We start from the raw sequence: 220,429 nt of genomic DNA on the forward strand, positions 1-220,429 counted from the left end.
TTGCATGCGATCGGTTATAGTAGAGTCAAATTTGCCTCTAACCATGATGACTAAATCATCAACAAAGCCCTAAACTTCGTATCCGAGATCGTCGAGAGTCTGCAGGTCCACGTCAATGATCAATAGCCGAAGGAGCGGTGATAAAACGCCTCCTTGGGGGCCGCCTTTGGTTGACTTGGCACATAGACTTTTTGGCCCAGTTTTAAAGATTGTCATTCTATTCCTCAGCATATTGAGAACCAACGTTATATATATATATACAATACACCCTTTTTTTTTTTGGTGTTTGGCCGAGCTCCTCCTCCTATATGTGGTATGCGTCTTGATGTTGTTCCACAATTGGAGGGACCTACAGTTTTAAGCCGACTCCGAACGGCAGATATTCTTATGAGGAGATTTTTCATGGCAGATATACACTCGGAGGTTTGTCATTGCCTGCCGAGGGGCGACCGCTATTAGAAAAATGTTTTTCTTAATTTTGGTGTTCCACCGAGATTCGAACCTACGTTTTCTCTGTGAATTTCGAATGGTAGTCACGCATTCGGCTACGGCGGTCGCCTAGAGAACCCACGTTATGAATAGGAAAAATATAAAATTGTTGTAAGACGTTTCAATTTAAATATTTTGTTAATGAAAAAGCATTCAAAAATATTAAACATGAAAATGTTTGAACAATAAAATAAAGTAATATCTATCCGATAAATCCGGCGAGAAGCTATCATAAAAATGGCTTAGAAAATCGTCGGTTAATTTGTAAAATATTTCTATAAAAATATATTACAAACAACCAAAATTTCGCTTCGAGTTAAAAATATAATACCCAATTGGAGAAAATAAAAGACGGGTCGATCTTCATCTCATCTTTGGAAAAATAATCACCGGTAAATGCGCGTACCCAAACAAAGAAAAATATGTATGGAAAAGACTAAGTATGGATGAAACCGAATTTTATGTACCGGGAGCATATTTTAACTTGAAATGATGTTTTTGATGATTTCGCGGTTTGAAGCAAATCTGTATTTTTTTACAACACGAAAAATCGAATGCCTGTTCTATAATTTTCGGCACTCGCGCAGTCGCGGATTGTGATTCACTGATCCCGTTTCAACGCGTTTTTGTACGCTTTGTTGCACTTACTTACTTGAAATCTTTTTTCGACATAAATTTGAGAAAATGATTTTTGAGAAATACTGCAGTCTGGTCGCTATCTATCGCTTTAACAACAAAATTTTTTAAAAATTTCACTTCCTTAAGAGCACCTAATTATAGGCTGAACCCCAAGCCATATATGCCCTATTTTTAATAGAATTTCTACTGCTTGTGATCACAGATAAAACTGCTTTAAAAAACTTTCCAAATACAATTGGCCCCACATAAATTTGACAAAAATTTCAAAGGTTACTTATGCTTTTCACAGGAGCGCCGGGCAAACCGGCAAAAATAAATTATGACAAATCAACGCGATTTACGAGGCACTTCAAACTTGCATAATGCAATGGGCTATAAATCTGCATATTCTAATTTTTTCTAACAATTCTAAATTAATTAAAAAGTGTGAAACTTTGATCAAAGTTTGTTAGACGTTTTAGAATTTCGTATAAAGTTGGAAAGTTTGAGTTAAAAAAAAATTAAATAAAAAATAAATAAATAGTCTAAACTTTTCAATATATCGCGCTGCTATTGTTGCAAACACAGGTGTAGGTACATATCTCTTCAGCAGAAAAGCAATCGACAGGGCTTGAACAACGATTGCGTACAACAAATAAGTACTTGGTATTAGGCCAGGCTGATCACAAAAACAAACAAAAACAATAATAATGGTACACAAACACACAAGCTTACACACAAACTATCTGACATCAAGCTTTTATTATTTGAAGACAATAAAGAAAAGCCAAAGGACTCGCCTTCTTTCCAAAATCTGAAGTAGCTCAAATAAACATCAAAACAATCCCCTCGTTTTCGCATTGTGGACTCGCTTCTTTGTTCCCTTTTCACACTTCCATGCTTTATTGCCTAGCTATTTAATTAAATTCCCAATGAATCGTAGTTTCCTCCTCTTAGACCTGCATACGTGAAACGAGGATGAAATAAGTGTTTAAAAAATAAAAGAATAGCAAGTGTCTGTGTTGTACTTTTATTGAGACGCCGTAATCATGATTACTATATAACAACAACAAGAAAGTTCTTAATTAGCAATTAAAGCGGGGTCAAATGTACCTCAAGCACGTTGTTTAACGCAAACGGAAATAAAATCGGAGGCACGCACTGGGGCAGACAGGCTAATGAGTCGTTAGCATATCAATAAAGACATATATATTGGTGTACGCATTTTACTGGGAGTGGACGTAAGCAGACTGTGTCTTGTCGTCCTGCCGAGCTGGTGGATAAAAGATCATTCTTGTATATTGGACACTTTTTACAGAATTAACCCCAGATTTGACTAGTTATCTAGCAGATGGGTTGCGGAAACCATCTGTTATTTGCCTCTTTTATGAAAATATGTTTAAGTAGGTCAGGAACATAGTAGGGTCTACCTTTTGAACAGCGCTTACCATGAATAATTATGTCTCTTTCTTGACTAGTTCATAAGTTATGCTGTCACTAGGGTGGTACCTATGACCAGGCAGCCATACCAGGCCTATGGAACGCTGCTTATCGGTTCATTCAAAACTGTACAACATGCCATTTCCACCTTCGGGGTTTAGCAAGCTTTGCCAGAGCGAACGGTATTAGGTCGCTTAGTAGCAGCAGAAGTTATGAACTAAAGAGTAGCCAATGCAGTCTTAAACACTCTAGTTTGGTCAGAGATCGATATAGTGAATCACTAAACGGCCTAGATACATCTGTAAAAATAGCCGTGGATCTTGAACTCAGGCTCGTGATGTCTGCCTATTCGTTTTTCTCTACCAGGTGTACTTTTGTGACCAAGTTTCCGGTGTGGCATCTAGAATTTTTCGGTGTCCAAATTTCTCTCTCTCTCTATTTCCTATAAATATTTATAAAAAATACTTGGTACTGATTTGTAAAGTCATTTAAGTAATTATATTCTTGATAGTTGATTTAATAACTGTTTTGCGGATTTTCCAAGACGTGATGTAAATATGAATTTTTAGATTTAAAAACAACAAAATCTTATAATGGAACCGATGATTGTAAAAATTTAGCGATTTCTAATAATAGTACAATAGTATTTCCTACCAGAAAGTAAAATGAATGGTCGTATTTTTGGTATGGTATTTATATGGTCATTACTATTTCAGACGAGAAATATGGGGGTTCGTATGAAGATCTTAGGGAAATTCATTACGTTACCCCGTTACGTTAACTGATTGGCCAACTACGAGAATACTTTTTATTTTTGCGAACCATTTCGACTCTGTGTTCCTTCAGAACGGAAATCCTTACGACGTTTAAGCATCGAGAATACTGCACAGCAATATGTCTTCTGCTACCAGGCATTCGATCGAGTCTTACTGGATGGTTTAATGTACAGAGTGCGCCATCTTTTATGTCGGTATGAAAACATTGAATAACTTACAAAAAACAACTGATTTGTATAAGTGAAGTATTTTTATTTAGTTTGGTTATTTACAATTTACAATATTAAAATAATTTTTTGAATACAATATCAATCAAGTGGCCACCTTTATTAGCAATTACAAACTGGGATCTTTTTTCTGCGTTTGTCATCACCTTGTCAAGCATTCCGGTTTTATAGCTCGATTTCAGTTGTTTCGGTGTAAAGCGATTCATGGTTGAAATTGTACTGAATTGACGTATCGAAAACATGTATGTTGAAGTCGATCGGTTGGTAAATGACAAAGTTATTCAGCGTTTACATACCGACATAAAATAGTCACAAACTCTTAAAATCATATCTTTATGAGAGATTATTCGCTTTAAAAGTCAACACTACCAATGATCGCTCTATTATAGAAGGAGTACCATAAGGCAGTGTACTTTTTTTTGGCGCTGTATGTTTTTTATACTTCGGATGTTCCAAATGGCCAAACAATATTTAGCGCCGACACTCTGTACTTTGTCGCTCCAGACGTCCACTACAAGCAAAAGCGACTTTAGCAAATCACGTGCCAGCCGTAGAATAATAGCTTGCAAAGTGGCGTATACAAATGAACGAGCAAAAATTCAAACAATTCCCACAAAGTGGATCTATAACTTACCTTTGTGTCCATCTAAGTAGGCGACTGACTTGGCGAAAGCAGTCAGGGCGGATTAAATAAATAAAAGCTTCTAAATACTACGTAAATGCTGAGTAAGGATAACTGGCTTAAGATTTGAAAGGTCATTGTTAGTCCCTAAGTAATAATAGGAAGGATTCTATAATATAAAAAAGAAATTAGGAAACGATTAAATGCCTCGTCGTTCGGCGTAACCATCGGGAATATCTACAAATGCCAATATTCTCAAGTATATTGAACTCGCTGAAGTATGGATTTTATAGAGCATCACCTACTATTTGTGTGGTCGGAGGTATAAAACACCATTCCGTTAGTTTGTAGTTTGGCTCGAACTCAGCAGGCGAGAGTTTTTCCACCTCTTTTAAGATAATTTGTTTCGAACTTCGAAAGTTTATAACTTTATCCGATACAATTTGCTAAAAAATTGTGAAAAGCGCACATCCCACACAATGGAGCAGGTACATAATAGTGCGCTAATCAGAGGTGAAATCCAATTGATATTTAGTGACTTTAACGCGCCTCATGATCTTTGGCGTTCAAACCTTCAAATGATCGTAGGGGACTACTTCTGGCAAAACAGATATACGGTTCGACATTCAGCACAGTAAACGACGACGCCACACCAGGATAGTGGCTAACTGTAGAAGCTCGCCTGATCTAAAAATTGCTATTGTTGATCTTATTGATATTATAACTTGGCGATCTATACTGGCCCTTGCATCAGACCATTTCCCCATATCGTCTCGATAGAAAGACCTCCCGATTGTATTCTCACGAATCACCGTTCCTATATACATATATATATATAATTGGCGCTTACACCCTTTTTTATGAGGAGCTTTTTCAAACACTTATCCAAATGCCCCCCCTAACCGAAGCACCTAACACCCCACCCCTTTGCATTCACTCGGTCGAAAAAACATTTTTCTTAGACCTACGTTAGTTGAGATTGACGATGACAACCGGAGACACCATATCGGCAAGGCTTGATAAACTGCTTCAACAACTACCCCAAAGTGAATATTTTCAACAAGAACATTTGCCATTTTTAATTTGTTCTCTTTTGAGCGCAGATTGGAATTCAACAAATCAATTCATAATATGCGGATATAATGGGACACCCTTTATTTTCATTAGATTATTGTATCCGTAAATGTGTTCTGTGGTCGCCTAAGAATTTTGGCTGCTCTAACGTATCGCCCACACATTCGACTGAACTAAAATGTTTGTTTCGTGATAATAAATGAGTAACTAAGGGTGTATATGTGTGTACGTATGTCCGTTTACTTACTTATGTGCATTCAAGCATATAAATGGCATGTGATTAAATTGCCGATTGATTTTTATTATAGTATTTTGATTTTCGTTTCGCTTCACCTGCTCCACCGCCACGCCCTTATTTCTTAACCACCAATTAATGATAAATAATGAGTGACGAACTTGGGAGCTTCAAGGCCATTTCTCTTGATGAATCTAAAAGGCTATCAACAGTTTATAGCTGTTTAGCTTACATCTACGTATGTACACACCCACTATTTTAGCGACCACTACATCTTCTCGACACACTTCTTTCTAGTTTTCTAAGCTGCAGCGGCTCTATTGCGTATTTCTGCTTGCTATGTTAGGTCAGATTATTTAATTGTTTTTCTTTTGTTTTAACACACTTGGCCAGAAGACATCTGAAATGTTGTCAAGAGATTGCACTGAAGCATAGACTTTAGATTCTACTCGTTATGCGCTGAGGTTTTAATAAATATCAAATAATTCTCAATGAAGGAAGAATGTAGAACCAAGACAGTTAAGCCGCCTGAAACAAAATTCTACAGACACTCTAGAGTTCTTCCTGTATGGGAGAAGCCTGGATATGTGACACTTTGACCGACGAGGTTTGCACTGATTTCGGCCAGCGAATCGGACTACTCAATCTCATCTAAAAGGTTGTTCTTATAATAGTTAATTTTTAAAAATTCAAACAAAAATCATTTTTTACGGTTTATTATTATTATTATTTATGGAATACGATTTAATTCATGTGGCTTCCCCGGCTACTGTGCAGCACATCCTGTTAACCCACCAAGGCTTTGGTGACTGTTCCTAACTCTATCTCATGAATAGTTTCCTCGATATTGGCCTTAAGGGCCTGAATTGTTAATGGATGGTTCGCATAACATCGATACTTTATGGCACATCTCACAAAAGGTCTAACGTCGACAAAACGCAGTTCCGAGGAGGCCACCTTACAACGACGAGAAGACTGATAACACGATTACCAAACTTGGCTGCAAAAATATCGATTAAGGCCTGAGCTGTGTAGCATAGCAAGTCATCCTGCTGAAACTAAATATCGTTCACACCAAGCTGCCACTTTCTGAGGGTGTAAGGAACTCTCCACGAATTCGGTTTTGCTTGTTAGCATAGCCGCCGAGATAAATAAGCGCTTCGTCAGAAAATATGATTTTGACTTCTTTTCAATAAACGCAATGTTAAGGCTACGCAAAATTGAATTTGGAAATAATTTTGCAATATTTCTCAGCGATGTTCAAGCGTAAAGCGATTCAATTTATTCTGCAGAAATATGATACTGACCTTCTGTTCAGATTTCCAGCTGGAAAGAGTCTTCATTAGCAAGAAAGCACTATATGGACCGAACTGTATTCATTTGTGTCCAGACACCCACGTGAGTTGGACTATTAACGGCTCTGTATTGACCTACATAAAACAAATTGGGCACCGCGGTTATTCCTTACCTATTATGGCATAATAGCTTCCGGCTGTCAGTGAAGATATTCACATGGATCTAATTGACTAAAAAGTTTGCCAGCAGGCGCATACTCACCACATCTCGAGCGAAGATTTTTATTCCCGCCAATACCTTTTTAGGACACCAATACGCCTGGAAAAATTTTATGTCGGATAAGAAGGCTGCGAAACTTTATGTACAGCAAGGCGTTAGAATAAGGGCAAACTCGGCTGGGTGGGCCTCGGGGGCAGCGAAGAGTATGATAGCGAATAAATGAAATGAAGTAAAAGTTTTGACTTATATGCCGGGTAATCTACGATTTAAAAAAGTTCGTAAATTAACAGCAGTTCTTAAAGCTTAATTTTAAATTTTAATAGAGGAATACCTTCAGCATATTTTAAAAAATCAAACAGGGCATTTAACCCTTTTCTGCTATGCGCTGCAAAAGCATATCTGCAACTACCTCTACGAACTCAATCCCCACGTGCTATTCGACACTTCCATTTCATAACCACATTCCAACACCTCTCTCATAAATATTTATAAACACTCGTACATGCATATGTACATTGGTATTTTATTACATTTCTCCGAGGTCGAAACCTGAGGTATACTTGAGAGCGACTCAATGAATTATGGCAATGGACATTGTTGCCGTAATGCGCTTGAGAGACTCTCCAGAGCATAAGTATGTTGGTATGTGTGTATATGTAGCTATACTATGCAATGTAAGAATTCTGTTGGCTGTAAATGGGTAGCAAAATGTATTGCAACCACAAAAATTAAACGGCAATACTCGTATGAGTTGAACATCCGTAAAAGGAAGCAACTTTGTGTCTGGCAGAAGAACTACAACTACTACAACTGTATAATGAGCGTATGCCTGCATGTAAATATGGTGGTGGCAGTAAAATATATTTACAAAAAATAGCACATGCTTTTATAGTAGATAAAAATATTGAGTAGGTGAAAATCAGCAAATATCCCTTTCATATTCTTCGTCACGTTTTGATCTTAACATATTTCTCCAAATTGGTATGAAAGTCAACAAAATGCGTAAATGCAAATATATGTATGTGACCATTAGGGTGCACTCCAATTGAAGGGCGTTCAATAAGAGTCCGCTTTTTACTACAGGTGGTGTTGCCGAGAATGATTAAGTCCATTGTACTACACTTGGATTCCCTTTTAATTTTCTTTAAATCTACCCGATCTCCGAAGAAATCTGAGTAGATCTTGTGGTGCCAAGGAGCCAAGATGGTCGCTTCTTAACACATCAGTGCCAAAGACCTCAAACCTGATTCGAGCGAAGGCGGGGCAGACACACAGGAAGTGGTCCGCCGTCTCATCCTCCTCTTCACAAGCTGGGCAGAGTGCACTGTCTGAGATGCCCAACCTTTCCATGTGCTTCGCCCACAGAAAGTGGCCCGTCATCAGTCCAACCAGCCGTCTGCACTCCCCTCTGCTTAATGACAGAAGGGTTTGCGACAGTCGATCGGACATGACAGGTAACATCAGTTTAGTCCATCTGCAGCCTCTCTCAGCCTGCCAAGCTTCTGCTTACGACGAGATCTAATTGAGAAAAGGTAGTTTACATGCCTGCTGGAATATTTGCTAAGACTGGAACTACAGCTAGCTTTTGGGTACACTTAATTTTGATTATCTCTCATTGATTCAACTCCGCAAGCTATTTATGTCTAAGGTGGTGTGATCGGGAGGATTCCTCGGTGACTTTAGGCAAGAATTGGGCAACAGCTTCACTAGTATTAACAAGCAGGAGTACCTACTTCCACCAGTTTCAGCAATCGAGTCACAGTTGGCGTCTGTGATTCGGCTGCGGAGTTGTCAGACATATAAGATATGACCTGAATATAACGATAAAGGAATATCAGATCTGTGAGCGAAGCCCAGTCCTGACGTGGTAAGATTCGTCACCATTTTTATTCATTAGCTCATTGGAGCCCCGACCTGAAAGCTGGGTGTAACTTAAAGTGGTTACTCCAGAAGTTGCACGGATGAAAATATGCAGGAAGTAGTTAAGAATCAAAGAAATAGAGCCGAAGTTGAATACAGTCTACGGAAGCTATTCTGATAAATCCATTTATCATGAGCGGTTATCAGACGTCCATCCGTACCATCGAATGTAAAGTTCAAAGAAAACAATACCCCCTTTGGAACTAGGAAGAAAAGTAGAGTTTTCCAACGATAACGGATAGCACTTTCACCCGAATTTGTTGCGACCAAATTGATACTATAGGTATAGGCGGCAAACCCTCTTATCCTATATCAGAAAAACCCTCTCTGACGATTTAAAGGATGAATTTAACGCTATCTTTTCAGAGGCAAAGAACTATCTAGAGTCTATCTTATGCAACATCTGGCAATGAAAAATACACTAAAGTTGGGTGCCCAGCTACTGCAAAAATAGAGGTCGCCATGTCATATTCTTCGCGAAAATATTATATACAGTAGATTCTGTTCTTATGCGGTATATACGTTCCGCAAGAAACAGCATAAAAAAACAAACAGCATAAAAAAGCTACCAGTTCTATAGTAAAACTATAGATACGTTTCAAAAGTGCTAAGAACCGCATAAATCTGAATTAATGTAATAAAATCGCATAAAGAAGGGTACTAGTCCCATATTATAACTATAGATACGTTCCATAGACCGCATGAATCTGAAATAATTAAATAAAATCGCATAAACAAAAAATTGTCTTTTTGAAAATTATACCTATCTTTATTTAAGAAACGTCAGAATCGAAAAATAATATAAATTTACATCGTCAGAAATAGAATCAGAGTATACCCGTATGTTGCGCATTCGGTTAGGATTTGGCGTAAAATCACTTCCGTCACTTAAGGAAATGTACACGTCTGATCTGGATGGTGATGCAGGCGATTCCATACTTGTAGGGTTAGCATTTTTGATGTAATCTGTGATGAGTTTTTGCTTAGCTGGTTTAGAATCTTGTTTATATGTACAATTCCCGATAGGTCGACATGCATTTTTTAATTTAAAAAAAACTGCACTATTTCCAAACCGCATAAAAAACCGCATAAAAACAGAATCTACTGTATATATGTGTATATAATTGGCGCTTACACCATTATTTTGATTTTTTGGGTGTTTGGCCGAGGTCCTCCTCCTATTTGGGGCGTGAGTCTTGACCCGAACGGCAGATATTTTTTATGAGGAGCTTTTTTATGGCAGAAATACAATCGGAAGTTTGTCATTGCCTACCAAGGGGTGACCGCTATTAGAAAAAACTCTTTCTTCATTTTAGTTTTTTGTCGAGATTTGCACCTACGTTCTCTCTGAATTTCGAAAGGTAGTCACGCACCAACCCATTCGGCTGTAGCGGTCGCGAAAAGATTATATTAGATTAATAATACCTAAAGAGGAGAAGTGTGCATTTTTTAAAACACCTTCAAAGCATTAATGAAGTTAATTCTTAGAAATGCGACTACCAAGTACCTTTTAACATCCATTAGGGAGGCTGAATAGTACTGAAGGACGCTAAATCATAGCTAATTTTAAAACAAAAACCATATAACGGAAAGTTCAAAGTGTTGAGTAATTTTTCCAGGAGTTCCAAATCTATTGATCACAGAAAAAATTTTGCAATAAGAAATATAAGGCATGAACTAAAATGTATGGATTTTTTTGAAATGGCTTAACTTCTCTAATGAAAAAAAAAATTTCAAATTATATGTTTTTGTTACAACCGGGTACTATGGCATCAAAACTGCACTTAGGTGGTGTAAGTACATACATGTGAAGTGATATTGCAGGATTCGGCTGCTGAATCTCCCTTGTGACGTGGTAGCCGAAGTTCCCCTCACAATTTTCTTTTTCAACATAGTTAAAGGCAAACCTTGCAAATCGATCATCCTTATTTTTCCCTCCGTATGTAATTCACCAAATCATTTGGATGGAAAAAATACTGATATACAAAACTATATACGATTTTTTCCCCTTTGCTTTCCTGAACTTTAAATATTGTTTTTAGTATGTTTCGTACATGTGGAAAGAGCGCTGTATGTTCTGCATAAATAAACTTTAGTACAAGCACAGGTGCATACACATACTTGCATATGTACGAGTATGTACGGCCAAAAAAGAACCACTTGTGTGTTGTCCGTTTGACTTTATTGATAATTGTGGGAATTGTTGTACCTTTTGAACACTCCCTCGTTGCCCGTACATGCATACATACATACATACATGACACATATATCTACATATGTCCATACTAGTTAGCTTATTTGAATTTATGGGGTTGTTGTTGCTGGTTTGTGTTTTTTGCTTCACACAGTTAATAAATTCAATTCTGTTTTGCTATTGATTTTATTCTGACCACAATAAAGCAACAAATAATGAGCATCCTTTGTGAACACCTATCAAACAGGCGGACATGGAATGTGCGACAATTCAGGACACCTGCACTAAAAGGATCAATATACTATGTGTGCTGATGGCTTGTGTGGAAACTAATATACAAACGAACATACACATGCGGTTATATACAAGTTGTCCCCAAAAATAGTCGTGAATATTTATTTTAGTATATCCGATTTATTCAATTTAAAACAGTGTTCTAGCCGACAAATGTCGCGTTGCGGTATCACAACTGTTCGATCAAAATGCCACGAATTGATATTTTTTAAATTGATATTTCTTGTATACAAACATTTCCAAAACGATTTTGGGGCCGTACTAATGACTAAAACTTCACATATAATTACCCAGCTCCCAATCATCCGAAAGCCAGAAAAACTTTACAGTATGTCAGTATCCGGAGCATGCAATTTCTGACAGATAGTCTCACTAGAAATACCTATTTTAATATATTTATAAAGATAATGTATTTTGAGTAAAGGTTTTTTGGTAAAGGCTGTCGATAATGTTGTACAAGCTCATCACGTGTCCAAATATCGTCCCAGTTGTACATGTGTGTGGCTTACGTTAACACCCACCGCCAGAACCTTCTTCATTGCTTAAAAAAACCTTTGTCATTTTCTGTGTTTTGGGACGGATTTTACAATTTTCGCAGACAAGCATCCCTGTTATCTATTTGGTAAGCCACACTTGCGAAATCTCAAAGCATTGTATCTTTAAGATATCAACCTCCACGTGCATTCCCTTGAATTTAACTGGCCTATGACCTTCCAGAATAACTATCGAGAAAGTCTCTTACTTACACAGTTGCACCAAAATCCGTTAAAGTCTGATTCGCGATTCGACTAAGCCCTCGCACCGCATCAAGGTGTCTGCGTTCGCTTGCGAAATATACAATACAATACATGCATAAGTACTATAGTATGTTAAATTGTTTTTTATTGATCAGTTCATTGATTGTATGAATTTTCTTAGCATATCAGCTTTAATATAAATTTATTCTACACTTAAAATCCCTCCCTTCTTTTGCTGCATCAAAATTTCCGTTACGTCATTTTGTTAGAGAGCTGGCAATTGTTGTATTTGTGGTTTAAATTGTCGAAAACTTTCTGACCATGACGATAATTGGTTTTGGCCACGCTCTAGGCTCTAAATGTAATATCATTAACCGATACCAAAAATTCGTATATATGAGTTTATTACCACAAAAATACACTTTGGAGTGGATATGCGTACATATCTGTATGTGTCGCTGAACCGAATTTGCAATTTTTAGAAATACTTTAGTATATGTGGACGGGATAGTTTTTCTTTCAAATTTGGCGGCAATCGGGCTTAAAATAAAACGGTTGCCACGTTTAATAGAAATTAAAATGTGGGCAAAAAGTAAGGTGAATTTATTTGTCAATCTTCGCGGGATTAAAATTTCGCTCTAGTTATATTTTTCATCAGTTGGCAGCACTGTTAATAACATCTGGGTCAACTTTCATGTGAATGTCATTATCAGTAATATATTTACGCTTGTGTTTACCAAACGACAAGAGTGCATTTTTCGATTTTTACAATGTCTGATTTGATTGAGCAGAAAAGTGCCATAAAATTTGGTTTGCGGAATGAAATTTCGGCTGCGGAAATGTTTAGCATGTTGCAGAAGGCATTTGGTGATTCGACCATGTCGCAGAAAAATGTTTATAAGTGGCACAAAGACTTCAAACAGGGTCGAGAACGTGTTGATGACTTGGAGCGCTCCGGACGAACATCGACGTCAGCAGATGACCAACACGTCAATAAAGTGAAGGAGTTAGTGCTCAAAAATCGTCGGTTGACTGTTAAAGGCCTTACTGATATGATCGGAATATCAGAAGGATCTGTGAAAACCATTTTGAAAGACCATTTGTGCCTACGAAAAGTCAAATCTCGTTTGGTACCGAAAACTTTGAATTTCTTGGAAAAAAGTCGTCGCGTTGATGTGTGTGAAACAATGCTTTCAGACTATCAGGACAAGCTCAAATGCATCATTACAGGAGATGAGATGATGTTTGGATTTATGCTTACGACCCTGAAACAACCGACCAATCAAGCGAATAAAGGTTATGATGACAGTTTTTTTCGATTTTCGTGGTGTGGTGCACTATGAATTCCTTCCACCTGGCCAAACTGTTAATAAGGAATATTATTTGAGCGTTATGCGTCGTTTACGTGAAGCAATTCGTATAAAAAGACCAGAATTATGGGCCAACAACTTTTGGTTTTTGCATCACGATAATGCACCGTCTCACACTGCACTCATTCTTCGTGACCATTTCGCCAAAAATTCCACGCATATCGTTCCGCAACCACCGTATTCGCCTGATTTGGTGCCGTGTGACTACTGGCTATTCCCAAAACTGAAGAGACCACTCCGGGGAACGCGTTTCGAGTCGATTGAGGAGATAAAAGCTGAATCGAAGAAGGTGCTGATGGCTATACCGGAAATGGACTATTTGGCATGTTTCGGGGATTGGAAAAATCGTTGGCATAAGTATATTTGACCGAAAGGGGATTATTTTGAAGGGGATGAAATTGATTTACAAGAATAAATAAAGATTTTTCATTTTACAACCAAATGCACCTTACTTGTTGCCCACAGTACGTACATATCTGTATGGGTCGCTGACCGAATTTGCAATTTTTAGAAATACTTTAGTATATGTGGACTGGATAGTTATTCTTTCAAATTTGGCGGCAATCGGGCTAAAAATAAAACGGTTGCCACATTTAACAGAAATTAAAATGAGTTGAATACATACATACATACAAGTAAAATACATATTATAATATTAGTATCAAATAAATGGTCTTTAACAACATTTTGCTTTGAAAAATATTTTTAATAGTGTTGGTATCTATCTAAAAACAAAATTTAATTAAACATGTAATAAGTTAAATAAAATATTAGCGAACATATTTTGGAACAGGTTTTGAAATCCACCTTAAGTGGATTAAATACGTAATTGGGATGTTAATTGGTTAATTAATTGAATTTTAATTGGTAAGAACTTAATAGGAAAAATATTTTTAGAAACTAATTATATATTTAAAAATCTTGGAACTACGAGTATTGCATGTGTGCCCAGTATGGCCAATTTCTATGACACATGTCTTCTAAAAGGTCTTGGCAGTCATACTTTTGCAAGTTTTTTATTAGATGCTTCGGTACTAATCCAGTGGAAAATATAATTATTGGAGTTATGTTCACTTCGCTCGCTTTATACACCCGTTTTAGTTCTATGGCCAAAGCTGCATACTTTGGTATTTTAGTGGAGTATGTGCTTTGGATGTTGCGATTAAGAGGCACCACTATATCAAATACTTCAATGGTTTTATTTGTCTTGTCGAACAAGATGATGTCAGGTTTGTTGGCAGCTGCGGTTTGATCTATGGATATAAATCTGTCCCAGTACAGTTTAAAACTTGCATTTTCCATTATTGCCTTTGGTTCATATTTAAAATACAAGACTTCTTCTTATAAGAGACCGCGTTTTATCGCAAGTTTTTGGTTGAGGATCTTTACAATTCTGTTATGTCTCATGACATATCCACGGGGGCAAGTACGCGACAACCAGCAATTACGTGGACAATCGCAAATGCCGCACCTTCGACACCTACCTTCTATTACCTCGCCATGTATCGACCTTCGGAAACTTTAGAATAACTCGGTCCTGGATAGCGATTGCCAAACCTTCTGTTTCAGGTAATAATTTTCCTCTTTTTAACCATAAATTGGATGATTGTGCGTCTATCCATTTCATTTCAAGATCATGGGGATGAGTACCGTTTATTGTTTTTGCCTTCCATGCTGCGATCATTTCTGCTGGAGATTTAACCTCCTCAGGTACTGGGAAGTCCTGCTCCATCCTGCTCCATCAAACTCAGCGGGTAAAGCCATTATCTGCCATAGCGACAGCCTTAAATAAATGAGACTCGCTGCTAAGAAAGTATGTGGGTAGCTTCGACGTTTGTGAAAGGTGTAGGTGCGCTATATTAATGATAGCTTTCCCACCAACGTTTGGAGGGAGCGATATTCTGGGACTTAGTAAAAGTGGTGCGTATAAGCGTTTCAATCCGAAGGATATCTATTTGAGACGATTTTATTACGCCAAGCGAGTAAGTCAAAAGAGGTATGGCCCAGGTATTAATTGCTTTGCATTTATTTCCACTGATCAGACTCGTTTTCAATACAGCTTTCAAACGTGCCTCAAATTTATAAATGAGGCTTTGCTTTACTAGTGTGTGGTTGATCCTTTGAGTTACAGATATCCTAAGTATTTATAAGATTCGTTTGTATTTAATTCTGAACTTCTTATTTTTTATTTTATTTTTTTTTTTATATCACTTTATTTTATTTCGTTTTACTTCATTTAATTTTTTCATATTTAATTCCGAACATTTAATTTTTCCATTTTTTTTATTTCGTTTTGTTTTATTTCATTTTGTTTTCTTTTATTTTTTTTTTTAACCTTTTTTATGTTTTTTACTTAATGTTACTTAATTCTATTATATTTTCATGAAATTAATTTCATTTATTGTAATTTAACACAATTGGAGCCGAAAAATTTGTTGCCTAAAAAACTGTCTTTGTAACCCCAAACAATATGAATTCAGTTCTTGCTTGGTATTCTTTATACTGTGTGAATCTATATTCTTGCTAAGCCCAATGTTGTGCTTCTATCTCTATCTCTACAGAGCTTTTGAATGTCAAATATCTGTATATGGATACTTCTGGGCAATATAAACCTAATATAATAAGGCTTTAAATAAGATTTAACAGAACATTTCGACGCCAGCGCTATCTCTCGGTTCCATTTCTTCCAAAAAATTGCCTTTCAGGTAGATGATATTTTTTCCATGTCTAAACCCAATCAAACTATGTTATATTCTATGAATACATATGGCGACCTCAGTGCCACCTGGCAGTCCCAGGCATGCTATTAATATCTCCTCGAAGTTTTATCTGAATTTGATGAACAGTTTAGAACTACCATACATAAATTACACACAAATGTATTTTCACATTTGTATTAAAGAAAAATATGCACATATGTATATACTATACGAATATAATTGGCCCTTACACCTTTTATTGGGTGTTTGGCCAAGCTCCTCATCCTATTCCGAATGTGCGTCTTGATGTTTTTCCACAAATGGAGGGGCCCACATATTTATGCCGCCTCCGAGCGGCAGATGGTTATGCCCTCTATGACTTCTAATGACATTCACACTTAATTCGTTCAAACTCTGACTGGACGCTGCATGCCTGACCGGTCAACTATGTAACTGCTTTGAATTGCCTTTCCGTTTTTAATTACACTCTTGTTGTTGTTGAACAGCATAACACATTCCCCATAGTTGTTTGGAGAACGGAGCTGAAGCAACAGTCATTGGTTGAACATAAGTCAGAGCCGATAGAACCGACTGTCCGGGAGAACGCTGTCGGGTCTCTCTCGTTTTTTCGCCCTGGACTTTTTTTGGTTTGCTTCTGACACGAGCTTTCTTCCTCTCATAGGTATAAGAAGTGATCTTTGATTTTGTTTTTTGAAATTCACAATGTAGTAATGATCTTTATTTACATTCCGACGCTTATCATCTCACTTTAGGTTCTGATAAAACTTTTTTAATCATATCAATAGTCGATAGCTTCAATTGGATTATGACTGTAAAAAATTTTCTAACAAAATAGGAATTAACTAAAAATTAAAATATTATATCTTAGTACTTTAATTGAGTATTCTGGAGAATAGATACACATACGTAGGCATATATTTGGTCCTTGTATTCCTGTGTGGAACATAGCGCCTCGATGTTGATATACAAGGACATAGTTATATTCATTGGTTTCTTTGAAATATTATTTTCATTATTATTTAGCCCATAAACTAATTCTAACTCTGAAATTTTTAAAATTTATTATCGGAAAATTGTTAAAATAAAGAAATGAATTTTCCAAGGCAAGCTCAAATAATACTGTATTATCAGCACTTTACTTAAATTTTCTTTTTCAAGCGGAAGATTTAAAGGCGTTACTAAATATGATTGCCCAAAAAACTGTAAAAAAAACACACATTTTATCTCTGCACACTACAATATGGTCAACATTGCACTTTCCATAACCTTTTTTTTTTTTGTTTAATTGAAATGAAATTTTAAAGCTCATACACTCGTACAGGAAGCAGATCTCCATTTAATTTTTTTCATTTCCGTTTTTCTTTATTCCATGCTTTCATTTTTGATGCCGACGCTATTATCGAAACCAACCAATGGGCAAACAAATGTATCGAACACGTTGGCAAATGTTGTTGACCGATGCAAAATGTGAATGTCTGTTGCAAACGACGGTGGTGGGTGGAAATGAATGAAAATGGAAATTGAAAAATAATCATATTGTAAAAATATCGATGTACTCGTACATACAAATATCAAAAAAACTGCACACATAGAAACGTTTCCCGGCTGATAACTTTGCCGAATGGAATAATGGACATCCGCTGGGGTTGCGAACCGTACACGCATATGTTTTAGTATTCGATATGGGCAACTTGGAAACATTTCAGGTTAGTGCTTTCATACATACAATACATAAGTAAACGGACCTATTTTTGGTTTTTAATTAAAAAAAAAAAAACACTTTTCCTTCCATTCCTTAGTATTGCCGTGCGATGAGAGAGCAAATATTGGACAGTTTTAGTCATCGTGATTTTAGTATAATAGTAATTGGTAATAAATACGATACGGTCACCGAGGTGCAGGCCAATTCACAGGTGAGTGAGAATTTAAGTCGCTGGCATCATAGTTGACGGAAAAATTTATTTTTGCAAATGTAAACATTTCCTTGCAGGAGCTGAAGGATATTTCAACGTTGGTGCGCAAACATTGGCGTTGCGGCTATGTGGAATGCTCTGCCAAGTGAGTATATCGTTTAATGCCCATTGAACTCTATATATACGAGTTTTTTTTAATATGTTTATTTTCTTAAAAAATATTCATTTATTCAGCTATATCTACTTTGTCCCTTTCGAAATAATTCTCCATGCACACTTTTGCCTGTACTTTTTGCAATCGATCGAAGCACTTCTAATAAGCGCTCTTTGTATAACCTTGAGTTCTTCCAGAGATGCGGTCTTATCTTTTCCATCTCTCTCTTTTCACGGGTCTTTTCTATTTTGAGAACAGGGCAAAGTTGCATATATCATAGTATGTACGTGGGTGAGGTGATTTTGCGAAATTTTTTGGGTATACAATTTCATATATGTATATATAAATGGCGCTTAATTCCTTTTTCGGGTGTTTGGCCGTTTGGGACATGCGCCTTGATGTGTTCCCCAAATGGACGGACCTACAGTTTTAAACCGACTCCAAACAGCAGATACAAGTTTTTTCTAATAGCGGTCACCTCTCGGCAGGTAATGGCAAACCTTCGAGTGTATTTCTGCCATGAAAAAACTCCTCAAAAAAATCATCTGCCGTTCGAGAAGATTGTGGCAGAGAACTCCTTCAAAGAGGTACTACTTCGAAACGCATCTGTATTTTGTTAGACCGCCAGGAAGTCTTATGTGCACTGCTGTCTCACTTAATACCATCTAAGCTCTTTGAGTAATGCTTCACTGCCCTCTATCCACTGGGAGCAAGGAGCGCCGGCATGTGCGTCCAATGGCCAGCTTGTCAGACGCTACATCATCAAAATTCCATGGACCACATAAAGAAGTTATCAGCGACTAGGAACACACTTCACTTCCGAATATGGCTCTTGAACTTGGATAGAGAGAACTTACAAACTCTCACTGGATACCTTACAAGCCATTGTCGTAGTTTTTACCATTTAAGGAAACTAAGGCTAGTAGTAACCAGCGTCTGCTTTTTGTGAGCTGCGCACATCCTCTGCGAATTTGCAGTTTTCGCAAGATGAAAACTCACTTGCCTACCTACGGGGAATGATTGTAACCCACTGTGGATATAGAACAAAAAGCCTGAAGTGCTCGAATTGGAAACCTCCAATTATATTTTCGCCGTCAAGCACAATAGACCATATCTGAGTTGCCTGTGCTCTATGGCGCAATAAAAACTAACTACCTAACTAACAATGCGCTTCATAAAACGCTATCCTTTCTCGCTACCCACATTTAAAGATCGGCGCGACTACTCTACGCGCTGTAGCTTCCAATGTTTTGTGAGCATACTCTGTCCCAATCTCTCACCGAACTTAAGAATATAACACCAGAATTATCATGACAAATGTTCAAAGTTATAGTAGATGATAGTTTTCCACTTTCTCAGCAATGTCTGAGGACGTCGCACTTATCGTTTTAACTTTTCTCTCTACATAGCTTAAATAGACTATACTACCTATAAATCATTGCTTTTCCTGGACAGAACCTCCCGTAAACAGATGTCGTCCATGCCATAAAGTTCTACGGTGCTTCCTTTGTTTTGTGAATAACTTAATCATTTTGCTTAGCGCTTAACTTATTTACCCAATTGATATGTACATATGTGTATAGTTGTTCATTTTGCCTTTCACATGCATTTCAGGTACAACTACAAAATTGGCGATGTATTCCGGGAATTGATGGGCTGTACAAGCACCGGTGCCATCGTTAGCGAATTCACACAATCAACTAGGAATAAAGGACGTTGCACAATACTTTAGCGTTATCTGCAGAGATTCTTCAGAGAAAGGATGTGAGTCGCAGCAAAGGCATGTGAGCTACAGCTGCAAAATTTCAAGGGCCACAGCAACCAAACGCAAACGAAAGCCGCCAAAATATTAGTATAAGTATTCAACAGACCACCTAAGTAGGTTTCGAAACCAGGTTGTTGCAGCTGTTAGCTCTCGTGAACGCGAATTTGTAGTAGTAAGCCATAGGTAGCCAATAAGTAACGAATAGGTTTAAATATTTAGAAAAAAATATTGTAGTTAAAAAGTAAAACGGAGATATACTTAATTAAACGAGGGAACAATAACAATTACTTATATATTTTCGCTTTGCCAAAAATTGCCATAAAACTAAACTACTAATACCAAGTTTTCTAACCATGATTTCGTCCTGAGAGCACCTCCGAAAGTGGCACCAGCCATTGCAAGAGTTACACTTGACTGATGTCAGGCTCCAAGGAACGAACCCTGGTCTGATGCACGGAACAGACTGTGCGGAGGACCAAGAGCTGCTGATTTGTCCCCGCACTGAGATTGGAGAAGAGGGTTGTGGGTCTGAGAGGGAGTTGTGTTGCACCGGTGGGCTCCTTACTGTTGAGGTTTGATTTGTGGCAGCAGTTTGAAGTGCCGGCACATTTGACGATGAAGCCGTTGAGGCAGATGCTGCCTGGTGGAAAATAATACGTCTCCACATACCGTGTAGATCACTCCCTATGTGTCTTAAGGCCTGAGCAGGTCGTAATATAGCACCACCCGTTGCACTTATTGCACCTATCCGAGGCGGAGTTCGGGTGGAGCCGTTTGTGACAGATGCAGCAGTAGAATACTTCTGATCCATGATTGGGTTCAATACCAGCCCTAAAGAGAAGTATTTGGAGCAAATTTGCTGCATAGGATTGATCCTGTTATGATAGATTGGGGGTGAGGTAAGGTACACTAGACAAGGCTATTTTACTGAGGCGACAGCCCTAGGTCGGGAAAAACCCGAGTCATTCCAGTAACTTAGAATCAGCTGCCATGGGAATGAAGGTCTCAAAGATTCATTGCAGCCCTTCACGCTTTCGCAGTAGCTTCTCCAAGAGTTCCGCTTAGCAGTTCTAATTTCAGACAGATTCCTAACCCTCTTTATACAGTTCCCATCCTGGGACAGACTTAATTCGTCTAGCACTATTAAATAGAGGTCGGCACGAAGCCCTAAGTTCAACAAGCTTAATTGTTCACCAAAGCGGTTCTTCCTTCTTAGGGAGTATTCTAATTGGACAGCGACGGATCATGTGGTTGGAGCCAGACCGAATCCAAATATGGAAGTCCTCTCAACCGCATTATACCTCCAACCCAATGACGACGAGCTTGGAACATACTCCGCAGCATGCCAGGGTTTTAACGGTATGGGGGCAGTCATGGCATTAGCCGACCAGCCATTTCTGTTAAGTTTCACCTCAATATACCCGGGAGCCAAAATACCGTAATAAGGAGTTAGTCATAACCCGAAAGCAAAGGGTCGTCACGGTGCAGGTTTGAAAGGTCGTCAAAGCCGGTGATCATTTAGCGCTAACCTGGGTGCACTGCGCAGAGGCGAACTGTCCTACACCCCTTAAAATAACATAACAAACCATCACATAATTAAACATAACAAATAATAATAACATAGCTCAACAAAATACAAAATTATACAGTTAGGTGGTTCACAAAGTATTACAAGTGTCGTATTTTCGGAAGTCGTAAAACTCTTAACAGTTAAATAAATGTTTAGAGGTTTTGAAGCTACAACCAAATATTTTTAACTGTGTCAATTGATAATATGACTTGTACCGTACTTTGCGAATCCCTTAAACCGTATTTCCAGCTATTTAAAATTTACAAAGGTTTAGTTTGTGGATACCCCAAGTATATCGACGTAATATAACATAACAACATTATATACAAACCATAACGTAGCACTTAGTGTTTGCCATTTTTCGTCAATTTGCAAAAGAAAAAACTGGCGTGCATTTTTAAAGTAGCCCCTAAATAAGAATAATGAGCTATGTAAGAAAATATTTATTTTCGAGAAGGTAAATATTTTAAGTAAATATTTATTTTGCGTGGTTTAAATAAATAGACTTATACGAGTATTTATTTAAATAAATTATATATTTATTTATTAACTATCATACATTGGATTTCTTGTGAATGAATACTTGAATGACAAAATTCGTGAATTGGTTTGTTTGTTTTTTCAGTATGTGAAAACTTTATCCCATATATTTTACAATAAATGTACTATTTTTCAATAACGCCGGAGAAAATACATATGAAGAAATTCAAGCCCACAAATTATAAAATACAATAATTATAATAATTATATACTGTTAGTAAAAAGTGATTATAGTGCGTATGTACGGCAAGCACTGTAAAAAATGTTCGTATGGTGCATTAGTATGCAAAACCGAATCCCGAAAACTTAGGTACTTTCAAACACTATTAAAAAAAATGCCAATATTTTAAGCAAACAAAAAATACTTTAAAGTTGTGATCATTGCAAGAATTAGAATAAGCATAAAAGAAAGAAATATTAAACTAAAAGAAACAAACATAAATGCATTGCATTGTTGGAAAAAATACGTTTAGTGAGAGTAGATGATGAAGAGTAATAAAGGAAAATGCTGCATGCACACACACACATGTAAGCAATGAAAAGGTTAGAATCCATATTTATGGCGTACCGAACACTGCATTGAACCAAACTAGTTAAGTAAGATACAACTACAGTTAGAAGCAAAATTTAGTGAAGTAAAATCAACGCACAAATTATGTGTTATTACTGTTAAAATGATGAATGGAGAAGATTTTGCAAAAACAAAAATATTATAGAAAAATTAATAGAGTCCCTGAGGAACGCAAAAAATCACTCATAAAAGCGAATAGAGGTTGAAAACTTCAAGTAATTTAAATTAGAATGGGGAACTAGTTTTTAGCAAATTTATATGTAATATTATTACAAACATACATACATATGTACTTATATTAATCAAACTAAAACAATAATTTAGGTTTTAAACATAGACATAACGAATTTTTCACACTGTACAAAGCACAACATTAACATTAACAACAATAATAATAACTACCCCCACTACCGTTGTCGATATATATATTAGAAACTTTAATCAAACCCTCATCCTTCAGACGGTTGATTTTAAATCCAAAACACTTTGAAATATTTATTTTATATATTAGTATAGAAAAGAGTTAATAAATGTAAACACATTAAGGCTGAATTTGTATATATATGTATACACTTAATAAACTAAAGGTATTAGGCATACAATAAATAAAAATAAATTCAAAAATTTAAATTGAAATACAATACAAAAAAAATAAAAAAGAACAAAAGTAAAAATGTAATTAAAAAAATCCAATAAAACTTAAATATAAATTAATAAGTTAAGATGGCAGCAAGAAGTGGGCCAAATGCATTATAACGATTTGTACATCTTTACTACGAGATAATTTAACGATTAGAGGCAGATATAATAGCATTTTCGAGTGAGTATTAAAAATAAAGATACATAAAACAATAAGACACATCTAGAAAGAAAATATGTTATTCCATATATGGTAATGTCAAACTGAAAGCTTAAGCCTTAAAACCTCTTTAGTACACGCTATGTATGGATGTAGTTTTACCTCATTTTTATAAATAATTTCCCAATTAGTTTTAACACTTGAAATATGTTTTTTTAGACTAAACCAGAAATGCAGCGTTATCGAAAAATTATGCCATTGCTAAAAAAATTCAGTCCAAGCTGCCAGTGTCTGCGAAAGCATGATACGATTCGTTTGCCTTTAACTACGGGAGCTTATTTTCCAATTCAGCATATCCGAGACCTTGAAAAATGAAATTCGCATATGACAGCGAGGACGTGCTCATTGTGGACATTTAAATTATGCCATTTTGCATATACGATACGAGTATAATTACGCAGAGCCGTATTTGAATAAAAATAGTATAACCTGAACGAATCTAAATTTTTACATATTGCAACGGGTGATTTTTTAGCTATTATCTTTTTAAACAGCTGGTTTAAACAGCTGACTTGTTTCACTGTCAAACATCTTCAGTTTGGTCTATAATTTAACCATGAATCGTCTTATAAACGAACAACGCTTGCAAATCATTGAATTGTATTATAAAAATGTGTGTTCTGTTAAGAAAGTTTATCGCGCACTTCTTCCATTTTATGGTCAGTTTAATCGACCCACTGAAGCGGCTATTCAAGCTATTGTGACTAAATTTAGAACCAAATTTACATTATTGGACATCAAACCACCAACACGCTTACGTAGAGTGCGAACTGAAGAAAATATCGCAGCTGTATCGGCCAGTATTAATGATGACCATCAATTATCGATTCGTCGCCGTTCGCAGCAATTGGGCCTCTGTTACTCAACAACGTGGAAAATTGTGCGAAAGGATTTAGGTTTGAAGCCTTTCAAAATACAGCTGGTGCAAGAATTGAAGCCGAACGACCTACCGCAACGCACAATTTTTGGTGAATGGGCTCTTGGAAAGTTGGCCGAAGATCCACTTTTTTATCGAAAAATTGTGTTCAGCGACGAAGCACATTTTTGGATCAATGGGTACGTAAATAAGCCGAATTGTCGATTTTGGAGTGAAGATCAGCCAGAAAAATTGTTAGTTCTTGTAAATGTCTCCAGAAAAGGTCACAGTTTGGTGCGGTTTATGGGCTGGAGGTATCAAAGATGCTGCGAATCGTAACGTAACTGTGAATGGTAAGCGCTACCGTGAAATGATATTCAATTTTTTTTTGCCCAAAATGCAAGAGCTTGACTTGCATGACATGTGGTTTCAGCAAGACGGTGCCACATGCCACACAGCACGCGTAACAATGGACTTGTTGAGAGGCGAGTTCGGTGAACATTTTATTTCACGTTCGCGACCTGTCAATTGGCCACCCAGATCGTGCGATATAACGCCTTTAGATTATTTTTTGTAGGACTATGTTAAAGCGCATGTCTATTCAGACAAGCCCGCTTCAATTAACGCATTGGAAGACAACATTAAAGCATTTATATGTGAGATACCGGCCGAAACATTGGAAAGAGTATGCCAAAATTGGACTAAGCGGATGGACCATTTGAAACGCAGTCGCGGTCAACATTTGCATGAAATAATCTTCAAACATTAAATTATATGGACTGCACTATCGATTTAAATAAAATTTTCATGTTTTTTTCCGATTTGTGTGTTTTTTTGAAAAACTCTCGTATAGCTCTTAAAAAATCACCCTTTATTTTAAAACAACATCTTGTCACGTATTTTGAAAGGCCCTTTACATACATATGTATTACATATTACTTAAATATTATATTAGTTAAAAAACATTTTTATCGGCATTTAGTAAAAAAATTCTATTTCTGATGGCACTCGATCCCAATTGATGAGTTTACAAATTAACGAGCTTCTGCACTACTTAGCATTTGCAATTTTTTAAACCTAGGCTAGATGGGTTACTCTTCACAAGAGTTCACTCAATGGCCAAAGAGTCTATTACGATGCCCAGGAAAGACTTTCCTATATATCCATAACTCATCTCCATCTTTTGACGAAACTAATAAGCCCGTGTGAAATACATTCTTGAAAGTGTAGGATATTAGCGCAGAGAGTGCGGAATGGAATCTTTTCCGAATCTGGACCTCGTACTGCCAATAGTCCAGTGCTTTAATATTGTGGTATTTCCGATATATTATTCTTGTGAAAAACCCTTTACATGTACTTCACTCGTCGGGTAGTCCTGTAGCTGTTCTAACCTTCTCCTTGAGGCTTGCTTTGTTGCACTCTACTATATTTCCTATATCCTATCTTAGACCCCTTAGTTACATACTTGTCTGCCTCATCATTTCCCGGAACAGTACTGCGTCGCGGTGCCCAATACAGATTATCGCTGTGCTGTCGAAGACTGTATAGGGATATTCAATTATCAAGAACGCATTTTAAGTTAGTCGTCTACAACATAGGGTCTTGATCACAGAGTGATCAAAAAAGACAAATTTGTTCGATGTCCATGAAACGTTAATTGAGCTTTTTTACTCTATTTTATTTTATTTAATATTTTTTTATTTTATTTTATATGGCCTTATTTTATTTTATTTTATTTTATTCTACTTAGCTTAATTTAATTGATAAATAATTAATAAATTAATTTTATATATATAAATATATATATAATTGGCGCGTACACCCTTTTTGGGTGTTTGGCCGAGCTCCTCCTCCTATTTGTGCTGTGCGTCTTGATGTTGCTCCACAAATGGAGGGACCTACAGTTTCAGCCGACACCGAACGGCAGATATTTTTATGAGGAGCTTTTTCATGGCAGAAATACACTCGGAGGTTTGCCATTGCCTGCCGAGGGGCGACCGCTATTAGAAAAATGTTTTTCTTAATTTTGGTATTTCACCGAGATTCGAACTAACGTTCTCTCTGTGAATTCCGAATGGTAATCACGCACCAACCCATTCAGCTACGGCGGCCGCCAATAAATTAATTTTAGTTCATTTAAAAACGAAACAATTTATTTCATAAATATACATTTTTGTTTTATTTTAGTTTAATTTAATTTTCTTATCTTCATTTAATTGTATTATTTTCTTTTATTTTAATTAACAGAAACTAAGTTGTACAATAAATTAATTTCAATTATTTTATTTAAAACAAAAACTGTTTTATTTTAGTTTATTCTACTTCTCTTAACTTAATTTAATTCTAATTATAATTTTAGTTGTTCTAATTTTATTTCGCTTTAATTAATAGGAGCTAAATTTTATAATAAACTAATTATAATTTTTTTCTTTTTTGTGTTTTTTTTGTTTATCTTAATTAGTTTACTATTTAAATAACAATATTTTATTTATTTTTATTTGCATTAAATTATTTTTATTCTTCTTAGTCTATTGGTTATTTAAAGTGGCGATGCACCCAGAATCCAACTGGCGCTTCCGCACCATTTTGTTGTTTATGGTTATTTACATCATTACATCCAGTCTGTGCGGTTTAAGAACCTTATTACGTTGTTGACGTCTAAGCCGGACAGTTGTTCGAGACTCTCGAACAGTGTTTTGCCCATATTTGGCATTCTCTCCTTCCATAAGGCAGGACATTGCCGGAGTAAATGGAAAATCGTTTCCTTTTTCTTCGGTTGTTTACAACTGTGGCAGTATGTGTTGTGTGGGATGCCCATTTTCGGCCGATATTTCCCCGATAGACCTGAAGCCAGTTAACACTGCCGTGAGTCTGCAGGCATTCCATCGTTGCATATTTGTGAATGTTGACGATTGTTTGTGGTTGTAGGTGGGCCATAACGTTCTGCTAACTTTGCATTTTGTCTGGTCTCGCCGTCTGCATTTGTAGATATTTTAAGGAAATTGCATTGCGTTTTAAGTAAATTGCACCCAGCGATGTGAATATTGAATTTTTATTGTATTGTAATTTTAATTAAAATTTATTATAACTTTACCCATTTTCTTTTATATTACAATATATTAATTTCCTTAATTTTATTTATTTTTGTTCAAATTAATTTAATTTATTTATTTTATATTTACATTATAAATTTTTATTTTCTTTAATTTACAAACTAATATTAATTAATAAGAGATAGATTTAATAGAGCAAATACTTCGATTTATTTCATTTTTTTGTTATTTGATATTATCTCATTGTATTTTACTTTATTTTATTTTGTTTCTACTTAACTAAAATTAAATGGGAAATAAAATTAGTTTTAATTGACTTTTTGTTATTTTTTTAAATTTTAAATATTTCTTTTTATTTTACAAAAGCAAAAACTTTTATTTTATTTGGTGCTCTACTCAATTCACTTTAATTTTAGCTAATTTAAATCAATTCAGTTTACCAACGTTTTAACAGAACAACAATAATTTCATTATAGTTTTAACTTCCATCGCAAACTTCATATTTTGAGTTCGAAGTCACTGTCGCAATCTCTTCGTACCTGGTCACCTCGATTTATAGTAATTAAACTAAATTCCATTTATATTACGTGTTCAAGTTTTTAGCATTAAAATCAAAATGTTTCTGATTTCAAAAGTATTTTATGTGGAATTTGGGTAGTAGAAGTTAAAACTTACCTTACCTTACTTTAAAAAAAGAGATAAGTTCAACTAAGCTGAATAGTTTTATATGGTCTAAATGCTAAGCTTGATAAAAGTTGCTTTTCCACCAATTTTAAGAATATATAAATATTGAAAACTAAATAAATATATTTATATACAAATATATTTAAAAGCAAATTGAAAAGCAAACAGTTAAATAAACTAATTAATAAATTAAAATAATATACATATATACATAAACCTTAAATGCTAGGTCAAAACGCTAACCATGTTATTGTTATTATTGTATTGTAGATTTATTGCTAGATTATTCCGTTGTGTTTTTACAAATAGTATTATTTGAAAATATTTGAAAGATTCGTCAAAATGGCTGTTAATTTTGAAAACATTTGCTAATAAAACCGCAGGATATTGCAAAATGAAAAAAGGAATAAATAAATATACTTATACATACACATGTTCAAATGTGTAAGGGAAGCTAAGCATATGCAAAAAAATATTGTTAAATTTAAAAGAATAATAATGATATAAACTGTTAAATGGTAAAAAACGAAGAAATGCGTAAAACAAATTACAACTAAAACAGTTGTAAACAAAGTATTTATAAATCCCAAAATAACTCAACGCTAAGATTAAATGTATACATAAATTTACACTGACAAAAAAAATTGTAAAGTGAATAGATAATATGAATACAATTTATTTGAATAATTTAAAGCCGCTGAGTCAGTAATCTTGCTTCATGTTTGTTAAGCGCGCTTTTGCAATAACCAAAAAAATTAGGAAAAGTAACTTGTAACAAATAATAAAATTGTAATAAAAAATTGTATAATAAACTGTGCATTCAGTCGGAGCATAAAGAGAAATAAAAATCGACCATACAAATAAATTTACAATAATGTTTGTAATTGAAAGGAATAACTGAAAAATATTTAAAAGTTAGTGTCTGGTTTTCAATTAATTATGGTTTAAATGATTGATTTTGATTGCTCCAAAGCACGCGAGCACGCACTAGCACCAGCTACAGAAATACACGCACACAGCCACACTTGCAGTTGTACGCAAAATAATAGGAAAGACTTCAATAAACATGTTTAATTTTCATTAAGAACAAATAATCAAAAATGGAAGAAACACAGATTTGGATTTTTCGTCACTTTGTAATTTTGGATTAGTCTAGATTTGAAATCCGTAACGTAATTTAATCTGTTATCCTGTAATCCTACTGCAAAAAACTGAACAACCTGAAGAGTTCACACCTCTGTTCACACATTTGACGAAACTCATCTCCGTAGCGACAACGCTGTTCACTCTTGTTGTTTTTGTTGCATTTATTTATTTCCCTTTATTTACAAGGGTATAGTGTGTGCGTTGATCAGTTTCCATGTATAACTTCTGTCGCTGAAGTTCCCAGACTGCTTTCACATGTTTGCAGCCTGACGCGCCATCTATTTGTACATATAATAGATTATCATGGACGTTGTATCAGAGTTATTGCATCTACTGTGACAACAATTTAGAACCAGATCAAATAAGTAATTTTGACCAATTTGTTTTTAAGCTCTTTAAAATGGCGTTCGAGGGAATCATATTATGCAAAAAGCGAATAGTGATGAGAGTTTATCTCGTGCCACTGCCATTATTAATGTTACTCCGTTGGCGTCTGAATACGAGTAACGACTGATCAGACGAGTGTGTGAATACGTGTGAAATGAGCGAGCAGAACTCAGCTGCCGAGTTCCAGAAGTTGCTCGCACAATTTAGTTTGTCTCCATGACGGAAGGCCAAATCTCGTAATCTATCATCTTTTCTGTGCTCTATCTCGGTGTTGTGAAACGTTTGATGTCGCGAATTCGCACAATACTGCGCAGACTCATGTTTGATAATGGCATATTCGTTTAAAAATTGCATTCTATCTAACAACCACTGCCAGTATTTGCCTGATTTAGATCCGTGACATTGGAGGATCGACGATGATGGTCGTGAAGTGCATCTCGACCATGCAAAGTAATACATAGAGTCCGAAGGAAACTATTTTGAATTAAACAGATGGGTTTTGTAAAAAATCTTATTAGTTTTCAATAAATGTTAACTGGCCTTGTCTGGAAGAGAGAGCTTTCAGTTATACGGAAAAATTCAATATTCCGAATAGGCATATGGCTACGGGCACGGTCTGCATCAGTGATTTTCATAATGTGCATGGACTCTTATAAAACAGATCGCATCAGCTGCCATGCTCGACGGATTCAATTTGGTGAGCCACCGCAGTATCAAGTTACAGCATCATACTGTGTTCAGATATGCACCACAGTTAGGAATACTCGTATAATACTAAGTTTTAATTTGAGCTATCAACTCTATTGTTCACTCACACCCAATTAAAATAGTTGAACTTCATTTGACTGATGGAAATTATATGATTTTGCTTATGAAAACTTATGTTTGCAAAATTGGAAAAATAGCAAGAAATGTAGCTGTAAAGAAAGTATGCTATTCGACTTGCTTTCCCTAGCTTAGTGGAGTCATCTACTATCTCTGCAAAGGTGAACTCATTTTGTTCCTTTACAAAGGAGCCTCAAAATCAAGGAGAGCCACTTATTCCATCCCGACCTTGTTGTTGTTGCTGTAGCAGTAATATAAGCCCCGTCAGTGTATGCTATTTAACTTGCATTCCCTAGCTTAGTGGAGTCATCTACTATCTCTGCAAAGGTGAACTCATTTTGTCCCTTTACAAAGGAGCCTCAAAATTAAGGAGAGCCACTTATTCCATCCCGACCTTGTTGTTGTTGTTGTAGCAGTAATATAAGCCCCGTCAGTGTAGGGTATATCACCGGTCGTCTTCGTCTGGCTCATCTAAAGGTGGGCCCAGGAAACATGCTGTTTCGGCAGGTTGGTTCTGGAGGGAGGGGAATGTTAGATGAGTAGGTTTTAAGAGACATGTAAAAAGGTGGTTAGTGTCATGCAGGGTGCCTTCACATGCCGGACATATGTTTGGTATGTCGGGGTCAATTCTAGATATGTAGGAATTTAACCTTCTACAATATCCAGAACGTAATTGTGCCAGTGTTACGCGGCTCTCACGGGGAAGCTGGAGCTCTTCATCTGCTGTAGGTGGTGGTTGGACTCCGATTGCGGCATTCGGTGGACGGGAGCTTAAGAAGGGGGTAACGGTCTCCCGGTGAATGTCGTTTAATGTCTGTCTAAACACTGTCTGGTCCAGTAGATGTCAGTTACTTTTGTCCTGGATCTAGTCGGTGTAGTTTAATAGGTGTCTCCTGACGTGCCTGGGGGCGGCTCTGACTCAAGCAGTGTCTGCACATTCCCATGGCAGCCGGTTCTACGTAACTGGAATGACTCGGGTTTTTCCCGACCAAGGGCTGCCGCCCCAGTAAACTAGCCCTGTCTAGTGAACCGCATAGCCATCCCGACCTCTTCATTTTTGCTTTTAGTCCTATTCGTAATACAATTTTTCAAAGAAATAATTTTTTTAATATTTTTTAGTTTTTAATAATTATTTCTTTAATTTCACTTGCTATTTGTTTTTGCTTGATTTCTCTTTTTCATATTCATGATATTTCTTTCCTCCTTCAACAGATTTTGCTCTTCTCATTCAACAGACTTCACAAGTTTTGCATGTGGAATCTGACTCAATTAAGTGTTAATTGCACAATTAATTAAATGCGATCTTATATGGTAAATGAAGCTCAATTAAGGCGTTAATTACTCACTGAGCCATTGAGGTGAATGTCTAGATTGGCATTTACGTGTGAGGGAACCATCCGGACCGTTTTAATGTAGTAGTTAAAACAAACACTCATATTATTTTGACCACAACTGCACACGTACAATTAATGTATAAAACTTCGGCACACTCACAACAAACCTCCAAAAAGTGTAATTTGTTTTGTTGAGCAATAGATATTACCATATATAATTCATACACGGATAGAAAAAATAAAAATAAAAATACAAAATAATTAATGCAATAAAAATATTTCGAAATAATAGGAATTTCTAAACGAGTTTGTACTAGACAAAATAAATGAAATGAATAAAACTCAAATATATATTAAACCCACGAAATTCAAGTATTGCATAAACTTAAGTTCTAGGCGCTTCAATTGTTGATTAAGAGATCGGGATAAAAATGTAAACAAAATCACAGGACATTAAGAATGCTAGTATGAAGAAGAAATATTAAGAAATAATAAATAAATAAATTGCAAAAAAAAATTTAATTTTTAAATTGTTTTGTTTATTTGAAGAGTTTGAACTTTTCGAAGCAGTCAACCTCAACTTTTTTTGAACGGTAAGTTATATGAAAGCAAGGCAAGGATGATACATTACAAGGTTAGGCCATCCGAAGCAAAATTGTAAAAATAACTTCGACTGTCACTTCATCTGGGATAAGGCAGCAGAATTCTGCCCGCTCATTGCGCACGTATTCACACACTCGACCAATTAGTCGCAGTTCAGACGGCAACGAAGTAAAATGGGCGAAGGCTGAATTTCTTGGTTATCGCCAACACAATCTCAGTTTTGTTTGTAAACAATTGTCGTAAGTTATGAAAACGGCTGAATCGCTGAAAGCCGGTTAACAGTCTGAAATTGAGCACACCTCTGCATTCTGTACATCGTATTATTGACCCACATGAGATCGGGTTACCGCTGCGGAAAAGTATGTCCAGTTTTTGTCATTTATAATAAATCAAACGAGGTTGATTATTCATTTGCAAAGTCCATATCATGACCGTGTCACGCGTTTATTTCTTTTTATCTCGCAGACATAGAATACAAAATGGATTACCTCTATATAAAAATTGTAGTGCGTTTTCGTGCCAGTGATCCACAACCAACTTCAAGGATAGTTCGAGAAGCTTTCGAATTATGTTGTTGCCTTTTGCGACCGCCGTAGCCGCCATAATTAGCGCGTATACGTGGTGTGCGTCTTGATGTTGTTCCACAAGATGTTGTACAGTTTTAAGCCGACTCCGAACGACAGATATTTTTTATGAGAAGCTTTTTGATGTCAGAAATACACTTAGGTTGTCATTGCCTGTCGAGGGGCGACCGCTATTAGAAAAAACGTTTTCTTCCTTTTGGTGTTTCATGCGCGGAGATTCGAACTTACGTAGTTTGAGCTAAAATTGGAAACCCATTTGCTGAGAGGAACAGTTTAGGATTGCACAAATTTGTATTACAGCAGAGTGGTGCGCCATTCCATATACCATTTATGAAGAAAAGCCAGACACCGTCCGCTAGTGAGAACAATCTGACGATATTTGTGTCTTATAAATAATAGATTTGATTGAGGGGGGCTTACTTCACTTCATACTCGATTTTAACTTAACCTTGGCCATTCAACCACTTACTTAAATAGCTTATTACTTAACCTTTTCCCTGTTGACATAACCCATTTTGTCTTTGTGAAGAGGATGTGGAAGTTCAATCAGTGTTTCAGCTAAAATTATATTTTTCCATCGATATAACTCCCCATAAAGTAGAGCTTCAGGGCTGGCGAGTTCCTAGCGATGAGTTCCCTTCAGGTGCGACTTCATCTTATGGACTAACAAAAAGTCGTATGGGACGATATCGGGCTGAGTGGGTTCTACAATGTTGGAATAACCTTTTCTCCAAAAAATCATGCACAATGAACGCGGAATGAGTCAGCGCTTTGTCAAGCTACAAGATCGACTCTTTCTTGGCGAGTTCGGGCCGCACACGAAAATGCGGACCCGCAGCCACTCCAGCGCACCAATAGAGATATGCTTTAATAACTCTCTGCCCGGCAGGAACATGTTTATAATGACAATCAACACGTCCTTCAGGCTCGACTTGGACCTCCTCGCTTTTGTTGAGCGCTTTCCAATCAGTGTACCCACAACTGCCTTTTTTAACGGATCTGGGAGTTATACTGAAATATCCATGTTTCATTTCCAGTGACTGTCCGACTCCTCCGATATATGTCATCGCTCTGAATGCGGCACAACAAATGTTAGCGGAATGTGAGCCTCAGAATATGAAAATGGCATAATAACGCAAACCAAAGTCAAAGGTAAGTTTATCTCACATTTTACTTATTCCTTAAAATTACTTGTCGGGACGACTTCTGAAATATTAGAGGGAAAGTTTGTGTGGAAGCAGAGTCCACAAACTCGGAGTTTCTATGGATGACCCTACACAGTAGTAGTGCGCTTGCTATTACTGTATGGCAATTATTTGTGGCTTTAAATCGGGATCAAGAATGTACTATCTATCTTTCCTGATGTTCTTTATGTTACCCTAAATATTTATTAAGATGCAGACCAGTTCCTTCGCCTTTGGTACTATCGTACAGTGATATTTGAAAATATGTATGGTAAGCGATATGTATAAAATATCAATAAGAAGTGTTTATTATTCTATTTTTAACAGTTTTTGGCATTCGGCATTCTTTAAAACTTCACAATTTCATTTAAGTCAAGGAATAAAACCTCAAAATCGATAATTTACTTTTAGATTTGTGAGCACTCGTATCATGAGGATTTTTCGCTGCACTGTTTCTCCATCCACACAAACAACACATTCCTCATTATTTATACATTAATTTTATTCTTAATACATTCAGCTATTTTTTTATTGTAGCGGTTAACGCCTCTTTACTAGATCTACATATCGCTCCTCATTCACAGTGATTGATCATACACTTGACCTGCGGATTCATATGTACCTCCGCATCGCACTCGAAGGCCGCTTCGAACTGTGGCATATTCATAAAGCTCCGATTGATCAACAACCCATACCATACATCATTTCGTCCACAATGCAATTGTGCCACAGCATAGAATAGAATCCGCTTTGAAGTCAAACCAAAATATTCCAGCGCATACTGTTCTGCGAATGCAAAAGACTCACCCTCCAACCAGAATTCATAATCCTTCAAGGATTCAATGAAGGCACGGTAAAATCGAAAAGTCTCAGAGACTTGTGATTCATCCAGCACTTGAAGCATAGTCGTATCGTCAAAATTTAACAACGATTGATGTTCCAGACAATCCAAAGCCGTATAGTAACCATCTGAACTGTAGAGCAAATCTGGTTTGTGCCACAAATCGAAACCAAGGGTGGCGAAGTAGTGAAAAAGTGGGCGTTGCATTGTCAAAATGGTGAAATGAAGAAAATGACGCAAAAAGTAGATGGGATGATTGTAGTCCTCCGGATCGATGAAGGCAGTATAGAATGTGTTTCTTAGCTGCAGGCGACGCAAAGCGAGTAAATTTCCATAGAAATCCCCTTCAACCAATTTATCAGCCTCATAAATAACTGTAAGGTTGGCCGGATCTAAGCTAGTCTTAGCATAGCTGGCTAATAGCCGAGGCAAATTGAAATCACTGCGTTGTAACTTCACATACAAAAAACGATCCCACTGTTCACCCAAGAGCACCGCACGTCGTCGTTCCTGAAAGCGTGTGGTGTGATAAAGGTAAGTGGCCAAGGCAACTTTGCGAGTGAAATGCTCATTAAATACATCCCAATTCCAGTATTCAGACAAAAGTAATTCCTCAAACTCTTCAGTGAGCAGGAAGCAATCTTCATACCGGAGTGTTGCATAAACTTGCCATAAGACGAAGTTAAAAAGTACACTTGGATGTGTGGAGCGTATGAGTGCAACAATATCACGCAAACGCGCTTCTTCGATTAATATTACACGCGCCTCCGTCACCTCTCTATGACTGAACTGAAGGCGTTCGAAAAGCATTTGCAGGTACTTGCCAAGCACATTGTAAGAGAACAAATGAAAGGCATCTTCCTGGCTCTCGTTGCGAGTATAATTTTCAGCATGCAATTCAGGGTCGAGAGGTAGTTTACCAATCAGCTCACGACAAAATGTATGCAGGTCACTGGCAATCACCTGCAACGCTTGCTTGCTACGTTTACGTCGGAAGGGCAGCAATTGTACTTGCCATTCATATAGCGATTCACAACGTATATCCTGCGTGCTCACTGGCGCTATAAAAATTGTGCCCTCAGCGAAGAAGATATGTAAAAAATTGAGCACACCATGTGCTGCCAAATCTGCGGCCAACGGCATCCAATCTAAGTAAAAATGCTGTGCTTCCAAGTCTTCCCACTCATGTCGCAGCAACGGCCATTCCAGATAGAGACGTACGTTCTCTGCGAGTAAGGAAATTTCTCGCAACATGCGATGCCACTGAGTAAGTGGCGACCGATTACGTTTCTTGCAAGAAGCGTAGAGGGCGCCAAGCAGTTGGCCAGAAGATGTGGTAAAATTTGTCCTCCTGCTTTCAAAGAAATTCATACGATCCTCGTAGTTATATAAAAATGGTGATACTGTATTTGATGCGGTATTGCTATCCACATTCGCTTCTTCACTCGATCGCAATTCACCACGCATTGCTTTGGCATAGTCACCGCAGGCGTGCGTAAAGAAATCTTCACACGGATCCATATCCCCGTCGAGTATATTAAGCATATCGGTAAGTTGTCGACGATAAAGACGCGATACCAGGCGACCCGTGCGCACTTTCGCCGTTTCGCTCGTGGTGTGGCATTGGCCAAGTTGTTGTGTTAAAAATAGACAAAGTAGAACGAGAATTTTGCGCGGGCACTTTTCATTCATCTTCCGATGAGACCGCAATGCTTTCCCAATTCGAACTAATTTTAGCAAAAATATTGAAAGTGTAATTTTCGCCTAGTCGCAAAATTATTTGTTTTTGTTGTGCAAAAAAAAATTATTATAAACTGATAAGATTTTTTTATTATACAAACAATTGTAATCTGGTTTAATTTCTATCATTGAATCACCTCCAAAGCAAAAAGGAAATCAAACGGTATCAACTGACTGCTCTTGAACTTGGCCAAATGCACTTGACCTTAAAGTGTTGTAATGAAACAGTGGGAACTATTTATGAACATTCACATCAATATTACTTAAGTATATTAACACACAAATGTTTTCGTTTAAAAGTGATTATTTAATTAATTTATTAGAGTATTAGCCTTTGACTCAGCAACTGTATGCTATCAGTGCCCTCCCGTCCGAATATTTATTTACATTCTATTATTATATTGGTTTTCGTTTACAGCTATAATTATTACAAGTTGGTTGAAATGTATTGAGAACTACATTAGAGAACCTTTTCCCCACCTGGACGCAGAATGTCAAACTCCAATTAGAAGGAAAAGTCGTGGACGCACCAATTCCGACACTAAAAAATCCGTAAGTTATTTAGTGTATCTTTCGATAGTTTGCTCTCCCTCTTGGAGAATACTACCGCGAACACCACAAAAGTCTACAACCGCAACAAGGTCCTTAAGTCGCTAACCGGTTATAAACTATGCAGCACCCATTTGGACGTCGAGGACTAGTAAGACGCGGCGGAATTAGCTACAGGCCTGCCAATAAACTGAACTCACGACAGCGACGGAATATCTACAGCTCTGACGACACCCGTTTTTAGGGAATGATTATGATGTTACTCGCATACTACGATGTTACAACAACAACGGGATATCTCCTGATACCCACCGTACGGCATATTTACAGCGAGGGGTGTATGCTTCCGTTTTAAGCGCATAACACATAACACCATGGTCTGGTGTGTACTATTAGAAAAAACCTTTTATATCGTTTGGTATTTAATGGCCACAGTGGGTTTTTAGCCCGAGCATTACAGAATGATTTTTCGGTGATTACTGTGAAATTTGTTAGAGACCAAAACCCAGTGTTTCAAATTTGAAATCATGCGTTTATTCATTATTATTCCTTGTTGAGTGAAAGTGCTTCACCTAAATAGGAATATGCTTAAATTAATATTTCACCACTAGGCGAAAGTCAAAACAGATTAAAAATGTTGCCGCAAGAACTAAAAATACACAAATAAATGAAAAAAAAATGTTTTGTAGATGAATTACTGAATTCTTAAATAAGTTCGTGCAGCTTTAACCTCCACACTATCTGGATAAATTGCATATCCATAAGGGGAATATATTCATTACAAAAGTAATACTTATAATTTTTAAGTATACATTTGTGGATGGATAAAGTGCTACTGTTCATTTAATTTGTATAACTGTAAAATGCATTAGCGTATCGTTCACGAGCCTATAATATCTAACTACACATTTAAACAGCTCAACTCCACATACATATTTTCGCGTATTCACAAAAAACAAACATCTACCTTAGTTTACAAGGTATTGAACAAAGTAGGCGCTAATATTTCAAAATTAAACAGTTTAGCCTCTCTACTAAAATACAATATTATTTCTTTAAGTCGGTCTGCAATCTCGAATTTCATAATTTTACTTTAAAACTTCAATTTCAATGCAGTTGTTTGCTAGTTTTGTAAATCGATATATATTTTGCGTATTACTACCAATTAAAATTAACTTAGAAATTACTTAACTAGACAGATAATTAAAATATGTATGACATCTGCGATTAAAAGCAAACGAAATGCGTTGGTCACATAATCTTCACGCATCGCTACTACTCAATGTGTGACTTCGGCTATAGCGCCGAACAGCCGCAGCTACCACTGACACAGGATCTCCATCGCCCACAGTGAAGTCCGGCCACTTCAGTATATCGATCAACTTTAATTTGAGCTCTGGCGTCGTTGGCCGCTCGGCGGGTAGCTTGGACAGCATCAACTTAAGCAGTTCATGCTCTTTAGGGAAATTTTGCGGAAACTCGAGCGGATAGTTGCCATCTCGGAGATTACGCAGTGTTTTAATACGTTCCATTTCGGTGCCAAAGAACACGAGCAACTCAAAGAAAATCAGCCCCAGCGAGTAAATATCGACTTTGAAATCATAGTGTTGCCCACGCAATTGCTCTGGCGACATGTACAGATGAGTGCCGACCTGTTGTGTATGCCGCCCACACGAAGGCAATCCAGTTTTATCGCCGCACTTTGTTACCATATTTGGTATGTCGGACATATCAGTGACGAGGCCAAAGTCACCAATTTTAATTTGGCCATCTTGGGAGAAAAAAATATTACTGGGCTTGAGATCGCGATGTATGAGCCCCTTAAAATGCACGTAGTCGACCGCATCAACGATTTGATGAAAAATGCTAGCGATTTGGCTTTGACGGACCTCACACCGATTTTCACGTAACCATTCGCGCAAACTTTCCTTTCGACACAACTGCATTTGTATGTACAAGTATACTTTGTTTTGCTGCATTTTCGGTGTGGTCTGCAACAGAGCAGCAGCTGGCAATAGTGACTTACAACTATTGCTACCGTCAATATTTATGGCAACATTACCGAGCTCCTTGGATTGTGGGCGTTGTTTTGACTTGGAATTTATCTTATAGTTATTACCATTCAACGACTGTTCAGCATCTTTTGAAGCCCATATATCGCCATTTGTCTGGCAGCCACTACTACCGTGCGTTTCGTCACCGTTTGCTGAGCGCACAAATTCAATTTGAAACGAATCAGACAATTGAGAATAATCGATATTCTTGCCGTTCTTTTGCAAACTATAATCAAATGAATTAGAATGAATATCAATGGAAATGGAATTTGTATGCGTTCGCTTTGCATTTTCTTGTTTGCCTTTCTTCGTAGTGCCATTTATATTCCCTCCTTCCTTCTCGCTATCGCTGTCGCTGTCGCTTTCACTTTCACCTCGGCCCTTTAACGCCAGCGATTGTGACTCTGAACGGAACACAATGCACGAATCGTCATCCTCATCTTCGTCAATGCAACCGTGTTCCTCGCGATCAGAGCCACAATCGGTATTATTCAAGCTAGACATCCAAGATAATAGTTGACGCTTGCGCTCAACTTGCAGCTGACGTCTCGGTGGGTTTTGAACCGATGACGCATTATCAAAGGTGGGCAATGTGGTACCATCGGGCGTTTCAATTTGGATCGACATTGACATTTCATGAGCCAGCCACTTACTATCTTCCTCTTCCTGCCAGCCTGGCGGTGGTGTTTCAACCCAAGCCTGTGAGAGAATAGTTCATTTTGAAGTATCTTTCGGAAAATATTATTAGCAAACGAAACTAACCTGGAAGTAGCGCACAATGTTCTGGTGTTCGCAGTTAGCTAATGTTTTAACTTCCCGCATAACACGTTCGCGTGATTCTTTCTTATTAGGCAAAGTTATACGCTTTACAGCGTATTTGCAATCGTCCAATTTGTTCTTTGCTTCAAAAACAACACCAAAGCCACCGCGTCCCAAACAGTGCGACAATTCGAAGTCACTCAGGAATCGTGAATTGAAGTTATCGCTCGAGCATGAGGTGGACTCCGAAAGTGATCGATTAACGTTGGACAGTCCATGACCATTTGCGTTAACCGCAACGTTTGCGGGTCCCAATAAGGCAACTGTTGACTGTTCAGTCGCCTCATAGGCAGATGATACGGGTACATGGCGCTCAATCACCAAAACCTCTCGGCGCTGGCGTTGTCCAATAAATAGATTCACTAATACTGCTGTAGTCAGTGCGATCACCACCACTTCCTTCCACCAAAACCATAGTGATAGGATCACTACCTTAATTGGCGCATCGATATCGTCGAGACTAAAGCCCAGATCATCGCTAACCGAGCGATTGGTGCCCGTTACATCAGTTTTGAAAACATTGCCATCACTATTTTCTACATCCTCCTTCTCTTCCTCATCAATTCCACAATGTGCTTCATCTTCTTTTTGCATATCTTCGCGCGAATACAAATAGAAACCATTTCCGTTCACATATTCCGAGGCGTTTAGCACTGATTGTGCGGACATAGCAAATTTATCCTCCTCGTAGGGCACTAACTCATTGCCCTCTACATCCTCTACAGCTTCGTTGAAATTCGGAAGTATAGTAGGTACAGTCGACGATTCTTTCGACTCATTTCCGGCTGTTATGGCTTTATTATTCAGAAGTAGGGTTAAAGAATTGCTGCTGGCTGGTATGGGACGCCAAGGTATTAGCGACATGGTAGAGTCAGTTGTCAGGTGTGCATACAAATTGGACTGGTCGTCGATCTCGCGGCGCAAAGTAACAGATTCCTGAGATATATATAAATCGTAGTAATATATATTGAAAGCAGAAGAAAGTATAATCAAATACCTGAATATACAACTGTTTATCGTACATGCCCAAGTAAATCGAAGGGCTAATAGAATGTATGGGTGCATCAAATATGTTCTCTTCGTGATCCCACATCCACTGAGCTGAGCTGAACATATCGATCATTTCCAGCTCGTCGTCAGCACTAATTTTCCAACCACTTACGATGGGATGATCAAACTGAAAAAATTGTAATTAAATTTTAAAAAGACTGTTCAATTAATATCGATACTTCAGAAGAAGAAAAAGGTAACTTCAAAATTCACAAATAAGTTGTTGTTGTTTTTATAGCAGCAATACCAAGAACTACGTTCTGGATATAGCATTGACCCCGACATACCAAACGTATATCAAGCATGTGAAGACACCCCGCACGATACTAACCACCTTTTCACATGCCCCATCAAACCCACTCATCTAACACCGCTCTTCCTCTGGACCCAATTTAGACGACCGGTGATAAACACTACACTGGCAGGGTTTAGTATTGCTGCTAGAACAACAACAATATTAAAACTTATCCATGGTTTCGATATAATAAAAAACCGTACATAGTGTTATAGATAATTACGAACCTCTGTAAACATACAGACAACTTCCAACTATATAATCCTGCACAAATTTTATACTGCTTGCAACTATCTCAAATAAAAATTCACAACAAACTTTTTTATATTTTTTTCACTTAACCTCTTCCACTATTTCCGCCTTACCTTATATTTCCACAGCATTGCATCTGGATTGGATTTGCTGAACGCACAGATAACTCCCTCCGGCACTACTACTCTTATATCCAAATCCAACATAGCCATATCCATGTCACTGAAAGGACGATCGTGACATTCGGCCGATTTAATTATATTCAGTTCATGCTGGCCAACACTAAAATTCCAACGTTCAACACCGGTTCGTGATTCCACAGCTCTTACAGTTTGCGTCTGTCGTCGTACCACAATCACATCATCAATCATTGGGTCATGTTCCAGTTCCGCTTTACCACCAACACTATTTCCATTCATATCTTCACCATGTATAGACTCCCTGCCATCCGTTGAATTGATACAGCCATGCATGGAACACTCGTACAACAGTTTACCAGTGCGCACGGACACGCCGTAAGTACGTGTCTCTTTGCCACCCGAAATTACAAGATCATCAGAGAATTTAGCTGATGAACTGAGCAAATTTTCGGTGGTAATTGGTATGGGATCAATGGATTCGCCATCAAATTTGTATATACCACCACTTAGTGATGGTATCATACGCACAAATTGTCCATTATTTGTCAACTCAAGGCGGTGGATGCTTGATGATATCAGCGGCCCGGGACCTGTGGGTACACTCCAACGTAATTTACCACCTTTACCAACATCAAGCGCTGTCAAACGACCATCCAGTGTGGTTATATACAAGAGTCTGAAATGCAAAAATGGAAAATACTTGTACATATATTTTATATTGATCCATTTTATATTTTTGATATTCATTTTGATTCCTGGAAATTTCAATAAACTATTTTCGAACTATATTTACATTAGATTAGGTTACTTGTTTGGGCACAAGTCTCCCGATTTAATTCCCGATATGGTGAAAACATTTCGTCTCTCGGACAAACGGTGTTGCCAACCATTTGCTCTTCGCAATAAATTTAGTGCTTTTTTATACTTATATCAAAATGTAAAAATTTTTAAGTTTGGTGTTTGTTTCTTATTTTTTATTTAAAGGTACCGAAACTGTATGTTAAAAAACAAACTGTAATACAAACAGAGTTTCTCTTAATAAAAAAACGCATAAACTAAATCGTACATAACCATAACACATTTACTAAAAAAAAACCCACATTTTAAAGACATTTTGTCACGCATACAAAATTCTTTAAGTAAATCAATAAGAATTTGGTATTTTATTTTCTTGAAATGGGCATTTTAGTGCGTTTTTATGTACACAGCTAAGCAACACTGCAGTAGCGAGAGAGAGAGATTTGACTGCTGAAATGAGAAGAACATCAACAATAACCCATTCGGGGGGAATGCGACCAAATGATGAAAAAGTAAAGCTAAAAAAACTGAGTGAATTATTGAACTAATTATTAAAAAATGTATATTTTACAAAACTATAAACATTACATTTTAATTAGCACAGATTACAAAAATGTCATGAACAAAGAACTAAAAATCCGGGACTAAATTATAAAAAAATGCTAAATCAAGTTACGAAAATGATAATTTGGCCATACTGGTGCTAATACGACGTCACTCATTATCAAATTCGCTGAGAGCAAAGTAAGTAAAGTACCACGACAGGCGCCATCTCATTATTCTTTCCGTCATGGGTAAACAGTACACACATATCTCATTACAAGTATACATTTTTTTTATTAAATTTAATAAACATCAAGTAATTTCCTTTTTTACAAAAAAGTATTACCTGCATCAAATAAGCTGTGAGTCACTGTATGTATATGTTACAATAAATATTGAATTGCTCGTCACTTTTGAGTGTTTTTTTTTTAATTCGATTAATTTCGTCTACCGTAACGCGAAAACAAATGAACTAGTGTATTAAAGTAATAATAATTAGCAAACGTCAACCTAGATGAACAACGGCTTCATGTTGTGTTTGAAATATAATGGCCTACAGTCTGTCTTTGCTAGGTATATATGTACTTAAATATATTATAATATGCTCACAAAAGCACATTTAGTAAGTTTTTTAACATTCGTTCCACGAACGCCTTTCACTGCAGTCTCTCTTTTATCCATTACAGATGAAGCAGTGCATGCAGCCCTCATGAATCAGTCCATTATGTGTACTGTGCATATAACTCCCACTACGAGTATTCATTTCTAAACATCTTCAAATCAAAGACAAATTATATATAGTTTAGCACTGAATTCGATGAATTCTGGGGTTTTAAAAACTGCTCGGGGTTCCGTGACTGTATGCCTTAAAACTACTGTTCTGCTACCATTTACTACAATACCGGTTATTTTAGACCTGCAATTTTTTTTTTTTTAATAAGACTTAGATAACTTTTTTAAATTAATATACATATACATACATATATTTGAAGAAATCTTTTTTTATGTAGTCATAGAATTTCTAAAAAAAATTTTAGTGTATCTTTGTAAAACAGTTAATTTCCTGTAATAGTACTTTACAAAAATTACAGATATATCATGTTTCGCTTCTTTTATTTTGAGATTTGCAAACATGACATACTTTTGTGGGAAATTTTTTCTAAATCACTTTCACAACTATTTTCACAATCAATAAATTGTTTATTGTTATTTTTATGGAATTATGCTTATCACCAAAACGAGAAATCTCGTTCCCGGGCATCAATGTGTTAAGATAATAAATAAACTGTTTCTTTATTCCAACGGCATTCGTGCAATTCGAGTCCTATATATGCTTTAACACGTTTATTTTTGTTTACATAGTAGTATACTAGCCTATGACTCATAGACAAGATTTAAGCTTGCAAAAATATAAGACTTTTAATAACTACTAGTGTTATCTAGCCACAACTACTATTATATGCCTTTACGACTACATTTTTAATATTTAAGTTCTCGTATCTGTAGGCGCACACAATCTTGCATACAGTGTATCACTAAAGTAAGTATGCACCATGATTAACAGCCGAATATGTGAATTTATTCCCAAAATAATTCGACATATTTTTATCAAATGTATGTACACATAGTAGAAAAAGTCTGCGTTCACCTATGCAAATATTCTTTGGATTAGAAAAAGTTCAAAACAATAAATATTTCAGAAATTTTTTTTAATGAGTTTTATTTAGTTCACTTAAACGTAACTATCACACATATTTCGCTACCAATAACAAAATCAAATTTAAAATGAGATCACATAAAATTAAAAAGGCCATTCAAACCAAACGGAAAAAGTTTGCGTTTACTTCAATAATAATAAAATAAAAGGCTTAAGATCATAGAAATGTTTTAAAATTAATAGCTAGTTGGATATCCACGCCTTTTTATGACTTCTAGAAGGCGTCTTTTCATTGATCCAACTAGTTTGGCTGTTATTTCTGGACTTATGGCTTCCCATTCCTCTTTAAGCGCGTTCTTGAGCATTTCCTTGCTAGTTATTGTACGTTCTCGTATTTTTTTTCTAGAACGTCCCATAAGTGCTCAATGGGGTTAAGGGCAGGTGATTGTGGAGGTGTGCAAAGTTGTTTTGGAACATTATACAACAACCACAACCTAACAATCTCTGCTGTGTGTTTCGGGTCGTTGTCCTGTTGGAAAACAAATCTTTCACCGAGTCCCAGTTTGATTGCACTTTCTCTCAAATTCGTTTTTAAAATATCGAGATAATCATGTCTGTTCATTATCGACTCAATAAACTGTATATTTCCAACGCCCGAACTAGCCATACACCCCCATATCATGGCACCTCCTCCCCCATGCTTTACCGTAGGTACCAGATTTTGCTTTCCAAGTGCCGTTCCGTTTTTCCTCCAAATAATTTTACGACCTTTTATCCCGAAAATGCAAAACTTGCTCTCATCTGAAAAAATCACACTATTCCAAAACTCAGGTGGCTTGTTTACGTATTCCTTGGCGAAAGCCATCCGCTTAAGTCGATTTACTCGCGATATGAAGGGTTTTTTTCGGGCCACTCTGCCGTGAAATCCGATTCTTTTTAGAATTTTTCTTACTGTATCTGGATGTACTTTCTTTTGGTATTTTACTTCTATGTCTTTTGAAATTTGGCTTGCTGTTAGTCGTGGATTAGACTTCACAAGAATAGTTATGTTGCGTTCTTCTCTTTCCGTCAGTTTTTTTGGACGCCCAGAACGAGGCTTAGACTCCAAACAATTCGTTTGCTTGAAGTTGTTTATCACTCTTTGGACCGAGGAGTATTGCCTCCTAACAATTTTCGCGATTTGCCGATAGCTCTTACTATTTTGCCACAAACTTACAATGATTTTCCTTTCACCTTTCGCCTTTGGTCCATAGTAACAAAAAATGTATTTCTAATATCAATTTTTCCCTCTTTAGATTTGTTCTTAACCGCGTCAACTACATGAATGATTTAAAATTAAATTTAGCGTAATTGCCATGCAAATAATCGTCACTATTCGAAATGAACGCACACTTTTTCTGCTCAGCCTATTTAAGTAACTGTACTACAATCCCGTTATCTGAACACGACGCAGCTCAAACTCCAAAAAATTTTGTTCATACCCTCTACGAATAATTTTCTTTGAAATAAGTGAAAAGAAATAACTGAGAATTTTAAGATAAACACGTTAAATTATTTTAATACTTTATAACAGTGGGTGAACGCAGACTTTTTCTACCATGTGTATGTAATTGCTATGCAGAATCCCTAACAAGAATATAAAAGACACGATGCCGACATATTGTTCCGTTATCTTGTCTGGCGTCATTACGTAGGAAACGGTAAAAATCATATAACAAAAGTATGTATGCAGTTCGCAAATTTGTGTATTTCGTTAGTCTTTATGTTATTTATTTGCGACAAAAACCATCAAATTTGTTTCGTTGTGTAAGCGCGAATTATTTTTAAAGTTATAAAGTGAACTCAAGCTAAAATTTTGGTCATGGCTCCTCGAGGCAAAGAACTTTCACAAGATATGAAGGATTTAATAATAAAGTTGTACAAAGATAATAAAAGCCAACGCCACATTGCAAAAGATGTTAATAAAAGCAACGCCACGGTACAAAAAAATTATTGAAAAATTTAAAAGAGAAGGCAATACCAAGAACCAACCAAGAACTGGTCGCCCGAAAATTTTCACGGAGCAGGAACGCAGGATAATTGTACGAAGGGTACAGAAAAACCCCAAAACGAGTGCCCCTAAAATACAGGCTGAAATGGAAAAAGAAACTGGCAAGACTTCTAACCCACAAACCATTTGTCGTGCTTTGTATACTGCTGGTTTCCATGGTCGGAACATCCGTAAAAAGCCGTTTGTAACTAGTACTAACAGAAAGAAAAGACTTGAATTTGTAAAACTGCACGAAACCAAAGACCAAACTTTTGGAATACCGTTATTTTCTCTGACGAGAGTAAATTTAATATTTTTGGTTCCGACGGACGAGAAAAGGTATGGAGAAAAGTAAATTCAGAGCTCGATCCTCAAAACATGACCGGCACAGTTAAACATGGTGGCGGTTCAATAATGGTGTGGGGTTGTAAGGCGGCTTCTGGTGTAGGAAATCTGGTTGTGATTGAAGGGATAATGGACAAAACTGTTTATCTCAACATTTTGAAGGATAATTTGAAGCAAAATGCATTAAAATTGGGGCTTGAGCGATCATTTGTCTTCCAACAGGACAATGACCCCAAGCATACTGCTCTAGTTGTGAGAGAATGGGTGCTGTATAACACACCAAAGCAATTAAAAACACCATCTCAATCGCCAGATTTGAATGTCATTGAACATTTGTGGGAACATCTTGACAGACAAATAAGGAAACATAAAATAAATGGCAAAGATGACCTAAAGAAAGCACTTATGGAGGAATGGGGAAAGATGCCAACTTCTGTGACTCAGAACCTGGTAAACTCTATGTCATCGCGGTTAAAAGCTGTCAAAAAGAGTAAAGGCTATCCAACGAAATATTATAATTTTAAAATTTTTTCTTGAATTCGGTTTTTGATTGAATGCATACTTATTTTTGTGATGTGATTTTAAGACTTTTTTCATATTAAGCCGATCTGGCTAAAACAAGAATTACTTTTATATTATTTTTTGTTGTAAATATGTATTTAAGACTTTGAAAAATAAATAAAATTGTATTTTGTTTTCGTAGTGTTACTTTTGAGTTTTATTTCTTTTGTACGATGGTGAAATCGTCGCTGCATACTTACTTTAGTGATACACTGTATGTGTGATGAATTAGTGGCCACAAAATAAAAACGCTCAGGGCCATTCTACATTACATCATCTGTTATTAGCCGCTTAATGCCCTTTCTGCCAAACAAACAAAAGCGCGCCAAAATTTCATCCTTTTTCCAGCAACATAAAAACGCTAAAACTCACCACATCGTTCGTTGTCATGACGATCTCATGAGCACTGCTATCCTCCATACACATAAATATACCACTAGCGCTCTACAAACAAATACCTATTGGACGCTCTCTGCAAATTGCAAACGACCACATCAGCTTGAAATCAAATGTTTGTGAACAGAGCGCAGATGCCACATGTATATGTATATATAATTATATACAATACGTTGGAGCCATATAACATGCACTCATCAAAACGTTTGGAAAGAAGCAAGCCTCTAAGGGGACGAATAAGAAAAAATAAGTAGAATGAACATGAACCAAACAAAATGTAAAAAACGACTGAAAACACTGACAACACGGCGTCACTGACGTTACTTGTGAATTTATATAAAATAATAACGTTATGATTTATTTGCACGAACGTCTTTTTTCTCTCTCAATCATTTCGGTAATTATCTAGTTTACAGATCGGGTGCCAAAATTTATCAAAAATGTCCATATGGGTAGCAATCGACGCGTTCCGGCTCCAATAGTAATAATAATTATTAATAAAACGGAGCGTATTTTTTTAAACCGTTCAAAAGTTATTACCACTAATTATTCATTCCTCAACGCGCCAAATCGGCGTTTGACACCAATTGAAATTCTATTTCTTCAAATTTTTTTCTTATTCTTCAAATTTTTTTCTTATTCTTCAAATTTTTATCAAAATCTGCAAAATATTGTTAATTATATCACTATTTTAATAACTAAAATGTAAACACAAAATGGGCGCGGAAAAAAAATCTATGGAAAATAATGTCTGGTATTACGTCCCGTTTTACGAATATTGATACTGGGTCAAAAACGCGTTGATTGGTACCCACATCAAAATTTTGGTAGATTTTGGCCCTCGGGATGTATACTTTTTAATTACCATTATTTCTACTCTAATTTTTATAATAGAAGCCAACCGCTAACCTCAGCCGGAAAACACTGCTCATATTGTTGCCGTTGTTATTGTCACGCACAAGTACAGCCTTACTTTTTAAATGGGAAAGTTGTTGTCCAGCTATTCCATGCTGTGATTACTTGCAATATCGATTTGCTATGCGGCTATGCTTCTTTATTATCTCTTTGATTCAAGAAATTTGACCAGATACCTTTACTAAAATAATAATGGGAGCTTAGGTCCATACTATGGTCTTTCGGATAGATAACCATTCCCTCATTTCATTCATGTGGACGGTATTTTGGATGTGAGCTCTATGTAAATATGGACAAGAAAGCTTCTTGTGATTGTACAAGAAATTCACTGACAATATTTTTGGTGAATGAGGCTCCGCATGGATAAATTCGGAACTTATTTCATATTTTGTGGTATTTATTTGTATTGTGTGTTCAAACATTATTAGACGAGTACCTTTAAAAATTGTTTGTCAGTTATAGTTGTTGTTGTATCAATGAGAATCAAAACTTCTTCCTTCACCTCTTGGATAGTTGGCAAGATCAATGTTTTAAAAATAAATAAATTAATATTATTGTTAGGGTATTTGATTAAGTAGTGATTTCGCACATAGCTTGGTTGGCTTCTAGCGTGACAATTTTATTATTATGAGTTATTGATTAGCGACCGCCGTAGCCTAATGAAATTGGTGAGTGAGTACTATTGTGGAGTGCGAATCTCCGTGCATGAAACACCAAAATAATCGAAAGTTTTTTCTAATAAACCTCCGGGTGTATTTCATTTGACGTTTGGATTCGGTTTAAAACTGTAGGTCCCTTCATTTGTGGAACGACAACAAAACGCACAACACAAATAGCAGGAGGAGCCCGGCTAAACATCTAACAGAAGTGGACGCAGCAATTATGATTGCTTTATTTAAAAAAATGGCGCCGCGATTTTTTATTCCAAATTTTCACTGTATTATTAATATTTGATATGTATATTTACATATATATATGTATATGTATATCTTATCTCAAATTTTCACTATATTATTAATACATGATATATATAAATATACCTATATGTTTTATGTAACAAAAAAAGGGCTGATGGTAAACATTCGGAATAAAAATCGCGCGACTTTCGCTATATTATTAATATTTGATACATATACATATATATAAGTTATATTAAAAAAAATAGCGCTACAGGCGAAAATCATCTCACTCTAATAGAAGAGTGGATGGAAATTATGTTCCTATGTTGCTTCGTTTTAATTCGCGTCTAAATTCTTTTCTTTGCTTCTGGCAGCACTCCATTTCAGGGATGCTTTTTAGTTATTGTTAATTTGGCTGGCATATTTGGAGTTTGCAACTTAAAAATGCAATTTGAATTGTTAATTTATGGTATACAGTGGAACAGTAAAGTCTACATACCCCATTGAAAAGCGAGGTTTGGAGATTTCTGTGAACATTGTAGCATTAGAATATATTCCAAACAAATCCAATCTAACAACAAACAATAAATTTTAATAAAAAAATTTTAATCCAAAAATATTTATTAACAAAAACAAACAAAATTCATTTTCCAAACACAGAAAAGTCTGCATACTTTGTAAAAAGAATGTGTTTCACTTAAAAGGAAATAAAAATACAACAGAATTAATACTTGGTGGGTCCGCCACGACTTTCTAGAACAGCATTTAATCTATTTTGCATGGAATTTGCCAATACTTTTGTGTAATTATTCGAAATTAAATTCCACTCTTCAAGTAAAGCATTTTTGAGGTTCTGTTTTTTTTTGAATTGTCCTTTTCCTAATGCGACGATCCAATTCATCCCATAAATTCTCTATGGGGTTCAAATCCGGTGAGTGGGGTGGGGAATGAAGTTGATGGGGCACTTAAAATAGTAGCCATTCTTTGACAACACCAGCTGTATGTTTTGGGTCGTTATCTTGCTGAAAGTACCAACCCGCCGTAAGACCCAGTTTACTCGCGGATTGCTTCAAATTATCTTTGAGAATGTCCAAATATACCATGCGATCCATATTTATATCAATAAATGTTAAATTACCCACCCCAGCCGCTGACATGCAGCCCCAAACCATTATGGAGCCACCACCGTGCTTCACCGTAGGAAGCAAGTTTTTGGGCAATAATGCTTCATTATTTCGACGCCATACTTTTTGTTTGCCATCATAGCCAAACAAGTTGAACTTGCTTTCGTCACTAAATAAAACATTAGCCCAAAAATCTTCGTATGCATCAATATATTTCTTAGCAAATTCGACTCGTTTCTCCATATTTATTTTGCTGATGAATGACTTCTTTCGAGGCACACGGTTGTGGATTCCATTGCTCCTCAATAAATGTCTCACCGTTTCTGGATGCACTGAAGCAATATCCTGATTTTTCAGGGTTTTTGCAATTTCTATTGCTGTTATTCTTGGATTTTCTTGCACGTCTAACAATATTTTTCGCTTAGCACGAGGAGTCAGTTTAGGTGGGCGACCACTTCTTGGTTTGTTTTCTACACTATTAATGTGATTATATTTCCGAATAATTGTTTGAATGCTGGATTTTGGATGTCCGACCAGTTCTCCAATCTCTCTTAAAGATTTTTTTCTTTATAATATTTCACAATTAGCTCACGTACTTTAACACAGATTTCTTTACCCATTTTGGTTAAATTAACACAGCTACAATATTAATATCGAAGAACTAAACTTCTTTCTAACTAACGGTATCTACCAAACAAGGAACAGAAATAATTTTCACGTTCCAATAGCCAGAAATGAATTGGACAGGAGGAGCTTATACTGTAGAGGAGTTAGAGCATATAATGAATTACCTGTACAATTAAAAAACTGTGAGAGTCCAGAAATATTTAAGAAACTTTTATATGAGTATTCTAAGCTTTCCATAGCATTTAGATAGTTAGAAATATATAATTGAAATCTATTGTGCCAATAATACCCACCTTATATACTTGAAGTTTGTTCAGTATATACTTTATATCTTTTAGTAGTTTTAATGTAATTTTGCCAAAATTATCTAGGTATATAAGACCGTAATAAATAAATAAATAAAGTAAAAATCTAGTAAAGACGCCTGAAGTGATTGGTAGCACTGTTTGAGTACAGAGCTGCATTTTGTGTACTCCACTACAAAGCCGGATGCAGACTTTTCTGTGTTTGGAAAATGAATTTTGTTTGTTTTTGTTAAAAAATATTTTTGGATTAAAATTTTTTTGTTTGTTGTTAGATTGGGTTTGTTTGGAATATATTCTAATGCTACAATGTTCACAGAAATCTCCAAACCCCGCTTTTCAATGGGGTATGTAGACTTTACTGTGCCACTGTATATCAAAAAAAGTGTTAGAAACGTGTGTATATGTTACATAGTTTTAATAATTATTAAAATAAATGATAAGTGCACTTAGTGTATCTAAATTTGGTGAAGGTAAAAGACAAATTTTATTAACAAATAACTTAAAAACTATTATTAACTGAATAGTGTTGGTGCTAGTTTTAGCAAAATAGGCACTAAATCAACATCACCTGTTAGTTTAATTGGAAAATTCGTAATATTTCTCACAAAGCAAGCGAACGGTCAATCGAAAGGAGTCCTAGCCGGAATGGCAATGTAAAGCTAAGTTTAAACCCCGAAAAGTGGAACACTTAAACCATTTAGCGCGTTTATAACCTTGACTAAACACCTTCATTACTGCCGCAGTTAGCATAGAAATTTCGAGAACATTTTAGAAACTGTGGTGTATAATGTAACCCTAAAGTTTTTTGTCGCACTTACAGATATCATGCAAGCAATTACACAAATGCATATAACGCATTCGCTTACCTTCGTCCTATCGTACGATCTGTGTTATCTTCGTCACAGTAGGGTATAGCAGCTGTACGGTGATTCAATTGTCGATCAATAGGATCATCTATAAGTTCTTGGCTTTCAGTATCAGCATTTCCAACTACAGCAACAATGGAGGTAATCATGATGAGATGAAGTAATGATTTGCGACACTTTCTAATTACATTTAAAGCGTTATAAATGCCCATATTATATGGCGAGAAGCCGCGGCGACTACAAATGATAAAACTAAACGTCGACTGCGTGATCAACTCTGTCGGTGCACAGAAATAAAGACAAGGGGCACTCGTTTATAACGACACGCTGTAAAAGCGACGCGGACACGAACCGCAATGGAAATAGTTATTGCGAACTGCGAAGCGTATTATAATTGGGATTAGATGAAGGAGCAACGCGTGGAGCACCCAGCAACGAAAGTGCTCTTTTCCACATTACTTGAGCTTTGCGAATTATTAACTTTTATACACACGAATTTCACAGCCTTAAATTAAAATTTTTGTTACAATTTTACACCAATTAGTGTTTATTTTAAAAGGAAAAATAAATTACAAATACTTTCAATAAAACCACAACGGTGGAAAAGTCGCACCAATTATCAAATTTCATACTGACAACTCGGAGAGAACTGTCAAACTTATCAGGTGGCTTAAATTACCCTTTTAGGAAACGTTTCGAAAAGTGAAATTAAGATAACAGAAAAATTAGTGGAGTGCCATATTGCGCGCAAAAGTTAAATGTGCAGATTTATTAAACACATAAATTATAAAGAACATATTAAAAAAACAATTAAGATCATGATCTTTATTGATAATAGCGTATCTTAAAGTTATAAAATCGTTATATCTGCATTAAAAACGCTTCTTTTGTAATATAATCCTTTCGTCCTGAACGAATTTCTTTTGCTATTTTATGCGGATTCAAAAACAAGTAATTACCCTTCCTTTTGCTTGTTTATTCTTCCACTCTTTCGCCACGGCGAATTCGGAAAGCGCAATGGTTATTCCATCATTCTTACTGGCTTAATAACTATCGTAACTTCTAAATTTGGCAACTCGTATTTTCTGGCAAGTTCTGTCTCACCATCTGGTGCAAAGCGAACTCATATTATTGTTATGGTAGCTCCTGGCTCCTCACCGCCATAAACACCCAGATAAAATGCGGTATTAATCAAAACCGCCCCTGCGAGAGGACTGTCCTATTACCGTTGGACCTGAAGAAGGCTTTCGACACAGTGAGCCACTCCACGCTACTAGATGGCTTTATACAGTAGATCCCCCCCGCTAGGACTGAAGAGGTGGTCCGCAAACTACCTGAGCGGTCGTCACTCGTCAGTAATTTTTCAAACATCAAATTCAAAGTAAGATAAAGCAAGATGTACCGCAGGGTGGTGTCCTTTCTCCCTTGCTGTTCAACTTCTACATTTCAAAGCTCCCCCAACCACCAGCGGGAGTTTCCCTGGTCTCATACGCTGATGACTACAACTACCTCACCGACCTTTCTCGCTTTTTCACTGCGAGGAGTCTCCAACTTTCCCCCACTAAATCCACGGCGATCCTCTTTACCACCTGGACAAAGGAGGTCAAACTGTTCCTTAATTTAAAAGTCGGCGACACACCAATTCCGACGGTAAACAACCCCAACATTTTGGGTGTAACCTTTGACAGTTTGCTCTCCTTCTCAGTGTACACAACCGCAATTGCCACTAAAGTCCAAAACCGCAACAAGGTCCTCAAATCGCTTGCCGGCAGCACTTGGGGCAAAGACAAAGAAATGTTGCTATCGACATTTAAGGCAATTGGTCGACCGGTTCTAAACTATGCAGCGCCCGTCTTGTCGCCTGGAACTAGTGACACGCAGTGGACAAAGCTACAGACATGACAAAATACTGCCATTCGGACAGCGACCGGTTGCCTCCTGATGTCCCCGGTTCAACACCTATACTAAGAGGCACAAATGCATAACAAACTGCTCAGCAAGCAGTTCCTGCTGGGATGTTACTGCAGGTTTCCCCCTGCAGACACCTGCTTGCGCCTGAGCCGCCTCCCAGGCACGTCAGGAGACATCTCTTAGTTTACGCTGACGAAATCCAGAACAAAACTGACCGAAATCTACTGGACCTGACTGTGTTTACACAGTCAATAAACGATATTCACCGGGAGACCGTCACCGCCTTCTTAAGCTCCCGTCCTGTGAATGCCGTAATCGGAGTCCAACCACCACCTACAGCAGATGAAGAGCTCCAGCTTCCTCGTGAGACACGTGTAATACTGGCACAATTGCATACAATCTGGATATTGCAGCAGGTTAAACTCCTACTTATCCAGAATCGACCTCGACATACCAAACATATGTCCGGCATGTGAAGGCAACCCGCACGACACTAACCACCTTTTCACATGCCCCCTAAAACCGACTCATCTAACACCCCCCTCCCTCTGGACCCATCCCGTCGAAACAGCATGTTTCCTGGGCCTACCCCTAGATGAGCTAGACGAAGACGACCGGTGATATGCCCGACACTGGCGGGGCTACTATTACTGTTAAAAAACAAACAAAGGTGGTCGGCGAACTATTTAAGTGGTGGTCGGCAGTCATCTGTCGAGATCAAAACTCAAAATAGAGAAGGATAAAGCAAGATGTTCAGCAGGGTGGTGTTCTTTACCCTTGCGAAGCCCCTCCAACCACCAGAGGGACTTTCATTGGTCTCCTATGCTGCCGATTGTACGATAATGACATCGAAGGCTTTTATTTCTACGTTCCCACGGTAGTCGATTGTACGTAACCGGAAAGACCCGGCGAACCTGAAACTAATGCAACCTTGTCCAAAGCAGATAGGGCGCCATGGTGTTCAACGTTTAGCAGGAAAATTCTGGTATTGTAGCCCAAGAATTCTAATAATTATCATACGGAGCGGTTGCGAAGCCATCGAGAACCGAGCTGACATCACTTCATATCAGTGATGGTAAATGACTTTTTGAAAAATCCCTACACAGCCCAAAAAAATTCCCTACTTTTCCCTACGCTTCAAAAAAGTTTCCCTACAAAATTCCCCACATATTTTTCTCCTGTGTTTACACTATAATGAGACACTTGCAACGTCAAAATTGAATTATTTGCTTAAGTTTTGGTCTTGGTGCTATTTTGACACTTTATAAGACACTTTAATAAGAAATTTTATTTCAAAAATATACATATTTATTATATTATAAACAGATATATGAAGAAAAATTCAGCAAAAAGACTAAAAATTTGACTTTTTCATTACATTCAGTTCTGTTTAAAACAAGACCGAGTTTCTATTTTTTCAGAATCCGGCACGATTACCTTTAAGATTGGGATAAAATGGTCCACCACTTGCAGCGCGACATTATGCTTAGCGAAGAGCATGCTAAATCTTATTTCGAAATTTCTGGAACCATTTGGTTTACTCGGCTTTTTCTTAAAAAAAACTGTTTATTTTAGGTGTCTTTTTTATTGTCTTCATATTTTTTTGGTACGTTTTTGCTTCGGCGTGCTTCTGCAAATCAGAATTGCCGCAGTTCAAAACTTTGTCGCACTCAGCGCATTTTCATTTGAATGGATCGTTAGCCGCAGATTTCAACCAGCCACTAAAATTGTCGTCGTCAAGCCACTTGTTATTGAACTTTTGTTTCCGATACTTGAATTTTTCTCCTGGTGTTCCTCCAAAGAGTCAGTCGAGGAGAAGGAGCTCATTTCTGTAAAATATGTAAATTTTAAATATAAAAAAAGCTAAAACTAATATAATTGCAAACTTACTTCAAAAGTGAAAAGCACCAGAAAACATGGGACAACTAACAATTTTCTCGCGAAGAAAAAATCGCGTTAGCGTTCACGAAGAAAAAAATGCCAATGTGGCCGTATTAACCTTTCAAAAGTACGCTGCCATAAGGAAAAAAACAGTGGCATGAAATCTTACTGCGGCTTTTTATTTGAAATGAACTTTTTTAATTTTTCCCGCTATTTTTAAATTTTTTCTGTCCTTTTTGAAAATTCCCTACATTTACAGAATTTAAAAAAATCTGTCCTTCTATTTCGACAAAAATCCCCACATGTAGGGAATTTTTCCTACATTTACCATCACTGCTTCATATAGTTTCTCAGCAATCTGCTAATCGCACCCTATTTAATATGACAAGGGAATGTTTAGGCAAAGTGAGCTCACCAAAGAATATGGAACCGTTGAGGATGCATCTCCCACTTGCCAAACTACCCGAAATGCTAGCACTAAAATTATTTAATTTGATCAGGATCGAACTGGACGATAAAGCAAACTAAAGTACCCTTACTTTCGAAAGGAAACCCCAAATGCTGAAGGGCTCAGTACTGATATACAGATGGCTCGAAAACACGTAAAGGCATTACTACACCGGGCGAAGTCTTTATTGTAAGAGTATAATATAAAAGTCTCCTAAATGACAAACGGGCATGCTCACTGACTGAAAGATTTATATTATTTCTATTGATGTTTTCTGCAGCAACTCTTCAATTTTTTATTACTTTTAATCGAAAAATTTAATTTATCAGCTTCGCCATTGAAATTACTGAGTGCCATTCACAATTTTTATCTGAAAGCAAGAAGTTTTTGGCCCTTATTATGAGCAACATTCGATCTTCGACTGTAGTCGAAAGTGCTGATCGAACGAATTTTCATTTGGTATTATGGTGCTCATTCGCTGAAAAATAGGACTATTGTGAATTTCTATCGCTCGACGCATTTACAATAGATCATTTTTTCTTAGCTGATACATCAAATAAAAATAAAAGAAAAAGCGGTTGTATTGAAATTCTTAGTTAACGTTTTTAAAAGTTAAAAAAGTATTTTTTGTGAAAATGAGTACAACGGAGTTGTGGTTCGACGATTCATCTCAGTGTGAATAATGTAAATTTTAGGTTTGTGATCATAGAATGAAAATAACTTATATAAATGCGAAAAATCCAGGAGCTACTCATGATTCTATTTCTTTCAACATGTCGCCATTGAAAGCGCATTTAGAGGAGCAGCATCTCAATGGCCGTCGCAATACTTGGCTCCTCGGTATGTAATAAACACCAATTGAAACTCCGTTTTTAATAATTTTTGTCTGTCTCAGGCGATGCTAGATACGCTCTAAAACCATATTTAATGACGGCGTTCAAAAACTCTGAGGAAGGGTCTCCACAAAGGACATACAACGAACAACATGCTAAAGCGAGAAGTATCATTGAGAGAACAATTAGAGTCTTAAAGATGTTTATTGCAGGCAAGAGCTCTCCACTATTCTCAAAAAAAAAAAAAAAAAAAAAGCAACACAAATTATTTGTGTGTGTGCAGCTTTGCACAACATTTGTCTGCTTTACAATGTTCAACTTCCGGCTGAAAAGTTATCCGATGAGACCCTCAACGATGATGCTGGAAATATTGAAGTAGAGTCAAATAAAGGAAAAGCAGAAAACATAACAAATTAAATTCTTAGAATATTATGGAAAAAACTAAAAAGTATTAAATAAAAACCTTTACTCCATAGTTTCTTTTTTATTTTTGTTCTAAATTTTCCTTATTCAAATATTCGTGATTCAGCAGCCCATACCTGCCAAGGGAAAATAAAAATGTATTTCTACAAACATCACAAAAACCCATTATCAACCTTAATCCATTTTGCTGCCGTTCTAACTGGTGGTCCCAATCAATTCAGCTCCGTTGTAAACTCCTCCCATTTTTTTGCTGCTTGAACTTTTGCGTAAATCCCTTTTGCGAATTGTGGATTCTCTTCCATTAATGCGATCAGCCTTTCTAATTGCTGTTTGGTACTCACGACTTTCGACCTGCATAAAATTAACAAAATTAGTATGTTTATTATTTGGTTACTATAAAACAATAAATAATCGCAAACAACGTACATTTTAACTAATTTTCCCACAATACGCTACACAATCGAAAGCAAAATTGCATTCGACTTTAAATTCGATTTATTTAATTTAAACAACGATTATTTCGATAGAGTTGCCCCGCTCATAATACCAAATTGACATTCGATTTTCGATCTTCGACAACCAGCGAAGATCGAATCTAACTCATAATAGGGGCCTTTTTCTTTTTTTTTTATTATTTACATATTTTGTTATAATAGCCGTTAAAAAAATTATTAAAACCGTTCCAATTTTCTTCCCACTCTTTCAGCGTTTTTCGAAAAAAAAAAAACTAATTAAAATAATTAAATTTTTCGAAAATTTAGTTTATTTTAAAGTTTAAGTACCTAATTTAATAAAGATAAATTTTGTTTTGAATTCGTTGAATAAGTTTCCGAGTTAAACAGGAGAAAGCTTCTTCCAAACAGTAGAAAATAAGAGGGTTCGAATTTTCGTTCCCACGATAGTCGGTTCTACGTAACCGGAACGACCCCGATTTATATTCGTACATGTATGGGGTTCGAACTTTGCTTTACAAGTTTTTTATCATACTCTTGAATAAGTAAATCGGTGTTTTTATGCAATAAAAAATTGTTTCTAAACCTAATGTGTTTCTAACCTGAAGAGTTAGAGGGCGAATACCGAACACGAATAAAATCAAATCAAATGAAACAAAGCATATTCAAAATGTAATTTAAGTTCTTATTAATGTATGTATTCATGTAAGTATAATGTAGGAATAACAATGTTAATTTTTACCACAACTGTAATAATTTATCTGACAAATTTTGGTAATTGCCGCACGGGCCTCAAAACTGAATTAACAAAAATTTTCATGCGGCTCTTTTTTGTCAAAACTAAAAATAGCAGAAAAAGAAGACTTTTTCAAAAGAAAGGCGAATAAAATTACAATAAAAAAATATGAAAGTACAAAAACATACGAATGATGATTGAATTATGAAATTCATGAGGAATGCTACAAAATACAAATTAAATAACTAGTTTTTTTTCACATAGATTTTCCCGATGTTTTGTTTAATGCTATTTTATTTTATTTTTAATTTATCGGATTGTGATCTTTTAATCTTCTGTTCCTTCAATGTGCCGCTTTGCTGCTTCGATACATTCATTAAATTTCTGCTTAAATTCTTTACCCAAATCGACAGTTTTGAATCGCACCACCAATTTTTCCAATATGCCCTCAGCCGATTCCGCATAGTTTAGCGATGCAAAAATGAAGCTCTTCGGATTATTTTTCATATTATTTAAAATAAAATCTGGTCCAATGGCGGTATTCAACACTAACTTGAATACTTGCTCGCGCCGTAGTATCATGCGATATGTGTGTTTGGTGTTGTGTTCTAAAATCTTTAGCATTCCAACGCCTGTAATATTGAGAAATGTATTAAAGTTAAGATATTTTAATCCAAATTGGAATTTTCTTTTACTTACCGCGCTCCTTCCACTCCTTCGCATTGGCGTCAAAGCGGTAAAGAGTAGCTCGTTCGCAGAATATCTTAAATTCTTCTTCTTCACCCGTCTTCACTTCAATTTCATCCGGCAATGCAATTATAGGATCGTAATGAGGATCATAATTTTCATTGTCTGCATTTTTTGTCGAGTTCTTCGCATCACCAGGCTTTGCAAAGCTCGAAAAGGCATCCTGGTCGGTAAGACCAATGAAACCACCGGGACCTGGATTTTCAGCGAGTTTGTTTGTTGGTGTTTCATCTGCCTCGTCCGTCCCGTCTGCCTTAGCTAAGCTAGCTAAAGTGGCAAAATCAATCACGTCAGATTGGTTAGAAATATCAATAAAACTGGGTGCGGCTGCAGTTGACTCTTTGGCAATGCCGCCGAATAAGGATCCTTCCGTGTTATTTATCTTGGCATTTGAAGTGTTCGTATTGTTGCTGACACCAAAAATAGAACTCTGCGCATTAAGTGTATTTCCGAAACCTGAGAATGTAGATCCACCAAATATGGAAGTGCCTCCCTGTGCATTGGTTGAGCTACCGAAAATAGGCTTTGCTACTTCATTACTTGGAGTAGATTTCCCATCAAAAATTGAAGTAGAGCCCGAACCAAATACTGGTTTGCTAGCAAATACCGATGAATTTCCAGTAGTTCCACCAGTACCACTAAAAATAGATTTAGGCTTATCGGTTTCGGATGCGGTAGTAGAATCGGCGGGTTTGGATAATGAGTTAGCAGCGTTTCCAAATATTGATTTTGATTGTCCTCGTAAAAAAATTAAAATAACTCTTAAAATTTTGAATTGACAAATTAAAGTAAATACTTAAAAAATTACAAAATATGCGTATTAAATATGATAAGTTCGACCACTTTAAAATAGCTATTTATTATTCCTTATAGTTTGCCGTTCGCAGTCGGCTTAAAACTGTATATCCCTCCATTTGTGGAACAATGGCAAGACGCACGCCGCAAATAGGAGGAGGAGTTCGGCCAAACACCTACCAGAAGGGTACGCGCCAATTATTTATTTATTTTATTCTCTTTAAATAAAGACATTTTTGCTGGAAAATAATTCCAATAGAGGGTAATCGGCGCATGTATCCTATTCGAAGTTTACAGAACTTCTTCACCGAAGAAGCTTTTTTGCGCTCCTCCGAATAGCCATTAGTTTTATGACCACCTTTTTTATGTTAGAAAGGCAAGTTTTCCATTACCTGCCGAGGCGATGGGCGAGGGCGAGCGCTATGAGAACAAATTTAAATTAAAAAAAAAAAACCTTCATTTGGTGTTTCATGTCCACAGTTGATATAGAAACCCGGATCAATAAAATGCCAGTCCCACTGCCGTAATTCACAATTCACTCGGCGATGCCGTCTGAATTTTCACAAATACCATACCTAACTAAAATAAATATGTATTATATAGACTAAACGGCGAACAACTCACCTGTTGCACCACCAAATAGCGAACTACCTCCACCAGTGTTAGCACTATTACCAAATAAAAATCCTCCACTTGGCGTGCCCAATTTATTTTCATCATCTTTATTTGCACTATTCATGGCAGCGGTGAAGGAAAAAGCGCTCGCAGTCTTCTCTCCACTGATTCCAAATGCCGTGGAATTCACGCCACCAAAGCCAGAGAAAATACTCGATTCACCTGCTTTTGGAGTAGCTGTAACATTACTCGCGCTGGTGGTGAGGGCTGTAGCTGCAGGCGTAAGTGCCAAAGGCGACAAAGCACTTTGTTTTAAGATCAAGCGATTTGGCAATGACAGAGTGGGTAATTCCATTGGCTTTAATGTCATTTCGCTATCTTTTTCACTCACAAACTTCTCTTTCACTACGGGGAAGATGAATTTGTCTGGATCACAACCTCGACAGCCAGCACAGGTCGGCTGTGCTGTGAAGAATTCATAGGGCAATTGTAATTTATCAGCTGTCACCCTATCCGCATCTGACAAACCAGCAATTGGTAAATTTTCCAACACCTTTTTCTCACTCTTCACATTTTCAGTAATATTTGTTGTGGTATCGGTAAAAATGCTACCCTCATTGTCAATGGCGACAGCAGTACCATCAATAGCATTCTTTACAGCATCCATGAAACCTTGTGCAACTTCCTTTGTCTTAAAACGCAGCGATAATTGCTGTAACTCAACGCTACCCTCACTAAAATCATTCACGACAAACAACCAAGATTTGTCATCCTTACGTTTATATTCGACTTCTTCGTTCAATGCGTGATTAAGACAGATCTTTAACACCTGATCTCGGCGCATAACTACACGTAGTTTTTTAGTTTGTTTGTGACGCAAGATCTTCACATCACCCAAACCACGCTCTTTCCATTCTCCTTCAACGAACCTATACAATTTTGCACGATGTACATAGAGCAGTTCTTCGTCTTCTTCGCCAGTTTTCACGTCGATCTGTAAGAACATGAAAAATAGTATAACAAATCAATGTGTGAATATAAAAAAAAATTATGCAAAACATTGTTAAAGCAGTCGTTGAGCTTTCAGTTTTTAAAAAATACTACTCCTCTCTAAGAGAATGAGAAACTTTTTTGATTGTTGAAAGCAATGAAGTTGTAAGTCCGTCTCGTTCTAAATAGCTTTGCATATGGTTGAAATATACTAACCTTCTCCGGCAATGGTATGACCGGTGTAAAGTAGGTGTTATTTTCTTCCTCTTGGTAGTCGCCATCATCACCGTCGTCTGCTGCGACATCCGCATCACCGCCGCCACCGCCAAACCTCATTGGGCTCTTACCCGATTTTCCGGGACTTTTCGGTTTTAAAGTGAAATTAAAATCTTTCTTATCCAATGAAAATGTGGTCGTGGACTCTCCACCCGCACCGGATGGCACAAGCATTGCGGGAGTATCCATAGCTTTTGATTGCATCGAGAACGAGAAAGTGGGTTTAGACAACAATGGAATATTCGAGCCAGTTGTTGTTATTGTAGCAGTGGATGGTGTAAATGCAAAAGTCTTGGATAAGTCAGCGCTGGTTGTGTTTGTCACTTTTCCGAATAACGACAAGCCCGGTTCGGGTGGCGCCGCACCAAATGCAAAACCGCCTGTAGAAGCTGGTTTAACTAGAGCATTGGCACCGGCGGCGCTTGTAGTTGGACTAGCAGTGACTGCCCCAAAGCCAAAACTGAACTTTTGCGTTGGATTTGAGAGCGCCAACACATCATTTTTCGACTCTTTTTTGGGAACCGTGTCGTCTTTAGGCGCGTCACAGGCCTTGCAGTAGACGGCATCAGCAGTATTGGATAGGTAGCAACCCTGGCAATTCCAAGAACCCACCTTCGGCTTGAATTGATCACCAAAACCAGATTTGGTACTTGATGGTGTAGAGGTGGCGGGCGTCGTGGAGCTTGTAGCGGAATTCAACGTTGTTGTTGCCATCGTAAGGGTGCTTGAGGTTGCTGCAGGTTTCCCAAAAATTAAACTACTTTCTGGTGCTTGTGCAGGCTCAGTGGCACCACCGGTTGCTGCTGGTGAAAATCCAAATACAAATGATGCTTTGGGTGGATTTGTTAGTAACACATTTGTAGCTTCCTTTTTGGGCACTGTGCCATCCTTTGGCGATTCACAGGCAATGCAATATTGTTTATCAGATGTATTCATTATATAACAAGCGGTACAGTTCCATGAACCAATCTTCGGTTTGAAAGCATCTCCAAAACCTTTAGCGGTATTTTCTTTATCCTCAGATTTTTCAATCTGTTTTTGTTTTTGCTGCTTCTCAGCTGCGACGCTCTTTACATTATCCTCATCAGCCTTATCACTCATATTTGCTTGCGCTTTGATCACAGCTTCATGGAACTGTTTGCATGTTTCCGACAACTTGAAACGCACTGTTAGCATTTCAGTAACCAGTTCATTCTCTGAAAAGTCTCGGCCAGCCCATGTCAGTGCAGTTTGTGAATTCTTTGCATATTTGAATACGGTATTCTTATATAGGCGCTGATTGCAACATAGCTTATGGATCTGCTCGCGTCGCATTACCAAGCGCACCTTGTTTACGTCGTCCTTATCTTGCAGTAATTTAATGTTGCCGATACCGCGCTCTTTCCACTCGGACGTCTCCTTGTCGAAACGCAAAAGCTTGGCGCGATGTTCGAATAGCACAATCTCGTTCTCCTCGCCTGTAGATACTTCCACCAAATCAGGTAAAGGAATCACTGGATTGAAAGCAGCTGTAGGAACATATTCATCCTCGGCATCGGAAGCACTAGATTTGTTTAAGGATGTTGTGGTTATAGCCGTAGTTGATGTTTGTGTAGTTGTAGGGGCACTGGTGGTAATAGGCGACTGGAAGGTCGGCAAATTCACTATACTGAATGGTGATGAAGTGGAGGTGCCTGGCTTACCCAAATTACTAAAAATGTTAGCGAAGGGCGAAGCGGTAGTGATCGTAGTTGTAGAGGAAGCAGCTGCTAAACTGGCCGCGGAGGTGCCAGTGCCAATTTTGTCAAAACTGAAATTAGCGAATGGCGATGACGTAGGTTTTGGCAACTCTCCTTTACTGCTATCAGCTACGTTGGTCACATTTTCAGACTTTAAAGCAAATCCTCCAAACAATGACTTCGAAACACCGCCACTTATCAAAGCATTTGCGGTAGCAGTCGTTGAAACCGTTGACGACTGCGTAGCTGCTGGCAACTTATCAGCGATAGTTTTTGCAGCCGGAGTACTAGTAGTGAAATTTGATACCACACCTTTTGTTAATCCAAACGGCGTTGGTTGTGACTGCTGTGTAGCCGGTTTTTCTTTCTCTTTTTGTTCTTCCAAAATAGTCGCTTCCTTTTTGCGATCCAATTCTTCCGCCTCCTTTTGCGCTTTCTTGAATGCATTGTAGAATTGCTGCGCCGATTCTTGTAACTTAAAACGAGCAAAGAAACGCTCCATCTTTAATTCTTCGTCAGCAAAATCGTTAGCAACCCATATATACCCATTCTTTTCACTCGTATGTGTAGTTAGTATCAATTCTTTGGTGATTTTATGATTAGCACAGATTTTGTGCGTCTGATCGCGACGCATAAGAATTCTTGAAGAACCCTCCTTGCTCTTAAGAATCTTCATATCACCAATACCACGTTCCTTCCAATCCTTATCAACGAACCTATAAAGTTTGGCGCGACAACAGAACATTACATCTTCATCTTCTTCGCCTGTTCGCACTTCAATTTCGTCTGGTAATGGGATTATGGGCTTAAAGTCAGGTCTTGCGTCGTATTCTACCTCAGAATCCGCGCTGCTCTTATTAGCTTCACCCGAGAAACTGCTGGATGTCTTATTCAACATTGTAAAACTGTCGACGGAACTGTTTTCACCAGCTGCAGCAGCCGCTTGGGCTTGAGCTTGATCGATTTGTGGCTTGAAGCTAAATGTGGTAGTACTCAGCGTAGTGGATGGTAGGGTGGAATTTACACTCTTTCCGCTGCTTCCGCTAAAGATTGATATTGCTGATGATGCAGATGTTGCAAAATTGTTACTAAAAGTAACACTAAATGGACTTTGCGTGACTGTACTGGCACTACTAAAACCAAAACCAGTAAAGCCACCACTACTGCCACCCATACCGTTTGTGATGGTATTACCGGATTGTGAAACAATTGGTTGTATTGGTGGATTTTGGGCGCTTCCTTCAGTCGTTGCAACGAGGCTGGACTTGATATGATGTGGTGGTATTGTGACACTCAAAGTGGGTTGTTGTGTCAGTAAAGCTGCCCTATTTGGATTTGGCAAGGGATCTGAACTGGTGATTACCACATTAGCAGGTGGACCCTTTTCAACAGGTTGGTTATTGAGTGCTTTATTGAATTGAATCGGAGCACTAGCTGGGGTTAGCTGTGAAGATATTGATGGCGGCAAACCACCAACCGTTGGTGGGTTTAATGCTGCATTTGCTGTAACGGGTGGCACCAATGAAGCAATGTTGCTTGGTACAGATAACTGTGGAAACTGAGGTGGCGCAGGTGGCGGTTGTTGCGGTTGAGTCAATAAGCCGTACAGGTTGCTAGGACGTCCCTCCTGTGGTGGAGCAGGCAGCAAAGGTGTCGACGGGGTCATACTAAAGTTCAAACTGGGATCCATATATGGCATCGGAAGTGCATTGCGTTGACCTATAAATCGAGTTAAAATGAGGTTAGAATATAATTTAGTTGCTGGCTATTAAGTGATTATCGCTCCTATAGAAGTTTGAGCTAATGAGACCTTCTAGAACTACTAATGATAACCAAATAATACTCACCCAACATACCACCGGCTGGACCAGGTGGGGCAGGAGGTTGCGGCATCATATATGGCTGTGGATAATAATTCATGGGGTAATTCGGGTTGAACATGGGACTGTTGTATGCTGCCATGGCGTTCGGCTGTAAATGCATCGCGTTTCTTTGTTGAGCAGCTTGTTGCTGCGATTGTTGTGTTGGTACAAACGAGTTGTGCACGCCACCAGGTGGTGGGGCGTTGGGGCCATTACCGACACCACCAAACATGCTACCGGTGACATTCATATGCGGATGTGCAGGCGGTTGATACAATTGACTTTGCAATGCATCTTCAATCATGTAGAGATCGTCCAGCACATTTGAAGCGTCGTCCCGCGACGGCGGATTCGATGAAATACGTGTTCGCTTCATAGCGTCTTCAAGGCTAGTAATTTTTTCTTTAAGCGAAGTGATTTCCTTTCGCATTGAGAGCATTTCGGGTTTGATGGTATCAACCAATTCCTCTTTGACGAAACTTAGAGTTTTGGCCATTTGTTTTACCAAATTCTCCATTTCATTGTTACGTGGAGAAGCAATTAATGCAGATGCGTTTGCTTCACGCCGTGACCGATTAATTGCTGGTGTAGCTGACAGTGATGTCTCGTAGTAGAAGTCAGTTTCGGCATCTTCGTATGTACTGGAATTGTTGTGAACGGTTCCAGGGCTACCCTCATTGATGAACTTCATTGTCGCTTGTTGTAAACGTTTCAATTCGGTGTGTATTATGGAATTTAAGGGATGATCAGGGTTGGTTCCTGTGTTTTTCAGGAGGTTCAATGTTTGATTAAGACATTCGCTAGCTCGATCCAAATACATGCGTTTAGCTTTCTTCGGCGTTTTATTGGCTTCGTCTAGTTTACGATAAGCCTCTGCTTGCAAGTATGTGGCGAATGGCAGTTGAATGCCGGCTAACTCTTCAATTAAGTCCTCATACTCGGCTTTTTTGAAGTAACGCGATGCCAAGTATGAAACAGCATCCTCAGCCGCATTAAAAACTTCACGCTCCACAACAGATGTGTTCGCTTTAGCATATTTGAAGTATTTACGGAATGGCTCCAGTACACCTTTATTGTTCATTTTTACCATATTTAGTCCATACTTGTAAATGTTTTCGGCGCGCGCCTCCAAAAAGGATTTCTCTATTGGCTTTACTATATCTTGCGCGCGTGCCACAAATAACTGCCCCAATTTGAAAACGATGATCATATCTATTTTCGGGCCATTGACGCCACGCACAGCCTCTATTCCAAACTGTAGGTTAGCACGCAGTTCGGCCAAATTTTCGCTACTTAGGTTCTTATATACCTGATATGCAGCCAGCCACCAATTAGCTTGCTCCGCTGTACTTAACTGTCCTTGCAGGTTAACAAATGGCAATATACGAGGTCGGCCAGAGGAGCTGTGGTTGCCAGAGTTATAATTGTCGAAGGCCTCACGCTCCACTTGAAAGGTCCGTTTGGCTTGAATGGTTGCCGCATATAAAAACGTATCCAAATCTAATTGATTTAGTGATTCAGCACCACAAAACGCCAAGTTTTGGGTGGAAAAGTTTAAGCCACTAAAATATTTCGCGCGTACATAGGCTAGATTATCATTGCCCAAACAAAGATATACCATATGTTGTAAAGACTGTGGTTTTAAATACTGTGCGGCCTCCTCGAGCCGTTCTACATCAGCATAGGTGGGCAATTCAAACACTGGTTCATTTAGCTTTGGACTTTTGATTAACAAAGAAGTCTGTTCTTTGACTTTCTGGTCACTATTACAGTAAAGCAAAGCAAATACGTTGCGCCGCCATTGTTTATCCGAACAGGTTTGACGAATTTGCGACAGTAGCTCGTCGCTGTTACTCCATAATGGAGGATTATTTCCAAGCAAATTATTTATTTGATTAGTGGCATTCTCTTTATTAGTAGCAGACTCTTCGGCTATGCAGGACAATAAAGTACGGCCGGCCTGAAAATGAGTAGATGAATTATTATAATTTCAGAACTATTAGAGGTTTTGAGTTATTACAAAAATATAGTAAATATTAACGAAGTATTTTCTAAAAAAAATATGATCCTTACCTGAGCACATCGAAACGATCCCTCACGATTCCACAATTGTAACATTTGCTTGCCTTGCTCATCCGAATGCTTCATCCAAGGATCTCTGTTGTCAGGCACATCTGTTTGAAACGCCAATAGTAGTAATGGCAGAACCATTTTCGTGGTTTCTTTCCACTTGTTCTTGTTTTGTAATAGTTCGCGTTTGAATATTAAAGCAGTTGCATGTATTAGCATCTGGCCGCGGTAGTGATCTAAAAACACATTGACCAGTTCACGTTGGGCACACAATTTATCCGCCAATTGTGTCGCTTTGAAAAGATATTGATCCAGATTGAAGAGCAAGTTCGCAGTTTCAGTTAAGCCACCGGTTGCAGAGCCTGACGTTAAGGAAAAGCTGATATTCACTTGCCGTTCCAAACAAATGATCAACAAGAGCCAAAACTCCCAATCTTTCTTCGAATTTGGCATCTGTTCATATTTGTTTAACACTAACCAGACGATGTTGTACCATTCGCTATTGCTAGTGAAATTATCTTGCAGGCTCATCTCAAGATTGTAAACATATTTGAAGGCATCAAGCACTTTATTTTGCTCAATGTAATTGCGCATAAGTCGTACGCGCAATTGCACATCATTTGGACGTGCACTGATTTCTTTCTGTATTAAATCTTCAACTTGATTGGTTTCCAGATTTTCTTTGTTCATCAGCTTCAAGCGCAGCGAGAATACTGCATCGTGTTGCACTTTTTCGGACTCAGCTAACTCACACCAATATTTGGCTTTATTTACGTTTAAGTTCCCGTCTTCCAATAACAGTTGACAGACATCGGCCAAAACATCGGGCTGCTTTGGATTCAGCTGCAAGGATCGCTGAAAAGACTGTAGTGCCTTATCTGGTTTCTTAAATCGTTGATAGCATTGCCCGAGTAATTTGTGGGCCTGATCATTATCCTCTTTTACACTCAAGTAGGAGCGAAGATATTGTTCGGCAGAAGAATACTCGTTGATTTTGTAGTATAGTTTGGCGATGGTAAAACTGCGTAACTGACGCTAAAATTAAAAAAAAATCAATTATTAAAAACATTTTTTTTTATATAACAGTTTTGGTAGTTTAAGTAGTTTTTTTTTCGCCCAGGCATTTCCAACGACCCTCGTAAATACAAAGTAAACTATGATAAAGCATTGGATTTTACTCGAAACCGAGAACCACAATCTCGCAGGCAATCAATTCAAGAACTTAAACAATAAAAGAAACAAGTACTATAAATTTATTTTAGTTAACTTAATAATTTGGATAATCATCGAAGCAATCCTGTATTATTAATTCACGTCGAAAATTCTGTGAAATAATAGCACGAAAATGTTCACGGCTTTATTCCATTTTTTGCCGAGATGAATTTTGAAAGGTAATATTGCTCACACATCAAAACGTTCAGACTGCGTTTATGATAAAATGTAACAAACTTTCAAATGGAAAGGTCAAAAGATTCACCTAACAACACTAGAAGTGACCAAAGTTAAAAATATAACGATTTTTATTCCAAATTTTCAGTATTTGTAAAAATATTTTTTTTTTGTAATATATATTCGAAATCAAAAACGCGCCCCTGTAAAAAATAAAAAAAGAATTGTTCCCTTTTGGTTGACTGGGTTTTTATTATTTCGCTTTGTTTTTCTCTCTCTCATCGTTCGTTTGACAGTTCGCCCCTCACATTTATTCTGCACGGTATTACAAACGTTTAGAAGAACATTTGTAATAGAATTTGGAGTATTATTTAGTAAAAATAGCTTTAAATCGAATCTTCGTTTAATAAAGAATGTTTATAAGTGAATATTGTTACTTTTCTGTGTTTGTATTTGAGTGAAATAAGCGTCTGTAATAGGGCATTTTTTCAAGCCTATGGAAAACATAAGTATTCTTAACGTTAAATATTGCTATTAATTCTTAATTGTAATTTATAAAAAGTACTATAAATCAAAAGGCTGATATAGTGACTACATTTGCGTGCTATAATTTTTAAATTCATTCAAATTCAATAAATCATTCAACTTTGCATAAAACTGCCCATGTCGCATTATACTAAACCTGTCCCCATTTTGCTCTCGCAATTTCTTCTTCCTAGCAAATTTTATGGAAACCACAACGCAATTTTACAAAATTTGTGATAATTCGTAACAATTATTTGCATGGCGAGCACACCAATACAATATAAAAGCGTCGGAATTGTAGAATCTTATTAACCCTGCGCTATTTAAAAACACAATCAACCAATCATCGGCAGTTAACGACCATTACGAAGCACCAGAAAAGAAAATATGTAAAATACATAACCTCAACTTTTTGCAAATATTTTGGAAATCTTTTCTGAAGAAACCTAATTTTAAACATATTATTGTATCTATTCTCATTATTGAACACATTATTCATCCCATTGCAGCAAAGAAAATTTATTGTTTGAGTAACCAAATTCTCAATGACGCCAACGAGACAGACAAACTTACATATACAAGTTGAAGCCGGAATGTTGCACCACGATTAATTAAATGCGAATTTTGCTTGCCTGTTGTTATTGCGCGCTCAGTTTAAGATATTATGTAAGATAAACATAAAATTAACTAAAATACTATCACTGTTGTTAGCCGACATCGCATGGCCTTGTTTTCATCACTTACCTCAGTCTCTGACCGCAATTTCGAAAGCGCAGTTCGCACATGGGCATCCACTTCTTTCTTGGTTTTGTACATTCTTGTTTCTCACCCAAATCTTTATCAGCATTCACCACCAATTTTGCAAAACTTCCAATTGTTGCTTATTTGTCTTTTTACAAAGAACTTCTACGAACTTTTTTGCGAAAAGCGCTTTAACTAAATATCCTTTTTTGTTTCTTTCCAGTTGAATTTTTCTTCCCCTTTGCAAATTTCGCATTCAATTATTCTTACAATTCACACAAAAGCACTAAAATTTTATTTTTTCTCTTCGTCACAAAACGTAGCTGGGATAAGAACAATTTGTTATTTCATTTAATTTACTTCTGCACTCTCACTCACAAAATATCCCACGTTAAGTAATTCACGTTAAGCGCTTGGAAAAAATTTTGCAAGTGGCGGCCTTTCGGTACTTTCGACGTCTTTCCACCGCGTCAGGAAAACGAAAGTTTTTCAGCGCGTTTGACATTTGCTGAAATCACACATATAGATGTCGCCTTACTATCAAAGACAGAGTAGCCACTATTGTTTGTTTTGTTAATTTTTCGCGATTCTGGCAACCGATGATATCACAGAGAACGTTAATGCAGAGAATGTTAACGTTTTCTGGACATTTTCTCTACAGATAAACAAACAAAGGGAAGAGAAGTCACTATTAAAATAAAATGTCGCGTTTTAATTTTAACATTTATTGTATAACAATATTTCCAAATGCGTTTTGCGTTTTTTTTACCGATGACGCCGTGGGAATAAAGTGTGACTGTATGTGACTAATTTATTTTGCTTGACAGTTTCCAATCCCTCTTCTTCCCAAACCAGAAATTTTGCTTTTTCGTTTATCTACAGAATTGACGTCACAGAAAATTCAGAAGACGCAATCTTGTATTCTCTCATTCTTATTTTATGCCTCTACATGCGTTTGTTGTTCAAAGCTAAAATTCTAAGCCCTGCTTCAACACAAATAAAATACAATCTTAGCCGCAGTTGCTACAGCAAAAAAGTCGTGTCGACCCTGAGCAGTTTGAAATATTTTGAAATACAATAAAAACAATTTCATTCATAAGTACAAACTCGTATTTCTAGGAGCAAAGTGCGTTCATTCATAAAACGAGCGAACTACGTCTCCTTTACATCCATTAGCCACCCACATGCCAACTTTTCCCAACGACGACCAAACTTCCAAATCTTCAAATATGTGGAAAATACCCTGTAAGATAGCTAAGTATAAATTAAGAACAATTCACTGTTCACTGTGTACAGTGGTCACACAGATTACCTGCAAAATTGACAATCAGCTGCCAATACTGTTGTGAAAGGTTTTTCTTCATAGAAATTATTTTGGTGGAATATTTCGGTGTTTTTGGTTTCTTTAATTATTATTAAGGATGTGAAGAAAATACAACGAAAAGGAATAGCTAGCTTAATTGCGCAATTAATTGACTGCTAAGATCTACTTTTTCGCGCTTAACTCAAAATCCGTAATTAAAAAGCGCGATTTCCCATAGAAAATTTCTCTCCCAAAATCTGAGATTATAAAATAATCCTAGATAATAACGATACTTTTTGACATACAACCCTGTGTTTTCCGTGTTATCGATAATTATTATTACGAATTTAAGGAGAAACATCAAAATAAAAACTAAATGAAATGGATTCCGGCAAAGAAAACAGGTCTGTAAATATAATTCTAATAAAAGTTTTGTTAAATATTATTAATTAGGGATTCATTTTACAGAAAAAATCGTGTGTCCATAAACGTTTTGTCCTCTTATTACTTATTATAAAATGAATATTAAATATCCCATGCGCATTGCTGCCATAATTTATTGCAACCTCAGTAAACGTCGCATACGGATTTCCTCCAACTGTTTATTATTAGCAGCCAATTAATTGCACAATTAAACTAGCTATTCCTTCTCCTTGTATTTACTTCATATTGTTAATAATAATTAAGGAAACCAAAAGTATCGAAATATTCCCCCAAAATAATTTCTATGAAGAGAAACCTCTCAAAACAGTATTGACAGCTAATTGTAAATTTTGCAGGTGGATTTATAGGTGATGAAAGCATATGTGAACGTATTATAATAATAAACAGTTGGAACATTCATAATAATAATTATCGATAACACAGAAAACACAGGGTTGTATGTCGAAAAGTATCGTTATTATCTAGAATTATTTTATAATCTCAGATTTTGGGAGAGAAATTTTGTATGAGAAATTGCGTTTTTAAATTAAGGATTTTGAGTTAAGTGCGAAAAAGTAGATTATCTACTTATATGTGAACGTATTATTAAGCACGAAGAAATTGATCATGTACTTATATGTGAACGTATTATTAGATACTCAATTCGCCTTGATTCCTACCTATTTTAAATTCGAGCTTGCCACCTAGCATAGATATTGAAGAACGATCTTTATAAGTATATTTTAATTTTCTTCTCGAATAATATATTTAGAATAATTTGAATGTTTCTAAATAAAAAATTAGTATAGGCCCAATTTCATCGAACATAAAATATAGTTCACTCTCTGAAAACTCATAAAAAGTGCCTAATATTGGCAACATTTAATAGTATATTCAGTATATACAACCACAGCTAACTTCAAGCATACTTTTCCCACATCCTTTTCCGTGTTAGCTGTGAGAGAAGAAACATGCCGGTGGGTGTCAAAATCTGTGGAAATTTACCAAATAACGGCAGATAATTGCAAGGCGATATGAAATTCTGTTTTAGAACAAAATCCTACAATTATCAGCATGAGAAAATGTGACATTTGGCTTGATTGTGTTCGCGAAGCGAATTTGGTGTGCTTGAGAAAAATTAATGGTCGTTTGACGGTGAATGAGTGTTTGTGTGTCCTTTTCGCATGGACATGCTGTGTGGTAGTGATAAAACAGCGACTCGTAGAAGATATGTAAAATGTGCCAATAATTTTAATAGCGCAACTTGTCTGCTAATGAAGGGGTAAAAACATGCAGTGATACCTTAGAGTGCAGCTTGATTCATAAACATAACATAACCTAAAAATGCTTTATACTAATTTGGTCATGTTGTTGGGGGGGGAAGGGGGAGGAAGAAAAATTCTGCTCAATGTGAATAGCTTGCAAGTCAGTTATGATAATTTTTTGTTTGCTTTTAATTACAGCTAGCCAAAGATTTACTGCACCCTTTGCCCGCTGAAGAGAAGCGTAAGCATAAGCTCAAACGCCTGGTGCAACATCCCAACTCTTACTTCATGGACGTCAAGTGTCCCGGCTGCTACAGAATTACTACAGTTTTCAGTCATGCACAAGGCGTCGTCGTTTGCGCGGGATGTGCAACAATCCTGTGCCAACCCACAGGTGGACGTGCAAAACTGACTGAGGGTAAGTTGGGGGGGGAATAATTTTTTTTTTTTTTTTAAATTTCCTAACATGAAGTTTTTTATTCTTATTATAGGTTGCTCTTTCAGAAGGAAGCCTCAGTAGATTTAACAGATGTCAGCGCTATTATTAACTTTTTTAATAAACCAAGAATAAAACGTTTCACCCTAACAAGAGCATTCAACTTCTTTCTTTGAATTAAAAATGTATTCCAACTGCGTGGGAAAAGTGATGCTCCAAAAAATAATGTGCGAAGTTTAAATACTTCTAATTATAGAAGTGATTTGTTTGTAAAAAGGAAATAAGTTAGAAAAGGCAAAGCGAACTTAAAATTCGTATCTAGTGTTTGATATTAAATACATGCATGTCTTTTGCCTATATATACGGAGGCTTTTAAATTACCGCTGATTGTGAATGTGTAGATTCTTCAAGAAAAAGTGTAAAGTGCTTGGATCTAGAACATTTATGGTTCTAATTTGGCATGTGGAATGACGTATTGCAAACTTAAGGCTTTATTCCCGATATTGTGTACATCAATACAATAATCCCCGGTGTCTTAAGGGGGGATTCCCATTTCAAACGCCAAAAAATACGGCTTTTTAAGAATTTTTATTGGGAAAACTCTCAGTTGAATCTTTTGGAAAATTTAAAGCCATATTTATTATGCATTATATAAAATCAACTTCAATTTTTGGTAGATTTTCTGGAAAATTGTGGTTTTGACAACGCTCGAGGTGAAATTTCTATGAAAATTCCTGGTCGCTGGCCGCCACGATAACTCAGCTCCAGGTTGTCTGAAAGGATAAATTCAAATGGCATTTTACTCCTTATGAATATAGTTTCAGTATGAGCTATTGAAATTTTTTTTTTTTCGAAAATTAATATAACTGCGATGGTTGAAAGACAAAGTTTGTTTTTTTGCACATTTCCTCGGATTTTTATTTTATTTTTTATTTATAAAAAAAAAGTCATGCATTTTCCGTAGTTTATGATAGAGACAGATATTACGAGATTGGTTTCAAATTTGACAGTAATCGGCCGAATAGTTCCCGAAATATGGCGGACGTATAGAAAAATGCTGTTTTGAGAAAAACGCATTCAAATATTTATGTGAAAAAAGGTATATATTTAAGACTCGCAACATTTTCGTGTTAATCAGCTATTCTAGGACCATATAGTACTCCCTCTTCCTCTTCAAAAAATTGATTTTGTACCATTTGCTGACCCCGACGTAAAATTCGAGCTTAACGAAATTTGTCATGAAATTTTGCACAGAGTTCTTTGAAAGTATAATATATAAGAATCGGTAAAATAAATCGATTTTTTAAGCCGGGGAATGGGAATCCCCCCTTAGATACATAAGACGTAAAGGCCGACTTCTTAAACGTCAGTTGCACTCTATAAGTATAAAGTCAAATGTTCCTAAACAAAAAAACGTTGATGATACGTAGTTTGGCATAAGTAAACTGCCTGCGTCCATATTTTGGGTATGTTTAATTCCAGGGAATTAAACAAGTCTAAAATAGGTCCCGGTAAACCAATGAAAAAATAAAAATTGCAAAAACAAAACTTTTCTATACAAAAATAATATTGTTAGTGTCGATGATGGGTGTGTTCGCTTATCAACATTTTACTGTGACGCATGACGTCGGCATTGTTGCAAATCTGTATTATCATTGTTTGGCGTTCAATTCCTGCAAGACGACTTCGCAACTCTTGCTCTTACATGTCGTCTCTTCCCAGTTTCCGACTCACGTTTTTGGATAGGCCTGTTGTTGTTGTAGCATCATAAAGTGACAATCCTTGGCCGGATTGCCATAGTATAAAACTGGGCCTTAAACAAGTTATAACTTGTAACAGTTCATTAAGCCCTGCAAGAGAGGTGTGGTCACTGTTCGTTATTGTTTATCTGTTTAGAAGGAGGGGGTGTTAGGTGAGTGGATTTAAGAGGGCAAATGAATAGGTGGTAGTGTTGGTCGGGGTTTCTTCACATGCCGGACATATAGAATATATCGGGATCGATTTTGGATAAAGGGGAGTTTAACCTGCTACAATATCTGGGAAGCCATTGAGTCAAAGTTATACGGGTCTCACGGCAAAGCTGAAGATCCTCGTCTGCGATGGGTAGTGGTTGGACTGTGATGGTAGCATTGGGATATTGGGAGTTTAAGATGGTGGAAAGAGACTTCTGATGAATGTTGTTTAGTGTCTGCCTGTACACTGTCCGATCCAGTAGTAGTTGTGTTTGGTCCTGGATTTCGTAAGTATAGTCAAAGATATGCCTCCTGGCTCGACTGGAAGGTGGTTCAACCTTCTGCAAGTGCATGTAGGGGTGATTCCTACAGTAACACCTCAGCATTGAAGCTTTTTGTCGCATCTTTGATATGTAGTCGCTTTACATATCATGTGAATTAGTTTTGATTTGAACATTTTTAATAAGATCAGTGTGCCTTATGATCTGTCTATAGTCGTTCCCATGACAGTCAGTTCTACGTTACCGGAACGACCCGGATTTATATCCGGCCAAGGACCGTAACTTCAGCAGCATTCCCCATATATGTATGTATGGGGAATGTTTATGCTGCTACAACAACAACAACATCTGTCTATAGTTTTCTCTGATAGCATATTTTCAAAAGTCTCAACGCTTTCGTCTTCTTTTAGGTATTTCTTAGCTCAATCTTTATTGTAGCTGCGTCGATAATACTTCAGTACTCTTCCAATTATTTCGATTAATTATTATTGTAACTATTAATTGTGTTTGTTTTCGTCGTAATAACGCCTCATATATTCTGCTCAGCCCTGGGGTTGTAACATTTTCGTACCCGTAACCAGGTTTTCTTCTTAAACTGCTGCCCACTACAAAAGTGAGGGTGAACGTTAATAATAGCTATGCCATTCTCCGTTGAGATCTCGAGTGAACTGGTGTGCTAAATTTCTTAGTAAATTTCTTTAAGGAATCATTTGTGCATCTTGCTTATCTTTATATAAAAACAAAAAAAACTTTAGCTACGTGCTTTTTTATAATCAGCCTCTAAGGAGAAGAAAATTGTCACAAATTCATAAGATTGGTAAGTTGTGTTTTAGCGTCGGTGTGAACTGTTCAAAACCCAAAAAATTTTTAAATATTAAAAATATAGATTTCATTGAGGGTGTGGGAATCTCCCTATACAAAGTGTTCTTCTTAAATGTCAGGGCAGCCAACAACTTCACAAAAAACGAAAACATAAAAGCAATGAAGTTCATCCCTTCATCCCGAGATCTGCCATTGAAACATGTGGAGTGATCAGAGGAAGTGCATTGTACCTTTTAGAAGATGAAATACGTAAAAATATCAAATCTGAGATAAAAGAACTCTCAGTGTATCGTTTTCAGCGCAGATCAGCGGACGGAACCAATTTTACCCCAACAACAACGGTCAAAATTAGCTTCGGTGGAGGAACAATCCCCAAAAACGTTTTCTTAGAATATTCTAGATTTGGTGCAAGCCATTTTTCCCCTGTACGTCAGTGTCACAATTGCGGCAGACTGGGCCACACACTAAAAGGATGCCGCTCAGGCAAGAGAATGCATCCTTTGTGGTGAGGTTTCTCATGGCTCAAACAATAAAGCCAAATGCAATGTCTGGAGAAAAGAAAGGAGGTTTTAAAAATATACTTTTCGTCCGCAAACCAATTTAGCCTCCTTCAGGATGAAGAAGTGGACTTCGCTCTGCTCTCTCTTGAAAGCGACACCGCTATTGACAGTGACATTGTTGTCAACAAAAAGCTCACAAAGCGTAGCTTTAGTAACATAGTAAAAAAACCAACATATTCCCAAGGAACCAATTTAACCGAAAGCTAAGTATTCTGGGGCCATACCCAAGGCCACCAGCACACCCTGCTCCGAAAGAAAAGGATACGTGGTCAGCGCTCAGCTGGAGAAAGTTCTGAGGTGCTGAAACTGGCTAGGGCTGCCTTTGTTAAATTGCAGGACGGGGACGCTCCACAGCAACTGGCTTCTCTAGACAAAATAAAGGGCAAAATCCTCATCGGTAGTGACATTGCTCTAGTGAGTCAAAGAAAATTGACTTCTTTAATGGGGTGATACAATGGACACAGGAAAGGGCAAAAAGCTAGGTAGTTTCATTCTCGGTTCAAATTTTGTATGCCTAAATGATGGCAACATTACTTTTAAAAAAGACCTGAAGAGTACAAATGGATCGGTGTTAGACCTCATCCTTGTTAGCCTTGATAAAAATTGTGCTTGGAGAGTCCTTCCCTTTCCTCTCGGAGGAAGCCACCATCTCCCAATCGTTTTGGATATTGAAACGGTTGCGAAAAAACAAGTTAAATTTATCGCCAAAAAGAAACTCCTTCATGCCTTACAAGATGCGAACTTCGACCCCTGCTTTGAAGATATTGAGAAGGTTTTCAAAGAGGAGGTGAAGGCTGCCAACTTCTTCTAAATCATATCGGTTAATGGTAGCGTCTTTCAAAAAACGTAAACAACACCCAACGCCGGAAAATCTTGATGTTGCTCTGCAACGCAGGGAACAATGCAAATCCGATTTAAAAAAAGCAAAAAAAGAAAACTTTGACAATAAAATTGATGAGATTAATCACAACTCAAACGCCACTGAAGCTTGGCGCTTTGTTAAATGTCTGAAGGGGGTAAATAAGTCATCTTCCGATTATAGTTGGAACGATGACAAAAATAGGGACTACTTAGCCTTTCTAAAAAGTCAAGTCTCCTCTTATGTTGGCTTGGGCGCCCTCCAACCTTCGCTTCAGATGGTGATGGTGGCTGTCCTTGACCGGAGGAAAAAAAGATCAGTGGATGCAAGGAAATAAAAGAGTCATGGAGGGAGATCAAGATTGTATCGATACCAAAAAAAAAAAAAAAAAAAAAAAAGATATGTCTGAGTACAGAAATTTTAGACCGATTTCGCTTATTTCGGAGTTCATCAAAGGGGGTTGCATGATCAAAGGACGGCTGACGAAATTTCTTGAACGGGCGGGGACCCTCCTCAAGAGAACCTTTGCCTACCGTAACAATAAGTCGGCAGTCATGTGCGTCAACGAATTGTTACACGTAGTAGCCATCCTAAAGAAAAATAACCAAAAAGTTTTACTATTTGTAGTCGACATTGAAAATGCTTACAACTGCGCAAAAATAAGTACGCTTCAGGAGATCCTTCACGAGGCTGGTGTCAATGAACACTACACATCCTGGATCTGCGACTTTCTGTCGAAACGGGTTCTGAAACTGGGTGGATGAGTCACCGCAGGGAAGCTGTTTGTCTGTTCAATGCTTACACTCAATGTTTGCACTTAATACAAGATGATAAAACCTCAGTGTTCTAATTTGCTGATGATTTTGTTTTTATCTCTCATGATAAAGATTTTGAGATCGCAGAAGCCAATTTGCGCCACAAAATAAGGAGGTTTGCAGATACTGCAAACGAACTGAACTTATCCCTCAATATTGATAAATGCAAAGTAATGTATATTGCTCAAGGAAACAGAAAGACGGTGAACATTGAACATGGCAACTGTGCAGTACCACAAGTAAACAAGTTGAAGTTCTTGGAGAAGGTCATAAATAACTCGTTAGCTGTGAGCGACCACTACTCTGAGGTGGTCGGTAAATCTCTCAGTAACTCAAACCTTTTTAAATTGTTGACCACGGTCAGGGCAGGGCTCCACCCGGAAGCTGCACTAAAATTCTACAGAAGCTTTGTCAGATCTAAACTAGAATATTGCAGAACCAGCACGGCTGAGGCCAATAAAACCACTGTAAAAAAGTCACAACATTCCAGAACACATTCCTGCGCAGGTGTCTTGGAGTTCCTCCCTCAACCCCTGTGCCCCTTCTTTATGCAGTGGCACATGAACTCCCGCCCGAGGAAAGATCATGATGGTTGACAGCGAAAGAAATTCTAAAGCTTAAGCAAACGAACGAAGAGTTATTCAGTTCAATTGAGAGTATTCCGGGCCTTAAAACAAGTTATAACTTTGTCTTTCAAAAATTCTCAGATGCTTTCTTAAATACCAAATGCCCCGACCCCATCGCCAGACATAAAGATTTAAAAATTGATCTAAAAACGCTCCCTAACGTCAAAAATTAGTTGTCCACGCCTGAAATGAAAGCTACATATATTTGCTCAAAAGATAAATTGGTATGAAACGAATGGTTTTAGCATATTGGCAAACGATGCTTCTGTAGGCCATGAAGCTGTCGGCTGTGCTATTTTTTATGTGCTTAGAGAGGCAGAACACAAATTCCGAATAGAGCTTGCAACTTCGTCTACCTTCGGGGAACTCTGGGCTATCCTGAAGGCTACTGACATAGCTCATGGGCACAATGAAGAAAGCCTTGCAATCTTTTCTGATAGTCTAACCGCTTGCAAAATCTTAGCAAAAGACAACTCAAACAACTATTGCGCTGCCCTACTAAATCCCAGAATCCTAGATTACAAGCTTTAAAACGTTCACATTATTTGGACGCCGGGCCACTCTGGTATAAAAATAAATGAAAAAGCTCTATTGCAAAAGAGGCCGTCGATACAGGGCTGCCACTAGTAGTAAATTTCACGGTGGATGAAGCACTCAGAAATATCAAAATGAACATCTACAGAGAGTGGTTTCACAGGTTTAATGAGTTTCCTCAAAATAATCCCAACCTTTTTGACAAACTGACTGACAAAATTCCATCTAAACCATGGTTTAAAAGTCTCAAAATTGACGTTCCAGACGTCAAACTGTGCAATAGTATCAGTAGGGCACACCTATGATAATGAGTACTTACACAAAATTAAAGTTGTAAACACACCACTCTGCAGGATGCTAGCATCACATTTTAAAGTGAAATTTTCTACACACCAGTAATCTCAACTCCCTACGTAGAAAACCCTAGCGATTTGTGGAAGTCAAGGCGAATTTATTACAGGTGACAGCAAACACATATAAGTAAAACCCTACATGTATTTGTTGTTGCGTTTGGTGCAAGCATCACGTCAAAATCAGTAAGCAAATGTAAACATACGAATGTAAACATACCAATACATACAAACAAAGCATATCATTTTGACGTAAGCCATACCTACGGCGAAAAATTCAGCTGGGTAAATGCTGTCACCTTAATAAATCCACCTTGGTGGAAGTTATGCCCGCCAACTTCGTCAAAGCCAAAAAAAAAAAAAAAAAATAGTTATGCGAAAACTTTGATTACTGTAAAAAATGGAAGAAAATAATTATTAGAACATTAAAAGAAATCCGAGTCAAGGTTTAAAAATGCTTGATTATTTTCTACATAAATGATTTTATTACTTATATGACTTTAAAAACAGCGACAGTACCAACGTTCGTAATACCAGAGAACGTTATATACTATCCCTCGAAATATCAAAAAAAGAGGTTGGAATGGTTGGAAAGAGATGAAATGGTTGCAATTTTTAAAACAAAATTTTAATTTTATTTGTTTGATAGATATTTTGTATGGATATAGAAGAGGAAACATGAAATGACGAAACATTTATCAAATTCATGAAAGATATGTTCAATTTCGATTGTGCATCAGACGTTAATAAGTCAACAACACTAAGAGGCACCATCATCGATTTGACTTTTCGAGACACATTGCACTCGAAACACTCCCTTTCATTTCCTACTTTTACTATCATCGTCCTATTCTCAACAGAGAAATGGTTCATTACCATGCACACATGAAGAAGGCATATGCAAATACAAATATGTGAATTTATATATTATATATATGTACATATATACGCTCACTTAAGTAGGAGAGGGCAAGATGTCGAACGTTGCCGTTCGTTTGCTTTGTTTGCTTTGCCGTTCGTTCCGCGCTTTCGCTTGCAGTTCATTCAAGGTAACGGCAATGAGCAAGGTAACGACAAATGAGCAAGGTAACGACACATTTTTTCGTGCGTGCAGCCGGCTAAATCGAATTATAAGACGTTATCACGTCAATAAATGAAAAAATCATCAAATTTGCCACACACACTCAACCAATTGCAAGAAAAACAAAAATTTGTGTCAACTTTCAATCTGTTGCAAACCTCTCTACACACACACGGATATGTTCTAATTGCAACCGATTGTTATGATTTGCTGCGTGTTTGTGGTCCGCTTGAGGTCGAAAATAAAGAAAATACACAAATTCTTAAGTTTCTTAAGTTAAGTTATATTTTAAGGTTAAAATAGAGGTGCCATACCATAACGCTATTACCTTAAATGTGGTCTTAACCATAACGAAACAAAGTAGGAATAGCCTTACCACCCTGAGTGAAAACCATAAAGTAACCTTAATCTGGGTCCCGGGACATCAGAACATTGAAGGTAATGAAAAAGCAGATGAACTGGCATGAATAACGCTCTTGCAGAATCGGTATTCACACCATTAGGTGCAGTCAAGAACACAATTTCTACGAATCGCGGATTGTAGATGGGGAAACCGAAATGCCAAAATTAGCAGAACGTTATCTAACGAACTGGACGCCTGTACACTAACGGCAGTCATAACTAGCTTTAGGTCTATCGGAGAACAAGCAGACAAAATGGGCATCCCTCATAGTACATACTGTCATAGTTGTAAACAACCGGAGAAAAATGAAACCATTTTCCATTTCCTCTGTGAATGTCCTGCCCTGTGGAAGGGCAGAATGTTAACCCTGTGCAAACCGCTGTTCGAGAGTCTCAAACAATTGCCTGGCTTAGACGTCGCCAACCTAATAAGGTTCTTAAACCGCACAGACTGGATATAGTTTTGCTGTAAATAACTGTTAACCAAGTTGGTAACGAGGATGTGGCAACAAAATGGTGCGGAAGTGCTAGATGGATTCTGGATGAATCACCACTCTAATTAACCAACCAACCAATATTTTTAAAAAAGTTTCCCCAGTGTTCTATAGAGGTGAAAAGTTTTGTTAAAGTTTAGATGCGGCTTTTTCTACGGTAGGGTTGAGAAATCCACACTTTTTTGTAGTCCGTCCATTTAAAATCATTTGTATAATTTACTGTCTTCGAATGCAAATATTAGTAAACACGTGTGACTGTATTCAATGCCCTTTCAATATAATTTCGTGTAAGTGCCAAGCTAGGTCGGACAAGTGGTAGCACTCTTCAAGTAATTTTAAGTGGCAGCATTGCTACCTAACCAACTAAGTCGTTTCCTGTCTAGTTTCTGCAAAATCAAATTTGTTCAGAATTTCTGTTCTGAGCTGGTCGTCGATAATTCTATTCTTAGTACAGTCGAATGTAAGTAGAAACTAATCAGTATAATTGTTCAGACTGTAAACCAGTAACCAAACAAAAAGAAGAAGTTCTCAAAGAGATAGCACTTTTAATAAAAAAGGTATGCAATTTAGTGGCAATTGCCAAGGAGCGAAAAATTTAAAATGTAACGTTTTTTCATATACTCTCACCTTAAATTTTAGCTCCTCACCACACTAAAATGTCGTCAAACCCTCAACCAAGTTGTGAAAAAGCCAGTCAATTACTTAATTTTAATATGGAAAGCATTTCTCATGAGTTAAGTTCATTACTAATTGGTGGCGAATTGGATGGACTTAGTGCAATTGGATCTGTTCCAACAACTTCAAGGGGGGTTCATTCTACTCTTAGTATAAAGGAAGCAGAGATACTGCAATTATATCGTCAATATTACTACCAGCTACAGCTGCAACACCAGCAGCAACATCAACAGAGTATGGTGCAAAAACAACATTTTAATACTATGTCCACTTCATATGCCGTTGGACCTACTCCAAGTGCAATCACCACGTCGAATCTAAAACCTGCAATGACACACGGCATGCATTTTAATATAAATAACTACGGTTGTGCAGCACAACAAACAAAGCAAATGCCTTATGATCCCCTTTCAAGTCCGTTTAGTGGAGCTAATAGCGAACCTCCCAAACTTTCTGCATCGCCAAAATTTGAGTTTCACTTCCTACGTTGCCAGTCTTCGAACAAACTGCTTCCCGATACGAATAGTGTGCCACTTATTTCCAGTTGTGCGCGTAGTGGATGTGAAACAGAACAATTTTATGGATTTGGAAGACGTAATAACAGTGGTGGTAGCAGCACTAGTGGCAATGGGCAACGCCGATTTATGAAGCACGGCGAGGTTGCAAAGGAAGAAGTAATTAATTATGAAAATGTTGTGATTGATTTGTCTGTGCTTGGTTTATCGTCGGATTAGTAAGCAATATGTGTGTTTTTTGCCTTTAATTTTTAATCACTTATAAATATTACTTTATAGCAAAGAACATAATCCCGTACTGCGATTGTTTGGTCTCTTTCGTAAAATGCATTACTATTTAAATGATGTTTTACCCGCTCTTGGTAGAGTGGAAAATGAACTACTTAATGTGGATAGCCCGCAAACAAACAAAGAGACTAAGTGTTCCATGCCTTGTACCATGAATGTGCAATATCAAGTTAGACAAGCGGCACGCAAATGCACAATTTTCTTATGTGACATGCAACGCGTTTTGAACGCAAATAAAATACACAGCCTTGAATTGTATTTAGAATGTGAACAATCTTTGAATATTTTGAAAAAATTGTTGACACAATTTGAAGCATTCAAACGTGTTGAGATGGAGCATAAGCGCGGACAGTTTATTACCGAAGATGCCCGAGGTATTAATCGTCCAATATGTGTTTCTTGCTGATGCATATATGTTCTCTTCCATTACAGTTCAGACACAGCGATTGGAAGGGCTCGTAGAGCAGTTAAGCGATCAGATACGCGAAACGCACATCTATGTGCATGCTTTCAATTGGGCTGTAGAACGTTCTAGGCGCTCAATGGTATATAATTTGGTGAAAGAAGAGCAAGCGAGTATCTCAAATAACAATAAATGGCTGACACCAACAGTCTCCATGTCACAAACTAGTTCTGAGAATATCGCAACTGAAACAAAAGGCGTTACTACTAAAAGCGGCATTGCTGGGCAGTCTTTGCCTTATGATGGAATATATGGTTATGGTATGGGCGTTGTAACTGTTGTTGATAATGACTCCGATATTGATCGACAATCGACACGCTACATTGGATACAAGTAAAAATGGGACGATGCTATAAGAAACGTGATTTTTTTTTTTTTAAACAGGATATTACTAAATAAATATATTTGCCCTGTGTGCGTTAGGATTGTATATAAACTTTGAAAAATTGTATTTAATTTTAAAATTTAAATTTGTTTTAAACTTTCTTAATATAGCATTTTTAGATTTATTTATGTTTTACTTCTGATTTCTAGTTTAAAAAAGATACTATACTAATTTTAATTATATTATATAATAATTTTAATGATATAATTTCTTTTGCAGCTTTTTGCAGTGTTTTGTTGTATTTTAGATTTAAAAGCTATTGTTTTTTATTAAAAAAAACATTTTTAGATAATTCCATATTATTTTTATCGATTTGATGTTTGCTTTTTAAACACATTTACATTTTTTAAAACGATTTAGTTACTACTTGTGATTAAAGAAAGTATTTTTTAAATTGATAGTGGCCTCATGAAAATTATTTTCACGTGCCGTAAAATTGTTATTTTCTATTTAATTTAAACACATTTTTTTAAGTAAATTTGTAAATTTGCGTCTGCTCTTGACTTTAAATTATTTGATTGATAAAATATTTCATCAACGGTTTTGTTTAATATACGATTATTCGAAATATTTTACTTTTGATTTAAAACAGTTTTTTAGAGTTGCCTACTACCTTACATTAGTTATCAGCAGTGATTATTCAAAATAATTTTAAAGTATATGCAGGCCAATGAAAAAATTGTCAAGTTTGAGTATAATGAAATAATTATTCCATATTCCATAATTATACTATATTCAAACCAAAATTAGTTTGTAAGTTAAATTGTAATAATGGTCTGCTATTTGTTTCTCATTAGTTGTACCAATTAGTTTTGTTTTCTATTTATAAACTGATTATTTACATTTTTTTAATTAGTACCTAAATCAATTTTAGTGATTATACATATTCTCATTATATTTTAGAATTTCTGTGGATATAAAATTCGTATAACTGCCTTATCTCACTTATCATTTAACGTTGATTTAAACTACACATTTTTGATATTATAAATAATTTTTGTTATATACATAATTGCCTACCCATGTCCACACGTAATTTAGCAATTTATTTAGAAAATATTTTGGGTCGCTGTTTGATTGTTTTAAAGTAAACTGCGAGATTTTACTCTTTCATTAACGAAATTCGCAATGTCAAGTGACTTCCTTCACTTGTAAACCAATTAATTTGTATGTTTTGATTGTACATATTGGGAAAATATTTGTTTTTTACCTGTCTGATGTAAACTTTATTAACATCATAATTATTACATTTTATTCATAACAATTTAAATTGTTTTTCCAACATTGAATTTTGCAGATGTAAGAAAGCCTTTTAGTTGATAAGGTACTAATTACATTTGTAACGAGTAGATTCCAACTAGCAATCTACTGTGAGATATATTAAATTTCTGAATTTTATTAAATATTTTATTTTTTGAAGACGTCTAATTTCCTACTCTTGCTTTATAAATGTTTTCATCCCATTCACATTCAGGAAATGGTATAGAGCACATTTAGTTTTTAAAATGCATTAAAGATAATTTCAGGTGAGCTTTCTTCCCAAAATTTTTAATTTTCTGAATTACTCACATCTCTTTTCAACCAAATCAGAAACGAAAATGTTTGTCAGTTTTAAATTTATTATAAATGTTACGTTACTACACCGTTCATTAAATTTAATTTTAGTTGAAAAATTTAGAATTTATGCACATTTGCACATTTTTATTTATTTATTGTTACAAGCCCCTTTAAAATAAATGAATTATTTGTTACTACCACATGTATTATATTCTGTTAAATATTGTTTTCAGCATTTCCAGGTTTGACGAACTTAATCGGGTAAGAAAAAGATGGTACATGGATAATTTTCAAATACTCAGTTGACCAAATTCTTAAAGCGCAATACATATAATTCTTCCAACGTTGGCCGAAGTAGCGCATATACTTTAGGCGAATATCGATTAACTCATTTTTGTTGATTGTTTTGCAAACCACTAATTGTGAAGCGTGTTTTGTCGGGATTCGGGGATCAATAAAAATTCTTTGCCATCCTTCTCCCATAACTTGGCATTAAGTGTGAAATTTTTAGATTTGCTGTAAGTAAATTAAATATAAAATATTTAAATACAGTCGAACCTCAATAAGTCGAACTTCGATATCTCGAATATTTGATATCTCGAATCAAATTGCTTGGCAATAGCGTTTAGAGTACGAATTGTGGGTAATTTTTACTTGATAACTCGAACTTCTATTACTCGAATATCTTGATAACTCGAACAGAATATTTGGCGCCAGCTTTGATAAGTCGAATTTCCGGGGGAATCCCCTTATTACGTGTTGCTTATTTTATAGTAAACAGGTATTTTATTAGTAGTTTTTACGCGAAAATAAACTCTGTTGACATGTCATCAAAACGTTGTTTAAAAACTTTATCTATTGATGAAAAATTTAAACTAATAAAGGAAGTAGAAATGGAAAAAAAGATGTAGCTGTAAAGTATGCTATTCCAGTGTCAACTATTTTAAAAAATAAACAAACGGTTATTAGTGCAATCGAAAATGGTGGTGCAAGTGGGAGTTCAAAGAGACTAAAAAAGCCAACATACGTAAATGTGGACAAAGCAGTTTTAGAATGGTTTAAATCGGCCAGAACACGGAATTTGCCTATATCCGGTGGATTACTTAAAGAAAAAGCATTGGAATTTAGTCAAAAATTAGAACAACCGAATTTCAAGGCAAGCACTGGTTGGCTCGATAATTGGAAACGAAGGTATGTACATTCATAAAATAAATGTGCAAGCTGGCACCTAAAGTTTTTTTTTTTCTAAGATCTGGTATATGTCATAAAAAGGTGTGTGGTGAGTGTAATGATGTAAGCAAAGATGACTGCATGAAATGGCAACGTGATGTTTTACCTCATTTATTAGAAGGTTATCAAGCACGGGACGTATTCAATGAGGGTGAGACGGGTTTATTCTTTAAATGTCTTCCAGATAACACCTTAACTTTAAAAAACCAGAAATGCCATGGAGGAAAGCACAGTAAAGAGAGAGTTACGTTGATGATTGCCGCAAACATGGATGGATCAGAAAAATTGAAATTACTCTTGATAGGTAAAAGTAATCAACGCCGCTGTTTTAGAGGTGTTAAATGGTTACCTCTCGACTATAAAGCAAATTCAAAGGCGTGGATGACGGGAGCCTTTTTTGAGAATGGCTTCTTAACTTAGACCAACAATTTGGAAAAGCCGGAAGAAATATTCTACTTTTTATTGACAACTGCCCAGCCCATCCTAAAGACATCCAACAGAGATTAAAGTTTCAAACTTGCATTTTTTCCCCCGAATATGACATCAAAATTACAACCACTCGATCAAGGTGTCATACAAAATTTAAAATGTCATTATCGTCGCAGAATTTTAAAAAATACTATAAAATGCTTTGAAGTAAACAAAAATCTTAGCATTACATTAATGGACTGTGTCGATAAAATAACTAATGCATGGAATATCGATGTTAAGCCTGAAACCATCTCTAATTGTTTTAGAAAAGCCGGCTTCGGTCAATATTCTGAATGGGTGGAAGAAGGTGGCATTCCTTTGGTTTTCATAAGCGAACGCATAAAAGAAAGGAGTAAGGAAGAAATTCAACTGCAGAATGAATATGAAGCTTGGCAAAATATCAGAGGTACCGAAGGTGTCACCTTTAATGACTTTATACATGTGGATGACGATATTGTTACTTCAGAGTTTCCCACAGATGAAGCTATTGTGGAGCTATTGGGATCTAAATTCGAATTTGAGCATGATAGCGAAAGTGATATAGAAGATGATTTGCAAGATGATATGCTGCAACCAGTTGCAACGAGCTAGTTGCAAATTCGTTCAAGATTTTGCGGTCATATTTAAAAACCAATGGACATACAACCGATTCTCTGTGCAATGGTTTAAATAATATTGAAGCTTTTTTTGAAGATCATAATAAAAAATCCTCTTGTCAATCCCAAATAACTGACTTTTTTACTTTAAACGAATGAAAGCTATACATCTATTCATACAATGTTCTTAATTATGTATATATAATTTTAGAATATACACATACAATAATATATAGCAACTATACATAATTTGAAACATGTACTGTTTTATCAATAAAATTGTTTGCTAGCCCTTGAGTTTTATGGATTGTTTTATTTTTCCATCAGGTTTTATTTTGTTTATGGATTTTTATGTATGTATGTACATATGTATATTATATTTGATAACTCGAAATCTTGATAGCTCGATTTTTTTTTGTGGCAAGTCATAGTTCGAGTTATCGAAGTTCGACTGTAATTCTATTAATTTTTATTTATTTAACAGCTTTATTGAACTGTCCGAATGCACTTCTAGCTATGTGAAATTGTAGAGGTTTCGAATATAAAGGATTTAGATCCATAACTCCTATACATTATTTACACACATATGTAGATGTAGAACGCAATATACGAATGCCGCCACTATATGCATTCATTTACTTACATATATGTATATAACATAAATAGTTACAGTTATGCTGAAAACAGTGAACGACGTAAACGCAGTCCCCTGTCAGCTGTTACGATCAAACTAATGAGAACCCCATGTAAATGAAAAATTCCTTCCTTCCGTATCGTAGTATCATAGATTTATTTCAGGATTTTTAAAAATTCCCGTAGAACCTTGTCAGCTGATTGCTCTCTCACCACACAGTTTTGCCAAACAGTACATTTCCAAATCATTTACAAAATAAACTTAGAAAAATTATAATTCTTATTAAAATAGTTTAAAAACAATGTTGAATAATGTTAATTATAGATAAATGACTATTTGCATTTGTTGGTTTTTGACTTTGGTTTATTAAACAATGAAAAAATTGTACCTGAAAACGCGGATGTGTGAAAAAGTGTGTAAGCAAAAATATCAATGGCAACATTGTGTAGATACAACCAAACACGTACACACACAAACCGATGTATTGTGTAAATATGTAACGAAAGGAACGCAGTTGTTCTCGCGGGATGAGTTTTTGTGCTCGTTAGGGGCTGCGGTAAGGGACTACGTACGTCGTTCACTGTTTTCAGTATTAGGTTTAGAAACGTTTGATATATGAATATATATAAATAAGTCAGTAACGGCAATGTTCGGCCCTTTTTTGCAATTAAAGTAAGCGGGAAATATTCAAAATATTTTTAAAGCGACGTGTAGTGCGTATGCATATAAGTGAATATACTTGAAATAAACTAAAGCTAAAAAATTGTGTATTTGATTTTCTAAATTGCTACAACGGCAACACTTTCATTGCCAAATTGTCAGAGTAAGCTATGACGTGGTAGCCCCCTCTCTTCAAGGAGGTCACTGTTAAAATCCAGAGGAGAGGGCCCCTCCCTGTGGAATACCTCTGCAGACCTGTCCGCTTATTATTGTGTTGCCTAATCTTGCAGTTACTTTTTTTCTGGTAAGTATGGTCTCGATCAGAGTAGTAACATTAGATTCGACTATAAAATCTTCTAGAGCACCCATTATAGCGCTTGTATTAATATTGTTAAAGGCTGCTTCAATGTCTACAAAAGCTACCAAAGCAAACTTTTTTTCTGCCAGATTCTTCCACTTTTCCAGCAATTTCTCTAGATTTACCTTTTATGTAGGCGTGTTGTGCCGGGGAGAACTGTTGAGATTGGTATAATGCCCGTATATACTCATCGACAATCCTTTCTAGAATTTTGAAGAGAAAAGACGTAAGATTGATAGGTCTGAAGTCTTTAGGATTATTGTTGCCGGTTTAGTAGCATAAACATTCCCCATACTTACATACGGGGAATGCTGCTGGAGTGACCGTCCTTGGCCGGATATAAATCTGGGTCGTTTCGGTGACGTAGAACCGACTTTCGTGGAAACGTAGGATTATTGTGTGAGGACCTGCCTACCTTGGGTATGAAGGAGACTTTCGTCTCTCTCCAATTTAGCGGAATGTAGCCCCTATTCAAGCAGCTTCTAACAATGACTGTAATGAACGGGGAGATTACAACACGTGATTGTTGTAACTCCCTCGGATAAATTCCATCAGTGAGGGCTACAATGTGCACAGGAAAGATCGCGAGCGAGACAATGCTGGTAGCCTAGCGTTCATAGTCAACCGTACTGTGCTATAGCATCTTATCAATGCAGACATCGACCGCAGGGGCAGCACCTTATGGTGCTCACACTCCTCAAAGTAAATATACCCTCCGTGTCAGCTGACACGAATAAACTAATGAGAGTGAAGAGGAATTTCTCTGAGAAATCTTCCAATTATCAACCCTAATGGCAGGCGAATTAGTCGAAAGAGAGATATCAATAACCTCCTCTTAACCGTTTGATGTTTCCGACGCAGGAAATACAAACGTGGGGTGTTGTCGTTGCTCCAAATAAAGACAGTACGGGCTTGTTCGAGCTTCAATCACAACCGCAGTGTTGCATGATTTGTGAAAGTATCACGTTCGATGTAAAATTCTGGCAACATTATCAAAAGCATCACGTTCGAAGTGTCAAAAATAAATTGGCATCAAAAATTTTTTGTTTACCGAAATCAGAAAAGTATCAGTTGAGCAATTGCAACAGTGTTGCAAATAGCCATCAGTACAGCAGTATTGCCGCTTTTATTACGTGCCGCGAACAAGCCCTACGGCTAATAATGAAATCAAAAAAAGACTCGCCTCGATCATTTATCTCACTGCTTCCCCAAATGGTATGTCTAACATTGGCGTCGCAGCCGATGAGGATGGCCTCTTTGTTAAATGAAGGTGAGCCCACCAAGCGCCCCATTTCCTCAGGAGGTGCTGCATTTTTGTGGGCATGTATACAGAAATCAAATAGTAACAGTGGCCACTAGATGCTTCTACACGGACCACTGTCAAGGGTACAAGCTCTAGGCTTACTTTCAGACTGGACATAAAAAATACCAAAGTGTGTGCTCGGAGGCCCATGATCTTAGACTGCAGAACTTAGGGACTCTTCGGCTCTCTTGATCCACCTACAGCCATGGCAGATATCTCCCGAGTCGAAAAGAGGTACATGTCCTCGGTTTGCAATGAGGTATTCGACGATCATTTCTGACAGCCGTCCCCAATTGGCCAGCACCTTTCTACCACTGTGAGATCTTGTGTCTACGAGGGAGACTTGGAGGTGATCCCTGGCCACCTCGCAGCCGCAACCACCGGACTTTTTGTAGCACCCTCAACTCCCTGAGTCGAGAAATTGTTTATTTTCTTGGCAGCGCGCCCGCTCACATATTGTGATCGGTTACGCTTACCCGTGATTCGAGGTCGGTACTTTTCCTCGCGGCTATGGTTTCGTATTCCGAAACTACGGCTCCATTTATGACTCTGCTTCTTAGTTATCTTAGCCAGGATGAATTTGGCTCTCAGATAGCGCTCTTTGAGCAGCGACCCAGAGAATTTTTTATTTTTTATGTTTGGCATCCCTACCAGAGGTCACCGGAGAAGAGGATTGCGTTTGTTGAGTTATTGGCTGTAGACGGCTGGGTTTCAGCAATAGAGTGCTATGGGGAGCACTCGACGTGCTGGGTACGACCACTGTGTCTTGACTAGAAGCCAGCAGCTCGTCTTTCGTAATGTTTTTTGTTATGTTTTCCATTTATCTAAATTTTGGTTCCACAATTATGCATGGACGGAAATGGTCCGCCGCGGCAGAGCCGGCATACCGCGGTAAGGCACTTGCTACAACTGACTTTGCCTGGGCATCGGAGGCGACCGTTAACGACTGGTTATTTAGGCACTACCAGTCATGCAGCTCTCGGCACGGGTACCTCAACACCTTAGCTTAAAGTACTGACAAGGTTATACCGCCTTGACTCGGTCGACAGAGCCTTGTTTTGGTTGGGCTCACTTGCACGTGGGACCAAACCCCAAATGCGGAATGATACACAAGCCCGATAGGCAAATGTAAAATTATCAGATCTCAGACTCATGAGCATATTCTGCTGCACTAACAGGTGGTTGGACGCTCCAATGACGACAGTGTTCCATCGTCACCAAGCCGTTTCTGTTTCGGTCAGCCTATTATCGTTGAGTTAACTCATAAATAACAGGCTGGGGTGTGGTTTTTAGTCGCCTCTTACGACAGGCATCCATTACTTTGGGCAAATGCTAACCCCCTTACCCGCGGGGGGTAAAGTTGCTATTATCGAAAAAGAAATGTGCGAAATTTTCCGGTTTCTTTTTCAACTTTTGTTTTTCTTTCGGGCCATATCAACTAGGGATATTCTACCTTACGCGGTGTTAACAATGGAAGTAAACAAAGAAAAAATTCGGCACTTTTTTATAGTTTTTCTTTGATAAAGCCATGTTCGGCCATGCCGCTGAAATTGTGAACGGTGTTAATGGTACCGATAATTTAACAACTATATATATACATACATATATATGGTGCGTACACCCTTTTTGGGTGTTTGGCCGAGCCCCTCCTCCTATTTGTGGCGTGCGTCTTGATGTTGTTCCACAAATAGAGGGACCTACAGTTTCAAGCCGACTCCGAACAGCAGATATTTTTATGAGGAGCTTTTTCATGGCAGAAATACACTCGGTGGATTGCCATTGCCTGCCGAGGGGCGACCGCTATTAGAAAAATGTTTTTCTTAATTTTGGTGTTTCACCGAGATTCGAACCTACGTTCTCTCTGTGAATTCCGAATCGTAGTCACGCATCAACCCATAAAAATAAAATTATAAACTATGATATTTCACTAAAAATACTATGTCCTTTTTACCTATTTATTCCGTTATTGAACAATATGGTAAATAATATCTTAATACTTAACCTTTCCAGATATGACAAAATTATTTTGCTAAGAATAACTTTGGATATGGATTTTTACTAAATACATTATTGGTAATTCCATGAACAATCAATGCAAATGCTTTCTGCATTGCTGGTCGAAGTTCTCCATAAATTTCTGGCCAATTCTCGTTGACGAAACTATTTGCTGTATCTGCCAAATCTTTGTTGCCATCAAAAAGTCCACCAAATTGGAAGTGTACATTGTCGGGTTTCGACATCGTCAAACTTACATCAACAATCGATAAATATTCATCGTCGGCCTTCTTCACCAACTTACCATTTAATTTGGAAGTAAGCTTTATATTTTCTGTAATTTTGAAAATATTTATGAAATATAAATTTTCCTAATAATTTTGCTTTTGTTGAACTTAAGTACTTAGCACTATCTCGCAGTTGCCTTTGCCTTTGAATGGTAAACCCAAAATTGTTCCGCTGCCTTGGTAAGGACCGCGAATGATTGCTTGCGGTAGAGTTCCTTCCAGTAAAATGGGTCCTTTAACATCGCGCGTCAAACCTCTGAGAAAATTTGAGAAAATATTCTGATTAATAATTCAAAACAGATGAACTAAAGGATTAAAGTTCTGATTAAGTGAAGATTTAACGTAATGCATGCAAAATTATTATTCCCGACGTAATTTAACCTAGAAAATTTCGGGAACTTTTAATTTTTAAAGGTTATCCTGCAAATTGATCAAGATTTGATAATTTAATTAATCGTTTATTGAGTTCTTTCGAAAATATGTTACGTAAAGTCTATACTAACAGGTTCTTTATACCAGGGTAAGTTCATTAGGGCATTGAGTTCATTAGAAAGTTGTTTTGTGTTGTAATGAACTTGTGCAACGTATACTATATGTATGTATGTATGCATGTACTCACTCGACTTTTACGTTGTTTGCATTCGCCAAACCGAGAATATCTATTTCCTTGAAGTTCAATCTGATATTTATGGGGCTATTTGGGTTTTGGTCAAATGTCAGCGATTTAATATGCAAAGGATCGAAAGGTATGAGATTCAATGCACGTAAACCCGTTTTCGCATATTTCTTCAGTATTATATTTGCGACATTTGTGCTGCAAGCCGCATCACCAAAGCGACATTTTTCAAAATCCAGTGCTGGAAAAAAATAAAAGTTATTAAAAATTGCAACATTCGATTCGGCACAAGCAAATATTCAATTGTGTGTATTAAATAACAAAATAAGGGAGCAAACAACTTACGAAGTCAGAATTTTCAATAGAATTATGTGGTTAGTCCATAGTAGGAATTAAAAAAAAACATTATTTTTGTTTAAAAGATTTTTAATACTATAGAAATTACTTTTTGAAAGGATTACGTGGCAAAAATGTCTGAATACTTCAAATCTGAATTTTAACGCAACCCATCTCGGTCACCAAAACTTTGAACACGTTCCGAGGACTAAATGGTTTTTCAATTCGTCTAGACTCGGGCACTTGCTTTTAAAGAATTTACGCTGGGTATCTTTCTCGATATAAAAAGGGTTTTCAACAACATCTGTTCGGATGTTGTTATCAGGCGGGTCTGGTCCGGCTACTGGTGGAGTGTATTCTGCTACGTCTGCTATTAAATAATCATTATCTCGGAGATACTTAAATAATATTTTAATAAATACTTCATTCTTACTTCATACTGGCTACAATTGTATGGCTTATGAGGTATAGCTATCGCGGCATCAGGAAAGCATCTTCAAGTTCTGAGCGAACTGTTACAACTGTTACGTGCTCTACGTTGTGGATAGCTGGTCCAGGGAGAGTGATGACTGAAGTGGACTGACAAAAAGCAGCATCCATGCTTTTCTCACGAGCGCTACCTTACTTCTGCTCTAATCAAGGCACTTGAGACTCTATGAGTCCTGCTCTCCATTGGCCAAACCTGGTAACCTATCCACCTTGATTATATTATATTTATACAACTTCGACTTAGTAGGCAATTGAGAAGTAATGTCCTCTCTCACACTCTATGCATGCTAGTTTATGGGGCAGAAGCATGGATCGTGCGCATTAGAGTGATCCACTGGAGTTTTCGAGAGAAATGTTTTGCGGAAGATTATTATTATTAGAAGGCCATTACGCACTGCGACCAGAGTTGATCTATTGTGCAAGGCCTATTTTCGTTTTAGCTTTTTAAATAGTTTAGCATAATTTTGGGTTTGTTGTTACAAAGATTGCATGGAGATACTACGGTACCATGAGATTCCATAAGGTGTTGAGAAGGTTTAGGCAATCATTTGCCAATTTAGAGGTGATAGTTGTTGATAGAAGGGCCTTTAGAGCCGCTTGGCTATCTGAAGGCATGTTAATGTGAGAACCTCTCATTTTCCTGCGACGGCATTCTCTCACATGTTTTTCTGCCTGGAATATTGTTGGGTAGAGTCCCATCCGAATCAGTGTTTTGAATTCACCCCTTTGATTTTTGCCCCTGCTGTACCATTTTCCAATTTGGACCCATCAGAGAACCATATCTGAGATCCAGGTTTGAAATTGATGGAATTATGGAAGTTCCTAAAGAGTATTGGTTTGGGTGATAGTATGTCATCCCTATGAAGAATGGGATTATGTAGGAAGTCTTCTAGGATCTTTACATGTCCTTTCATATTGCTCCACTTTTAAGTTCAGATATACCTTTTAATCTTAAGGCACTCGAGAGAGCTTCCCTTTCAATCAAGATTGGAAGCGATGTTATGTTCAGGAGCACACCCAATGTATTAGTTGGATATGTTTTCATAGCCCCTATAATACCGACACATACCAAGCGGGTCAGTTTGTTTAAATCATTTACTGCTTTTCTTTGCTTAACCTTGGGCCACCATGCTAAGGATGCATACGTGACTATGGGTTTCACAACTGTGGTCAAAGGGCTTTCTAGGGTTTAGTCCCTGGTTTTGAAGTAACTCTCTTAATATGGGAATGCGAAGTAAGCGTCAAGATAGTTCGTTTCTGTCGGGAGTTGAAGTGTTGTTCCGTTAAGGATCGGACATTTGAGATTTAATTTTCCTTCTCCTAGTAAACAGTACACGTGCTGTTTTGGATTGATTAATGGAAAGTCCTTTTTCCGTGCACCATTTGTTTATTATTATAAGGGCTTGCTTCATGCGATCCGAAATGGTTTCCTCATGCCAGCCTAATACATAAACTACTAGGTCATCAGCGTAACCCTGAGTGTGAAAACCTATGTTCTTCAGTTTGTGGAGAAGTTGATCTAAAACTAGAGTCCACAAAAGAGGACAGAGTGCGCCTCCTTGGGGCAACCCCTTGTGGCTTTGATAGATTTGATTGTTCTTCCTAGTTCGGAGCTGATCGTCATAGATTTAAACATGAATATTATCCACCTAGTGATGGGTTCAGGTACCTTCTTTAGGCAGGGCCGTGGAGAGAGTATTCGGGCCCCGGGGGAAGCTTGAGATGCGGGCCCCTTCAAATTTTTTTTATTTATCAAAATGCGTATTATGTTATAGTGAGCCTCGAGTCCGGGCCCCTCTGAAAACTCCGGCCCGGGGGAAAAAGTACCCGATCCCCTCCTCTCTCGTCGGGCCTGTCTTTAGGTATAGGTTATTATAGATTGGCTCATAGGAAGTGTTATCAAAAGCTCCTGATAAGTCAATAAATTCACATAGAGCTATCTGTTTGCACTCAACAGCCTTTTCAATAACTGTTAGCAGGCTGTGTTTTGCAGTCTCAGTGGATTTTCCCTGTTGATAGGCAAATTGAAGTCGATGCAGTGGGAAGTTGGTTAAGTTGTTTTCCCTTATATATTGATCTACTATCTTTTCTATTGTTTTAAGGAAAAATGAGCTGAGACTAATTGGTCTGTATGATTTAGGCAATTGTTCGGGTTTTTTTCCCTACCTTTGGTATAAATACAACCTTAGCCTCAGCCCATTTTGAAGGTAAATATCCTAGCAGTAAGCTTGCTTTGTATAATCTGGTCAAATTAGGGATAATGTGGTTTGTAAAAGACAGGGGAATATCCCATCAGGTCCGGGAAATTTGTATGGACTGAATGTTGATATCGCCCATTGTACCTGCATTTTATGGAATAGCTTGTTTGCTAGTTTTAAGTTCTCAGCACTCGTAGATGTAGTAGTTTCTGCCGGCGCAGAGATCTCGTCTAGCACTAGTGATCCATGGAAGTGAGTGTCCAGCAGAAGTTGACTGGAAATCTTTTCACACAGCCGCACCTTGTTTTCGTCCTTTCCTCCGATCAGACGATGGAATGATCAGCTGTATAAGTTTTACAACAATGTATTGTAGATGCAGTGCGTCAGATTAAGCGGCTCCAGTTGCTTGCCCATGTCGTACGAATGGACTGAAACGCTCCAACTCTGAAAATATACAACGTCAACTGCCTTCAGCAAGAGGTTTTTTTGCACTCGGCCAATATCCCTTAGATGGTTATAACATCAATCAAGGATAAGGAATTTTATATTTATAAGGGAGGAGCACAGAATTAGGAATTAGAAATGATAGTGCAGAGATACTAATATAGGTTTTTTAAATAATTTTATTGTATCATCAGCAGCCGCCGTAGCCGATTGGTTGGTACGTGACTGCCATTTGGAATTCAGAGAGAACGCAGGTTCGAATTTCGGTGAAACACCAAAAATAAAGAAAAAGTTTTTTCTAATAGCGGCCGTTCGGAGTCGGCTTGTGAACAACATCAAGACGCACGCCACAAATAGGAAGAGGAGCTCGGCCAAACACACAAAAAGCGTGTACGCACCAATTATATATCATATTTGATCATATCTGAATTAAGCTTATAAAGCAAATGCAGTGAAAAGAAAAACTGAATAACGGAATTATAGCTAGTATCGCTCCTGACTCCGCAAGAGTTGATCATATTAAAGTTCAACAAAGTTCGCAGAATCGATACAAGGTGAACTCTTTGTACTTCTATGCCCCCTCATTAATATAAAGGCCTTTTAATTCGCTTTTTGAGAAGATAAAGTCTGCGATCCGTAAAAGTGTAAGCAATTTGTGTTTTCACACTAAACTCTTTGCAATTTTCAAACGCGTTATGACAAAAGTCGTATGATCTGAATAATTTGCAAAAAAACGTGTGTACTTTCCATATAAGAAGAGAATATGCATACTTAATTTCTTGTTTGAAAAAAAAAAACTATATTTTTCTGAAAAGAAAACCAAATTTCAGCTAAGTAGAAATACAATTATGCAAAAAAAATAGACATATTCATTTGACACCGATATTGTCATATTTTTTATAATTACCATTGCTTTTGACTATATTTAGGCTATCGGTAGAGGCATCGAAATGAAACATGGTTTCAAATGAGGCCCTTCTAAAGCTAGTGTTAGAAGTTGAGAATAATCGGTTCATAGGAGGCACGAATATTTTCGTGCAGTTGTGACCGCTTAACAGAATTGTTGCGGACAGCGGGTTGACGGTTGAGGACTTGATGACAATTTATTTGTTTACAAGCAAAAGCAGACAATAACAAGCAAAAATATTCGATTTGCACAACAAACAATGCAAACGATCAATAACGTAGAAAAAATAGTTTTTTTGTAACAAAGAGCTTCAACGAGCAGCTTCACAAATTAGCAAAGAAAAGATTTCACTACAAAATTAATTTTAATGTAACTACAAAAGGTCATCTGAAAACCGTTGACATATTGTTTTCCGTCCCCGTCGCAATTGTGTTTAACCGACCGAATTTTGCTACGGTATTGGATCAGCTGATCACCACCCGTGAACCCGTTACCCGTTACTGAGCTCAGAACCACTGTGCGCTGTAAAAAAGTAATAAAAAAGTAAAGAAACTGACAGTCATGAACGCTAGAAAAGATGTGGAAGAAAAAACGGGATGGAAATCATTTAAGCCTGCAACGAAGATAAAAATTGAGATTACAAAATACGAACTGAAGGAAAGTAACGTCCGTACAGTGCAAAGAGCTTCGAACGAAATGGGCCTGAAGTCATGAATCCAAAGCTCATCCAAAAAATTTGGTCTAACAGATTACTATGAGGTCCTCATAGTAAAATAAAAATAATTTTCATTTTTATATATTTTTTGGGTTCAAAGAAAGTTTGGGCAAAAATCCCATTCCATGGCTCGGTAATAGTCCAGACCTCAATTGTATGGAGAACTTGTGGCACTTTATAGTCAAGAAAATTCGGAAAAAGAACCTGTAACATTAGAGAATCTGGAGGTGTGGTGCAATGGGGTTGGTGAAGAAGAAATAACAAAATTATGTGAGCCAATTCTGAGGTGCATGGAATCTATTAAAGGAAGATCCACGTCCACGTTCACTTGTTTTTTAAATGTTCAGTATTTTGAAAATTAAATACAAGCATTTTAATCCATGTTTTGACCAAAATTGGAAATAAAATGAGTATTTAATACTAGACCTTAATACAAACTGAAATATGAAATTTCGTATTTTTGTTAGTTTTTTTCACTTAAAAAAATAAAGAATTCTATATCGTTGAAATTACTTCAAGTTGAACATTTCGCTATTAAACATAAATATATGATGCAATTTGTTCCTTATATTTTGATATTCTAACAGTACAGCTGAAATATTCGTAATATGTATGTGAATACTCTTTTTTAAGTGTAAGTGTAACATTCTCGAGATTTGTCATTGCTTGACGAAGGGCGACCGCGATTGGTATTTCATTGGTTTCATAAGAACCAGAAATAATTCAGGAAGTATCCCTTCTGAAACCTCATTTGAAGCGCACTTTCTTCGATTAGACTTTGAAAAAAACTGGAAGAAGATTCTGAATTCCATGCAGCGACGAATTTTATTTTTGGCTCAATGGCTTTGTCAATAGTAAGATACATTATTGTATAGCAACTGGCCCATGTATACTTCAAGATACTACATTGTATCCATACATATCATATCCGCTCAGGAAAGCGAAAGTGCTAGCCGGTGTACGTTAAAGAGTGACTGCTGGTAGAGATTTACTACATTATTTAGTCACTGATGTCAAACAACCGCGGCAAGTTACCTAATTAGGCAGCAAATATGAATAATACACATAAATTTGTCATGAGCGATCGCGCGATTTGATATCGTTAGACTTTTTCTTGTGGAGTTTTCTGACGCCACAGGCCTATGCTAATAAACCTCAATCGACCGATGCCCTCAAATCCAACATAATGAAGACCACTACTCGAATTTGTCCGAAAGTAAGCAACAGCGCCATTAAAGATTTAACTTCTCCGATGAACTCTCGTGCAAAATGAGCCGATTTAAGGGGGGCTTCAGTCGGCTTCAAAAAATCGATTTTTTTACTGCAATCGATAGGCATATTATAGGAGAATATGCTCTCAAAATTTTATAGCGGAATTCAAAGTGATTTCGGAGTTATAGGCCTGTGTACCGTCCCTCGTGTGAGTATACCGTCTACCTTCTGAAAACTTTGAAACACGTTTTCTCAAAACCATGTTTTTGAAAATGGCGTGTAAGATTAAAAACAAACGACGAAAGTTAGCGTTTCAAACCGATAATCTATATAAAGATAATTAAAATGCCCAACTAATTAACTAACAAAATACAAAAAAAAATGTTGTTGAATGTTATTTAACACTTTTTTTGGAAAAATAGCGAAAAAAAGCATTTTTTTTAATAATTAATTGTGTGTTCATTTTTTCATGTTTTTATACAAGAGTAGTCTATTATATGCGGGAAAGCCTTCAGAATAAGACAATATTTTTCTTTTGTGTTTCAGGTGAAAACTACAACCGCAATCTTACACGCCGTTTTACTAGCGCGGAACGAGAAGCTATGCGAGATCCCTCATATGCCCGCCATTTTGTTTTTTTATTTATGTTAAAAAATTGCTTAGTACCTACTCTTCAATCATGCCTTCAAATAAATGCAAAAGATTATTCCTGTGTGTCGCCTCGAAAAAAAATTGAAAAGAAACATCTTTTTCTGAAGCCACTGATAAGAGGCCCTCTTAAGGAATTGATCTGATAACGTTTATAGGTGTATTTCAGTTTCAGAATAAACTCACCTATTTGCGCCTTAGCTGATTGCACGCAATATGCTGTGAATGCCAACACTATTATGAAATTAGTTCGCAACATCCTCGCTTGTTTTTACCCGTATTGCCAAACCGAAATATCTCGCCTTGAGTCTTGAGTACCTGATAATGTAACGAATGCATAATGCACTGCAGCATTTCACTTTTATACGATTCTCGTTTTGATTTGCAAAATGCGGGTTTGTTTAATTAGCAGAAACGAGTTCAGCAGATCACTCGCTGTTTCACTTAGTAGAACAAGGAGCTGTGCATGTTAATTAGTAAAAGAAAAAGCTTGTCAACATGATCATATCTGCTCACCGGCTTAAAAGAGTTATTACAAATCCAATTTCTTTTTTTTCTTCGAATCTAGAAAATACAAATTATTACGAAATACTCGTAATATATATATGTACATACAAGTGAGTGAAAATTATAATATATATGTATGTAAAAGTGGCCAAGATATGTATGTATGCGTCATACATATTGTCAAGTTAAAGTCAAGTTAAATCATGCACTTTAATATTGTATATTTACATAATACCTATATACATAAATATAAAATATATTATAATATTTTCATTTCTTTTTCTTTACACGTGCGTTCCGTTTTAGCTTGGCCGCCTAGATTTAGACTCTTTATTAGTTTTGCACTTCGAACTCATGGTATTTCATGCCTTTTACTCATCACAGTACCTCATCTAGGCCCAGTTCCCTTATTAAACTCTGGATGGAGTTGGGTTAAATTGAGCGTATGTGCCTTTTTCTGGCTGCAGTTGACCAAGATGTCACAATCTTCTCCGCGCTATAGCGCTATATTCCAGGATAAGGTGGAGTGAAGTCTGCAGAGATTGGTCGTAGAAACGGCAAGAGTCCGTAGACCAAATCTCGATCATGTGCAGATGACTTCGTAGTCTGCATTAGCCTGTGAGAATGGCCGTGAGCATCCTCAGTTTATCCTTGGGGAGAGATTTTTAAACCTCTTTTGGTTGTACCCTCCCAGTAGGGATTCCGCCTGGCGTAGCCCCATAGTTTGGTGCCAGCAAACCTCTCTTAGCCCTAGTTCTTCAATCCTAAGCTTCTCCTTGATGGTGTGGTCCCATAGCAAGGAAGGGCCTGTGTTCTGGGACCCAAATTAGTCGGATGCGATTGTGCGTTCCTTGTAGATTTAGTTTCTCGATACATTCAGGGACCAGTGAGGATTTGATCTCACAGGACGATAGGGTCATGAGTGGTGCCTGTCTGTCACTCAGAATGGCAATTCGTTCATTCCGGAAATTCCTGTCTAAGTTTATCTCTGCACATAGTCAGATCGCATACATCTCCGCTTGGCCATCTATTGGTCCAGTCGTATATTTCATTTATGGCTAATTGTAATTGTGACATCGGTATGACTTCAGATAAACTTTAAAAATTTTATTTACAATACTATATTTATTTATCCAGTAAAAACTTGCAACTTCCTCTCAAAATTCAATGCCATTTTGCTCTCTCACTTTCCCCTACTTTGCAAGTTTTTTGGATACATGAACTCCAAAACTTAATAATTTGATAAAAAATGATTTGCTTCATGAACAAACCTTGTATGATTTTCTTGTGACTAGCTGTACATGTACGTCTATACATACTTATACGAATATATGTTCTCACATATGCAAGTCCAACGAATAAGTGCATGAAAGCAAAAGTGTAATGAAACGAGTCATTGACTTAAAAATGTTTCTAATTTGTAATTTTCGTTCTTTCAAATCCGGTTGTAGCTCCTGATTCTAAATCTAAGTCATTATATTGATTGCTTTTGTTTAATTCATTTTAAAATGTTGAGTAAGTAAACTGAAAGCCGCCATATATTTTCTGGCAACTGAAACGCGGCGTTACTACGAAGCGGCGGAAATGGGCAGTCTTTGCCTGATGATGGAATATCAATGTACTTACAAATATAACACATGTGCTAAAAAGTCCCGGACTTAGCAATAAAAACACGTTTTATTTTATTCAAAATCAGCTTTACTCATCAACGTAATTTCCATCAAGAATAACGCAACCATTCCACCGCCGCTTTAACATTTCAATATCACTTTTTGGAACGATTTATCTTTTGCTTCAAAATAGGCCTCAGTTTCAGCGATAATTTCTTTATTCGAGCGAAATTTCCTACCGGCGAGCATTTTTTAGGTCCACGAACAGCCAGTAGTCGCTGGGGGTCAAATCTGGTGAATACGGTGGATGTGGAAGCAATTCGAAGTTCAATTCATGTAGTTCGCCATTGTTTTGATTGATTTTTGACACAGGACGTTGTCTTGATGAAACAGAACAGCGAACAAACGTGACACCCACTTTGAATAGAGCTTTCTCATAGTCAATTAATGTAATCATAGTCATGCAATGTAAAGTCACACTCTTTTACTTCTATCTTTACGATGTCAGTTAACTCACGCAATTTCACCTTTCGATCATTCAAAAGGATTTTGTGTTTTTTTATATTTTCTGGTGATACCGACTCATTTGGCCGGCCACTGCAGACAAGAAGCAGTGTAAAATTAAAACACAAATTCTTTGTGATCTATTGTTTAGAAAATAACAAAAGTAGCGTCACTCTTAGCACAACAACTCACGAACTAATAAATAGAATACCATGAAATTTTAACAGCTGTATTTTTAAGGTTAGTACTAACTAAAATGGCGGCCGCCGTGGTCGAATGGGTTGGTGCGTGACTACCATTCGGAGTTCACAGAGAGGACGTAGGTTCGAATCTCGGTGAAACACCAAAATTAAGAAAAACATTTTTCTAATAGCGGTCGCCCCTCGGCAGGCAATGGCAATCCACCGAGTGTATTTCTGCCACGAAAAAGTTTCTCATAAAAATATCTGCCATTCGGAGTCGGCTTGAAACTGTAGGTCCCTCCATTTGTGGAACAACATCAAGACGCACACCACAAATAGGAGGAGGGGCTCGGCCAAACACCCAAAAAGGGTGTACGCGCCAATTATATATTGTAATATATATATATACTAACTGAAAAATAAGTGAATTAGTCTTATTGCATTTATTGTTATCTATGTGTTAGGCCTGGGACTTTTCAGCCCATGTGTATATCATTGTGGTGTGGGTGTGATAACTGCTGTTGATAATTACTCTGATATTGATCGACAATTGTCGCGTTAAATTGGCTACATTTGAGACGTGACTTTTTTAAACTTGATTTTCCTCATAATATAGATTCCTTTGGTTTATTTATATTACTAGCGTACCCTCGCCCGCTTCGCTAGACGATAAATTCAATGATTTGCTGAAAGAGAATAAAATTAATACGAAACAAAGCAAATTCTTTGATACAATTTCATTCGAACTTTATTGTAACACTTTTTGGTAGACAACGTTTTTGGTTTTATCATCTTTCGCGTGAATAATGACGATGGTTTGCCAACTCGTGAGCAAGCTACATACAATTGTCCATGAGAAAAAATTGGGTATTCTAAATTAATACCGCACATTTGTAGAGACTGTCCTTGCGCCTTATTATTTGTCATAGCGAAGGCAAGGCGAATAGGGAACTGCAAACGTTTGAAATCGAATGGTAAATCCGTCGGAATCAGTGGAATTCTGGGTATCAAAACGTCTTCTCCTTTGTACTTCCCTTTCAAAATTGTTGCTTCGATAACGTTACCCATTAGCTTCTTCACAGCGAGTCTGGTACCGTTGCAAAGTCGGGGCACATTACTATTGCGCAGCATAATAATCGGTGCTCCAATTTTTAATCGTAAATTATGAGGTGGTAAGCCTGGCAAATCGAGTGAGTTTAAGAATTCAGTTGGATAATTTACGACCTCATCTTGATCAGTAATAGTGTCCATTGACTTATACGCAACTATGTCACCAGGTATTTGATCTAAAATAGCTGAATTTATATCATTGACGTCCTTATTTTTCCCAGCTAAAATTGCTCTTTCGCTGAGTCAATCATGGTTTTTGTAATGTTGAACTATGTTTGGAAATACACTCTGTATCAATGCCTCTTTAGACTGTGCAAAAGTGCAGAAATTGTTAGGCAATGTTATCATTCCTGTTGTTTTTGAAAAAAGGTTTATTTTTTTTGGTTAAAAAGTGTTTTTTGAAGTTTTGAAAAACACTTCGCTCTAACAAATTTCTTCTCAGTTAATTGATATTTTGAAAAAACTATTTTTTTTTAATTTAACGTTTTTGAGAAAATTTTGTTCTTGAAAAAATTTCATACGTTTGTAAAAGTTTAAATTGATTTGTTAAAAAAGATTTTTTTCCGCTTTGAAAAACACCCCCTCGAAAAAATGTATTCTCTATTAATAGTGGAATATGAAATGCTTTGAAAACACCATTTTTTTTTTAAATTTTGTTTGGTTTTCAGAAAATTTTGTTTTGAAAAAATTTCATACCCTTGAAAAAGTTTTATTTTATTTTATTTGTTTAAAGTTTTTGGAATTTTTTTTTTTGTAATTTTAGAAAAACACCTCTTCGAAGAAATTTCTTTTATCTTTTTGAGGAAAATTTGGTTTTGAAAAAATTTCATGCTTTCGAAATTTTTTTATTTTACTTTATTTCTTCAAAATTTTTGAAAACAATTTTTTTTATAATTTTCGAAAAACACCCCTTTGAAAAAATGTTTTCTATGTGTCATAGTGGTATTCCATTAACTTTTAGGATTATAGTCAAATACTTACAAATATCTACGCTTTCACAAATAGCAACAATAAACAAATTTCCTCAAAACCAAAAAATTTACTTTTTTTCTAAAAAAATTCTAAACAAACAACGTAATAAATTTAGAATTTTGTGTTCACGAAAAAACAGTATTGTTTTTATTGTATTAACTGAAAACCAAAATGTTGCAAAAAATCAAAACAAAACTAAATTATTTTGTTGTGTACATTTGGTCCATATGTTCCATAAAAAGTTGATATGGTAAATAATATGCAGGGTCTGATACATGCAAATTTCCATTGACCATTATAGTGACAAAATTATCGATCACCAATTCCAACAGGATTTCAAAATCAGAGTTGGAATGAGTTGTTGTGTGGTGTACTTCTGAAAAAATGAGAAATAAACAAAATAAATCTAAAAATTCGAATTCTAACTTTATCTTGTGTATGTTCTTATTACCTTTGAATTTTTCCAATGAAGCACCATTAATTTTAAATTTTCCAAGAATTTTTTTTATCATTTCGCGTTTCTTTCCTTTTTCATTCGATTCCAACATTTGTTCATAGCCGAAAACATCGTTTGCAAACGCATTCATTTCCATATAGAATTGGTCAAAGAAAGCATTGCTCAATTGAATTGAAACATTATTTTCATAAATACTTAGGACCTTAACTAATGCACCTTGGTACATACTTAACGCAGATATTCATCGCGACCTTGACATCGATACTATTGATGAAACAATACAAAGCGCTAGCAGAAGACACATAAATAGAATATTAACGCATACAAATCCTATGATGAGAAGACTACCAAATAAAGAAAAATCTACCCAAAGTCGGCTTAACCGTCAAACATCAACAGATCTTGCAAAATCCTTGTAATCAATTGTCAACTAATCGTATATGTCATTGTTTGTTAACCACTTGTTTTTAAATAATATGTATATATTTCTTCTAAATGAGCTTGGGGGCATTGGCCCTTCAATATCACTCTCATTCCATCTTTTTGTAAATCAAATTACTTATTGTCTAACGACAGGTGTAATATTTTATGGAAGAAATAAAAAAAAAAAAAAAAATTTCATTCGAATCATTTGAAATTTCTGTATACAATAACGAAAAATTCAAAAAAAGTTGTACACATAAAATGAATGTCGATTCGAAACTTACTTTAATCTAAGAATCGAGCAAGTTTTGTTTTGTACAATATTTTGATTTTTTCTTTTTTTTATATGAAGAAAATATTTAAAAGAAATTTTTTTTTGCTAAAAACCTTCCCTTAGTGGATCCCTATAATATGAAAAAAGAACGAATAAAATTGGCCTCGTATCGGCCCAAAAAAATGCGTACAAACGAACATCATTTCATTTTTATATATATAGATAAATATAACAATTTTAATGATATAGTTGCATTTCAACTTTTGGACGTGTTTTGTTGTATTTTAGATTTAAAGCTATTGTTTTTTATAAAAAAAATAACAGTTTAATTAATTGCAAGTAATGTTTAACGATTCACTGTTTGCTGTTTGAACACAATAATTAAGTTTTTAAAATGATATTAGAAAAGTTACTGTCAGTGATTAAAAAAAATCTTTTTTTTGTTTTTAATAGACAGAGTATATATTATAATTCACGCTACTACCCTTTTTGGTGTTTGGCCGAGTTCCCCCTCCTATTTCTAGTATACGCCTTCATGTTTTCGCGCAAGTGGAGGTACCTACATTTTTATGCCGTCTTCGAACGGCAGGTGGTTTTTTATTAGGAGCTTTTTGGCGGCAGAAATATTCTCGGAGGTCTGCTATTCCAGCCCAGGGACGACTACTTTTGGGAAAAATTGTTATATCAATTGGTGTTTCGTGTCCGGGGTTAGAATACGCCCATATCCGAATGGTGGTCACGCCGCAAAACACTCGGATACGGCGAAAATATAAAAGGAAAACAACTTTCCCCTTGAAGTAATGAAATCTACTTTTAATGAGTAAATTGCTACTAAATGACCATAGAATCGCTGGTTTTTGCCTACTTTGCACTGACGTCTGTGGTGGAATCTCCGCCTCCACAATTAGAGTAAAATTTTGGACTTTATTCAGTTCATTTTCAAGTTTTGGTGAAGCTGTAGCCATTTATAAATATTTGTACAGACAGTCAAATTAAAATTACTATATTTACGAAATTCATAAAATTACTAACGAAACAGATTTCTAGAAGGCCACTCTAATATGAACACCTAGTCATAAAAGTATTTGAAATGAAAAAAGCCAAAATGTCTATAAATGGGAATAACATCACAAATGTTAAGCTGACAATTGAGGAAGTTCTGGAGAAGCATACAAAAACAGATTCGAAACAGTTGGTACGAGGGGTGCCTTTTATATTTTGGGATTAGAGAACAAAAACAAATTTTAATCCTCGAAAATCACTTTATCGTTTTTCAAAATATTCTCCATGAAGATCTATACACTTTTGCATGCGTTTGAACCAATTGTCGAAGCACTTTTGCCACTCTGAATGAGGTACCTCCAAAACATGCATTCGGAATGCCGCAACCGCTTCTTCAGGTGACGAAAAACGTTGACCTCTCAGTTTGTTTTTTACGTACGGGAATAAAAAGAAGTCAGTCGGTGCCAAGTCAGGACTATACGGTGGATGACCCATTAATTCGATGTTGTGGGTGCTCAAAAATGCAGTTGTTTGAGCCGATGTGTGAGAGCTCGCATTGTCCTGGTGAAGAGTGATCCGTCTTTGGCGATTGGTTTTCCTAATTTCTTGGAAGACAACTGGCAAACAAATGGTTGTGTACCACTCAGAATTTACTGTTCTGCGTTGTTCTAGTGGTACGGTTGCGACATGTCCATTTTTCCGAAAAAACAGGCGACCATTTGCTTGGAAGTGCTTCGTGCGCCAACAACTTTTGTTGGATTTGGCTCATCTTGAAACACCCATACAGTCGACTGCTGTATACTTTCGGGCTCATACGAATAAATCCATGATTCATCACCTGTCACGATGTCATAGACGTGTTTCGAAGCCCCGCGATCGTATTTTTTGAGCACTTCCTTCGACCAATCGACACGAGCCTTTTTTGAGCGATTGACAAATTGTGTGGGATCCAACGCGAACAAATTTTTTTGACAGTCAAATGTTTATGCAATATTGAATGTATGCTGGTCCCACTAATGCCTAAGATTGTCTCAATCTCACGATAGGTCACATGACGATCTTGCAATATCAGTTCGCGCACAGCATCAATGGTTTTCGGAACAACAACTGAATTTGGACGACCTTCACGAAATTCGTCTTGGAGTGAACTACGACCACGATTGAATTCACCATACCATCGATAAACACTGGTCCTTGATGGAGCTTCATCGCCAAAAAATGAATTAAGTTCATCCATGCAATGTTGCTGAGTTAATCCACGTCGAAAGTTGTAAAAAATAATCGCACGAAAATGTTCACAATTTAATTCCATTTTTGGACCGAGATGAATCTTTTAAGTTACTGTAAATAACACAAATAGCGCTGCTATTTCAAAACGTTCTGAGTACGTAAAAGCCAAAAAATGTCAAACTTTGCGATACAGCTGTCAGTTGCCAGATTGCAACACCAGGGTTGCCAAATCCTGCCAAATAAAAGGCACCCCTCGTATGAAGACTTTCAAATTATTTCTATAAACAAATGGACAATGACACAAAACATCTCTATCGAATAAACGTATGTATATCGAATAAATACTCGATGCAGATGTGGTATGAACCACAACTATTTGTAGCAAACTTTTCACTATAGACTTCTTGCCGACATCAGATGGGGTTATAATGTCCTCCAAGATAATATAAACTTTAATGAAATTTCTCACGGGCTCGATCTACGCAAGATCACTCAATTGGCCAAATTTTTATGAGAGAATGAAGCAAAGTTTTATATTACTTGCAGATCACGGGCAGTGAAAGAACCTAAATTTTTACATGTTTTATTTTGAAATAGCATCTAGGAGCGTCTTTTGAAAGACACTTTACATATTTATACAAAACTTACTAAAACAAAGTGTTTAAACAAAAATAAATCGAATTATACTTGTAATTATAGTTTCAGCTGCAATACAGCCGTACAGTACAAAAAGCAGCACACATAGACATACTACAGGTGGCATACACATACAGCAGCGCAAATAACTGCGAGACGATTGAAAAGCAATGAATGGGAAAAAGCACAAGGAAAATAAATTGTGCAAACACAAAAACAATTGCAAATATAATCATAAATCGATTGACAAAAAATAATATGGCAAATAAATATGTGTTGAGTGTGGCTCGGCAAATCGAATTAAAGCAATTTAATTAAAAATTATATTTAAATATAAAGCAAATAAATTTTTAAAACAGCTTGACGTTTACGAAACCTTTCGTATAAATTGTCTTATCAATTTGCTTGTTTTGGTTTATTAATATTTTCATTACCTTCACGTTAATCGGATAGCAAGACTTTGTGCATTTAATTTTTAAAATGAATTAGATATAAGTTTAATTGAGTTTATACACGTTTGATAAGCTTACTTTTGAAAATCCTTCACTTTCATGAAAATGCCTTTGTATCGCCAATTCTAAAGATATTGTAAATATTATATCATTAAGCTGTTTTTTTTAATTCAATAAAAACGCAGAACTTTTCCACATTCTTACAATTCATTCTTTATTTTATTGTAAATTAAGCGGCAAGATTCTTCAAAATATATTCTGTTAAATTGCCTTAGGACGTCCAGCTTTGACAAATTTATTCAACTAAGGAGGTCTGCACATGGATCGTTTTTAAATACGCTGTTGAACATATCTTTAAGAGACTTTTAAAATGCCTTTTCCACTGATGGTCGCATTTCATCATAAATTAGTGCCTAGTTTTATTATTTAATTCTTGCTGAAAGCGTTCCATCCAATCAAATAGGAAATCCATCTTGTAGGGTGACATAGCCAAGCTTACATCTTCAATGAACAAATATTCGTTGTCGCCATTCTTCACTAGCTTGGCAATAAGCATACAAGTATCTGTTACATTTGCTGTAAGTAAACTTAATGTTTTACGTGAAATGGGCCTTTGACATTAAGCTTAAAACCATGGTAGGGAGAAAGTAGATGATTGAAACTTTCGGGAGTATAGAAAAATGTTGAACATAGAAACTATTGTATTCACCTGACTGTTGCATTTTCCTTCATTGAACCTTTCAAATTTCATCTAAGCCTTTTAAATTAAGCTTTGATGTCAAATAATTGTCACAAAAGATTTAGGCCCAAAGTTCCCATCTTAATATAACGTCCGCGACCTTTGTGCAACAAATATCATCATCAAAATGCCATTTTTCAACGAGCAATGCTGAAAATAAAATTATAAAGTTCCACAAATCGGGGAACCTACAACTTTATGCCGTTGTCAAATTTTACTGAACAGAAATGTCAACACAGTTTGCCATTCTCAACTGTCAAACCATAGCTGTCGGTATCGATAATTTTCATGCAGCTAAAAAACATCCATTAATATTGGTAATAAGATTAAGTTACTTTAGTAATAATATCGTACCTTTTTTTGAGAGTTCATATCGATAAAAAAATTTGCGAGATTTAAGTGTAGCTGCGTAAATGTTAAGTCTGTTCGCCTTTTAAATCCTTGAAATTGAAATTTGATAAGGTCGAGCCAATGAGCACCAGGATATTTGGTGGCTCCTAAAACACTCAGGCTAAAAAGCCCATTGTATTTAAAGCTCTGGAAAGAGGGCAGATAGTCCAGGAGGGAAGGAGAAAGAGATTGGAACGAATAGAGACAGAGATAGAGATAGATAGTCCTGTGAGAATTTTTCAGATTCTGTGGCAAATCTGTAAATATCTTTGTGGTTTGCGTTCTCCAGGGCCTTCAGTGCAGCCTGACTGTCACTGAAAACTCCAATCTGTTTCCACTCCATCTCCTCTCGATTATCCATGCAGCTACTTTCAGGATGGCAAAAACTTCTGTTTGGAAAACAGTTCCCATTTCCCCATAGCATAGTGATACTTATTACTATCGTTTAAATACCATCCGGCTCCAGACCCTATCGGTAAAGGAAATATCCGTCAAACCTCCCTGCATGCATTCTGGATTGCTCCATTACTCAGGCAATGGAAATCTGACACCAAGTTTCCTACCAAATGAAACTGTGGGTATCAGGTCGTCCTTAGGTGCCAAAAAAAGTGGATACTGCTCCGATAGCATCTTAAAGATTTCTCTATGTCCCGAAGTTCTGTGTTCGAGCCAGAAACCATATTTATGGAGTCTACACATTGCTTTTATTGCTTCCTGTCGTATCTTAAGATCCAGGGGGAGCAAATCAAGCTTAGTATTTAGGGCATAACTAGAGGTTGTACTCATGGCACCCGTGATGCATAAACATACACTTCTGTGCAAGACAGGCTGTGAAGATCCTTTTCAAGGCCTCAATTAGCCTGTCTCCTCCTTTTTTAAGTATTGCTGGATATATTCCGTCAGGTCCAGGGGACTTAAAGTTCTCAAAGGAATACAAGGAAAACCTTTTCGATTTTTTCGTCACTGCCGACTAGCAATATACCAGGTGTACCTAGAGGTTCCACCATTAATTGCTTGATTGTGTATTCCTTTATTTGTCAAATTATTTTCAATTAATTTAGGAATTTTGAGACTTTTATGTTGTACTAGATTGGAATTATAGGTGCTGGATGATTGGGAGGGTTGCGAGCTGTTGCTCAAACTATTTCTTATAAAGTTAGAATAGCTTTAATTTTACTATTTTTGTTTCTAATTGGAGGTTACAATATTTTAGATTTTTTTTATTATCAAAGTTAGATTAGATGTGTAGTACACCTAAATCTCTTATCTCACGAGCGATACGTTCCCAAAAAGTTCGTGTAAAAAAAATCGTATAAAAAGAGAATTAGGTGTAACTATGTATATTGCCAGTTAGACTTATTTGATTTTGTATTTCTTTAGCAGAAACTAATCGCTCTCCGTTTGATTTTGCGGAATCAGAATTTGAGATAGTTTCTAGGTGGTGGATTTGCTTTAATTATAATGGCTAAATATGCGAGAAATTTATTTACAATATATTGTTTTGTGAAAATTTTTTTGGGTGTGATTTGCTTAATTTAATATTTTGTTTTAAATTGGTTTGTATTTCTTTTGTTTTTATTTGTGTTCGTGGTACTTTACCTCTATTTCGTTAAGATACATTGATCTGTTATTATTGTTAATAAAGGGGTTGAGTATTTCTACTTTTAATTTTTTTGTCAGATCCATTTCGTGAGACTCAAGTATAACAGTAGACTTTTTATCTCTAAAGCTGAGATTTTATTAATTTTCTGAAGGAAAGTAGTAGTGTCAAACAATAAATGTCTTCAATGTGTTGAATGAGGTAGCAACTGCCACCGTCTCTGTTATGTCTAGAGTCGAACCTTTTCTTGCTAGCTCATCTGCTATCTCATTACTCTATATTTCTATGACCAGGAACGCATTTCAGCGTAATTTGATAAACTGAAATACGAGGTGTGTTCAAAAAGTATCGCGAATTTTGTGTTTTTTCAAAAGTTATTTATTTATTATTAATATCTATTTTGTCCCCTTCAAAGTAATCCCCATGAGATATTTTGCACTTGTGCCAACGTTTTTTCCAATCTTCGAAGCACTTCAAAAATCATTTTTTTATCTTGTTCAGCTCCTCCTTCGATGCCGTCTTTATCTCGTCAATGGTAGCGTAGCGTCGTCCTTTTATGGGCCTTTTCAGTTTCGGGAACAAGAAAAAGTCACAGTGGGCTAGATTTGGGGAATACGGTCGCTGTGGCATCATTGGCGTGTTGTTTTTGGCCAAAAAGTCGCACACAAGCAACGATGTGTGAGCAGGGGCGTTATCGTGATGCAAGAGCCAATTTTTGTTCTTCCACAAATCCGAGCGTTTCTGGCGGATTGCTTCGCGGAAATTTCACATAACTTGCAGGTAATATTCCTTATTGACCGTTTTACCCTGTGGCAAGAACTCATGATGCACAACGCCCCTGCAATCGAAGAAAACGGTAAGCAAAACTTTCACATTCGACCGAACTTAGCGCGCTTTTTTCGGTCTTGGTTCGTGCGACAGCTTCCATTGAGATGATTGAGCTTAGGTTTCCACGTCATAACCATAAACCCACGATTCGTCACCAGTTATGACCCTCTGGAGCAAATTTGGGTCGTCGCTGACAGAGTCCAACACCTCATTAGCAATGTTCCTGCGATGCTGCTTTTGGTCGAAATAGAGCAGTTTTGGTACGAATTTTACGGCGACCCGTCTCATGACCAAATCATTGAAAAAAAATCGAATGGCACGAGCCAATCGATATGTCTAGCTCCTCAGAAACTTCTCTAACGTTGATTCGACGATTGGCCAATACCATTTTCCCCACTTCATCAATTTTTTCGCCTGCTGTTGAAGTGCTCGGACGTCCGGCACCCTTTTCGTCGTTCACATCTTCTCGGCCTTCTGAGAACATTTTGTACAACCGATAAACATTGCTTTGGTCCACAGTAGCTTCGCCGTAGGACACAGTGAGCATTCGGAATGCATCCGCGCACTTAATTTGGTTTTTTATACAAAATTTGATACAGGTTCTTTGATCCATCTTAGGTAAAAATCGAAGACAAGCCGAAACACGTGCAAGCAAAGCAGCTGTCAGCAATTAACTGAACATCCAAAATGGCCGAACTCGTCGGCATGTGTGAGAGACATGAGTACCAACATATCGCCACAAAAAAATGGAAATTCGAATATACGTAACCTGCGAAAATTCAAAATTCGCTATACTTTTTGAACACACCTTGTATTTAGCCATTTTCTTTAAATTACACCAAACTGATTTTTATTCAACTCAACAATTTTTTTTCGAAAAAGCTAATTTTTGTATCATATTTTAAAACTTTTCAACTTCTTTTCCCAGTGAAACCGCCCTATTACGATAGTCTAAAAAAATATTTTTAGTCCAAAGTAATTCTAAATTAACAACGACGGAGAGGCTGCAAGGTGGTTGCCTACGCTGATGTAGCTGCACTTACTGTTGAAGGGAAATTTTTAAATACTCTGATGGAACTGATGCAGGGCTATCTAAGTCTAGGTGAGAAATGGACTACAGATTTCGGTCTCTCGGTAAATCCTCTTAAGACGGAGCTTGTCTTATTTACTAGGAAATATAAAATACCTAGAACTCAACTCCTCTCAATAGCGGGAGCTCCATTAGTGCTCTCTGATAGGGTGAAGTTCCTAGGACACATCTTTGACTCATTTAGCTCAAATTTAGGTTACCGGACCATTGTAGTGTTTTCCAAGCGGAGGTTGGCGGGATTGGTTGCTTACCTCTGCAATTACTGCAAGGGAGGAAAACATCTATTCCGACAGCCAGGCGGCAATTAAGGCTTTAGACTCGTTATTTGTGGGTTCGGGGAATGCCTGACTTCGCTCTCGATTGCATTTAAATAATTCGGTATTAGGCCTAGCTGGGTTCTCGATCACATTGGCATAGCGGGAAACTGCTGGGCTGATGAGTTGGCCAGATAGGGGACCCTCGAGACGGTTTCACCGCAAAAGCAGAGGACTGGGGTTCCCAGGGATCTCAATTTTTTGTTGGTTTCAACATTACGCGCTTGGTGAGTTTAATCAGCAGATTGCGGCGGTTACATTATTAGTCACCGTTTGGTCATCATCCTCCTTCTTTCCCCATTTTTGGTTTCTGTTTTGTCATTTCCCTCTGTTTTTTCCTGTATGACATCACAATGGACGAATTCTATTCTTTGCCCAAGTGGGTCCTCATTTGGGCAGCCATTTATTCTATGCTTTCTTAACAATGACGATGGCTATACTTTCTATTTCCCTTTGTGAACTATTTCTAACTGGAAACTGTAGATTAATTTTCCTACAAAATTTCAACCACAAAAGTGATTCCCATATTTCTTTAGAAATATTTGAATATTTCCAGCGTAATTTGAGCTGAATACGTAGTAAACTATTGTTTTTCCTTCAAATCTTTTATTATTAAAAAAAATAGTATCTACGTGGATAAATTTTTTATGCAATAAAATCTGTTGTACAACAAAATTTTTCTAAATCAATTCAGTCTACATTTGGATTTGACTTCTTATTTATTTAAATTTTACCATAAAATGTACATATACAAGGAATTTAAATCGAAAAAAAAATTCCTTACTGAGTTAAGCTTGGGAATTGTGAAGTTAACCAATTTTGAAAATCAACATCCCAACAATTTATACTTATACATTTTTTAAAAACGTACACAGTACATCTTCCAAAAATCTAACGCCACATTGACATACTATGTATAATATATGTGTACATATATACATATCTATATATATCATAGGGTATACAAGTTTTTATTAAGAAATTTACACATACATCAGTTGAGATATTTAAAAGTGGTACTTTTCTTATAAACTGTATTAATTCAAACTAACTGCAATTCGCTCCTGAACGAAAAAAGTCATTCCAAAAAGTATTTTTCATAAGGATATTTGCTGAACACCTTATGTATGAGGGCGGAGAAGATCTGGGCAAAGGCATTCGCAAATGTGGCACGCACTTCTTCGTAAATATCCTTCCAGTTCTCGTTCAAGAAGTTATTCATTGTATCACCCAACACCTTGTCGCCATTAAAGAGGTTGCTAAAATTAAAAATCATTCTTGAAGGATCCACTCGCAAGCGCACATCTTTCACATTCATGTAGATGTTGTCCGATTTTTGCACTGGAGCGCCAGTAAACTGAATGTGAATTTTAACATTAACTAGAATAAAATTTTTTAAATGAAATAAGAGTTACATTATTTATATTAATCTTATGTATAAATACTTACCTATTGTAATATTGCTAGTGCCGGTGCCAGTAATCGGCAGCACTAGCACACGTCCTTTGATTGAGTAATCACCGATCAAACTGAGAACAGGTGCAGTAACGTAAAGGTCGTGTTTTGTCGTCAACTCTTTGCCAAAGCCCCTGCAAAATCAAATTGATGTACATATATAATATAATATAATATAATATAATATAATATAATATAATATAATATAATATAATATAATATAATATAATATAATATAATATAATATAATATATTGTAATATAATATATACAAGTACAGTAACAATAATAACTGTTCTAGTTAGACCTTTTTGTTATTTTTTATTGTTCATTCTTTAACGAAAACCATATAAATCAAGTTTTCAAACTTTAGAAAACATCAGCAAATTTTAATTAAAGTTTCAAACTCCTTAAACAGACAATTTAGAAAATTCTTTTGTATGTAGTAATAAGGCTCATAGAATTTTATTACTAAAAATGCAAGTCTTCAGCGGCTAAAGAATCGCACTGATTTAAAACAATTTTTTGGCTGACGGGTTTTTGCACTTTATTTCATAAAAAAAGTTAAATGCATTTTTTATAAATTGCATTTGCTATATGAAAAACCGCAAGCGACTTCACCAAAAAAAAAAAAATCTTATGAAACTAACTTTGAAAAACACTGCCGTAGTCTGAAAGTGTATAAGTTTCTCTCAATTAGAGCTACTGGATTCTGAACCACTCAATGAAAAAATTATACGAATTTCAGAGGCCCAAACACTGGTTTGATATTGATGGTAGTACTCTTGTCGTTCTTAGTGAGTAATCGCAACAGCCATTGGGTGGCACGGATGTTTGCTGACATTCTGTACGACTTCCGTAAAATTCTGTTTTTTTTGTTTTATCGGGACAAACTAGCAAGTGCAGCACTCAGACAATATTAAGTCCATTGTACATCGCTCCCTTTTTAATTTTCTTTAAATCTACAAGATCTCCGAAGAAATCTGAGTAGATCTTGTGGTGCCAAGAGCCAAGGTAGTCGCTTTTCAACACATCAGCGCCAAAGACCTCAAGTCTGATTCGAGTGAAGGCCGGGCAGACGAATAGAAAGTGGTTCGACGTCTCATCTTCCTCTCCTGTCTGAGATGCCAACCTTTTCCGTGTGCTTGGCCCATAGAAACTGGCCAGTCAACAGTACAATCAGCTGCCTACAGTCCCTTTTGCTTAATGACAAGAGGATCTGCGACAGTCGGTCGGATATGACAGGTAACATCAGTTTTGTCCGTCTGCAGTTGAAGTAGCCCGTTTGCTAACCGTAGCTTTGATGGCTGCAAAAGACAGTGGCAGAATGGAGTCCAGACCAAAGAAGTTGGCCTCAGAGCCTAATCTAACTTAAGAGTCAGAGATCTTGTTACCCGCGATACGCACGTGTCCCGGGACTCATGTTAGCATCATGATATTATGTCTACCTACATAGTTCAGCCTGGATTAACAGGACTCAACTAGCCTTCAAGTGATTGGAGGGCTGTCTAAGGCCATGAGCGCAGCTTACACATCCAGATATGCCCCTCCATCTGTTTTCCACAATAAAGTTCATTGCTTCTTGAAGAACATACAAAAAAAAAACAAAATTCCGATCATCTTACTTTACGTTATTCATCTTAATTTCGCTGAATCCCGTTACGTCATTATTAGTGAAGGTCAAATCAATGTTAACTGGACTTTCAGCCCCTTGTGTCATCACAATTTTAGCTACTCTCAACGGTTCCGTTTTGACCAAATTCAGCGAAGCAAAGCCTAGAAGACAAGTCATAGTAAATTTTTGGAAACTGTTTTATATATATTGTACATAAGTCAAGTTTGGAAAATCTTACCTTGTGATTTTTCATGCATTAGGTATTCAATGGTATTCATTATACAAGTTTTATCACCAAATTTGCATGGCTTGGGATTATCAGCTAAAAGTAAAAAATGTATAGTTAGTAGTTGTTATAAGAAAAACGTGAAGAAGAGTTTTTTGGTATTTATGACCAACTTTATCTTAAACATTTGGAAAGGGAAGGAATGGCGAATGGAAGCAGCTTTTCGATTGTCGTGGGAACGTTGCCGGTAGATATTTCATAATTGAAATACTACGAAAGAAGGCGCTGCACTACCGGAAGATCCAACTCCTTTGCCGAATTGAGTTCCTAATAACCTCAATAATCTACACTTGATTAACCTACTGTACCTTTCATATTTGACTTCACTTTTTTTCTTTTTGTATTTTTTTATTATTATTATTTACATGAGAACTATGTATGTAATTATAAATAATTAGTCCACTAAAGATAAGCGTTGGTTGCTAGGGCCAATAGAAGGTAAATTTAGCAATACGGTTCCCGTCAAATGCAGGAATGGTGTGCATTTTCTTTGTAATTATAATATAACGGGTGATGTGAGATGCCGATCGAATTCAAAATATGACTTGAAGTAAGTTTAATGGCAAATTTAATGGGTTTGCTTAATATAGAGGGCGGCAACAACTGAGATTGTGTTGGTACATACGAAAAAAATCAGTCTATGAAAAACGAGTGAGTGGAAGAGCGTAACAATAGGTGTGAAATGAGCGGACACAATTTTACTGTCAAGTCCTCTATGAGGTAGCAGCCAAAGTTGCACTCGCAATTTTGCTTCGGATGGAAAATGTGTGTAGTATATCTGTCTCGTAGTCCGCTTGACCATACGCGGCCATACTAAATACTATCAAAAGAACCCCAAACCTCTTTTGGCACGGATAAACCATCTCTTTAATACCTGCATCCAGAAATCTATATACATAGGTATATGAGCTTGATATGGAACTATTTGGATGAGTTATGAAGTGCAGTTAGGCATTCCATGCTTCTTTTCCGGGAAATTTTTTATTCTAATGCTATCCACAAATAAGTTCGCCGGACTCTGCCTCCAAATGCTACGCTCTGCCAATTTCCCTACCGACGATATTTGAGTAACTGTTCTTACCCAAGCATTCTTACCTGAGCATTGAAAGTATTTAACGAGATCTTTTTTATAATGACATTCTTGAATATTCAAAAGAATGAGTTTGGCACCAAAGTAAACCAGTTTTTGTTTAATAATAAGAAAATTACAATGAGTTTTTACAAAGCCGATTAATTACATTCAAAATAAGAGTTTTTCGACTCACTACTTCGATTTTAACAGTCTAAAAGCAGTGTTTCACATTGTAGGCTGATGAGACCTTCGCTAAAACGGTGAATTTCTTTAGTTTGGTTTATAAATTTACCCAGAAACGCTTTCCTCTCATCAGAAAATAGTTTGTTGCCGACAAAACAAAAGTCTCGTGACCATGGATAGGTTGACAGTTAAAATGCGATTCTAAGTTAAATAATTTCAGTTGGATAACAGTCTCGATCGTCTAGCGTCAAGTGCCAACTTCTTTCTGCGCGATGCAATCACGGTATTGCGCAGATAGAATTGTATTTTAGTGGTTGCGATTGAAATCGCAAAGCTCAACATTGTTTTCACTTTTAGTTTCACCAAACGAGTTTTTTATTTTAACGATCAGGTTTCCAGATCACATTGAAAACATCGCGTTTCATAATTATTCGCCATATTAATTGATGGCGTGCTTCGAAATATAGAATTCTGCGCAATTTTCTGTTGTCAGCCAAATAGGTTGTGGAAGAAATCGTTGTCACATTTTCCTGTAGACCAAATATTCCATCAAAATATGATAAATCGATGCTTATGAAATTTTTTTGAATCTCAATGGCAATTGTGGTTAATACCTCATGAGTTCAAGCACAATTTTGAAGAATTCTGCTTTGATTTTGGATATTGCCTCACATAATTAAACGACTTATCCCACTCATGAACTCTGCCACAGAATCAGGATCACAAAACTTGAACTGTGTATATGAAAAGAGTCGGTTTACCACAACCCTAAGCCTGTTTGAAGCTCACTTTTGTACCGATGCACAGTGCGGCCGATTCCCAAAAAGCTGGCCAAAAGTCGAAAAAAAAAGTTTCTAGATAGAGTTTTTTTGTCTTTGGGTTGGCTACAGTAATGCCTTGAGTAGTGAAAACCGTTCATAGCAACGTCCTGTACCCTAAGTATCCTCTGTATTTTCAGTCGCAACGTGGCCTTCGTTTGAGCATCGTATTACTGTCGATGAATAGTGAAAGTTGTACACATTTGAAAGATTTTGTAATGGAGTAAATTGAACAAAACCAAATGGAATCATCTTCGGAAGGTTAGTAAAATACGAGAAATCTTTAGTACATATCAATACCTCGACACAAAATTTTTAGCTGCAGCAATACGTAGATACATTTTTTGCAATTTTTTTTATAAAATTTGAGTTTTCAAACTGTATAGTAATACAACGCCGCCATATGCTGCTTTGAAACCTATTAAATGTTACTCAAAAAAGTAATGGTTACTGAATAAAACAAGATTCAGCTGCTACCACTTGCTACCTTGCGACCCCGAAAACATATAAATTTACATGCATCTTGATTATGTTCTTGAATATACGCTATTTCACGTGAGGGGGTGGCCAATAGGGGTGGAAGGGGGTGGATTTTCAAAATTTTAAGATCAAATTCGAAATCAGCGACCCCGACAACCCCCGAGTAAGAAATTTTGAATCAATTACTTAATTTTTTGAGTTTTGGCCAGCTTTTCGGGAATCGGCCGCACTGTGCGATGACACGACACACTGCTATTTCAGTGGCGAAAACTTTCCTTTATCATTCATCTACTTACATATGGTAGATGTCTTGAATTTTTTTCTATAGAACAGTGAAGGATCTATCTTACCGACACTTGTGATAGATGTCCTCACTAGACATACAATCAATTTAAAAAAGAGTCTGCTTGTTTAAGAAAACGCTTGTAACTCATGCTAAAAAAATTTACTCGTTTTTCTATATTTTCCTACGCACGCTTTTCATACTCAAAGCATGAAAATTGTTAACAGTTTTTTTCTTTTTTTAACACTTACGAAAACTAGCGATCACTTGAAGTACTAAAAATGGCATTAGCGCCAAAAATATTTTATATAACTTAAACATTTTCATAAAAATATCAAATCCGAATACTACGGTTGTATGACACAGTAACACCCGTCCCACTTAGCAATGTAACTGAATTGTAAAAAATGTCGCCAGGTTTTATATAGTAGGATGTTTAGATTGTTAATAATATCAATGAAACAAGCACCCATAAATTTTTGAAACAATATGTGAGTAAATATGTGCGCTAGTAAAAACATTTAAAAAACCGTCGATTAAGTAGTTAACTAAATTAAAGCGCCCAGACCGCTTCTGTTAATTGTTGTTTTATCAATGTTTTATTTATATATTCAGAATTAATTCTTTAAAGAGCTTATTATGAGTAATGCCAAGATTTACAACACTTATGTTTTTGTAATATTTAGCTTATAGACTCTAGATTGTAGAATGCGAATATGTAGGTACGGTATGCTACTTCCTCGTGTTGCTGTAGTTGTAGCAGGAAGGGGTATGTCGTACTTCTGGTAGTCCCTGCATATGTGCTTAATTCCGTACAATAAAAAATACAAAGTACAACTAAATACTAACTGTATTATAATAATACAGTTGAACCTGTTTTATTATAACTCAGAAATGCAAGGTAAGCGTACATGCATTTACTCAATGGGATTTTTCATTGTGCGACGCTCAGTAAACGAAAAAAATTTCGCTTAAGCAAACATCTAACACAAAATGTTTTTTTACTTTAGCAGTGCTCAGGTAAGTGTGTGGAAACCTGTTATGGATTAATTAGTTAATTAATAATGTAAAATTCAGAATTTTAATTATGTTTACATAGTATTTTTGTTTCTTAGAAAAAGTGAAAATAATTAAAAAAAGTTTAAAAATTTACCATAAAATACTAGGGAAGAATAACAAATCGCAGTCACAGATAACCAAGAAATGATGTATGTAGGCGCGAAGGCAGTTCCCTAGAATAGATCACGGAAAGAATATGAATGTGGGAAATCATGTGCAGTTAGAAAACAGTAATTATGCACTATTAGGTATAACTCTTAGGACCCTGAAATCATCAGAACAAGAAAGAAAGATTTTTGGCCCAATACGAATGGATGACGGTACCTACAGTGAGTCAAAAAAGTTTAAGTACACTTAAGTTTTGTTCAAAAATTTACTAAAATAATTTTTATTTTTAAATATAAACATAAACTTTTGGCATGTAGTGTAAAAACAGAATATTGTTAACTAAGTTTCACTCCTTTCACCTCTCTCACTGTTGTGAGTTGAAGAATAATTGTCGTAAAGGAGAGAGAGAGAGCTAAAACAGCCAAAAAAAGTTTACGTACGTTGTTATTTTTTCGTTGTTTCTTTTTCCAAAACTTACGGTTTTTCTCCGTTGTTTCTTATTATCGCTCAAATGATCATAGTTGATAGTATTTTGATGCAAATGGTATGTATAACTATTAATAGTTTTGTGTTTATGGTGACAGTTAACGTATATGATGGGTCGCGGGTGTGAAATATCAATCGATTTGCGTAAAGTGACTATAAAATTATATTTAGAAAAAAAATCTTTGCGTGAAATCGGCAAAATTATCGGTAAATCACATTCCAGCGTGCAAGGAATAATTAATTCTTATATAAACTCTGGAAATATTCGGCCAAAGCCGCGATCCGGCCGGCCAAAAAAACTCTCACAGAGAGACGAGCGCCGAATCTTAGATTCAATAAGGTCTAATCCCAGAAAATCTGCTGTGGAAATACAGGAAGAGGTGCAGCAAAGCGTTGGAATAAGCGTCCACCCACAAACTGTTCGAAATGTACTCCATAAGGCCGGGTACAATGGTCGAACACCGCGTAAAAAGCCTTTTATATCTAAAGTAAATAAAAAAAAGAGGATTACCTTCGCTAAAGACTATTTGAACAAGCCCGAATCATTGTGGAGCAACGTAATTTTTAGTGATGAGTCTAAATATAATTTGTTTGGTCCAGATGGAGCCGTAAAAGTTTGCAGAAAACCAAATGAGCAGATGAAAGTGAAAAATTTGGTACCCACAGTGAAACACGGTGGCGGTAACATTATGGTTTGGGGCTGTATGGCAGAAGTTGGTGTTGGAAAGCTTGTGCTTGTTGGCAATGTAATGGATAAGCACCTCTACCTAAAAATCCTGAGAGAAAATCTTGAGACGAGTGCGACACAATTGGGGTTTGAAAAAAATGGGTTCTTGTTTCAACAAGACAATGACCCGAAACACACGTCATATTTGGTCAGAGAGTGGCTTCTATATAACTGCAAGCAACTACATACACCACCGCAGTCCCCGGACCTAAATCTATCGAGCACATCTGGGATCTGCTCGAAAAACGAATACGTAAACACACAATTACTTCGAAGGAATCCCTAAAGAAGGCTTTATCGACTGAGTGGATGAAAATAACCCAAAATGATACCGGAAACTTAGTGAAGAGCATGCGGCGGCGCTTACAAGCAGTTATTGGTGCCGGGGGAGGGCCAACGAAATACTAATAACACTTAACCTATAAGAATTTTCAAATGTTTTTAATATTTTCGGTTAAGTGTACGAAAACTTATTTGACGTGCGCTCAGGACTTTTTTCATTTTTGTATAGCTATTTCTATATTTTAAGTTCGTAACCCATGAAAAGGCTTATTTTGTGTTCTTTAACCTTTAAATATATCTATTTCGAAGAATAAATTTTATTTTTAGATTGTATGATGGAGTTTTTATTGATAATTTTCTAAAATTTCAGGTGTACTTAAACTTTTTTGGCTCACTGTATACAATCCGGTGTAACTCGGAACTAAACGATCTTTCTAAAAACGATACAGCTGTGCGATTTGTTAAAGTGTAGCACAGCAAATGGTTAGGGCACGTTACCCGTATGCTTGCTGCCGGTACTGTTAAGAAAGTCCTAACAGGGAAGCTAAGGGTTGGGAAGGCTACATGATCTCAAATATTTATCGATAAGTGCGAATGATGCGTCCCTCAATATTGGAGAGAACAGCATTGACAGTGAGCGGCGTCCAATATATTATATTATTTTATTATTATTATTAATTGTTCGACTTTTACATTTCATTACATTTCATTTTTAATCATTAACATTAGAACGTACGACAGTGACACTAGGTCGTTTGTCGGAAGAAAAAAAAAAAAAAAAAAAAAAAAAAAAAAAAATCTTACATTTTACATATGTTACTATGGTACTATATATTGAATTCGCTTAAAATTAATTTTCTATATTCTATAGCACCAGTGATGAACTTAAATAAATTATTATATCCAGAAGGGCCAACACCATTTAAAATGTCTATGATTTCATCTCGGTTTAAACTAAATTTTCCAAAAAATCTTTGACGAATTCTTTTAAGTATCGGGCATTTTCCTAAAAAATGTGTGATGTCTTCTAATTCATTTAAGTTACATAAAGTGCAATTTAAATCCCTTTGGCTTCCCAAGTATATTAAATCACATCTGGCTTTCATAATCCACATAATTTTATAGATTCTAGTATTATCGTTTAAATAGCTTCTGGCGTTGTTATGGTCTAATTCCTTATATAATCGGGTGCTTTGGTGTGCTCTTTCCCATAAAGTTCGAATATTCGAATCATGAAGATTTTCTATTATTGAAATTATATTTCTATTCCACTCTCTTTTATTTGAAGTGCCCCAGTTACATGTTATATTTAACTTTTGTGCTAGATTACTAATTTCTTCAACCCAAAATATCTGTTTTTCTAAAATCTTTTTTGATAGTATATGAGGCAATCTATTATCATCATATTCAAATAACGTTTTGAATATATATTTTAAGTGAAGCTGCAGTGTATACAAATGAAAACTTGGAACATTTGTCCCCAAGAGAATGCAATAAGATGGCGTATTACTCGGGAGATGAAGTACCCTTTTTAAAAAATAAAGTTGAATTTTGTCTACTTCTTCAAACAACGAGTTTCCCCATACCTGAGCAGCATAACTCTGGATTGCTCTAGTCACCGCTAAAAACAGTTTCCATTTTGCCGACAACTTAATTTTATTTTTACTAAGAAATGTGCACCAAGTTGCATTTATGCTATTTTTCGCTAGAAGATTTCTATTTTCTATATGTTGCTTGAAACTGAGTTTTGATGTTAGCTTTACACCCAAGTAATTATATTCTTTCGTTATTGGTATAACTTCGCCGTAAAAAAACTACTTTTCTTTTTCTGCTATTCTACCGCCTCTCCGAAAGATCATTATAGCTGACTTAGATAAGTTTACTTGCATGTTCCACTTTTCGCAGTATTTTTCTAAGTTGCTTATCATTTTTTGAAGAGCACTAACCTCATCTGCTAATATGACGATATCGTCAGCATATAATAGCAAACGGATATTTAACTCATCTATAAAGAGTCCCCCCTACAAGCAGTCGTGCAGGTCATTCAAGTAAAGAGCAAAGAGCAAAGGTGAAAGCAGGCACCCTTGCTTTACTCCTGACGATATTTTGAATTTTTCACTCATTTCATCTCCTACTTTTACTATCGAACATGTATTTCTGTAATAACTTTCAATAAAGTTTGCCATTTTGGTGGAGATTCCTATTTCATGAAGCTTGTATAGCAATAGTTGTCTAGGGACAGTATCAAAAGCGGCTTTAAAGTCCACAAAAAACGCGTACACTTTTTTCTTCTCCCTGAACTTAATATGGACTATTGCTGCTAGGTTATATATGTTATCTACAGTTGAATGTCGCTTTCTGAAACCTGCTTGAAAATCTGTTATAATATTTTTATTTTCTACCCAGCTTGTGAGTCGCTCATTTAAAATGCCCATCATTATCTTTGCAATACAATTCATGAATGAGATACCTCTATAATTGGAGGGAGATTTCCTATCGCCTTTTTTAAAGAGCGGATATATCAGACTTGTTTCGAAACATTCAGATACTTGGCCCATATTATATAGCCTATTAAAAACGTTTGCCAACTCAACAAGAAACCGGTCATCGGCATTTTTAAAAAACTCATATGGAACCTTGTCTGAGCCCGGAGCTTTTCCACATTTCGTTTTATGTAACATCAATCTGATTTCATCTATTGAGATTGGTCTGTCTAGACAATCATCCCTTACTAAATTTGCCACATATTGTATACATGGTGCACAGCGAGTTGGATTTAATATATTCCAATATATTAGAAGCTAATTCACGGCAGATGGGTTTGCACCCCCCAGTGATGTTTTCACAAGGCTTGATAAAGAAATAAACTTATTTGCTAATCTACAACCAGTGTAGCTGTCCGAATAAATCACCTTGCATACTAAGCTTCGGATCTTAAATTCAAATGTTATGCGCTATGCTTGTGAGAAACCTGGTGTCTATCAGCAGAAAACGTTCAAAAACTACAAGTGTTTGTAAATCGCAGCCTCATGTATAGTACATCCTGCGCATTTGGTGGCTAGGTAATTGGGTATCGAACGCCGACTTACATCGACGATGCCAAAAAAAAAAACACTCGCGCAAGAAATCAGAAAGCGTGGAGGTGGCTCGGCACTAGACTGGAATCCCCAGGGCCGGACCCGAGGTAGACTTAGGGGCTCATGGGGCCGTTGCATCGAAAGTGAAATAAAAGCTGTGACATGGCAGAGAATAAAAGCAAAAGCGGTGAACAGAACGGAGTGGAAAAGTTTTGCTTTGACCCTAGGCTCTGCAGCGGAGCTCGAGTAACTGTGATAATGAAGTTGTGTAATACCAAAAGTGTTCTGATGAATACACAAAGTGTGAGGAATTAGCGAATTTCTATTCTCTCCTTTTAATAAAATGTCAGAAAATTATAAAAAAAGTTGTCAGAGGCTGCCCAAGAAAAATTAATTGGGTTCATATTTTAATATACGAAACTGTATATCCAGTGTGTTATAAATATAACTATAGCACAGTTTGAAACTTGGATTTACATGGTTTTTGTCGGAAAAAGAACTATATTTTTATAATAAAATGAATAAAATTAGATAAAAAACATATACATTTCAATTGTCAGAAGTTCCTGTACTATAATTATGACAAGCACTGTATGTGTTTCGAATTCATGAAGGGTTATTTAACTAATTATAAAAGTAGTCCTGTACATCTGACTAATGGTTATAATTGAAATGAATAATAAATATTTACTTTTTTTAGAATTTTTGAATGATATTTTGTGTTTTTGCCTTTAAGAATCATTTATCAAAAATTTAAAATAATTACGATTGTAAGTTGCATATAACTGTTGGTATTTGATTATTTGAAGGATCATCCTTCTTAATTGAAAGAAAAGGCGAACCACTATGTGCCATATGTTCACTTTATCTGGGTAGGTTATAAAAAAACTAGTGCTTTTATTTTTACTAAAATATTTATACATCTCTCGGAAAGTGGTTTTGATGGCCTACAGCTGCGACCATCAAATAATTTAGTTTTTGGTCGAAAAGTAAAATCTTCATTAAGCAGGTTTGACTGTACCTACATTTCAAGCAATTTAATTAAAACTGTTGAATATGTACAGTTAATTGAAAGCAATTATTTTGATAATACAGTTAATTTTACATATTGTTGCAGCAGTACCTTAAGGTGAGTGATCTATTGCCAGAAGCCGTTGCCAGTGCCAGCTCGAGCATTGTTCAAAAAATGTCATTGAAGAGGTTGTCAAAGGTTGAAAATTTTCAGCGGTTTGTTTGTAAAACTGTCACAGTTCGCTGTAGTCTCTTTCAACGGAGATTGAATAGAAAATTTACAGTCTAGTGACTTACCTTCAATTTCGCACGGGAACCGCATACAAATAACTAAAATTTATTACAAAAATGGTAGATCTGGGAAACTTACATTTTATAAAATTGAGGTTATTTTCGGTTGATGAAATTGTTCAACAGAATCCGGCATAAAAAAGTTAATCGAAAAACTATAGACATTAGTTCACGTTTGCCCGGGCTTACAAGTAGCTCAACTCATGATGTAGAAAATACGAGTACATAAGTTTTCGCCTTTCAAAAATAGCCACTTTATTTTTGTCAAATTTGAATTTGACAATTGAGTGACGTCAGGAGCGAACCTTCGTGTGCCAATGCATGTGTACGCGATTTATTTTAACATGAAACTTGGTACGCTTTTAATCTTTGTTTAGGCTAAGGAAATCAGAAAAAACTACACCTGCCTTCTATACTCGCTAACGGTATTTTTGGAAATAAAAGAACGATATTTACTAAAAAATTGATATTCAGCATGAATTTTAAGCAGGACATTTAACGTGTAATTAATTTTTGAGAAATGAGCGTAGTCAAGTTTACTTACATATGAATGAGTAATGAATGGGTTGGTGCGTGATTACCATTAGGGATGCTTAGATTCGTACCTCCGAGCATGAAACATCAAAATGAATGAAAAAGTAAAAAGCAGGCAATGGCAAATCTCCGAGTGTATTTTTGCCATGGAGAAGCTCCTCGTAAAAAAGTCGGCGTCGGAGTCGGCTTAAAACTGTAGGTCCCTCCATTTGTGGAACAACCAATTTCTCAGGTTTGTATTTAGAGAAATACGAGGTGTATTAGAAATAAGGTGAATTTTCAAATTTTGCGGGTTATATACATTCGACTTTCTGAGTCAAAAACATGTTTACAAGTGGTACAAGCTTTTCACAGAAGGTTGAGAAAATGTGAATGACGACGCTTAGTTTGGACGCCAGCACATCAACAACCGATGAAAATGTTGAGGAAGTTAGAGAAGTTGCTAAGGATGTCAACCGATATGGCAGCGAAGTTCGTTCTAAAATTGCTGAATTTTGACCAAAAACAATGCAACAGGTGACGAATCATGGGTATACTCATATGGTTATGACATCGAGACCAAAGCCCAATCGTCCCAATGGAAGAGTACAGGAGAGCCAAGTTCGATCAAATGTCAAGGATTTGCTCACTGTGTTCTTCGATTACCATGGCGTAGTGCATCAGGAGTTCTTACCACAAGGTCGTACGGTAAATTAGAAGGATTACTTTACTTACTAATGCGCCGTTTGCGTGAATCAGTCCGAAAAAACGCTCGGAATTGTCGGAAAAAATGCTTGGCTTTGCATCATGATAATGCACCTGCTCCCTCATAATTGCTAGTGAGAGATAATTTGGCCAAAAACAACAGCTATTATGCCTCAGCCACCGTATTCATCATATTTGGCCCCCCTGCGACTTCTCTTTTCCCAAGATTGAAGATACCTATACCGTTTTGCGACGATTGAGGAGATAAAAATCGAATCGCTGAGAGAGCTCAAAGACATACCAAAAAGGGCAGAAGTGCTTCGAGGATTGGAAAAAACGCTGGCACAAGTGAATTAAATCTGAGGGGGACTACTTTGAAGGACATAAAATAGAAATTGATGAATAAATAAATTTTTTTTTTGAGAAAAATGAAAATCCACCTTATTTCTTTAAACACACCTCGGATAATATTTTGGCAGAGTTGCTTGTAAACCTGCACTTGAATTTGCTAAAATTACATTAGCTATGAAACTTCATGCCCGAAAGTTTACTAAAAATTCGTATTAAAAGGTCTGAAACTTTTGAATAGTACTATAATAAAAAAATTAAAAAAAAAGTTTAAGTTTGAAAAATATTGAGAATATTTTAAGAAAATCGGCATGTGAACGGGTTGAGTGGAAAACCACATTGACATTTATTATGAAGCTGTTCAGTTACTTTGGTTGAAGTTTTGTTAAAAATACAACTTTGTCAACTCTCTACAAAAATACAACTCATCAAACCAGTTCAATGCTTGGTTTTGACGCATTTTTTTCTCATATGACCCTTTTTCCAAATCTCTGCAAACTCTTTTGATGCGCGAATACGTATCACTGTGGTCCATATTTTCTAAATCTAGCAACACCGCTGATAAATGTCCGAGTTTTATCTTGTTTTTCCACTTCTGTATGAAAAAAAAACAAAAAACTAAAACATTTGAATGACGCTCTCAGCAACATCTGTTTTTTGGCGCATTTGGGAGGAGTTAAATCGAGATGTCACGGAGAGCTTGGAAGTGATAAAAACATGTGTGATATGTGCGGAGAAATACGTTGAAACGGTTTAAAAAGAGCGATTAAAAATGCCGAGGAGTTTGTGAAGAATTTAGAAATTGGAGCTCAGTTATATCAATTTCTGTAAAAGAATTCGAAAATAAATTTAAAATAAAGTTCTTTCATTTCATCATTGATGATCGCCATGAACTAGCGATGAAAATTTGCTTAAGCTGAGAGTACGTACGTCAAAACGATTGATTTAGCTACTGTATGTTTTGAACTTGATTTTGCAGGTTGGTAATTTTTTAGCCTACTACTGCTGTTTCTATAGCAAGAAACGAGCAAATCTGAAGTTAATAAAAACGTTTTTTCGAATGAATCAAGAAAATTTAGATTCTTCAAATGAAGTGAAAAAACTTAGTGCTCTTCCACCCTTCCACTCTTAGTATACACGCTATATTCTGGAAGATAAGCTGGGACCACAATATTCACTGGTGCTTGCTTCAAACTAGAATTAATTAAATAACAATTATATTTTAAATAAATCGCCTAATGTGTCAGCAGTAATTAGCATAAAAATTTAAACTTTGATCTAAAACGTAAATTGAAAATAGTTTTCGCAAAAGGCATGTACTACTGTGGGCAAAAAGTAAGGTGAATTTATTTGTCAAGCTTCGCGGGATTAAAATTTCGCTCTAGTTATTTTTTCATGAGTTGGCAGCACTGTTAATAACATCTGGACCAACTTTCATGTGAATGTCATTATCAGTAATATATTTACGCTTGTGTTTACCAAACGACCAAGAGTGCATTTTTCGATTTTTACAATGTCTGATTTGATTGAGCAGAGAAGTGCCATCAAATTTTGTTTGCGGAATGAAATTTCGGCTGCGGAAACGTTTAGCATGCAGAAGGCATTTGGTGATTCGACCATGTCGCAGAAAAATGTTTATAAGTGGTACAAAGACTTCAAAGAGGGTCGAGAACGTGTTGATGACTTGGAGCGCTCCGGACGACCATCGACTTCAACAGATGACCAACACGTCAATAAAGTGAAGGAGTTAGTGCTCAAAAATCGTCGGTTGACTGTTAAAGACCTTACTGATATGATCGGAATATCAGAAGGATCTGTGAAAACCATTTTGAAAGACTATTTGAGCCTACGAAAAGTCAAATCTCGTTTGGTACCGAAAACTCTCAATTTCTTGGAAAAAAGTCGTCGCGTTGATGTGTGTGAAACAATGCTTTCAGACTATCAGGACAAGCTCAAATGCTTCATTACGGGAAATGAGACTTGGATTTATGCTTACGACCCTGAAACAACCGACCAATCAGGCGAATATCGTGCTAAAGGCGAGGCCAGACCGAAAAGAGCACGTCAAAGTCGTTCAAAAATAAAGGTCATGATGACAGTTTTTTTCGATTTTCGTGGTGTGGTGCACTATGAATTCCTTCCACCTGGCCAAACTGTTAATAAGGAATATTATTTGAGCGTTATGCGTCGTTTACGTGAAGCAATTCGTCTAAAAAGACCAGAATTATGGGCCAACAACTCTTGGTTTTTGCATCACGATAATGTACCGTCTCACACTGCACTCGTTCTTCGTGACCATTTCGCCAAAAATTCCACCCATATCGTTCCGCAACCACCGTATTCGCCTGATTTGGCTCCGTGTGACTTCGGGCTATTCCCAAAACTCAAGAGACCACTCCGGGGAACGCGTTTCGAGTCGATTGAGGTGATAAAAGCTGAATCGAAGAAGGTGCTGATTTGGCATGTTTCCGGGATTGGAAAAATCGTTGGCATAAGTGTATTTCATCGAGAGGGGATTATTTTGAAGGGGATGAAATTGATTTACAAGAATAAATAAAGATTTTTCATTTTACTACCAAATTCACCTTACTTTTTGCCCACAGTAGTACATATAAATATGTACACATGTATGTATGTACATATGCACATATAGATATTTATTCTACGATATTATGAAATAATAGTACAAGGTGGGTATACGTACATACATATATAGGTACATATATGATTATTTTATTTGTTTTTAGTCTTTTGTAGTATATCTATAGAATGGAACTTACGCAATTTAAAAATTTAATTCTAGTGCAATATAATGTAAACTTAAAACGTAAAATCAACAGCCAGATATATCGAGTGTTTTTTAGCTGCATGAGAATGACAATCTGTATTGACATTTCTGTTCAGTAAGGTTTGGCAAGTCCTCGTGAATCGTTTAACACCGAACAACTCTTCCAAATTGTAGAAATTCACTTTAAAAAATAATAAAGAAATCTTTTCGCCAAATTCATAGAGCGCTGGCGGCATCATCGGGCCTTGTTTCTTTCCAACAAGGCGGATCAATTTGCATACAGCGCGAATAATCGAATAGACCACGTAACTCGTAACTGCGGTGAACATATTCCACAAGCCCGATATATTATTAAGGGGGCAGATACCTGTAAAATTTCGAAAAAAATGTGTTTTTTTTATAAAATGTTAATATAATCCTTTAAGAATATGTCAAAAAAATTTTAGAACGTAAATTTAAGTATTTCTTATTGTATATTATAGATCGTCAACCGTGACGACTCTATACTTTGCGTTCGAGCGCTGGGAGAGGTATAGTTATAAACTGGAAATATATAGCAAAATAGGATTGACCAACATGACCTTCACAGTCGCCTGATGCTAACGCCTTTGAAAATGTTTGGGCAATAGTTAAGCAAAAACTAGTTAAGAAAACCAAATATAGACGACGAAACCGATATCAAGGCCGATTCGGGGGATTTGGAGCCGATTACCTCCACTTGCGCAGAAGCTATCACAAAGCATGACTCGAAAATGTCAATACATTATAGGTTTGCATTTTTTGAATATAGTGCGCTTAATAAGTTTTATAAGCCCTTTCAATGTAATTTGTTAGAATCGAATTGGTCAAATAGTCTCCAAGTCATGGCGTTCACGCTTCTATTAGACAAACTATAACTTGGATATTTTATTGGATTTGCGGATAGCCCTCTCAAGCTTGTCAAATGTCAGCATGTCAAAAAATGACTTGCAAATTCTCATAACTTAGTCAAAAATGAACCGATTTTAATGATTCTTGGTTCAAAATGAAAATGAATGATAAACATTTTCTTATATAATTAAAAAAATCGATTTTGAGCCGAAAAACAAAATTGCCGATAAATCGTGAAAAATTATTTTTTCGGGCTAACAAAAAAATACGTGTCTCATTATTTTGATCAGAGAGCCACATATTTGGGTTACATCGAAATCGAAGAATATGTCCCGAATAGTCCGGTTGAATTGAAATGGAAAGCATCTATATAAGAAAATTTTTTTTAATTGTTCATAACTTAGTCAAAAATTAACCGATTTTAATGATTCTGGGTTCAAAATTATCGCCATTACTTACACGAGCGACTTCAAGTAGAAACAATTGCAAAAAAGTAGTTGAACATTTTTTATTTTTCAAAAAACAAAAAGTGTGAAACAGGTGTTTTACTCGAAAATTCATTACTCAAAAACAACTCATTTTAGCTACTGGGCATTCAGCTCAATTGAAGTTTGAGGTGTCCTCTTGATTTGAAAAAAGTTAAAAAACAAAAAAATACACTTTTTGAAATATTGAATTTCGAAAAAATTTCGAATTTTTTTTTTTGCAAAATAAAAAATTTTCAAGTACTTTTTTGCAATTGTTTCTACATGAAGTCGCTCGTACAAGTAATTGAGATCATTTTGAACCAAGAATCATTAAAATTGTTTCATTTTTGACTAAGTTATGAGCATTTAAAAAAAAAGTTTCTTATATAATTAAGTGAAGAAAAAAATAGTGTTTAAGGAGCAAACGGAATTTTTATTTTTCACGAAAATGCTTGCGGGCTTATATTTAAAATCCCTGTCACAAAAGAACATCCATTCTTTTGTTAGACGATTTTTGATAAGAGAAATCGTGGCAATACTACCTGTTCCAATTTTAAGGGAATTATTGACTCAACCTCGTACGTACATACATAAGTATAAAAAAAGTGACGACAGATGCCGCGACATGAGAATATACATATAAGTAGTATTTGCTTAATATTAATTAAATGCGAAATAATAGATGTATTAAATAAATGAATCAATAAAATTTCATTGAACCTGAACTTGAGTAGTTGTCTAGCAACTCAAACTAGTTTGGAAAAAGTTTCGGTAAGTATCAACCGGCTGTTCGCCTCAATTTACTTACAAACTTTAATACATACATACCATACATATGTATGCGTTTTTTGTTGATATTTTTGAAGCTAATTGCTTGTAATGCTTATTTTATTACGACTACTCGTTAACAGTTATTTTGCGACGGTAAACAAGTTTTACACATACATATGAATCCAAACAAAACAGGGTGAGTCATGGGGCATGGGCCAAGCTTCGTGAATATTTAAATATTTTACGTTTTACGATGCGTAGTTATTAAAAAAAAAAAAGTAAACTTCAAAAAAGTGCTAATTTCTAATTTTTTTTTTAAATATGCAGAAATTCTCGGCGATATCTATTAAAATTATCTCATTAGATAAAAATGTGGCGTTGTTGATTTAATAGTATAAAACAGTTCCAACACGTTTCTGAGAAAGCTGCTGAAGTGACAGTCCTTAGCTGGACTGTGTCGTTCCGGTAACGTAGAACCAACTGATAGGCGAACGAAAAGGGAAATCTGTCTTTTCTCTTATTTAGGAAGGCATAGTACATATATTGAAAATGCTGTCTTTGTCTCGAATTTTAGATCTTTTGAGTTATGACGTTTTTTCAGTTAACATATGTAGGTCTATTTAGATCCGTTAGGCGTCGCTGGATTCTATATACGAGGGTCGATTGAAAAGTCCGCGCAAAGTCAGAGAAATGGGACTACAGGCGCGTATCGAGGTTATGTTTGGTTAGTTGCAACACTTGGAAGAACACAGACCAAGTTTCACACACAAAGTTTGGAATCGAGGAAGTCTCGTGATTTTCCTTTTCCATCACGACAATGCACCGGCGCACGCTTCAGCGATTTGGGTGGCGAACGTAATAGAAATAGGGTTCCAACTTATTTCACATGCCCCCTTTTCTCCAGACTTGGTTGCGTCGGATCTCTCGGACTACTATTTGTTCCCCAATTTGAAAAAAGTGGCTGACGGGAAAAAAATTTCATTCAAACAAGGAGGTGATTGCTGTACCGAATGGCTATTTTTCAGACTTAGACAAATCCCATTATTTGAAAGGGTTCAACAAACTAGAACAGCGCTGGATGAAGTGTATAAGCCTAAGAGGGAGACTATGTCGAAATATAAAAAGGTTTACCCTAACCAATAAGTTGTTTTTATTTTTGCTCGGACTTTTCAAACGACCATCATATTTCCAAAAACTATATTTATGGAAATCTTGACAGTAATCCAGTGTTAAGAAAATATGGCGTTGCAAACTTATTTCCATATGGGCAGTGAGAAAAAGTCATAATATTATTTTCTGACAAAGCTGGGGATCGAAAAAGCTGCACGTGATCATCGAGAAACCCTTGCAACCTCAGAGGATGAAAGTTTCGCGTGAATTTTGGAGAGGTGGCAGCATTGTGACATGTTTCTTCGAAGAAGCTGCTGGAAACGAGCTTTTTGTTCAACGTTGAGCTATATAGAGGCATAATAAACGATTTTTGTGTTCGGAAATTGAAGACAAGGCTTTGGGTTATCTCTCGCTTTTACAATCGATCCTTCGCGCTCCAATTGGTAATCGTTTACCTCAAAGCTGCGATTTGACGCCATAGACTTTTTTGTGGAGTGCGTGAAGGGAAAATGCTACGCAAACAATCCGTTAACGATTCAGACCCTTAAGGTGAGTATTGAGCAAGTCATTCGTGAGCCCGGAACCGTGATCAAGGCCTTAGAAAACGGGATTAATAGGATGCACTACTGCGAAGCGAGCCAAAGCAGCCACATGAATGAAGTGGGAATCTTTTTCGAATAAACCAATAATATGCCGAAATAAATTAATTTTTCGTAACTTTTTTGAATTCATGAAAATAAACCACAATATGGACCACCCTGTAAGCATAGAAAACGTCGTGAGCACATTTGAATTTACTTAAATTTATTCTATGCTTCTTGAAAATTTATCAAAACTGAGATGTCTTCCATGTTGCATAAAATATTGCTGTTAAACGAACTTCAGTAAATTAGGCGTAGACTACATCACACCAAGTCAATCAGATCCTCTCAGCTCTTACACGCGGAATTTAAATCAGCAATGTATGAACGTTAATGTTTTGTTTTCGCTTCGGAATAATTTGTAAACTATTCAAAACTCGCTGCGTTTTAGAAACGAGAATCGTAAATATTTTACCAACTGGTGAGCACTATTTTCTGCCTCTGGCCTTCTTTTTCCAGTAGTTTAACTCTTCTATCCTTACTAATTAATAATATATAAAAATAATCATGTTCACTAAAAATACTATATCCGCTGGATGGCGCTAAGCCAATAATTTAGATGAAAATATTTACGCCAAAAACAAAAAAAAAAACTTTGTATAAGTTGTTTAAAAAGTATTGAAAGCAAAAATAAATTTATATGAATTTTTAAATGAGATTAGTTTTTGATTTTGAATTCTTGTATTCCAATTACCATCCGAAAATTGTATACCATCTCTGCAATGAGTTTCCTGAATTTCTTATTCGACGACAAACACTTGCTACGAAGGAATCGCCTAAAAGTTTTGAAAGTGTAGTAGTCGCTGGCCTGAGCGGATGAGTGTGCAGGAAAGGCTCTGAGCTTGACCTTCAGCGTTCCTCTAAACCCTGCGATTTACTTGAGCCTAAAAGTGGAAGCTTAATCGTGGTCTCTGAATACTAACTGAGGGGCTCCAAAGAGCTCGTGCCAAAACTGAATTTTAAAAGGACGAAATGTCTGCTTGAATTCAACAGATCAACTACCAGCGTCCTCACAGGTGTTATAACGGGTCACTGCACTATTAGCATCCTAGCCAGTAGAATGAGTGTACCTCACAATGACTTCTGCAGGAGTTGTGAAGATGAAGAAAAAATTAAGTTGGTACAACATCTCAATGAAGGGGCTAGTTACCTGCTTAAAAAGATCTTAGTTGTTTAAGCAACTAAGTTAGGGGAAGGAAATCAAATACAGGTATCGCAATGGTCTTTAGGGCCGCCGAGCCACCGGGCCACCTAAACCAGGTCTTTTCTCAAGAATATTTTCATTGAGCTGTTCCAAAAGTTTGCAATAATAGATATTCAGAGTTAATTGCTTTACGTTTCTTAAGACAATCCATCAACAAAATATGTTTGCATTGTTCATCGGAGCCGCCCATGGTACAGTGCCAGCTTGATTTACACGACGAGTTAAAACACAAAAATCACGCTAATGGATAGTCACGTTTACCGACTTGAACTGTAGCAAGAATTTCACGCTTAATAAAACTAATAACATAAATTTGCTCATCCATTTCCGCTGTTAACGTGTACGGAATGAAAAATAGACTAACTGCTTTGACCAAACGAGCAAACGGAAACAAATTTGTTTTGTCACTCTTATGACTATTATTGATGAAATTCTTAAAAATAGGAAGGAAATTTTCGATGCACACGCTAGCATATTCAGCCAAACATAGACTTGCTTAAAACTTTCTTGAATCTAGGTCTAGGCAATACCGGCTACTTTAGTAAGTGGTTTGATGTTTGAAATCTTGAAGCAATATTTTGTAGTCTATTCATTACCTTCAACCGTAGGATATCGTCCACTACATAAATAAAAGAAGAGCAAGAAACAAACCTAGTCTATTTTATTTTAACAATTTTTCACATATTTATAGTATACTTATTAATTGACTTACCGTTGGTAGTATATGTAGGTATTGGTTGATTTACAATACAATTTTGTTGATTAATCCACAATTAGTACAATTTACTATATCTCGATTTTATTATTCTTCAATTTACTCTACAAATAATTTATTGTATGGCGTTTTTGAAAAAACTTGACTGACAATATTTCCCATCAGCTTAGATAATTCTATGGAAAATGTGGCTTCAACTTCATTGAAGATTTCCTTCCAGTTTTCATTTAAAAATAAATTCATATTATCCCCTAATACTTTGTCGCCATTGAAAAGATTTTGAAATTCGTAAATCACTTTTTTGGGCTTAACGATTGCTCTGAACTTGTCGGTTTTCATATAAGTTTCACCATCCTTCTCCACCGGCACACCCACCCATTGAAGTATTATCTCAGAATCCACTGAAATGGAAGAGTTATTATCATTTTAAACATTAAATACAAATGCACTCATTTACACTTACCCATTGTGATGTTATTTTTTCCCGAACCACTAATGGGTAGTATTAAAACACGTCCTTGAATTTTATAGTCACCGATCAACTCAGCTTTGGGTACTTTAAAACGTAACTCGTGCTTTTTGGCTAAATCTTTGCCGAAACCCCTGCGAAAGGAAAAAGTAAGGTGTGAAGAATGAAAATTTTCGGTTAAATAATTTTGTTTTACATTAATTATACACATTTTTTATATCTCCGAAAGGTTTACCTAACTTTGTATGCAGTGGCACTACCAACGCCGTAAATTTTGTTGTTGCTAAATGTTAAATCAATGTTCACAGGATTATCAGCCCCCTGTTTGAGTGTAAATGTGCCAGCATCGATTGGATCAATTTTTAATAGATTTATCGCAGCGTCTCCTGTATATGCATACATATGATTAAAGAACAATTAATATTTCTGTTGGTTGAAATTGATGAGTCCTCACCTTGATTTTTATCACGTAAATAAAAGTTGATAGCTTTTAATAAACAATCCTCATCTCCAAATCTACATGGCTTCGGATCATCGGCTGCAAGTTGTAGAGAAAAAAATGTTAATAGAGAGTGTATCAAAATTAGTTATGACAAACCCGGTTTTCAAAGATTCCGGGATCTCAGAGCTTTTCAGTGCAGAAAATTCAGAGATTAGCTGTTAGAAGTCCCGGAACAATTTATTATTCTTTAAATTTTGGTTTTTGTTTTTCTAATTTTTGACAAAAAAGCCGTAAACATATGAAAAACACTCACTTCCAAATTGGTGTTTTCATGTTCAGATTTTATGTGCAATAAATCGTGAGAGAATTCCACTTTAAAGATTTTGGTAATCTTACAAAGTACCAATAGTTAATAGAATCATTTAATAAATCCAGAAGTACAAGGTTTCTTACAAACTATGTAGAATTAATAGTATTTGTAAAAATTATATGTACATATTTCGCAACTATTTAAAAAATTCATAGAGTGATAATTTGAACTTATTTATTTATTTATTAGAATTAATACATATATAATATAATACCAAAATTAATACTAGAACGAGTACTAGCTGCAGGTCTTAAAACTCGATAGTTTGATAAAAGAGTCTGTGTTGTTATTAGCAAATCATATTAAATCATAGTAGCTAGTTACAATCTTTTAAAAATGTATTTAAAGCAGTTATATTGGTGGCAGTAATAATAGCTAGTAGAGCGGAAGGTTTGCTCGACCCGAAATGTTTTTTCCTGAAACTTTATAAGGTGCGACAATCGTTTAAAATATGGTCAGCTCATGGGTTATTACCACCAAATAGGCATTGTTGTTGGGTAAGTAGGTGTTGGTGTATGCAATTCTGACTTAGATGAACTAGTTTGATAAATATCGAGGTGTATTGCTTGTGCGGCCGCCGTAGCCGAATGGGTTGGTGCGTGACTACCATTCGGAATTCAGAGAGCACGTAGGTCGAATCTCGCTGAAACGGCCAAATGAAGAACACATTTTTTTTCAATAGCGGTCGCCCCTCTGCCGTTCCGAGTCGGCTTAAACTGGAGGTCCCTCCATTTGTGGACATACCACAAATAGGAGGAGGAGCTCGGCCAGACATCCAAAAACGGTGAACAAGCCAATTATATATATATATATTTAATATATTGCTTGGGTAGAGAACATGGTTTGCGCCTGCCGTTGAATGCTGTGTACCAATGCCTAAATGTATACTATTCTGCCAGTTTAATAGAGTCAATATGTTTTTTTATATGCCTATGTAAATCATTTTCTGAATCAACTGGAAACAATGGGCTTTTGCTGGCATAATTCGGGTTGTTTTGTCGTCTCGCTCGTTGCCTCGGATGCCTTTTTGGCCCGGTACCCATACAATGTTGATCTTTTTTATGTTACGAATACAAAGTCCCTTATTTTTTCAACCAATTCGCTACTACTATAAATGTTTTGTATGGCTTTAATGGACGACATGCTATCCGTACAAATGAGGAATTTTCCTTTATGACCATACACTGTGCGAAATTCGCTGGTTTGTATATCACCATTGCTTCCGCTGTTAAAACCGAGCAGTGTTCAAGTGGTTGGTTAACTACAGCGAACGTGGTGTTAGTGCTGGTTTCTGATTCGTCCGTATATAAAAAATTCCAATTGTTGCTCCTGTAGTTTCTTTCCTGTTCTGCGAAGAGTGGTTGAAAGGTCGAACTACTTGTCGTTGATTTATTGAGTGCGTGGGGAACGGTGTTGAAATTTGATTTATATATATATTTAACCACGGGAACAGCTTCTGCCAAACCAAATTTTACACGGAATGTTGGGAATGCGTTTATACTACGGCCTACAGCAGTATGGTATGGAGCATCAAGTAGCTTAATATTAGTATTGGCGGTCCATCCGTCCACAGCTAGACTGTGACTGAGGTGATTGTATGGATTAAAGAGTGTTTGGATACAAATACTTGAGTATATTTAATCTGGCAGCTAGATGGCAGTTACGTTTTTTACAAATATGCAATATTTCATATTTTGCAATTGACAGATAGACCTATGTTTTTATATTTCAAAATAATTTTATTAGATTGTTCGAATGCTTTGACAAATAGTATAACTGACAAAGGGGACAATTGAGGGATCCCATTGTTGAGTGGGTGACAATTGGAGAGGTTGCTATTTATTCTAACCGGAAGCTTGCGCCCAGTCATACAGTTTTTAACGAGTTTGAAAACCCTAGGACCGACTCTCCAAGCCTCAAGTTGAGACAACACCACATGAATACCCACGCGATCGAATGCCCTTTCGCAGTCCGTCGCTAGCACAGAGACGTGACTTTTGCTTGAAAGTGCATTAGACACGTAATGTTGGAAATAAGGCAGTGTATCCGTTGTGCTATGTTTGCTTTAATAAGGCATCCTTTTAGGAATTATGTTTTGTTTAGAAAACAGTTTTTGGTTTGAGATACGTCCAAGAACGGTAATTACGTGTAAAAAAAATTATTACATATTATTAATTATGAAGTTAGCACCATCTACATCGATTTTTTGAAAGCTTTTGACTGGGTCTTGCACAAAATTCTCCTCTGGAAACTTGAAAATCAAGGTACCCACTCGGCTCTCCTCATACCTGTGAAACAGAAATTGGGAATACTAAATCCCATACACTTGTATCAACACCTGAAGTACCACAAGGTAGCATTCTTGGGCGACGTTTCAAGTATTCTAAATATTTACGTTATGCAAACGGTTTGAAACTTTTTCGCGGAGTCTCCTCATTATCGGATACATTTTTTTTACAGGAAGATTTGAATGCGCTGAATTACTGGGCTGTGCAAACCAAACTATGTCTTAATACTAATAAGTGTTATCCGATAATGTTTTACAAGTCCATGAGTCCCCTTATATTTTATATAATGCTTTAGTCCGTTCGAAGTTAGTGTATGCCTCCGTCATCTGGAATCAGATGTATTCCTCACATTCTCTTAGAATTGAAAAAGTACAACCCAAGTTTGTACGTTTCGTCACTTGCGATCTAATGACTTGTTCAAAGCTTAATGTTTAGATCCACTCGATTTCAATGTCTAAGTTTCAATGTTGCTAATAGAGTATTTCGCTATTATAACCCATTTTATGTTGAAGTTCTCGGATCTAATTACTTTAATTTTGCCCCCTTTTAGAAGAGGACTTTAGAGCTTAATCGGCTTCTTAGAAGTTTTGATTTTTATTTTGCGATACCAAAGTCTTTGTTTAAGTCTCTTATTGAGCCTTATTATTTGTTAAACAAATTATCTACATAATTTAAGTTTTTAAGTTTTTAAAAAGAGAGTTGGGTGTATTTCATTTACGCATTTAGCACTACTTCTAACTACATTCACCTTGCAACATTGCTAGCTTGTCTCAACAACGTATTTTTTCTTGTGCTGTTTAGGTCGAATTTTATGACTTCAGTTAAGTTAATATGGACAGTAAGAAACAAATACACCCTAATCGCCGGGGGCAATAAATAAACATTTATACCTCGTGTTTTTACCACTGGTGGAAGTTTCATATAAATATTTCGAGAATGCAAAACGAAGAAAATAATTTCAGCTCCAGCAACCGAACTCTTGGAATGGAAGGTTCAAGATAATGCTGATCGCTAAAAAATTTATTGAATTTGATCCGAAATCACTCTGAATGTTATACCTATATGCAACACAAATTGATTTTCTTTGTTGGTAGTGCATCATTACACCGAGAAGAACATGCAAAGATAATAGAAGCGTCGCTTATTTACCAGACTTACTTGAGCTTTACATGGGCAAATTTTCAGATAATTACTTCTTCAATTTCCAACACATTCACATTTTTTCGATACACTCACACTTTCGCAGATTGACCATCAGCTTGTGTATAACTTTTTCAGTCAGTGCACAGTTCCCATCATCGGGTCGCTAATCATTTACAACGCTGTGGAAATGTATGAAAATACCTGGATGGCTTATCTTAGCTCGAAATGTGTTAAATTTGGTTGACAAGCTACTAACAAACTACATGAGAAGTGTGAAAAAGAAGAAATTTCGCCCAAAAAAGGCAACAACAGTGACTAGCATACTTAAATACGTAAACTGGCGAAAGTTACGGAAGAGAACACATGTTAATCGACAACTCAACCTATATATCTTCGTGTTCGGCCCGCTCAAACGAAAGCAGAGCTTCTCTTGCCGATTGTGGGTCCATGATCCAGAAGACCAAAACAATAGCGGCAAAATGAACGATTTTTTTTTTCAGCATATTGAAGCATTGAATGTCGGTGAGCTTTGGTTTTCATTAGATGGCACTATGTCCCACTGAAGTCGACCAACAATCTTTTGTGTACTAAATTAGATAATCGAGCAATCGTGCCACAGAGCTGTGGTTGAACACTGCGCGAACTTTGTATAAGTGGTGCAGTTAAAGACCAATGTTCTATCGAAAAATCAGAAACAATTAAAGCTCTTAAATTCAATATTTTCCATGCTGTTGCTGATCGAAGGTGTTGAAAATTTGCGGCAAAATCGGTTTGACAGGATAAGGTGATGTGCAGGGTCGTGCCAATCAGTATTTTGAATGAAGTTGCATATGTATATGTATTCCATAACGACAAAAATGCGTTGAAAAATATTTAACTGGTTTTTTATAACATTTAAAAAGCCTTTTATTTGCTATCATTTTTGACTAATAAGTGTATGTTTGCTACTAAAAATGGACGACTTTTTAATTCTCGTCGATTTCTTCTTTGGATCGATGTTCAAGGACGATCTTCAAGCACCATTAAATGCAATTTTTCAGTCTTAATGTGATATGCCAGAGTTGATTAGAATTGTTTTTTAATTAATTACACTTGTATTTGGTATACCACTTTTTAGCCTCCATGTTAAAATTCATTCAACAACTTACGAAAGTTCGCATAACTAATTCGCCAAAAGCAGCAAATAACTATTGCAAGAAGCGAGTATCGAGTATACATTTTGCGTTGCGTTGGTTTACACGATCGACTTTATTATTACTGTAAAATTTTTTAATAAATTTTTAGTCCTTTCTGGTTATGAATTTGTCAACTGTAAATAGTGCGATACTATGAGGCTCGATATCGACACGTGTTAACGATTAAAATCGAACTAAGGAGATCAGTAAAATCTCACTTTGTTTTTATATGAGCAAAGCTAATTAGTCTGCGTGTGTGTAGTCTATTACAATAGACACTGGTATACCAGATTATGTTATATAATATGTATGTGTGTATGCGTGCTCAATGCATTGAAAAAAATTTAAATTTTCTATTTCTTTCATTAAAAGTTGTGTAAACGTAATGAGTGAGTAATTAAATTTATATATTCAATGTGATCAAATGCAAAAGTGCATACATGGGTACATACATACATGTGCATACATACATATGCACGTGGGTATGCGATCAAATTACAACTAATACGCCTTGAAACAGGAGGGCATCCATCAGCTACCTGTTCTACAGGGTGAACCCACTGGAGGTATCTATGCACGTATTCATGGATGCAAAGTCGGTTTTTATGATCCCGGGAGTTTCGTTACCTCTTTATTGCAGTGTCGGGTAGTTAATATTTAATATTTTCTCGGTAGATGGCTATAGTGATCGATATCTCGTAAAGTATAGATCAAACAATTTGAAGTTTATGCTCATTGTCAAGGTGGCATTTCAAACTAAAAAAATTATTTTGCTGTTTTTTGTTTGTTCCATTCAGTTGTAAGTTACAGCGAGCGAACAATGGAAGTCAACAAAAAGAAAATTTGGTATATTTTACAGTTTTTCTTTGCAAGTCAGGCCGCTGAAATTGTAAATTTTGTTTATGGTGTAGATGGTGACAGCTAATGAAGTGCAATTTTCGTTTCCCCCATTCCGTTCAGGGATTTTTGATGTTAAAGAAAATATCGATAAAATCACAAAAATAATCGAAGTTGACCGGCATGTTAGTAGTTATACCCAGAAGGCTGAGATCGACCATAAAACAGTTTTAAACCAATTGCGCAAAAATTTTACTCAAAAATAATGGATTTCTTTTTCCTCAAGCTAATATTTTTTGAAAAACACTCCTACTATAAAATAAATAATAAATAAATGAGTTTTATATTGTATATACTCTTTCGCTTATAAAGAGAAAATTAGTAACAAAAAAAAATAAATTTAAATATCTACGCATTTAAAACTCTTAATATATGTAAATCTGATAAAGTACGTACTATGTTGTTCAATAAGATTTACGGTTCGATAAGAAAAACACAATTTTATTGTTTTAAATGCACTTTATTATTCAGGGAGACCATATCCCTGAACATCAATACACTTGTTTGAACGAGATTCCAACTTATGAATTCCGTCCCTGAAGTGAGAACCTGGAAGGGCTGCAAAATACGATTCCACAGTTGTTATGAACGCATCACTTGATGAAACGTGATACTAAATGGCTTGTAAACAATGAATGAATTGACAGATGGAAATCAAACTTCACATGGAGTGGAGTGGATGAGGAGTGTACCGACATAACAAAAAAAAAAAATGTAGACTAGTAGCAATGCCCTCTTTTATCGAATCGCAAAACTTATTGAATAACCTAGTAACTCAAGGTACGACGGCAAAAGCTCGATGCAAAGAAGAAAAAGTAAACAAATGTACACTAAGCGAAATAGGTACATATATGGGATAAACCAGCTTCCTAATTTTTCTTCTTAAATAACTGCATAATATTTCTTTGAGTTGCTTCAAAACATACTCAAATGCATGCACGAACTAGCGATGGTTTTAAATTACTTATCTTTTGTCTTTTGCTACATGTCCTGTTGCGTTGGAACGTTGCTTGTCATTTGAATTTCTTGAAGGAAATAGTTCAAAGGGACAAGTGCTTTGTTAAGATTTTATTTTTTGTTGTTGCAATTGCGTGATATTTTTATACTCATTTCGTAATTTAAAAGACTTCTTAATGTAAGTTGAGTTGTTTCCATTAACAAATCAAAAATTTTCATGCGGGGAAAATAACTGTTTAGGACACTATGCCAAGAGGAACGCAACCATGTGCCGAGGAGCGCATTAGTATTCCAAGTTATAGTGAATCGGGAGTCTCACTTCGCAAAATAGCGCTAAAAGTAAGTCGAAATAAATACATATACCATCCACAACTTTTTGAAAAATCGGGATGGATATGGAAAAGTTGGAAAAACTGCTCTACAGGCTAAGATTGACGACAGGTGGAAGAGAGAGAGAAGACTGTTGGCTGCCAATAAAAACATTAGCCTTAACGAAATTAGATGTGAACTTTCTCTCTCAGTGTTGCGAAGAAAAGATTACAGAAAATTTTGAGTGAAGATTTGAATTTAAACTATTAAAACGGACTGGCTAAACCAAAGCATACATCACACCACAAATCACTTCGAATCGAATTCGCTTATATTCAGAAGTTCTGGAATGATGAAAGGCAGTCCACCATTTTTAGCAATAAAAAAATGTATCTTGATGGGCCTGATGTTTTTTGTATTTGGGAGATATTCGCGAGTCACTCCCGAAACTTCCACGGTGGCGCTCTATGATCTAGGGTGCTTAAAGCAAGTGGGAAGCCCCCAATTTATATTATTCGCATAAGATGAGTGCAGAAAATTACTTAGAGGTATTGGATGATGTTTTATTAAATTTTGCCAAAGAATTCTACGGAGAGTCTTGGACGCTTCAACTGGACAATGCTGCAACACTGTGGTTAAGCGTACAAAGAAGTTCTTCGTGTCGAAAAATAATAAATGTCCAATGGAGAACTTCTGAAGCATTCTTAACAATCAAGTTTACGAAAGCGGACGCCAGTTCAATAGCCCATTGGAATCGATAATGTGTCCTTCAGTCACTCATAAATTAGATGCCACGACGACTAGTGTCAGTTACAATAAATAACGGAGGACATACAAGCTATTAAATATTATTTTATGTTGTTTAAGATTTAATTTAATATTAGTTTTGTTAAAATAAAAGGCCGAAATAAATCCTTTAAAATGTTTTATTCTTGCGTTTGTTTTCTTCTCTTATGCCGAAAGATAAGAAGATTTATTCTCTAATTATTTTACTATAAAAAAATTGTAGATTCTCCTGTCCCCATTTGAGACATTTCGAAAAAAAGTCAAAACCCCGCAAACTCCGGGATTGACATCCCTAATAAGTACATATATAAGGTTTATGCATATGTGGATATAATTATAATTTGCCTCTATTCCTACACTAAACAAGTGTAATGTTTCTATTCAAAATGAGTTTTTCTTGTAGAAATATGCAGTGACTCAAAAATGTGCGCACATTATACAAGTACTAACTGAAAAGCTGCATCGGTACTAATTTATTGTCAAATGGAATACAAATTTTCACGGAGTATTCAGGTTAGCAGCAATTTTTCCACAACTTGTATATTCTAGCCAGAAATTGTTTATATAGTTTTGCGTTCAAATTGAAGGTTAAGTAGTGAAGTGGATGGGTGGGAAGTTTCTCACACTTTACGGCATCGGTGAAGTATATCAAAACCTGAAAAAGTTTCGATTCATTGAAGTTAACATTTATTTTCCTGGTCATATTAACTTTTCATATTTGTAATTAAGTTTGGTTGGTTGGTTCAAGTGGTGATTTTCCAAGAATCCAATTAGCGCTTCCGCACCATTTTGTTGCCACAACCTCGCTACCAACAAGTTATGTGGGTTATTCCTTCACGTCTATATTTAGTCTGTGCGATTGAGAAACCTTGTAAGGTTGTCCACAAATATTGGGCTGCTTACTCTCCTATGGGCCAGAACCCAGTCAGCACTGCCGTGAGTTTGCAGTCATTCCTTCTTTTCGTATTTTTCAATGCAGGCGTTTACGTTTGTTTGTGGTTGTAGGTGGGCACGCCCTCTGACCTTTCCATCTACAATCCGTGATTAGAAGGTATTGGAGGTTGGAAGGAGATTGCATTGTTGATTGCACCCAGTGGTGTGAATACCGATTATGCAAGAATGTTGCTCATGACATATCCCCCTCTTGCCCGTTTGTGTGCATTTTCATTTACTTCAATGTTCCGTTGTCCCGGTTTTCGCTCAAGGTAGTATGGCTATTCCTACTTTGTTCCACCACTATAGAGGTTGTTGTGCTCGAAACCAGTACCTAGATTACAGCTTAGCAATCCGAAAGAATAGCAATATTGCCCTTAAAAGAGAAGTCTGCGATTAGCAGCCTACAAGCTTATCCTATTGCCAATACTTCCGTCTGGAAGACACTGCAAGTATTAGGAAGATGCACAGATATTTCAATTCGAAGTTAATGAGATTATTTCCCATGCCCCAACATTACAATCCATCTGCATAAACTGGAGAGTCGAAGTTATTTAGTGAAAATCCCTTATTCTATTCCCCTCCGTAATGGAAAGAGAGTGGAAAAATTCCTATTGAATGTCACCGTTGGGACGATATAATCAGTCCTCCCTGAGGTGTACTGAGTTTATCGCAATAATAGACTGGCACGACCATACGTTTGACTAAGTTACTAAGGTTATTTTGAAAAATTTGAAATAAATTTTAAGGTATAAGTCTGTACTGAATTTAATGTTTAAGCTATACATTTTCAAATTGTTTCATTAACTTCATGGAGAAGGTTGCGCAGATCGAGGTACCACTAAACGCAGCTGTTTTAGGATCACATTTCTTCTTTAAGTGATAATACCCTTGTATCCCTTAACTTAACCTAACTTTTAATTTTTGTTTCTAAAACATCGCTAGTTGGGTACTCTTTCTTAGTTCTCTCACACACCTCACATACAATAACGTCACTGCAAAGTTACGCACATTTTTCCGCTCCAGTTTGCGCCATCTTGCATAGTAATTTCTCAATACCTGTATTTGAAATAATTTTAATTAATTAATATAATAATAATTTATTTTTTACTCTTCGCATTTTCGAGTTTGGTACTTGATATGGATGCATTCTTGCAGTATTTGCAAGAATTGTAGCAAAGCTAAAACTGTTTTTCATTAAAAATTTAAGGTAGGTCATGCAAATTTTAATTTCCTACCATTTTTTGGTGTTTTCTTTTGTTATAGCTTTTGCGCGTAACTGATTTTCATACATCCTGAGATTTTGGAATGCCGCCAAAATCTTGCACTTTGGAAATTTCGCAAAAAATTCCTCCAATAAGAATGTAGCGCGTAAAACACGTAATAAAAAGGTGAAGTATTCTGTTTCTTTGCGAAAGGCTTTTCTTGAAAGCAGAAAATATAAACAGAAAAGAAGCTGCCTGTTAGCAAATATTAATTGAAGTTGCTTTTTTGTATCTTAGTTAGTGAGGACGAGTTTTCTGCTTAATTTGTTATACTAAATGCAAAAATTTTAATTTTTGTGCAATTCCTTTTGTAAAATTCAAATGAAAATGAAAAAGTAAACGGTTGAATAAAATACAAAATTTTTAATGACAGACCAGAATCTATTGACTTAAGCAAAACTTGTTAAATTCACGGAATTTCACACAAAAGATTTTCTCTGAAATAAAACTTTAACAAAATAAAATTTAAACTTTTTATGTGAAACTAAACTTGTTTCATTTCCTTTTCGGTTATCAGCTGAACGTTCACTTATTTGAGGCACTGTATTAATTTAGCTCGCAATTAGTGGAAAAAGAAGGCGATAAAGTTAATGATGACGTTTATCATTGACAAAGCAGTTTGGAAAATATGAATTTTGCAAGTAATGCCAAGATCATTTTCCAGTATCTTTAATCCAAATAATTTTATTTCAGAAATTTGGAAAATTTCTTAAAGAATATTTTGAAGCGCTTTGCTGAAAATGATTCCTGGAATATATTTTGTGCTACCTCTCTGTTAGCTTCGAACTATTAATACTCAAAACTGATGTCACTTGAACTGTATTGTAGGTTTAATAGTGTTGGCTGATCTGTAAAAAGATCTCACTTTGACATCTATGGTCCATTGTGTTGCCAGTACTATGTATCTGGAGTCGTGGATATTATTTTATGTAATTTTTCATGCACAGGATGAGAAATATTTTGATCCTAGGCACATTTGTCGAGTCCTGCAAAGAGTAGGGCAGTGGCAAAGTAGGTGTTCCAAAGTACCCAAAACATTCGCTTCATTTCATGTGTTACACTCATCGCTCTGGACCAATCCCATTTTGGCTGCGTGATGTGAGATGAGACAGTGTCCCGTGAGTACAAAAACTAATATTTTCCATTTTTTCTAGACAGTATCTAATAAAATAAAGTGTGCAGCTTTCGTCCATAGTCTTCATTATTATTTTTTTCAATTATATTTCCATTTTTTTGTTTTTTGACTGAGTTGAGAACCATTAACAAAGTTTTGAATGGTCACTGTACATGAACTTTTCACTAAAAATTTTACTCTAAAAAATAACGCAATTCTGGAATGCCCCATATGAAAAAATAATGATAAGCGAAGATCTAGTCGTTATTATATTACATGACGCAGATTTCCTGTAAAAATGGTCATATATTTTAATTAATGACTTAAAATTTTTGTTTTTGAGTATTTGGCTTAACTCCTCTTCCAATTTATATTGATGTTGTTCTACAAATGAATGGTCCCACAGTTTTATGTTGCATCTCAACGCCAGATCGTTTTTTATGAGCAGCTTCTTCATGGCAGAAATATACTCGGAGGTTTGCCATTGCCTGCCGAGGAGCGACTGCTATTAGAAAAATTTAAAATCATTATCCTAAAAACAGGCCATCATTATTAGCCTGCACAAGTAAGTAGATTAAATCCGATAGATTATTTAAGTGCCTATATAAAAAAAATACATGTCTGGTGTGAATTAAGTGTGCGTGAAGAGATTTGCTTTAAGAAAATAAGTTATTGATGAATTTCACTGCCGACTACTGCCAGTTGAGTAAACATATACACAGTCACATACAGGCATATTCATTCTGCTAAATGCTACAGTAATAATAGTTATAAATGCACAAACTGATTTGCATGAAAATTACTTTATTTTTATTTAGTCTATAGCGCAGTGATATTGCTTAGCTTGTAACAACTTTATTGTTCTACTTCAAGATCAATCACTTGAGCATCATCATTTTCAAGGCTAAACAAATAAAGTATACGAGTATGCACAACAATAACTTAGTACGCATATTTTTATATCTCAAAGATTTCATCATAGGGTGTAGCGCTGAAAACCTTCGCTGTACCCACTTTTATTTGTTTGCTGATCGCATCATACAACGGTGCCTTCATTTCGATGAAAATTCCATTCCAGTTCTCATTCAGGAAGCTATTTATGTTTTCACCCAGAGCTTTGTCGCCATTAAAGAGATTCTCAAAGTGTAGTGCTACACGTTTGGGCTTGCACTCCACTCGTAAATCTTTTACGTCCATAAAAATTTTACCATCTTTGGTGCGTGAAGTTGCATCTATGACGATTTTCATTTTAGGCTCCACTAAATAGATAAATAAATAGTAAATCATTACATATGTAAATACCTCTTAGGGAACTTACCCAATGTAAAATTACTCCTGCCCTCGCCTTTTATAGGTAAAATCAGCACTTTACCATCAATCACATAATCGGATAACATCGAGATGTAGGGTGCCTCTAAAAGTATTTCATGACGACCTTCTGGTGTTTTGCCAAAACCTCTGAAGGGTTCGAAATATTTTTAGTTAATATAGGTATTCCTTCAATTTACTTCTACTCACTTCACTTTCGTTGCTCTTACGTTTTTACTCCCATATACCACGGGGTTATTCAAGGTTAAATAAATCGCTACAGGGCTCGCAGGATCCTGCCGTATTGAGAAGTTATCCATGGTGAAAGGTTCCAGCTTGGTTAAGCCGAAACTTTCGTCTCCTTGATTTTTTTTATTAAAAATAACATTTATATTTTCTATAATACATTTTCCATCTCCGGCAACGCAACGCTTTATGTCGCTGGCTGAAAATTATTAAAAAAAGAATATGTATTTATATTTATATTGTAACGAAATCTTCAACAGAGGCTGAATATGGAGCTCTGTCTGTATGGGTAAGTGAGCTAAAGTTAATCAAGGCACTAGGTACTTAAAGAGTTTAGAATTGGAATTAAATGCAAATTATTTAAACGGTGAAATCGAGGTATTTGGATTAGAATGGATTTAATAGAAAATCCGGCTGATATGTTTATAAAATCGTTAGGACGAATACAAATTAAAAATTTTGACAGATTGTAAAATGATGCTCAAATGTAAATATTAAAACAAAAAGCTAAATTTAAGGAGGTGTGTTAAAATATGAGTTAATTAGTCTTTAAAGTGCGCAAACATATATCACTGAGTTCTGCGATGTGTAGATCGACTTCAGCTCTCGGCTTGTGTAGACGGCTTAGCCGACAGTTATAGGTAATACAAAATAAAGTAATATAACTCTGATCTCAAGATGGTGGTTTGATTGCTTAAATAATCCTTCGTATCTATCGGCCATATGGTATACCAGTGAAAATTAATTTTGATAGTCTAACTTCTGTGTTTTCCGTTTATCGCACCTTGGCCAAAAAGGCCATTCTGCAATGTATTCAAATTAGTCAACCGGCATAAGAGTATTTCCTGTTCAATTTCTGAAAATGCGCATTCCCGAGATACCCAGCTTCTCCAGGTACAGTCTCATATTATTTTTTCATGCCCTCGTTTGCCTCTTTACTTCCAAAAATATTTCATTGGAGATCTTCTTCTTCTTAATTGGTACGATAGGCGCTTACGCGATTTTGGCCGAGTTTAAACCAGCGCCAGTTGGACACACCAGGTGAACCCAAGTCCTTCTCCACCTGATCTTTCCAACGTAGAGAAGGCCTTCTTCTTCCTCTGCTACCGCCAGCTGGTACCGCATCGAATACTTTCAGAGCCGGAGCGCTTGTATCCATTCGGACAACATGACCCAGCCGCTGGATCTTTATTCGCTGCGCTATGTCTACGTCGTCGTAAAGCTCATACAGCTCATCGTTCCATGGTCTGCGATATTCGCCGTTGCCAACGTGCAAAGGTCCAAAAAATCTTCCGCAGAATCTTTCTCTCAAACACTCTAAGCGTCGCTTCATCGGATGTTGTCATCGTCTACGCTTCTGCGACATACGTTAGGACGGGCATGATGAGAGCCCTGTGTAGTGTCAGTTTTGTTCGTGGAGAGAGGACTTTACTACTCATTTGCCTACTTAGTCCAAAGTAGCACTTGTTGGCAAGAGAGATTCTACGTTGACATTGTTTTAGGTGTTAATACTGGTTCCTAAATATACGAAATCTTTTACAACCTCGCAATCATAACTGTCAATAGTGAAGTGGGTACTGATATGCGAGTGCACCGACTGTTTGTTTGAAGACAGGAGGTACTTCGTTTTGTCCTCGTTCACCACGAGACTCATTCGCTTTGCCTCTTTATGCAGTTTGGAGAAGGCAGAACTAACAGTGCGGTTGTTAAAGCCGATAATGTCAATATCGTCGGTATTCGCCAACAGTTGTACGCTCTTCTAAAATATTGTGCCTGAGCGATTAAGTTCTGCGGCTCGTACGATCCTTTCCACTCGTTCACTCTCTGAATTCCGAATGGTAGTCACGCACCAACCCATTCGGCCACGGCGGCCGCTACTTACTTTTTCCATCACTTAATATTTGAATTTGTTGTTGTTTTTGTTGTAACAGGAAAACATTCCCCATACATGTACGGGGAGTGCTGCTGGAGTGACAGTCCTTGGCCGCATATACTATAGTATGTCCGGGTCGTTCCGGTAACATAAAACGGACTGTTGACGTCCATAGTGGCCAACAAACCTGTAATCAAACTAATGATGGTTTCGCATAAATCACTTTGTTTTGGCGATCATAAATTGCCGATATACCCCAAAAAATGCACTGATTCGTATGGTCAGTAGGCCAAAGCCTACAGGCAAACTCCGATAAATAAGACAGATGATCTTGCACTGGAATACCTTGGTGAGAATTTATAATAGGGCCTATCATAATTTGGCTCATTTTTTCATTTTCATATCATGGGTTCAGTAGGAGGTAGGTGTAGAAATATCTTTGTAATGTAACCTACAGGAACCTTAAAATAGGGCTTGTTCGAATTACAATCATAAACGGTGGGTTGCACCATTTTTTACAGTATTACGTTTTATGTGAAATTCTGGCAACTTTGGCAAAAGTATAGCATTCTAATTGTAAAAAATTCGGCCATAGTGATGTGCAAATTCTTTTGAATCAGCATCACATAAATTTTATTTGCAGGAATTTTACTTCATTATTTGCTTTGCCATTCATTTTCAATATTAAATTCTCATCAATATTCAAATATTCAAGTAAAATAAGTGCCGAACATCAGAAAAATGTTCAATTCTGCCGCTTTTATTACATGCCTCAGACAAGCTCCTTTTCCTATGGCTACGCAAATATCAAGTATGATTTAACTAAATGGGGCACTTAGAGCCACACCAACTCAAAGTTCAAAACCTTATTTTAAGCCTCCACATCTAGACTTGGCAGGCCAACAGTTGCTTGCTTTTGCTTCCTTTCGTCTGAGAGGCATTCGTACATACTAAAATTGATTACCTTCCTTCTAAGCGACATAGATCAATTTGCACTGATCTTGGTCCCTGAAAACAATTTTAACGCTTTCAATACTAAATGCACATAATCTCTAGTACACCAAAATAAGCACAGTCTTAGAACACTGATTTCATAAGGATAAGTTCCCCACGCGACATCACATTGGGATATGAGCCTGAGTGAGTCCCACAGTGGACAACCGCTTCAACCTAACCTAACCATTGCCAAATTCTACAAAGGTTGGTTAAACAGAAAAAATTTCACCTCACTTCGGTACGATAAGTAGGTTTAGTTGATTTCCGATCATTGGGATATACAGAGAAACTACTTAGCAGATAAACTTAGAAATGTTAGATAAGACAATGTAGGATCAAGCAAATTTTACCGCGCCTGAGTCTCAGACCATAGTTATAACGTGGCAGGTGAACCTGCCATGCAATGCACAACCAAGCAGATTCATTCGGAAAAAACGTATTGGCATGACGTATGCCGCTTGAAAGCTGCCAGCTGGGGAATTTATCTAATGAAAGTTAAAGGCAAACATTTCTTGCACGATACTACAAATTAGTACTTACGATCAACGCAGAATTACGTGATCCAAATAAAAGCAGCCTTCTGCCTTCTTTCAACTTTGACACCCACTTCGTCGAACGTTGAGCGCTACGGCTTTTTGACAGCTTAACTGGTATTTGATATTTGGCATCATGTCACGTAGCTCATAAAATAATCGATATTTTCTGATTAGCCACCAACGAGGGCTAGTTAGACTTTGTTTGTAATACCGTTTTATTTAACTGTTTAAACTGAGCTAAGCCGTGGATATCGGCTGCCATCGGAATTCTTATAGGGCGTAACTTCATATCATCTCATGTTCTTTATAAGTAATTGCCAGAACTGTGTGAAATCTGGTTTAGACGATTTTTATTTATTTAAGGGCCAAATGACTCAGCAGAAATCTGAACAATGGTACCTATTATTGCCATAAGAAGATAATTCAACCTAACCTAAGCAATGGAATGGAATTGTCTGAATTTTAAAGAAGGGAATAAAAATGTTTTATGTAAGTAAAGCGAGTAATGAGAAAATTAATAAAGCGTGTTACAAATTATTACATAGCTTGACCAAGAAATGATACAGATTTTCCATTCATAGCATACACTTATACCTATAAATATATTTATATATTCATATTCATGCAATGTGTGTCAATCAAATAATTAGATACTCTGTTTTGATAGGTGGTATATAATTATAATACAATAATTGATAATTATTACTAATAATTTAATTGGTTTACACATTTTTCAACGAGTATGTAGTAGGGTGATCCGTTTCTACGGGGCCTTTTCAGTTGCATATATAGTATAGCCTATTTGACCAATCATGTGTTTGTAAAGCGCTAAATGAAAATAGTTTGAAAATGAAGAAGATATCCCCCATCAGTCAACTTCGGCTTTTCATCGAACTTTGTCTGGTTGGTTTGGTGGGTTTTGAACACAGAACGTGGCGACAAGTGAGACGTCAGGCACCATAACAATACGAAACAAACAAACAAAGGAGGAAATTACATATTTGTAAAAATTCACAGAAACGTTTGGTAATATTGTGATTTGAGACAGGGGCTCAGATATCGATCATCGGAAAGCTCTAAGCAGTTGCCTTAAGTTAAATAGTGAGAATAATATGTATGTTTTATTTCTTTTTTTGTGATCTTCCTTTAAGCCCTAACCTGATCTCCTGATTCTTATTATTATTCTGCAAATTAACCAATTTTGTGTCCTTCCATAAATGTTTAATAACCTTAGACATCAATGAAGTAGACTTGTGGGCACTGCAAATAACCTAGAAATAATTTTTAACAGAACTCCGACTTGGAATAACCATATCTTTGGTGCAATAGACAAAGTCTTTAATATGCTACGATTATTATGCTTCTGCACTTTACCCCAGTGAAAGTTCGACTGATTTTCGCAAAAACGTTCTTAATACCACTTTACTTTATGGATGTGAATTGTATGCCGATTATTTATTCAGTTTATTCATATAAATATAATCCACGAAAGTACTTGCTTCTTACAGACTATAGGCAAATAAAATGTTTATTACTAAAAACACTAAACATTATTTACAAAAACTTAGGAAAGTAACAGATTAAAACTGTAGAAGTTCAAACTTCATTTTCATTCAAATTAAGAATAAATGATTAATTTTTTCTATATAAAAAAACTAAAAAAATGGATTACCCTAGTAATTAGTTATCAACTGCTCTATTAATTTTTCAAGAAATAAATTACTTGTTTACGAGCTCGGCATCGTTCATAAATATAATATTTATTTAAAAAAATTAATTCACGCCTATCGTCTTGCTATGCTTGCAATTAATACTAAAACAAACGATCGGTCAAAGTTACCGGTTGTATCAATTGTTAGCCAGATTGTCTCCATAGACTTCATTTGGTGTTTTATATATTATTTGATATATTAAAAATATTTAATATTATTAAAGATAATATTATTATTATCACTATATGACGAGTTTTGGAAGAGGACTCTCTTTCTGATCATCGTCTTAACGAATTCCGATTGGGAATTGATACAATATCAATACCTTCCGGTAGGAATTCTCGAAATGTGGTCTGGGAGGTATGGTGAGCTTGTAATAAAGCGATTACCAAACCCGAAAAAATCCAAATCAATAGAAATGATTGAAGATGCTACTGAGAAATTAGAAGGTACTTCAATCAATTGCTTTGAGGAACTGTGCCCACTCAGGCAAAGTAGACAGGGGAAAGCGGTTCCTTGGTGGAACGCTGAACTCTCGAAGTTTCGTGTGCCGCCCAGAAAACTTCTTAATAAGGCCTTAAAAACCCAAACAGAAGATGGCTTGGCCGATCATTGACTTACACAGAGAGACTATAAGAAAAAAGTACAGAAAGCCAAACTTGAATCCTATAGAAATTTTTGCAGTAACGTCGAAGAAATGAATGAAACAGCGAGATTTTGTAAGGTTCTTCATTTAGACCGCTCAGCAAGGCTGGATTCCATTCGAAAACCTGAGGCATTTACAAACCCATTTTTACTTGAAACCCATTTTTCGGGTAGTAGAACACTCTCTGAAGTAGAGAGTGGCATGAATATTAACAGTAGCGACGGTGGAACCTCTAGGTGCAGCTGGTATATTGCTAGTTGGATAGTGACAAATGAATCGATAAGCTTTTCCTTATCTTCCTTTGAAAACTTTTAGTCCCCTGGATCTGACGGAATATATCCAGCAATGCTTAAGAAAGGAGGAGACAGGCTGATTGAGGCCCTTAAAAGGATCTTCACAGTCTGTCCTGGATTTGGTCAAATACCATCCCAATGGCGACGCGTAAAAGTAGTACTTATTCCGAAACCAGGAAAAGACGACTATTCCCTAGCAAAAAGTTTGAGACCAATCTGTTTGACATCGTTCGTGTTGAGAAGTCTGGAACGAGTAGTGAATAGTGAAGTGGGGGTATTGCCGAGAAGCCCACTTAGTAGAAATCAACACGCTTATCAGAGTGGAAAATCATGTGAATCAGCCTTACATGATCTTGTTAGCAAGATTGAAGCCGGCCTGGAAGCTGATGAGTACATAATAAGCGTGTTCATGGATATTGAGGGAGCTTTTGATAATGCCACTTTTGGCTCAAGATGTTTTTCTGCCCAACGACATGGAGTTAATCAAACCATTGTAAAGAGATATTTAATCCTCTCTGAGGGGCTGCTAACCGCTGGTGAGAACAGTGCCGAATTAATAACCGTCAGGGCCAAGCAAGGATGTCTCCAAGGGGGTGTTCTTTCTCCACTGTTGTGGTGCTTGATCGTAGACTCTCTACTAGCGAAGATGCATGAACTCAGTTTTCATGTCCAAGCATATGCGGACGATGTCTGTGCGCTAACATCAGATAAATCCCTAAGGAGGCTTTGCACGAAAGAGCAAAGAGTTCTGGACAAAATGGATGACTGGTGCATGGGACAAGGTCTTTCCGTGAATACGAACAAAACCACCATAGCGTTGTTTACAAGAAAACGGAAACTGGATGGACTTAGTCTTCCGACACTGAAAGGTGTGGCACTTGGTCTTTCCGATGAAGTTAAATATCTAGGAGAAATCTTGGATAAGAAACTGACTTGGAAGGCACACGTTTCACTAAAGGTGAATCGCGCATTAAGGATTTTCAGCAATGCCGCAGAACTTTTGGTAAAACCTGGGGTCTGAAACCGGTTGTGGTCCTATGGACTTACCCAGCACTTATCAGACCAATCATCGCTTACGCCTCTGTGGTATGGTGGCGAGTGCCATGAGTACAACCTCTGGTGATGACCTAAATGCTATGCTTGATTTGCCTCCCTTGGATCTTAAGACAGCAATGTGTAGATTCCATAAATATGGTTTCTGGCTTGTACTTATATGGGTTCCATGACACTCTGGTGTTCAAAGAAACGAAATTGTCGATGAATTCGCCAACCGTGGATCACTGGCATCAAAATTATTAGAAAAACGGGCTTCTTTAGTTGAAATAATTTGTGGAAATAAAAGAGAATTGACGAAAGAGGCTAAGCAAAAAAAAAGTGGTTTACCGCGATTTGCATCTGAAATTTATAAAACCGATAATTGTCTAAAAAGTATTTTATGTCCTTCTGCTGAGTACAAAACACAATTCAGTCAACATTGACTATTACATAATGAGACTAAAAGTGGGGGGATATGACAGTTGATATAGCCAGAAAGCCAGTGTGAAGTCAGAATCTCCAAGATGGACTCTTCAAGTATTTTTTAACATTCTCAACTTAGCGGCAATAAATGCATGGGTTGTGTATAACGAAAAAACCGGTGAAAATATATGGCAAACACATTTTTTTGTTTCAATTAGCAGAAGAACTTTCCGTCGAGTATAAGATCCATCTGAACATGAAACTTGAATAACAGCCCTGAAAGTTCTAATTTATAATTTAAGTTTCTAAAAAATATTTGCCAAATAGGTATTTGTAATGAAAATAAATATATTGTGTTGGTTACAACAAAAGCAAGTATGTGGTAAATGTATACTGAAAAAATCACTATATGTACAATTGTGCGGATCCAAATAATAACTAAACCTAAATAAAAAACAAATAATATTAATACTTTTTATGTAAATAGAAGATGTGATTGTAATATTAAAATGAAATATATTTCATTTTATTTAAAACTTTTCTTTACATTTTTATATTTTGTCCATTAAATATCGCACCGATCATAAGGACCGGTTTGGTAGAAATAGGTATATAACAACTGTTGGTAGTTCTAGTGTTAAGACACATCAAGTTTTTAAAGAGTGTCGATTTGTATACATTACAGACTCATAATGATTTTTTGAATGATGAATAAATATGAATAAATGAAAAATAAATAATAACAATAATTTAGTTTACTGCTTTATTGCATAATTAATGATATACGAAAACTAAATATTTGGCGGCCAATAAATTAATCACTCCTCCTTTCTCTACGTCATTTATTGAAGTAACTACTAGAAACAGCCTCTTTATATATTGAATATAAAAAATTACTAAATTTATTGCGAAGAGCAAATGTTTGGCAACACTGCACAACTCAGCTAATGCGACGTCACGCGTGATCTTGTTTCTATCATTGCCTCTCACTGATATTTTCTACAGTGGTATCACAACGGACCTGTAAGGCCTAAGTGAGTTGGTCGTGCAGACCGATTACCACCATAACCTAACCTAACCTACACTGAGTGGTCTTGGAGTGCCTTCGTACCTGATTAGGATTATCCGAAGCTATTTCGACGGCAGGATTCTTGAATACGACACAGACGACGGACCTCAGAAATACACAGTGACACTGACACTTTGTGGAAAGCAATGTACGATGGCATCCTCAAAATGGAGCTGCCCATGAATGCGACACTGGTAGGATACGCAGACGATATTGCGCTGGTTGTAACGGGGAACCAGGTCATTAATGTGGAACTCACTTGCAACATCCAGTCCAAACCGACTATACAGTAATTAGGGGTTATGATTGACTCGCGCATAACCTTCAGAGAGCACGCGGTGAAAGTCTGTACGAAAGGCGCCGTAGTTGCAAATGCTCTAACACGGTTGCTGCCGAACATTGGGGGAGCCCAAAGTGCAAGAAGGAGACTTCTATCTACTGTGACAGACTCCATCCTGTTATATGCCGCCCCCATTTGGTCCCAAGCCCGAGAAATACACCTACGAGGGGCCAGGCAGGTTTATAGAGTGAGTGCTTTGCGAGTAGCCTGTGCATACCGGACAGTATCTGATGCTGCAATTTCGAGATTGCGGGAAAAATTCCACTGGATATCCGAGCACGTGAACTAAACCGTCTCTATCCAAGGCAAGGTGCAAAACCTACGAGGGACCAAAAGTTGGCACAGCAAATGACGCCACTTGACGAATGGCAGCGAAGATGGGATCATTCTCCTAAAGGTCGCTGGACGCACGAACTTATCCCTAACCATAACACGTGGTTACGGCGAAGACACGGAGAAGTGGATTACTTCCTCTCCCAGATGCTGAGCGGGAATGGGTGCTTTAAATATTATCTAATATTATCTGCATAGGTTTGGTCTCTCCGCTTCACCACTCTGCCCTGCCTGCCCAGAGAATGTTGAAGATTGAAGACGCACGACACGTACTCTTCTACTGTCCAAAATTCGAAAGAGAACGTGAGGAGATATCCACTATCCTTGGAAGACAGCCAAGTGAGACTAATTTAACTGGCAGTATGTGCATTTCAAAACATTGCTGGGATGCTAGATGCAAGTTTTCCAAGCAAGTATTGCGTACGCTACACAAGCAGGACGAAGTACGGCGAACAATAGAGGGGGTTCAGTACCGGCAGCTAGAGCAAAATAATATTAACGCTCTCCGCCGCGTCTGATAACACCGAACTTCCCGACAAGTGCTAAAGCTAACATGAAACAGTGTTCCAGAGAAGGTCGACTCAGACATACCGAGAACAATTACGGACGCTTGAGTTAATGACTCACGACCATATCATTCGCAAACAAGACGGTAATGCACATGACATTACCGCACATTTTCGAAGTTCCATTTACTTCTTAATGGAGTAATGGAGACTATCACCGACGTATAACCTCCATACGTCATAAGTAGAGAGCCTGGACGTAGGTTTCTTTTGTGTTTGTTATCCACAATCACGGCTCCACCTTCGATGTAATGCCGGAGAGGGGAGGTCTCTTTTAGTGGGAGCGTGCCCCACATATCATGGGCGCGACGGCATCAATCGAATGTTTCTGACATTTTTATCTTCCCCTCGCACAAAAAAAAAAAAAATTATGATATCATCTCCAGGTATCGCATCACACTGTACCAGTGTCACGGCTTTCATTATTGCCATTAGTTCAGTCTGAAAAGTACTACAGTAGTCGGGAAGCCGAAAACTGAAGGAGATCCCCAGATGTTCGGAGTATACACCTCCGTCCATCCTGCCATCAAGCTTGGAGGCATTTGTGTATACATGGATGGACTCGTTCTGTCTTACCTTGTTCCCATTCCCTCGAGGGTAGCAGGGTCGTGAACGTTGTAGTGGCAAGTATAGAAGGGACTGTATAGTCCACCTCTTAGGGGAGCTCCAACGTGCCGCACTGTGCGCAATGTATCTTGCCTGCAGCTCTACCGGAAGGAAGTTTAATATCACATACAGTTTTTTGATGGTGTGGTTGACATTGTACCGGTTATAAGAACAGATGCGAGTCTTGGACCTTGTCAACTCTTTTAATGTTCATGCCCTTTCAAGGGCCATAGTAGAGAATTGGTCTAATTACTGCTGTGTACAACCAGTGTATCATTCTTTGCTTCAAACTCCATTTTTTCCCAATTAGCCTTCCGCAGGAGTACCTACACCGCCTACTACGAACACGAAAAAAGTGCTGCCAAACTCAATTGTCAAATTTTGATATTTCGACAACAGCTCACTTGAATATAAACAAGACAATTTAGCAAATAATCCTTAAGTTTTTTGTCAAGTTAGCTGAATTTTCAAATTAAAATGTATTCGACGACATGTGCGGTTGTGTTAATGGAGAAGGAAAGTGAAAGAAGCAAACTTAGGCTCAGAATTGAGCGAAAATTATTGAGAGATGCAATCAACCCTTTCGATATGGACGAACCAATCTAAGTGCTTGTCTTTTTGTTAAATAAAGCTGCATTTACATACGTTTTGAGTGTTATTGAAGACATCCCAAGCTCAGCGAGATCGTCGTCCATAACTCCAGTTCTCACACTATCCTCTGCTTTAAGGTTTCTTGCGAAGGGAGGCTATCAGCTTAGAGTTGGCAAAGATTTCGACGTGGCAATGGGGCAATCGACATTTAGCTATGCACTAAAAGACGTATTGGCGTCACTACAAACACGATCGGTAAATCTCGACATGAGTGCAAATGAAAAACGTGAATACAAGGCATTGTTTTGTGAGTGACGCACATACAAATTATTTCCCCAACTAAAGAAAAATTCCTCTACTACAACCGGAAGGGCTACTACAGTATCAATGTTATGATTTATTTCTCCTTTATTAGCTTCAACAAAGTGGCATACTGCTGCCGTGCTGTTACAACTTTACAGCTGTGGAAGTCACATAAAAGTACATATATAATATGTAGGACTATGTAGGACATGTAGGACTTACATTTTACAGCTTTTTTTATTTGTTTCCTTTTAAATCCTCTTTTTGTTACTTTTCTAATTTTTGCTCGTTAGTGTAACGTCGTGTACGAAACTCTAAGATTTGACGTTACGAGTGCATTTGGTGAATGCTACTCTCCGAATTTCGAATGTACGTTCGGAGCTATTCGAATTGTATGATTACAATTTCTTAGTTTCTACGAAAAACAGTCTACGATGAATTGCATGATAGGGCTTTATAATTTCCATTTTTTTAACAATCTTATATTACATACGAATACATAAACTGTATCAAATATATTAGCTGCGTCGACGCTTATAGGCCGTGGGGGCTATCAAATATGTTTTATTTAGCCATTATGCTAAATCATCATGGTAATTATACAATTGACCAATAAGTGCAAATACTAAAACTTCATTAGGCTGGTGTTTCAAAAAGTATGTAGTGATGATTTTTTACCAACTATTGGCACAAGAGATTTCAATCTGGTAGAAAAACGCTTAGTGCCGTTCAGAGACCAGGCAGGAGGACCCAACAGTCAAGAGTTGTGTTTAAATTTGTAAAGTCTAGTTGTGTATAAGAATACTAGCAGTTTTCTTTTTAGCTCAATCAGTTTGTGTTCTATCTTTGCTCAGTATTAGTAAGTGCTATTTTTAATACGGATACCTCTTACGAAATGCCAGTTATCCGACCATGCATCAGCAAAATATCAGTTCATATTTTACCTTTTTCTTATGAGAATGAAAAAAAAGTGTATGATAATGAAAAATAATTCGAAGATAAAATTTCATTAACTCATGCGATTAAAGCAGCGGCCCTCAATTTCTTTAAACTACATTAAATCACTTTATAACTCTATTGCAAATCGCATCACTAAATGAAACAAATAGCAGTTTACAACCAAAACCTCTTTAATCAAGTAAAGAAGAATGGTCTAGCAAATATAGTTTTACACAAAAACAAAAGGAAAATATTTGGTCTTAATCAAGTGAGAGGAGGTGTGTTGAAGAAGTACGATGTCAAAATAGCAGTTGAATGGGTCAGCAAGTCTTTATATCTATAGAGTAGACCGATAGCCGCAGCTGCTAGTTGCCTTCCTACAGTAATACAGTTATTTATAAATATATGTCATAATAAATAAATAATATATATAAAAACAAAATCACATCTTTAAAACACTGAAAATGGGCTGAAACAAGGAAGTTTCATTTGGAGATTTAGCAAACTTAAGTATCATCTTTAATTCTACCACTTTTCAAATACTCGGAGAATATGCAAATTTGAAGCACGCATTTTTTAAATTTTGTAAACTTCACGTGGTTTTAGAAATATGAAAGAAATATGTAAAAATAAATATCACCTACAGTTCGTCCACATATGCAGATTGATCAAATTTATAATCAAAAGTAAAGATTCAAATTTTATCGTCAAGTGTTTTGAAAACCATTCTAATTGTACTTAGTCCTGCCATAAGTTCTGTTTCAAGTTAATTCCGTTAAAGATATGATTTTATAATATTTTTTTAATGAAATTAGTTTTATTTCTATGAGGTCTTCGACAGGCATTGTTCTCCAATTCTGACCACAAACCGTAGTGTAATGGATTCACATCTGGATTTCCAGACGGCCAGTCTTCTGCGGATATGAATCTAGGAATATTGTTTTTTATCCACTGCTGGGTGGTTTTTGCCTTATGAGCTGGAGCGGAATCTTGTTGGAAGATCCAACGCTATCTGTTGAAGAGAGTACTGCTCAACTGGCTCATCACGCCTTCTAAGTTATCCCCCTGGTACACTCTTGCCCCGGTCGTAACCACTTTTTCGCATAAATGAAGAAACGAAACGCCTTTACAAGATACTCCACAACAAACCATTACGAGGGTGGGATGGTGGCCACACTGAACCCTAAGAATAACAATTTGGCGTCTTTAGAAGTTTTAGTATAGATTTTGTCATCTTGCGTATTAAACATTTTTTCTTCTGTGAAAGTAATAGTTTCATGGCCATTGACCGCGTGCCACCGAAGAAGCCGCTTGTATCTGTCGAGTCTAATTTCCTTCAAGCGCGTTGTCAAAAGATGACCAGTTGAGCGACGGAAGGCTTTCATGTGGATACCATCTCTAATTAGTCTTGACATGGATCTAGTCGATGCATTCATTTCCCTGGACATGATTTTCTGCTTTCTAAGCGGATTTCGGCGAATTCTTTCTCGAATGGTTTTTATGGCCGTACTGGTTCGAACCAAGCGAGGACTGTTTTTTTTGTTTGTTTACCGTTTGGGAAATGCGATTAATCGTGGGGTAAACAAACATCCTCGAAATATTAAGTTTTTTCAGCAATTCGTAAATCTCACTTGCTTTTTTAACACACTTGTACTGCAATTACTGCAATGCGCTTTTGAGAAATTTGCCATGAAACTGAGTACATATAATTTATTAGTAAAAATGCGTAATTTGTCTACGAATTTGTTCTCGCCGTATGCATTCTAAAATTTGTCATAGAATTTATGGCAAGACTAAGTAGTATTGTGCATTTTCTCCATACAACGAATGCACGAATTTTTTCTTATTTAGGAAAAGTGCGCAACAATGTCAGGGGAAAAAACTATCAAAAACTAAGGAAAACTTTAAGTTACTTTAAACTTGCACTTTATTGTACTAAAATTGAATGGGCTGTAAAAATGCATATACAAATTTGCTTAGAAACTCTGATTAAAAATTTGAAATTTTGATGAAAAGTTTGTAACTGGGATTAAAAAAGGCTTTTGTAGACGAGAAAAATTAACAGGTACATCGTTCCAGGAAGGCTTGCTGAATTTCTTCCACAACAATAACAACTACAACGACAACCATATATCAGTCTTACGTGGCAAAAGTCCACGCGTTATCCCCATTTTTCTGTTTTATGGAGCGTTATCACGTATCGCGCATAAGTTTTGGAAATTTAGTTACAACTCGGGAACTGACAACATTGCGACATTTGCCTTGAAAAAGGGTATCTCATCCAGTTGCATTAAAGTTCAAAGTCGATATATGTAAGGTTTGGTTTCATGTCTACTTTCGAAACGTAAATTTTTAGTGGCGTTGTGGAAACTAGTGATTCAACGCATTCAGAACAACAACAGAAATTCGATGAGTCGGGTAGTCACTGAAGAGGAGATCAGAATATTTGAGTATAACAGACAGATACTGAGAACTTCTCTGTTGGGGTCTTGGAGCGGCTGTTGGCACCATTTTTCCTTGTACAATCCGGACTCAACGAGAAAGGTTGGATTTTCTAGCACAATAATACACCGGCACAATCCTTGTTCTTTGTTCAACAGTTTGCCGCCAAAGGCATTTCCACTTCCGCATCCAGTCTACATATAAGTACACCAAACGCTAATATCGCCTCCTGCGATTATTATTACTCCCAAAATGCATTTGCACCTCAAGAGAACTCATCAGGGTAACACACTGGAGGCCAATGAATCCTCGCAGGATTGTGATGCGTGCAGTCAATCGTAGAAGCAACGCTGGAATCTCTGTTGGGTGTTAAAGCGGGCCTATGGTGAAGGTCAGTAATAGAATTTTGTTCGTATCATTTTCTCGTGTTTTATTAACAAGACCACCAAATTTAATTTTCACGCCTCGTATTTTTTACGGTGGATATTTTTCTTTAAAAAATATAATAATTTTGAATATCGCTACAGGATGAAAGACTACTTTTTTATTTGGGCAACGAAAACAGGCCCTGAATCATTTTTACGAAGTTCTTTCAAAGCCATTATATTTCCGTTCACATTATTTATACGCATTTATATATTTTTATCCATGTTTTTTCAATCGATAATCACGAACTTACGCAGCTTCGCCGCAACTAAATGTATCAGCACTAAAGCGTAAGATACTTGTAACACGTATGTAGGCATCAGCGAACGCATCCTTACGAAAAAAAGCAACTATGAGTTTTGGCACACAACCTGCAACTCGACTAAATGTAAATATACTTAACTTCAGTTGGCGTTAGATTAACTTTTATACTGAAAGTGAATATCTCTGGCACTGCCTTAGCTATAAAATGAGAATTGTATTTGATGCTAATCGTGACAATAAATTAAAATTACTAAAGTACATTATTTTATCACTTGAAGAACCGGTACCGCCCTAAAACCGCCGACGTCGTTGGTTAGTTGCCCACTTGGGTGGTAATAAACCGCAGTGCGGTCGTTTAGAACTTTTTCATAGTTTTTAGAAAATCATTCACACTTAATATATTATCTCTGACCGCTTTTCCACAATTGTGAATTTGATAGTATTATATAATTATATGATTGCTGGCACATACAGTAAAAAAACTGAAATTTAGAAACACATCTATTATGACACCGTGCTACAAAAATCAATTTTTTTATCTCGGAAATATACCATATGTATTTTTTTGTAATACTGCATGCTACTAGGTTGTTCAATAAGTTTTGTCTATAAGAAACCAACAATTGCTCCAAAATTCGAATTTTAATTCCTGAATTTTTGCCATTGACCTGATAAAAAATATTTTTTTTTTTTGCAAACTAGGGGTTTTTCACAAATTTTTTCTTCCAGATGGTCCAAAAGGCTATAATAATATTCAGAGTTTATTATTTTACCAGTTTGCAAGTAATCCACACTCAAAACTTCTTTCGCATCCCAAAAAACTGATGATTTAACTGTACACGAACTCGTTTCGGAGCCGAAGAACCAGGTTCACAACACTCTTTAGCCTCTTGTTTTGATTTAGGATCTCATCGATGGGGATGAACCGACGCACAAAATCAACTTTATCCTTCGAAAACGCTCTAAATGTTGCTGAGAAAGTTGTTTTCGAATGTGTTTTTGTTTTATTGCGAATGCGGCACCCATTGTTCACAAAGCTTTCTAAAACCTAATTCTAGGTCGGGGAATACAAAAAACAATAAATTAATCAATTATATATTTGCCGCTGCTACAACCTCTTCCCACCTCTCGGCCAATTTGTAGATGCCTGTTAAAAATCGTCTGGTCTGGTGTCAAAGAAGTTGTTGAGCGAGTTTTTAAGGATCTCTTTATTATCGGCGTTGACCATGTCAATAAGGTCTTTTCAGTCGAATAACCTCATCCATGCGGTGTAGCTGGGCAATGTGGAGCTCCTTGTTGATCGTGGCATTCTTTTCGAGCATTTCCCCGTGCACTATGTCCTCCCAGTTCCACCAAACTCATATCCTGATCATCTTTGGATGATGATCCTGCTTGACTCTCGGCTTTGGCGCCTAGAGCCACCCTTTCATTCTTCGCTTCATATTGACGTATTGGCACCATTTTTCGTCTTCCGTGACCTTTCGGTAAAAAAGCGCTGTTTATGGCAAAATTAATAAAAAATTAAATAACTCAAGAATACTATTAAGATCGTTTTGTAGAGCAGAAAGAGTTCTATCGAATGAATGAAAATGAAAACAGCAAACAAATCGTTGTATGCCGAGAGCTTCTACTAAATTTCTATCAGTCACTCGATGACTTCCCAATATGATACCCTGTATTTTTTCTACGATTCCTGGTGTTGTTTCTTGACGTGGATCGTCTTCAAGGTTTGTATGACCACGTTTAAATTCAGCAACCCATTTCTCTACTGTACTAATTCATCGCGAAAAGTCCTTATACACTTTCAACATTTGTTCTTAAATTTCCTTCGCTTTTAAACTTTCAAAAAATAAAAATTCAATCACTGCACGATACTTGATTTTTATCATTGTAGAAAATACTATAACACGTCGATACTAAATGGCTTGTAAACAAAAGTTGACAGAGGGAAATGAAACTTCATATACATCCATATGAAGAGTGTGCCAACATATAAAAAAGAGTTAAACTCGTAGCAACGCCCTCTTTTATCGAAGCGTAAAACTTATTGAACCACCTAGTAAGTGTTTTCATTAATTAATTGTTTTTAAGTTTCAAAGAACAAACGCAAGCAGAGGTATCCGGCATACACTCTATTCTATAGGAGGAAAGTTCAACTATTTTCTTCACGTTTCTGTAAAGCAGCAAGAAGAACGTAGATGAGATATGTATTACTTCAATCATATTATCAATCATTCATATCATATTACGAGTACTACTGCTAATACCTTAGCTGTGTTGTGCATTTCAATCTGCTAAGAATTTGGGGAAAACCTTTAACCTTAATGAAGGCACTGATAAAGTAGTATATAGTATATTAATTGGTAGTAATCGCTAAGGACGATGAATATATTATTCCAGTTGGAAAAAAGGAAGTTTTAATAGTTCCCTGGATTTGATTAATCAAGGCTGAAGTCCTTCGTAATCTGCCAAAAATTTCCTTTCTCTATTTGCTCAGTTTATTTAGAGAACAGTCCTCTTACAGGCCAATATTTCTGTTACCAGTAATGCAGAAGTTTTTTGAATAAATTCTTTTAAAACGTCTACTGTCAGTCATTTAAAATAAACGTCAGATTCCATTCATGAATTAGGTTTCAGCAAACATCATTCGACGCTCGATCAAATACACAGTGTCGTAAGTATCATAGAAAGCGTTATGGAAAAGAAAAAAGTGTGCTCAACCGTTTTCTTGATGATCGCAAGCTTTCGATAATGTATGCCACGTAGGGTTCCTCCAAAATCTCAAGTCCATGCTGCCAACACAATACTGCGACGTGCTCTCGTCTTCTATCTTAATGGTAAGTACTTTTGTGTAAAACACGAAAATGTATATTCGTCTCTAAAAAATATAAACACACTCGTTCCACAGGGATGTTAGGGCCTCTGCTACATATAATATATCTCGTGTATACCCACGGCCTCCCATCGGCAAATCAGCAAGAAACTGCGAAATTTTCGGATGATACTGCCATACGAGCAGCCGATAATGCTACATGGGCTAAGAAATTGAGAATCAAGCTAAACAAAAGCAAGCCAACATATATATGTAGTGTTTTCGACGTGGCCAAATATCTGGGCATAACATTTGATGCCAAACTGCATAGGAAAGCTCATGCCAAGAAAAAACGAGAAGAGCTTGACTTGAAATTAAATGAGCTGAATAACCCCATCTGTAGGCACTTAACCTGATCAATTCGCAACAATTTACTTATTTGCAGACCAGTTTGGACTTAGGGTATACAATTGGGGATGCGCCAGCCAAAAGTAAATCATCTCTATTCAATGTTTGCAGAACAAAATCATGCCAGTCATAGTAAACATACCATACTATATAAGGAATAGCGATCATCATCGTGATCTTGGCATGCCAACTGTGACTGAATTGGCGAAGCAATTTGCCGTAGCTCACAAACAGCGACAAAAAAATCAGGGTGCCCTGATTACCCTGCTGCTCCCAGTAAGTAAAAAAAGGTGGGTTAGAATGGTGTGTCCTTTCCTCAACCGAGTATGTGCTGGTTTTAGTTGTTGATGTATGGACAACTCGATCTCTTCCAGGGTTAATATTAGTGTAGTGATGAGCGAAGTTCAACTATCCATAATAATATTTTGTCTCCTTTCAGGTTTAACAAAATTGATTATGTTTTGATGCGTAAAATAACTGCATGCCAGGGTTGGGAGGTTTTTCACGTATTTTGCAGCCTCTTAGCCATTTTCTAATAGCCAAATTCCAACTTGACCTGATACGGAATCTCCTGGATAACTCTTACTGTCACACTGTGTAACATTAACATTCAGAAAACTGAAGATGGGGGATGAGACTCGCAGTTGTAAAATTCTAAGGGTTGATTAGCCCTTGAACTAAGCGTGTCTGTTTTCATATAATATTAGTTAATTCAAATAATTAAATAATTGGCGCATGTATCTCTTTTAGGTGTTTGGCCGAGCTCCTTCTCTTATTTCTGGCGTGTTTCTTGACGTTGTTCTACAAATTAAGGTACCTACAGTTTTAAGCCGACTCCAAACCGACTTGATGTTGATACACGGAAATTCGAACCTACGCACTCCTGAATGGTAGTCACCCACCAATACATTCGCCTACTGCGGCCGCATAATTTACAGAAAGTAAAAATTCTACTTCGATTTTGTTTAATTTTACATTTTTTTTTTGACAACTTTGTTTTAACGAAAAATAAAATAAATTTTTAAGGTGCCTCTATTCTCGTAAACTTTTGTGTCGAAAATGGCTACGTCACTCTGTGGAATTTTTATCGAACGTAAAAAAGATTCAGACAAAAAATGCGACACCTATCACGCCCACCATGAAAGATTTGTGGCGTGTTCAAACTGTCTGTAGGATTATTCAAATTAGACAATGTAATGTTAACATGTCCATTAGCTTCAACTATGTCCAGACGTTTATTTAAATGTAATCAGCATCAAGCGCTTAATCGGCTTATACTTGACACAAAACATCAAGAATAAATCACGAACTATTGGGAATTAAGTTAGATTTGATGGGCCTGAGGTAATTACCGGACATTTTCACGCATGATTTCGTGCATACTTGTACTAGAAAAGGTGAACGGTTTTTGTTGAATGTTGCAAAAACAAAAACGCAGTATATGGTACTTTAAAGTATTTTATGCGCATATTAAGTGCATAGAAGCAAAGCGACTATATAAATTTGACGGTTTACACAAGTATATGGACTTACAGAAATCACAAACTGCAGAGAATTCTAGCTTGACTTATTGCTTAATAATTTTGTTTTGAAAAACGCTACAACTACCATATTTATTCGGTGCAAAATTACGCTAACTGCTGCGTCAAGAGCCTCAAGGCCATTTTCATTCCTTTGAGTTGTAATAGTCACGTTGCCCACTGAAAAACCTATTACATATACATACATATCGTTCGTTTGCCTCCAATATTCACCAGTGAGGAACTCCAGCCAGCTGCGAGCAAGCTAAAAAACAACAAGGCACCAGGATCGGAAGTAGTACTCGCCGAAGCTCTCAAGGAGATCGGAAAAATGCCACCACAAGTTTTCCTAGACATGTACAACGCCTATCTAAGAGAGGGAATTTTCCAGAAATCTGGAAAAAACAGCAGCTTGAGCTAATAAGCAAGGGGAATGGCAAACCGAACCGCCCATCACTATATGCGTCATTATGCATGCTCGACACAGCCGGCAAGCTCCTTGAAAGGCCTCGATTGGCCGCAGCCATAGATAAGGCCGGAGGACTTTAGGAGCTTTAGACGCGGAAAGTATACAATAGGGGTAATTGACACTGTCATAAACAGTGTAGGAGCACCGCAGAAGGGCAGTTTACACTCCAGAAGTATCGCCTTCTTGCCACCGTAGATGTAAGGAACTCTTTCAATAGCCTAAGAAGGGCGGATATATTGGCCGCCTTAGAGCTAAGGTTCAAAATTCCGGCATACCTACAGCGAATAATGAAGAATTATTTACGACGCCGCAAACTCGTCTATCAAACCCCAGAGGGTTCTCGTTGTATAGACGTCCATCCGGAGCGGCACAAGGATTAATTCTCGGTTCCGACTTGTGGAACATTAGTTATGTCGAGATATTCAATATAGAAATGCCCCATCGTACCTTTCTAATCGGATACGCAGATGATATTGTGCAGGTGGACTAAATTCAATTGGACTCAAAGTAGCCACAGAAAGAACGGAGCTAATACTTCTAACCAAGAAGCACATCCCGTTAGAAGTTAGCATGCCAACTTACTCAAACACGCTAACAAAAAATGTTCCAAAGTACCTAGGCATAAGACTAGACTCAAGACTAACCTTCTAGGCCTAAATAAAGTACGAAGCAGAGAAAGCCGCTAAGACGACATCACTACTCAGTAGACTGATAACAAACATAGGGGGTCCAACCCAAACGAAACGGCGAAATGGCGTTGGCTACTAAAGGTAGGAAATAATGACGGGGCCAGCTGTTCAAGTAATAAGCGGCTTAATACCGATACAAGCTTTTGGAAGGAAAAAGTGGGCATTAAAGCAAGAGGGAATGGAAAAAGAGTTAGCAAACCTGCAGCAGGCGAAATAAGGTATGAAACGGTAGGCTATGGCAAAACCGCTGGATTAACGAAACACGCGGCGAGAGACGGCTAGGCTTATAAAAGGCTTCGCCACATGGAACAGCAGGGACTTCGGCGAAGTCAATTTTTATACAACCCAATCGCCGTAGCCGAATGGGTTGATGCGTGATTACCATTCGGAATTCACAGAGATATCGTTGGTTCGAATCTCGGTGAAAGCAAAATTAATAAAAACATTTTTCTAATAGCGGTTGCTCCTCGGCAGGCAATGGCAAACCTCCGAGTGTATTTCTGCCATGAAAAAGCTCCTTGGCTTGGAAATTGAATGGCGAAGAGTCCGAAGGACGTTCTGAGTCCTTCGTACATCGTATGGAGGCCAACGGGTTTTCGAAATAACACATGAAGAAATGAAGCTCCATCTTTTCTGCGCTTTGCAAAAATTGAAATATTTTGAGTAAAAGTAACCCTTTTGACTCACTCGAGATCCATTTACATGCCAAGAGAGTCACAGCCGTAGGTAACCTTCATCATCATCATAAATTCCTACAGTTCCAGTGTGGAACATAGGGCCACAACGTAGGCAACCTCGATCTATACTTTTCCAAACCTAAATACAGAGTCAGCTAGCTTCAATGGTCTTTACCAGAGATTAATGATTCACAGCTTTTTCGTTTTGCTTCTTTTTTTATTTCTAAGAAAACTTGGTTACTTCATCCTTCTCTACTGATTTCACAAAACAAACTGAAATTGCTTCCCTTGTGGGTTTCAGTGAACTTTACGAACTTGGAGAAAAGTTGACGCTTTAACCACTTTCGGCGTAAATTGCTTCCGACTGATGATGTTTAAGCTGTGCTTGCTCTTACTTTTTTGTTTGTTTAAATAGCGACCCAAAAATCTGAGTATTGATCTATCACATTCAAAAAAAGTGCAGGACTGCCTTCCTCTACCTCCTTCACTAAAAATTCCTAGCGAATACTTTAAATGCAGAAGCAATCTCGTTTATTAATATACCAGCAGTTGCTGAAATGACTGCAGAATGTTTACTATTTATACCGGTTAACCGATTCATTGCATAATTTTTGTTTTGTGAGACTTAGAAACTGTAAAAATGTAGCATCAGTAAAACCATAGCTATTTGGTGGAAAGATTGAAAGCTTATGTTTTCATGCTTATAAAATGCACTGTCTGCGGACAGATTTGCATTTCACTGATCGAGCGTGTTCTGGCTAAGCGAAGAATGTCAAGATTATCTTTTCACACTTGTTTCTAACGTGTTTGCTGGCATTTTTCTAATCTTGTCTCGATTTTTTTTAAATAATCTTCCATCCAGATATAGTACACTTGAGCTACCGTTTCTTGCAACGCGCCTTTTGGCATAGTCATAAACTTTACCAGCTATGTAACCTTTGTTTCTTCACCGTTCCTATATGGATGTTTTCAGTGAAAAGTTGCTATTCGCCATGTCCAGAGGATGAAGCATAATTACGGTATTGTCATTGGCCTGAACAAACAAATACGAACGAGCTGGCGTACTTTCCGGGGGCAATACCCACGACAGGTCGTTCAACAATTTCGGTTTTTTTTTCGTATTCTTACGGATCGTATGATTTTTTGGCAAGAACTTCATATAAATAAATAAATAATTGGCGCGTACACTTCTGTTAGGTGTTTGGCCGAGCTCCTCCCCCTATTTGTGTTGTGCGTCTTGATGTTGTTCCACAAATGGAGGGACCTACAGTTTCAAGCCGACTCCGAACGGCAGATCTTTTTATGAGGAGCTTTTTCATGGCACAAATGCACTCGGAGGTTTGCCATTGCCTGCCGAGGGGCGGCCGCTATTAGAAAAATGTTTTTATTAATTTTGCTTTCACCGAGATTCGAACCAACGACCTCTCTGTGAATTCCGAATGGTAATCACGCACCAACCCATTCGGCTACGGCGGCCGAACTTCATATACACCAAGCCATTATAATCGACGAAGCCAGTAAGCGAAACTTCCATATTTGATAAAATTTAGCGTGCTTTTTCGACCTTGGATCTTTAGGTCGTTTCCTGGTATGATTGGGTTTCGCTATTAGCCTTTTACGCAAATCTGGATCGTCGTTGACACCATTAAACATCACCTGAACAATGCTCATGTGTCGCCAACCTTGGTTAAATATAACCAAAAATCCCCAAACACACCAAACAGGTCCAACATTTATGTTTGTCAAAAACAAATTAAAAATAGGACGTAACAACATACAACAAGCCAACACAAATTCAAAAAACAAAAAAAAAACGTAGCCTGAATTTCGAAAACTTTTTTTTTTAAGAAATCTCTTACGTTACAACTGTGGTGAGAACAGGACCTGAATTCGGTTTGATAGTATGGTTTCCATCTTATCAAATTTGCATAAATGGGCTATATTCAAAACCAGTTTTCATATTTTACCCTAAAAGACGTTTGATGACTTTTAGATTTCGATACTCAACAAATCCCTACTCAAATTATTCTTGCCATCAAAACAAAACTTCGTACAAACTACACCTTTCGATCGTGTTTTTCTTATTACGAGAACTGAACTAATATTATAAATATATTTCAGAGGCTGGCAGTTTCGAAATTTCATTCTAAGCCTATCTTTATGGGGTTGACCTATTTAAGCCGTGAAAAAGCGAATACCAGTTAATAGCAAGTGAAAGATGTGTACCAATTTTCTAAAGTTGTTGATTGTGGTTCGGTTTGCTATTGCGTCCAGCTCATTTTAAGTCACGCACAGATTTTCTGTAGGATTGAGTTCGGGGGACTGAGCTCCATAACCTTAATTTTATTTGCGCGAAATCATTATTTGACCTACCGACTTGTGTGTTTAGGATCATTATCCTGCTGGTAGATCTTTTTTATTTGCATTTCTTCTCTGTAATACGGCAACATTACATTCCACATTATTTCCACAAAAATATTAATGGCCAGGCCAATATTCTTGAACCGCTTCGTCTGTCCATAAAATATTACGCCACATGTCAACTGTCCAACTAGCATGTTTTTGCAAATTTCAAACGTTTTGCCTCATGTTTTGGTATAAGGAGTGCCTTTTTTCGTGGCACGTGAGCTGCTAATCCAGCTTCCTATAGTCTGCTGCATACAGTCATGTCACAAATATTTAAGTTTATGCCTTTTTAACTTGCACTTATGCGATCGGCTTGCTGGAAAGTTTTTCAGTTTCTTCCTCTTGTCTCCAGCTTCTGCATAAATTTGATTGCATTTCAAATCATTTTTGCTGAATATGAAAGAATATTATGTATTTCTGTGTAACATCTGCTCTTAATTTCAGAATTTGCTTTCGTTGTTCTGTGACGCAGTGTTCGCTCCACCCACTGTGTCAAAACAAGAGAAGTATTTGCGGAAATTCCCCAAAATTAAAAAAAATATAAATAAATGCCATTTTTGTCTAAATCTGTGCAAAAGTTTATTAAAAATCCTTGTATACTTTCTGTCAAAAAAGTACCGGAAATTGTTCAAGAAACGGCAAAACAATTGTTTAATCATAAAAATTTATTTTGTCGCCTTCAAAATAGGCTCCATTCGAAGCAATACACATATTCCAACGATTAGTCCAGTCACCAAAGCACTTTTTAAAGGCGTTTGAAGAAATCTTCTTCAGCTCCTTCAGCAAATTCTCCTTAATGACCTCTATCGACTCAAAGCGACGTCCACGGAATGGCTATTTAAGTTTTGGGAAAAGCAAAGAGTCACAGGGGGCTAAATGCGGTGAATACGGTGGTTTTTGGTCAAAAAAGTGTTCACAATATGAGTCTTGTAAGACGATGCGTTATCATAGTGCAAGACCCATGCGTTTTCTTTCCACAAATTTTGCCGTTTACTACACACATTCTCTCTCAAACGTAGAACCGTTTGGAATGATTTCCGAGTGCACAACCCCATGATAATAAAAAAACGAGTATCATGACTTCCACTTTTGACCGACTTTGACGTGGTTTATGCGGATGTGGATAGCGCCATTCAGCCGCCTGTTGATTGGTTTGATTGTCAAACTCATATACCCACGTCTCATCTCCTGTTATGATGCGCTGGATAAACGTTGAGTCTGAATTCACTTCGCATGCCTTCAACCACCTTCTTCCGATTAATTTTTTTTTAAGAAATTCAACTCTCTTGGAACGAGTCGAGCAATGCAACGTTTCATGCCCAATTGATGGTGTAAAATGTTGCAAATTTATTCATGATGCTTTCCATTTCAATTCAACCGGGCTATTCGGGTCATGTTCTTCGATTTCGATGTAACTTAAATATGTTGCTCTCTGGTCAAAATAATGAGGCACGTATTTTTTTGTTCGGCCGAAAAGAGTTATCGGCAATTTTGTTTTTTGCCTCAAACTCGATTTTTTTTAATTATATAAGAAAACATTTTTTTTAAATGCCCATAACTTAGTCAAAAATGAACCGATTTTAATAATTCTGGGTTCAAAATGATCGAAATTACTTACACAAGCGACTTCATGTATATTAGAAACAATTGCAAAAAAGTAGTTGAAAATTTTTTATTTAGCAAAAAAGAAAAAAAATTTAAATTTTTTCAAAATTCAATATTTCAAAAAGGGTATTTTTTTTTTTTTTATATTATAACTTTTTCCAAATCAAAAAAACATCTCAAACTTTAATTGAGCTGCATGCCTAGTAGCTAAAATGAGTTGTTTTTGAGTAATGAATTTTTGAGTAAACACCCTGTTTCGCACTTTTTGTTTTTTGCAAAATAAAAAATTTTCAACTACTTTTTTGCAACTATTTCTACATGAAATCACTCGTGTAAGTAATGACGATCATTTTGAACCCAAAATTATTAAAATCGGTTCATTTTTGACTAAGTTACTTCAAAATAAGTTTTTAATTGTACTGCTATTTTCATGTTCGCAGCTGTATGTGTTTTGAAAGGTTAAGAAACTGATGAAATAGTAAAGGCCAGCATGAATCGACAGTTCTAGTAAAGTGGCTTAAAATGATATCTGGCTTATAGCAACGATTCTCAAAGGTTTGATAAGCCGTGCTGCTGACAGAACAAATACTAGGAAAAAGTTGTTTCTGACTTGTTTTGTCAGTTCTTAGTATTTATTTCATCAAATTGTGCAAAAGCTAACTAAATCTGTCCGGTTTTAATTGCAGGTTATATTGTTTGTGGTTGATTATAAGAAAAAACCTATCAAACTCGTCACTTCTGTAGTATTCTTGGAAATATACCGCATGAACTTAAAGGTTTTATATTTCACACTTCTCTGAACCGCCTTGTTGTTGGAATAAACGCGAAGTATGAAGATAGCGTTTTGTTAAGTACGAGTATATTATAGATCATCATAGAAAATTCACATATTTCCCATATAACCCCGAAATCAAAATTAATTTTTTGAATTGTGCGGAAACTTTTAAAAACAGTTTAACATCGTGGTGATAGTGATGATGCATACCCAGTTTTTTTCGCATCAATTTTATTTCTTAAAGAATTTTAAGTTTCCAAAGGACTAAATTTTCAAATAATTCTTTTAAATACTCACCTGTGATTGTAGAATGGGTTGGTGCGTGACCACCATTGAGAATATCACAGAGAGAACGTACCTTCGAATCTCGGTGAAAGACCAAAATGAAGAAAAAAGTTACTAAATAATTTAACTTTCCTCCTATGAAACAAAGTATATGCAATGGGTTTATTGTTTTGGCGAAAAGTAAACAAAAAAGTATTTCTTTGTGTCTGCACGTTTTTTTTTGGTTTCTAAAATTCTGCAATAACTTCGACCATTGAACATGCGGTTCTGTGGTATGATCAAGTCTAAATATCTAATAATATTGCATTCCTCTTCTTTTTCTTCTTTATTATAGGATTAAATCCTGTTCATCTACAATTTTATACAAGAAATACAATTTGTTTGGTTATAAATAAAAAATAAGTAAATAAATATTAAAATAAATAATAAATATTAATTATCGATAGAGCTGGATGTCCAACTCCAGGGTGTGGGAGGGCCGGATGGACTCGTCCTCGGTTTTCCCGTCATTGTAGATTTAGCCAACATATTGTTACGCTTGCGTAGCACGAGATTTTTCCACGTCCTTCTTCGTCTTCGGCGCCACCTGACAATATCTTGCGTGTCACATATCTCTCTAATATCTTCGTTTCGCATACGATCTCTGCGAGTATGTCCTGTGATTGATCGCAATGTTGCCATCTCAACCTTGGTCATTGCTTGTTGTGTTGCAGTTGTATCTGCCCGGGTTTCAACTACATAGATAGATAGATTCGGAATTTGCTTTTTAAGCGTAGATGCTTATTTCGCCATATTAATTGCGTAAACATCCAGAAATTCGGGCTGCTTTATTCATGTGGGTGTTTACTTTGGCTGTTAATTCTTTCGATGATGTAATTATGGTACCCAGGTAGCAGAAGTCCATAACCTCCTCGATTCTCTTTCTATATACTGCTAGCTTACACCTGAACGGTTGTTTAGATCTTGTCATGGTTACCGATATCGGCATGTTAAATGCTTTTTAGTAAAATAATTCTCTCTTACGAAGGCAAAAGCTTCCTCTGTTGTAAGAGGGATTGCAGAGTTTGAAGTAAATCTATCCTTCGTCTTTAGTTTATCTTAGTAATTAATGCAGTGTGTCTTTCTCTTGACTTTTTTCTGAACCTGAAGCTTTGTTAGTGTGTTAGTTTTGCTCTTCATTGAGAGAGGACACTCTAAAACTCTACAAGGATCCATTATGCCCGTCCTAACGTATGGCGTAGAAGCGTAGCCGATGACAACATTCGATGAAGCGTCGCTTGGAGTGTTTGAGAGAAAGATTCTGCGCAAGATTTTTGGACCTTTGTACGTTGGCAACGGCGAATATCGCAGGCGATGGAACAATGAGCTGTATGACACGACACGACACAGACATAGCGCAGCGAATAAAGATCCAGCGGCTACGCGGGCTGGGTCATGTCGTCCGAATGGATACAAACACTCCGGCTCTGAAAGTATTCGAAGCGGTACCAGCTGCGTTGGAAAGATCAGGTGAAGAAGGACTTGACTTCACTTGATGTGTCCAACTGGCGCCGGTTAGTACGAGAAAGAAACGACTGGCGCGCTTTGTTAAACTCGGCCAAAATCGCGTAAGTGGTTATCGCGCCAATTAAGAAGAAGAAGAAACAGCGTTAACGAAAAGTGAAGTACTCTGCTCTTTCGACAAATCTAAAGCTCTGCTAATACATCGCCAATGGACTTTTCTGGCATCCGATCAATCAGAGCAGTGGTAGTCCGATTATTTTTCAGAGACAATATATTTTTGACAAAACTGAAGAAATATGCGCAGAACACATTAACATCATGCAACAGATGAGACATCCACAAAAAATTGAACACCAAAAGTTTGGTTCTTACAGTGACTTTTTACAAGTTTTACTCCACAATTTAACACCACTTTCCGATTCCACTCTAACAAAAAGACTTCACCACATAAAATATATTTAAAATAAAGGGTGGTTAAATTTTAAGGGCTAATGTTGAATGTGAACCACACCTAAACGTCAAGTGCTTTCTGCATTTGATTTGACATTTTTCAATTTCAGACTAACTCAATTTGAAACATGGAAAGATACACAATCGAGCAATGGTCAGAATGGTGGCAGGAAATGGCAACAGTGAATGACCAATTTTCGAAGAAAATCATCTTCAGTGATGAGACACATTTTCACCTCAGTGGATTCGTCAATAAGCAGAATTGCCGCAATTGGGCGAATGATAATACAAGAGTGATTGCCGAAAAACCAATGCACCCACAAAGAGTGACTGTTTGGTGGGGTTTATGGGCCGGCGGCATCATTGGGCCGTATTTTTTCCAAAATGAGGCCGGTCAGGCAGTTACTGTGAATAGTGTTCGCTATCGTGAGATGATAACGAACTTTTTATGCCCCGGATTGGAAGGTATGGATGTGGACGATATGTGGTTTCAACAGGACGGTGCCACTTGTCACACAGCTAACGAAACAATGGCTCTTTTGCGCGAAAAATCTGATGGCCGAATAATCTCACGTCGCGCCGATGTCAATTGGCCACCAAGATCATGTGACTTGACACCGTTGGACTTCTTTCTTTGGAGTTATTTGAAAGAAAGGGTGTACGTCGATAAGCCAGCAACAATTAAAGAGCTAAAGGTTGAGATAATTCGGCACATTAACGGCATAGAACCTCAATTATGCCTCAGCGTCATCGAAAATTTGGATCATCGGATGGAGGTGTGCCGCCGAGGCCTCGGCGGCCATTTAGTCAATATTTTGTTCTGTACGTAATTGGGTTATACTAATATTATCATAATAAAGAGAAATGATAATAGCTTTTTAAAAAAAATGTATTTTATTCAAAATCAACACCAGCCCTTGAAGCTTAACCATTGGTTTGGTTTTTCGGCAGTCACTCTCGGATTATCATTCGCCCAAATGCGGCAATTCTGCTTATTGACGAATCCACTGAAGATGATTTTCTTCATGAAGAGCGCGATATGCATTTTGATTTGAACGCCCGTGTTCATAATAAGCCCGAATAACTTTAACGCATTGCTCGATTGTATTATATTGTATTGTATTATATTTCCATGGTTCAAATTGAATTAGTCTGTAATTGAAAAATGTTAAATAAAATGCAGAAAAAACTTGACGTTTAGGTGTGGTTGACATTCAACATCCGCCCTTGAAAAACCACCCTTTACAATAGATGCTTTCCATTTCAATTCAACCGGGCTATTCCGGTCATGTTCTTCGATTTCGATGTTACTTAAATATATTGCTCTCTGATCAAAATAATGAGACACGTATTTTTTTGTTCGCCCGAAAAATTGTTTTTTCAACAGTTATCGGCAATTTTGTTTTTCGGCTCAAACTCGATTTTTTTTAATTATATAAGAAAAAAATTTGTTTAAATGCCCATAACTTAGTCAAAAATGAACCGATTTTAATAATTCTGGGTTCAAAAAAAAAATTTAAAAATTAAAAAATTGTCAACTACTTTTTTGCAACTGTTTCTACATGAAATCGCTCGTGTAAGTAATGACGATCATTTTGAACCCAAAATTATTAAAATCGGTTCATTTTGACTAAGTTATGAGCATTTAAAATAAAAATTTTCTTATATTATTATTATATTATTGTATTAAAAAAAAATCGATTTTGAGCCGAAAAACAAAATTGCCGATAAAGCTTGAAAAAATTTTTTTCGGGCGAACAAAAAAATACGTGCCTCATTATTTTGACCAGAGAGCAACATATTTGAGTTACATCGAAATTGAAGAACATGACCCGAATAGCCCGGTTGAATTGAAATGGAAAGCATCAATAATCGTTCAGTTGTTTGTCTAGTCTTTCGTTAAAAAAAACAGTTATGACTCTCTCTTTGTTTTCAGAATGACTTCTTTGTCTCAACTAAAGAGTTACATTTTTAGTTGTCTCCAAGTGTTTGAACAAATTTGTGTCACATAAAGTGTAACATTTTGAATTGTGCCTGTTTACAACCAAACGGTTTGTTTAACTTTGTTTAAGTTACGTGTTATTTTTTCAGTTAAACACAGACAACTCAAAATAACACCACTAAGTGTATAAAAAAATTTCAGGAAAAGAGTAACAACTCAAAAATTTGTTATTTTAGCGCAACTACTAAACAAATAAGAATGAAACAACCGTTATATTGTTTTAATGATATTTTCGTGCAATAACATATTTTTGTCCGGTGCGCTTCAACTTTTTTCCGATAGGGAGGGCGAACGACGCAATATTTTTTATTTTTCGCTTGTCATTTGTAAACTTCATTAGTATACATTTCATCATGAAACGCTACACACTTGAGCAACGATTGCAAATCGTGCAAATTTTTTATGAAAATAATCGTTCTGTTGCTGCTACTTTAAGAGCATTACGGCCATTTTACGGTCCATTTAACAAGCCGTCCCGTTTTGGGGTTATGTGAAGTTATTGGTCTCCAGTAACAAGCCGGCGACGATTTGTAAGCTTAGAGCCAATATTGAACGCGAAATTGCTGGAATTTCGGCCGATTTATGCAAAAGAGTGGTCGAAAATTGAGTTCAACGATTGGACTTCGTAAAACGTGCACGCGGTGGTCATGCAAAAGAAAGCGAATTTCATATTTAAATGTATATGTTCAAACTCGATAATAAAAAAAAAATTAGTTAAAAAAGTCAAACCGTTTGAGTTTTATTCAAAAAAAAAGTTGAAGCGCTCTTACTGAAAAACCCTATATTATTAATATTTACGGAAACAGTTTTTCTCTCTACTGAAAATGTTCAGGTTTTGAGTTGTTACGCTTTAACGTAACAAGTGCGATATATGAAGGAAAAAATGTTTGGTAATATTTACCACATACCTTAAAAGATATGTTGTATACTAATATATGTATATAAACATGCATATACATATACAATTTCGCGCAATTTTCAAAAAGAATAAATCTATATGTAAAGATGCATACAAATCATATGGGCATATCAAATATACGAATCTATTCCGTACGCAAGCAAATGTAAGCTAATGTGCTTGAACTGCAAGCGAGAGTGCGGAACGAACGACAAAGAGCACAATCGATCCCCGCGTTCGGCAACGTTCGACATCTGGCTCTGTCCTACTTGAGTGAGCATATATACATATGTATGTATATGCGCATTTGTATATAAATTCACATACTTGTATTGCATATGCCTTCTTCCTGTGTGCATGGTAATGAACCAATTCTCTGTTGAGAATAAACGATGATAGGAAAAATAGGAAATGAAAGGGAGTGTTTCAAGTGTAATGTGTCTTGAGAAAGTCAAATCGAGGATGATGCCTCTAAGTGTTGTTGACTTATTAACGTCTGATGCACAATCGAAATTGAAGATATCTTTCATGAATGTGATAAATGTTTCGTCATTTTTCACGTTTGTGTAAATGTAACTTGATCAATTCCATTGCAATTCCATTTACCTCCTCCTCTATATCCATACAAAATATCTATCAAACAAATAAAATTAAAATTTTGTTTTGAAAATTGCAACCATTCCATCAGTATTTTCTTATGACGTTGCCACGTTAAACTATCGTCAGTAAACCGACTTTACAGACAACCTCTTTTTTAGATGCTATAAAGTTCTCTAAAACAAAATACTCTCATTCATTCTTCATTTTCATCTAATCATGACGCTAAGAGAACTCGAATTTCTGGCAGCTTGATCTGGTTGAATTTTGTTAACGATAGTTTAACATAGCAACTGCTTAGTTAAGAGCAGAGGGATTCTTGGAAATATATATTTCACATATATTTATATTAAAAAAAAATTACTAAAAAAAAATTACTTAAAAAAACATTATATAAAGTTCCCAATGTCTGCGAATCTTAATCCCGGTAGTTTCGGTGGAGGAAAAAATTACGAAAATTCAGTGGTTCGATATACTATCGCTCGGTATTAGTCAATTTAGAAGTCACGTCCAAAACAATTTGCCCCAGCAACTGGATTTGAATTATAAACAGGCTATAAAATGGATTAGTATTAATAAATCATTTAAACAATTTTTATAATTACTTATATTAATTTTATTGCGATTCCAATAGCTTACACGAATTATTTGTGGATTATACAAAAATCGAAACTCACATACTCGTAAAATCTGGAATTTTCATAATAAAATATTACTTAAGAATTCTTGTAATTGTAGAAAATACCTATTTATTACATATACATATATATATATATATATATATACACATACGAGTATCTCAGCAACACTGGAACAAAATCACACAATATAGTTTTTTATAAAATTTATCAAATAAAACAATATACAAACAATTTGTCCAAAAACCAGACAATGTTAACAGCGAGTTCGACCACACAAAATTCGACAGAAAAAATTTTACTTTTGCTGTAACATCACAAACATATGTATGTATAAAAATGCTAAAAGCGAATACCATTTATAATGTAAATAAATAAACCTACATAATTAATAGTAAAACTGAATTTAAAATACAGCATGAGAATTTATTCAGACAGTGTGTTATTCATTGACCAACATAAGTGTCGATTTCTAACCATTAATTCATCCAATCAATCGTCCGCATACAAATCCTCATATGCGAAACGCTTGAAGAGTGTTTGCAGAACACTCTTGATTACTTCAGCAATGGCCACATGAATGGAGGGTTGAAGTTCATTCCAAACATCCCGCCAATTTTGGTTTAAGAACTCATTCAAATTACCGCCGAGTGCTGGGTCACCATTGAAGAGGTTGGTCATTTTGATGCTCATTCTGCGCGAATGTAAATATATATTTTCAAAATTAGTATTATTTAAATAAATAATTATTGTTAAAAAATGCAGTTGTCAGTAGATAGTTGAACTCAATTAATTCTATTTGAAATATTTTTTTTCATAATTTTTAAAAAGTTCATTGGCTTACTTTTCGGGTTCTACTAAGACTTTCAGCTTATCCACGCTCAAGTATGTTTTGCCATCTTTAGGATGAAGGGCGGGTTTAAATTTGATTGAGAATTTAGAATTTTGCAGCAAAATATCAGCGTCACCATCGCCTCTGATGGGCAGAATAAGTATACGACCATCGGCCACATATTTGCCGCGTAGAACAATTTTTGGTAATAAGCCGTAAAATTCAAATTTACTTGTGGCTGGATCACGTTCAAAGCCGCTATAAATAAAATGTGGTAAATATGAATAAACAAATAGTTAGAAAATCATTGAAATCGCTAAAAATATTACTACCTATGCTCATAAAAGTGCGTCATACAAAAAAAAAAGTTCCGAGTTGAAGCAAGAAAGCTAAACTTTAGTTTTGGAGCTACATTTCGGCTTAGTTTTGTATGTAGAATGTTAGGATGACCATTTCGAAATGAATTCAAGTTCGAAGAGTTCAAGCTCAAGGCTTATTGTTGTTTTTCAGGCTTAAATGTGGTTGTAACGTCAATGTCAAGTACCAAATAGGTATGGAATGTAGGACAGTAAGAACTTTATTGTATTAAGCATAAAACGTATAAAAACACAACAACTACGTTGGTTTGGTCCACTCTGAAAGATGATGCTTCAGTGAGAAGACCCTTGGACTTAGCATCAACGGATGGATAACGAAAACAATGGTGGTGCCAACGAATGCCATAACATAACTAAGCTCAATAGGATATGTTTATATTATTGTGAATAACTGGCGCAACTTCGTAGAGGCGCGTTTATCCGCCAGGCAAAGCTTTTTGATGTCGGTGCAAACTGACAAATAACTCGTTAATTGAAATACGGAAGAGAGCACAGCTGTTACAAAACGACGCAAACATCGGGACTGTTAATAAAACCAGCATTTATTTAACCCGTTTGTATTTACCCACACGAATTTTAACCAATAGATAAACCAGGCGACACTTAAAAGTCACGTTTACTCATTATATCCGAGAGAAAAAATATATATGTATATAACATGCTCTTAATACGAGTATCATTCGGAATCTCTCCAGACCATAAAAACGACTTTTATTTACATAAATGGTAATGAGTTTACCTAACCGAATGCACATCGTTCACTCTCACTGCTAACAACTGTACGTGTTATTTCATCAATTTCGATTATCAAGTATTGATTCAAATATGAGACACTATTTTCATTAAGAATAATAGCCTTGCAAGGAACTGATAAAAGGAAGAAAATAAAATCTTTTATTATACAAAGCAATTTCAAACGATAATTGAAATACTTACAAACTACAATACATATTTTTTCTTGAAGGGGCAATGAAATATGTTGTATGAATATATGTATGTATTTAAACTATTAAACTAACAGCTACAAGTGCTGCGAACCTACATTCGATACTATCAGCTGTTAAATAAGACATGATGAGGTTAACGAACTGTGCATAGTTAACATTTCCTAGTCGAAGAGAATTCAACTACTAACATTTTTGATAGGCATTACTATATATTTGTATGCCTGATATTCACCTTTATTGAAAAGTCAGCATAAGACTGCGAAAAGCGGGAGTTGAATTACTAATTATTTTAACGCATATATTTCACGAGTAGTGGCGTTAGTTTACACAATTTTTTGAGTATATGATTTTGGTAGAAAATCAGAAATATTTGGTTACATATAAATATTGTTTCCCTTAAATTGTCCATTCGATAAAAATGTTACAGTATGCATTTTGAATGGTTTTGGAGGAATAATGCATATTTCATGTTATGAAGCACGGTGAAGTGTGGTAATTTACCCTCTACTTAAATATGCTTCCAGGAATTAGATCTCAATGGTTTGTATTTATTATGCAAGAATGGCCCAATTGCAAAATAGTTCAAGCAAGTTGATATAATTCACCTAGATGCCCAAAAAGTAATATGAAACATTTGGAAATTAAATAGATTGTAAATTTTGGGGAATTCAAACTACATAAAAAGTGAAAAATTTTAAATGTGTTTTAATTTTAAAATAACTCGACAAAATGCACAAATTATATTAATTTATTTTTTTGTTAAAGTCAAACATTGTTTTGCTCAGAAGAACGGGAATCGCTATAGAAAGGAGATATGATGTGTAGATATAACGTGTACTGCAGGGAGTAGTTGCTATTGGTTGCATTTGTATATATACTTGTGTTTATTTATTGAGCTCAGAGTTTATAAGCACACACCAAGTCAGATTTTAATTTTTTTTAGTATTTTCGCGAGTTCCACTTTCAATTTTTTGAGTGTAGATGAGTTTTATGGGGAGCTCAGAAGTCTGCCATAGCTGTTAGGAAAAACCTTTCCTATAATTTGATGTTTAAGTTAGTTGAATATTGGATATTTCTGGATACTGAGGGGCTTTGACTTGCCGGAAAATAGTCTGTCTAACAAGTAAGTAACCTGTAGCTGCTGTGGTCATCATTTGCCATAGATTGATCTGCATATTAATACGACTATGACTAGAGGTCGTTAAATGTTTCAACACATTTTGTCTTGAATGATGTGATTAATATTTTTTTCTTAAGGAATATCTGCTCCCCTGGGTTTTCGGAATGCGGCTGAAATATGCCTCTTAATCTTCATTAGGGAGGTAGATGGTGATGGCATGATATCACGATAAAACAAACTTCGAGCTCCTGTGGTAGCCAGTGCCCTATTGTGTTTCATATTATTTTGTCTATTTATATACTGTACATATATACTACCCTACCAAGGTGGTTAGTGTGTCCATTCCACATGCTTTAGCATTTTTGGGGCGCTGATCAACGCATTGTTTTGATCCGTTGTGCTTTTGAGCACCGTGGTGTCGGGCCGTCGCCGGTGGGTACCCACGTAAAAACAATCGGACGCTGTCCATATATACTGATGATCAGATTTTGTTAAAGGTCTCAAGCACACAATTTTGCTAATATCCAGTAATCATATGAGCAAAACATTATTACTTGGGGTTCAACGTTTCAGGCTATAAATATGGTCTTTTAAAAAAAAATTTCTTGCGCTAGTTTTGAATTAGTCTTCTTTAGGAAATGTACAGTTGTTTCAGGTATTGGCGTTCAGTGATGTGATACTGGCATACTAATGTTGTTCTAGGCAGCAGTTTTTTGAAAACTAATAACTTATTTGGTAAAATAACCCTCAAATCTATCGTGGTGTGAAACTTCTTTGGAAACTACAATAAATATTTGTTAATTATTTATGAGATTGAACAGTATTTTTGGTACAGAAAATCTAAGGCGGAAGCTAATTTTTGGCATAGACTTTAAAGGTAACCTCTTTACAATTTAAAGCCACTTATGTACATTTGGAAGAGACCCCGTAAGCTCATGTTATTCCAAAAAATAAACAAAATAAAATAAAAATTAAAAATCAACTCACACAGTACGATCAACCTGTGCGCCGGACAATCCTTCAACATTCACATCACGGAAATTTAATTTCAAATTCAACGAACCAGTGCGGCCATCCGAAATATCGAAGCGTTTTATAAGGAAGGGTTCAACGATTGGAAATCCCGCAGCCGGGTAACCGGTGCGCGCGAACTGACGCACCAGATTTATTGTTGTGCGCGTTATGCAGTCTGTGTCAGCAACACGACAACGCGGTATGTCGGCGGCTAAAAGTGAAAATAATAAAAAAAGAAAAAAAAAACAAAGAAACAAAAAATTATAATAAAAATAAATCATAACTACGTATACTAATCAATTGGCATTTAATCAGTGTGAATCGGCATGAGCCGAAAGAATAAAGTTGCCAAAATGAAGAGTATACAAGAAAAAAAATAAAAAGAGATTTAAAAAAAAGGAAACGTACGAAAATTTGAGTTTGCCGCCGAAGTGAGCAGCAAGCAGCAGCTGCTGCTGAGGAATGCCAAAAGGGCCAACCTTTGTTGCACTGTGAACATTTTTGTTGAATTGTGTTGCTATGCGATTGATTTTTCTCTTGGCCTAAAAACAAGCAGTTTAAATTTTTGGTTTCTTCTTGTTATTTTACTAGCACTCAAGAATTGCGCTTAAATGCCGAGCACCCGACGAAAAGATGTAAGCGGCACAAAACAAAAAACTTAAGCGACGAACCCGAATTAATGTTGTATAAATTTATTGCTGAACACTGCACGCTACGCGACCATACACGTTCAACTATTGTGTGTGCCAAAAAACACTACAAAATTCTACCCGAAATTACGCTGTTGGTCTGATTTTTCAATAACCGAAATATTGCACCGTCAAACTGCTTCTGAATTTTTCCTTTGCTTGACTCTTCAAATTTATTATGTTATATTCTTGCGCACTCGCGTTGTGCGCAGCAAATTTAAAATACTGGTTGACTTTTTTGCGGACTCTTGTCCGAGTTCAATGTTAAACTGTAAAACAGTTCTGGACAAACACAGGCATTTATAATCTTTTTTCGATGGCTTCGCGCGGCTACAGAGTTTTTCGATTTCTATGCTTTTTTATTATTATTATTGCTATGTTGGATATGTTCTTCTGAGTGTTTGTGTGTAGACTGACTCTTTTTGCTGTTGTAGTTTTTAACATGCATTTGTTGTATTTTAGGTGTGTGTGTTTTTTTAAGTCACCTATTCAACGATTCTACCCCGCCAACAACACGAATCGCGTTCGCAAGCCAATAATAATACAAGCAAGCACACATAAGTTCGCACTTAAATATGTATGTACATGCATACCTGCATATGTATGCACACACATTTATATCATACATACGTTTTGCGATAAACTGTTCGTCCAATTGACTAAATTGACTGTTTGCCTGTTCTGCTGATCGTCCAGCACCGTGTTGACGACAACGACAGCGCCAACTGCGGAGACAACATTGCCAGACGTCAGCCGTGAGTGCGTTGTTGTTTTTGTACAAGCGTACAAAATATTATCCATGTCCAAAACCATAAATAATTAATATTATTAACAGGTCTAGAAACGCACAAACAAAAAGTTCTATAAATTTTTAATTGGCTCCTATCAAGTTTTTGTTTTCGCTTCAATATTTATTTTTTTTGTTTTGCTTTTCTTTTATCGTCATCGCAGACATCCATTATAGTATTGTATGTAGTAAGACGTACAAGTAAAGTCGTCATCATTGCCATTGGCATGCCTTCGGTTTTTGGCGTCCATACCAAAGTATTGCACAGGAATATAGTTCTGATTTCAACGTCAAGATATTTCTTAGTGTTCATTTTCACATACATGTGAATGTATATGTGCTTGCATGCGAGTAAAAATGCCATCATGTTATTATTAGCCTTAAGATGCATATTGCTCCCAACACCACTGCTATTATTATTTTCCATCTTACACTTATCTTTCACACTTGACTTGCGCGATTATTTTAAAGCGGTTATATTTCTTTAACGAAATGACTTGCAAAGAATAGGACAAAAGAAGAAAACTCAACAGTAAAAAACATGCTTGCAACGCAAAATTAAACGACAGTTGTTGAAGAATTTTTATTGACTTGCTTTTGGATTTTGTCTGTTCTTCAGGTAGAACTCCTTTTTAATTCAAGGTCAAAGGAATTTTTTGCCTTCGTTTACAGTTCCAATTTAACCCACATATGTAGAATTGATTCGAGATGTACTTAATATTACAGCAGCTATTTTTTGCAGTTAACTTAGTTTCATTGATTTTTTCAAATAATAGTTAAATCTGGTCTTTTGCGCTGAAACTTGGTGTTTCAATGTTATCGAAAAAATAAAAAAATATTATAAAATATTTTTGAATTTTAAATTTTCTCGTTTTGGCTATATAAGTATTTGCAATATGTTTATTTAAATTAACGTCAGTAATATTTGATTAACATAGCGTCTTATAACTTTTTAATTAATTTCCAAATAAATTTATAGACCAGCTATTCTAGAAAAGCCAAACCTTTTACAAATGGAGATAATCAGCGCATTTTTTGTGAGTCACTATATACGTCTTTTGCTTCGCGTCCATTATGATAGAACTTTTAGACATTCCGACTTTTAAAATTGATCATAAAAATCAAAATGATAATCACAATTCCTGAGCAAAAAAAAAAAAAGACGTAAGCAGTCATGGAGTGAGAACTTAAAATACGCAGTAACAGCGAATTATCAAATAGATTGGCATACAAACTTTAAATTTTATGTTAAAAAATATAAAGATATGTATATATAGTGGGAAAAAAGGCCCAAGCCACTCTTGTACTTCATGGGTTTCGTAAATTTTTTAGGGTTATTAATATTAAAACAGATACGAGAAGCAGGAGCAATAAATTCTATGCATTCCTAAAAATGTCTCAATAAATTTTAATCCATACGGAATGCTTTGTAAAATATCAAGCAATTAGTTTAATAGATTTGAAATTATAGTTTGGAAATTTGCAAATTTCTTTAACAGTTTCTATTCAAATTAAAACATTCTCATATATTGTACATATTTGCAATGCCTGTAATAAACAATAATAAATAAGAGTATCATAGCTCATATACTTATGTATGTATTTGTACGTACAAAAATAATATATTTCTAGCAACCCAATCAAAATACTGCTTACCTATCTTCTAACAAAAACAAATTTTATGCATAAGCACAGTAGCAGATAGGCCACATGGATATTCGCCACGCATTCTCCTCTTCGGCAAACCAATCTACAAATACAATTTTTATAAGTTCTCTGGATAATTACATTTCGGTTCTGTTCGTTCTATTTCTTGCTACCGAACAGAGAAGCTACTACTACAGCTACTGTTACATTCTCTTCTAATAAAAACAGTCTGATGTTCACGAAAGATACTCGTACATTTAGCTCTAGGCGAATTTATTACAGGTGATTGCATCCGCTTATAAGTAAAACATATAAGCATTTTGTTTTTGCTTTTTGGATTCATCACATCAAAATCAGCTGGCTGTTTTCATGAAGAATCGCTTGTGCAAATAAAATTAGAAGCGTAAATAAAATATTTCAAGCTTCGCGTTAAAATTTTTTGCAGTAAATATTAGTAAACATTTACCGGATTTCTAATTTACTAATGGGCGATGAGCAAGAAGCAGCCGCAATTGTAATAACAAAGTATTGAATATTGCTATTAATTGCAAATAGAGAATAGGTAAAATGGAATTAGGTATTGGTACAAAAGTTTATTTTGGGTTGTATTCTTATTTTAGATATGTATATAAGTGGTGCTTACACCATTTTCGCGTTTTTGGATGAGTTCCTCCTCATAATTCCGATGTTTGCTGTTTTTCACAAATCAAGAGCCCTACAGTTTTATACCCCCTCCAAACGGTAGATGATTTTTGTGAGGAGTGTTTTTCATGGAAGTTTGTTATTATCTGCCGAAGGGCGACCGCTAATAGAAAACCTTTTTCTATGATATGGTGTTTCAAGACCGGGGTTTCGAGGTCGGGCCCTACCGAGTGGAATCACGCACCAACTGTACTCAATGCTTAGTACAAAATGTTAAAGGATGTGACACCGTTTTTGTTAAAACGGGGCGTGATCGTACAACTGAATACGTAATTGATATTTGGCCTAGTGGCACTTTTAAAGGCTTGTTCAAACGGAAGTTTTAATAGAGTAAATTTAAAAGTAAAATTTATAATTTACATAAAACAATATAAAAATTAAACATGTTTTATACTTTTTTATACAGATTTAATTTTTATAGATTTAAATTTAAAACTGTAATTATCTTTATTTATATAAATATATAAATATAAGTTTGGTTGAATAGCGAATTCAAAAAGATTAATACAATTATTATGTATTGGAAGTATGTATGGAGTACCCAATGATATGAAAAATTTTCAACTTTACTGTTAACTCTTCCTGATTATTTTGAGCAGTTTTGACGACTTTGAGATACCAACTTATTTCATTGTTATTTGATTTGTCTACCAAATGTAAGGAACTAGTTTCTTTACTTTGCCCTAACAGAACATCGATTATAGTCTAAAGGAGATAGTTGAATTTCTTTGATTATGATTTATCATAATACCCACAGCACATATTTCTGTCCTTACATTATGCGCACCGATTTTACTCAACATATCAAGGGTTATTGCGGAATAACTGCATCAAAATTGGATTGCGAAAGCATAAAATAAGAAATTGATTTTGATTGCAACAATTACTAGTAGCCAACGAGATATTTTAGTGTATCGAAACTACGATTTCGCATGGGATCGCCTATAACCATGCTACTCTTGTGCGGCAATGCTTCACTTGTTTAGTGAGTGCTTATGAAGGATCAATATCCATTCAGATTTTTAGGTTCACAGATAGATAGGAGATGTGTGAGCACATATAGGTATTGTTGTTTAATGAGAATTTTTGAGCAATTTCTGTTTCAAGCACATAAGACAAGAATACTGATATGCGTAAACATCTTTATAAAAGTCGTACGCAAAACCGTGTTTCTAACACGGGCAGTAATGCACCTGGAGGAAGCCACTACTTATCAACCATCTGACGAACCAAATTAAAAACAGTGACCACCTAAAGCAGATACTCTGTGAGAAATCAATTAATTACATTGATTTATTTTATTCATATTTTTTTTAACGTACTAAGGGCTCACCAACTAAACTCTCAATATAACTAGCGAAGTAAACAAACAAATATAAACAACACATCGTTTTGACGTTACGTGGGCTCAAATTCTCGTATAAGCTTTCGGTCAAGTAAACACGATCGTTTTGAGTGTTTATGAACTGCTGAATTGGGAAATTTTTTTCATCAGAAAACACAAATAAGGAAATTCGCCACGTTCGTGGAAGCCCAACAACTCCTTTGCTCTTTCGCACCGAACTTTTTTTTGCTGAGGTGAAAGATCGTGTGCTTTTTGGAACTAGTAAGCCTTGACCTTGAGCTCATTTTTCAATATGCGTCGAATGCTGTCTTGCGATATTTTCAGTTCTTTGGTAATTTTTCTTCCACTTCGACGTGGATTTCGTTCAAGTCGAGCCTTCACTTTCCAAATCATTTCTGGCCTTGATGCGGTTTTTTTTGGTCCACCTCCATAGCGTTTTGCAAATGCTACCATCATCATTGTAACGTTTTATAGTGCGATACACAAACATTTTATTCACTTTGAGCTGACTGAGTTCACGAACAATGGCTGCGGCCGCCGTAGCCGAATGGGTTGGTGCGTGACTACCATTCGGAATTCACAGAGAGAACGTAGGTTCGAATCTCGGTGAAACACCAAAAATTAAGAAAAACATTTTTTTAATAGCGGTCGCCCCTCGGCAGGCAATGGCAAACCTCCTCATAAAAATATCTGGCGTTCGGAGTCGGCTTGCAACTGTAGGTCCCTCCATTTGTGGAACAACATGAAGACGCACACTAATAGGAGGAGGAGCTCGGCCAAACCCCAAAAAGGGTGTACGCGCCACTTATATATATATGTATATATATATGCAGTGTCATTTTTATCATCACAAATACCTCAGTGTCTTAAGTGCTCAGCAATGTACTGTTGACTAGGTTAGATAACGGTGGTTGCCACTGTGCATGGGAGAATAGAGAGTCCCAATCTGGATACTCATTGCGCAGTAGCAGAGAAAGTGTTCAACGCTCTACACCTTCTCTTCGATCCTAATACTGCGACAAGAGTCTTTAGACGGTCTTGTAGGTGTCAAACTGGTTGGTGTTGTTTTTATTTTTAATGAAAATCGAAGTCGATTTTACTGTATTATTCGCATTATTTTATCAGTAGATACATATTGACTGAGGTAAATATCTTTTGCAATATATTTTGTTAGTTTTGTGAGAAATGTGTAAAGCGTACGTGGTTTTTGCAAAATAAGTTCCGTGTATGAAATGCGATTTGAAGCAGTATTCCTATGTACACACCCTAAAAGTCCAAAGATGTCACGTGCACCTGCAGCAAAATATTTGAAGAAGGTAAAGACGTTCATAAATGCCCCAATTTAACAGTATAACGAAGCTAAAAAAATTTGACCAGTTCTCCGGGCAAAGCCTAAAAAAATACTACTCCAACGCAAGATAAGAAAATCATTGATTTGTGTGTGACAAGGCCGAACTTATCCTTGCGTGACACAATTTGGGGACATTTAGGAGCAGAAGAACTCAAATTCCGGAGCACATTCAAAAAATATTTGGATGGCGGCAAATTCAGAACAAAATTAGGCAAACGTAATATTCACGAATGAATTTTCCCTTTGAGTTGCATATGCCAGTCCTGACAATCGAAAATTTAACGAACTGTTAAGTATAGAGTTAAGGTTCATCTCTAGGCCTGCTTCTCGAAAATGGTTTGATCGTTTATAAAATTTATCATTTTTTTTACCAAATTTTAATTTGGATGAATTAAACTTGGATGTTAAAAGAAGCTTCCGATCTTAAGTATCGAAGCCGAAGGTTTATAGAGTGGAAGCAGCAAAGTGCAATTGAAATATTGGATTGGCCTTCACCGGATTTGCTGGATTGGTTCAACCTATTAAAAATTTTTAAGTAATAGTTAAGCAAAAAGTCAAAAGAAAAAAGTTATGAAGGCAAATTCGGCGCATTTGGAGCCGATTACTTCACAACTAGGGAAGAAATTAACACTAGAGGAATTGTAGCTATTATAGCTAATGGTGGAGCCTATAGATTTGTTTAGATACATTGCGCATAACAAATAAGCCAAAACAATGTTGTTTGTTATAACCGAATTGGTCAAAGTTATGGCGGTCACGCTTCTTTAGACAGAGTGTATACTAGGGCGGGTCGATTTAAAAATCGCTCATTGCTCTGTGAAAATCGTATTCTAGGGATCAAAATAAGAAACTTTGCCGAAGGAACCATACCTCTAAAACGAATTCTGATGTCCCCCAATTTAAAAATATCACCATTTTTGGTCTTTACATGAAAAAATCAGCTAAATGGCTATGTTTTTTCTTTATTTTTATTTATTTATAATAATATTTATTATTTATTTATAATAATATCTATTTTTTCTCTTAAGAAATTTATTTAGTCAGAACATATGTTAATGAAAAAATTAATTTTAGTGAGTTATAGAAAAGAAACTAAAAAGTTCGACCCAAATTGGGGGACATCAGAGTTCGTTTTAGAGATATGGTTCCTTCGGCAAAGTTTCTTATTTTGATCCCTAGAATATAATTTTCACAGAGCAATGGGCGATTTTTTTACCTCCCCACAAAATACACTAAAAGTTCGACCCAAGTTGGGGGACATCAGAGTTCGTTTTAGAGATATGGTTCCTTCGGCAAAGTTTCTTATTTTGATCCCTAGAATATGATTTTCACAGAGCAATGGGCGATTTTTTTGCCTCCCCACAAATCGACCCGGCCTAGTGTATACCCTATGATCAAAAAGTAAAGTGAAGGTGATGTTATCTATTTTCTTCGATTGCCAAGGCGTAGTGCACCATGAGTACCTTCCATCGGGCCAGACAGTCAATAAAGAACATTATTTATCCGTTGTGAAGCGCTTGGCAGATTATGTACGTCGCAAACGGCCGGAAATATGGGCATGACAACACGCCATCGCACCGAGCCCAAATTGTGCTGGATTATTTGACCAAACACCAAGTAAATACCATCGTCCAAGCACCGTATTCACCTGATATGGCCCCCTGCGACTTCTTTTTGTTTCCCAAGTTGAAGTTACCACTTCGTGGAAGGAGATTCAAGATAATGCGACGAAGGAGCTGAAGGACATTCCTTCGTCGGCATACCAGGGATGCATGGAGGACTGGGTTAAACGTTGGCACATGTGTGTTGCTTCAGAAAGGTAATTTTTTGAGTGAGATGAAATAAATTTGCCTAAAATTTAACCCCGTTATGTTTTATTTAAACACTCCCGTTACTTTCTAATCAGAGGGTATATATTACATCTATAAAATAAAGCCCGAAAACATGTATTTTTTGTTGGGTGCTATTTTAATGTGACAAGACATGCCATAAGCCAAACCTTCTGAAAAATCATGCAATTAATTAATTTAAAGCTGCAGCAAAAAAGACTCAGCCGATTAAAGTAATGTTATTTCGCTATAAAACTGTGAACAGTTTATTATCACTTAGTATCTATCAAATTTACCTATTATTTCCTATAACTATTAAAACTTTTAATGCAAAAGAAAACTCTTTTCCAAAAAATATCTAAGTATTTGTGGTATATTCGATGTGTACAAACTCCACCAAGCTGGAATAAGCAGGTAACGCATTGATGAAAAACGCTTGCTCTATGATTTCTATATCTGCTGATTATTGTGCTGCACACTACTCTTTCTATGTATGTATATATTTTGCTTTGACGGTATGATAGGTATTTGCAGTATATTCGTATATTTACTTGTATGTATGTACACAAAAGCTGTCGCAAACTGCAAACGATAGCCAATTAATTTAATTTAATAGCCTTTGCCAATATTTACTTATTTAATTGACTTAAATTTTTATTAGGAAGCTTAAAAAAACGGAACTATTTAACAAAGTTTACATATGGCGATACATTATTTCATTCCTATGCATATTAACTTTACGTATACCGCATTTGTGAGGAAGCATTCTTTATATCTGCCAGCATCCACAAATGTGCACTTACCTAAAAAAAATTGTATACCTGCCTGCCCCGTAGGAAAAGTTACTAGTTTCCAACTAAATTCAGAATAATAAGTTCGTCTGCCTCGCAATAGAGATAGCAAGATCTTGTGTGGAGAAGTGTATAGGGAATGTTAACTAACTTCCCAACGTCGAAAGGTCAATGATTTGAAGCGGGTCGTACTCTGGTTGTTGATTCACAAGTAATTTGATCCCCTCTGCGACTGATGGCATAAGACGACGCAAAAATAATTTCGACAATAAATGTAAATGTTTCGATGCCAACCATTACCTTAACCCTCGCCTCGCTCTCATTCTAGAAAAAAGATACAGCTCAGTTTTGGCCACATTTTCCTTGAAATAAGGTAAAGTGCGAATTATAGCAGCAGTAAGTTGAAAGTAGCATACAACACACGAGTGCCAAAGTTTTTCTTTTATCTTGACTAAAACGGCGCATTACGAGATGATAAAGACGAATTGGCAAAATGAGTTTTCTAAAGCAGAAAATGAAAAAAAAATCGAAGAATCAACGTTGAAATATGTGCATTGGAATAGTTGAATAGTTGGATAGTCCATAGTTGAATTCTGCAGAACTAAGAAGTAGCGAAGCAGCAACTTTTTTCATTGGTGCTTAAATTGGCCAGCCAGGCTGCCAGCCTTAGGATGCTTCTATACGCACCATTTATAGTCGAACCTGTCCTAACATGAGCAAACACTTACCTCTGTATCAACAGCTTTGGGCATAATGCCACTGCTCCAGGCCTATCTAATTGTTGCCCGCATTTATCTCGACAGTCATGTAGTGTCGAAAGTCATATTTACAAAGGTCGCGACACCGGTCTAGCAAACTTAATATGCCATTTAATATGTCACGTGGCTGCAAATGTTTATAATGTATGCCTGCTTATAACAGGTGGCGCAAAATTAATCAATTATGGAAAGATTTATAATATTTGCAAATATCGTCCTACGGCAATCATATTTGACACTTGTGAGCTAGACAGCTGCAGCATACAAACAGACAAGCAATGGAGCACGTAAAAGTCAAAATAAAGATTTCCGTCATTCAAAATAATTTTTTTTTAGAAAAAAGTTGAATGGTTAATTTTGCGCCACCCGATGAATTCTGCGCCACCCTTTACCTTTTTGTTCGTGCGCTGCCCATGTTTTGAAATTAAAACTAAAAATTTAAATTATTTACTTTTATTTATCTTATAATAATCTAATCTCGACCACTGCACTATGGGGTTTTTGGCGTTTTTTTGGCATATAATATATTAAAAAAAAAAGTATCCTGTATTTTAAAATAAGCTTTATTTTTGTTTTTACCTACCCTAAATATTTGAGAAATTAGTCGTTACAATTTTTTACGGTCACACTGATTGAACGGCACGCCTTCAAAGTCAGCTGATTATCGTGTTCGCTTTGTGCACAGTTTGGTGGAATGCATTGCAAAAAGTTTGATTGCTCGAGTTATCCAAATAAAACAAAGAATCCAAATTTAAATGATGGAAGGTCATAGTCCAGGTATATAAGATTATAGTTTAGTAACATTTTTTTAATTATGTGTGGTTTAGATTTTGTATATCGTGTTTTATTCATATGTATTATTTCAATTAGTCTTAACAAGTATAGGTGCGTTTCGTATAATAGAACTTCCAAGGCGCACAGAAGTGCACAGAGTTTTAAATGTAGAGTTACTTACTAAAACGTCCACAATAATATGTAACTAACTTTGCTTGCACAAATTTGCCCCTTTTTGAGAAAATCGCCTTTTACAGAGGGATATACGTTCGGAAATGTAGAGCTGCTAGATATTTATATCAAAAATAATCGGGCAGACTTCGCAGTTAAGCAGCATATATTAAAAAAAATTGGTGAAAGTCTGAATGAATCTAAGGTAGCCCAAATTAATAAAAAAGTACGAGCTTTTGTCAAATATTTTGAAAAAAACTGGCCCCATTGTCATCGAGTTATGTCAAGATTTAGAAAAAAACATTCAGAATGGCTTGATAAAAGCCTAGTAATCAACACCGAAATTAATCGTGTATCCGAAAATAAAGTTGGCCGTAGAAAAGTGGACTACGAGAATGCTAGCTCCCGACTAAAACGGAAGTTTGCAAAAGAACTTTCGCAAGAACACGAAAACTCGTTGCCCTTGCTTTTACATGCTACTACAGCTTCAGCTAAAAAATCAGAAGAGAAAAATATGGTTGCTGTTTTAAAAGCTGCGGCAAAAAGCAAAGATATTTGTAAAATGAAAAGGAAACTTTTTTCGTCTGAGCCCCAACAAATGTCAGCTGACAGTGCTTTAGCATTTTTGTTAGAAAACGGATTTACAAAAGAGCAATATAATAATATAAAACAAAATGCAAAAATACATGGTTATGATATATATCCGCCCTATAAGGATTTGTTTAGTTCCAAATTAAAGCTAAGACCAGACGGCATTCAATATTTTGAAGATAAGGCACAAGTTCCTTTACAACAACTTTTGGACCATACAACTACCCGCATCCTTGAAATGCAACATGAGGTCCTAGGTATACTTCCAAACGTGACACATTGCAAGTTAATTTTCAGTTATGGATATGATGTTTCGACCGGGTACAGTATGTACAAGCAGCGTTTTCAAGACCATGGTAAGTGTCTGATTATTCATTGTTCGTAACAACAATTATTCCTTTAAAACTGATTAATGAGACCGATCAAATTATTTGGATCAATAAAGCACCCCATTCGGTTCGGTTTTGTCGGCCATTGAAGATTGAATTCATCAAGGAAAGTCATGCTCTCATTCTAACAGAAAAAGAGTATTTGGATACTGAGATTCGAAATCTGAAATCATATATGTACGATTATAATGGTAAAAAGATATTTTTGGAATATTTAGGACAAATGACCCTAATTGATGGGAAAGTTTTAAATATATTGTCGCGATGCAACTCATGCCAGTCTTGCCCCATCTGCGGAGCAAAGCCAACACAATTACTTAATATTAAAGATATTAATTCAGAAGTTTTCAAGACCAAGACACATGGCCTTCAATATGGAATCAGCCCTTTGCATGCTTAGATCCGCTTTTTCGAGTTTGTGTTGAAACTTTCATATAGAGCCGAGATGAAAAAGTGGCACGTTAAAGATTGCGATAAACCTCAACTAATAGCTCGAAAACAATTAATACAAAGGACACTTTTAAAGGAAATGGGCCTCTATGTAGACAAGCCTATTCCAAACGGCAGCGGAAACTCCAATGATGGCAACACAGCAAGGAGGGCATTTTCTGACGCAGCCTTATTAGCCTCAATTTTAAATGTTGCAGAACAATTACTGAAAAACTTCTATATAATTTTAGTGAGCATTTCCTGTGAGCATGAAATTAACTCAAGCAAGTTTGAAACCTTTTGTGGAAAAGTTTTTGAACTGTACCATTATAATTATCCTTGGTATCCTATGTCTTCTACTGTTCACAAGGTACTAGTACATGGTCATCAAATAATAAAAAACTCCATGGTTCCTGTTGGCTGTCTTGGGGAACATGCATCCGAATTCCGAAATAAGTTTTATAAGAGCGATAGAAGGGGGCATGCAAGAAAATGCAGTCGGCTGGATAATGTGACAGATGTTTTTAACAGAGCCTTAGATACTTCGGACCCATTTTTGTCCACTATCTTTTTAAAAAAACGACAAAACAAAAATAAAAAGAAAGACATACCAAAAGAAGTTTTTGCGCTGCTTCAATCGCCATCTTTTAATATTTTAACAAATAATGACAAAGATTATCAGGAAGAAGATGAAGAATATGACGAAGATGTTGAACTTGATGTGATTACTTCTGACGAAGAATATATTAAAATAGAAGAAAACTAAGTTCATATTGGTAGTAAGTAGTCTCAATAAGCTGTTTGTAAGTTACGTAATATTTTTCTTACTTCTTAGAACACATATATACAGTTTAAAAATGTACCTAAGCTGTTTTGGAAAGGAATTATCCACCCAGACAAATTTAATATAAAAACAAAGAAATAATTTAATTAATTTTAAATAAATACTTTTTGTTTAAGAATGCACAAATTCGCGAAATAAATGAAATATATGGAAACACAAATTTACTATAAATTGTCACATTATTTTAGAGATTATGTGCAGGGCGGAGGTGTAGGCGTAATCGAATGGAAAAATAAACAAAAACCGAAATTCTACTTTAATCTACGTGATTCACCTGCAATTTAAGTCATAATCTTTAAATTTGTGATTTAAAAAATCCCCATAGTGCACTGGGTAATAGGAAGAATCATATGAATATTCTAAAGTTATTATTAAAAATCTATATACACAATTTTATAGCAATTGCACATAACCAGCTAAATAAATTATAATTTTCGATTGAATCGCTAGTTTGGTCCAATTTTATGACTAGTTGTCAATAATAAGTAGCCATAGTTGGAGAATCCATTTAACAAGTTTTTGTTTTCCCCACAGGTATGCGTGTTTGCAATAATACTCACCCATAATTTACTATATATGTATATATGTATATGCAACAGTAGCTAAGTTAAGTTGATATTTGTTTGATAAATCAATATATTCGCACTACTGGTGATCAATCAATCAAAATGTAGTGGTTGATGCTGGGCTATTAGCAGGCTGATTTGCATTTGCTGGCAGGGTTTCTTGTCAATTTTCTGCGTTGTATGATAATTTTTACGAAAAACACAAATTTTAAGTGGCTGACGCTACATACCACTTTTGAAAATTACCATATTCCCATCTACACAAATATACTTACGTACGAGTATAACCGAGAACGAGTAAAAATGAGTATAGGTATGTAGATTTGTTAAAAAAATTGGAAAAATGATAAAAGCAAAATTAAAATGATGACGTCGATTAACTTTGTGCGGCCATAAATATTTACAAACATTTGCCCACACATACATGCACGTTTTACATATATGAGAACTAGTGAAATTCATTGCAGGAAACCAATGTGTAGCCGGTGATATGTGGAAAAAAGAGCTTTACCTTGATTGTAGCACCTGACGTATCTGACGATCTATTGACGGATACACGTTTTTGCGTTGTGATCAGACACCGCCGGTATGTGTAGTTGGTTAATGTTGATACAATTTTGAATGTTGGCAAACTTCTAGTTTTTAGGTGTGATGGAAAGAATATAATCAAAATTTGTATGATCATAGTTTGACCAGTCTGACAAGTTTTTATCATTAATGGCTGGACACTTTTTGTGATGAAATAACCAATGTGTAGCAGCATTTAGTTCTGGATTATTCTACATTCGATTAATATGCATAACTTTTCTAAAAATTAAATATTGAATAAACATATTTAATATTAATTAAAAAATAAAGTCAGCATTCGAGAGTACATATATAAAATTAGCTACAATAAAAGATACACGAATGTTTGTCAGTCAGTAAGCTTTGCCATCAAACATGCAAGGCAATGTCATTCAAGCCACATCCACGGCTGACTTTAAAGTAGCACATTTTCTGAACCTAATTTTTCAGTACATTTCATCAATGAGAACTGAGATTTGTTGTTTCAGCTGTTTGTTGTTTCTTGAACTGCCGCTGGATGGTTGGCGTAACATTAACTTTAACGGTCACCGAGAGACCGAATGTCTTCAATATTTCCAACTTTTTTCATATATATGTTTATTATATAAGATAAGTCATAGTCTTTCTTCCTCCTCTTCTTGATTGGCGCGATAGGCGCTTAAGTGATTTTTGGCCGGATTTATTAAAGTGCGCCAGTTGTACTCTCTTGTGCAAACCGGCGCCAGTTGGATACACCAAATTAAGCCAAGTCCTTCTCCACCTGGTCTTTCCAACGCAGAGGAGGCCTTCCTTTTTCTCTGCTACCACCAGCTTGTACCTCATCGAATACTTTCAGAGCCGGAGCGTTTGTTTCCATTCGGACGACATGACCCAGGTAACGTAGCCCTTGGATCTTTATTCAGTGCGCAATGTCTATGTCGCGGCAAAGCTCATACAGCTCATTGTTCCATCGCCTACGATACCCGCCGTCGCTAATGCGCAAATGACCAAATATCTCCCGCAGAATCTTTCTCTCAAACACTCCAAGGGACGCCTCATCGGATGTTGTCATCGTCCAAGTTTCTGCGCCATACAATAGGACGGGCATGATGAGAGCCTTGTGTAGTGTTTGTTTTGTTCGTCGATAGACACAGACTCGGGTTTGTAATCAAACCAATACCCGAGTCTGTTTGGACACAGGAGACACTTCGTTTTGTCCTTGCTTTGAACTCTTTGTTGAATGAAAATTGGTCGCAATATGTGTTTTGCCCTTGTGGGGTATGTTCTGACTTTAGAGGGAATTTGGGCCAAAAGAATGAAATCTGAGACTTACATAAATAAAGGGTTCGAACTCGCTGAATTTTAAACAATTTGATTACATATATATATATATATATATATATATATACATATATAATTGGCGCATACACCCTATACATAGCTTTTCGCACGAAAACAGATTAGGCGAGAAGTATATTTTCAGATAAATATAGATAATCTTCCGCTATCGCAAAAGGGGCTCAAAGTTTTGTTTAGTCTAACTGAATGGATTTTCACTGGAAAGTTTTCGGTGAAGATAAACACCATTATCGAGAGTAATTGCTTTGTTAGCCTTAGAAGTCTCTGCGAATACCAGTGTTCTCACCCAGCACTTATATCAGCTGACTCGAGGTCCACAAGCCCAAAAACAGAGTACTAGTAACCAGGGAAATCCTCATTCACACAGTCATTCCTCGACTAATTTGGTTAAACCATAAGTAAGCCTGGAGCTTTGATTGCCGCTTTCCTATCGGAATAAATTATTCGTTCATTAAAGGATGTTGCATTCGGCGGCAGTCATTTGACTGCTTCTCTCATAGCAACTCGGAAATGCCTTCAATAATTCGAAGGCCTACATTTAAACATAATAGGGGGCTACATACTTACAAAATACTCCTTCACCTAAATTTTTGGCCACTTTCAAGCCATCCGTGAATGGTGTCACTGAGCCTTCTTTATAAATATTATGCCCCTTCTTTTAAAGAATGTAGAAGATCTGACATCTCCTTGGGAGAATTTTGGAGAGCTCGCGGTTTAAAACCTTACAGTCTCATTTCTTATAGTAATGGGGATACGTGCGGTGCATACAACCTAATGTAAGCTGTTTCAACATTCATTTGGTACTGCTTTATAACATATATAAACAACATACATAAAAAACAATAAATTGGCGATTACGCATACATACGAAACACTAAAACGGCTGTGTTCAAAAAGTGAAGTGAATTTTGTTATGAAATTAAAAATTTTAATTTATTCATCCAAATTATTTTCATTCTACTCCAACATTTTTTCATTCCTCGGAGCATGCCAAACAAATTATTTCCCGGTATAGCCTTCAAATCACCTAGCTATTCACGTTGAATTTTCTCAGTAGGTTCAAAGTGGGTTACCAGCAGTCTTTTGAATTCCGGAGATAGCCAAAATTCATACGGAATTAAGTCAGATGAATATGGCGGTTGAGAAACAATTCATGGAAAAACTCACGAAGAATCAAATCCATGTCAGGAGTTGTCATTCCATAATTCCTGCCTCTTCTTGTGAATAACTTCACGCAAATGCCGTAAATACTCCTTGTTGACCCAACGGTTGGAGCATAAAAACTTGATTTTTAAGTGGCTTTGACGCAATTGTTTAGGGGTTGATTCGCCTTTGGCCTGATATTCACTCGACTGGTCGATTACTTCCGGATCATAAACCAGGATCCAAATCTTATCTTCCGTAATAATGCGTTCGTAGATGCCCTGGTATGAGAAATCATCTCTTCACAAACTTTACCGCGGCACCCTTTTTCGAAGAAATTGAGATTTTTATACCAAACGTTGTAAATAGTTACAGAGATGGCATTAACATGAAATTTAATACAGACATCATGAACATAAAAAAGTTTGCCCGAATCGGTTAGCCTGCCAAGCTTAGATTAAAAATTGACCTTACTTTTTGAACACAGTGTACATTCTTTGCTAAAATTTACTAAGTGATTATCACGATTTCTCAAATTGCTCAAATTTGGTTGTGATTCGTAATAAAAAAATTAATTAATGGTGATAGTATTTGAATTTAAAGATAATTATTTTTTAGTAGCAGTGTTGAAGAATAATTCCAAAAGGGATTTGTTTATTGGCCTTGAGTTTACACTAACAATTTTCGTTTAAAACTCGAGAACACATATAATACATGAATCTGAATGTAAATATTTATTAATATACATGTACCTATATATAGATATTTATTTATTTATTTATTGCTCATACAGGAATCTTCTGACAAACGTCGAGTGTACTTGCCCGTTTTTTGCCCCTCAACGAAGTATGTGGTTGTATACTGCGCACATTAATGAAATATTTGGAAAGCTTCAATATCGTTTAGGTGAAGTAAAAGTGTGGCTTATTTATGCAATTATTCTCACATATATAAGCAAACGCATACCGATTCTACATACATAAATATTTGGACAGTGTATTAAAACTGGGTTTATACCGGACCGCCTCAGGAAGTAACTGTGGCCTTGCCACGGCATGGGGCGCTGCCGTGGTGGACCGTTTGAATTCCCCTTTATTTAAATAGTCCACTGCGCTCGCCTCGTCCAGCAGGTGGTCGCACGAAAAAGATGAATACTAATAACAACTCAAGCGACAAAACTTCGACTGTAACGCGAGCAGCTTACAGTGATCGTAATGATACTGCCAAACACACACATTACGCTCTTCACCGCGGAGGTGCCGTTGTCCATGAAGGCTGCAATATATTCGTGAAGAAAAGTCTCAAATTTCCCATTAGCCGCCTACTTTTAACTAAATTTGTGAATCTTCAGCCACTTTAACAAACTCTGTTAAATTTGGTAGACATTGAATTTGAAAGTTACTTAAATTAGCGATGCTTCAATAGAGACACACCTTAGTGTAGGATAGGTGGCTAGGTGGTTAGGTTAGGTTACGGTGGTAGTCGGTATGTACGATCAAATCACTTAGACCTCACAGGTCCGTTGCGATAGCACTGTGTGACACGGGAGCCTCATTTATTTATCTTTAGAAACCCCAAAACGGTTTCTCTTACGAAGCACAGAATTGGTCTAGTCCCCACAACGGATAATTCTGTAAGAGAATTGAAAAAGTATCTACCTAAAAAACCTGCTGGCCAATTATAGAGGAAGTGCTCAACTGACTCTTTCGTTTTCTCATCTTTACAACTTCTACAACATTCATGGAAGAAAACTTCTAGTCTAACGGAATGCCTGCAAATAGCCAATAGCCACAACCATCGAGATATCCTCCCTTGAAAGGCTAAGCAGTCCCTTTGTATTTTTCTTATTTATTTGTTCCACAAATGGAGGGACCTACAGTTTCAAGCCGAGGAGCTTTTTCATAGCAGAAATACACTCGGAGGTTTGCCATTGCCTGCCGAGGGGCGACCGCTATAAATATTTTTTATTAATTTTGGTTTCACCGAGATTCGAACCAACGTTCTCTCTGTGAATTCCGAATGGTAATCACGCATCAACCCATTCGGCTACGGCGGCCGCGACATATGGCCATGACATATTGGCCTCTTAAATAAGGTTGTTTTTGATTATTAGTTTATTCGTGGCGATAGGTATCCCAATGGTACTTTTATCACTGAACAGTTGAAGAGGAGTACTTTTCCTAGCTGCGTTGCCACATTTTTTCTTTGTTGACTGTTTTAATGCTATTCAGCATTATTACGCATTTGTCATTCCAATTTCTTGTGTCATTGTTCTCTAACCCAGAATATTTTTCGTTTTAAAACCGAATTTTAAAGTCGTTCACATGTGCAATAATTACCTATAAATCCATAAAATTAATCTACCCGTTCACATATGGCAGATTACCTGCAAAATAGACAATCGGCTGACAATACTGTTGTGAAAGGTTTTTCGTCATAGAAATTATGTTGGTGGAATATTTCGGGCTTTTTTGTTTGTTTAATTATTATTAATTATAACCGATATGAAGAAAAGATAAGAAGAATAATAGCTAATTTAATTCCGCAATTGGCTGCTAATAATTATTATTATAATAAACAGTTGGAGGAAATCCGTAAACGACGTTTACTGAGGTTTCAAAAAATTATGGCAGCAATATGCATTCGAAATTCGATATTATATTTTTTAATAAGTAATAAGAAGACACACGTTTATGGACACGGGGTTTTTTCTGTTATATGAATGCATAGTTAATAATACCTAACAAACATTTTATTAGAACTATGTCTACAAACCTGTTTTCTTTGCCGCCATCCATTATATATAATATATTTAGATTTTACTTTGACGTTTTTCTTTATACTCGTAAAAACAATGATCTATTACACAGAAAACACAGGGTTGTATGTCAAAAAGTATGGTTATTATCCAGGATTATTTTATAATCTCAGATTTTGTATGGGAAATCTCGCTTTTTAATTACGGATAGGGAGTTAAGCACGAAAAATAGATCATCTATCTAGATGTGAACGCATTATTACAGAATAATAGATATTCTTTCATTCTTGTATTCGCATAATGTGTAATGAAATTGTGTTCAATGAAATTAAAATATAACTCTATAAATCAAACTTGTCACTTATTAAATGCAGATATATGAAAAATATATTGTGAATTTTTTATTGAAAATTGTTTTAAATTCATCCAATTATTGCAACTCATGCCCTCAGCACAATTTTGAATTCTTAAATATCATTAAGGGTTATAAGTTAGGCGTTTTACGAAGCATAGCTCAGAGACTAACCCACGTGGTTTGTAAGTACACAGCAAATCAAGTATTCATTTCATAAGTTTGATGAGAATTGTTTACATAAGTAAATGGCAGGTTTATGAATCCGAAGCACATGCTGCCACTAATTATTATTTAATAAACAAACTGTTAATTCAGTGTCTTGGTGACGCTAGCTGCGGGGGGGGCTTTTAGTGGCCAGGGAAGTTGCTTACACGAGTAGCTTGTGACCTTCGGGATAAGTGCCTTATTATAATAAACAAACAGAGTGGGAATTCAATTAAACGAGTTTTAAGCCAGTTGATAAGCCAATAAAATAGGTTATATAGTGCAACGCGCTTAACAGACTCATGAGTCTAACATGTGTTGAGTTGGTTTTGTAGCGGCAGTCTCTATCTACTATTATACTAATTATTATCCCCTAACTTTTACGAAGGCCATTGCTTACTCCTAAGGGTGAGTACTTGTAATATTAAAATGTTGTAAAAAGTATCTTCTAATACATATACATACATACGAAACTCTTGGCAGGTAATATCATTCCTCAGTAGAAAAAAAATAGTTAAAAAAAACTAAAAAACACGCTTTTATTGCTAATCGAACTAAAAAGTAGAAAATAAATTTTAATGACAAAGGTACCTATAATGAAGTAATAGCAAATCGAACGATCAGTCATAGTCAACTACCTCAGAACAGAATTATAACAAAAATTAAGATACAAATAGAATAATTCAAATTAGAGTTAAAAGCGTGGGATGCTTGATATAGTAAATATTACAATCATTCTATTGGCAACTACCTATGTACAGAGGGTTATGAAAGTGAAGCAAAATGACCTAATAAGGATAATGGAAAACTTTTCAAGTCGATCAGATTTTTAGAAGCCAGTGAAAATTAAGCTCAAAGATTCCGTTACATACATACATGCAACCCGAGCTAATAAAAGTGTGTTAAAAAGCATCCCATTTATAGGACAAAAAAATTAGAACTAAAAAATTAATTAATACTATAAGCTTCGTTTGTTTAAAAGTCAATAATTAAACTTGCAACCGGTCATTGATAACTTCACTTATATTTTATTATTTGATTGCTCCCTATGAATATTAATGCACTTTGTGGTTATTTTGCTGGTGCCTCCCTATACTAAAATAAATTCCTTGTTTATCTAGTTAAGCATTCGTATACCTATTATGAATATTTATCCAATTTTATTTTATCACCAGCTTTATAGATTTATTTTGCATTCGGAATTCGTCAGACTTGTATTTCTTGTGTAGAACTACTTATTGAATATCTGACTAAGTGTATGGATCTTGTCAAAGATATTATATCGAAGCAACTATCTAGCATTTAAATTATTTAAAAAGTTTACCACGAATCAATTACTTTTTGCAAAAGCCGGTATTTTAAATTTTTGTTGTTTCGAGTTTCGTTCTATATGTCGCAGCTGCGATCTTGTCACAAAGTATTGCGGTGGAATTAACCTTAATTAATGCTTGTCAATAGAGCTACTAGTTGGTGGTCCAACACAGACTATTTCTGCAGCACGGGCGTAAACACAGGAACATCCAAAATGTTGGTTTTCCCCTCAGAACTGTGTCAACTAATTGCACATTTCTAGACAAGTTTGGAGGTTATTGAAAACATACGAAAAAAGTTTAGGAAATTTACAAATTGTTTCTATCATGTTATAAATGAAAATAATTACGTATGCGTTAAGAAAGTAAATATTTACTCTGACAGCCAAGCGGCAATAAGGGCCCCCGAGTCAGTGATGGTGTATTCGAAACTGGTCAGGGAATGCCTGACCTCACTTTCGACTGCGTCCGAATTCTTTGACATAAGCGTCATCTGGGTTCCTGGTCATAGCGACATCGCGGGAAACTGTGAGGCGAATGAGCTGGCCAGACAAGAGACATATGAAAGAATTGGGATCCCCCTGACTACCTGCGGTCTGAGGTCTGGAAGGATGGGCTTCGCGTCAGCTGGGCAAGTACACAAACTTGTTAGGTCGCGAAAGCCTTCTGGCCATGTGTGGATCGGGAACGCTCGGGTGAGCTTCTGAGGTTGACAAAATTTTTTGTTTCTCACAGGGCACTATGCGCGAGGAGTGCTCGCATGCTGTGGAATTACCTCTATTCCTTTTTGCATCGTATGTATGGGCGATGAGGTGGAATCATCTCAGCATCGTCTGCTTAGCTACCCTGCTCTGACGGGGCTAAGATCTAGAACCTTACTTCTTTGCTACGCTTGCTGATATAGCTGGTGTTGACATTAAAAATCTGATGAACTTCATCAGTAGCATAAAGCGGTTGATGCATACGCAGCTTAGCCATCGTTTATAATCCAAACCCTCTAAATCCATCCTCCTAACCATCCCACCACCACCTCTTCCCCTCCTCTCCTTTCAACCCATCGGTTTTCTCCTTACCATCGTATACAAAGGAAGAATTCGTTTATCTTCGTCTAAGTGTGCCCATTCCTTGGATAACCATTCCAACGAGAGGATGTAAAATGGCTATCGTGTGTGTGTTTGCTATCGCTACTATTCAGCATTGTCCAGGACAGCGCTATGTCGCACACATTCACTGACATGTCTAATAATTAGTGCTTGTGCAAGAAACAGCAAAAAAGTAGGCCTGAAGATAAACATTGGTAAAGCCAAAGTAATGCTCCTAAATTTCACCTGGACACAAAGATTCGAGATTCACGGCACTGATTTTGAAGCAGTTAGCTCCTTTTGTTGGCTTGGCGGCGTAATATTTTCTAAAATAAGTTATTACGAATCGTATGAAAAAAGCCAAGCCGGCTTTCGGCTCTCTTAAAAATATGTGGTGCTCGTCTATAAACACACGAAGTACCAAGAAAAAAATTTTCAATTCGAATACCAATTCAGTTCTACTGTATGGCTGCGAAACTTGCAATTTTGCAGTTGCAGACACAAGGACTGCAATTTATTGGAATCCACAAAGAAACCGTGGAAAACGTAGACCCCAGCTGACCTGGAAGAGTTTAGAAGCAGGGATAAAAGCAACAAAAGCTAGAATGAGCTGAGGAAAATTGTTTTGACTACCTCACGGCACCCTTGGGGGCCCTCCCTGTTATCCCTATAGGGCGCGTTCCCAGGTGGTGGATAGGGGAACTCCTCCCGGATATGGAAAGTAGGAGAGTAGGTCTCCCGCGAATCACACAGGTCGAAGACGTAAACTTCGTTAAAAAAACTCCCTCAACGCAAGGTGTAACGCGACCCGTGCCTATTGGGTGGGTTTGGCAGCCGGGGGATAAAATTAGGCTGTGTTTTAACGGAGCCCTCCTGACATCATGCCGCCTCAGGTTGTAACGGCCTTACCATGGTTTGGGGCGCTGCCATGGCGGACCGTTTAGTTCCCTTTAATCCTCATTGGTCACCGCACATGGCAACATGGGCAGCCCTCTGGAAGGGCAGGTGACCGTAAGAAACAAAAGAATGAACAAACAACAAAAAACTGAAATTTCGGATAACGCTACCAAGAAGATGAACACCTTTTATTTATAGAAGAACATATTTTTAGTCCCATCATATTGTTCACAGGATGTGATGGCTGTGGAGGTAGAAGCCGCTGACGGTGTCGGCATCATATTGGCTTCCATCTACATGGCACATGATCGGCCAGCACCACCCGAGGAGGCTCGTCGGCTTGTGCGTGAAGTTAGAAGTAAGAACCTGCTATTCGGATGCGATGCCAACGCAAGGCACCCTCTATGGGGCAGCTCGGAGACGAACGAACGAGGTGAGTCTCTTTAAGACTTTATTATTAATGCTAACCTGATGGTATGCAACAGAGGTAACACCCCCACTTTCACCTTTCCTAGTACGGAGTACTTTAGGACGGAAGTGATTGATGCTACTTTACTGTCCGGAAACAGTTCGGTAAGGGTAGCCAAATGGAGGGTTTCCAACAAAAATTCTTTCTCGGATCACAGCTTGATCCTTTACGAGCTGGATCTGAGGGTGGATGCCCCCTTAGCGTATCGAAATCCACTAAGAACTAATTGGAAAAAGTTTAAAAATGTAGTGAAGAATAGGTTGGAAGGAATTCCGATCAGCCAAATCACTCAAAATACTCATTTTCCGGATGTAGCGCTCATGACAGTGATGCTGGGAGAATCCGGCGGAGCTGATATTACCTACAGCATCTTGTCGATGTAATAGTTACGAAAGAGAAGGTTTCATGGGCAATCAAATCATTCTCACCTTTCAAGGCCCTGATGGGATCTTTCCTAAGTATTACAGGAAATTCTTGATAGTATTCTACCATGGCTAATGGAAATTTTCAAAGCGTGTCTAAACTTAGGTTATATTCCAAACAGCTGGAAACTGTTCTAGTATATCAACTGCACAACACGCTAACCTCAAAGGCAAATCTAAGGAGACAGCGCTCCACGAGGTAATCCGAACAATAGATAGAATAGGTCTCTAGCAAACAAACAGTATAACATGGCAGCTTTTCTAGACATAGAGGGCGCATTTAACAGCGTTAGATTGATGCTATCCAAAGGGTGTTAAAAGACTTAGGGTTGGAAAATTGTATCAGCAATTGGATCATCTCTATGCTAGAAACCAGGATCATCAAAGCTAACATGGGTAATATCAACATAACTAAGAGAGTCCATAAGGGTACTTCACAGGGGGGAGTATTATCTCCACTTCTTTGGTGTCCAACGGAGTTTCAAGCGATGACGTCAACCGGTTGTCAAAATTGTAAAATAAAGTAGTGGTTTTCGGAAAGCGCCACCTTCTATTTATATACCGAGGGCTGGAACATTTAGGTGTCCAACGGAGTGTTAAGCAGTTTCATGTAATTGAAAAATAAAGAGACAAAGCAAATAATAACTTTTATGCTTTTAATATAATAAATTACTTCTGACTGAAAAACTGCTCATTGTTGTCATCGCCAACACCTCAGTGTCTAAAGTGCTCAGCAGTGTCTTGTGTTGTATAAATAATTATATATATCTATGCAATATTCCCTTCTCACCTTCATATACATACATAAGAGCGTATATATAAGCAAATTCTATCAATTAATCTAATATTATTAACCGCTATTTTTTTTACTTTATCCATTCACATATTTCAAAATGTATGAATGTGGGTACACGTTTATTGCATAGAAACAAATGTACGGTAAAGGTACTATAGTACGACATATGAGACTCAGTTTGCGAATGCCTAAAAGTATGCCTATAATTTGTTATGTGGAGCATTTTTAACAGGGTGGTATCGATTTGAATTTGAAATTAGTGAATGTAAAGCTTGAAAGTTTTCATGCATTACGTACGTGCATTAGCTGAATGATTCTTCAGAGATTGTTGGCTCATATTGCAATGATCTTGCGAGGCCGATAGTTTTGCTGAAATTGTCCTTTTTTCTTGAAGAAATGCTTGAAAAATCGGAATGTTTCAGTGTAATTATTATTATTTTTGTTTGATCAATTTATGAAAAAAGCCAGCACTTTTTGTTAGTGTAGATAAAGATAGATAGTGGAGATAAAATGGCTTCACAGTACAAGGCTACACATTCTGGAGGACTCAATTATCACTAAATTATATTTGGTGGGCAATTCGCTAGCAGGGGTATGGAGTGGGATAGCAGCTGGCTGCCAAGAGTTGAACGCTGCGCTACTTTAAGTTATAAGAGTGTCAAGTTACACTAAAGACTTTCTGGTTATTGGAAGTAATTATTCATTAGTATTGTAGGGCATAGAGGGACGAAACTGCTACACTATTCAAAAACCCTACCAAGCAAATTTCCCACAGGGCAAACAGAGAATGCTTACTTATATCCTGACGAGTGTTGCCGACTTCGATGACGCCTGCACAGGTCAAATTACTTTTGAGACCCTATTTACAGTTAAGATTCTTTGGAGTTGGTAACGGTTTATATAAATGTATTGTAAAAATGTATTATTTTTAAAAAGTGGTTATGACTCTGGCCATCAAATGGAACTGTTGAGTTTTCTTTTATTGAAACGTAACAAAAAATAGCTTAACATTTCATAGTTTAATACTAAGCTAACAAGTACTATTTTCGGTATTATATAACATATAGTACAAACATGCGTTGACCACTTCTCTAAGTGCTGAATCTTCCGTAGCAAAGATAGGTATGATTTTAACAACCTTTTCCACCGACAGATCGTTGTGCAGATCAATATTGTGAATTGTGTTTGCTATCGTGTGATGATAACGAACTTTTTATGGCCCGAATTGTAAGATATGGATGTGGACGATATGTGGTTTCAACAGGACGGTGCCACTTGTCACACAGCTAACGAAACAATGGCTCTTTTGCGCAAAAAATTTGATGGCCGAATAATCTCACGTCGCGCCGATCTCAATTGGCCGCCAAGATCATGTGATTTCACACCGTTGGACTTCTTTCTTTGGGGTTATTTGAAAGGAAAGGTGTACGTCGATAAGTCAGCAACAATTCAAGAGCTAAAGGATGAGATAATTCGGCACATTAACGGCATAGAATCTCAATTATGCCTCAGCGTCATCGAAAATTTGGACCATCGGATGGAGGTGTGCCGCCGAGGCCGCGGCGGCCATTTGACCGATATTTTGTTTCATACGACATTGAGCCATACCAATATTATCATAATAAAGAGAAATGACAATAATTTCCTAAAAAATTTTATATTATTCAAAATCAACACCGGCCTTTGAAACTTAACCACCCTTTATAATACTGGCCCAAGAATGCTGCCTTGAGGTTCACCTGCTTCGATTTTTTAATGCTTGAGTAAGCCTGATTTTGTTTTACTCTAAAATATGTGATTCGAAAACCGAATTGGTGAGAAGGTATTAGTTGCTTGTATTCTATTATTTTCTTTAGGCATTTGAAGTGATATTCAGATCTACATTTTTCAAAGTTGGAGTTGATCACATCCGATAACAACAATTGGAAAAGATCGTGGTCAAATTGCGGTGGCCCGGCTTAAACTATCGCCAGGCCTGGTTGAATGAACATGAAGGTTTTGCTGTGTGTTCGCGCTTGGAAGGAAATTATTCACTATGAGATTGATACAAAAACACTAACCCGACTGAAACAGGGAATTTTCAGGAGTGGTCAGAATCGGCGAAAGGAAGGATGTTATATTCCGTAATGCCCAACCACGCACATCTCTAACGATACGCCAGAAGCTCCGAAAGCTTGGATGAGAGGTTCAATTGCATCTGACTCATTTTCAAACATCGCAACAATTTTCATAATCTTCTTAATGGACCTAAGAGAGACATGTGATAATGAGTTGGTCAAGTTTTTTTACAAATAGGATCGAGGACTTTTTCAATTGTGTAATTATAAAAAATAGACAAAAATTGTCGAGCAAAACAGTGCACATTGATTCGAAATCGGTTATTTCTAATTTACATTTTCAGTCAGAGCAAGGTAAATACGTTTTCAGATGGCTCGAAGTTGGAGGCAAGCGTTGGTGGGAGAGTATTCTACGCGGAACTATTCATTTAGTTCAAATTCAGGCAATGGGACTACTATAGTGTTTTCCAAGCGGAGGTAGCCACAATCAAAGAGGTAGGGGCCTAGTTACTTACTTTTGTAATTACGGTAAACATTTACTCACACATAAGCGGCAATTAGGGCATTGGGTCCATTATTGGTTCACTAGAAATTACTCGGGGATTGCCTGAGTTATCTCTCAAGTGCATCCGAATACTTCGATATTAGACTCATTTGGGTTCCTGGTCACGGAGGCATAATTAGAAACTGCAGGGTAGATGAGTTAGCTAGACAAGGGAAATGAGAGTATTGGGTTTTCCTTCAAGTCCGGTGGTCTGCTCCTGGCAAGGTGAGCTGCAGGTCAACTCAGCGAGCGCTGGGTTTGTGTGCAAATGTGTTTAGTTATGACAGCTGGCCACGTGTTAATCGAAGGCTTTCGAGGAACTTCTAAAAAAAAAACTAGGGTCTGTCAGACTCACGCACGGTAGAAGTGAAACTTCTAAGTTGGTTGTTCCATGCATGGGAGCCCCGGTTTAGATCTCTCCCCCCTCTCTCGTGTTAAATTCAGGTTTTCATATTTTTTTTTCTATATCACTCCACATAAATTTGTACTATTTATTTTTGTCCTCATTAGCTTCAAATTTGACACTTGGGTGCAGTGTTGCACTTGACGCTGACATTTCTTTGCACTTCCATTTTTTGCCTACTTTTGGCGCGTTAATCAATTTGCTTTGATCACCGAAACGGTTGAAATGTCATTTTACAACTTCTACTTCAACTATCGTCACTCGTTTGGCAAACGCACTCATTGTATCGCTTCGTCTCCTCCATACCTACCATCAATTTACTTCACAGCAGTTTCTTATTGCTTTCCCGCTTACACACATTCAATCGGCGCTTTATCTGATACTCACACACAGCACTCATTTGCACGGGCTATGGCTATCTATAATACCCGTTGTCGGTTGTCGATTGTCGGTTGCCTGCATGTCGCCAGTCTACTTCAATGCTTACTTGTGTACTATATACATTTCAGTTCGGCGTGTCTTGGTGGCTCCCTCACATCGTTCAGCGCTTGCGATGCGAGAGAGCGACATAGAGAGCGAATAGGCGAGAGTGGGAAGGAGCAGCTGCTCCTTGGCCCCGCCCATTTGACGGATTTCGGTAACGCTCCGAACTTACCGTTTCACTCGCCTATTTTCAATCTGCCTTGGGGCCCCCGACGCGCCTAAAGAAGTTTCACTTCAATAAATAAATAGTAAAAATAAATACAGTTCTGTTAGGTGTTTAGCTGGGCTCCTCCTTTTATTTGTTGCCTGCGTCTTGATGTTGGAAAGGAGGCACCTACAATTTTGAGCCGACTCCGAGCGGCAAATGGTTATTTTTTATGAGAAATTTTTCATGGCAGCAATATACTCGGAGGTTTTCCACTGCCTGCCAAGGGGCGACCGATATTAGGAAAAACTCATTTGCAAGAGAACTTC

At 36.5% G+C, this 220,429-nt stretch overlaps 11 protein-coding genes across 13 annotated transcripts; 4 read left to right on the forward strand and 7 right to left on the reverse strand.

Moving 5' to 3' along the window:
- The first annotated feature begins 17,785 nt into the window (after positions 1–17,785).
- On the forward strand, positions 17,786–21,324 carry LOC128871764 (ras-like protein family member 10A). Its single transcript, XM_054113816.1, has 4 exons — positions 17,786–17,937; positions 18,031–18,144; positions 18,222–18,289; positions 19,913–21,324. The coding sequence occupies exons 1-4, from the start codon at positions 17,914–17,916 to the stop codon at positions 20,028–20,030; spliced, it is 324 nt and encodes a 107-aa protein (XP_053969791.1). The 5' UTR covers positions 17,786–17,913; the 3' UTR covers positions 20,031–21,324.
- A 13,419-nt stretch (positions 21,325–34,743) lies between these two features.
- LOC128871767 (uncharacterized) lies at positions 34,744–37,487 on the reverse strand. The gene has a single exon (XM_054113819.1). The coding sequence runs from the start codon at positions 36,790–36,792 to the stop codon at positions 34,834–34,836; it is 1,959 nt and encodes a 652-aa protein (XP_053969794.1). The 5' UTR covers positions 36,793–37,487; the 3' UTR covers positions 34,744–34,833.
- Positions 37,488–37,900: 413 nt separating this feature from the next.
- LOC128871766 (eukaryotic translation initiation factor 2-alpha kinase) lies at positions 37,901–53,703 on the reverse strand. Its single transcript, XM_054113818.1, has 5 exons — positions 53,065–53,703; positions 41,973–42,675; positions 41,260–41,439; positions 40,206–41,198; positions 37,901–40,142 (listed from the first exon to the last, which is right to left on the reverse strand). Exons 1-5 carry the CDS (start codon positions 53,274–53,276, stop codon positions 38,652–38,654), a joined length of 3,579 nt encoding a protein of 1,192 aa, XP_053969793.1. The 5' UTR covers positions 53,277–53,703; the 3' UTR covers positions 37,901–38,651.
- Positions 53,704–59,676: 5,973 nt separating this feature from the next.
- On the reverse strand, positions 59,677–71,942 carry LOC128871768 (E3 SUMO-protein ligase RanBP2). The gene is made up of 7 exons (XM_054113820.1): positions 71,480–71,942; positions 68,825–69,856; positions 66,737–68,711; positions 63,112–66,608; positions 61,915–62,899; positions 60,448–61,233; positions 59,677–60,380 (listed from the first exon to the last, which is right to left on the reverse strand). The coding sequence occupies exons 1-7, from the start codon at positions 71,549–71,551 to the stop codon at positions 60,076–60,078; spliced, it is 8,652 nt and encodes a 2,883-aa protein (XP_053969795.1). The 5' UTR covers positions 71,552–71,942; the 3' UTR covers positions 59,677–60,075.
- Positions 71,943–74,072: 2,130 nt separating this feature from the next.
- Positions 74,073–75,066, forward strand: LOC128871770 (40S ribosomal protein S27). Its single transcript, XM_054113824.1, has 3 exons — positions 74,073–74,179; positions 74,666–74,885; positions 74,959–75,066. The coding sequence occupies exons 1-3, from the start codon at positions 74,174–74,176 to the stop codon at positions 74,985–74,987; spliced, it is 255 nt and encodes an 84-aa protein (XP_053969799.1). The 5' UTR covers positions 74,073–74,173; the 3' UTR covers positions 74,988–75,066.
- A 1,387-nt stretch (positions 75,067–76,453) lies between these two features.
- LOC128871769 (protein bag-of-marbles) lies at positions 76,454–86,151 on the forward strand. Of its 3 annotated transcripts, none has more exons than XM_054113823.1 (4): positions 76,454–77,953; positions 84,319–85,087; positions 85,149–85,531; positions 85,590–86,151. In XM_054113823.1, the coding sequence occupies exons 2-4, from the start codon at positions 84,336–84,338 to the stop codon at positions 85,955–85,957; spliced, it is 1,503 nt and encodes a 500-aa protein (XP_053969798.1). In that variant the 5' UTR covers positions 76,454–77,953; positions 84,319–84,335; the 3' UTR covers positions 85,958–86,151. The 3 variants fall into 3 exon arrangements, with proteins under 3 accessions (XP_053969798.1, XP_053969796.1, XP_053969797.1); XM_054113821.1 differs by lacking the exon at positions 76,454–77,953 and adding an exon at positions 82,339–84,236; XM_054113822.1 differs by lacking the exon at positions 76,454–77,953 and having other exon boundaries at positions 82,339–85,087.
- Positions 86,152–92,429: 6,278 nt separating this feature from the next.
- On the forward strand, positions 92,430–94,958 carry LOC128858013 (uncharacterized). Its single transcript, XM_054093922.1, has 2 exons — positions 92,430–92,781; positions 94,825–94,958. Exons 1-2 carry the CDS (start codon positions 92,457–92,459, stop codon positions 94,845–94,847), a joined length of 348 nt encoding a protein of 115 aa, XP_053949897.1. The 5' UTR covers positions 92,430–92,456; the 3' UTR covers positions 94,848–94,958.
- On the reverse strand, positions 94,799–102,939 carry LOC128858009 (protein takeout-like). Its single transcript, XM_054093907.1, has 4 exons — positions 102,848–102,939; positions 95,716–95,953; positions 95,213–95,352; positions 94,799–95,143 (listed from the first exon to the last, which is right to left on the reverse strand). Exons 1-4 carry the CDS (start codon positions 102,918–102,920, stop codon positions 94,836–94,838), a joined length of 759 nt encoding a protein of 252 aa, XP_053949882.1. The 5' UTR covers positions 102,921–102,939; the 3' UTR covers positions 94,799–94,835.
- Positions 102,940–117,780: 14,841 nt separating this feature from the next.
- On the reverse strand, positions 117,781–146,435 carry LOC128865702 (uncharacterized). Its single transcript, XM_054106023.1, has 11 exons — positions 146,206–146,435; positions 141,269–141,352; positions 141,050–141,200; positions 140,809–140,948; positions 140,449–140,746; positions 140,227–140,249; positions 123,424–123,552; positions 120,289–120,372; positions 120,061–120,211; positions 118,431–118,570; positions 117,781–118,361 (listed from the first exon to the last, which is right to left on the reverse strand). Exons 1-11 carry the CDS (start codon positions 146,273–146,275, stop codon positions 118,060–118,062), a joined length of 1,572 nt encoding a protein of 523 aa, XP_053961998.1. The 5' UTR covers positions 146,276–146,435; the 3' UTR covers positions 117,781–118,059.
- A 6,842-nt stretch (positions 146,436–153,277) lies between these two features.
- LOC128871773 (protein takeout) lies at positions 153,278–169,579 on the reverse strand. The gene is made up of 4 exons (XM_054113826.1): positions 169,430–169,579; positions 154,012–154,246; positions 153,812–153,951; positions 153,278–153,752 (listed from the first exon to the last, which is right to left on the reverse strand). Exons 1-4 carry the CDS (start codon positions 169,506–169,508, stop codon positions 153,451–153,453), a joined length of 756 nt encoding a protein of 251 aa, XP_053969801.1. The 5' UTR covers positions 169,509–169,579; the 3' UTR covers positions 153,278–153,450.
- Positions 169,580–187,168: 17,589 nt separating this feature from the next.
- Positions 187,169–192,411, reverse strand: LOC128871772 (protein takeout). The gene is made up of 4 exons (XM_054113825.1): positions 191,873–192,411; positions 191,438–191,675; positions 188,019–188,264; positions 187,169–187,868 (listed from the first exon to the last, which is right to left on the reverse strand). The coding sequence occupies exons 1-4, from the start codon at positions 191,961–191,963 to the stop codon at positions 187,667–187,669; spliced, it is 777 nt and encodes a 258-aa protein (XP_053969800.1). The 5' UTR covers positions 191,964–192,411; the 3' UTR covers positions 187,169–187,666.
- Between the last annotated feature and the right edge of the window lie 28,018 nt (positions 192,412–220,429).

The sequence above is a fragment of the Anastrepha ludens genome, chromosome 2 (genome assembly GCF_028408465.1).
Source record: "Anastrepha ludens isolate Willacy chromosome 2, idAnaLude1.1, whole genome shotgun sequence".
Taxonomy (NCBI): domain Eukaryota; kingdom Metazoa; phylum Arthropoda; class Insecta; order Diptera; family Tephritidae; genus Anastrepha; species Anastrepha ludens.

Bases quoted from the DNA above. Each gene is read 5' to 3' on its own strand.
- LOC128858013 (XM_054093922.1), top strand. From the start codon at position 92,457: ATGATTTGTGAAAGTATCACGTTCGATGTAAAATTCTGGCAACATTAT. The intron at 92,782-94,824 runs GTGAGCCCACCA...TAACCTTTCCAG, and splicing joins GGCCTCTTTGTTAAATGAAG to ATATGACAAAATTATTTTGC.
- LOC128871764 (XM_054113816.1), top strand. From the start codon at position 17,914: ATGGGCAACTTGGAAACATTTCAG. The intron at 17,938-18,030 runs GTTAGTGCTTTC...TCCATTCCTTAG, and splicing joins GCAACTTGGAAACATTTCAG to TATTGCCGTGCGATGAGAGA. The intron at 18,145-18,221 runs GTGAGTGAGAAT...ATTTCCTTGCAG, and splicing joins AGGTGCAGGCCAATTCACAG to GAGCTGAAGGATATTTCAAC.
- LOC128871766 (XM_054113818.1), bottom strand. From the start codon at position 53,276: ATGGGCATTTATAACGCTTTAAATGTAATTAGAAAGTGTCGCAAATCA. The intron at 41,440-41,972 runs GTAAGGCGGAAA...CAATTTTTTCAG, and splicing joins CAATGCTGTGGAAATATAAG to TTTGATCATCCCATCGTAAG. The intron at 40,143-40,205 runs GTTAGTTTCGTT...ATTCTCTCACAG, and splicing joins ACATTGTGCGCTACTTCCAG to GCTTGGGTTGAAACACCACC.
- LOC128871768 (XM_054113820.1), bottom strand. From the start codon at position 71,551: ATGTACAAAACCAAGAAAGAAGTGGATGCCCATGTGCGAACTGCGCTT. The intron at 62,900-63,111 runs GTTAGTATATTT...ATGTTCTTACAG, and splicing joins TCATACCATTGCCGGAGAAG to ATCGACGTGAAAACTGGCGA. The intron at 60,381-60,447 runs GTAAGTAAAAGA...TCAATATTACAG, and splicing joins GAAGGAGTGGAAGGAGCGCG to GCGTTGGAATGCTAAAGATT.
- LOC128865702 (XM_054106023.1), bottom strand. From the start codon at position 146,275: ATGTATACTCGATACTCGCTTCTTGCAATAGTTATTTGCTGCTTTTGG. The intron at 141,353-146,205 runs GTAAGTTGTTGA...TACAACTTGCAG, and splicing joins AATTAGTTATGCGAACTTTC to CCGATGATCCGAAGCCATGT. The intron at 118,362-118,430 runs GTAAGTATTTAT...ATTTTATTCTAG, and splicing joins CACTAGCAATATTACAATAG to TTAATGTTAAAATTCACATT.
- LOC128871770 (XM_054113824.1), top strand. The intron at 74,886-74,958 runs GTAAGTTGGGGG...TTCTTATTATAG, and splicing joins ACGTGCAAAACTGACTGAGG to GTTGCTCTTTCAGAAGGAAG.
- LOC128858009 (XM_054093907.1), bottom strand. From the start codon at position 102,920: ATGTTGCGAACTAATTTCATAATAGTGTTGGCATTCACAGCATATTGC. The intron at 95,954-102,847 runs GTGAGTTTATTC...ATTTTTTTCCAG, and splicing joins ATCAGCTAAGGCGCAAATAG to CACTGGATTTTGAAAAATGT. The intron at 95,353-95,715 runs GTGAGTACATGC...AAATTTTCTCAG, and splicing joins GCAAACAACGTAAAAGTCGA to AGGTTTGACGCGCGATGTTA.
- LOC128871772 (XM_054113825.1), bottom strand. From the start codon at position 191,963: ATGTTCACAGTGCAACAAAGGTTGGCCCTTTTGGCATTCCTCAGCAGC. The intron at 188,265-191,437 runs GTGAGTTGATTT...TTTTATTTATAG, and splicing joins GCACAGGTTGATCGTACTGT to CGGCTTTGAACGTGATCCAG. The intron at 187,869-188,018 runs GTAAGCCAATGA...ACATTCGCGCAG, and splicing joins GTCTTAGTAGAACCCGAAAA to AATGAGCATCAAAATGACCA.
- LOC128871769 (XM_054113823.1), top strand. From the start codon at position 84,336: ATGTCGTCAAACCCTCAACCAAGTTGTGAAAAAGCCAGTCAATTACTT. The intron at 85,088-85,148 runs GTAAGCAATATG...ATTACTTTATAG, and splicing joins CTTGGTTTATCGTCGGATTA to CAAAGAACATAATCCCGTAC. The intron at 85,532-85,589 runs GTATTAATCGTC...CTTCCATTACAG, and splicing joins TATTACCGAAGATGCCCGAG to TTCAGACACAGCGATTGGAA.
- LOC128871767 (XM_054113819.1), bottom strand. From the start codon at position 36,792: ATGAATGAAAAGTGCCCGCGCAAAATTCTCGTTCTACTTTGTCTATTT.
- LOC128871773 (XM_054113826.1), bottom strand. From the start codon at position 169,508: ATGCGTTCGCTGATGCCTACATACGTGTTACAAGTATCTTACGCTTTA. The intron at 154,247-169,429 runs GTAAGTTCGTGA...AATAATTTTCAG, and splicing joins TTTAGTTGCGGCGAAGCTGC to CCAGCGACATAAAGCGTTGC. The intron at 153,952-154,011 runs GTGAGTAGAAGT...CGAACCCTTCAG, and splicing joins GTAAGAGCAACGAAAGTGAA to AGGTTTTGGCAAAACACCAG.